The 288358-nt window shown below is 38.4% G+C and overlaps 2 protein-coding genes across 2 annotated transcripts; both read left to right on the top strand.

Annotated features, from left to right (window-relative positions):
• The first annotated feature begins 60832 nt into the window (after positions 1 to 60832).
• Positions 60833 to 125544, top strand: RNF128 (ring finger protein 128). The gene is made up of 7 exons (XM_037162210.2): positions 60833 to 61572; positions 82528 to 82775; positions 97891 to 97962; positions 112813 to 112895; positions 114020 to 114116; positions 114914 to 115082; positions 123845 to 125544. Exons 1-7 carry the CDS (start codon positions 61080 to 61082, stop codon positions 123976 to 123978), a joined length of 1296 nt encoding a protein of 431 aa, XP_037018105.1. The 5' UTR covers positions 60833 to 61079; the 3' UTR covers positions 123979 to 125544.
• Positions 125545 to 137476: 11932 nt separating this feature from the next.
• Positions 137477 to 204544, top strand: TBC1D8B (TBC1 domain family member 8B). The gene is given in 13 exon segments (XM_053657473.1): positions 137477 to 137496; positions 140388 to 140399; positions 145118 to 145215; positions 162844 to 163011; positions 164552 to 164766; positions 179187 to 179302; positions 189789 to 190013; positions 190015 to 190074; positions 190807 to 190936; positions 199814 to 199916; positions 202101 to 202130; positions 202890 to 202955; positions 204435 to 204544. Coding segments are annotated over 13 exon segments (1353 nt in total).
• The last annotated feature ends 83814 nt before the right edge of the window (positions 204545 to 288358 follow it).

Here is a 288358-nt window from a genome sequence, read left to right on the forward strand (position 1 = left end):
GGTATGTAAAATCAATTCTACTAATGTCATAGCTATTAAAATTATGAAACTTAACATACTCTTGGCTAAATTGGCTGATAGCATATTTCAGCAGGGCTTGGAAAACCTGTTTGGTGTTTTAGATATTCTGGGAGAGATAACTTTCAGACTTGTCATGTATATTTCCAAGAGTCCAGTTCCTTGTTCCAATCCACTCCATGTTTATGAAAGTGCATTAGCTGGGACAGTAGGGAAAAATGTCAGCACATGAAGTCATCCAACCCTAATATGCAGACATGTACTATAAAGTTGATAGTGTTATTTATTACTAAGTTAGGTCTGGTTAAGGGTTACATGTGTGTACAGTTGGAGGAGGGGAAGGCCAAAGGGAATGTAGATAACTAAAGTGAAATAGAGCTGATGTATTCAGAGCTTATGTTGCTTGAGGTGAGATCAGTTACCTGCTTGCAACTGAAATTTCAAACTTCTGTTTAGCAGGGACCTGAGTGGACAAATCGTGACTGACAGTGGGAAATATCAGCAGACATCTTAAATTGTATGCGCAAATGAACAAGCAATGAACCAGGAGAATAAGTCCAGTTGTCTTCAGTTGCTTATATTTTTTACCTTTTTATTTAGAATCACAGCCTCTTTTCCGATGAATGCCTATGTAATTGTGAATTACTACAATGAAACCAGCAACTACACTACAACAGAGACATGTGAATGTGGTGTTTATGGATTAGCCTCACCAGTAGCTAATGCTATGGGGGTGGTGGGCATCCCTAAGAATAATAACCACCAAGCTTGTGACTACAACACTGAGTTTACTAATACTAAGAAGCCCTGGATTGCACTGATAGCAAGAGGTAATTGTACATTTTCAGAAAAAATTCAAACAGCAAGCAGAAGAAATGCTGATGCTGTTGTAATTTACAACAGTCCAGAGACTGGCAACCAGACGATACAGATGGCAAACTTTGGTAAGTAATAATACATAGGTTTCTTTAAAAGAGTTAATGTCTTTTTTCTCTTAAAATGGTATTTCCATCTAAAATTATTCTAGGATCAGGCAATGAAGGTGTAAAACAATTTTACTTTAAATTTTGTTGCCTGGCACTACTTGAAATTAATTTACTATTATTTGATATTTATAATTAATTTGGTCCAAGAACAAAAGAAGTTTATGAAGTGTTTTCTTTAATGATTTTCCTAGCTGTATTAGTTTTCTTGTTGTGTCTTATATAATTGTGTTTTAATAATATGGGCTTTTACCTCTAAACATTAAAGAAAATAAACATGTTTACTTTATTGTTAATCTGTATTTTTCATTTTGATTCATTTGCTCATGCAAAAGGGCTGTATGGATTCATGTATTACTATAGTTGCATAATGAACTAATTATTATGATTAAACAATAGCATATTGTAAGTGTGCAACACATTTACATAAATGAGAATTCGATTGTCTGCTATATGCAGGTGAGACTTGAATCTATTTGTGGAAATATTACATATGAAAGTACTATACAAGAAACATTATACATTGCAAAGGATATGGCAGAAATAAAATAACAATACATAATTCACATCAAAAGTAAAGTTTTCCCTTAGAAATGTTTACTTATGACTTCTTTAAGTAAATATAATCACCAATTTATTAACTTTATAAGGAGATTTACTTCTCAGAATTACTATTTTTATTTTATTTTATTAAAAAAGCCATATTCCAAATACATAGTTTTTTTTTTACCACTGAACAAGTATACTTCTAACCCAAGTTTTCTATACTTGAGGTGGGTATGGATATTTTTTTCCCCAGACTTGGTACCCCTCAAAAATGGCAAAAATAACAAACAAGGTAAGAGTTGACAGAACACAACAGCAAGATAATTGGTGTTACCATTGTCAAGTTTGGCCTTTGAAAAAAATAATATAAATTAAATTGAAGAGGTATCAGCATTATGAAAGAGAAAATTAAATTTGCATGAAGAATAGTAGAGTAATTAGAACATTCCAGGTTGTATACATATAATAAAGGTAATTTAGTACTAATGTTTGAAAAACAAGCCGTTGTTTTCCTGGGTGTTGAAAAACCAGGTGAGAGAATCTTTCAGCAGTACAAAATTATTATAAATGTACAAAACTTTACTTGCTACCTATTGTAACATATCCTAGAAATTGCCAGAATTCAGACATTCAGACTTTATTTTTAAGAACACTTCATAAGTATTCCCTGTGTATTCTTATATTTTTACAAGAGACTTGTATTTTTTATACTTTTTTAAAATTTAATTTATTTTTGGAGAGAGGGGAAGGGAGGGAGAAATACAGGATGATTGCGTCTCATGTGGTCCTCACAGGGGACCTGGCCTGCAACCCAGGCAGGCATGTGATCTGACTGGGAATTAAACCAGCAACCCTTTGGTTCACAGCCTGTGCTCAATCCACTGAACTACACCAGCCAGGGCTATTTTTGTAGAAATAAATGAGTAAGTTTTGTGAAATGAAGCAGTTTTCTGATGAAAATTAGAAATAAATCTGGTTCTAAGAAGACTACTTGCTCTATGTTTCAATTTCTAGGTTCTGAATACTCTAGGTTCCCTTTTACATGGACAATCACATTCTGCTTCTTCATTCCCCGGCTAATTTTAAAGTATAAAAAAGTACAAGACTAAATGGTAGTCCTGTATTCTTTTTTTTAAGTATATTTTATTAGTTATGCTATTACAGTTGTCCCATTTTTTTTCTTCCTTTTATTGTCCTCCATCCTGCACCCCCCTCCCTGCAGCATTCCCCCCTCTTTAGTTCATGTCCATGGGTTGTGTATATGTTATTTGGCACTCCATTTCCCATACTATTGTTAACCTCCCCCTGTCTATTTTGTGCCTACCAGTTATGCTTCCTATTCCCTGTACCTTTTCCCCCATTCTCCTCCCATTCCATCCCTGCTGATAATCCTCCATGTGATCATTTCTGTGATTCTGTTCCTGTTTTAGTTGTTTGCTTAGTTTGTTTTTGGTCCTGGTTTTGTTTTTCAGATTCAGTTGTTGGTAGTTGTGAGTTTGTTGTCATTTTACTTTCACAGATTTAATTGTCTTCTATTTCTTAGATAAGTTCCTTTAACACTTTATCTAACAAGGGCTTGATGGTGATGAACTCCTTTAACTTCACCTGATCTGGGAAGCACTTTATCTGCCCTTCCATTCTAAATGATAACTTTCCTGGATAGAGTAATCTTGGATGTAGGTCCTTGCCTTTCATGACTTGGAATACTTCTTCCCAGCCGCTTCTTGGCTGCAAGGTTTCTTTGGAGAAATCAGTGGATCGTTTTGTGGGAACTCCTTTATAGGTAACTGTCTCCTTTTGTTTTTCTGCTTTTAACATTATCTCCTTATCTTTAATCTTGGGTAATTTAATTATAATGTGTCTTGGTGTGCTCCTCCTTGGGTTCGATTTTTTTTTTTTGGACTCTCTGGGCTTCCTGGACTTTCATGTCTATTTCCTTTGCCAGACTGGAGAAGTTTTCCTTCATTATTTTTTCAAATAAATTTTTAATCTCTTGCTCTTTCCCTTCTCTGGCACCCATATGATTTGTATGTTGGAATGTTTAAAGTCATCCCAGAGGTTCCTACATCTCTCTTCAATTTTTTGAATTCTAGTTTCTTCATTATGTTCCAGTTGAATGTTTATTTCTTCCATATGATTGATTTGAGTCTTGGTTTCCTTCTCTTTCCTGTTGGTTCCTATTTTTTTTTCTGTATGTCACTTTGTATAGCTTTCACTTCTTCCTTCATTTTGCAACCATACTCAATCATTTATGTGAGAATCCTGATCACCAGTGTTTTGAACTCTGTACCTGATAGGTTGGCTATCTCCTCATTGCTCAGTTCTTTTCCTAGAGTTTTTTTCTGTTATTTTATTTGAGCTATATTTCTTTGTCTCAGCCCACTTATTATATTTTAAGGGGCAGAACCTTAGATGTTCACGAGAGTGGGGCAACCCACTTTGCTGCATTGTGGTGTTGTTTTGGTAGAGGGGTCAGAGAGGGAACAATGACACTTGCTTGGCTCTCGACCTGCTTTCAGTCACTTTCCACGAGTGGATTGTGTTCTTTTGGGTGCTGATTCCAACGTATGTGGCTTTATGTGTGTTCTAAGATTCCATGGGTCTCTTTAAGGGACTCTCCTGTGAGACTGGGAGTTTCTCCCACTGCCACAACTCCCACAAAATTTTACAGCCAGAGGTTTTGAGGCTTTAGTTTCCTGCACTGGAACCCTGATTTTACAGTCTGTCTTGCTCCTCAGTTGTTCCTCCCAGCTTATACACATGTGAATGTGGGACTACCTAGTCTCCAGCCACTGCCTTGCCTACCTGGTCTGCCAACCTCCACCTTGCAGTACATCCTGTCTGCCCCAGCTACCCGTCTCTGCTCCTCCTACCAGTATGGATGAATGTTTCTTTAACTTTTTGGTTGTTGGACTTGTATACAGTTCGATTTTCTGGTGGTTCTGGTTGTTTTTTGTTTTTAAATTGGTTGTATCCTTTTGGTTATGTGAGGAAGCAAAGCACTTCTACCTATTCCTCTATCTCAGCCAGAAGGCCTGTTTTCAAAACTTGCTTTGCAACATGCAGTAGGAGCCAGCATCTTGTGGAATGTAGGTACTCAGCCACTGAATTTGAAAGATTTACCAAAGGTCACTTACAAGTAAATCTTACCAAAAGGTGTGCACACAATCATTTGAATATATGGCTCTGAGTCATATTCTCTCTCACCTATATCTGAAAAGCTGGGTTCATTACCTGTTGCAGCAAAGAGAGAATGCATACCAAGGAAATTATAGGATGTCTCAGTAAGAGGGTGATATAAAGAATTTACAAGATTTAGGCTTGTGTTTCATGATTTTAAGGAAGCGGGATACTGAACAGCCATTCCATTTTGTCCAAAACTGAGGGTTGGAATGTGGGACTTTTAGTGCTAAAACCAGGAAATCCCTGGGAAAACCAGGCTGAGTTGGTCATTCTAGTAGGCTTTGTTCTGGACTGGGATGCTGTCAGGACATGAGGATAATTCAGTGATTAGATTTCTAAATAAATCTGATTTTTAAGTAGGAAAGACTAACCCAAAGCTACAGCTATAATTGATAAAGAAGCAACAGTCACTCATGTTAGCCAGGATGGCAGATATTTGGTAATTTTCATGGTGTGGACACTGTTCATATTTTGACTGGATTCAAACATAATGATGGAGTGGTCTTGTTTTTCCTTGATCTATTTATTAAAGTAACGAAATGACCTTTTCTCATGTCGATGTTTTATGTGATTGTTTATGTTCATCAAGAAAACACCAAGGCTAGACTGATAGTGATAAGCCAGACCCCAGATGTCAGGGGCTGCATGTCTCTTTCTCACTGATAATGCACTAGCTGTACAGCAATGCCTTTACTGTTGTGCAAATATATTCTCTCCCCTTACTTTATATTTTTGTGCCTTCCCATCTTCTATATGCTGTCTTCAAAGTCTGATGCAAGCCTAAGGAGTGCTCCTGCACCCCTTGCCTCCCATGGTTTCATGTGTGGGAACAGAATGTATTTACTCCAGTACCCAGTCTATTTATAGCCTCTCTATTAACAGGATTGTTTTTGCTGAAGGGGAGAACTTACTGAGAAGAGCTCCCACTGAAAAAAATTGGTCTATAGCCTAGTACTTAGAGGTAAACGTTCAAATCAAAGTTTTCTAAATTCAGTGTGTTTTGACTTGACATTTGATTGGGTTGGAAATAAAAGGATATGCTTATGGTATACTTAAATAATAATGTAACTTAACAATCCTTTCCAAATGCTTCAGAAACTTCCATCCAGTTCTGTCCCAGATGTGCAAGAAAAGTTAAGACTCGGTTACTAAAACAGAAAAATCAGAAGAATTTTAGTACTTGCTTGCTCAGCAAAGAGATTTTGAAAGTTAAATATGCTGGTAAATAAGTAAATTGCCTTAAGAAATGCTTAAATGTGAACGTAGTTCATTTCAGTAAAATCAGTAATTTGGGAGAAATGGTTCTTACATTTTCACTATTTTAACTGTGTCCAACAAAGTGAGATTTGTAGCATTTCAGAATCCCCAAAACTCAACAATTCCAGAGCAATTAAGTGCATGGAAAGTAAGGGTTTAATTAGAAAAGTAAATGTATGTGTTTTAGAAAAAATATTTTCTAGAATAGACAGGATAAATTTAAAAATAACATAAATGAAGTGAAAAGATAATAACTTCAATAAGGCTTAGAATCAGATGTACATATAAAGAACAGCTAAATTTAAAATACTGATCAGTTATAATTCAAGTGGATCTCAAATATGTTTAGATTTACTCATCTTCAAGACTTCATCCTCAGATCTATGCAATAACTTCCTAACTGGTCTTTTTGCTTCTCTTGTCCTTCTACATTCTCACTCCCTACAATGAAACCAAAGTGGCTTTTTAAAAAACATAAGTCACACTCTGTTTAAAATATGTCAGTGGCTTCCCATGGCACTTAGAGTAAATGAAAACTCCTTTCCATGTCTTTACCCCATCATGAGTCACCTGGCTCCTGCCTACCACTCTGACCTCAGCTCCTCTCATCCACCCACACACTTACTAAGCTCTAGCAACATTGAGTCCATTGAGTCCCTGAATTCCTCTAAACTCTTCCTACCCTTGACCCTGCCAGTACTTGACACTTTCTTCTTCTTCACTCCCACATGTTATTAAACATAAATTCCTGTTGACTCCACCTCTATTGCTTTCATTGAAGCCCAAGTCAACATCACCTCTCACCTGGATTACTGTAATAGCCTCCCAATGGGTGTCCCTTCTACTATTGCCAGCCTACAGAGTTTAGTCTACATAGCAGCTACAGTGATCCCATGAAAAAGGTAATTCGATCCCCACTGGAATAAAATCCAGGCTTCATGCCATGTCCTACAAGGTCCTATATGAATGGACCTTTCCCAAGACCCTCCCTCCTATATTATTATGATTCAGTCCCCCTAGTCTTCTGTTTCTAAACCATAGAGAAATATGAACAAGTTTTTCCACCTGCTCTTTCTTCTACCTAATTCACTCATTTCTCTTCCATATTTTTACCTAATGCTGCCTCCAAAAATATAATCATATGCACTATGGCTAATCTAGTACAGGCTACTATCATCTCTTACAATGACTACTGCAAATGTCCTCCAACCTGACTTACTGTTTTTACTCTTGATGCCTCTCCAATGTTTTCTCTGCATGGCAGCCAAAGTGATGTTCTAAACATATAGGTCATATCACATTGTTCACCTACTCAAAGCCCCCAGTGACTTTCTATTGTTCTTCAATGAAATCTAAATTTTACCATGCCTAAAAGGGTTTGCATGATGGCCTCTGCTGGCCTTTGTAACCTAACAACACCACTCTCCCTTGCCCTCATTATGCTTTGAACTTCAGATATTTTCTCCAACACCTGAAGCTTTTTATTTGTGAGACCATTTTTCCTTGCTTTTCTCCCCATCACCACTATCACACACAAGTCCTCCAAATCACATTTTAAATGTCTCCTAGGAACTCTCCCTCAACCACATTTCCTGTCAAAAACCCACATTATTTTAACTGCTGATTTCTGTTTAAATGTCTTATAAGCTATAATTATTTTGTTATTTGCTCATAACATCTCTCCCACTTTAGTGTAAATTCCAGGAGGGCAAAGACCATCTCTGAATGCTTGCCATTGTCTCCATTATATTGAGCATAGTGCATGGTCTTCAGTAGTTGTTGAATAATTGAAAGTTAAAAAAAACTAGAAACAAATTTCTTCTTATATATGAAAAACTGGACAAGTTTAAATGAAGTAATTAGGTGAACACAGCAAACCATTGAATTTAAAATTGTTTTTATTTTTATAATATTTTCTCCTCTAAAAAATCTAAAGATATAATTGAAGTCCCCTTGTCTGCTCTTTTGCAGATAATACTTCAATGAACATAATTATGGCTGGTAACTAAGGAAGCTATTGATATTGACCTTGCCTCACTATTGATGTTGATCTTGCATCTGACCAACTTGTTGAACTCCTACTAATTTTAATAGTTTTTCCATTGATTCTCTTGAATTTTCAAGATAAATGATCATTTCTCTACACAGTTTTGCCTCTTTTTTCCTATGAATTGTGCCTCTTAATTCTTGCCAGTGGTTTTATTCCATTGCCTTCGGCTCCAGTAGTGGTAATAGTGTACATCCTTGGTAATAGTGCACATCCTGACTTTACTAAAGAAATGTTCCCGCTGTTCTACATTAAGTGTGTTGTTTGATAGAAGTTCCTAAGAAGTAGTCCTCATTAAGTTTCAGGACTTCAATAAGGCTTTCAAATCTTGTAACTATTATTGTAAAGCTAGAATACAAATAGATATGTATATATGTATGTGTGTACACCAATATACAGGGTCTGGCACAAATAACACTCCTTTTATTAAACAATCTTTTATTTTAAAATCATAAGCATGTAATTCTGTAACAAAAATATTACACTCGAGTACACCATATGACATTTTAGGTTAAATGTTCAAATTAAAACTATAAATTATTCCACTCATATTATTACCCTACCAACCACACTCAAGCAGGCATTACTTCTGCCAGACCCTGTATAAATATGGATACAGTCATCTGCAGCTTAACAGCAGGGATACTGTACATTCTGAGAAATTCAACCTTACGAAATTTCATTGTTGTGCAAATATCATAGAGTGTACTTACACAAACTTAGCTGATATATCCTAATACACACCTAGGCTATATGGTATAGCCTGTTGTTATAAATGCTGTCATACTTGACAGATATGCTATTATGTCCCACGTGACTATATATACATTATTGTAGCATATGACACAAAGGGAAAAGCCAATGGTTTATTATTAGTTTAGGAGAAATAATACAGTGAAATACAGAAACAATAATTTAAAAGAACAGTTTATCTTTTTTCAGATGTAGTTTTATTGTTGCTCTGAAAAAAAGGTATAAATATATATTTATTGCTTATATATATAAGTTCAAGTTGAGTGCCAAGTTGTAAGATATAAACAAAATTTAAGAGCATCTTAAAAATTAGAAATATTGGTTATTTAAACAAGATGAAGTGCCAGAGTAAATAGTAAAGAATAATAAATGTAGAAGAAGATATAAAATAGAAAAACACAGGCAAAAAGACTTATAGGCAAAATACTTTTAATTTTATTTTTCAATTACGGTCTATATTCAATACTATTTTGTATTAGTTTCAGGTATACAGCATAGTTGTTAAAAAATCATATACTTTACAAAGTGTTCCCCCTGATATTTCCAGTACCCACATGGAACCGTAACATAGTTATTACAATATTATCTATACATCCTATGTTATACTTTATATCCCTATGACTATTTTGTAACTATTGATTTGTATCCCTTAATCCTTTTACCTTTTTTACTCAATTCCCCAATCCCTGCTACCCTCTGGCAACCATCAATCAGTTCTCTGTGTCTATGAATCTGATTCTGCTTTGTTTGCTTAATTATATTGTTCTTTAGATTCCACATAAGTGAAATAATATGGTATTTATTTTTCACTGACTGACTAATTTCACTTAACATAATACACCCTATGCCCATCTAAAATATCACAAATGATAAGATTTCATTCTTTTTTTATTTATTTTTTTAAATATTATATTTATTTATTTTTTGAGAGAGGGGAAGGGAAGGAGAAAGAGTAGGAGAGAAATATCAGTGTATGGTTGCCTCTCATGCGTCCCCTGCTGGAAACTGGCCTGCAACCCAGGCATGTGCCCTGACTGGGAATCGAACCGCAATACTCTGGTTCGCAGGCCCGCACTCGATCCACTGAGCTATGCAAGCCAGGGCTCATTCTTTTTTTAAAGCTGAGTAATATTCCATCGTGTATATGTACACCTTTTTTTAGTCACACATCTATTGATGGGCACTTTGGTTGCTTCCACATCTTGCCTATTGTAAATAATGCTGCAATTAATATAGTGGTGCTTATATTTTTTTGAATTCATGTTTTGGATCTTTTTGGATAAATTGCTATAAGTAAAATCACTGGGTCATAAAGAAGTTCCATTTTATTTTTTTCAGGAATCTGAAAAATTAAATCTGCATTGGTGCAGTCTAATTTTTCCATTAGACTATACCAATCTGTATCCACACCAACAATGCATGAGGGTTCCCTTTTTTTCTGTCCTTCACCAACACTTGTTTGTTGATTCTTTTAAGTACAGCCATCTTTATGTCCTCATTGGAGAAGTGTCTATACAGGTCTTCTGCCCATTTTTTAAATTGGATTACTTGGGGGGTTGCTGTTGAGTTGTATGAGTTCTTTATAAATTCTGGAGAGTAACACCTTATTGGATGTATCATTGGTGAATATGCTTTCCCATTCAGTAGGTTGTCTTTTGTTTTGTGGAATTTATTTTTTACCATACAACTTTTTTAGTTTTATGTAGTCCCACTTGTTTATATTTTCTGTTTCCCTTGCCTATATTCCCTAGAGATAAATTAGGAAAAGTATTTGCAAGCAAAATAATTGATAATCACAACATTCAACAAGGTAAATAAAAAACAACACTGTTATTTTTTAAAAAAACTGTTATGCTCATGAGATGTACTAACAATAACAGAACACATTAGTTCTGGAAAACACATTGGCTATACTTGAAATTTATGAAATTCTACAAACATCACAAGTTTTAATACAACATGTCTTACAATAACAGGATTTTGATAGTTCTCCATCAAATTCTCACATAAATTTCCAAGTGCTCTTCTTGTCTCTTTCTCTTTGCATTCAGGCACATACATAATTACACAAGCATATGTTTTTTATTAAAAAGTCAAAGATACAGTATGATGATGGTCTCCAGAAAAAATAAGCACATTTACTTTGAACTCTGTAAAGTACATTTAATCTCTCTTTCTCCATCTTAAAATAAAGGAATGTTTTATGAGCATCAAAACACATGCTATTTGTTCATTAACATGTTCTTTGCTTAATTTTTGGCCTCTTCCTCCCAAAATTTTAATGTTCTATATATTATTTTGTGATTTGCTGCCAGGATATTGATTTTCCCCAAAGTTGCTGACAGTTCTTTATCAGGAAAGAATTATGCACATCCACATGTATGTAAGCATAAATGCAGAAAAATGCCTGAACAGGATTGTATAAAATAGATTTATTTCTCTTAAATAATCTCTTCCTTTCTTTATATCAAATATTGGTTTCAAAATCCTATTACCCCAGCTAGCTCTCTTCCATCATCCAAGCCTATCTTCCCTAAGCAACAAGGAATGTAGGTAAATAAATTATATCCATTTACATCTATACTCTCAAGTCTCACATCCTGCTCATTTAGGGAATTGTTAGCTATGCAGGAGCTACTTTAATAATGTATCCCAGGACAGGGACTCTACTTGCTGCAAGTGGAAACAACATGACTTAAGCAAAGAAACCCAAATTCTAACAAGTGATACTATCAGGACCTTTGCCAGAAATATGAAATGATAAATTTGGAAAATGATATTTCAGAACATCCGTCATCACATCATACAAGTGATAGCCTATGCCACCTATGCTCAGAACCTGCCATGATAACATAAACATTTGGCAATAGAATAATATTAGTTAAAACTTTTTAGGTTTTTAGAAGTATATTATATTTAATCCAAACTTTAAAAAGATACATTCTCACTGTGACTTTCTAACGATGTCATCATGCAATGATAGTGGGCAAAGAAAATAGTCTCTGACAATAATCAACACATTGACATCTTCTCAGTGGAAAGTACAGATAGAACAAAATGAAAACTTGTTGGCTAATTCACTTGCTTTCAATTTCTATTTTAAAATTACTGTCTCTTTGTTTCATTGTTCCTAATAATCAAAGCTTCCTTTTAAATTTTATTTTTCAGTTACATTTTACTTTCATATTGTTTTGTATGAGATGTACAGCACAGTGCAAGGGTGTCAAAATCATTCACACTGGGTGCCACATCAGCCTTGCAGTTGCCTTCAAAGAGCTTAATGTAATTTCAGGACTGTATAAATGTAACTACTCCTTAACAGGTAAGCAAGAGCTCGGCATTGCAGCTGGGTAGGAACAAGGTGCTGGGCCAAATAAAACAAGGTGAAGGGCCAGATTTGGGCCTAGTGTTTGCCACCTGTGGTATAGTGGTTAGAGTAGGCAATCACATACTTTACAAAATGATCCACCTTATATTTCTGGTACCCACCTGGCACTGTACACAGTTATTACAGTTTTATTAACTCTATTCCCAGTGCTTTACTTTATATTTCCATGACTATTTGGAAATTATCAATTTGTAGTTCTTAATCCCTTCACTATTTTTGCCCAGTCTCCCCAATCCCTCTTCCCTTTTGTAAACATCAGTCTAATCAGAGGTCTTTATTTGCAGTAAAATCTGTTTTCCCTATACTGTATGAAAGCAGTTGTTGTTAGTAAGTAGTCTCTTAGCTATGTGCCAAGCATTCTTCTACATATCATCATTTCAATAACTCCATGAGGTACATAATGTTAATATTCCCATTTTATATATAAGGGAAATGAGGCATAGAGAGGTTGATTAACATTCCCATGGGCATATAATTAGAAGGCTGCAAAGCTAGAGCTTAAACCCTAATAATCTGACTCAAGAGTTCATACTCTTAATCAGTACAAGATACTACCTTTGTAGTGAGTATATACAATGCAAGGCACTGTCCAAAAATTGTTTAAAAAACATGATAATTGTCCTCAAAGAGGAAAATGCCATAGGGAAAACCAATATTTATAGAACTACTAGAAGACAGAATATGAAAAGCACTATCATGAAAGTGTTAAGGCTATTAATGCTGAACAGATTAAGAAATTCCAAGGTGTTGAAATAGTCATTGACATGAATGTACAGTTATAAAATATGATAGCATAGAAGTAAAAGACCAACAAAGGAAGTATAAAAGGGCAATTCACAAGGTAGGCAATCAGAAACTGTAGTATTAGAGATCCAAGATAGCAGAATAGGTGGAACCTATGCTGAACTCCTAGCAGGACCGAAGTGAAATTACAACTAAATTATAGAACAATAATTTAACCATCCCTGGCTGATGTGGTACAGTGGATTGCATGCTGGTTTGTGAACCAAAGGATCACTGTTTCAATTCCTAGTCAGGCCACATGCCTGGTTTGTGGGCCAGTAAGTAGTACATGAGAGGCAACCACATACTGATGTTTCTCTCCCATCTCTCTCCCTCCCTTATCCTTTCTCTAAAAATAAATAAATAAAATCATTTTTTTTAAATCCTGAGTAACCAACTAAAGACTAGCTGAAGAGATGTATTATAACAAAGAATTTAAAGGAGAAGCCACATCAAGACAGCTCCAAAAAGATTACTGAGGGTCAGTCACAGGCAGCATCTTACACTGACCTGTACCAGAGTCCCTCCCAAGAGATTCAGAACCAACATAGCCAGTATCCATCTTCAGACAACATCAGAGCAGAATCCAATAAGCTTCTCATGAAGCATATCCACAGGGAGATCTTATCAGGTGCCAAATCATGCTGAAGTGAATTCTGCTTCATATGGTCCACACCTGCATAGCAACTCACATGTCATGCTTGGGGTTGAGCCACACAGTCAGCCAGACTAAGGGTGGCTCCCATGCATGAATGGGCCAATAAAAGCCAAGATTCGATTACAACAGGAGGTGCCACTGAATGCCAACAAGGAACATTCCTAGGATACTCAGCTATGATGATCAAAGAGACTCTACCACTGGACTCCACATGACACCTACTACACAAGGCCACCTCATGAACGATGGGAGACATAGCAGAACATCTATCTAATACATAGAAACAAACACAAAGAGGCAGACAAAATGAGGAGACAAACAAATACACCCCAAATGAAAGAAGGAGAATTTCAGAAATTTCACTTCCTCGCACAACCAAAAGAATACTAACAATTTAATAAACAACAACAAAAAATAACCAGAACTGCTAGAAAATTGAACTGTATGGAAGTACAAAAACCAAGGAGTTAAAAAAGAAACATTCATATAAACTTGTAGGAGGGGCAGAGACAGGCAGCCCCTCCTGGTCTCTGCCCCTCAGGGATGATGTGAAGCTAACAGACTGGGCAGTCCCACATTTGCATGTGGATAAACTGGAAAGAACAATTGGGGAGAGAGACAGACCATGAAACTCAGGGATCCAGTGCCAGCGAAAGCCTCAGAAACTTTGGATATAAAAACTGGTGGGGGTTGCAGTGGTGGGAGAAACTCCCCATCTCACAGAAGAGACCACTGGAGAGGCCCACAGGGTGCTAGAATGTACACAAACCTATCCATCTAGGCATCAGCAGTAGAAAGGCTCAGTTCGCTTCTGGGTAACAGAAGAAGTGACTGAAAGCAGGGTAAGAGCGGAGCAAGTGTCATTGTACCCTCTGTGACCCCTCCTCCATACACAACATGGCAATGCACCAAAGTGGATTGCCCTGCCCTGACAAATACCTAAAACTCTGCCCCCTACAACCTAATAGGTGTGCTGCGGCAAAGAAATATGGCCTAAATGAAAGAACAGACAAAACTCCAGGAAAAGAACTAAGTGATGAGGAGATAGCTAACTTATCAGATGAAGAGTTCAAAACACTAGTAATCAGGATACTCACAGAAAGGAATGAGTACAGCCACAAACTAAAGGAAGAAGTGAAAGCCATACAAAGAGAAATAAAGAAAAATGTACAGGGAACCAACAGGGAAAGTAAGGAGACTGGCATTTAAATCAACAATTCGGAACAGAAGAAATAAATAAACATTCAACCAGAAAGGAATGAAGAAACAAAAATTCAAAACATAAGGAAAGGAACATCTGAGACAACTTTAAACTTTCCAACATCCAAATCATAAGGGCGCTAGAAGGAGAAGAGGAAGAACAAGAAATTGAAAACTTATTTGAAAAAATAATGAAAGAAAACTTCCCCAGTCTGGCAAAGGAAATAGACTTCTAGGAAGCAGGAAGCTCAGAGAGTCCCAAAGAAGTTGGAACCAAGTAAGAACACACCACGGCACATTGTAAGTACATTACTCAAGATTACAGATAAGGAGAGAATGTTAAAAGCAGCAAGAGAAAAGGAGACAGTTACCTACAAAGGAGTTTTCATAAGACTATTGGCTGATTTCTCCAAAGAAGCCTTGCAGGCAAGAAGAGGCAGGGAAGAAGTATTTCAAGTCATGAAAGGCAAGGACCTATGTCCAAGATTATTCTATCCAGGAAAGTTATCATTTAGAATGGAAGGGCAGATAAAGTGCTTCCCAGACCAGGTCAAGTTAAAGGAGTTCATCACCACCAACTCCTTATTATATGAAGTGTTAAAGGGACTTATCTAAGAAAGAGAAGATGATCAAATCTATGAAAGTAAAATGACAACAAACTCACAACTACTAACAACTGAATCTAAAAAACAAAAATACAACCAAAAACAAACTAAGCAAACAACTAGAACAAGAACATAATCACAGAAATGGAGATTACATGGAGGGTTATGAGCAGGGAGGTGGCAGGGGGAGAATGGGGGAAAAGGTACAGGGAATAAGAAGCATAAATGGTAGGTTCAAAATAGGGGGAGGTTAAGAGTAGTATAAGAAATGGAGAAGCCAAACAACTTACATACACAACCCATGGACATGAAGTAAGGGGGTGGGGAATGATGGAAGGAGGTGGGGTGTGGGGAAGAAGGGGATGAAGGAGAGAAAAAATGAGACAACTGTAATAGCATAATCAATAAAATTTACTTTAAAAAAGAAATCATCATCAAAATGAAAAGACAACCCACTGAATGGGAGGATGTATCTGCTGATACATTTGATTGCGGGTTAATATAAAAATTTTATAAAGAATTTATAAAGCTCAACACTAAAAAAATTAGCAACCCAATTAAAAATGCACAAAGGACCTGAATAGACACCTCCAAAGAGGACATACATATGGTCAGTAAACATATGAAATGTCAGTAATAATCAGAGAAATACAAATTTTGTTTGTTTTTGTTTTTCTTATATTTTTTATTTTTAAAGCATTTTTTAAATTTAATTATTGTTCAAGTACAGTTTTCTGTCCTTTACTCCCATCACAGCCCAACCCCCTAGTGCTCCCCACCTCCCTCCCATTTCCACCCCCCCCCCTTAGTTTTTGTCTATGTGCCCTTTATACTTGTTCCTGTGAATCCTTCCCCTTTTCCCCTGAAATTCTCTCCCCTCTCCCCTCTGGTAAAGTGACAATGAAGTGTTACCGGTCTTGATGGCTATTATTAATAAATCAATAATGTATATGTGTTGGCATACATGTGGAGAAAAGTGCACTGTTGGTGGCAATGGAGACTGGTGCAGCCACTGTGGAAAGCAATATGGAGTTACCTCAACAAAATTAAAATAGAACTGCCTTATGATTATGCAACTGCCCTTCTGGGATATTATCCACAGAAATCTGAAACACTAATTGAAAAGAATATATGCACCCATATGTTCATTGTGTTATCTACTATAGCTAAGAATTGGAAGTAGCCCAAGTGTCCGTCAGTAGATGAGTGGATAAGAAAGCTGTGGTACATTTACAAAATGGAACACTATTCAGCCATATAAAAAGATGGAACATTTACCTTCTGTGACAACATGGAGAACACTATGCTAAGTGAAATAAGCCAGTTAGAGAAAGACAAATACCATATGATTTCACTCATATTTGGAATCTAATGAACAAACTGAACTACAAGCAAAATAGAGACAGACTCTTAGATACAGAGCAGGCTGACAGCTGTTGAAGGAGGTTGGACTGGGTGTGGGGGTGAAAGAATTGAGCAAAAAGGAAAAAGAAAGTGGAGTATTTTTGTTAACATTTCAGTTGAGCAGATCAGGATGATGATAATCCAGAGCATGGCCATCACAGTTAGGTGCCTAAAATGGAGCAGAGGCAAAGATCCCTGAAGTTAAATCACATTGATATCAGACTGTTGGATGATTTAAAAAAACTTAGGGTGGAGAGGATGACTGTGATCCATGTGACAAAGACTGTGATCCATATATGTGGAGGAATTACTAAGTGGTTGTCCATGATCCAACAGAGAGGAAAGGAATGCAAGGGGATAAAACCTATTGCCACGAGTATCTTGTTGGCCATGAGTCTCTAAGAAGCAAGAATATTTTTTCACAAGTGCTACAACCTGCATGGCTAGATTGGTCAGGTCTCAAGGGAAGGTGACAGGGGATTAAGAAATAAAGAGACAGGGTCAAAGCGGGGTCAGGTGGAGTCTCTTCTCTGGGATGTAAAGGAGGGAACTGTTTATTGGGGAAGTCAGGCTGTATATATTGAATAAGCTTTGAAACAGAGCATGAGAAAGACAAACCACAAGACTAGGCACATTGTACTTTTTAAGAACATTTTCCGCTCCTTCTTGGTACAGTGATATAGCAAGCAGCCAAGTCCTTCTTTCCTTACAACAATCTATGAGGCAGTCACCCATGGCCTAGGGAAGCTGTGGTGAACCCGAGGCCTGCTTCCAACTCCCATGGCATGCATTATACTGTTTGGCTCTCCACATATGAGGGTGAGGAAAAGTAGTCTGGAAACAACTATATGGGAGGTGTCCCCTTATAAATTTAAAGTATGTAGGGTACAGGAAGTTTACCTGCTTCTATTGAAAATAATTGAAGAATAAGTGATATCCTCAGAGGTAAGATGGGTCAGGAATGGCAAAGAAATATCATAAACCTTAGTATAACACTCACTGAAGAGTAAATGAGGGAATTTTACCAGTTAAGCATTGTGTCATGTAATCAGAAAGCTAGAAGACAGTGGAAACTTTTTTGAATGGAGCAGTGGGAGAAGAAAGTAATAAGCAATATGGGGAAAGGAGCACACAGGTGAATATTAACCAAATTAGCTTTCCTTTAGGGCCATAACTAAAGATGGCATTTATGTGAGACTAGGGAACAGTAATGTCAATGTTTCAAACTAAATTCTGTAATAAAACTGTCTCAGACAAATACTGGAATTCATTTATCAGTGTAGAAGGCTCACAGTATATTCAAAATATAAGGGGATTATTCACAAAGTACTTTTTAAAAGATTTTTTATTTAGTTATTTTTAGGCAGAGGGGAAGGTAAGGAGAAAAAGGAGAGAACCGTCAATGTGTGGTTGTCTCTCACATGCCCCCTACTGGGGACCTGGCCCACAACCCAGGCATGTGCCCTAACTGGCAACTGCACCAGCAATCCCTTGGATCATAGGCTGGCACTCAATTCACCGAGCCACTCCAGCCAAGGCTAAAGACTCTTTTTTTAAATCCTTGTGCAAGGGCATATTTTTATTGATTTTATAGAGAGAGGTAGAAGAAGAGTGAGAGAGAAACATCAATGTGAGAAAGAAACATCAATGTGAGAAAGAAACATCAATGTGAGAGAGAAACATTGGTCGGTTGCCTCCCATATGCACCCCAACTTGAGATCAAACCTGCAACATAGGTATTTGCTCTGACCTGGGACTTAATTTATAACTTTTTGGCATATGGGATGATGCTCCAATCATCTGTGGTAACAGGGCAAGATCAGGCAATCTTGAAGGAGCTGAGAAGGACAGAGCTGAATAGGGTAGAGATGAATACAGGAAAGAATTGACATCAGAAGGGTCCTAGAGCTGTGGTTATTGATTACAAGAGTGAAGAAGGGGCATATAATCTTTGGGCAGGGAGGAGGAGTACAGTGGAGGATATTGGTGCTGAATTACCTCAATGTAAAATTAACTGGCCCTGAAGTTCCAAATACAATTGCTTTAACTTCCTAAATCAGGTGGAAGTCAGGGCTTGAATTGAGTGTTACCTCTGTATCTGGTGGATGTGGCATAAAAATATAAAATTACAAACAAAGGCTACATAACAAAAGTATTTTGGGCCATTTTAATAATGTAAGTCTTCTGAAAATGATCTATAAATTACGAGTAATGCTAAATACCCATGTGTGCATTAAGAAAATTCAGATTTTATTAAAACTGGTAGAAACTTAGTCAAGGGTTTAGGATGTTAAAATTGAATTCATTAGTCCAGTCAAGATGGAGGTGTAGGTAAACACAGCTCACCTCCTTGCACAACCCCAGGAAAAATTACAACTAAACTACAAAATAACTATCACCCAGAATCATCAGAAAACCAAGCTATATGGAAATACAACAGCCAAGGAATTACGAAAGTCACATTCGTTCAGACAGGTCAGAGGGGTGGAGATGTGGAGACATGGAGACACAGAAACACGGAGATGCAGAAAAGATAGCCCCACATCCACATGTGGTGGATAAAAATCATGAAGGATATTTCAAGAGGGAGGGATCCCAGCTGCATACCAGATCACCCAGCCCAGGGTTCCAGTGCCAGAAAAATAGGTCCCCATAACTTCTGGCTGTAAAACCAGTGGGGGTTGGGTTGGCAAATGAAAACACAGGATTCTCATGCATCTCCTCTTAAAGAGCCCAGAACAATAGTAAGACTTACACACACTCACTCCCTCTTGGCTCCAGCACTGGGGCAGCAGCTGGAAGGGCACCGGTAGCATACAGGAAGAAAATAAAGTGTCTGACATTGGGGTGAGTGTTGGGGGACAGCTTCTTCTTAGACAAAACTCCAGAGTCCAGGCAGCTGCCATTGTCCCTTTTCTGAGCCCCCTCTTACACAGAGCCACAGAGAAGCTACACCATCTCTGAGACTCCATCAACCTACTTCATAGGGTTGCCTTGCCCTGGCAATTACCTAAGACTCCACCACATACAAATTATGGGTGCATTTTTCTACATTAGACCACATTACTAAGACAGGAATCAAAGCAGCTCTACCTAATACTTAGAAACAAACAATGGGAGGCTGTGAAAATGAAGAGACAAAGAAATATACCCCGAATGAAAGAACAGAACCAAACTCTAGAAAAAAACTAAAGAAAATGGAGATAAACACTCTTTCAGATGCAGAGTTCAAAACACTGGTTATTAGGACACTCAAGGAACCCATTGGGTACTTAACAGCATAGTACAGGCCCAGGTAGAAATAAAGATTACACCAAGTGAAATAAAGAAAAATTTACAAGGAATTAGAAGTAGAGTGGATGAAACCAATGATTTGGAACACAAGGAAGACAAAAATGTAAAGAGAACAGCAAAAAAAAAAAGAACCCCCCCCAAAAAAAATGAGGATAGGGTAAGGAGCCTCTGGGACAACTTCTAATGTCCCAACATTCAATTCGTAGGGGTGCCAGAAGGAGAAGAGAAAGAGCAAGTAATTAAAAACTTATTTGAAAAAAATAATGAAATGAAACTTCCCTAATTTGGTGAAGGAAACAAACACACAAGTCCAGGAATCATAGTCTCAAGCAAGATGGACTCAAAGAGGACCACACCAAGACACATCATAATTAAAATGCCAAAGCTTAAAGAGAAAGGAAAGCATTATGGTAAGTGAAATAAGCCAGACACTGAAAGAGAAATACCATATGATCTTACCTATAAGTGGAACCTAATTGACAAAACAGACAAGCAAGAAACATACAACCAGAGACATTGAAATATAGAACAAACTGACAGTAACCAGGGGGGAGGGGGATAGGGATAATAGGGGAAGGACCATCAAGGAACATGTATAAAGGACACATGGACAAAGCCAAAGGAGGTAAGTTCGAAGGTGGGAGGCAGGGATGGGTGTGGTGGGGGTGGGGGTGGGTAAAAATGAAGACAACTGTACTTGAACAAAGAGAGAATTTTAAAGCAGCTAGAGAAAATCAGAGAGTTACCTACAGAGCAGTTCCCATAAGACCGTCAGCTGATTTCTCAAAAAAAAAAAAAAAACTTTGCAGATGCTGACAAGAAGTATTCAAAGTGATAAAAAGGAAGGACCTACACCCAAGATTACTCTACCCAGCAAAGTTATGATTTGGAATTGAAAGGCAGATAAAGTACTTCCCAGACAAGGTAAAGCTAAAGGAGTTCATCATCACTAAGCCATTATTACATGAGATGTTAAAATGAGTTATTTAAGAAAAATATCAAAACTATGAACATTAAAATGGCAATGAATTCACAACTATTAACAACTGAATCTAAAAACCAAGCTAAGCAAATAAGCAGAACAGAAACAGAATCATAGATATGGAGGTCATTTACATGGTTACTATTTGGGAGGGAGCAGGGGAAGAGGGAGATTGGGGGAAAGATGGAGATTAAGTACAAATTTGTAGTTACAGAATAGGCAGAGGGATATTAAGAACAGTATAAGCTATGGAGTAGCCAAAGAACTTATATGCACAACCCATGCACATGAACTAAGGGAGGGGGACTGCTGGAGGGAGTACTGGGTGGAGGAGTGCAGAGGAGGAAAATTGGCACAACTTTAATAGCATAATCAATGAAATATGTTTTTAAAAATTGCAATCATTAAATGCCTGGATGCCCTGCATTACAGAATTGAATTAAATCCAATCTCTATTTACTTGTATACATATACATATCTTTAGCTTTTAAATGAAAATGTAAATTGACTTCTTTTCCTCAAAACAGTATTTTCAGCAGAGGAAGGGTTGGAGGAATGTAGGGTCAAGTCAAATAGGATGTTTGAGATTATTTTAGCACTAAAAATGTCTACATGGACAAAATAACCATTTTTCATAATTCCCCCTGATTATTTTTAATAGCCTTATATAGGATATAACCAGCATCTAAATGCACAGTAACTTAGGTACAGTAAGACTAGCTACAGTTGAAGGCCACAGTGGTAAACCATGAGAAATTTAGTACTGTGTCAAACATACAGGCAAATGCTCCTAGAAAATCAGTTTTATCAAAAGGCCAGGATATGCCAAAAAGCCATATTTACAAAGCCATAAAGGGCTTTGTGGAGAATTCTTGAAACAGAACTCAGATGGAGAGAGGGATAAATTGGATTTTGGGTAAAGGAAGACATGTAATTTCTCTGACCATTTCACATGCATCCTTTCTCTCCTGAAAACTGCAGCCCTTTGTCTCAACAAGGGAAGCTTAAACAAGGTCTAAATAGAAATACTAGGGCTCCAACATGTTGCATACTACCACATGATACCTCACTTACCTGGGGTACAAGAGGTGAGTTAAACTCTAGAGGATAAAGCCCTGGAGTGCTATTAGTTCTTACTTACATCTCTGCAGCCTGGGCTAAAAGAAGCTGTGCAGAAGCCATGCAGAAGCTGGCTAGAAGATAAGCTCTTGGGAAGAGCAAGGTCTAGGTGACTATTGGGTTTTCTAACATGGGAACAAAAAGGGATGTAAAAATATGGATTTTTTTCATCTAAAAAGCAAGGGTTTACTAAATCATTTAATAAATATTTACTGGTGGGGGGAGCTAGGGGGTGGGCTGGGATGGAAGTAAAAAAAAACAGAAAACTGTACTTGAACAATTTAAATTAAATTAAATTAAAAAATAAAAATAAAAATGGTTAAGATGGTTAGATTTAAATAAATAAACAGATAGATAAACAAATAAATAAATATTTACTGATGGCCAACTATTTGTCCTGTCTTCCTGTTTTACATCTCATAGTTCTCTGACCCTTTAGGCATACAACATGGATTCTATGAAAAACAGTGGTCTGTAGTAGTGATTTAGGTCATGGGCTTTGTAGAAAAACAGACCTGGATTTGAATATCAGATTTACTATTTGTTTTCTAGTTATGTGATCTTGGGGACAAGTTATTTAACCTTTATAAATTCCAGTCTTCTCATCTCAGTCATCTCATCTATAAAGTGGGAATACTACAGTAGTAGTTTATATGGTGCTTATAAGCATTAGAGATAACATATGTAATAACACACTTAGCATGCTGCCTATTGTATAGTAGAAACTCAAAAAATGGTAATAGTTAAAAGTTGCTGATGAAGTCACCCCCCTCTTGGTTTATTCTTCCCCTTCTAGGCCTATTTATGTCTGTTTCTCACTTTTAAATCTTTGACAAAATTTATTTCCTGTTACAAGTCTTCCTTGACTAATTGTTTACCCTGCTATCTCCTTTACTTGGACGTATTCAACAGTAATAAACATAGTATAGGTCATGTTAATTTGGGGGGGTTGCCTATTTTTTGTATTTGTATGTATCCGTTTGTGTATTTTTCTGGATTCCTGATTATCACTGAGTAATAGATTCATAGACTAAAGATTCCAAAATATAAACCTTCCATGTACTTCAGGAATCCCTTCAAATAAAACCCTGATGACCATTCATTTACTACTTGCAAACTTTCAGTGACAGAGAACTCATCACCTCACAAGGCATTTCACTTCATTGCTGCACAGCCTTGTTTTAGAAAGTTGTTTTTCAGACTACACCAAAATGTGCAATACTCTAACTTTCACTCATTGCTCCTAGTTGTGCCCTCTTGAACAATATAGGGCATTGGACTGTTCACTACATAAAGTTGTCTTCTATTTAACTTTATACTATCCATTCAATTCTCAATCAGTGTTAATGTTTTTGCTTTTTACTAAAGGTAGAATTTTAATTTCAATATTTCTTACCACTAAAATCTATGGGGTTTTTTCCTATTAATTAGGAGGGGTCATTTCTTTTGCTTCTTTCTTTCTTATTTGTTTGTTCATTTGTTTTTAATTGTTGTTCAGTTACAGTTGTCCCTATCTTGGAGAAGGATTGGGGAGCCAGTCACCTGTGTGATGTGATATGCTGAGTTCCAGGAATTCTCCTATCCAACAATGTCTTCATGCTTATGATATATTATCTGAAATTTCATTCATCTTTAGAGCAGCATTTATTTGGGTTTTAAAAGCTCTAGGGTCATTGAGCCTCTGTTTAAAAGGCACATGGTCCTAGTAAAGGTAGCATCTTAATTTTAACAACTGATACTATAGCAGGAGTTAATTGTTGATAGTGACTTGAGTGCAAAATAGAAGATAGGATGAGGAGTGACCTGGAAGCAGTACTTAACTGCTAGATATCCAGGTGCCTTGTTTCATTTGTGTCAGTATACACAGCAAATTGACTAACACCAAGGCCTCATTGATGAACAAATAAATGTGAATAAATAAATGTGTGTGAAGAGGAGAGAATATTCTCTCCCAAACAAATATTATCTACTTCACAATTTTGTCTATATTCATTAGAGTGTGGTAACACCAGAAATACTAGGGTCCCTCAGCTTAGTGACAGCCTTGCTGGCTATTAACAATATTGTTGTTTTTAATCTCTATTTCCTCTCCCTAAAGCTATTTGGTATCTCACCTTCAGCTGGCAGTAGGGGACATGTCTTCTTTGTTAGGCTGCTACTATATAAAGCTCTGGCAATAGGAACTGCCTGGAATGCCAGCTGTTATTTACACACCTACACAAAGTACTTACACCCCACACAGGGTCATAGAGTGAAGGAACAAAATTCTAGCTCATATCTCGCTTCCCTGGACAATTTTGTGAAATTAACATTACTCTTCCACTTATTTATATAAGCTATTGGAGATTTAGTGGTCTGTATCATATTATATGATGTTTGGTAAAGTATAATTTAAAAAATCTCTTTAATTCTCACCAGTGTTTAATGTAAGTTAAAAATGTGGGGTTGGCACTTAGAGGAGTGAAAGATGATTAACTAATTGCCTTCAGAGAATAGAAACTCTTTAAGCAGTACATAATAGCAGATATTTTGCTGCAAACAATCTTTGCCTCTTCATTAAAGGGTAACCAGCAGTGCTTCTCTTTGGCTTGATTTTAGTAGCAAATAAATTTGTATTTTGTATTTTGTTAAGACTTTAAGAGGAAAGACTATTCAATGGGTAATCTTTGAAATATGGAAAAGTACTTTACAAAGTAATTGTTCATATATATACAGTAATATAATTTAATTTAATTAAACATAGAAATCTGTTTAAAAACAATGTAAATGATTTTAATTAATAGTCCAGTTTCTTTTATGTAAATGAATATCTCCTAAGGGACTAGAAAAATTGGTTTTCTTGTACAAGGTAACTGATCCCAGTGCAGAGCTTATATATACCACAAATTTCCTTTCCTCATAGAATAAGTCCTAGCTTTCCTCTAAAATAATGAAATATAACAACATTCTGCAATTCCAATTATAGAACTGGTCAACTTCAAGCAAGTGGATTTACTAAAGTTTTACTCCATTTGCAAAATAATTTCATAATGAAATAGAGTTCTATTTTCTTTATTCTGTATGTTTGTCTGTACTTGTGGCAATGAAAAATGTCAAATTTCAAAGGATATCCACGTTGTTCATTTGTGAAAAATTGTTTAAACCTTCGTATCTACTAATAATACCCCTCTGAAAACATTTAAAAAAAAAGATGTCCCAGCCCATTAATCTTCATTCTATAAATACTTGAAATGTTAGTAAAGTAGTAAATACTGATGAAACATGTAACTGTCAAACAGCAAGACTTTGGAAATCTTACATTTTAGGCTTCTATTTAACTGACCTGTACCCTTAACCTATAATTACATTTTAAAAACATGAAGTCATGGTGTTTTATGAGGTTTTATTTGACAAATTCGGTAAGAATATTTTTGTGCTATAATTTCTTATGGAAATATTTTCATTTCATAAAAGTGAGATCTTGGAGAGTGTCTATGTATATCTATATCTATATCTATATCTATATCTATATCTATATCTATATCTATATCTATATCTATATCTATATCTATATAGATAGATAGATAGATAGATATAGGTATATATTTTCTCAAACCACACACCATATTTCCACTTTTTTAATAAATTATTTTATTATTGTTCAAATACAGTTGTCTGCACTTCCCCCCACCTCTCCCCCCACCCAGCCAAACCCACCTCCCTCCCTTGCTTCTACCTCCCCCCTTGGTTTTGCCCATGTGTCCTTCATAGTAGTTCCTGAAAAACCTTCCATCCACTGTCCCCCAACCTCTGGTTATTGTTAGATTGTTCTTAATTTCAATGTCTCTGGTTATATTTTTTTTTGCTTTTTTCTTTTGTTAATTATGTTCTAGTTAAAGGTGAGATCATATGGTATTTGTCCCTCATCGTCTGGCTTATTTCACTTAGTATAATGCTCTCCCGTTTCATCCATGCTGTTGCAAAGGGTAGAAGCTCTTTTTTCCTCTCTGCTGCATAGAATTCTATTGTGTAAATGTACCATAGCTTTTTGATCCACTCATTTGCTGATGGGCACTTTTAGGTTGCTTCCACCATTTGGCTATTATAAATTGTGCTGCTATGAACATTGGGGTTCATAGGTTTTATTGGATTGGAGTTTCAGGGCTCTTAGGATATAATCCCTGCAGTGGAATTGCTGGGTCAAAATGCAATTCCATTTTTAGTTTTCTGAGGAAATTCCATAGTGTTTTCCACAGTGGTTGCAACAGTCTGCATTTTGACCCACAGTGCACCAGCATTACCTTTTCTCTGCAGCCTCTTCAACACTTGTTTGTTGATTTGTTTATGATGGCCATTCTCACCTGTGTAAGGTGGTATCCAATTGTGGTTTTAATTTGCATACATCTGATGGCTAGTGATGCTGAGCATCTTTTCATATGTCTTTGGGCTCCCTGTATGTCCTCCTTGGAGAATTGTTGGTTCAAGTCTTCTGTCCATTTTTAAGTGGGTTTTTTGTCTTACTGAAGTGGAGTCGTGTGAGTTCTTTATATATTTTGGAGATCAAACCCTTGTCCCAGGTGTAAATGGCAAATATGTTTTCCCATATAATTGGTTCTCTTTTTATTTTAATACTGTTTAGTTGAGCAGAAGCTTTTTATTTTGATGAGGTCCCATTTGTTTATTCTTTCTTTTATATTCCTTGCTTTAGGGGACATACCAGTAAAAATGTTGCTGGGTGAAATATCTGAGATTTTCTTGCCGATGTTCTCCTCTAGGACTTTAATGGTGTCACGGCTTATATTTAAGTCTTTTATCCACCTTGAATTTATTTTGGTGTATGGTGTAAATTGGTGCTCGAGTTTCTTTTTTTGCACATAGCTGTTCAGTTCTCCCAACACCATTTGTTAAAGAGGCTATTTTTGTTTAATTTTATGTTGAATATTAATTGCCCTTTTTGTTGAATATTAATTGACCATAGAGACTTGGGTTTATTTCTGGGCTCTCTGTTCTGTTCCATTGGTCTATGTGCCTATTTTTATGCCAATACCAGGCTGTTTTGATTACAGTGGCCTTGTAATACAGTTTGGTATCAGGTATTGTGATCCCTCCTACTTTGTTCTCCTTCCTCAAAATTGTGAGGCTACTCAGGGTCATCTATGGTTCCATATAAATTTCTGAAATGTTTGTTCTATATCTGAGAAATATGTCATTGGTACTTTAATAGGGACTGCATTGAATCTACAAGTTGGTTTGGGTAAGATGGACATTTTGATTATGTTAATTCTTCCAATCCATGAGCATGGTATGTGCTTCCATTTATTTGTGTCTTCTTTAATTTCTTTTAGTGTTGTATAGTTTTCTGAGCACAGGTGTTTTAACTCCTTGGTTGGGTTTATTCCTAGGTACTTTATTTTTCTCATTGATATATCAAATGGGGTTTGTTTTCCTGATTTCTGTTTCTGACATTTCATTATTGGTTTACAAAAATGACTTTGATTTTTGAATATTGACTTTTTTCCTGCTTTTTTGCCATAATCATTTATTAGGTAGAGGAGTTTTTTTCTGGAGTCCATAGGATTTTCTATGTACACTATCATACCATCTGCAAACAATGACAGTTTTACTTCCTCCTTTCCAATTTGGATGGCATTTGTTTTTCTTGTCTGATTGCTGTGGCTAGGACTTCCAGTACTATGTTAAATAGGAGTGGTGAAAGGGGGCATCCTTGTCTTATTCCTGATCTTAGTGGGAAAGCTCTAAGTTTTTTGTCCATTGACTATGATGTTGGCCCTAGATCTCTCATATATGGCCTTTATTATGTTGAGGAATGCACTTTCTATTCCTACTTTGCTGAGTGTTTTTACCATAAATGGGTGTTGTATCTTATCAAATGCTTTTCCCACATCTATTGATATTATCATGTGATTTTGTTTTTCTTTTTGTTTATGTGGTGTAGTATGTTTGTTGATTTGTGAATATTGTACTATCCTTACATCCTTGAGAAGAATCCCACTTGATTATGGTGTATGATCTTTTTAACATATTGCTGAATGCAGTATGCCAATATTCTGTTAAGTATTTTAGCATCAATGTTCATCAGTGATATTTGTCTGAAGTTTTCTTTCTTTGTTATGTTGTTATCTGGTTTTGGGATTAGGATGATCCTGGCTTCATAAAAGGAGTTTGAGAGGCTTCCACATTCTTGAATTTTTGGAATAATCTGTGCAGTACGGAAGTTAGCTCTCCCTTAAATGCTTTGTAAAATTCTCCTATGAAACTGTCTGGTCCAGGGATTTTCATGTCAGAAGCTTTTTGACATGCAAATTGTGTCAATTTCATCAGCTGTTATTTGTCTATTCAGGTTTCCTGCTTCTTCTTCATTGAGTTTTGGAAGATTGTATTTTTCTAGAAATTTGTTCATTTCACCTAGGCTTTCAAATTTCTTGGCATATAATTCTTCATAGTAATTTCTTACAATCTTTTCTTTTTCTGTGGTATCAATTGTAATTTCTCCTCTTTCATTTCTGATTGTGTTTACCCAGGCCCTCTCTTTTTCTTAATGAGTCTGCTTAAAGGCTTGTTGATTTTGTTTATCTTTTCAAAGAAACAGCTCCTGGATTCATCAATTTTTAGAATTGTGCTTTTAATCACTACATCATTTAATTCTGCTCTGATCTTAGTTATTTCCTTTCTTATGTTTTCTCCGGGCTGTCTTTATTTTTGTTCCTTGAGTTCTTGTAGGTGTAGGGTTAGGTTGTTTGTTTGAAATGTTTCTATCTTTTTTAGGTAGGCCTGTATTTCTATGAACTTCCCTCTCAGGACCGCTTTCACTGTGTCCTGTAAGTTTTTGGTTGTTGTGAGTTCATTTTTGTTTGTTTCCAGAAACTTTTTTATTTCTTCCCTAATTTCATTCTTTACCCATTCATTGTTTAATAGCATGCTATTGAATCTCCATGAGTTTGAGTGTTTTGAGGGTTTATCCTTTTGGTTGGTTTCTAGTTTCAGTCCCTTGTGGTCACAGAAAATGCCTGATATAATTTCAGTTTTCTTGATTTTGTTGAGGCTTATTTTGTGTCGTATCAGGTCATCTATCTTTGAAACGGAGGGAATTTCAGGGGGAAAAGGGAAAGGATTTACAGGAACTAGTATAAAGGACACATGGACAACAACTAAAAGGGGTGGAAATGGGAGGGAGGTGGGGAGTACTGGGGGGTGGGCTGGGATGGGAGTAAAAAACAGAAAACTGTACTTGAACAATAATTAAATAAATTTTAAAAATAAAAAATAAAATCTTACATGTGCTTTTGAAAAGAATTTTTATTGTGCTTCTTTGGGATGAAAATATCTATATATATTAGTTAAGTCCATTTCATCTATGGCATTTTTCAATGCCACGATATCTTTGTTGATATTTTGTTTGGAAAATCTACCCATTTTTGACAGTGTGGTGTTAGAATCCCCTACTATAATTGTGTTGTTGTCAATATCTTTTTTGAAGTTCTCCAAGATTTTCTTTATATATATGGGTGCTCCTCTGTTGTATGCATATATATTTACAATGTTTATGTCTTCTTGGTGGATTCTTTCCTTAAGTATTATGAAGTGAGCCTCTGCTTCTCTTTTTATGGCTCTTTTTTTGAAATCTATTTTGCCTGATATTACTATTGCTACCCCAGCTTTTTTTCCCTGTACATTTGGTGCAAATATTTGTTTCTGGCTCTTCCCTTTCAGTCTGTGTAGGTCTTTTGTTCTGAGGTGGGTCTCTTGTAGGCAGCATATGTGTGAGTCATGCTTTCTTATCCATTGAGCTATTCTGTGTCTTTTGATTGGGGCATTTAATCTATTTATGTTTTAGGCTATTATGGATAGGTACTTAGTCACTGCCACTTTTTGCACCTGTGTTCTTCTCTCTTTTACTGTTTTTCTTTGTGTTCTTTAAGCAAACCCTTTAGCAACTCTTGCAGTGCTAGTTTGGAGGGGGTATATTCTTTTGGGCTTCTTTTGTCTGGGAAGCTTCTTATTTGGGCTTCCATTTTAATTCCAAGCCTTGTTGGATAGAGTAGTCTTGGTTGCATGCCTGTAGTTCTCATTACTTGAAATATTTCTTGCCATTCTTTTCTGGCTTGGAGTATTTCCATTGAGAAATCAGCTGCTATTCTAATTGGGCTCCTTCCAATGTTACTTCTTGTTTTTCCCTTGCTGCCTTTAAGATTCTCTTTTTATCTTGGAGTTTTGCCATTTTAATTATGATGTGTCTTGAAGTGGGTCTTTTTGGGATCCTCTTGATTCAGACTTTGTATGTTTCCTGGATTTATGTGACTTTCTCTCATCATATTAAGGAAGTTTTCTATCATTAGTTTTCCTATTTCCACTTTATAGAAAGAAAATATTACTTAGAGTAGAAGGGTAATTCAAGACTTCTTTGTCTTCAGCCAAACAGAATGGCAAAAGCAAAAAAAAAAAAAAACCACCTAAATTTTCTTTTAGATAAATGTAATCACTGTGTAGATTGTATTCTGATTTCTGAGAGGCCAAACAGAAAAGTATCAAATTCTACTGAAATATTAAAAAAATAGATAATCCCAAATCCATTAGGAATATGTTTGTTTACATTTCTTTGAGTCAGGTTCACCCTTGCCTTTGACATACTACTAATAGCCATAGAAAAGGAAAACAGTGAAGATTAATACATACCAAAGGCAAATGTATAATGCCCCATGCATTACTTTTGCACCTGGTAGTATCCATTTTGTTAATGGTATTAGCAGTTAAGGACAACATTTAAGAAAACTCAGGAAACAATGATTTAATTGATGATATTGACTAAATAAGTCCAGAAGAATTTCAGTTTGATATAATTAAAATCCTTTTTACTCCCAGGGTAGGAAAAGCTGAACTTGGTGTCTTAAGAACAAATTAATAAAGAAAGCAGCCAGCTATATTCTTTCCAGTTCTAGTTCTGAGTGCCATTTGGAGCTGTGCAGAATAGAAACAGTAGGTTCTCTAGATTCTTTCTAGTTTCATAATTTGCTTCTTCTGAAGTTATAATATGCTCAAATAAAATGTTATGTGTGCAATTATTACAAGTGAATTGTGCACAACCCCCTTTGACTGTGAAAGAAGTTGTTGGGAAGATAATTGCTGGCTATTTTTTACTTCATCACACAGGATTTTGAAAAATATTTTCAGCCAAAAAATATGTAACTAATTTTGCTAAAGAAAACACTGAATCTCATTATCTGTTCTTTTCCATAAGCAAAAATTATAGTAATATGTGCTGATTTATATAGTTAGACTTCAGATAAAACCCTTGGGTTAGAAGCGGGGTCTGGAAATGCCTCTTTGCACACTCTGCAAAAATCTTGAATTAAAATCCACCTCTGACCTGGCTGGCGTGGCTCAGTGTATTGAATACTGGCCTGCTAACCGAGGTCTTGCCAGTTTGATTCCTAGTCAGGGTGCATACTTAGGGTGCAGGACAGGTCCCCAGTAGGGGGTGCATGAGAGGCAACCACACATTTATGTTTTTCTCCCTCTCTTTCTACCTCCATTCCTCTCTGTCTAAAAATAAATAAATAAAATCTTTTTAGAAAATCCAGCTCTTCACACATATTTTCTTGTGGCAGAATTATTTAGTTGGTTTACATATTAATGTAATAATTTTATAACAATGATAGAATAACTTAGTTGGTTTACACATTTATAGAGAGATTACCTGCCAATAATAGAATAAAATAATCTTATTCCATAAAACACAGGGGAGTTCCTAAGCACATAACAAAGTTTTAGTTCCTTTGGGTCTAAATAGCATTTTAAATCTTCCTTTTAGTTTTGAATCTAGCTAAATGAGACAGACTTATCTGTGTCAGAAAGACTTGTGATTTGTATTTAGGGTTTATTCAACACATGTAATAGTTACAAGGGAATTTCTTTTCTCAACCCACTGTACAATTGGATAAAATTGTACATCATTTTTTCTGTTCCAACCATATAAAATAAAGATCCAGCAGAGGGCATGTTGAGCAATTTCATGGCTAATCCAAACATGTACTTACTTCTCTCAGGCCTATTTAAAGAGCAACATACCATATTGGTATCTGAGGTAAAATATCCAGTGTCTTATAACATCATAAGGCAATTCTTTCAATGAAGAGAACACCAAGATACTCAGTTAGTCAAGGTCAGCCAAATAGATAAAAAATTAATCTAATTGATTACTTTAAAACCAAGCACCTTGAAAATGTGAATACATTCACATAATGAATAAGTTTATAGATTCTCTGTAGTGCTTACATGTTCATGGGAATAATGTGATATATAGAATAGAAATATATTAATTTATGCCATTAACTTAATTATCTACATGAATCCAGTTCACTAGCAGTGTTTAAATCTCAGGCTAACTTTCTTTGATCATTCAAGATACTTCAGAGTCACATCTTATGGGTCTGAAGAGGATGCTAATTATAAAACCTAAGGTGAAAATGTGCTGAAAATGAATTTCAAAGCCCTAAAGTGAACCCAAAGTGTTTTTTGTATTATCTACATCACTGCTTCCCATCTACTAGTATCTATAATGATATCAGACTAAATTCTTTTTTAGGGGACAAATATACAATGAGAAAACTAGACCTTCAATATAATAAGGTGTACCTAACCTTAAGTGGAAAATGAAATTCAATTCAAAAAAGAAAAAAGTTGATTTTGATATTTGAAGGAGAAAGCCAGGAATGCAACATTATTGTTTATATATTAAGAAGATAAATCTAATAAGAGAAACATCATCAGAGCTTTGGTAAATGACTATCACTTTAAGCATGAATACCTTCCATTCCTAAATACTTGACAAACTACAATGAACTAGAAAACAATTTGTTGTAAGACACAGTTCCCTTACATTTTCTTCACTTTTTTTCAGCCTACATATCTAAAATGTTACTCAATTCAACTATTTACTTTTCCTTCACAGCACTTAAAATCTTATTCTTTCATCCATCCATTTATTAGTACTTTGCCCTAGTTAGTATCATAGCTATTTACATGGCACTAAAATAAGTAAAAGGTACAATTGGAGCAAAACCACTGAATACTTCACTTTTAAACAACTGTTTTAGAATTATGTAGATAAGCCTGACCCTTGGCTATCTCCTAATAGTATTCATCTATTTCTGTTATCCTCCAAAAATACTTAATGCACTTGAAACAATTTTTCATATTTGTAAGTACCAGCCTTGTAATATATAATAATTGAAATTATAAAAATTTAGGATCTATAGCCTACATATTTTAAAGGGGATTCAAAGTACTCCCTTGGTTAAACCCAATAAAAATAAAACATTTATGGATAAAATATAATACATCTAAGGAGGGGGTTCTTAGGCTGAGGTCGCTGGAGGCACACAGATGAGCCACACAGTATCTTTATGCAGATGAAATAGTCTTGAAGTTATATGTACATTAAACTGATTTTTTTTTAAGATTTTATTTATTTATCTTTAGAGGGGAAGGGAAGGAGAGAGGGAGAGAAACATCAATGTATGGTTGCCTTTTGTGCATCCCCTGCTGGGAACTGGCCTGCAGGGAACCAGTCTGCAACCCAGGCATGTGCCCTGACTGGGAATCGAACCGCAATTGTCTGGTTTGCAGGCCCATGCTCAATCCACTGAGCTACACCAGCCAGGGCTTAAACTGATTTTTTAACATAAAGTAAATCTCCTTTTTCACTCAGCCCCTGACAACCCTCCCCTCTGGTAATTACCAGTTTGTTTTCTGTATCTGAGTCTGTTTCTGTTTTATTTTATTTATTCATTTATTTTGTTCTGTAGATTCTACATATAAGTAAAATCATATGGTATTTGTCTTTCTTTATCTATTTCACTTAGCATAACACCTCCTAAGTCCATCCATGCTGTAACAAATGGCAAGAATTTATTCTCTTTATGACCACCTAATTTCCATTGTATATGTACATGGCTCATGTTCTTTATTCATTCATGTATCAATGGATATCTACATTGCTTCCATATCTTAGTTATTGTAAATAATGCTATAATAAACATAGGGGTGCTTATATCTATTCAAATTAGTGGTTTTTTCCTTAGGATAAATATCCAGAAGTACAATTGTTGAATCTTACTGTAGTTCCTTTTTAAATTTTATGAGGAAACTCTATACTGTTTTCCATAGTTGCTGCACCAACTTAGAATCCCACCAACAGTGCATAAAGGTTCCCTTTACTCCAAATCCTCACCAACCCTTGTTATTTGTTGACTTTTTAAAAAAGATTTTACTTATGGGTTTTTAGAGAGAGGGGAAGAGAAGGAGAAAGAGAGGGAGAGAAACATCAATGTGTGGTTGCCTCTAGTGTGCCCCCTACTGGGGACCTGGTCCTCAACCCAGGCACGTGCCCTAACTGGGGATCAAACCAGCACACCTTTGGTTCACAGGCCTGTGCTCAATCAAGTGAGCTACACCAGCCAGGGCTATTTGTTGACTTTTTGATAATAGCTATTCTGACTGATGTGAAGCAATATCTCATGGTTCTGATTTGCATTTTCCTGATTATTAGCAATGTTGAGCATATTTTTACTTTTGTTGGCCAACTGTATGTATTCTTTGGAGAAATGTCTATTCACATCCTCTGCCCACTTGTTAAGCAGATTTTTGTTTTTTGATGTTGAGTTGTATGAGTTCCTTATATTATTTTGGGCATTAACCCCTCATTGGATGTATCATTTGCAAATTTCTTCTCCCATTCAGTAGGCTGTCTCTTTATTTTTATTGATTGTGTCCTTCACTGTGCAGAAGATTTTCAACTTAGTTATAAAATAAATAAGACACAGGGATGTAGTATACAGTACAAGGATATAGTCAATAATTTCTTGATGCTTTGCATAGTGACAGATGGTAAGTAGAGTTATCATGGTGATGACATTGTAAGGTATATAAATGTCAAATCACTATGTTGTACACCTGAACCTAATATTGTGTGCAAACTATACTTTAATAAATAAAAATGAGAAAGGTGAAATAAATAGGATACAACAAAAATACACATACACATACATACATACATACTTACTTACATACAATGGACATCTGAATAGTAATACTGCAACTTTAGCCTTTCCTTTTGATCCTTTTAATTTGGCAAAACTAACTTTGATTAGAATATTAATATTCCAGAAGTTCTACTATTAAAAATATATTAAGAAAAGCTCATAATAACAAAGACATGGATAAAATATATCACCATGACACAGGATATTTCAAGATTATAATTATCTTCCTTTTTCTTTTGTGTGAATAAAAAACTTTTATACTAAAAAATCTTTATTTATTTATTTTTTTAAATTTATTTATTTATCTTTAGAGGAGAAGGGAAGGAGAGAGGGAGAGAAACATCAATATATGGTTGCCCTTTGCACATCCCCTGCTGGGAACTGGCCTGCAGGGAACCAGCCTGCAACCCAGGCATGTGCCCTGACTGGGAATCAAACCCCAATTGTCTGGTTCGCAGGCCCGAGCTCAATCCACTGAGCTACACCAGCCAGGGCCTTAAAAAATCTTTAAATTGCATTTATAATATTTTGGTATTCTTGCAATATCCTACTTTATATAGGGTGCAATGATTACAAATCAAAACCATCAAATAGAATCATACATCCAGAAAATAATTTTCTGGCTAAATTATTTTGTATATTTTGTATTAGAATATGTAAAAATCATCATTCCCTAATCAGTACTGCTTCAGGAAAAGTTTAGGAAGGATCTTTCATACCATGCTGATGAAGAAACTGTTGGGATGTGAAAGAAAGATTTATTTTTTTACTTCTTTTTTAAACTTTATTGAATGTATTGGGTGACACTAAGTAATAAAATTATATAGGTCTCAGGTGTACAATTCTATAAAACACCATCCATATATTATATAGTGTATTCACCACCCCAAGTTAAGCCTCTTTCATTACCATTTATTACCTCATTATCCTCAAATACCTCCACCTACCCTTTTCCCCTCTCAATAATCACCATACTGTTTTATGTGTCTATGAGTTCTTCTTTCTTAGTAGCTTCACCTTTATTGCCCACACCCCCAAACCCCCTCCTTTCTGACAGCTGTCAGTTAGTTCTCTGTATCTATAAGTCTATTTTGCTTATGTACTTGTTCATTAGATTACACATATGAATGAAATCCCATGGTACTTGTCTTTCTTTGACTGGCTTATTAATTTTAGTATAATGCTGTCCAGGTCCATCTATGCTGTCACAAAAGGTAAGATTTCCTTTTTATGCTTGAGTAATATTCCATTGTGTAAATGTACCAGTTTTTTTATCCATTCATCTACTTCTGGACACTTGGGTTGCTTCCAAATCTTGGATATTGTACATAACCTTGCAACAAACATAGGGCTACATATATCCTTCTGAATTAGTGATATGTGTTTCTTCAGATAAATTCCTAGTAGTGGGATTGCTGAGTCATAAGGCAGTTCCATTTTTAATTTTTTGAGTTATCTCCATACTGGTTTCAGTACTGGCTGCACCAATTTGCATTCCCACCAATGGTGAACTAGGCTTTCCTTTTCTTGATATCCTCACCAATGCTTGTTGTTTGTTGATTTATTGATGATAAAAATCTAGGAAAGTTTTTCATACCATGACTGATTAGAAACCATTGAAATGCAAAGAAGCATTTAAATAGTACAATCTCTAGAATGCCAATAAATAAAGTAAATCTTATCCTAAATGTTCTAGAGCAATGCTATCCAAGACAACAGTGTGCAGTAATACAAACTTCTATCTCTGTGCTGTCCAATACATAGCAACAAGTCACCTGTGGCTATTGAGCACTTGAAATGTGGCTAATGTGCCTGAAGAACTAAAATTTTAATTGTATTTAATTTTAAATAACCACATCAGGCTATTGGCTACCATACTGAATAGCATAGCAGTAGATAAATATTAATATCTGGTCACTGGATAAGCTTTGTAAGGTCCATAAAACTCATTGAAATTGTGCACAAAATTATGTGTTCATTAAATCTGTACATAGCTGTCATCAAATTTGCAGAAATAATTCTTATTCCCCAAAAGGTATGATGTAGCTGCCCCTGTTTGGGCACCAAGTTTCCTGACAACATGATTAAAACTAGAAACATGGAATTTTTTTAAGTCTTATGCCAAAAGAAAATATTCAAATTTCTCAGCAAAACAAACAAACAAATACAGAGAGATCTAAGATGGCAGAGGAATGAGTGCAAGTTACACTAACCTCCTGGGACAAATCTAGAATTACAATTAAATTGTGTAGAAATAACCTGGAACAAACAACTGAGCAATAGTAAGACAGAGATGCCTTATAAACAAGGACAGGTAGAAGAATCAGCTTCAGTACAACCTGACTGGTAAGGAGTGCAGCAGAGATGCAAGAGGGATGGCTGGGCACCCACAGGCAGTAGTACTGGAGGGGTAATTAAGCAACTGGATGGATCCTCCTGAGAAGTGTGGGGTCTAAACCCTAAGCTGGGACCCCAACCTACAGCACCAGAGCCCAAAAAGTACACAGATAATATCAAGCTTCAAAAAGGAGCAGGATTTCTCTCTGCCAGAGATGGACAGCTAGAGCCACAAAGAGCTGTTTAAAGGGCCAGCAATAAATTTTAAGTTGCAGACACTTACCCTGGCCTCAGGTAAAGGGAGGGGCAGAGTGGGATAGAGATGCTTAAAGAGAGACTGCGGACTGAGGCTTTGGAGAGAGACCTGAGAGAGTGGTTGCAAGATCCTGGTGCTGAGTCATCCCCCATAATGCAGCAGACATCCTGCTCAGGCAGACAACTCTGCTTCGAGCATCAGCAGCCTGAGAGGAAACAATAGCCCTGAGTCCCAGGAGGGATTCTGCCCTGCCCTGTGGTACTTAAACCTGACTGCTGAGTGCAGAGTGACTAGATTAACAACTGACTGAGACAGCCATAGACAGTAGATACCTGGCAGTCTTAGAGCAGGCTGCCGAAGGTCAGACTGGGTCAACATCTGATATCACCAGAGGTGGATGATATCACTAGAAAGAAAAATCAGTGCTAAATATTAGATTCTACCAAAACAAATCTACTGTGGTGTTCCCCATTATTTGCAATATGTTCTTTCCTGTGTAGCTTTTTAATATTCATTTCTTGCCCTTCAAGTTTCTGTACATTGTCACTAGATTTTATACTATAGTTTATTTCTCTTCTTTCTCATATTAGTCTTAACCTCTTTACACGCTTATTAATACTAGTTCATTTGCTGTTGATACTGGACTTGAGGGGTGGGTGATATTTTTGAGGATGTGGGTTTGTTCCCTGGGCTCTGTGGTTTTCTTCTGACAGCACCTGTACAACATCATATAAGATGTGCTGGGCAGAGTGATTCTCAGTCAACAGGATAGACCCCAAAACAATCAAAACCCAATTAAATCCAGAGAACTAACATAAAGGGCATAAAGGGTATCCCAAGAGTATCAAGTTCAGGAGATCGAGGAGAGTGCACCACTGAATCTCACAGGTCTTCTACTATAGAAGTTCACACCACAAACTCAGAGTCAAAACAGATCAATTTAAGAAGCAGAGGCAAACAAGAAGAGCCTCACAAATAATGGGAAGACAAAGAAACAACCCCCCCAGAAAAGGAAAGGAAGAATCCTCAGAAAGAATGCTAAATGAATACAGGCAAGTCAATAATTAGATATTGACATCAAAATAATGGTTATTGGAAAGCCCAAAGAGCTCTCTGAGAATTACCAAAACCTACAGGGAAGCTCCAAGGAATGTACTGAGAATTTCATCAGCATGGAAAAGGACACAGAAAGTATCAGCAATAGCCAAGAAGAAATGAAAAATACAATGTGTGAATTGAGGAACACAGTAGCAAGAATCAAAACCAAGCTAGATGAAGCAAAGGATCGAATCAGTGAGTGGGAGGACAAGGCAGAAAAAAAACTCCCCAAAAGAGCAATAAAAGGAAAAAAGACTCAAAAACTCAAAAAGAACAAAGAGGGGTTAATGGAAATACAGGACAATATGAAACACAATAATATATGTATAATACAAATACCAGAAGAAGAAGAAGTGGAACAAGGGATAGAAAACCTGCTTGAAAAAGTAATGATGGAAAACTTCCCTAATTTGATGAGAGAAAAAGGCATACCAGTCCAGGAAGCACAGAGTACCCCAATCAAGAGGAATTCAAAGAGACACACATAATAAAAATGGCAAAATTTAAAGATAAAGAGACAATCTTAAAGGCAGCAGGATAGAAACAGGAAGTAACATACAAAGGAACTCTGATATGGCTAGCAGCTGACTTCTCAACAGACACATTATAAACCAGATTGGAATGGCAAAAAATATCCCAAGTAATGAAAAGCAAATGCCTGCAACCAAGATTACTCTACCTAGCAAGTCTCTCAATTAAAATGGAAGGCAAACTAAGGAGCTTCCTTGACAAAAGGCAGCTAAAAGAATACTGCCTCCACCAAACCAGCATTGTGAGACATGCTAAAGAGACTACTTGAAGAAGATGAACAAAAGAGTAAGAGAGAGAGAGAGAAACATAGACACAAATGGGTAAAATGGCAATGAATAGGTACCTGTCAGTAATCCCTTTAAATGTAAATGGATTAAATGCTCCAATTAAATACATAGGGTAGCTTCATGGATAAGAAACTATGACCAGAAAATATGTTGCCTATAAGTGACCCACCTCAGAACAAAGAAACACAGACTGAAAATGAAGGGTTGAAAAAAGTATTCCAAGCAAAGGGACAGAAAAAAAAAAAGCCATGGTAGCAATACTCATATCAGATGAAATAACTGCAAAACAAAGGCCATAAAAAGAGACCCAGAAGGACAATTCATAATACTCAAAGGAAGATTCCATCAGAAAGATGTAAACATTATAAACACATATGCACCCAACACGAGAGCATCCAAACATATAAGGAAAATCTTGGAGGACTTCAAGAAAGATAGAGATAGCAACACACAGTAGGAGATTTTAATAATCCACTAGCAATAATGGATAGATCATCCAAATGAAATATCAGAAAAATAATCCAACATTGAACAATGCCATAGATCAAATTGACTGAACTGAAATATTAATAACTTTTCATCCCAAAGATGCAAAATACACATTCTTATCAAATGCACAGGGAACATTTTCAAACATAGATCACATGATAGGACACAAAAGAAGTCTCAACAAAGTCTAGAAAATTGAAATCATATCAAGCATTTTCTTGTACCACAAGGAAATCAAAAAGGTTCTTGAAAGAAATGAAAGTAAACACATAACAGCAGAAAATGTATGGGACACAGTGAAGGCAGTTTTGAGAGAGAGGTTCATAGCAATACAAGCCTACTTAAAAAAGAAACACTTTGGGATGGGAGAAATAGAAAACTGTACTTGAAAAATAACTAAATAAAATAAAAAAAAGAAACACTTCAAAAATTCAACCTAATACTACATCTACAAGAATGGGAGGAACAACAATAAACAAAGCCCAGAGAAAGTAGTGGCAAGGAAATAATCAAGATCAGAGCAGATTAAATGACATAGACACTAAAAACAATTCAAAGGCTCAATAAATCCAGGAGCTGATTCTTTCAAAAGATAAACAAAACTGACAAGCTTTTCACCACACTCACCAAGAAAAAAAGGGAGAGGACCCAAATAAATAAACCAAAAATTAAAGAGGGGAAATTACAACTGATACCATAGAAATACAAAGAAATTAAGAAATGTCTTTTTATTTCTTTGTAATTTCATGTAAGAAATTACTATGAACAAATATATGCCAAGAAATTTGAAAACCGGGGTGAAATGGAAAAATGTATAGAAACATAATCCTGAAAAACTGGATCAATAAGAAGCAGAAAGACTGAACAGACAGATAACAACTAATGCAATAGAAATAGTAATCAAAAGACTCCTGGCAAACGAAAGCCCTGGACCAGAAAGTTTCACAGGAGAATTTTACAAAACATTTAAGGAGCAGTTAAGCCACATCCTTCTCAAACTATTCCAAAAAATCCAAGAAGAGGGAAGACTCCCAAACCCTTTTTATGAGACCACCATCATCCTAATCCCCAAAACAGATAAAAACACAACAAAGAAAGAAAACAGCAGGTCAGTATCACTGAACATAGATGCTAAAACCCTCAAAAATATTGGCAAACTGCATTTAACAATACATTACAAAGATCATACACCATAACCAACTGGGATTCATCCCAAGGATGCAAGGATGGTACAATATTTTTGAATCAATAAATGTAACACATCACATAAACAAAAAGGAAGCAAAAAATACCATGATCATGTCAATAAATGCAGAAAAAGCATTTGATAAGGTACAACACCCATTTATGATAAACACACTCAGCAAAATGGAAGTAAAGGGAGCATACCTCACATAATAAAGGCCATATAGGAGAAACCTACAGCCAACATCATACTCAATGGGCAAAAAACTAATAGCTGTCCCACTAAGATCAGGAACAAAACAAGGACATCTGCTTTCACCATTTCTATTCAACATAGGACTGGAAGTCCTGGCCACAGTGATCAGAAGAGAAAAAGAAATAAAATCAGCCAAATTGGAAAGGAGGAAGCAAAACTGTCATTGTTTGCATATGATATAATAGTGTGTATAGAAAATCCTATGAACTACACCAAAAAACTACTTGACCTAAAAAAATGAATCTGGCAAAACAGTGAGATACACAGTCAATATTCAGAAACCAAAGGCATTTTTGTATACCAACAATCAAATATGTGACACAGAACTCAGGAAAAAAGTCCCATTTGTTATAGCAACAAGAACAATACAGGATCTAGGAATAAACCTAACCAAGGAATTAAAAAAACCTGCACTCAGAAAACTATACAACACTGAAGAAAGAAATTAAGGAAGATAAAAATAATTGGAAGCATATACCATGTACATGGATTGGAAGAATTAACATCATCAAAATGTCCATATTACCCAAAGCAATTTAGATATTTAATACAATACCTGTTAAAATTCCGATGACATATTTCACAGATATAGAAAAACATTTCAAAAATGTATATGGAACCATAAGTGGCCCCAAATAGCTGCAGCAATTTTGAGAAAGAAGAACAAAGGAGGGGTCATGTTATCTGACATCAAACAGTATTACAAGGACAGTGTAACCACAACAGCCTGATACTGGCATAAGAATTGACACATAAAACAATGGGACAGAATAAAGAGCCCAGGAATAAAGCTGTCTCTATGGTCAATTAATATTTGACAAAGAGGACAGTGGCGTAAAATGGAATAAAAATAGCCTCTTCAACAAATGATGTTGGGAGATCTGGACAGCTACATGCAAAAAACAAAAGTGAAACTCAATTACCAACTTACACCATACACAAAATAAATTCGAGGTGGATAAAAGATTTAAGTATAAGTTGTGACATCATAAAAGTCCTAGAGGAAAACATCGGCAGGAAAATCTTAGACACTCCATGCAGCAGTATCTTCACCGATATATACCCTAAAGCAAGGGACATAAAGAGAAGAATAAGTAAGTGGGGCCCCATCAAAATAAAAGCTTCTGCATAACTAAAGACAAGAGTATTAAAATAAAAAGAGAACCAACTATATGGGAAAACACATTTGCCAATGATAGCTCAGACAAGGGTTTGATCTCCAACATATATAAAGAACTCACATGTCTCCATACCTGGAAGACAAACAATCCAATTTAAAAATGGGCAAAGGGCCCTGACTGGTGTAGCTCAGTGGATTGAGCATGGGCTGCAAGCGAAAGTGTCACCAGTTCAATTCCCAGTCAGTGCACATGCCTGAGTTTCAGGCCAGGTCCCCAGTAGGGGGCACATGAGAGACAACCAGACATTGATGTTTCTCTCCCTCTCTTTCTCCTTCACTTCCCACCTCTCTAAATCTTTTAATTTAATATTTTATTTAATATATAAATAAAATCTTTTAAAAAATGGGCAAAGAACTTTAACAGACAGTTCTCCAAGGAGGTCATATAGAGAGCCCAGAGACATATGTAAAGATGCTCAGCATCACTAGGTATCAGGCAGATGCAAATTAAAGCCACTATGAGCACTGGCTGGCGTAGCTCAGTGGATTGAGCGTGGGCCTGTGAACCAGAGTATCGCAGTTCGATTCCCAGCCAGGGCACATGCCTGGGTTGCAGGCCAGTTCCCAGCAGGGGATGCATAAGAGGCAACCATACATTGATATTTCTCTCCCACTCTTTCTCCTTCCCTTCCCCCCTCTCGAAAAATAAATAAATAAAATATTTTTAAAAACTTAAAAAAAACCACTATGAGATACAAGTTCACACTGGTCAGAATCGCCATAATAAACAAATCAACAAACAAATGCTGGTGAGGATGTGGAGAAAAGGGAACCCTAGAACACTGTTGGTGGGAATACAGACTGGTGCAGCTACTGTAGAAAACAGTAGAACAGTGGAATTTCCTCAAAAAAACCCCTAAAAATGTAACTGCCTTTTGACCCAGCAATTCAACTGCTGGGATTATGTTCTGAGAATCCTGAAATACCCATTCAAAAGAACATGTGTACTCCAATGTTCATAGCAGCATTATTTAGAGTTGTCAAGTGCCCATCAGTAAATGAGTGAATCAAAAAACTGTCATACATTTACACAACGGAATTCTTTGCAGCAGAAAGAAAGAAGGAGCTCCTACCATTTGCAACAGCATGGATGGAACTAGAAAGTATTATGCTAAGCGAAATGAGCCAGGCAGTCAAAGACAAATACCATATAATCTCACCTTTAACAGGAATTTAATCAAGAAAACAAATAAAGAAGTAAAATATAACTGAAGACACTGAAATTGAGAACAGGCTGACAGTGACCAGAGGGAAGAGGGAAGGGAATTTCAGGGGGAAAGGGGAAGGGTTTGGAGGAACACGTATAAAGGACATATGGACAATAACAAGGGGAGTGGAAATGGGAGGGAGATGGGGAGGGCTGGGTGGGTTGGCTGGGATAGGGGTAAAAGGCAGAAAACTGTACTTGAGCAACAATTAAAATAAAAAAAATAGACTTCCGCCAAGATGGAGGCATAGGTGGATGTGCCATGCCTTCTCACACAACCAAGTTTAGAGACAACTAAATATTAGCAACAGAAAACACAGCCAGAACACAGAAAATTGAACTTTTCAGAAGTCCTTTAACAACAAATTCTTCAGCCTGACCGGTAAGGGGCGAAACTAGCGGCTGGTGAGGGGTTGCACAGGAGGACTCGGTCAGACGGATTCAGGCGCCGAATCCAGACGCGCGGAATCCAGGTGCAGGGTTGGACTTAGTGAGCGACTGAGCGAGCGACCAGGCGAGCGACCGTGGAGGAGACAGTGGGGCAGGGGTGCTGCGTGTTGACTGCGGTCGCCCATTTGTGCGCGAGCAGACAGGCGAGGGAGCGGGCGGTTGGACCGGGCCGGCGGTCCCCGTAGCAAGCGGCAGTAGAGGGCGCTGCCATTTCCCCGCTCTGACCACGCCCCCACATACAGCATCACAAACCAGCGACGTGGGAGTCCAAGGCACCACTTCTCACACTTAAAGGGCCAGAACAGACCAAAAATGTCGCAAGATCTCAAAGCCCCAGAGCCCATAGATCTAAGCGATGAAGAAATAGCAAAACTCTCAGACGCACAGTTTAAAACACTGGTCATCAGGATCCTCATAGAACTGGTTGATTATACCGACAAATTAGACAAATATATGAAGGCGAAACTAATTGAAATGAATGGAATTGCACAGGACACCAATAGCAATGAAAAGGAAACTGGGACTCAAATCAATGGAGTGGACCAGAAGAAAGCAAATAATGGCCAAACAGAAAAGAATGAAGAAACAAGAATTCAAAGAAATGAGGAGAGACTTAGGAACCTCCAGGACATCTTTAAACGCTCCAACATCCGAATTATAGGGGTACCAGAAGGGGGAAAGGCACAGCCACCAGTGGAAAACTTATTTGAACAAATAACAAAAGAGAATTTCCCCAATCTGGCAAAGGAAATAGACTTCCAGGAAATCCAGGAAGCTCAGAGAGTCCCAAAGAAGTTGGACCCAAGAAGGAACACACCAAGGCACATCATAATTATATTAGCCAAGATTAAAATGAAGGAGAGAATCCTAGAAGCAGCAAGAGCTAAGGGGACAGTCACCTACAAAGGAGTCCCCATCAGACTGTCAGCAGATTTCTCAAAAGAGACCTTACAGGCAAGAAGGGGCTGGAAAGAGATATTCCAAGTCATGAAATCCAAAGACCTACAACCAAGATTGCTCTATCCAGCAAACTTTCATTTAGAATGGAAGGACAGATAAGGTGCTTCTCAGATAAGATCAAATTCAAGGAGTTCATCATCACCAAGACCTTATTATATGAAATGTTAAAGGGACTTATCTAAGAAAAAGAAGTTAAAGAAACATGAACAGTGAAAGGACAACAAACTCACAGTTATTAACAACCACACCTAAAACGAAAGCAAACTAAAAGGAAAGCTAGATCAGGAGTGGAAACATAGAAATGAAGATCTCAAGGAGGGTTAGCAACGGGGGAGTGGGAGGAGGAGATGGGGGGAGAAGGTACAGAAAATAAGTGGCATAGACAGTAGATAGAAAATAGATGGGGGGGCAAGAATAGCAAGGGAAATATAGAATCTAAAGGGCTTGAAACACATGGTCATAAACTAAAGGGGGGTAATGGTGGGGATGGGGGGTAGGGTGAAGGGGAATGAAGGGGGGAATAGAACAACTGTAACAGCATAATCAATAAAAAAATTTAAAAAAAAACAAAAAAAAAACTGTGGTACATTTACACAGTAGAATACCACAAAGCAGAAAGAAAGAAAGAGCTGCTAGCTACCCTTTGCGACAGCATGGATGGAACTGGAAAGCATTATGCTAAGTGAAATAAGGCAGATGGTAAAAGATAAATACCATATGATCTCACCTATAAGTGGGACCTAATCAACAAACAAACAAATGAGCAAAACAGAAATAGAAACATGGAAATACAGAACAAGTTAATAGTGACCAGAGAGGAGGGAGGAGAGGGTTAACAGGTGAAAGAATAGGAAGGGTCATGTCAAGGAACATGTATAAAGAACCCATGTACAAACACAACAGGAGTGAGGATTGAATGTCTGAGGTGGGAGTTGGTAGGGCAGTGGAGAATAGTGTGAGAAAAATGGGTACATAGGCAATTGAACAATAAAATAATTTAAAAATAGAATCAAACAGATTAATTTCAAATAATAATTCATGTATGTGAATGTGATCTAGTTTCTCCATATTGTCACCATAATTTAATGCCATTTTTATATTTCTTTTATTATTTTAGATTTTAAAAATTATTTCCTAAAGTTAAATTCAAGTAATGTATTATACATTTCTACAACCAACATATAGTCTCCTTTTTAAAGAAATTAATTTAAGATTTAAGTAGATTGATATGCAATTGTAAGAAATAGAGATCCTATGTATCATTCACCCAGTTTATTCCAATGGATCACCTTACACAAGTATAGTACAATATCACAACCAGGATATTGATATTGATACAATCCACCTACTTTATTTAGATTTTATTAGTTTTACAAATTGCATGTTCTGTGCAATTTTATCATATGTGTAGGTTCATGTGGTATCACCACAACCAAGATTCATAAAAGTTCCATCACAACAAGTCTGCCTCACATTGCCCTTTTTTAGCAACACATATAATCCACCCAACACCCTCTCCTTAACCCTGGGAACCATTCATCTGTTCTCCTTAACTCCTTAACCATTAATATGTTCTCCATTACTATGATGTTTTCATTTCAAACTTGTTATATAAATGGAATCATATTGTATATAACCTTTTGGATTGGCTTCTTTTCTTTATTTAAAAATAATTTTTTATTTTTGGTCCATTACAGTTGTCCCCATTTTCCGCCATTACTCTCCCCTGCCCTGCCAACCCCACACTCCATCCTCCTCCTGCCCTCTTGTCCTCGTCCATGGGTCCTTTATACATTGAGTGGCTTTTTCACTCAACATAATTCTATGAATATTTATTAATATTTTTCATATATTAATAGTACATTCTTTTTATTTTTTAGTAATATTCTGTGGTATAGAGATATTGGGTTGGCCAAAAAGTCTATTTAGTTTTTTCCATAAAATAAAATATACATTTTTCATTATCACCAATAACTTCATTGATTTGGATATTTTTAGTATGTTAGCTATACCCTGTGTGGTATAACATTGATTGTTCTCAGTTAATTTCTTGATTTGGTCACTATCAACTTCAACTAAACTACCCAACCGTGGAGCATCATCCACAGAGACATTTCCAGCATGCAACTTCACAAACCACTTTTGATACATTCATTCAGTCACTGTACCTTCTCCATACACTGCACAAATCTTTTTCTTTTGTGTTTCAACCTTTCTTGAGATAATAAAGCATAATATGCTGAAAATGTTGCTTACTTTCTTCCATCTTCAATATTACAATGGCTGTAAAAAAATTCACCAATTTTCATAAGTTTTTTTAATGCACACTGATATGACACTTGTCACAATGCAATCTAACAAAATTGTTTCAAATGAAGTTAAAGACAACTAAGCAGTGCTAGAGCCATATTATTGGAGAAAAAAAATGAATGGATGAACTTTTTGGCCAACCCAATATAACAGTTTGTTCAACCATTCACCTATTTAGGTTGTTTCCAGTTTGGGCAATTATGAATGAAGCTGCTATGAACATTTATATACAAGTTTGAGTCAACAGAAGTTTTCATTTATATGAGATAAAGGGCCATAACTGAAATTGATGAGTCACATGGTAGTTGTGTGTTTAGTTTTATAAGAAACTGTCACTTATAGGTGAAATCATATGGTATTTGTCTTTTGCCACCTGGCTTATTTCACTTAGCATAATTCTGTCCAGTTCTGATAGTGACCAGAGGGGTGGGTGGAGGGGATAACAAGGAAAAGAAGAAGAAGGATCTGGTCAAAGAAGATCTATAAAAGACACATGAACGTGGACAACAGAGTGGGGATTGACTGTGAGAGCAGGGTGGGGGTGAAAGGGGCAGGGGAAAGAAATGGGGAAAAATTGGTACTGGGACAACTGTAATAAAAAAACAACAAACAAACAAACAAACAAATAAATAAAACCATCAGACTGATTTCCAGATTGGCTGTTCCATTTTACATTCCCATGAATAACATATGTGTATGTCTGATCCAGTTTGTCCACATTCTTGGCATAATTTGGCCTTATTTTTCTCTTTCCTTTTTTCTTTTTTTAGCCATTCTGGTAGGGATAGCACTAAAAGTGATAGCACATTGCAGTTTTAATCTGCATTTCTTTAGTGGTTAATAATGTTGAAGATCTTTTCATTTGCTTATTTTCCACCTGTATATCATCTTTAGTGAAATATCTGTTTTTTTCCCAGGAAAAAAAAAGCATTTAAAATAGGAATATGTTATTTTTACATAGGAATTTGCATAGTATCAGTGGATAATTTGGTTTTAAGAAATAAATGCTGTTCAAGAGGAATTTTTATTTCCTATTTGCTGAGACAGAAGCCTTAATATTAATTCTAATGTCAGTGAAGATATTTCTGTGAACAACTAGGAAAATAGGATTCAGGAACAATAGCTGACTTTTTGATACCTTGACCATAGAGAGAATTGTGAGAATACAAATGGATGGAGAAAAAAAGAGCTTTTGGTGGGTATTGGATTCAGGCATTTGATGAATACATTTTCTAGCAAGTACAAATAGTGCAGATATTTTATATCCTAAGTAAGCTTTTGATATATTTAGATGGATGCATTTGTTGCCTTGCTTGAGGGTAAGTAACATTTGTATACTCACCCAGACAAATAGCGGTCTCCTTTCAGCTCAGGCAGAAAGACAAAATTACCTGCAGGCAGAACTCGTAAAAGATCCTGAATCAAAAACCTGCAGTGGATGTCCACTGTCTAACAAATCAAGACCAAATTCCTAAATATGTTATTTGAGGTCAAGAAAGCCCTAGTCTACCTTTGCTGTCTTGTCTCCTACTACACCTCCTCTCATGCTCTAGCCAAACTTAATGTTCTCCAAACGTGCTCTGCTCTTTTTTGACTCAGAGCTTTTTTCCTGCTATTTGTCCTTTACTGAAATATCTTCCCTCACCATGTGAACTTATAAAAGCCCCACCTATCTCTCAAATCCCTGCTCAAATGTTACTTTCTCGATGAGGTTTCACCTAATTCCTTGAGCTAGAATAAACAGTCCTGCCTGTATTTTTATACTGGTCCCACCTTTCTGACCACTCTTTTGTTTAAATATCATGCCAACGTATTAACATTGATGAATCTCAAATGCAATGTGCTAAGGGAAAGAAGTCAGACACGAATAAATATACACTGAATGATTTCATTCATATGACATTCTAGAAAAGGTGAAATCATAGGGACAAAGGACAGACAAGAGGTTGCCAGGGGTTAAGCATAGGGGGAAGAGTTTGCTTATAAAGACACAGCACAAAGAATTTGGGGGGTGGTAAAACTATTCTATATATTGATTGTGGTAGTTGACTAGATGATGGTATACATTTGTCAAAACTTATAGAACTGTACACTGAAAAGAATGAATTTTACTCTACGTTAATTATACATTAAAAACAGTGAAAAATCCATATCCCTAGCCAGCAAATTAGTCAGTTTGTCCTCCAGTTCTTGTCATAATTTACTTGATCTTCAGACATACTCTAATGTGCCAAGCTAAGAGCTCAGCCACAAAAAAGAAAAATACAGGGTCCCTCCTCTCAAGAAATACAGTCTCTGATAAAGGAGAAAGGAGAAATGTAAGTAAATAAATACAACATAGTATGGAGATGCTATATATAATACAGGTATGTGTCTGATACAATGGAAGTGAGAAGGGAGCAGTGGTCAGATAAGTCTACATTGTTGAAGGCCTAGCTTTCCAAGTTTAGAAATTTATATTTAACTCAATATGTAATGAAAAGTGACAGTTACACCTATGTTTTAGAAAGCATAATATGACCATAATATAAAGAATAATTTGGAGCAGGAGAGCGGTTAAAAGCAAGGAAAATTATTAGAAGGCTGTTTACAATAGTTTAAGAAAAAAATTAATGTCACTTCTTTATTAGGAGACAACTGAGATTACACTATGCTTTCAATTAAAGCTTGTATTGCTGATAATCTAAATGCATGTAGGCAAAAACAAAGAGATGGTCCACAAAATTTGTCATGGTACAAATTTTCCCAACAGTCTTAACTACTTAATGGAGGGACTTTGTTGTACTCATCTTTTTATCTTACTCTATCATAGGACTGTATAAACATTAGAAGTTCTAATAATATTTATTATTCTAATGAATAAATTAGAGAATGGGTATTTTTTAATTACTGAAATTCCAAAAGAAGAAATATTATTTCTGTAGGCCCAATTATGCTTGTCACTTACAATTTTGCATTGTATTACAATTATGCCAGACAACCCAGAGGGTCAAGGTTAGTAAAAATGTTTATTCCTAAATGTGTATACTGACCACACTCATCAGGTGGGATTAGTCTACCACATTTTCCCCCAAAAGGTCTGCTTGTTCTTTGTTCAATGCTACCTAACAACTTGCAATGACAGGGGGTAAGATCTTGTTAAAAAGAAAGCTGGATATCAGCAGTCATTATAAATCCACTTTCCAGTATATTACTTTTAAGGAATTGACAATTATCTCTGTCTTGGAACTTGAAAATGCTTTACGTGAGGCATAACTGAAAGCACTGATATAAGATAGCCTGCTTCCTGGAATGTACGTGCTGAAAAGTTTTCGTCCTGCCTTGAATCCAACAAAACGGAAGGTCCTAAAACCCTCAGGGCACTGTACCCTAAACACCATGTAGGGCCCAAAACATATGGTCTCATCGGGGTTCTAAACACCTCAAACATCACCATTTATAAGAAAAATTAAGGCATTTAATGAAGTGGTGAGATAACTGAAGGTAAACTTCACAAGCCTCTTCAAACAAACTAGAGCTTCAGGATTTCGATTTCTGCCTTTTTTCCTCCTAAAAAGCAAACATTGCTGAGCCACCTCATTACCTCTAGTGAAAGCCTTTCTGTGGCTCCAGAGTTGACAGCCTCCAGAATATTAAACAGACATTGACTTCTGCTCCTGAACTAGTTTTCTTTTTTTTTTATTGTTGTTCAATTACAGTTGTCCCAATCTCCCCCCATTACTCTCCCCTGCCCTACCCACCTCCCCCACCTCCCACCCTCAATCCCCCACCATGTTGTCTTTGTCCATGGGTCCTTTATACATGTTATTTGACTTGACCCTCCCCCTTCTTTCCCTCCATTATCCCCCTCCCCCTCCCCTCTGGTTCCTGTCAGTTTATTCCTTATTTCCATGTCTCTGATTCTATTGTGCTTCCTTTCTTGTTTTGTTAATTACGTTCCACTTACAGTTGACATCATATGGTATTGATCTTTCCCCACCTGGCTGTTGAGACTTGTTTTGTGTTCTATTATGTAGTCTATCTTTGAAAATGTTCCATGTGCATTTGAAAAGAATGTGTAGTTTGCTTCTTTGGGATGAAAGTCTCTTTCTATATATCAGTTAAGTCCATTTGATCTTGTGCAATGTCCTGAACTAGTTTTCCATGAAGAACATGAAGTATACTGATGCTATCTCTACCCAAAGTAACACAGAAAAAACTTAGGAATAAATGTGTACTTTCCACCTGCTAACTGGAAGATAGTAGCTAAAAAAGAGTGATTTTATGGATTCCAGAGTGTACTGTAGTTTGAGGAACCTGAGCATTTTTCCTTTTGATGTTCCCATTAGTATTTTTCTTTGTTAAAGTTCATATACTGCATGATTTGTGGTGAAATCAAACCAAAGTAATTTTGGTAGCCATAAAATACCCTTTTGTGAAGACCTGCTTGTCCGTTACCTGTTTCCTGTGACCAGCATAAACATAACAGTTATCAAATTCTTAATTACTGTGTGAATCATGAGTGGTAAGCCAGACAATTTTAGTTGTTTCAACTATGTGCTGGCACCTTGTCACTTATTGCCAGATGCTTGTTTACTCCTGGTTATTGATCAATTTTGAGCTGTGGCCAGCTGCAGCTAATCTTTAATGTATATAGTTGGCAGCTGTGAATTTGACTTTGCCCCTTGGAATACAAAGGCTGCTTTTACTCATACTCAGGCAGATTTTAGCTTCTAAAGGACAAGCCTTGGCCTCAGTAGGTGATTGTGATTATGCGCTACAATATAAGTATGATTATTCTTAAATTGTTTTTCAGAAGCCCAAGTTTTGCTGGAATTATCAAATTTGGTTCCTATTAAGAAAGAATCTCATTCTGTCTGTATGTTAAAATAAACTCACTGTACATGTGCATTTTAAGAACTTAAGTCCTCCCTGATTTAGTAAACTTATCATATCCATGCCTGCCTGGCCCACTTTCTTCTTCAGCTCATTTATCCTAGGCAGTGGCAAGATCATAGATATGTATTTTACATATATTGTTCGAATTGTTAAGCTTTAATCTGAAGATTAAGTGGTTCAAAATATGTCTATACAATTTTTAATTACTATTATCTCCATTTTTAGTTGAGAAAGAAGAAAGAGAAGTTTCCTCAGTGTCACATTACCAATCAACAGCATATTTAAAAATAATAGAGACCAGAATGGGGAAGTTGTGTGGCTCTAGTCTACTGAGTAGTATGAATGAACTGGACGTGGTCTTATCTGTAGGACACAATTTGTAAAAACATTTTTCTCTTCTAGTTTCCCCAAGTTTTTAAAATAACATGCACATAAATTTATTGTGGTCACAGATTTTATTGTTTTGAAATGTTCATCTTACTAGAAACCTGAAAAGGAAGGAAAGGAGACAGCATGAGACCAGATGAGTTTCCCCAGTAGATTGCCCTGATAATGCAATTCAGGGTAAAAACCACTCATGTCCATTGTTCCCTGCAGCAGCTCCCCTGCCTAACTTTTCCCTGAAGCCATCCCTGCCCCCAGCCTCGGGCCCTCTCCCACACTTGTTCCTCATTAGCTATCTGGTATCCCATAAATCATCTCCCCAAACTCAAAATAGCTGACTTCACCCCCTAGTACCAATCAAGTCAACACAATTTAGCTCAAAAGTTCTGTGTTGTCTTCAATCAATACAAGTTCATTCTGTACCAGTTTTCATCAGTGGACATAAAACAGGTTTAGACACTCCTCTCCACACTCTCATGTGAGCAAGTGTGTACAGCTGAAGATGTAGACATATACACATGATGATGAAGCATTGTACTAGATACTATACTCCCATAATCTTTGTTACCTACAGTTTCTGGGGCTGCTCAGCAGCAAAACAGAGCCTTTTAGTGGGGGGTTTATTAGTGTGCTAAAATGTGTTACTATATGTGGCTGAAAAACACCCATTCTTTCCACCTTAAAAGAAAGGTAGTACAACAAAGGGAAAATGACAGAATTTGGAGTCAAACATACTCCCATGTGAATTCCACCTCTGCCATTTACTAGCTGTGTGGATTTTGGTAAGATACTATACCTTTCTCTGCCTCATTTTCCTCAACTGAAAAATGGGAATTATTATATAGTAGAATTGTATTACCCATTGTAATACAATTGTAAGAGTCAAATTATATAATTAATGCATGTGAAATGTCTGAATATGTTTCCTTCCTACTTCTGCTTTTGAAGGTAGTGTTGTATTGAGTGGAAAGTGCTATAATGAAAAGAATGTAGTTTTATACTAAGACATGGGGGTCCAATTCTAATTGTCATTTGGTTGCCTTAGGTTATCTCAGCAAGTTCCTTAATTTGAACCTCATTTTCTTCTTCACTAAGATGTAGCATAATAATACTTATGCCATAGGTATAAAGTACCTGGCCCAGAGCAAACTCTCAGTGTTAGCTGTTAGTGTTATGGGTATGAAAAGATTCTTCTTGGTTTTGGATATAACACATCTACTATTGTAAAGCTCCTCTCTGAAATTCTGCCTTTTGAGTGCATGAAAGTTTTGTTTTAAAAAAAAATTCCTCTGTGTTCTAAGGGTTGTATACCTACTTGTGCAGACTGAGGCTTACTTGCATTTACAAGTGATGTTATATTATTTGAAAGTATGCTGTAGCATCACATTTGGCTTTTCATTTTGTTTCCTTTGGCTGCTTTCTTTCTGTATACCCCCATCATTTTCTTCTTGGTGTTTGTAGAGCAGCTGCCTAGAGAGGACATTTATCGTCATCCCTTTTCCACATATTCTCTATATCTATTTTGTCAAGCTGTGTAGCCACAGCATTGCTTAGATGCCAGGGCACTGGTTGTCCCAGATGGTGCTTTGCCATTTATTTAATTGTAGGAAGCCAGATGTAATGCCTTGTTTCTAGCAGATATATTAAAGGCTGAACAATATAGCCCATTTCTGCACCTCTGCAGAAATTCAGTGTGACTGGAAACTTTATTGGCCACAACTATGCCCTGCTGTTGCTTCTGCAGGATGCTGTTCTGTTTATCAGTTCATCATTAGATAATGCATTGCTCAGGACAGCTTTCTGTTAAGTATTGCTGATACAAATGTTTGGAAGGGCTAGCTTTTTGGTAGGATTTGAGGAATTCATAAAGGCTCCTGTCCCAAATACAGCTCCCTTGCTGGTCACAGTGCCTGAAATGCATACAAGAAACATTCCACTTAAACTAACTTTTTTAATATAAGGCAATGTTGAAGTACAAATGCCACTCTCCAGAGGGAAGATTCAGATATCAATACTTACAGCCAGAACTGCATTGAAATCCTCATTCTGTTACTAACTATATGATCTTAGGTAACTTGTTAATTCTCTCTGAGCCAGTTTCCTCTTCTGAAAATTGGCATAATGATTGATGATTGTGAGAATCAAATGAGATGATTAATGTAAAGCCCATAATTAATGCTCAATGAGCAGTTCTTAGCCTTAAGGACAGAATAACCCTAAGGGAATATATATAGTAAAATTAGTTTGAGGGCCAGGAATCAGATGAGGTCTGGTACAAGGAAACTGCTCAAAGCAAAGGCCCTGGTGGCTACAGCCAACAAGTAGCACAGAAACTCTGGAGACATGGGGTTGGAAGAGTCAGGTGGGTGGAAGAGGAAGGACTGAAACAAAGTCAAACAATGCTTGTAAGAACTTTGCTACAAGATAAGTATAATACTACTCAAGATGTGGTGCTTTGTGAGGTGTGTTCAAGAAGAGGTTGAGTGCTAGCTACACATCAGGAATATTCTAGTCTACCCCAGGGCTTCTCAAACTTATATGTGTATACAAATCACCTATGAATCTTGTTAAAATGCAGGTTCTGATTCAGCAGGTCTGAGGAGGGACCCAAGATTTTTCACTTTCTATAAGCTTCCTGAAGATGCTGCTGCTGTTTCCCATTAACAGACCTCATTCCTAGCCTGGCTCTGTAGCAGTTTCAAAAGAAATCACACCAAGACAGAGGTATACGGTTGGGGAAAGCTAATTACCCCAACAAGTCTTAATAGAGTGGGAGTGTTGCAAAAAACCAGGCGCTGGAATGATTTAGGGAGGCAGAGAGTAAGGAAGGGAGCTTTTATTATGCATGCGGGCCCAGAGAAGTAGCCTCCCAAAGTCTGGGCCCGGAGCTTCTATTTCATTTCCCTTTTATACTGGACAAGCAAGGTGAGTGACAAGGAGCTAACAGTTTTCAGCTTGCTCAGCAGCCCTTTTTGCAGGGGTTCCTGCCCAAGGCTGCTGGAGCAGGTAGATGTCTGCAGTTTCAGCGCGCCAAGGGGGATTACAGAAGCAAGAGTAGGGGTTATTGCTTCAGCTTTAAGAAAATGGATGGGAGAAATAGACAGAAAACTGTACTTGAAAAATAAGTAAATAAAATTATAAATAAATAAATAAATAAATAAATAAATAAATAAATAAAAAATGGCATTTGGCTTTTTCCCTTATAGAAGGCCTTTGATGCAGTCAGGTTCTTAGCTTTGTAAGCTTTGAGATTTGATTTGTAGTACAACCAGAGTCAGGATTCCTGAGGATTGACTCACACTTAAGTAAATTCACAAGATACCAATATATAAGCCAGAATGTTAATTGATTAATTTATAACAAGAAGTATAACTTTCAAGTTGACCAGATACTAGTGTTTACCCATCAGTGCATTATCTCTCCCATAAATCCATCCCCCAGGCATATTTACATGAGGAGCTAAATGATAATAAAATTGCTCGATGTGGATAGATTTATAGCACGGAGAATTCATGGGATGATTTTAATGGTTTATGTCATCAAGCTATGATAGTCTGATACCTCCATCACCATGATTAGGCCAGACCTCCAGAATAGTCCTGGGAATGTTAGCTTCCTCACTAGTCTCTCTGTGTCCTGTTAGCCCTCATACAATTCAGAGGATCTATTTAGTGCCAGGTGTGATCATATTCATGTGTTCCACATACTTTAACATAAAGCCACAATTTTAAACTCATCATTTCAAAAAATGTTGAAGATGTGGAGAAAAATAGAAAAATAGTACATTGAGCACTTAGATACCCACCACCTGGATTTAATAATGATTATTTTGCCATATTTAATTTATGTATATGTGTGTGAATGTGTGTGAATGTGTATTGTGGCCACAATCATTAACATATTGTAGTTTTCTAAACTTTCCGTGTTCTGGTACAACCTACTTGACCAGTGTTAGTTTCCTTGGCTCCCCTTCTGCAACTTATATCCCCACCATACTTGACTATTGAATGTGGCATTCTCATGTAATATACTATTTCCTATATCTGCATATCCTTAGTCTCTTTGCTTGATTAACTCTATTTGTTCTTAAAGACCCAGCCACACCCATGTAACCATAGAATCCTATGCTTTTTATTACACTGTACCATTTACTACACTGTACCATTATTATCTGTTTCTGTCTGATTTTCCTATTAAACTGTGAACACATTGAGGGCAGGGACTGTTTCTTTTGTCTCTGTATACTCATGCCTCTCTGGTGAACATATAGTAGGTGTTCAGTAACCAGAAAATCCAACTGCCTACCAGAGAATTCTACCTAGCTACATCATAGGTACCTCAAAATCAACATTTCAACATTAAAGTCATATCTCCCTCCTACCTACTCTATATATACACTTATAAACTTCTTCCTGATTAGTCAAGTGTCAACCAGTCTTCCAACCCAAAAATCTCAGAGAAATCCTAACTCTTCTCTCTCATTCTCCAAACAAGTCCTTTTAATTCTACCTCCAAAATACATTCCCAATTTGTCTATTTATCTTCATTCCCACTACCTGTCTAGTTCAGGCCACCTTCAGAGCACTGTCAACAACTTTCTATCTTCTACTCTTGTCCCCTGCAATCTATTATCCACAGAGAAGCCATAATGATGTCCAAAATTCAAATCTGATTATATATTACTCCATTATTAAACCCTGATTTTATTATCACTTGCTTTTGGATAAAGTCCAAACTCCCTAGCTTTACCAAAGGACTCTCAAAAAGTGGCCCCTGTGGACCTCTAGAATTTTATCTCTTGTGCTCTGGGTAGCATCCAACCATGCTGCGTTCATAGAACCTGTAGTGCTTGTTACCCAACATTTTCGGTTTCATGCCTTAACACTTTTCCTTGCACTGCTCTGTGCTTAGAAAGGCTAACCTCTCATACTCAGAACAGGTGTAAACTCTGTAAAGCTTTTCCTTATTTCCCAAAGGCTAATCCTTTCAAACTCAGCACTGGAGTAACATCTGTAAAGCTTTTCCTTATTTCCCAGTCTGGGTTGGATTCCTCTTCTCTACCCCCACTACTGCCCTATGCATACCTCTATCAGAGCATATACACTATATATATATAGCACTGTACACTGCAATCATCAGTTTGCTTGTTTATTTCATCAAAGTTAACTCTTGAGCTTTTTGAGAGCAGAGTTGATGTCTTACTTGATTTTTTACCCCAATGCTTAGCCAATGGCTGGCATACAGTACATGTGCAATATTTGCTTGAGAAAAGAATGAAGTTAACAAATAGCTCTCCAGATGTAATTTTTGTAGGTACTTTATAAGAGATCTCTTTTCTTTTGAACACACTGCTTCTCCACAGTACAATATGGTTGACTGTCATGCAGGTAACATTGAATTTTGAAAGTTCTTTAGTAACAAATTCAAACAATTTTTGGAATTATACCATTTCTGAGAGGTGGCTGATCCTACCATGTTCTTTTCCCATAGCTAATTTTTATCTTAGAGATTTAAGTCATCAGTAGTTAGGAGTTCCATATTATTGGCCCCATATACCTACCCCCTTAAGCTCTAAAGTCCCTTTCAACACCTAGGGTTCAAGTTCCACAGAATTGTCCATTTATTTGAATCCTACGTGCTTTTTGGTTATAATGTTAACTTTCCACTAGGTTTTTCTCAAGCTATAAAAGTATCAAGTGCAGAATTGTCCCATGCTTACTTTTTGGGAATAATATTGATTAAGTAAATGTTGGGCCAGGACTTAGGGGACTGAATGGTAGATCAGAAATTTAACAAATGTTTGGCTGGATAAAGTAACTTATGTTTCTTTGAACTGAAAGGTGTCCACAGCTGAATATTCTAAACATCATTGTCTTTGATTATTACTTCAAATTAAAACAACTTGATTATTTCAAAAGTATCAGGCCCTGAATCTGCTTAATAATAGTATTTAAAGATAGAATTTTTGCATTCTGCTTAACACTGTTTTAAGTACTTTACATGTGTAAACTCATTTAATTGTTTGAACAACTTTAAGAGGTAGGTAAAATGGGGACATTTTACAGATGATGAGGAAAGTGAGGCACAGAGAAGTAATTTCTCCAAGGTCAAAAATGATCTGAAACCAGGTATATTCATTTAATCCAATGTGTACTAATTGAACACCTACTAAATGTAATAACCAACAGAGTGCATAAAAATTGACCACTTCAAGTAAGGAGAAATCATAATGCAATATGAGGGGGGACCCCCCAAAACCAGAATAATTTCTGGAGGGCAGGCCTTTTGTAGCACAGACTTCCCCCACTAGGTGAGTGTTCTAGGAACCAATCTGTATCAGTGTAATAGCTGGTGTTGTTGTGAGAGGCCGTGTTCAGCTTTAGTGAAATTTTTTTGAAGCTTTACAGGAATACCAGCCCATGTGGTGCTCAAAACATTCGGCAATTTTTGACTAAAAAACAGCATGAGCCCCATGCCTCACCATTTGTATACAACCCATCTCGCCCCAAATGATTTTTTGTTTTGTTTCCCTGGATGAAAAAAGTCCTCAAAAAAGAAAAAAACAAAAAAAACCAAAAACGTTTTGCTAATGTGAAAGAATTGAAACAAAAAACAGCAGAAGAAAAAAGGCATCAAAACTGAGTTCAAAAGCTGTTTTGAGCAGTGGGGAAAAACATCTCAATAAGCATATTCCATCAAATGGAGAGTACTGTGAAGGTGACTGAAGATTAAACAGGTAAGAATACACAATTTTTTATAAATAAATCCTGGTGTTTGCTTTAAAGATTATATTTATTTTTAGAGAGAGGGGAAGGGATGGAGAAAGAGGAAGAGAAACATCAATGTCTGGTTGTCTCCCACATGCCCCCCACTAGGGACCTGGCCTGTAACCCAGGTATGTGCTCCCACTGGGAATAGAACCAGTGACTGACCCCTTGGTTCACAGGCCAGCAATAAATCCACTGAGCTACATGAGCCAGGGCTAAATTTCATTTTTGTGGGTGTTCTCCATTATAGTGCCATAAATGAATTGCCAAGTGAGTCATGCTTCTTTTACTTAGTGGGAAATGGAAAAAAAGATAGTACCTAAGGTCATAGTACCTAAGGTCATGAATTGTGCAGACATATCCATTCGTATAAACTTGGTTCATAGAAGACAAAGAAAAAAGGCTTAGTTTTGACATGAATGAAAACGTAATTCTTTTTTGAGGACTAAGACTAATTTTTGAGGCGAACTCTGACGCAGTATATTTATCATGGGGTAAGGGTAAGAAGGAAATACACAGGTATAACGCTCCTTTAGAGGAGGAAAAGAGAAAGGTTCATTTAAAAAAAAGTAAATTGCTCTTCCTGCCCTGCCCCCCCCAGAGACTCCGTCAAGAGCTTGCCCCCAGCAACACCCACCTACTCAAAATCTTTTGACTGCAATCCAGACTCTCTGATTTGTGCTTTTTAGAAGTACTTTCACTTTCTGGCACTGTAAGGCGTAAACACACTTTAGGCAAATGTTAAGATTTAGAAAATGTGTTTTTGAAATTCAAAACAGACTCAAATGTTATCAACGAGCTTTTTTTTGTGTTCGCAGATTCTATATTTCTTCACCTGTGCATTTTTCCTAAAACCACAGGACACACCCGGCCACAGCCTCAGATCCTACTCTACTGCCTATCTATTCTGTTACCCTTTTAAGAGGCGGATCCTGTAGTTTCCTTCCTTCCTTCCTTCCTTCCCAGCTACCTCTATCCCCAGTCCGTTGGGCGGAGCTTCATGCCAAAGCCCCAGAGCCCCAAGCTGCCGCAGCCTCAGTGAAGGGTACTGGAGCAGCAAAGAGCTACCTCTGCGGCAAGTCTGTACCGAAGCTACGTGCCTCTGGGCTCGAACCTATCGCTGCTGGCGCCAATCCCACCCCGCTCCCTCCCCACCTGGTGCGCACCAGGTCTTGGCCAAGGTCTTGAGGGGAGCAAGAAGGGCGCGTGTCACCTGCCTTAGAGAACCACAGAGCGCGCGCGCCATGGGGCCACCGCCCTGGGCTGGGGTATGCTGCCGCGATGGCTGCGACTTTTCCCGATTGCTGACGTGGTGCTTCCTGCTGGCTCTGAGTCCTTGTGCCCCTAGCTCTCGAGTAGCTGAAGCTGTGTGGACAGCGTACCTCAACGTGTCCTGGCGGGCTCCGCACACCGGAGTGAACCGCACAGTGTGGGAGCTGAGCGAGGAGGGCGTGTACGGCCAGGATTCGCCGCTCCAGCCGGTAGCCGGGGTTTTGGTACCGCCAGATGGGCCGGGGGCGCTCAATGCTTGTAACCCGCACACGAATTTCACGGTGCCCACGGTCCCAGGGGACTGGGGAAGCACCGTGCAAGTCTCTTGGCTGGCCCTCATCCAGCGCGGAGGGGGCTGCACCTTCGCACACAAGATCCATCTGGCTTACGAGAGAGGGGCATCAGGAGCCGTCATCTTTAACTTCCCTGGGACCCGCAATGAGGTCATCCCAATGTCTCACCCGGGTGAGTGCGGCTACAAAATTGTGCCCTTCCAAACCCCTTTCAAGGCCAGTTTCTCTTATTTTCCTCAGTGCTCTTCTCCTTCTATCCCCTTGTTCCAAAAGAAAACGATAGCCCTTTCTGTCCCCACCAAGTGAAGCAGGATCTTTTGCTCCAAGAGATTAACCCTGAGCGTGGGGGAGGTTTGGGGATTGGACGGAAAAATCCTTTAGAATTTGCCTCTGTGGTAGAAAAGTGTGGAGGCTGGCAACTTGAAAAGGAGTTGCACCGCTTTGCACTGCCTTTTCCTGATGTTTCACAGGGGTGGCTTGCATTTGATTAGTTAGTGGTGGGCACTGGCTTTGAAATGACTTGGTAGAAGACTGCCTGGAAATCCTTTCCTCACTCTTTTCTGTTTAACAACCTCAAGCCTACAGCAAATTTTTCCCTCTGCTCTTCCTGTTATTCTCTCCATGTTTTCTAGTATCAGGTACAAGATTGTGTTACTGTGCCTTGTTAATTTCATTGCAATTTATGTGGAAAATTTACTTAGCTCTTGGGCTCTCCTCCACCCAGGGATCACAGGTCCCAAGTGATTGTTGGTATCCATGCCTTCCTTTGCCTTTGAAAAATCTGATTTAGTGTTATTGCGTGACAAAAGAGGTTATTAGTATTATTGGGAAAAAGAAGTTTATGCACGAGGATAGCAAAGGCCTAGACTTTGGAAACAGTAGTCCAAGTGGATCTTAAATTTGTAGAGACAATGTGGGTTACTATTTTTCCCTCTGCAGTTATCCTTCCAGAAACCTTTCCCCTAATTGTGATTAGGTATACAGACTATATGTATAGTGATTCTAAGCCCCAAAGAACAAAGAATAAAATTTTGAACGAAAGAAAAGGAAGCGACGTGATAGCAGTATATTGTAGTTGTTGAGAGCTGGGCCTCAAGTCAGGCCTTGGAATTCCAGATTCATTGCTTTCTAGTCCTGTGACCTTGGGCAACTTATCTGAAGCCTTTGAGTCTGGGTTCCCTCATCAATCAAATGGGAAAGAACAAAGAACTACATGCATAGGTTTGCCTTGAGGATGAAATGAAATAATGCCTATAAAGAATTTAACACATCCTCCTCATCAGTGAAGTTTAGCTAATAGGATTAGCCATTTAGGAGTCACTGGAGAGATGAATCTACTTATTTAAGTACTTAGAGGTTTTTTTTTTTCCTTAAAGCAGTGTGTTTAGCACTGCCTAGAGAGCACTTCCATTGGGTGCCTGGTGGCACAGTGGAAAGATGACTGAATTGGAAGTCAGGAGACTTAGTCTCTTCTTTGTATCTACCAGCTTTGTGACCTTGTACTAGTTACTAGTCAAATGATACTACAGAGGTAGGAGTTGGAGGCCAAGTTGGCAGAGTGTAGAGACAAAAGTGATCTAAATGAACTCTAATATCCCTTCCAGCTCTAAAATTCTAGGATTCAATATGATTTTATATTCATTAAAGGAGCAACTATATGTCTCTTGGTTCTTAATTCATTGATTAGAATGAAATTACCTTTTCTTTTTTTAAAAAAATTTGTTGACTTTATTGGGGTGACATTGCTTAATAAAATTATGTAGGTTTCAGGTGTACAATTCTATAGTACATTATCTGTATATTGTATTGTGTGTTCACCACTCCAAACAAGTCTGCTTCTGTCACATTTCTCCCCATCATACCTTTTCTTACCTCCCCATCCCCACTCTTCTTTCTTTCTGGTAATTACCATACAGTTTGTTGTCTTTGTCTATAAGAGTTTTTTGTGTGTGCTTACTTCCTTTTTTAAAATATTTTATTTATCTTTAGAGGGGAAGGGAAGGAGAGAGGGAGAGAAATATCAATGTATGGTTGCCTCCCATGTGTCCCCTGCTGGGAACTAGCCTGCAACCCAGGCATGTGCCCTGACTGGGAATCGAACCGTGGTTGCTTGGTTCCCAGGCCCGCGCTCAATCCACTGAGCTATGCCAGCCAGGGCATTACTTCCTTTTTAAAAGCTAATAAAAATGAAGAATAAGGACTTGGTAAATTTTAAAGTCCTTACATTTGAGTTGGATACCTAAATGCAAGGATTTGACTTTGTCTCCTCCAAAGAAGATTCACTTGCATAAATGATTTGGAATTAAAGAATACCCTTTAATTCAAGAGTCTCTATTTAGACCATTTTCATCCTATTTCTGTTAAGGCTATAAGTTTAGTATTTATCTGATAGTTTTAGGGGGTAATAAAATTTATTTTTGTTGTGCTCTCACTATGTGCCAGGCACTCTGTGTACATCTTGCTTACACCTCACTGAAAGACAGTATGGTGTGCTAGAAAAAGCACAGGCATTGTAGTCAATGGGAATCAAACTCTGTATTTAACATACAGCAACTTTGTTTCCTTGGTCAGATTATTTAACTTTACTGAGTCTGTGTATCCCCATTCATAAGATGGAAATAATATTTACATTGCTGTGATTGTTAAGGACCACATGTGGAAACTACTTAGCAGATAATAAACACTCAATTAAAATTAGTTATGCTTACTAAGCTTTCCTTAAAGATGTAATATATTAAAATTTTATATGCTCAAAGAAATAAAGTTAGTTATGATAATAGGTCGATGTTAACAAGATGCCAAAATTTAATATACAAATATATGATTATGCAACTGTCATTTGGAAGACACGAATACACTAGGAATCTAAACATGGCTGTTTTGCTTCAGGATACTATGTAGAAATAAAGCCATAAATATTGATCACTTAATTAAACTATATTCCAAAAGGCATTTTGGTACTTTAAATTTTATTATTATCTAAGATGATGACTATAGCAAAATTTACCATTAAACTAACTAGCTAAGAAAGCTGCCTAGTTATTGAGGTGTAGTATGCCATTTCTCCCTTAAACTTTTGGAGAAACTACTTTTCAACATGGGGAAAGTCACTTTGCATTTCATTCACGTGTGTTGAACTTTTTTTTGAAAGGGCTGTTTTCTTTGTTTTGCTCATTCCTGAGATAAATCCTAGGGTTCATTGTAATCTTTGGTCAAAAATGACCTCTCTTGGATCTTAGTGGCAGAGACGTAGGACTGAAGTGTAAGTGTTGATTATCTCAATATATATTGCTATGAATTGCACAAGGGCCACCAAATGTGGAAAAGCCAATGCTGTCTACTTTGTTTACAAAATCTCTTGTCATCCACTCCCTCAGGGGATTGTGCTTGAATTGTTTGGCCTTTCAGTTTGTGCTGAGCATCCATCCACACTATTACATTACTGTGACATATTAGAGTACCTATTACAGTCCTATGACCATGAAGACCCATATGTTCCACATTAATAGGACTAACTGGTTTAGTTCTGGTTTAGAACTGTTTTAGAATGGTTACTTTAAAACTGTTGTTTATCAGAGAGAAATTCCACTGTATTAGAGCAACTGATTAGGAAAAATGAGGCTGTTTTATGTATACTGACATTTTACAAAAGGTAGTTAGTTGTAGCCTTGCATCAACCTATGCAGTTTATTTCTGTATAGTATTATTTTCGTTGCAATGTATCCAGTGAATTCTGTTTCACTATAAATGATCATTGTAAATGGTATATGTTTATAAACAACTTGTCTTATAATCACTGAATATATTTCAGTCAAGTTGATCCAGAAATCTGGAGGAAATTAAGAGATCATTTTAGTTTCAAAGTTTAATTACTATTCATATGTCTACTATGAAAATCAGATAAGAAGCAGCCAAAACAGACTAAGCACTAAAGCCATCTAAAATATAGGATTGTCACAATGAGACAAGGCACACATGCGTTTGTTACTACTCTGCTTTTACCACACAGATGGGTCTGAGCCTTGCATGCTATCTAATTGAGCATAGCCCACAGGTTCAAGTGATGTAGATGCTTGCTTGTACAATTTACTCCAGGTCAACGTGTGCAGTCATGAATTTATTGAAAGACCTGTGGAGAGCTACAACTGTCATGATCCATAACACATTTACAAGAACTTAAAACATATTCAAAGGGATGACAGGAGAAGCATTATTGCTGAGGCCTGTAAGAAAGTGAATGAACCAAGTAGTTTAAGTTAATAATTGGGTAGAAAACAGTTGTTTCAATACATTGTTGGAAGACAGTAGAGCATATTAAAAGGTTGGGCTCTGTCACTATTCTTAAAATCTTAGCCCAGTTATTTTACTTCCCTAAGTCTGAGTTTTCTCCTGTGTAAGATGGGCATAATAATAAACTTGCCTTGTAAGGTTGCTGGAATTAAATGAAATAATACAGACAAAGAGTTTAAGACAGTGCCTGGTATAGAGGAAACTACTATAATTTTTGCATCACAGTTAAGATAGTTAAATGTATTTAGAAAATGCAAATTAAATCTTATGTTTGTAGTATACAGCTTGAAAATGAATAGCCTAGAGTACTTCGAAGTCCACATTATGTGAAATCCTAAATTTAACTCTTTAGGAAGAGGGTGAATAAATTGCATTCCTTACAAGAAATTGATCTTTTGACACATCTGTGTTTGTCATTCTTTTCTCAAATAAATGCTTCTCTTTCAATATCCTACCAATCTTTCTTCTATTCACAAAAGACTTGGGAGAGCATTTTACTCTGATATATCACCACCCAGTCACTTATCAACCACCTGAGATTTAGTTTTTATTCTGTTTTTTTTTCCCTAGGATGCTGACTTTGAAAATAACCTTTTTTAGTAGTGTGAGAAGTTCAAAAGAGGATAAGAAGAGATTGGGTGTGATGATTTACCATAGTAAAGTACCATTCCTAAATCTGTTTCCAGATACATCCTTTTTGATATCTCTGCAGCACTATATTTGATACTGTTGACCACTCCTTTGAAACCCTCTCCCAAGGAGTCTCTTGCTTTTCTTGCCTCTCTTCTGTTTCATTTTTATTATTGTATTCATTCATTCATTCATTCATCTAACACATCTTCTTCATTGTGTTCAAACCTAGGCTCTCAACATCCCCCTCCAATAAATAACTGCCATATCCAGTTGATTCTATCACTTTAAGTCTTCTAATATACAGTATGTTCATCTTTCCCTTGCACCTGTTATTACCCTGCTTTCAGTTCCTGTGTCTTCTCATAGGAACAAATGCTTAGCCTCCTAATTGGTCTACCTACCTCCAGTGGTTACTTTCTTCTAGTTCTTCTTCCATAGTGCCACTGGAACATAGCTCTCATCACATACATGCCATTGCTCAAAAGCCTATTACTTATAAATTTTAGATGACATTTCCCAAAAGACTCTTAATCTATTCCCAACCTACTTTTAAAGCTTTATATGCCTCTTCTCTCATGTTGATCCTTAAACTTTCTCTTGCCTTTCCCATTATCATTCCTTTGCCTGTACTTCTACTTTTCCTTACATACCCTTTTCCTCCCAGCTCTGCTGGTCAAAACATATCCATCCCTCAAAACCCAACACAAATTTCTCCATATCTTTGAAGTATTTCTCAAGTCCTTCTTTTCCCTTTCCCACCATAGCCTGCACAAAAAACAAAATAGTCCCTTTTCTTTGCTCCTTTAGTGTTCTATCTCTTATACTACTTTCTGCATTTTGATGGTAGTTATTTGTTTATATATTTTGTCTTCCTACTAGATCATAATCATTTTAATGTTTATTAATTTTCGTATTCCCCATGGGGATTTTTGTTCTGTGTGTGCTCTGGAAATGCTTGTGGACTTGCCTTAAATACCCAAGAATGCCAAAGGGTCATAAGATTCAGTAGAAAAATATCTAATAGAAAGATTTAAATTCAATTCACTGAGAATTTATCAGGGGTCTGTGGTATGCCATGTACTGTGCTTCTTGTATGAATATACAAAATAATTAAGGAAAAATAGGAGAAATAAGAGTGTACAAATACTTCAAGGTTTCAAGTTTCCTAATTTTTATGGCAATCACCATCATGGGCCAGTTTATGGGTTTCAAATGGTAAAATGACCAAGATAACAAACAAATGGTGACAATGAGTTTTTATATTCAACTTTTCCAATTTTGAGTACTTAAAAAATTTGATTTATACCAGCATTCAGTTTGCGTCTCTGATTACAATGCTTCCATTGAACATGTTGGTGAATGTGGAGTTCCATAATATTAAAACCGGAAGGAAGGAAAGAAGGAAGGAAGGAAGGAAGGAAGGAAGGAAAGAAGGAAGGAAGGAAAGAAGGAAGGAAGGAAAGAAGGAAGGAAATATAGCTTGGTCATAGCTTAAAAATTATTTTTCTAAGCACATAACCTTTCCACCCCAGTCCGTGGAAGATAATCTGTTATCTTATATAGAATGTTATATTTAATATCTGTTCCCAGGCTTATGGAGGAAGTAGAGGAAAGTACCAAAGACATTTTCTAAATTATTTTCTATTATAAAATTAAGTATGCTTTTTGCAGTAATCTTAGAAAATACAAAAAGTTTTAAAATAAAAATAAGAACAATGCATAATTTCACAAAGGTAGTACCATTAATATTCCTTCCTATCTCTTTTTCCATGTATAAGTATAGCTTTGTAGCCTGCTTTTATCATAATTATTATTTTTTCATGAGTATTAATGTGATATTAAAATATTTATAATTAAAAAGAAAACATTAGAACGCATAAATATGACCATTTTAGCATTTGGAATTGTTTTTGTCATTTTCTTCTTTTGTTCTGCATAAATATTATTTAAGGAATTATATAATGTATGTACAATTTTGTATTCTGCACATTATTATAAGCAATTCCCCATAATAATTAAAATAGAAGAAGGGTTCTCTTATAAGTTGCAGGTGGTGGTCTTTGGGGACTGATTGTCTATTTTCTTCCATCAAGTCAGAGAAAGGAAGTGCAAAAATGTTCACAAGCAGTGGTGTGAATTGGAACATTTAAAAGAAAAATATGCACTACAGAGGTTTACATAAAATTATACTTACCATAAATTTGATCTGATCTAACTTAAGTCCACTATTGTGGCCTTGCTTGGTCTTTTGAAAGGTTTGATCACCATATGTACTTTAGTTCATTTTTTCCCGTAAAATCCTAGAGGTGATATCTTTGTCACAAATGAGGTTTGCACCCAGTTTTTGTGTTGCTTTGTTAAGTAACACCTCATTGACTAAAACTGCTTTTTCATGGTGGCCACTGAACTGTAAATTATTGTTGGGGTTTTCCCCAAAGTTTACTTAATAGGGTACCACAGGTATTGCCTAGGTATACATAATTTTTTGTACATGTAAATTTAATTGAAGAATAAATACATACCAGGAAAGTACAGAAATCATTAGTGGATAGCTCAGTAAATTATCACAAAGTGAACATACCTGTTTAACCAGCACTTAGATCAAGAAACAGAATAGCACCAGAACCCCACAAGACTACCTCATACCCCAAGATGAAGAATTTTTGAAGCAGCGCAGTTGTCAACTTTACCACTTGAGGGAATGATGTCTTGTAGCATGTGGTGGGAGCCTAGTCACCCATGAAAACAGTGTCTTTTCACTGCACTGAAGCTAGTTAACTATAGTGATCATCAGTTACATACTGCATGCACTTTGATGTGGTTACTAAGCGAGTACAGATTTGCCACATTTTGCTGTTAATACCCACTTTGGAGCCCTTCGAGCATAGCAGAGGACAAGGCCTCTTTGTTGTTATTCCATTTCCTGGTCCATATTTTTCTTTATTGGTACTGTGTATATCTTTGTATATATGGTGGTATATAGTTAGTTGCTGCTTGAATTTATCCATAGACTTGTTATAGTATTGATTTCTTTCAAAAACAAAGTTTGATGATTCATGCCTGACTTGATGGAGGCTATTAGGTTCACAACCTAGACAAGATTTACTTGGTTTTAATGCTTAAATGGTCAAGTTAGATATAAATCAGTGATTTTCAAAACCCTATCTAACCTTATTTATTTTGACCTTTTTTCAAAGATGATGGTACTAGAACTTACTTGTTGATGTGTATGTATATGTTTGTCTCAAGATATTAATCATTATCATTTTATATAAAATGTTGAAATAGCTTAGTTAAATGCTGCCTTCAACTAAACTCTCAGCTTTTAAAAAGAAAATACACCAAAATGTCACTCTTGGTTATTTCTGGTTAGCGGAATTATGGGTGGTTATTTTTCTGTATTTTCTGACTTTCTATAATGAGTATCCTTTATACTTATAGTCAGAAAAATAAGCCATTAAAAAACAAATACTCCTATAGTATTGAGAAATTCTAAAGAAAGCAATAGTAATGTGACTATACCAACAATAGGAACAAAGCATATTCCATAATAGAAATAATTTGCAGACTACTATGATAATTTAAAGAAGAATTAGTTTGGCCTTTTGAATATATAACACATATGATTGTAGCATGGCCTTTTTCTTTTTAACACTATTTTCTTAATATGTAAAATGAAACTTGAACACTGAAGAACTGACCTTTCCTATTTTAACATGTAGTGTTTCTCTTTGCTTTACCCTTTGTATCACTATTTGTGGTTTTTTTTTTACTTTTACACATACCTCTCCTTCTTAATATTTTTGTTTCTTTCCCATAAGAAGCTTTCTTCCTCTCACCAGCTCTCTTCAATATTTATTCTTTTCTGTATACTTAAGATTAGTGCTGAGTTTAACAACTTAGTTTGCAGAAACCAATATATTGGCAGTTTTCACCCATGATACACTGGATTCACCTGATGACAATAATTTTTGTCATTCTAGAAAACAGGATGGAATATTAGAATGAAGGCAGACAGGAATCATGAAGTTCTTATTTTATACTTTATTAATGATATGCAGAACATACAAGGTCAACCAAAATTGCAATTAAGACATCATTAAAATTGAATTACTTGCTTTTTAAAAATTTTCCTGAATTTACTGGAGTGACATTGGCTAATAAAATTTTATAGATTAGAAGTATACTTGTTTTTATTTTTTTAACCATTTCAACAATTTATTTTATTGTGTTTTATTTTTTAATTTTTATTTTATTGATTAAGCCATTACAGTTGTTCTATTCCCCCCTTCATTCCCCTCCACCCCCATCATTCCCCCCCTTTAGTTTATGACCATGTTTCTCAAGTTCTTTAGATTCTATATTTTCCATACTATTCTTGCCTTCCCCCTATCTATTTTCTACCTACTGTCTATTCTTATTTTCTGTACCTTCTCTCCCCTTCTCCTCCCACTCCCCTGTTGCTAACCCTCCATGAGATCTTCATTTCTGTTTCCGCTCCTGATCTAGCTGCCCTTTTGGTTTGCTTTTGTTTTAGGTGTGGTTGTTAATATCTGTGAGTTTGCTGTCCTTTCACTGTTCATCTTTTTTTAACTTGTTTTTCTTAGATAAGTCCCTTTAACATTTCATATAATAAGGGCTTGGTGATGATGAACTCCTTGAATTTGATCTTATCTGAGAAGCACTTTATCTGTCCTTCCATTCTAAATGAAAGTTTTGCTGGATAGAGCAATCTTGGTTGTAGGTCTTTGGATTTCATGACTTGGAATACCTCTTTCCAGCCCCTTCTTGCCTGGAAGGTCTCTTTTGAGAAATCTGCTGACAGTCTGATGGAGACTCCTTTGTAGGTGACTGTCCCCTTATCTCTTGCTGCTTCTAGGATTCTTTCTTTCATTTTAATCTTGGCTAATGTAATGATGATGTGCCTTGGTGTGTTTCTTCTTGGGTCCAACTTCTTTGGGACTCTCTGAGCTTCCTGGATTTCCTGGAAGTCTGTTGCCTTTGCCAGATTGGGGAAATTCTCCTTTATTATTTGTTCAAATAAGTTTTCCACTGGTGGCTGTTCCTTTCCCCCTTCTGGTACCCTATAATTCGGATGTTGGAGCGTTTAAAGATGTCCTGGAGGTTCCTAAGACTCTCCTCATTTTTTTGAATTCTTGTTTCTTCATTCTTTTCTGGTTGGTCATTTTTATCCTCCTTGTGGTCCACTCCTTTGATTTGAGTCCCAGTTTCCTTTCCATTACTATTGGTTTCCTGTGCATTGCCATTCATTTCAATTAGTTTAGCCTTCATATGTTCCTCTAATTTGTGACTAAAATCCACCAGTTCTGTGAGCATCCTGATGACCAGTGTTTTGAACTATGCATTTGAAAGTTTTGCTATTTTTTCATCACTTAGATTTATGGGCTCTGGGGCTTTGAGATCTTCTTGAGCCATTTTTGGTCTGTTTGGGCCAGTTAAGTATGAGGAGTGGAGCCTTAGGGGCGGGGCAGGGCCTCCAGGGCTGGGTTGCTGGGTTGTGATGCTGTATGTGGGGGCGGGGTCAGAGCCTGGAAATGGTGGCCCTCTCTGCTGCCTCCAGTCCCTGGGACCCACTGGGTCCCATCTCACTGCCCACTCCCTTGCTGGTCTACCTGCGCAGGAATGCGCCAGCACAGTCAACCCGCTGCCCTTCACCCTCGCCGAATCCTCTGGTCGTTCACTGGGTTGTGCTCACTAGGTTGCTCATTGGGTCGGCCCCTTGCAACCCCAGGCCTGGGATCTGCGCGCCTGAGTCTGTCTGACCGAGTTTTGCTTTGCAATCCCGCTCTGCCAGCTGCTGCTTTCGCCCCTTTGGTCAGGCTGAAGAATTTGTTGTTATCGAACTTCCGAAAAGTTCAATTTTCTGTGTTCTGGCCGTGTTTTCTGTTGCTAATATTTTGTTGTCTCTAAACTTGGTTGTGGGAGAAAGCACGATGACTCCACCTATGCCTCCATCTTGGTGGAAATCCCATATTTTAATATATTTCTTTCCAAAAAAACTTATTTTCCTTCAGTGTCCAATAATTTGTAAAATAACAAATTGTTTTTTGTGGTATTTCTGAATTTAATAGTGCTCTTTATTTAAAAATTAGTAACCAGAAATAAGACTAGAGTTTGAAACAGGGAAGAAGCATAATGCAGCAAAAATAACACTGGAGTGGGAATCAGAACACTGAATTGCAGTTTTTGCCTGAAGAAAGTAGGGCTGTACTAAATTTCTAAAGTCTGGCAAAAGATATGACCACATTTCTTCTTCTGTCCCCCTGGAATTTTTAAATCAACTATGAATTTAATTGTTTTTCAAAAAATATAGTACCCTCCCCCCACCAATGATAAGGAAACTTTGCTACTAGTGTCTGATAATGAAAACTGACCATTTATTGGACAACAAACTTCTATGGCCTAAACCCTCATCATAGAGCAGCTGTTATTTCAGGATTTGAAGCTCTCTCAATCTGCACTTTGTTTCAAAGTTGATTGTTAGCCATTTACACCCTTTTCCTTCATGAACTATTAGGCAAAATCATTAAGACAAACTATAAAATGTATTAGTTAAATGCCTAACTGACTTGTAGATAAAAATCAAGGATTTATTCATAAATTTTAATGTATTATATCTGAAAACTAAATTTTCAAAGTTGAATATAAGAAAAAGCTGTCATTTTCACAATTCTAATGTATTAATACCACTTTATATTTTATAATTTAATGGTCAAATATAACTAACCTGAGGCCTTAATGGCTTAAACACCAGTTCCTGAGTCCAGTATAACTTAAATCACACTTTTAAAAAATATTTTTAAGTTTATTTTTAGAGCGAGGGGAAGGGTGGGAGAAAGAGAGGGAGCAAAACATCAATGTGCAAGAAAAACATCAATTGGTTGCCTCTCCCATGCACCCAACCAGGTACCTGGCCTATAGCTCAGGCATGTGCCCTGACTGAGAATAAAACCAGTACCCTCTGCCTTGCAGCTTGATGCCCAACCCACTAAGCCATGCTGGCTAGGGCAAACCACACTTATCTTGATACCACAAATATAGCAATCACTCAATTCTTTGTTATTGATTTATTTAATTTTACTGAATTTATTGGGGTTATATTAGTTAATAAAGTAAAGTTACACAGATTTTAACTGTACAATTCCACAATACATCATTTGTATATTTTATTGTGTATTCCTATCGAAAAGTCATTAATAACCTAATGTGGCTGAAGTTTTTCACATTTTAATTCTGCAATCCAAAGTATTTTGGGAAGCCCTGGCTGATGTGGCTCTGTGGATTGAGCGACAACCTATGAACCAAAGGGTCCCTGGTTGGATTTCTAGTCAGGGCATATGCCTGGGTTGCAGGCCACATCCCCAGTAGAAGACACATGAGAGGTAAACACACATTGATGTTTCTTTCCCTCTCTTTCTCCCTCCCTTCCCCTCTATAAAAATAAATAAGTAAAACCTTAAAAAATAAATGAATAAATAAAGTATTTGGGGAGAAGGTACAGATTAGGAATAAGTAACAAGTAACAAAAGAAATACAGCATCCAATTTCAAATGTTCAGCAATAAATCAATGTTTTTGCATATGCCTATATTGAGAACAAAGGTAGTAAAATAGAGCGTAGCAACCCTTACTACTGTTACCAAATATCATTCAATTAAAATATTAATATAAATAAAAGTTGTCTCTTCTCAGCCTTACTGGCAAAACAAAATAAAACCAAACCACTTTCTAGTTATTATTCATAATATATAGAAATTTGACCTATGATTTTGCTGGTGATTAATCCCTTTCATGTCTTTCAAAAACTAATGGTATAAGTGAAATAAGTCAGTTAGAAAAAGATAAATACCATACAATTTCACCTACAAGTGGAACATAAAGAACAGAATAAATGAACAAACAAAAATGAAACAGACTCATAGACACAGAGAACAGATTGATGGTTGCCACATGGGAGGAGAGCTGGGGGCTCGGGAGCTGGGTGAAAAAAGCGAAGGGATTAAGAAATACAAATTGGTAATTACAAAACAGTCACCAGGATGTAAAGTACAGCATAGGGAATACAGTTGATAATATTGTAATATTTTAGCTATGTATGGTGTCAGATGGGTACTGGAAATACCACGGGAAATACTTTGTAAAGCATGATTGCCTAGCCAATATGCTGTACACCTGAAACATAAAATTATATTGATTGTAAACTGTAATTGAAATTATGGTTTTGATTTAATCTTATTTCTTTGTGATCACAGACATCTTCATTGAATAAAAATTTATAAAGTGCATACAAACTATATAGTAAGTTTTGTGTTTCTGGTCTTTTCCTCATTTAAATATTAACAGATCAAAATATAAAATAAATTCTAAAACATTTTACAACATATGAAATATTCTAAGCATAATAATGGCATATTTACAGCATCTTTGTGTTTAAGCACAAGATACAAGGAAGTGAGGAAAGCTGTTCACTATCTCTTTCAGCCAGTATTCCAGTTTTAACATTAGAAAATATTGACAATGACTGATTTACAAATAGTAAAGGCAATAAAGGCCAAAATAGCTCTTCTAAAACTAGGTTCATATTCAACACTGTCCAATACTCTGATAAATCAATTGGGCCAGTACCTCTGAATTCACTCTTATCTGGAATGAACAAGATGTAAGTGTGAACAATTCCAACATAATTCTCTAACATTTTCTCCATTAGAAAATCTGAAATCAAGTTAAATGGACTTCTGATATTCATTTTGCCCACAGTAGCTTTCATAGCTCCCTTCTCCAGCTATAGCCCAAACTCTTTGAGCAACTAGGGAAGGTCAAGGTATTTCAAAGATGGATATGGAAGCTTATGGGACCAATCCTTTTTTTTTTTTTTTTACTTTTTTTAATCGTTGTTCAAGTGTATTGGTCTCCATTTCCCCCCTCCTCCTTCCCCACACCCCAGCCATTCTCATTTCCTACCCTTGATACTATCCCCCTTTGGTTGTGTCCATGTGTCTTATACATGTTCCTGAAAATACTTCCTCCTTCCCCCTCATTATCCCCTGCCACCTCCCCTCTGACTGCTGTCAGTTTGTTCTTAATTTCAATATCTCCAGTTATATTTTGCTTACTTTCTTGTTTTGTTGTTTAGGTTCCACTTAAATATGAGACCATAGGGTACCTGTCTTTCAATGCTTGACTTATTTCACTTAGCATAATGCCCTCCAGTTCCATCCATGCTGCCCCAAAGGGTAGAAGCTCCTTCTTTCTTTCTGCTGTATACTATCCATTGTGTAAATGAGCCATGTTTTTTTGATCCACTCATTTCCTAGTGGGCACTTAGGTGGCTTTCAGCACATGGTTATTGTAAATTGCGCTGCTATGAATATCCACAAGAAGTCTGATTGCTCATCTTTGGAATTTAATGTTACATATTTTATGGTTTTCAACAGAATATCAACTAGAGAAACAAGTTTAACTTGGGATTGTACATGAACTTTGGTTTTTCAAAATAAGTATGAATAATTGAAATGAATAAGCAAAGTAACTCTGTTATGTTTTTAATTTTATGCTGCTTGTATTTAGTTTTAACTCTGTATCCAGTGCTGTGTTAGAATTCTAGAATCATCTGGCTTAGCCAGTTATACCCATATTTTCCCAACTGCTCATTCATATGGCCATGGGGGTAGTATTTAGGCTAAGGAAATTGGGAAAAACTAAAAGTCAAGCATTCTTCCTTCTTCTACCCGACTACAAGAGCAAGTTTTTAAACATTTACCATTACTGCCCTCAGAATGTAGCTATTAATTTTCATTTTTTATAGTCAAATAATAGCTTTAGGCCTCATTAAAGATAGAGCAATAATGTAGAGTGGTGGTGAAAAGCAGGTACCATTTGTGCACTTAGCCTGTGTTATTCTAGGCAAGTTAGTCAATCTTATCTTTAACGGGATAACAGCAATACCTACCCTAGAGGGTTGATGTGAAGAGGAAATATTTTAATGCATGTAAAGCACTGAGAACAGGGTTTAGTTTATGGGTAAATCTCATCTGGCAACCTCAATTATCCAGAGCATAGCCAGGATTCAGAAAGTAAACCAAAATGTCACTTAGTAACCAATATAAATATCAGAGGGTACTTGTACTGAAGCCCTCGAGCTCTCTGTCTTGGGAAGCCTGTTTTTCTTCAAACTCAAGCTTGTTTGAATTTTTAGAGTTGACAGTAGAAGTTCTCTATTATATAGGCAGCATGAGCAGAAAGAAGGATCTGATAATGAGAGATGCCAGGAAGTAACATCTATATGACTTAGTAGGTTAGCACTAAGTATTCAAACCTGATTCTGTGGTTCTTAAAACAGTTGAACAGAGATTTGTGATGCCATTAATTGTCACTGGGAACACTGGAGGATGAGCAATTTTTAAACAATTGCAGGAGTGTGGGGAAGAGGTGATATATAAGAATGCTTATAAATAGATCCTTTATATGATTAGAAAGCTATTCAATAGATAGTTGGACTATATATAGCATGTATGAATATGAACTAGGGAAACTGAAGCACAGCATTGTTCATTATGTATAGACAATGTATTTCTTATCAGTATTTTTTAATCACCATGTGACTACAATGGTTAGTATGTTCCTGAACACCCACCTCTGCCACCCACCACATATCTTCTAAAAGAATGGAAACATTTCTATTAGTCAAAAAAAAGTTTAGAAGGACACATCTGTGATTAAAAAGGAATTTTTAAATTTATAATATATTCTCAAACCTGACTTTTACAAATATCCATGCTCTTTTTAAAATATATTTTATTGATTCTGCTATTATAGTTGTCCCATTTATTTGTCCCCTTTATCCCAGCTCTACCTTGTACTCCCCATCCCACCATCATTCCCCTACCTTAGTTCATGTCCATGGATCATACATAAAAATTCTTTGGCTTTGTCGTTACCCATACTATTCTTAACTTTCCCTGTCTATTTTGTATCTACCATTTATGCTTCTTATTCCCTGTACCTTTTCCCACATTCTCCCTCCAAACCCTTCCCATTGATAACCCTCCATATGATCGCTATTTCTGTGAATCTGTTCTTGTTCTGTTTGTTTCCTTAGTTTGTTTTTGTTTTGTTTTTTAGGTTCAGTTGTTAATAGTTGTGAGTTTGTTTCCATTTTACTGTTAATAATTTTGATGTTCTTTTTCTTAGACAAGCCCCTTTAACATTTCATATAATAAGGGCTTGGTAATGATGAACTCCTTTAACTTGACCTTACCTGGGAAGCCCTTTATTTGCCCTTCCATTCCAAATGATAGCTTTGTTGGATAGAGTAATCTTGGATATAGCTCCTTGCCTTTCATCACTTGGAATACTTCTTTCCAGCCCCTTCTTGCCTGTAAGGCTTTTTTGAAGAAATCAGCTAATAATTTTATGCAAACTCCTTTTGTAGGTAACTGTCTCCTTTCTTCTTGCTGCTTTTAAGATTCTCTCCTTATCTTTAATCTTGGGTAAAGTAATTACAATCTGCCTTGGTGTGTGCTTCCTTGGGTCCAAATTTTGGAACTTTCTGAGCTTCCTGGACTTTTTGAAAGTCTATTTCCTTTGCCAGATTGGGGAAGTTCTCCTTCATTATGTTTTCAAATAAATTTTCAAATAAATTTTTCTTCTTCTTTTCCTTCTGGTACCCCTGTGAATCAGATGTTGGAATGTTTAAAGTTTTCCCAGAGGTTCCTAAGCCCCTCCTCATTTTTAAAAAATTCTTCCATAATTCTATTCTGGATAAATATTTATTTCTTCCTCTGTTCCAAATCATTGACTTGAGTCCCTATTTCCTCTGTATCACTGTTGGTTCCCTGTACATTTGCCTTTTTTTCACTTTTCATAGCCTTCACCCTTTCCTTTATTTTGCAATCATACTTAACCATATCTGTGAACATCCTAATTACCACTGTTTTGAACTCTGCATCTGATAGGTTGTCTATCTCTTCATCATTTAGTTCTATTTTTAAAGACTTTATTTATTTATTTTTAGAGAGAAGAGAAAAGGAGAGGGAAAGAAACATCAATGTGTGGTTGCTTCTTGCACGCCCCCAGCCCAGGCACTGGGGACCTGGCCTGCAACCCAAGCATGTACCCTGATTGGGAATTAAACTTTTGACCCTTTGGTTCTAAGGCCAGCACTCAATCCACTGAGCCACACTAGCCAGGGCCATTTAGTTCTATTTTTTGAAATTTTGATCTGTTCTTTCATTTAGGCCATATTTTTTTCTTGGCATCCCTGTTATGTAGTAAGGGGTGGAGCCTTAGGTATTCACCAGGGCAGGGCAACCCACACCCTGCTGTAGCACCGTATGTGGAAGCTGGGGGCTGAGAGGGAGCAGTGCCACTTGCTCAGTCAGCTCTTAGCTGACTTTCAGTCACCTCCCAGCCACCCACAAGCAAATTGGGCCCTCTGGTGCTGATTCCCAGGTGGGTAGTTTTTTTGCCTATTCTAAGACTCTGTGGGTCTCTCCAGTGAACTCACCTGTGAGGCTGGAAGTTTCTCTAGCTGTCTCAACCCTCATAGGTTTTGTCAGTCTGAGATTTTGAGGCTCTGTTTCCCCACACTGGAACCCTGGGTTGTGTGGTTTGTCTCTCTACCTAGTTGTTCCTCCTGGTTTAGCCACACACAAATGTGGAACTGCCTGCTCCACCAGCTGCCACCTTGCACTTCCTGGTCCTCTAGCTACCACCTTTCCATGAGTCCTCTGTGCCTCAGTTGCCCATCTCCTACCAGAAGGATGAATGTTTCTTCTTTAACTCCGTTGTCCCACTTCTATACTATTCAATTTTCTGACAGTTCTGGTTATTTTTTGTTTTTAAATTTGCTGTTCTTCTTTTGGTTGTGTGAGGCAGTAAAGTGTATCTATCTACACCTCCATCTTGGCTGTAAGTCCCAATTATCTATGCTTTTCATAGGTTATATAGGTTACAACAGCAGAAATGAATGCTAGGTTATGTAATTAACTGATCTAATTAATCAAACTTTATAAAACTAAATCTTCCTGACATAGGTGTGGTAGAGAAAAGACAAAGTCTGTGCTTTTAGTGCCAAAGCTACAAATGTGAAGCCCCTAAATAAATAGAAAAATGAGTCACTTTTCTTACAAAATAACCAAATCTCTAGACCAAGGGTCCCCAGCTTCTGGGCTTCTGACAGGTACCAATCTGTGGCCTGTTAGGAATGGGGCAGCACAGCAGGAGGTGAGCAGAGGCATGCAAGATGCCTGAGCTCTGCCTCCTTTCCCTGTTGCTCATCCTGACATCCAGGGAAACATGTCTTCCACATAGTCCCTGGTGTCAAAAGGGTTAGAGATTACTGCTCTAGAGCCATAAAAGATATTGTGTCATGTACTGGTAGAGGATAAATATTCATCAGAACTTATTTTAGGCTCCATTTCCAATTGCTTTTGAGGTTTTCCCCATGTAAATGAGAAGCTGTCAGTGTCTGACGAACAGTGATTGCAAATGAGTTAGTGAAGTTATGTTTTAACTAATGGTTATAATAGGGAAAAATAGTGTCTTTTAGAATTTAAAAGTCTGTAATAATACTTTATATTATTTTTAAATTAGTAACTTCAAGTAAGGAGATGATCTTTTGAAGATTTTGGTCACTGGGGATCATAAATTTAAAGGATCATTTGGGTAAAAACTCTGCTATGTATTTGCCATTTAAGGCTTGTACTCTTAAACTAATTATGGAAAGTGTGAATAAGTATTAATTTCATATTGAAGGGCCTTTTAGAGTGTGTATATGCTTGCTTGTGTGGCTTTGCTTATTCCAGATTACAGTTTGATCATTAACTAAGATAGTATCCTCACCTAAGATCAGTAGGAGGTTACTCTGGTTGTTAATCACTTAACATTCAAAGACCTCTGTTCTTTTGCTTCAAATTATTGGTCTCAGGTCATATCAACTAGAAGGAATTTAAATCATGATAAACATTGAAATGGCATGAGTAATTTGACATTCTCATAACATTGGGAAAGAATGTTTGTCCCTTATTTTTTTTTCCACAAGATTTATACAGTTGAGGGGTAAGGAGGACAAAGATTAGTTGTGGGTGGGGTATAGAGAGAGGGTTAGGGTTAGGCCTTTAGACTGTCAACTGATGGTCACTGGAACCAATACAACAGCAACAGGAACCCCCAATTTTCACTGTGGTAAAGTGGAAGATTTTATTCAATGCAAACAGCTCAATTCTAATCCAGCACAGTTGTGGAACAGCACAGGTGTGGAATAGCACAATCATATACAACTTGACTGGTGTCTCAGACCCCGGCTCATGGGGTCCATGGCATTGTAGCTGAGACAAAAAAAATCACATGTACTACCGAATCCTGTGGAGAAAAAGGGCCAGTGGCTTCTCTCTCAAGAGGGGAGGAAAAGCCTCGGCCCTGGCCTCAATCAGCTTTTATTGTTTTTCTGGGCACATTACATGAAGGCCTTCATCTACTATGCACAGGTTCACTTTAGGTGGTTACCTTTGACAGAAAACAAAGGAGAGGATGCTGCTAATTACATCACAGAAGAAGGATATTTGCAAATGAAAAGGGGAAAGTGGTTGAACCAGTTACATTTGTCCTTGGAAGGTTTAGCATGGATTTTAGAAAGTTACTTTGTAGTAAATGTTTTCTGCATCAATTCAGGGTGAGGGAGTTTTAGCAAAAGCAAGTCTCATAGCAGTCTAAGTACAGTGCAGGCCTGATTCCCCACCGGAGAATCTATCTGTGGGCATGGGTCCTGTGTATCTCCGAGTGGGAGCTGGGCCCACACAACACAGAATGGCCTCCTATAGACTGGGGAACAGCACAACTATAAGACAACTCGATAGTGTTACAGCTCATTTGTGGAATGGCATGGTTTTGAAGTTGCCCTGGGAATGAGGCAGCCCAGGTGTTATAGCTGGCCCTTCTCCAACAAAATACCTGAACTTCATTCTAGCCTGCCTGGATATCTCTGCTTTGGTCCAGTTGGGCCCAACCAGATAGGACGGCTTCATTCTTCTCCTGCAGAACAGCTTGTGTGGTACAGCTCCAGCTGGAGAAATCAATCTTAAGTGGAAAGGGAAAGTACACTCCAAGAGTCCTAGGGGAGCTTACTTATATAGAGAGACGCTCCCAAGCCTTGTTTCTGATTGGTCAGTTCTCATGAAAATGAGGGCTCCAAATCTTCAGTTTAATTAGCTCAAAAAGTACTGTCCTGATTGATTGGAATGGAGCCATCCATTTTGATTGGTCAGTGAAGAGGCTGATTAGGATATAGCTGTGCATCTTCAGTTGGATGGGGAATGTCTCAGCCCTATAGGTTGAAATACAATTCCAGGAACTCCTTTATAATGGTTGGCTCAGATGGCAGAAACACGATGCAAAAAAGCAGTTCAGTGCAGAGGTCATAGACAGTTTAGTTCAGGCTTCTCCCTGAAGCAAGGCTTCAGTGACAGGCACCTGTTCAGCAATGACTGCTAGGCTCTGTATATAAATTTGAGCCCAATTAGCCACGAGTAGCCCTTTTTTCTCAGTAGGCGCCTTCATTCTCAGAGGCAACAAGACTAAGATTTAGACTATTAGACTAAGCAATAAATTTAGTCTAATTTAAGACTCAATTTTAGTTGGTGTTGAGTAGTAACATACATTTCAATATGTTGTACATTTGTCCTTGTATTTTTGTCTCAGATTATTAATCTGGATATGTAAATTCTTATACTTTTTAGTAATGAGCTCGTAAGATAGTCTATCACGTTACAAGTTGGGAAATGTATAGTTAAATATTTCTTTCCCAAATCTCAGATTTCCTAGGATGTAATCCATATTTTGTACCACCCAGGGGACTATTAGTCTTTCATAAAGCCTTTATTTAAGAGGCAAATTGGGCTCCAGACTCAATACTGTTGAATTATAAGTGGTTAACCTGAGGAGAGGGAAGATATTTGTTATATATGACAGCTTTCTTACTACACTGAGTTTCTTAAGATTGATGTTCAAATCTTGGCATGTTTGTACCCCCTATAACTTATATATGCATAGTAGATGCCCCCAAAATGTTATTTGAATGAATATCTTTCCTTTGTCTCCTTAGGAATCATTTAAAAGCACTATAGCACTTAGATTTTTGCACTAAGAGAGCTTTACCAAACTAAAACTAAATTCCTTTTCTTTTATAGGTGCAGGAGACATTGTTGCAATCATGATTGGCAATCTGAAAGGCACAAAAATTCTACAATCAATTCAAAAAGGCATACAAGTAACAATGGTCATCGAAGTAGGGAAAAAACATGGCCCTTGGGTGAATCACTATTCAATTTTTCTTGTTTCTGTGTCCTTTTTTATTATTACGGCAGCAACTGTGGGCTATTTTATCTTTTATTCTGCTCGAAGATTACGGAATGCAAGAGCTCAAAACAGAAAGCAGGTTTGTAATTGTCCTTTTTCCAATTTAAAAATATTTTATTGTTTTAGTTGCAGTTTCTGTGTCATGCATTTTAGTACATATATATGTTTTATGAAAACTTGTAGTTTTTAAAAGTATTTTAGCTTTCATCCTCTCAAATCTTTTATTTTCTTAAAATTGTCTGTGGCCTTAATCCTGCCTGATATATCTTCTAATACCTCATTATGGAGCATAGCCACCATTTAATTATATATGGATGTAAATACATATATTCTTTTAAATATTTTTCTAAATTACAAAAGCATTTTATACTCAATATAGAAAATTTAGAAATTAGAAAGTATAAGGGAAAAAATCTTTGCCCCAAACCCCACATAACAAAAAACTAGTCACCACGCAAAGGTAACAACTGTTATTTTACACATATGTGTATGTCTGAGCATGTATGTATTTGCATGTGTGGCCATGGCTGGGAAAAGAGACCAGACTGAATGTCATGGGAAGGCAAGTTTAAAGATCTAATTGTGAATGAGATCGTGTCAGGCTCAAAGCAGAGTCACATATTCATAATTTTTACCATATTTTAACAATTAATATATAAACAAGTACAAAGCATACAAATAACAGACCAAAAATACCAAAGCATCATTGCACATGGAAGTACCTATAGTTGTGTGGCATTGGTCTTACACCTTGAAACTGTCATTCCCCTGATATCGTCACTTCTCTCCTTACCCAGCTTAACTTGAATAGTCACTCCCATGCATACATCTTAAGTTCCCTTGGTCCCCCCTCTCTCTGTTATACTTGCTGTACCTGTACTTTGCATAGCTGAACTAACAGAAAATCATACTGTGTTTTCTTAGCCATTTCCCTTCCCACTTTCTTAGGTGACTAATCATACATGTTCCTTTCTCCTTAAACTTCCAATGTCTCCTCCAACTTTACTCACAATTTGTATTTTGTCTCTTATTCCATTGAGAAAATTGAAGTAACCAAAAGAGTACTTCCACAGTCTTCTACCACACCTACCTATGTCTCTGCATCTGTCTACATCATATATCCTCTGTCTTGACTTCTGTTACTGTGGATGCACAAACATGCTATTGTTGCTTCCATTTTCAAAAAAAAAAACAACAAAAAAAAATCAAAAAAACTTCCCTTGACTCCAGACCAAAAACCTTGGAGTTCTTCTTTTTCCTTTTTTTTTTTTATCACTTCACATATAACCTTCATAACCATTGGTTCTACTTTCATTATATGAGGTCTGTCCAGAAAAAGTCTAGCCACTGTTAATATAACAAGAGTGGTTTGTGCAACATCAGTGTAACCTGGAAGCAAGGACAGTGGACTGGAATGCACATGCATGAACAATGATAACCTCACTGTACTGGCCAGTAGTGGCAGTAGACACCTTTGAGTGAACAGGTGTATTACGTGGCCATTGCATTCAAAATGACTGAGTGAGTAGAGCAATGAATCTGCATCAAATTTTGTATCAAGCTTGAATATTCTTCTGCTGAAACTATTCTTTGATTCAGAAGGCCGCATCTTACAGGCAACTGGTGATTGGCAGCTTCATCAGGACAATGTGCCCACTTGTGTATCATGTCTCATGCAGAGCTTTTGGTGAAACATCAGATCACCCAGGTGACTCAGCACCCCCTGCAGCTCAGATTTGGCACCCTGTGACTTCTGGCTTTCCCCAGAACTAAAATCACCTTTGAAAGGGAACAGATTTCAGCCATCCATGAAATTCAGGAAAATATGATGGGGCAGCTGATGGAGATTAGGAAAATTTTGTGAGGTCTCAAGGTGCCTACTTTGAAGGGGGACTGAGGTGTCATTGTCCTATGTACAATGTTTCTTGTATCTTTTTCAATAAATGTCTCTTTTTCATATTACATAGCTGGATACCTTCTGGATAGGCCTTTATATCCAGAATCTGATTACTTCTTACAATACCACTGCTTCTGCCCTGGTCCAAGCCACCATCATTTCTTACATCCTCCCCCTCTCAAGTATTTTCACCATAGCAACAGTGTGGTATGCTATGTCTCCAGAATGCTCAGTACAGTTTTAATACTTTCAGCTGATCATATGGTAGGGGCAAGAATACATTTTTATATGAACTGAGAAATTCCTCCAATGTCAGTGAAACTCTGGCTGCTTCATGCATTCTTTCTCCAATAAGCAAAAACGAACCCAATTTATTAAGGAGTGCAGGAAAAGCGAGGAGTTCTATATGGCAAGAAAGTTCATCAAATTTATAGGCAGGGATGAGAATTGAAATCTTATTATAAAACCTTCATAATATTTAAACACCAGTGTGGTGGAGCTTTGTCTAGCAGAGCTCCCCTGTTTGTCCTGGATGAGAATAATTCTACCAAGACATGATCTGCTTGGGGAGGAAATTCTACTAATTTCTCAAAGGAGAAGGGCCTCGAGCCTGTTCCTCAATTGCCTCTTCTTCTTTTGTTGGGTTTAATTTGCATAGGAATATAGGGCATATACTAAAGCTCATCAATCATTATCAGGTAGTAATTATCAAACAATAGATAGATAACATTCAAAGAACTATGAGGGCTTATTCTGAGTCAGGGTCAGATAGCCAAAGGGCTATAAAACTGGGGAACAAACTTATTTTATGCTTGGACCCTTATCATTTAAATTGAAGGCATTCTTAGCAATGTAAGTTTCACAGGGTTTTATGCATTCTTTTCTTAGGGCTGATTGCCCTGGAAACTCACCCTTTCTATCACAGGGCCTCACCTGCCTCCAGCATTGTTTCAGGCTGAAGTCAGGTGGGGGATTTGAGCAGCCAAAAAACTAGGAGACTTTCTGCAGATAGAATGAGCACTCAGGCCCCTGAAAAGCTGAAGGGTGAGGGTCCATCACCCCTTTTCTATAGTCCCCTAAGTTCTTCCCTGATGGCCCCTTTGAGGCAATGCCTGTCTTAGGTCATCCCTCCCTTGAGGAATCTTAGCTGCCATTGGGTAACCAGTCATCCACCCAGGGCCAAGCAAGGTGAAGTAAAGGGGGCAGAGGCAGCACACCTGCGAGGAAGGTAAGCTTTGTCTCCTTAGTGACTTATGGTCCCAAGGTCTTTTTATTCAGCCTTAGCCATGGGCGGCTACAGCTTCTGAAAACAGGCAAGGTGGTTCCCAACACACCAGTATATGGTAATGCATGATGATTATCCCAATGTTTAAAATTAATTGACTTCTGTCTTCTCAAACAAGCAACTATCATATTGGTGTCAGGTTCAGCCTATAACTAGCTGTGGTCAAAAGGATGCTTCAAATTCCTGTGCCAGCCCATTCAGTAGTTTTACACTGTGTTAATATTTAACATTTGTATATTATGCTGTTTTTACCTCTGAGGTTTAAAGGAAAGAGGAATCCTGTATGAGTAGCTACCCAATTGTTATAGGTATAATGACAAGAGTGCTTGGTTTGCTTATGTTTGTGGTGGGGTCTGTATTTCTGTATTCTAAGTGCTATAAAAACTCTAATTTACATGGCATTAAACCCTGTCAGCAATCAATACAGTTTATAAAGCATTGTCTAATGCTCCACAAGCTTCATTGGATATTTAGCTCTGGTCTCATTGTTCATTTAAGTAATTTTCATAGTTTATAGTAATTTATGAAAATGAACTTCTGTACAAATAGTAAAGAATAGTATTAAAACTTCTCATCTTGTAGAGGAGGTTTTGGAGAGGGCATCTCTCACTACTTAGTAGGCTATATCTGTTTATCCCTCAGTGACTAAAGGATTAATGTGTGACTAAAATTCCCTTTGCTTATAAATACTTGCAAGTGCTAGAATGTCATTTACATGTTATTTAATTTTCCCAAGTTCCTATTTATTTTTGAGAGAGCTTGAAGCATATGATGGCTATAAATATCATTAAATATTTAACCACATTATCCCCATTTCACCAGTATAAATGGTAATTAAAACTTACCTTTATTAGAATATTAGGACTTAATTACAATATTCAGGAATTTCTTCCATATGAATCATTATGTTGCATAGTGTATAATGTCAGGCAAACTGATGAATGTATAACCATACATTTTGATAACCAAAATGCTCAAATATAATGGACAGCACATAGTGGCCACATGCCTGACATGTCATAAGTATAATGTGTAAGGACATATATCATCCCTTTTTCTATGGATGAAAAGTGGGTTGTGAATGAAAATAACATACTAGGCATTACATGGTGGATTCATGTCTCCACTGGGAACAACCCTATTCTGAGACAAAGAAGATTGTGGAAACCTTATGGCATGCTCAGACTAAACTGAATTTTGGAGTAACTGCTATACTCTTGCCTCTGGCATGGGAAACCCAGCATTTGGAGGTACCATGTGTGTACCCTAACTGTATCCAGGGAATTAATAGTCAATGACAACAAGGCATGCGTTGGATTTCACATTGACCAGTGAAATAAAAGTGGGCTCGAGGTGAAATAGAAACTGGCCAAGGTATAATGGAACAAGCTGGATTTACTTTTAATGAAGAGTGATTTTCAGAAGAAAATAATTTACTCTCTAAAATATGTGGATTAAAAGGAATCATCTCCCAAGAAGAGGGAAAAGAATGAGAACCCACTTGGAAAGGTGATAAAGCCTTGATAATATACTCATACAAACCTAATGCATAATGCTAGAGAATGCTAGCTCTCAAGTCTGGAAAACAGCATATATTCTGACACAGTAGGGTTTATTACCTATTTTACTGCAAATGGAAGCCCAAGTAGCCCTGGGATAATGGCCTTCCATTTTTAGCTATGAAGCTTAGAGAAAGCATCTGAGACACATGCAGATCGCCAAATTTTCAAAAATGTTCTAGGTAAAATTGTAATTTATATCACAGACCTATGACTGATCTTGACCAAAGTGTTAACCAAAATAAAACTAGCTTTTCGAAATAGGAATAAAACTGAATAATACTCATATTCCCCAGGCAAAAAATAAGTATGGCCTTGCTGAACAGCAATCAATGTGAACTTATAGAATATGAGTTGAGACAAATGATTGGCTTTGTCTTCAGCTAACATGTAACATAGAAATGATGGAATCATTACTACTGGTGATAACATTTGTACATAATAATATGTGGTATATAGGCAAAGAGCATTTCTTATAAGAAGGTTTAATAAATACTCTTTGATACTTCTTTGTTTATTTTGTAACAAAACCAACCTGTATCCTAACTATAATGTAATATGGTATGTTACTAGGGTTGTTGATAAGATTCTACTATTCTATATAAATAAATCATGATAATCAAGTTATTGGGAAATTAAAACCTCCCCAGGATATGATAATAACGGAGAGTGATTGGTCTGAAGAAGAACTAGATTTATTTCATTACTATATTAAATAGCTATGTAAAGTTTATCACACAGTTCAAGTTGCCATAGATGAAAGGAGAAAACAGATGTTAAATTGGTATGTTAGTATAAATATATTTTAAATGGTCTTATAAACTGGAAGAATTGTTTCTTTGAACCTATTTTTACCCTTTGTTGCTTTTTAAAGTATTATATATGCTTATCTTGTTCTTACTGTAACATATATAAATGCTGTAGTAACTGTAATAGCCCACAATAACTATGACTACTGTGTTGTTTAAAAGATCTTGACCTAGTACATGAGGATGGATTGTGAGGAGAGATAACACAGTAGATATAATTGCTTACTCCTTGCAAATCATGAGCAAATGGATCATTGGCCCTTGGCCAACCCCAGAGATGTGACACTCAAAGTGTTCATTATGTTGGTGACATGATTTTGTTATAGACAACTAGAGCAATGGACCCTGTTGTAACAACAGCTTGTCAAGGTTGCTTGACACAATCAAGATTGATGGCATGCATCTGGATTCATTGTTGGAATCATTTTCAGTAGCATGACCAGAAACTAGCAGAATTACCTAGTGACCAGACACCCCATATGAACCTCAGACTCTGAGACTCAGATAGGCTCCCTAAGCAGAGATGTACCACACATGGCCTTGTAGTCCACTGCCAAAGAAAGAGTGCTTCTGTGTGGTCTCAGACAAGAAAAAACTAAGCTACATTATCTTAAAATTTGTCCTTGAACTTAAAGCATGACCAAAAATAGCTGCACTATTTCTGGTTACATTAAGTTTTCTCTGCTGGTATGTAAAATTAATTGGAAGATTTATCAGCTGTCTGTGTACATGTATCAATATACTATACACATTCATGTTGGGTGTGTTCGTATGCATGTATCTGCTTCTGTCTATATTTCAAAATTAGTAACTTTTATAAAACCATTATTTTGGCTCTTATATAAGCAGAGCAGATTAAACAAATTTTTGAGTAGGATCTAGTTTTATAGTCTTTGACTTTCTCATAGGAAGCTACTGTAGGTCTCAGGACTTTTATATATTTATTTTAATTTTGTATTTATATTATAAAGGTTTTGCTAGTTTTTCTTAGACAAATGCTATAACCTGAACCGTATCCTCTCTACTGGGTTGAAATCCCCTTTTTCTCACTGCTTTTTCTGACAGTGCATTTCCTCACACTGTTCACAGTGATTACCTGCATGTGAGTGGTCTGTACTCCTGTTCAGCTCCATCTTGGGAATTCTAGAGACTTATATGAAGCTATTATATAGCCTGTACCTCCTCTTTCCTTTAGGAATACTTCACTCAAATACTATGCATAACTTTTTATTGAAAAAATTTATCTTTCAGTTCTTACAGATCTAAACAGGCACATGATTTATACATTGATTTTGTTTACTAAAATATATATATGAGGGAAACAATCTTCTTACTATAATTTTTCATTTTAAGAATTGTTTTATAAATTTTGAGCCAAATTTTTAATGAAAATCTTTGTTTAAATATTGGTGGCTTAAGTGCAGGAAAATCTAGTTTGCTTACATTCACCCTCCTTTCTTGCTTTTGCAGGCCCTGCCTCCTATCAAGTAATTAGGTTTAACTACATCCCTAGTGTTATTCATGTGGGTTTCATGTAAGCTAAAAGCTGAACACCTTGAGACATAAAACAGGCTGACAAATCACCAGACTGAAACATTTATTTTACTTAATTGGATATAAATACATAAATGAACTAGGCAGAATATCATTTTATCCCAAATAAAGTCCTACTCAAAACCAAAAATACCACATAGCTAAGATTCTTCAGTGACTAGAGCAGTCACAGCCTTTGAATAGCTAAAATAATGACATTAGGCTTCAGTTTTACAAAATTGGACAACAACCAAGTTTCTTTCTTTCAACCAATCTTTAATTCTACTGCCAAACATTCTTACACCGGGTATCTCTCAGGATGGGAGAGGAGAGGAGAAGTCTGTTGGTATGATATACTTTTTTATAAGAGTTCCCCAAATCTCAGTGAGTAGCAAATTTAGGAAGGATTTGAAGATTGGTTAATAGCCGACTTTCAGATTTCTTTTTTTTTTCTTGTATTTATCTTCTTCATAAGGAATGTGAAGCCTTTTAAAAGCCTCTGTGCTGTTGCACAGTGGAAGCAGTGCACTATAGTGAAGAGATCATGGGCTTTAAAGCTCATTAGAACCTGGGGTTGAATTGAGTCACAGTTCTGCAACTAACCAGTTGCGTGGACTTTAGTCAAGCTTGTGAACCTTTTCTTGTCTATAAAACTTGGATATTAAAATGCCTGTTCCATAAGGTTGTTAATGATTAGACAGATGACACTAAGTTTGCCCTAGTTGAGTAGTTCAGTTGATTAAAGCATCCTCCCAATATGCCAAGGTTGCAGGATCAATCCCTGGTCAGAGCACATACAAAAATCAACCAATTAATGCGTAAATAAGTGGAGCAACAAATCTCCCTCTTTTCCTCCCTCCCTTCCCACCTCCCTCCCCTTCCTCTCTCTCTAAACTCAATAAATAAATTTTTAAAAAGATGACACTAAGATTAGTATTGAACCTGACATGTTGTAGGAGCCCAATACATGTTCTCTAAACCTTTTTTTCCCCAAATTTAGTGGAGTAGAGACATTTAATAAGTAAAACTGACTTAAATGAGAAAATCTATTTTAATTTCCTAAATTCAGAAGCTAACCTTTGAGCAATGACTAGACACTATGGGGTTTTTTTAAAAATGATTAAGGCCCATTCCTTACAATCTAGTACACAGGTGGCAAACACAAGGCCTGTGCACTGAATCTCACCCTCCACATTGTTTTATCCAGCCTGGCACCTTGTTTCTACCCAGCAATAGTGCTGAGCTCTTGCTTAACTGTTCAGGAGTACTTATGTTTATACAGTCCTAAAATTACATTTGACCCTTTGAAGGCAACTGTGAGGCTCATGGGGACCCTGGTGAAAATGAGTTCGACACGTCTGATCTAGTAGAAGAGAAAGACATGAATAATAGAATTGCAGAATATGATAAGAAGTAGAAATAATGTCCTATAGGAATTTATAGGGTAGGAGGATATTCTGATATGATGGAGAGGCATTGAAAAAATGTCCATTGTAAGTTCTGTAACAAAGTATATACATTCTTGAAGTTCTTTTTAAGGAATAATATATAAATTACAGTTTGGGGGCATATTGTATTTAAATGTTGAGGCATATTTGAGTACCCAGAAGTTTGACTTAATATCATCCAAACAATATATGTAATATAGACTACTTGGTCTTAATATTCTTCTCATATATGTTTTTTTTATATTTTTTATTGTTGACATTATTACAGATATAGCCACTTCCCCCCACTTTTGCCCCCCTCCACTGAACCCCCACCCCCAAACCATCACCACATTGTTGTCTGGGTCCATGGGCTATGCATATATGTATATATATTCTTTGACTAATCTCTTTCAGTCACCCCAACCCCTCCCATCTGATATCTATCAGTCTGTTCTATGTATCCATGTCTCTGATGATTTCATTCATTAGTTTATTTTGTTCATTAAATTCCACATATGAGTGACATTATATGGTACGTGTCTTTCTTTGACTGGCTTATTTTGCTTAGCATAATGATCTCCAGGTCCATCCATGCTGTCACAAAGGGTAAGAGTTCTTTCTTCTCTATAGCTACATGGTGTTCTATTGTGAAAATGTACCACAGTTTTTTATTCAGTCATCCACTGATGGGCATTTACGGCATTTCCAGATCTTGGCTATTGTAAATAACACTGCTATAAACATAAGGGTGCATATATTCTTTCTGATTGGTGTTTTGGGATGCTTAGGATATATTCCCAGAAGTGGAACTGCTGGGTCTAAAGGCAGTACTATTTTTAGTTTTTTGAGGAAAGTACATACTGTTTTCCACAGTGACTGCACCAGTCTGTATTCCTGCAAGCAGTGCACTAAGATTTCTTTTTTCTACATCCTTACCACACTTGTTGATTTATTGATGGAAGCCATTCCAGTAGGTGTGAAGTGATACCTCAATGTGATTTTTAATTTGCATCTCTCTGATTGGTGGCATTGAGCATTTTTTTCATATGTCTATTGGCCATTTGTATATCCTCTTTGGGGAAGTGTCTATTCAGGTCCTTTGCTCATTATTTTTAATTGACTTGTTTGTCTTCCTGGTGTTGAGTTGTATAAGCTACTTATATATTTTGGAAGTTAACAATTTATCAAATGTATCATTAGAGAATATGTTCTCCCATATAGCGGGCTCCCTTTCCATTTTGATTATGGTTTCTTTTGCTTCTAAAAAGAAGCTTTTTAGTTTGATGTATTCCCTTTTTTTCCCTGTGTTTCCCTTGCCCTAGGAGAAATTTTAACCAAAATATTGCTTTAAGATATGTCTGAGATTTTACTGCCTATGTTTCCTTCTAGGACTTTTATAGTTCCCCAACTTACATTCAAGTCCTGTGTTGATTTTGAGTTAATTGTTGTGTATGGTGTAAGTTGGTGGTTTAGTTGCATTTTTTGCATGAACCTGTCCAATTTTACCAACATCATGTATTAAAGAGACTCCATTGTATGCCGGTGCCTCCTCTATCAAATATTAATTGACCATAAAAGCATGGGTTGGTTTCTGAATTCTCCGTTCTATTCCATTGATCCATCTGCATGTTCCTTTGCCAGTACCTGGCTGTTTTAATTACAGTTACTTTTTAGTATAGTTTAGTTTAATATAGTTTTAGTATACTATAGTACCTGGCATTGTGAACCCTCCAACTTTGTTCTTCTTTCTCAAGATTGCTGAAGCTATTTGGGGTCTTTTTTGGTTCCATATTAATTTTGGGGATATTTGTTCTAGAGCTGTGAAATATGCCATTGTAATATTTCAGTAATTTCTTTGAATATATCATTTGGTAGTATGAACATTTGAGTGATGTCAATTATCCCAGTCCATGAACCCAGTATATGCTTCTACTTGTTTATGTTTTCTTCTATTTCCTCAGTGTCCTAAGTTTTTTTAATATAGGTTTTTTACCCCCTGGTTAACTTTATTCCTTGGTTCCTTATTTTTTCTTTTTGTTGTAATGGTAAATGAGATTGTTTTCTTAGTTTTTGTCTCTGGGAGTTCATTATTAGTGTATAAAAGTGCCACCCACTTGTGGGTATTAATTTTGTATCCTGCTACTTTGCTGAATTTTTTTTTAATTTTATTTATTTATCTTTAGAGGGGAAGGGAAGGAGAGAGGGAGAGAAACATCAATGTATGGTTGCCTTTTGTGCCACCCCTGCTGGAAACTGGCCTGCAGGGAACCGGCCTGCAACCCTGGCATGCACCCTGACCAGGACTCAAACCGCGATTGTCTGGGTCGCAGGCCCGCGCTCAATCCACTGAGCTACACCAGCCTGGGCTACTTTGCTGAATTTATTTATTAAATCAAGTAGTTTTTTGATGGAGCCTTTAGAGTTTTCTATGTATAATATCATGTTATCTGCAGATAATGACATTTTTACTTCTTCCTTCCCAGTTTATATGCCTTTTATTTTTTCTTCTTATCTGATTTTTGCGGCTAAGACTTCTAGAATTATCTTTAATCAGAATGGTGAAAGCAGATATCCCTGTCCTGTTCCTACCTTACAAGTTATATTTCACTTTTTATAGTAATAAATGTATCTTGGCATCTCTTACTATTAGAGCAATAGTGAAATATTTAAAGTAATAATGACAGTTTTGCAAGTGAATTTCATTCAAGCTCCAAAAATACAGTTTGTGTTTCTTAACTAAATCACATGGCTCACATCTATATTTAGATAAATGTACTCTTTTTTTGTAAAAGCTCAGGAGTAGCTAACTGGAAATATCCAAGTTTTCTTTTAAAGGATTTTTTATTCTAGGGTTGCTTTGTTAAACATTGATTTCTAGTGTGCTGGTTGCAAATCTTTTATAAATTCTTTATAATCAAGTTCCCTGCTTGGAATCTTTTGGCATCTTGGTGTTTGCCCTGTATTTTTGTGTCTCCCACTTTATATTAGCATTCATATTAATGCAACTTCTCTTCTCATTGGCATAGACTTGGACATTACACTTAAAGCTTGCTTTTAATCCCGTCCCTCAAATGAATTTCAATTAATATTGGATATAATATATATATAACATTCATTCTTAACAAATTGATAAGCACTAACATTCGAGATTCAGGCATTTCTGTTGTGTTGAATTGAATATTTTGGAGTAAGAAATCACACTATATAGACTTAAATAAGTCTAAAGACAAAGTGTAAGATTATTGTCAAAGGCTCATCAACTACATGTTTTTCTTTTCCCATTTTCTCTTCTTGGTTTATTTATCATCTACACTTTTCTAGTTTTGGTGTCTAAATATTTAAGATCATGAGCTATATAAAAAGAAAAAAGTGACATTTGAAATTCTAGGCCAGGGTCCCATGGTCATACTGATTGTTCACTTTAAGGACTTGCAACAATTTGACAAACCATAGAATCCAGGAGTTGGAAAAACTTCAAAAGATATTTGAGTTCCTGTAATAGGATCTTGGAATATGAAGAGTTCCTTATTGGAACTCTTCTTACTGGATCAGCTTTATCATTTAGAGGCTGCATGTCCTTTTGGACAAATTTTTTGTTTGTTCATTTTGTTTTTGTTTTTTATTTTTTCCATACCACCATTTTCTCATCTTTAAAATGAGAGTAGTATCTCTTTCAGGAGGTTGCTGTGAAGATTAAAGGAAGTAACTGATATAAAATTTTTTAAAGATTTTATTTATTTATCTTTAGAGGGAAAGGGAAGGAGAGAGGGAGAGAAACATCAATGTATGGTTGCCTTTCGTGCGTCCCCTGCTGGGAATTGGCCTGCAAGGAACTGGCCTGCAACCCAGGAATGTGCCCTGACTGGGAATCGAACCACGATTGTCTGGTTCGCAGGCCCGTGCTCAATCCACTGAGCTACACCAGCCAGGTTAAAAATATTTTTTAATTATAAAATAACTATATAAACATGAAGAAGTGATACTAGCTTCCTGCTCCAAGCCACAGTGATAAAAGATGGCTGCCTTGATGTTGGGAAGAAAGACTTAACTCTGGTCTTCAGTGGGACTGACACTAACAACTCAGAGATTTTGAGCATGGTGTTCCTCCGCTTTGGTCTTCAGTTGTGATACATCAGATTAAATATCAGGCAAGGTGATCTCTGAGAATTTTTCTAGTTCTCAAGATCCTAAATGTAGTTCCTTTTATTGTCACTCTATTATTTATTTATGATTCAAGCAACAAAATGGAAGGGAAAATATTTGTGCTTAAGATAAAGTGCCATCATAGAATTCTCCTTGTGAGTTGTGGGTTAACTCAGTACAGGGCCCCTCCAGAACCTCAGAGAACAGGTGGCTGCATGGCCAGCAGCCATAGGACAAGGAAAACAGTCTGTATCTGCATGTCATAGCCCTCTCAAGGCCCCTGTGTCTCAAGGCTCCTGTGTTTATCACAAAGTGTAGAATTTTCACATGCAACTGCTGCTCCTTCCTCCCTCCCTAACCCTATAAATAGCACCAGTGCTGGAGGCAGGGTGTAGTCCTTCTTGCACCAATTCACCACCATTGGTATACTCCAGGTAGAGTGAGTAACAAACAGCATGTCCATAGCATGTCCATATCTGCTGGTCTTCTGGGTGTTTTTTTAACAAAATATCATGATAACAAGTGCAATCCCCTGGTTTGGAGTTCCTGCGTTACATGAGTTAACTCACAATTAAGTCCCAAAGTGAGAATAAGAGAGCCTCAATTAGTACTTCTTTCCTTCTGAAGACTAGGCCTTCCTGTTAACTGTTTCTATTAAGTAACAATCAGAATTTTCTGCTGTTCCTGTGACAGCAAAGAAATAGTTTGACTAGTAATCTTTTTGAATTAAGACAAATACCTTTCACAAAATGATATCTGATATAGGAGGTAGGTTTGGGCGTTAACAAATTTGCTCACATACCTACATTCATGGATTATTCCATTCTAAAATATATTTGCTACAGATATATAAAAATGTGTCATAAGAAACTGTTACACATATTTTTGAGTAGTACATTATATTTTCATTTAAAACATTTTATTTCCCTGGGTGGTATGGTTCAGTGGATTAAGTGTTGGTCTGCGAACCAAAGAGTCACTGGTTCATTTCCTAGTCAGGGTACATGCCTGAGTTGCAGGCCAGGTCCCCAGTTAGGGGGCACTTGAGGGGCAACCACTCATTGACCTTTCTCTCCCTCTCTTTCTCCTCCCCTTCCCCTGTTTAAAAACAAATAAATAAAATCTTTAAAAACACTTTTTATTAAGTGTCTACTGTACGCCAGATATTATACTACAGACTATTTAAATTATTTCTAAGTTTCACATAACCTAGATGTCAGATGTGGGTTTCCCTGCTGGGGATAAGAGGTGCATATATGGGGATGAGGAAGCTGTTTACCTTCTCACAGTGACCTCTGGTTCTAAGTGCCTACTTTTTGCTGAATTTCTACCAAGTTTATTCATTTTGCAGTTCAAAATAGGAAGATTGCTTATTGTAACATGTTGCACATGCTATCTCTCTATTCCACACAACATCTATCCAGCTGTGACACCTGGCCTTGTCTTTGATTTACACGTATATTTACTTGAGGTATTTGTGCATAAAGTAGATTTTAATGAAAGAGAATATATTTTTGCAGCAGCACAAATAACTTCAGATTAACACTGAATGGCTCATACCACCTGGTACTTTTTACTTTTGGCCAGTTTATTGTTTACTTTCTTCTTATCTTTCCTTCATCTCTCAGGTTTCCTCCATACCCCTACTTCAGTTCTGATTGAATTATGTAAAACAGTTTAGTTCTTATTCCCTATGTGAGCCTGGGGCTCACCTTTGCATGCCCAGACTCATGTAGGTAAATGCTGAGTGGGAACAAAACAGGTCTACCACTTTCAGAAGCCACCCTCCTTATAAGGCGGTAGTGATTACAAACAGTATAATGCCAAATAACACTGTAAGGATTGGTATTATCCTCATTTTATAGATATGTAAACAAGCTCAAAGAATTAATGACATCTCCAGGATTATTTATTTAATAAGTAACAAAATCATATTTTGAATTTAGGTCCAATTGAATTTTAATTGTGTGTACCTACTTCCAAGTGAGAAATGATTTTTAAAAGTGGAAAAGATACACTTTTAAGGTTCTCTGAGCTTGAAAATAGGAAAATTGTCTTGAAAATTCATAGCATCTGAATTCGTTTGGAATAGGGACATGTAGCTTTACCATTGCAGCCCAAAGATGCTATTTAAGAAGGTAGGGAAAAAGTGAAAAGTTTTAGTAATTTGAGAAATCCTGCCTGATAAATAGGACATTTATTATGGTTACTGTATTTTTGGGACCATAAGACACACCTAGGTTTTAGGGGAAAATAGGAAAAAAAATTTTGAAGCAGAAAATGTGGTAAAATATTTAATAATATAAATAACAATATTTCACCAATGTAAACATAAACAGAACTCAGCAGCAGCATTAACAACCATCATTCCTCCCAAATGGGGAGGGGGGTGCATCTTATACTCCAAAAATGGGGTGATTAAAATCTTCTATTTTAAAAATTTATTTAACTGAATAAATATTAGAGATTTATTAATCTCTAAATTTATCATTGTGTTTTCTTAAAAATAGTTTTTCTAATATCTATTTTTCATTACAGAGACAATTAAAGGCAGATGCTAAAAAAGCTATTGGAAGGCTTCAACTACGCACACTGAAACAAGGAGACAAGGTATATTCGTGACTTGAAAATACTTTGTGTTTTAAAGTAACACTTAGCCGGCCATTGTAAAAGCTAAGGATTCTTCCAAAGTAGTCTTTTGGTTGGAATTTATAAATCTTACTGACTTTTAAAAATGTATTCAGTGTTGGAAGTATGCTAAAAATGGCCCTCAAAGTTATCTAAGTCCTAATCCCTGGAACCCGTGAATGTTACTTTATATGGCAAAAAGGAACTTTGAAGATGTGATTAAATTAAGGATTTTGAGGTGGGGAGATTATTCTGGATTATCTAGGTGGGTCCTAAATATAATCAATATCACGTTAGAGTGAGGAAGGGGGAGATTTCACTATAGTACAGTAGGAAGCATGACAATGGAAGCAAGAGTTTGGGGTGACACCAGAAAGGCACCATGAGCCAAGGAATGCACACAACATCTAGAATCTAGGAGAAGGGAGGGATTCTCTCTTGAATCCTTCAGAAGGAGCATAGCCCTGTCAACTTTTTGATTTTTAAAATTATGATTTCCATGACAATGAGGGAATAAATTTGTGCTATTTTAAACCACTAAGTAATAGTAATTTGTTTTAGCAACAACAGGAAGCTAATACAGTGCTTTGATATACCTTTACTTGAACAGGTTCAGATTTAGGACAGTTGAAAAATATCATCACTGTGTAAAATGTATATCAAAGCTATCTATAGAAGTTATTGAAATAAAAATACCATCTATAATAGCATCAAAACAATTAAATAGTTATAAATTTTATAAACTAGGTACAAGATCTATATGCTTAAAACTGCAAGAACATGGAAAAAAAGAAATCAAGGAAGAACTAGATAAATGGAGATATATCTATATGTGCATGACTCAGAAGACTCACTGTTGTCAAAATGTCAATCCCCCTGTCAAACTAATCTATAGATTCAATGCAGTTTCAGTCAACATCCTACTGGATCTTTTGTAGAAATTGACAAGTTGAGTCTAAGCTTATGAGGGGAAAAAAACAACTACAATAACCAAAAATAATTTTTAACTTTATTTTATTTTTTTTAACTTTATTTAGTTATTTTTCAAGTACACTTTTTTGTCTATTTCTCCCATCCCGGCCCCCCTGTCCCATCTCCCCACCTCCCTCCCACTTCCTCCGCCCTAGTCCTCATCCCTGTGTCTTTCACACTTGCTCCTCAAAATCCCTCCCCTTTTTCCCCCTTAAATTCCCTTCCCTCTCCCCTCTGGACACTGCCCACTTGTTCTCTATTTCAGTGTCTTTGTTTTTATTCTGTTTGCTTGTTTTGTTGTTTAGCTTCCTGTTAAAGGTGAGATCATATGGTATTTGTCTTTCAATGCCTGGCCTATTTCACTCAGCATAATGCTTTCCAGTTCCATCCATGTTGTTGCAAAGGGTAGTAGCTCCTTCTTTCTTTCTGCTGCATAGAATTCCATTGTGTATATGGAATTTTTTGATCCATTCATTTACTGACAGGCACCTAGGTTGCTTCCAACTCTTGGCTATTGTAAATTGTGCTGCTATGAACATTGTGGTGCATAGGTTCTTTGAAATTGATGTTTTAGGATTCTTGGGGTATAATCCTAGCAGTGGAATTGCTGGGTCAAAAGGCAGGTCGATTTTTATCTTTCTGAGAAAATCCCATACTGTTTTCCACAATGGTTGTACCAGTCTGCAATCCCACCAACAGTGAACTAAGGACCCCTTTTCCCCACAACCTCTCCAACATTTGTTGTTTGTTGCTTTGTTTATGATAGCCATCCTGACTGGTGTAAAGTGATATCTCATTGTGGTTTTAATTTGCATCTCTCTGATAGCTAACGATATTGAGCATCTCTTCATGTGTCTCTGGATATTCTGTATGTCCTCTTTGGAGAAGTGTCTGTTCAAGTCCTTTTCCCATTTTTTAATTGAGTTAGATATCTTCTTAGAATGGAGTCTTGTCAGTTCTTTGTATATTTTGGACATTAAACCTTTGTCTGAGGTATCATTGGAAAACATTTTTTCCCATACAGTTGCTTGTCTTTTTAATTTAATACTGTTTTCTTTAGCCATGCAGAAGCTTTTTATTTTGATGAGATCCCATTTGTTTATTCTTTCCTTTATATTCCTTGCTCTAGGGGACATATCAGTAAAAATGTTGCTGTGTGGAATATCTGAGATTTTCTTGCCAATGTTGTCCTCTAGGATTTTAATGGTGTCACGGATTATATTTAACTCTTTTATCCACCTTGAATTTATTTTGGTATATGGTGTAAGTTGGTACTCAACTTTCATTTTTTTGCACATAGCTGTCCAGTTCTCCCAACACCATTTGTTGAAGAGGCTATCTTTACTCCATTTTATGTTACCGCCCCCTTTGTCAAATATTAATTGACTGTAGAGAGTTGGGTTTATTTATGGGCTCTCTGTTTTGTTCCATTGGTCTATATGCCTGTTTTTATGCCAGTACCAGGCTGTTTTGATTACAGTGGCTTTGTAATACAGTTTGATATCAGGTATTGTGATCCCTCCTACTTTGTTCTTCTTTCTCAAAAGAGCAGCTGCTATTCGGGCTTGTTTATGATACCATACAAATTTTTGAAGTGTTTGTTCTATGTCTGTGAAATATGCCATTGGTACTTTAATAGGTATTGCATTGAATCTATAAATTGTTGTGGGTAGTATGGACATTTTGATGATGTTAATTCTTCCAATCCATGAACAAGGTATATGTTTCCATTTGTTTGTGTCATCCCTGATTTCTTTCTTCAGTGCTGTGTAGTTTTCTGCATTCAGGTCTTTTACCTCCCTGGTTAGGTTTATTCCCAGATATATTATTTTTCTTTTTGCTATATCGAATGGGATTTTTTCCTTGATTTCTGCTTCTGCTGATTCATTGTTAGTATACAAAAATGCCTTTGATTTCTGGATATTGACTTTTTATCCTGCTGTTTTGCCAAATTCATTAATTACTTTGAGCAGTTTTTTGGTAGAGTCTCTAGGATTTTCCTTGTACACTATCATGTCATCTGCAAACAGTCACAGTTTTGTTTCCTCCTTTCCTATTTGGATGCCTTCTATTTCCTTTTCCTGCCTGATTGCTGTGGCCAAAACTTCCAAAATTATATTGAATAGAAGTGGTGAAAGTGGACATCCTTGTCTTGTTCCTGATCTTAGTGGAAAAGCTTTTAGTTTTTTTCCATTAAGTATGACGTTGGCTGTAGGTCTCTCATATATGGCCTTTATTATATTGAGGAATGCTCCCTCTATTCCCACTTTGCTGAGTGTTTTTATCATAAATGGGTGTTGTACCTTATCAAAGGCTTTTTCCACGTCCATTGATAGGATCATGTGATTTTTGTCTTTGCTTTTGTTTATGTGATGTATTACATTTACTGATTTGCGAATGATGAACCATCCTTGCATCCCTGGGATGAATCCCACTTGGTCATGGTGTATAATCTTTTGGATATATTGTTGGATGCGGTTTACCAATATTTTGTTGAGGATTTTAGAGTCTATGTTTAGCAGTGATATTGACCTGAAGTTTTCTTTCTTTCTTGTATCTCTATCTGGTTTTGGAATTAGGATGATGCTGGCTTCATAAAAGGAGTTTGGGAGTCTTCCATCATTTTGGATTTTTTTGGAATAGTCTGTGAAGAATAGGGGTTAGTTCTTCCTTAAATGCTTTGTAGAATTCTCCTGTGAAACCATCTGGTCCAGGGCATTTCTGTGATGGGAATTTTTTGATTACTGCTTCAATTTCTTTTGCTGTTATTGGTCTATTCAGGTGTTCTACTTCTTTTTCATTGAGTTTTGGGAGATTATATTTCTCTAGAAATGTGTCCATTTCCCCTAGGTTTTCAAATTTCTTGGCATACAATTCTTCATAGTAATTTCTTACAATCCTTTCTATTTCTCTAGTATCAGTTGTAATATCTCCTCTTTCATTTCTGATTGTGTTTATTTGAGTCCTCTCTCTTCTTTTCTTGATGAGCCTACTTAAAGGCTTGTCTATTTTGTTTATCTTTTCAAAGAACCAACTCCTGGATTCATTGATCTTTAGAATAGTGCTTTTAGTTTCTATGTCGTTTCTTTCTCTTCTGATCTTGGTTATTTCCTTCCTTCTACTTGCTTTGGGCTGTTTTTGTTGTTGTTCCTCGAGCTCTTGCAGGCATAGAGTAAGGTTGTTTCTTTGAGATATTTCTGTCTTCTTTAGATAGGCCTGTATTGCTATAAACTTCGCTCTCAAAACTGCCTTGGCTGTGTCCCATAAGTTTTGGGTTGTTGTGAGATCTTTTTCATTTGTTTCCAGAAACTTTTTTATTTCTTCCCTAATTTAATTCTTGACCCATTCCTTGTTTAATAGCATACCATTCAGTCTCCATGATTTTGGGTGTTTTGGATTTTTTCCTTTGAGGTCAGTTTTTAGTTTCAGTCCGTTGTGGTCAGAGAAAATGCTTGGTATGATTTCAATATTCTTGAATTTGTTGAGGCTTGTTTTGTGTCCTGTCATGTGGTCTATCTTTGAGAATGTTCCATGTGCATTTGAACAGAATGTGTATTTAGCTTCTTTGGGGTGAAGAGCTCTGTATATATCAGTTAGGTCCATTTCATCTAGGGTGTTGTTTAATGCTTCAATATCTTTGTTGATATTTTATTTGGAAGATCTGTCCATTTTTGATAGTGGAGTGTTAAAATCTCCTACTATAATTGTGTTGCTGTCTATATCTTTCTTGAATTCCTCTAAGATTTTCCTTATATATTTTGGTGCTCCTATGTTGGGTGCATATATATTCATGATGTTAATGTCTTCTTGGTGGATTCTTCCCTTGATTATTATGAAGTGACCTTCTGGGTCTCTCTTCATGGCCCTGTTTTTGAAGTCTATTTTGTCTGATATGAGAATTGCTACCCCAGCTTTTTTTACTTGTCCATTTGCTTAGAAAATTTGTTTCCAGCCTTTCACTTTTAGTCTGTGATGGTCTTTTGTCCTGAGGTGGGTCTCTTGTAGGCAGCATATGTGTGGGTCATGCTTTCTTATCCATTGAACTAGTATGTGTCTTTTGATTGGAGCATTTAATCCATTTACATTTAAGGTTATTATTGATAGGTACTTATTCATTGCCATTTTTGTACCTGTGTTCCTCTCTGTCTCCCTCTTTTCCTTCATTCCCTTAAAGCAGTCCTTTTAATATTTCTTGTAGAGCTGGTTTGGTGGAGGCGTATTCTTTTAGGCTTCTTTTGTCTTGGAAGCTCTCTATTTGGCCATCTATTTTGATTGAGAGCCTTGCTGGGTAAAGTAGCCTTGGTTGTAGGCCTCTGGTTCTCATTACTTGGAATATTTCTTGCCATTCTCTTCTTGCTTAGAGTGTTTCCATTGAGAAGTCAGTGGATAACCTTATTGGGGCTCCCTTGTATGTTACTTCTTTTTTCTCCCTTGCTGCCTTTAAGATTCTCTCATTGTCTTGGAATTTTGCCACTTTAATGATGATGTGTCTTGAAGTGGGCCTCCTTGGGTTCCTCTTGAATGGGACTCTGTATGATTCCTGGATTTGTGTGACTTTTTCTTTTATCAAATTAGGGAAATTTTCTCTCATTACTCTTTCAAATATGTTTTCTATCCCTTCTTCTTCTCCTTCTCCTTCTGGTATTCCTATTATTTGGATATTATTACGTTTCATATTGTCTTGCATTTCTCTTAATCCCTCTTCATTCTTTCAGAGCCTCTTTTTTCTGTCCTGTTCTTTCTGTGAGATGCTTTCTACTTTGTCCTCCTATTCACTAATCCGATCTTCTGTTTCATCTACCCTATTTTTAATGCTTTCTACTGTGTTTTTTAATTCAGAAATTGTTTTCTTCATTTCCTCTTGGCCCTTGCTAATAATTTCTATTTCCTTTTTTATGTTGATATAGTTCGAGGTGAGATCATTATAGCTCCCCTGTAGTTTCTGGTAGCTCATTGTGAGAACTTTGAAATTCCTGATAACCAATGCTTTGAATTCAATATCTGATAGTTGACTTGTGTCTATTTCATCTAATATTCTTTCTGAGGGTTCCTCCTTTCCTTTCATTTGGGGATTGTTTCTTTGTCTTCCCATTGTTTGTGAGACTCTTCTTGTTAGCCTCAGCTTCTCAGATTAATCTGTTTTGACATCCTGGGTTTATGGTGTGAACTTTTGTGGTGGAATGCCTGTGAATTTCAGTGGTGCAGTCTCTTTCAATTATCCTGTCGTTCTCTGCTTCTACCTACTCAAATATGAAGCAACTCTTGGCTTCTCTCCTACAGCAATGTGCAATTTGTCTCTCTGACTCTACTATTGGGAGGCCTCTTCTATGGGTCCAGCTCTGGTCTTTTCATATTTTCAAGTTGATTGTGACTCTTGTGGGTAAAAGAAAGAAATGACAAGGAAAGAAATAAGAGGAAGAAGGAAAAAAATGTTAGGGGAATGGAAGAAAGAGCAATAAGTTTAGAAAGAAAAGAAGAAGAAATAAAACAGAAAATCTGGGAAAAGAGTACAAAAGTATGGAAATATGAAACAGTAATAAAATTTAAAAGAAATAACAGATTACTTTAAAAAAGCAAAAAGATAAAGAAAAGGAATGGAGAAAGAAGAAAAATAAAAAAAGAAAGAAAGAATAAAAAGAAAATAAAGTAAAATTAAAAAAAACAAGAAACAATAAACAAAAAGCACACAAACAAAAAGAATCCCCCAAAAACAACATCAAAAAAGGAAATGTCACTTGTTGGCTTCAAACTAGCCAAACCAGTTTTTCTGGTTGCAGTTGGCTGAGGGTGGATTGTTGTGATTTTTTCAGCCAGCCCCTCTCAGGATCCAGACACTTGGTGCCTCTCCCCAGCTCCCTACAATGGGGAACTAGGACTTCCTCACAGCACTCCCCTCCCAGGGGTTACCGCCATGAGCTGGTTTGCTGTGTTTGTGGGCACCTGCAGTGGCCTAGTTGCCTGGTTCCCTCGGGATTGAGCACAGACCTGCCCCTGTTCTGTTGGGAAGCTCTAGGCCTTCTGCCCAATCTTGGGTTCACTGCCAAGCTGGGTGTGAAGCAGACCAGGCTGTTGTGTCTATTGGATTCAGAGCCCCACGCTGTACCTCTCAGTTCTCCTGGGCTGGCACCCACAGAGTCCTTGGTTGGGACCCTTTGTCCTCAGCACCCTCTCTGCAAACTCTATCAAACAAGTCTCTCCTGGCACCCCACCTTGCTTGGCCAGAAAGGGAGGGGGTTGAGGGTCTCAGCTCTTTCCCCAGGACCCCTCAGCACCCGGGGCTTCCAGATAATCTGAGGAGGTTGGACTGGAAGCTGGGAGCCGATCTGAGGACTGGGCGCCCACCTAGAAACTCTGTATGCACGTCATGGCACGCTGCGTGGTGTGTATCCCTTCTGCTCCTGTGTTTGTCTGGGTCCCCTGGCCAACCTCTGTCGAAAAAACCTAGGGATGTAGCAGCACCACACCGGGCGCTGGACCCAGAACTGTGTGCAGGCTGAAATCTCCTCTGCTCCCCTCTGGTTCGGCCTCTTGGCAGGTCTCAGCCCAAAAATCCTAGGGAGGGAGCTATCTGGGTGCTGAACTTTGGCCTAGGCGCCATCAGGCACTCGCCCAGATACACTGCTTGTCGGGCGACTTGTCCCCCAAATTGTGAGCAGGCTGAAATTCCTTCCACACCTCTTTGCCTGGGCCACTTGGCCTGTCCGGCCGAAAAATCCCAGGGAGGGAGCCATCTGGGCACTGAAGGCTGTCCCAGGCGCTGTTAGGCACTCGCCCAGACACACTTCCCACCAGGCGCAGGACCTCCAAACTATGCACAGGCTAAAATCTCCTCTGCTTCCCTCTGGTTGGGCCACTTGGCAGGTCTCGGGCCAAAAATGCTAAGGAGGGAGCTTTCTGGGCACTGAACTGTTGGCCTAGGCACCGTCAGGCACTCACACAGATACACTGCGTGTCCGGGCAACTAGTCCCCCAAATTGTGTGCAGTCTGAAATCCCTTCCACACCTCTTTGCCTGGGCCGCCTGTCCTGCCCAGCAGAAAAATCCCAGGGAGGGAGCTGTCTGGGCTCTGAACGCTGTCCCAGGTGCCTTTGGGCTCTTGCCACTGGGCGCTGGTTCCCCTACCATGCACCGGCGGAGATCCCTGCTGTTTCTCTTTGCTCCATCCCAGAGACTACTGTACCGCTGCTCTCTCCCTACCATCTGGTTCCTCGGTGACCGATGAGGTTTCTGGTCTCTTATTTTCATATATGTTTGGCAACTACTGGCTTGCTGGTTTCTCCTCCTCCGATTGGACAGGTTTCTCTCCCTTTTGTACTAGGACCTGGTATCTGCTCCGTCCTACTCCATCGCCATCTTGAAAGCCTCCTTAACTTTATTTTTATTGCTGACACTGTTAAAGATGTCCCCATACCTCCCCTCTGCCCACCTCCACCCAGCCCCGTTCCTCCTTCCCACTGGCTATCCCCACACTGTTGTCTGTGTCTATGTGTCATGCATATATGTTCTTTGGCTAATGCCTTCAAATCTGACAGCTCTTAGTCTGTTCAATGTAACCGTACCTCTGTTTCTATTTTGTTTGTCAGTTTACAAGAGGGGACCCAAAAACCCAGAATTTATATATAAAAAATTGGGTACTCATTCTTACATGTTTAAACTTCAGTCGCCTTCAAAGTAGTCTCCATTCCATTCAATACAGCAATTAAGGCTTTTTTCCACAGCTTTAAACAGTTTTGGAACTTGTCGATTTTTATGCCTTTTAGTGTTTACGCCTTTTTTTGTTCTGTCCCTTCCATATTGGCAAAACATTTTCCTTTGAGGACTTTTTTGTAATCTGGGGAATTAAAAAAAAAGTTGCTCAGGGTGAGATTGGGTGAATAGAGGGGATGAGGCACAAGGGTTATGCTGGTTTTGGTCAAAAATTGCTGAACACTCATCAGTATGGGCAGTGCACATGTGTGCTCCTAAATCACCCATCATGAAATGGGCAAATACATTGAGAGTCTGCAAAAAAATTTCACCGAAACCAAATGCAGCCTCTCACAACAATACCAAATGGTACACTGATACAGATGGGTTTCTATAATACTCACCTATGGGGGGAAGCTTTTACTAAAGAGGCCTGTCCTCCAGAAGAGAATTCAAGGTTTTTCTTGGGTCCCACCTCATATTTTACTAGATTCCACATGTAAGTGAGATCAACTTGTCTTTGTCTTTCTCTGATTGGCTTATTTCACTTAGCATAATAATCTGCAGGTCCATCCATTCTCACAAAAGGTAAGATTTTCTTCTCTTTACAGCCATGTAGAATTCCATTATGTAAATGTACCACAACTTTTTTATCCATTCATCTACTGATAGATACTTTGGCTGTTTGCAGTTTTTATAAAGAAGAACAAATTGGATGACTAACATTACCTGATTTGCAGGGTTATTTTAAAGCTACAATAGTCCAGATACTGTTATATTGATACGATCTCACCTATAAGTGGAACGTAATTAACAAAACAAGCAAACAAAATAGAACCAGAAACATGGAAATAAAGAAAAAAGCTGACAATGACCAGAGGAGTGGGGTGAGGAGGACAGTGGGGGAAAGAAGGGAAAGGGTTAAGTCAAGGGACATGTGTAAAGGACCCATGGACAAAGACAACAGGGGGCAGTGAGGATTGAGTGTGGGAGGGAGATGGGTAGGACAGGGTAGTGTAACAGGGGGTAAAATGGGGACAACTGTAATTGAACAACAATAAAAAAATTTTTAAATATTGTGGTATTGGAGAAAAGAGAGATCTTTATTTAAATAGATGGTACAAATACCATATGATCTCACCTTTAACGGGAAGCTAAACAACAAAACAAACAAGCAAACAGAATAAAAACAAAGACACTGAAATAGAGAACAAGTGGGCAGCAGCGACCAGAGGGGAGAGGGAAGGGAATTTAAGGGGAAAAATGGGGAGGGATTTTGAGGAACAAGTATGAAAGACACAGGGATGAGGACTGGGGGGGTGAATGGGAGGGAGGTGGGGAGAAGGGGCAGGGGGGGCTGGGATGGGAGAAATAGACAAAAAACTGTACTTAAAAAATAACTAAATAAAATTTAAATAAATAAATAAATAGATGGTACAGAAGAGAGAGTTCAGAAATAGACCTACACACATATGATTAATTGATTTTGACAAATGTACCAATGCAATTTGATAAAGAAAAGATAGCCAATTGTTGGCTCTCCATATACAATGATTGAGTATCCACATGTGAAAAAGTGAACCTCAATCCATACTTTATATACTTTGTAAAAATTAACACAAAATGGATCACATGCCTAAACATAAAATGTAGAACTATGAATTTTTAGAAGAAAACTTCAGAGAAAAATATCTTCATTACTTGGGTTAGGCAAAGATTGCTTTCATGTGATACAAAAACATGCCCATTAAAAAATAAAAAAAATTGGCCCTAGCTGGTGAGGCTCATTGGATTTATACCTGGGTTGTGGGCTAGGTCCTCAGTAGGGGGCATGCTAGAGGCAACCACACAGTGATGTTTCTCTCCCTCTCTTCTCCTCCCTTCCCCTCTGTCTAAAAATAAATGAAAAAATATTTTTAATGCAAAATTTAACACTGTCAAAATTAAGACTTTTTGCTCTTTGAAAGACAATGTTAAGAGAATGAAAAGACAAGCAACGGACTAAAAGAAAATATTTGCAAATCCCATAACTGATAAAAAGCTGTATCTAGAATATATAAATGGCTCTCAATACTCAACATAAAAAAATCTATTGAAAAGTGGGCAAAACAGACATTTTACTGAAGAATATCTATGGATAGCAAAAAAAAGCACATAAAAAGATGCTCAATATCATTAGTCATTAGGGAAATACAAATAAAACCATACTTAGATACCACAGCACATTCATTAGAATAGCTAATACCAATACAACTGAAAACACCAAAAGTTGGCCAAGATGTGGAAAAATTATAACTCTCAAAAATTTCCTGGTGAGATTGCAATGTATAGCCAGTTTGGAAAACAGTTTGGCAAATTTTCATGAAACCAAATATACACTTTCCAAACAACCAAGAAATCTCACTAATAATATTTACCCTAGAGAAAAAAATATGTTCACATAAAGACTTGTACACAATTGTTTGGCTTTATTAATAATTACCAAAAAAATGGGAAAGAACCCAAATGTCCTTCAAATGGTGAATGTAAAAAAAAACACTGTGGTACATTCATATCTTGGAATACTATTTAGAAATTTAAAGGGAAGGGACCCCAGCAATACACACAACAATATGGATGAATCTGAAATGCATTAAGTGAAAGAAGCCAGAATCAAATGCAGGAGTCCATTTATAGAATATTCTGGAAAAGCCTCAAGTATAGGAACTGAAAATAGATCAGTGGTTGCCAGAGGGTGGGGGTGAAAGGAGAGGATAACTATAAATGGATACAGAGGAATTTGTTGAATTAATAAAACTATCTTATATCTTGATTGTGGTGGCAATTAAGTGACTGTATGCTGCTATGAATTTGTAAAACTGTATAATAAAAAGTGAACTTTAGTGTACGTGAATTATATTTTAACTTTTAAAAAATTTTTCAGCAGTGATTTTATTTTATTTTAATCATATTTTATTGATTATGCTATTACAGTTGCCCAAATTTTTTTTCCATTTGCCCCCATCCACCCAGCACCCTTCACTCCCTCATGTACCCCCACACCATTGTTCATGTCCGCATATAAGTTCTTTGGCTACTCCATTTCTATACTGTACTTTACATCCCCATGGCTATTCTGTAACCACCTATTTGTACTTCTTAATACCCTCACATTTTTACCCATTCCACCATACCCTCTCCCATCCAGCAGCCATCAAAATGCTCTCCATATCCATGATTCTGTCTTTGTTCTTGCTTGCTTAGTTTGTTTTTTAGATTCAGTTGTTGATAGATGTGTACTTATTGCAATTTTATTGTTCATAGTTTTGATCTTTTTCTTTCTTAAATAAGCTTCTTTAACATTTCATATAATAATGGTTTGGTGATGATGAACTCCTTTAGTTTTTTCTTGTCTGGGAAGCTCTTTATCTGCCCTTAGATTCTAAATTATATCTTTGCTGGGTAAAGCAATCTTGGCTGTAGGTTCCTGCTTTTGATGACTGAATATTTCTTGTCAATCCTGTCTAGCCTTCAAAGTTTCTTTTGAGAAATCAGCTCACAGTCTTATGAGAAGTCCCCTATAGGTAACTAACTGCTTTTCTCTTGCTGCCTTTAAGATTCTCTTTTTATTTTTAACCTTTTTCATTTTAATTATGATGTGTCTTGGAGTGGGCCTCTTTGCATCCATCTTGTTTGGGACTCTGTGCTACCTAGACTTGCATGTCTGTTTCCTTCACCAAATTAGGAAAGACTTCCTTTATTATGTTTTCAAATAGAATTCCAATTTCTTTCCCTTTCTCTTCTCCTTCTGGCACCCCTATGATGCAAATGTCAGAATGCTTGAAGTTGTCCCAGAATCTTATTATAGTATCCTTTTTTTTTTAATTTGTTTTTCTTCTTGTTCTGATTGGTTGTGTTTTGCTTATGTTCCAAATCATTGATTTGATTCTTGGCTTCATCCACTCTACTGTTGTTTCGCTATAAATTTTCTTTATTTCAATTAATTAGTGTTATCCTTTGTTTCTTACTAGGTCTTTTTTATGCTGCTGAGGCCATCACTAAGTTCCTTGGCCATCTTTATAACCAGTGTTTTGAACTTTGCCTCTGATAGATTGCTTATCTCCATTTTATTTAGTTCTTTTTCTGGAGTTTTGATATGTTTTTTTTATTTGGGCCATGTTTATTTGTCTCCTCATTTTGGCAGTCTTCCTGTGTTTGTTTCAATGTATTAGGTGGAGCTGCTTTGACTCTCTGTCTTGGTAGCAAGGTCTAATATAGTAGGTGTCCTATAGGGTCCAGTGGCACAGCCTTCCCTGTCACCCAAGATGCGTAATTGAGGTATGCCCTTCATATGGGCTGAGTACACCCTCCTCTTGTAGTTGATCCTTGGTTGCTGTTGGCAGGTTAATAGGAGAGATTTACCCAGTCAAGTCAGCTGCAAGTATAGACTGTGTCCTTTGACCACCAACCTCTGCCCTCTGTAGAGGATCAGCTGTGCAGGGGCAAGGTGGTGGTGCTCTGATAGAAACTGTAGCTGTCCACTGGGTGCACAGGCCATGGAGTTTCCCAGGTAGTGTAGGGCAATGTCAATTCCCACCTGTGTTTTGTCAGGGGCCATCCTGCTTAAGCTATAAAGCAATCTGAGATGGCTGCTGCTGCTGCCATGCCTGGGGCCACTTAGCAAGAAGTACAGGGGCTGGTGCTTCCCTGAGGCTGGCTGTTGCTTCTTTGAAAGGATTTAGGAACTTGTGAAGCATGAACCAAGACCACCAATTTCTATGGAAAAGCCACTAAGTTGGGTGGAATAGAGCCTCACAGGATCTCCAGGTTGGGTCAAACAGTGTTAGCCAGGTTGATGGAGTCTTAGATATGGCATCTGCTTGCTGGCTCTGCCACTCTACCCTTTTCTGTTTGGGAGAAAGCTGTCCCCCACCTCTTGCCTTGATGCCAGACACTTCAGTTCCTCCCTGTTTGCCACTGGTGCCTTTCAAGGTGCTACTCTGGTGCTGGAGCTCAGAGGGAGTGAGTCTGAGTAAGTTTGTGTGTGGGTTCTTTAAGAGGAACTATTTAGGACTTGAGAAGTTCCTTCCACTGGTTCAATCCCTGCTAGTTTTTGCAGCTGGAAGTTATGGGCACTTATCTTCCTGGCAGTGGAATGCTAGGCTGGGGAGCCAGGTGTGGGGCTGGGGCTCTTTGCTCCCAAGATACCCCTTTCAAATTTTTATCCACCACACATGGATGTGAGACCGGCCCATTCCACATCTCCACTCCTCCTACCAGTCTAGATGGATGTGGTTTTTTTAATTCCATCATTGTCAGACTTCCATTCAACTCAATTTCTGATGGTTCTGAGTGATGGTTGTTCTATAATTTAGTTGTAATTTTGATGTGATTTTATGAGGAGGCATGAAGTGTTTACCTATGCCACCACTTGACCAGAAGTCTTAATTTTCTTTAAATGGTACAACATAGCTAAAGAATTATACAAATTGCATTTTGTAAATTCTAAAACTAGAAAAATGTTTAAATTAATGCTATACATTTTTCTTTAGTCTATTCCCATTTTGGTTGACATTATTCTTTTCCTTTTTTCCTTTTTATTGAATTTATTGGGGTGACACTGGTTAACAAAATTATACAGGTTTCAGGTACACAATTCTATAACACATCATCTGTACACTGTATTGTGTGGTTCACCACCCCAAGTCAAGTCTCCTTTCATCACCATTTATTCTCCCTATACTCTCCTCTACCTGCCTCCACCTCTCCCCCTTGTAGTCACCACATTGTTGCCCATGTCCATCAGTTCTCTGGTTCATTTTTGCATATTAAGACTAAATACTTTTTATTTTAAATTTCAGTTATATAATGTGTTATCAACTATAGTTACCATGTTTTACGTTAGATGCTCAGACCTTATAACTGAAAGTTTGTGCCCTTATACCAACTTCTCTGTATTTCTTCCACTCCTAGCACCTAGCAATCATTTTTCTACTTGGTAAAGTTTCACTTTTCTTCAGATTCCAATTAAGACAAAATAATTTTAAATTGCTTATTTAAAATAGTCGTTAGTGATATGATATTCTTCCTTCTATAGGACTTAATACAATTTAAATACATGTATTTATGATGTTGCTCTGTAGTTTAATGTATTATTTCTTATCTATTAGAGTAATAATAACTATTTGCTCATAGGAAATTGGCCCTGATGGAGATAGTTGCGCTGTGTGTATTGAACTATATAAACCAAATGATTTAGTACGCATCTTAACCTGCAAGTAAGTTTGATTTCCACTTATATTATCAATAAGAATAGCTGACTTACAAAATTGATTGTAAGGGGAAACTATTTTGAATATTTCCAAATTGATGTGTTTAATTTAAATTATTTTTATTTAAATATAAGAGAATGCTTTATTTTTTAATATTATTGAAAATACTATAAGGCTAATTATGTAAAGTTTCCATAATCTGGTACAATTAGGAAAATAGTTCCATATAAATTGAGAACCTAGTCAGCACCACAATTTATTTGTATACACACATACTGGATTATTTACATTCATTCTAAAAATCCTATTAAGAAAAAAAACATAAAATCAACTTATTACTTCCTATTTGGAGGTCTTTATTCTTTTTTTATCCACATTTGAAAGCTTTCTTAACACTCTTTTTTTTTTACCTGTTACATAGTGGTTCTCTTGGAATGTATCACATTGTCTAAAGTATCAGCACTGTGTTGTACTCAGTACAATTTTGTACTATATTATTAGGAATGACCAAACATACCATGTTACATACAGTTAGGGAATGACAAGATAATTAAGATATGAAATACTATACAAAGTCTTAGGTCAGCAGCATCTTAGCCATTTTTCAAGTAATGAGTACTGAAACTATTTCTTTTTAACTAGAGCAATAAGGCTTTTATATTTGAAAATACTATATTATGCAATTTCCAAATTTTGCTTCTGTGGCTCTTCCTTAGTATTTATGCTGTAATGTAGCAATTTTGAACAAGTGTGCTGTAAGAATTTTTAAAACATGCAATACCTGACTGTTTATTCAAGGGCATTGAACTCTTCCCATAGATTGTTTAAAAAAATGACAATAGTCAACACTGCCATAGCCATTCGGTGTGAGTGAATAAAAATTATACCTATCTTTTGTCAGGCAAAAAAATATGTTTTAGTGTGCTACAGAATTTTAGTAATTAGTTTATACATGCCATGAGATGAAAAAGATTGAAAACCACATACTGTAATAGTGTGTTTAAAATTAAAAACAAGCGTCTGTTAAAATATGAAGTAAAATTATAGGGTAACCTGTAGTAGTATATTAGGCAAAGTATTGCTATTTCACAACTGATAAATAAGTTATATGGTTTTTTTTTCTTCATTAGCCATATTTTCCATAAGACATGTGTTGACCCATGGCTGTTAGAACACAGGACTTGTCCTATGTGCAAATGTGACATACTCAAAGCTTTGGGAATTGAGGTAAACATTACTAAACTATTTATATGAGGAAACTTAAGCAATGCATTATTTATGTTCCTGAGCCTTCGCGAGAATAACATGCTTATTTTATCTTTGTAATGTGCTGTACTTACAGTTTATATCCAAAATTGGACCTGCTTATATCACCTCCACTTTCATTCTCCACCCCTTTCCTCAAATGTACCTGGTTTTTGGTCAGAATTTGAAGTAATAACCATATAAATTACCAACTGGCTTCTGATATCCCTTTCTCATTTTTTTGCTGTCTTACTATTCCATAGTAACCAAACTTGTAGCTTAATGAGCTTTTATAGTTCCAGAAAGTATAATAAATATTAAATTTTATTTGGTAAATGGAAAATTAAAACTACCTCTTCCACAGTACACACAACAGAGGATCAAGCTAAAAAAAAAAAAAAAAACCTCTTCCCGATTGTAAGAGATATATAGAATAACATGATTCTCAATTCCCTTACAGAACAGCATAGGTTTTCTTTTTGATTGACTACCTTGTACCAGGCATTATATTATGAAGTGCTAGGATCACCCAGATGAATATGTCAGGTATAACAAAAAAAATCTGTTTGTAACACCTTTTGCCCCATTGGTGGACCCAATTACTCCAACTGCCCTGGCTGAGACCAGCAAGAGATTTTTGTGATTATTAAAAGGGATTATAGGTTTAAAAGGTTAAAAGCATTGCTCTAATAAGTCACGTATCAATAAACATTGTATGGTATGTTAAAGAAAAGCATATAGTCTGACAGTCTTTTAATTTGTTCAAATGCCTTTCAAAGGTGGATGTTGAAGATGGATCAGTGTCTTTACAAGTCCCTGTATCCAATGAAATATCCAATAGTGCCTCTCCTCATGAAGAGGATAATCGCAGTGAGACTGCATCATCTGGATATGCTTCAGTTCAGGGAGCAGATGAACCACCTTTGGAGGAACATGTGCAGTCAGCAAGTAAGCACCATGCTAAGGATCAAAGTGCCCCACAAAAATCCATTGTGGATCTTAGCATTTGTTCTACTCATCCATCAATACATTTCAGATGTTTTCTGTGAACAATGCAATGCAGTATGTACCCCCATGTTAACTTAATATACATATTCAAATGTACCTGAAACATGAAATATTGAATACCTTAGGAATGGAATTATTAACAGAAGAAAAGTTTTATTAGAAAGATTCTCTGACTCATTTAAGCATTCTCTTGTTAATTTACAGAGGGTAAGGAGAAAAATTACCACCTACCCAACTTTAAACTTCAGAAGCCATTGTTTATTGCACACCAACCAGAAATTAGGAAAGGAGTTCTGAAATGATAAAATTGAATTCAATCTCTGAAAGCTTGATTATACATAACTTCTCAGGAACCCATTTTTGCACAGATTGAAACTTTAAGAATAGTATGTGCTGCCACCTGTTGATTATTTATCATGAAATGAACAAAACTTGGAAACTAAAACTAAATACAGTAGTATCCCCTCATCCATGGTTTTGCTTTCCATGGTTTCAGTTGCCCACAATCAGCCACAGTCTGAAAATATTAAATGGACAGTTCCAGAAATAAACAGTTCATAATTTTTAAACTCTGCACTCTTCTCAGTACTGTGATGAAATCTCACACTGTATAAGCTCCTAGCCCATTAGTCACTTAGTATCCACATCAGTTATAAGATGGACTGTTATACTGCAGTGCTTGTGTCCAAGTAACCCTTATAGTAGCCTAATGCTATGTCATAATACCTATGTCATTTACCTCACTCAATCTGATCACATAGGCATTGTATCATCACACATTGTAAGAAGAAGGGTGAGTACAATATAATAAGATTGGTGAGAGCATATTCACATGACTTTTATTACACTGTAGTTATAATTGTTCTATTTTATTCATTGTTGTTAATCTTTTACTTGTGCCTAATTTATAAATTAAACTTTATCATATGCATGTACACAGGAAAAAACTTAGTTTATATAGAAACCAGTGCTATCTGCAGTTTCAGGCATCTACTAGTGGGGCTTGGAACATATCCCCTGCAGATTAGAGGGGACTACTGTACATTATTTTTAAATTCATATCAATCAACATTGCAACTTAGTAATATCATAGCAGCAAAGAAATTTTAGGGAATTCTGTTTTTTTTCTTAGAAAACCTCTATACAAAATTGTTTGTGTCTTAAACTTCCACCTTTCTTATGGTTTGAATTTTTTTCTTAATCCTCATTTTGAGATACATTTTGTCATAAAGTTGAAGAAAAACTAAATGTCAAGATAACTTCTGATATGTCAAATGTCAGCTTCTTATGACATAAACCTTCGTCCTCTGTAGGCTTATCAGTGCCATAGATACCATTTCTGAAGATGTCCCTAAGAATAATATACAAATACAAACCTTTTATTTTATGTAATCGAATCTTCAGACATGTCCTAGAGTATAAAATCATCATAAGAATCCTAGCAATCTCTGGATTATTCTGCCTATAATAGGAAATCATTGTCTATTTGCCCCGGATGAGATTTTGTACCCCTAACTGTGTGGTAATAGAATTCAGTGAAGATAAAGGAGAGTGTACAAGATAATTCAGTTTATTGCTAGGCTTATTTTTAAAAGTTCCAACCTACTTCTTTTGGTACCCTGTTCTTCCTATCAGGGCAGGTGGTAAGCATAATAGTTTTTTTTTTTTTGAGAAGTAAATGAAATTATGATCATTTCACTTCCTGTATTCTTCATAAGGATGACTGATAGTAACACCTACCCAAGTGCCTCAAACCTGAAACAAGGGAGGCACTATCTCTTTGTCCTTGATTCTTCTCTCTTCTTTTTTCTATTGATTCAATATCCTTTTTCTCTAATTCACTTACTAATTTCCAACCTTTATTCCACAGTTATAGTTTGAGCCACTATCTTCTCTCTGTCCATTCCTTCCGGCCTTCCTCCTCCAATAATTGGGGAAGACTAGTCTAACTCCTGTTCTGCCTTTAAAATTTCCCCCTCTTTGAGAAGGCTCCCTTGACTTGCATATGTGACCCTACTGTCTGCTTCTATCATTGTACTTATTGCACTGAATTGTATTAAAACTTTTTAAAGTTCCTTGGGTAGGGACAACATCCTATTATTCACCGTTTTATATCTGCACCTAGCACAGTCTGCCACATAATAGATACTCAAATTTAAGTGTCGAATGAATGACCACCTAGAATACAGTTAATTTTATATGTGATTATGGATCACTACTTCAGGTAGCTTGCCTACTAATCATTGATTATTATTATGATAGTTGATTTAAATAACTTTGTAAACACATACTTGATTTGTTTATGTCTATGTGTCCGATCATTGTGCTAAGTTCTATTAAGAGCACTAGTTTTCAAACTTAAGTATGCATCAAATCACCTGGAGGGCTTGCTAAGAGGTGCTACCACCAATTTATGACTCAGTAGATCTGGGTTGGAGCCTGAGAATTTTCATTTCTAGTAAGTTCTCAGGTAGTACTGATGCTGCTGGTCCAGGGACAACACTTTGAGGACCACTAAATAAGGGTCTTGGTTCTTAAACTTGGCTGTAAATTAGAATCACCCAAAGAAACTTTAAACATTACTGATGCTTGGGCTCTACCCCAGTATGATTAGATCAGAATTCATGAAGGGTAGGGATCAAGAGCAATTTCACAAATTTTCATTAATTTTAATTCAAAATACTTTCAGGTTAACAGAAAAGCTTCAAAAATAGTACAAAAATGCCCATATACCCATCACATGACTTTTCCAAATGTTAACATTTTATATTACCATATGCAATAATCAAATCCAGGAAATTAACTGATAAGATACCAACTAAACTACAAATGTTAATCAAATTTCATCAGTTAACCCACTAATGTTATTTTTTATGTCCCAGGATCCCACATTACATGTCCTTTTTTCCCTAGATTAATTGAGATATACATAATTGATAGATAACATAGTTTCAGGTGTACAACATGCTGATATGATACACATATATATTGCAGAATAATTATAAAATTTAAAAAATTTTACCTGTGGTAAAAACATTTAAGATCTGCTCTCTTAGCAACTTTGAAGTATATAATGCAGTATTGGGTTTTTTTTAAAGATTTTATTACAGCCCTGGCTGGTGTAGCTCAGTGGATTGAGCACGGGCCTGTGAACCACAATATCACGGTTCGATTCCCCGTCAGGGCACATGCCTGGGTTGCAGGCCAGTTCCCAGCAGGGGGTGCACCAGAAGCAACCATACACTGGTATTTCTCTCCCTCTCTCCTTCCTTTCCCTTCTAAAGATAAATAAATTAAATTAAAAAATATTTTATTTATCTATCTTTAGAGGGGAAGGGAAGGAGAGAAGGAGAGAAATATCAATGTATGGTTGCCCCTCATGTGTCCCCTGCTGGGAACTGGCCTGCAACCCAGGCATGTGCCCTGACTAGGAATCAAACTGCGATCATGTGGTTCACAGTCCCGTGCTCAATCCACTGAGCTATACCAGCCAGGGCTATATAATGCAGTATTGTTAACTATAGTCACCATTTGGTACAATAGATCCCCAGAACTTATTAATGTTATAACTGGAAGTTTGTACTCTTTGACCAACATTTCCCCATTTCCATTAATTCCCAGCCCCTGGCAACCACCATCATACTCTCTATTTCTATGAGTTTGGCTTTTTATAGACTCCATATATAAGTGAGATCATGTAGTATTTGTCTTTCTGTCTGACTTGTTTCACTTAGCACAATGCCCTCAAGGTCTATCTATGCCTGCAAATGGCAGGGTTTCCTTACTTCTCATTTATGAACAATACCCTTTATATAATTTTCTTTATCTCTTCATCTGTCAATGAACACTTAGGTTGTTTTCATGTCTTAGCTATTGTTAATAATGCTGCAGTGAACATGGAGATACAGTATCTCTTCAAGATACTGATACAATTTCCTTGGATAAATATCCAGAAGCAAGATTGCTGGGTAATATGGTAGTTCTATTTTTAATATTTTGAGGAACCTCCATACTGTTTTTCATAGTGTACCAATTTACATTCTCACCAACACTTACCTTCTATCCTTTTGATAATAGCTGTTCTAATATCTTACTCAAATAACAATATATCATTTTGGTTTGGTTTTGTATTCCCCTGATGGTTACTGATATTGAACATCTTTTCATGTAATTGTTGGCTGTTCATATGTATTTGAAAAAATATGTATTCAGTTCCTCTGTCCATGTTTTAATTGGATTATTTGGTATTTTGCTATTGAGTTGTATGAGTTCCTTATATATTTTGGATATTAATATCTTATGTAATATGTGGTTTGCAAACATTATCTTCCATTCTGTAAGTTGCCTCTTCACTTTGTTGATTGCTTATTTTGCTGTGCAGAAGCTTTTTATTTTGCTGTAGTATCACTTGTTGATTTTTGCTTTTGTTCCTTGTATTTTGGTGTCATGGCCAAAAAATTGTTTCAAGACCAATGTCTAGGAGCTTTTTCTCTGTGTTTTCTTCTAGGAGTTTTATGCTTTCAGCTCTTATGTTTAAGTGCTGAATTCATTTTTAGTTCATTTTTGTGAGTAGGGGTACAGTTTCATTGTACTGCATGTGAATATACAGTTTACAGAATATCATTTATTGATAAAACTCTGTTTGCCACATTGAGTGTTCTTGGTTCCCTTGTCAAAAATAAGTTGACTGAATATGCATGGGTTTATTTATAGGCTCTCACTTCTGTTCCATTGATCTATGTGCCTGTTTTTATGCCAGTACCATACAATTTTAATTATTATAGCTTTGTAGTACAGTTTGAAATTAGGAAGTGTGAAGCCTCCCATTTTGTTCTTCTTTCTCAGGATCACTTTTGCTATATAGGCTTTTCTATGGCTACATATTAATTTTAGGGTTTGCTAATATATCTGTGAATATGCCATTGGGATTTTGATAGGGATTCCACTGAATCTATACGTGGCTTTGAGTAGTATGAAAATTTCAATGGTATTAATTGTTATGCTTCATGAACATTGGACCTTTTCATTTATCTGTGCCTTCTTCAAGTTGTTCACCAGTGTTTTATAATTTTCATTGTACAAGTTTTTTTTTACTTCTTTGGTTAAATTTATTAATAAGTATTTTGTTGTTTTTGATGCTATTGCAAAAGGAATTTTCTTTATTTCTATTTCAGATATTTCATTATATATAGAGATGCACTAGTGATTTATTTTTGTATTTTGATTTTTTTGTCCTGCAACTTTATTGAACTCATTAGTTCTAACTATCATTTAGTGTAATCTTTAGTGTTTTTTCTGTATAAGGTCATGTCATCTGGAAACAGATAATTTTACTTCTTCCTTTTTGATTTTGAGGGCTTTTTTCACTTTCTTGACAAATTGCTCTAACTAGGATTTACAATACTGTATTGTGTAGGAGTGGTGAGACTGGGCACCCCTGTCTTTGTTGTCTGTGGAACAGCACCAGAATGTTGCCAGAGAGTGGACCTTATTTCAGCACTGGGTACTTGAGTTCTAGCTAAGAAAAATTTTAGAGATAAGACTCAAACTATAAGTGGAAGTTTATTCAGTAAGTTACAGAGATAGAAGAGAGCTGTAGAAGAAAGAGGCTCAGGAAACAAGTTACAGAGGCAAAAGAAGGGCCCTTAGAGGTTAGAAGAGAAAAGGGTAAAGATAAGATACCTTGGGGGAAGAAGAAGGGGAGAAGAAAGGCACAGTGGTGGGGGTAAGAGGGTCAGGTGGCTAGCATGCTCACAAGAGGGAGAGAGAGGGAAAGCCACATTGGGTGTTCCTCATAAGGGCTTTTAAACATGTGGATTTTAGGGGAGTCCCCAGCAGAAGATCTCAGTAGAATGTTCATCACCTTTCTAGGTGTGTCCTTTCAGAGATGTGATCTCTAATGATTGGTTGGTGCCAGGGGCAGGGGTTCATTAGTCAATACAGCAGGTTCTGGTGTCAGCTGTGTCATCTCTCCATCTGGTTTTGCTGCTTTTCTGGGCCTGGAGCTGAAACACAGCTGAGGCCTAGATGTATTTGCTGCAGATCAGAAACTCATTGTCCTCAGACCTTAATACTTAAGAGCTATTCTCCAGCCACCTTGGTAGTTAGTTCATCCTCTAAAGGTGTCTAACTGTATAACTAGCAACATGTCAGGGGAGGGTCCCAACCACATGGCCAGAGCTATGAAAGATCAGGGGGTCTAAACCACATGGCCATCAACATGCTAAAGGTGGAAAAGTTATGCTGGGGACAAGGTTCTTATTTTCCCAGGTTTGCCCCTTGCTGGGCACTGGGGCTTTCTGCCCTGGTGATCTTCTGTAGCTGGCCTATCATCCTTGCTTTGCTCATGTGTATCTAACTGCCTACCACAGTCTTATTCCTGGTTTTAGAAGAAAAGCTTTCAGCTTTTCATCTTTGAGTAAGGTATTATCTGTTGGTTTGTCATATATGGCTTTTATTATATTTGGGTATGTTCCTTCTATAACCTAATTTGTTGAAAGATCCACATTTCATGTAATTGTAATGTCCTCTTAGTTTCTAATCTGTGATTATTCCTTAGTCTTTGTCTTTCATTACCTTGACACTTTTGAAGATTACTGGCCAGGTATTTTGTAGAAATTTGAACTTATCTGCTGTTTCCCAATGATTAAATTTATTGCCCTATTCTATTTTAGTGAATAATGCCAGGGAAATGATGTTCCATTTTCTGTCTCATGTCATATAATGAGTCATATGATGTCCATGTCTTATTACTGATGGTTTGAACTTTACTCAATTGGTTAAGGTGGTATCTGCCAAACTTCTCCTCTTAAAATTACTATTTTTTCTTCTGCTGTTATTAATTATCATATAGAGAAATACTTGGAGACTATGAAAATATCCTATTTCTCAACATACTTTTACCCAATAATTTTAGCAATTATTGGTGCTTCTTACTTGCAATAATTATTACCGAAGTATGTGCCAATGGTGATTTTTTCACATCCTTTCTACATTAAATAAGCTTCTATTTTTCAGGAAGAATTATCCTTTTTCCACTTATTTATTCAATTATTTATAATAGCATGGATTCATAAATATTTCTTTTATTCTATAATATTATTCTCATGATTTATTCATTACTTAGATTGTTCTAGATTTGGTCATTGAGAACTTCCTCAAGTTGCTTTCTGTTTTATTTCAGTATGTCCCATCAGTTTTTGAGCACTTCCTTACTTTCTGGCACCACAAGATGTTTGGTGCCAGGGATTAGCCAACTTTTTTGTAAAGGGCTAGATAGTAAATATTTTAGGCTTTGAAGGTCAAAAGTCTCTGTTGCATTTTTTTCATTTCTTTGTCTTACAACCTTTTAAAAATATGAAACCACTCTTAGTTATTGATTTGGGCCACATGCTATAGTTTGCTAAACCTAGGCTAGAATCTAGGTTAATCTTGTACCCTCCTTGCCCTAGCCCTAGAATCAGCCATTTCCTCAAGAGGCCTTTTATTGGAGAACATTATTTTGAAACCAAGGTCAGGATACTAGGTATCCTCATTGCTATTGAGGTGCCATTGCTATCAACCCCTTTTAATGAACAAGGCTGGGAAATATGTGCTTATGCAAATGTACACACATATCTGCATCCATCTATTCATCTATCTATCCATCCACCCATCTGAAAAACAATGACCTAATACCAATACATCCATTTCCAATCCAATGCCACAGTTTATTCTAGCCTTTCCCTTTTTACTTGTAATTTCTTTTTCTGACAGTGAGAAACCTGTCTTTTATTATCTACAATATATTTACTTACTTGTTCAATCCCAGAACACACAAGAGTACTTTCAATATTACTAACTCACAACCCTGTGAAAAACAATTTCACTAACAGTTCTTTTTGTTTTTAGCTTTATAAGACATAGTCAAAATACTGTGTTCCAGTGTTACTAAGTTAGTTCTTTTATTTTCCACTATCTTCAAGGATGGTTATTTTTCATCATTAATATAATTATGTTCATTTGTTAACATTTGAATTTCATTGTAGCAGTCTCCCCAACATCATGGTTGTTGTTTCATTTTGTTTTGTCTATCTGTGCATTTGAAAAAGAATAGATAATTTTTTTCAAGTGCCCAGGTGATTGAAATGTGAACCTAGGTTTAAGGATTGTTATATTTAGGATAGAAAAGCAGAAGATGATGTAACTTTTGCTCTTAATGGGGCTATAATCTAGTAAAAGTAAGTGTACATGTGAATCTAAAAACAGTAATTGTAACCCTGGCTGGTGTGGTTCAGTGGATTGAGCACCAGCCTGCAAACCAAGGGGCTACTGGTTCAATTCCCAGTCAGAGCACATGCCTGGGTTGTGGGGTGGACCCCCAGCTGGGGTTGTGCAAGAGGCAATCACACACTTGATGTTTCTCTCCCTTTCTTTCTCCCACCTTTTCTCTAAAAATAAACAAAATCTTAAAAAGAATCACTTTAAAAAATGGGTAATTGTAAATATTATAATAATGCCATAGGTGCTTTTACAGCACCTAATTGTAGGTGCTTTTAGTAAGACATGGTATAAATCATATAATTATTAAAGGAAAGGGAATAAGTATAATAATCATAGTATTATGGAATTAGACAAGAAAGACTTCTTATACATGAGTGTTGAGTTTTATCTGGAAGAAGAAAAGGGTAAAATCATTCTAAAATTGTTATTTCTTTCTAAAGATGAAAATCTACAGTTGGTAAACCATGAAGCATGTTCCATGGCAGTGGATGTTGTTCCTCATGTTGACAACCCAACCTTTGAAGGAGATGAAATTCCTGATCAAGAGACAGCTGTTCAAGAAATTAAATCATAAAATCTGTCAATAGAAAACTTCAGCCTTTAGTAATAACAGAACTGCCAATCAGGGCCTAGTTTCTTATTAATGAACTTGATAGATTTAATAAAGTTAAGAATGATATGGAAAGCGCTGAGATGACTAATATTATGCTATACTTTAATGGCTTTAAATATTTAAGCTGTTAACTTTTTTCATAAACTCAATATAATATTTTTCAGAGTAGTTTCCTCTCAATGGTTATATCAAGATTTGTAAACATTCAAAATTCTCTTCAAATAGTCATGTTTTTCATTTATAACAATTTTCTTATAAAAACATGTTGTTTTTAAAATGTGAAATAGCTGTGATCATTTTGTTTTATGATAGTATCTTAATTAAAAAATACTACTACTTTAGCTTGGGCTGTATGTGTCAGGTTTTTCTCCAGGTGTTTATGTTGATCTGGAATTGTATTATAAAAAGCAAAGCAAACTTAAGTTAGGACTTCATGAAATATCTATTTAAGCTCCATTAAGTTGATAGAACAAGATAAAATCAAAATAATCATTTTAACTATTTCTTATTTTTAAGTTAAATGTACTTCATGTAAGTGTTGAGCATAGTTTATCAGAGAATATGGAATGGACTGGATTGGTTAGTATATTAGTGCACTAATGTGACACAAAATTACAGACAAAAAGTTTCCTTACAAAACTGTGACAATTTCCAAAGTAGAGTATATAAGTATTCATGCTATTTGAAAATGATAAGCTGTTTACATTTTACCTAAATGGGCTAAAATTACATCAGCTAAACTAAAATTCTGTCCATGTAGCTATAAATTCTGTGAACAGATTTTTTTGGTGTTTGAAAAATAATTGAGGGAGCGAGGAGAATTCCAGGTGCCTTAATATAAAGTTAGAAGCTCCATCCACCAAAGTTAAATAGAGCTATTTAAAAATGCACTTTATTTGTATTCTGTATGGCTTATCTTTTAGAGTTTTGTTTCCAGTGCAAATTCCAGCAGAATTTAAGCAAAAGCTGAAGAGACATGTATTTTTGTTTCCTAAATGTAGAACAGATGAAACCATTGCATTCTTGTACACTGATTTGAAATGCTGTATATATGTCCTGATTTGTATTGATTCTCTTTAAATATAAAATGTAAATAAAATGTTATAATAAAATGTTGTATCTGGTGTTTAGTTAAACAATCCTGAACTAACATTTGATATACACGGTCTGTCCAGAAAAACTCCAACCATTGTTAATATGAGAACAGTTTGCATGACATGAACATTACCTGGCAGCCAAGGAGCGTGGACTGGAATGCACATGTGTGAAAAATGGCAGTTTCACTGTACTAGTCAGTGGGGGCAGTAGACATTGAGTAGGCATGTGTACTGTGTGGCCATAGCATTCCAAATGACTGAGCTAGTAGAGCAACAAATCTGCATCAAATTTTGCATTACATTTCAACATTCCTTTGCAGAAACTATTTGATGATTCAGAAGGCTTCAGCTATGCGTAACTGGTGATTGGCCACTTCATCATGACAATGTGCCCACTCATGCATCATGTCTCGTGTAGAGTTTTTTGGTGGTGAAACATCAAATTATGAAGATGACTCAGACCCCCTACAGCCCAGATTTGGTGCCCTACAACTTCTGGATTTTCCCAAAACTAAAATTACCTTTGAAAGGGAAGACATTTCATATTGCCAATGAGATTCAGAACAATACAAGAGGGAAGCTGATGGAGATTGAAACTGTGTGAGGTGCCAGGTGCCTACTTTGAAGGTGGACTGAGGCATTATGTACATGTTTCTTGTATCTTGTATCTCCTTCAATAAATGTCTCTGTTTTTCATATTGCATGGCTGGATACCTTCTGGACAGACCTCATATGCTTGAATTTGGGATGAAAGATTGTAAATGTTATATTTCATGAATACAAACTAAAATTTTAGTATAATATAAATTTGCATATTTCATTACATAGAATCTGGTGCCATTGTAATATAACTGACTCTACCATGACTTATTCTAAAATGTCAGCGTGGTATGAAACTGAAGGTATTATGCTGAGTGAAATAAGTCAGGCAGTGAAAGACAAATACCACATGATCTCACCTGTAAGTGGAATCTAATCAACAAAACAAACAAGTGAGGAAAATACAACCCGAGACATGGAAATGAAGAACAAACTGACAGTAACCAGAGGGGTTGGAGATGCTGATAATGGAAGAAAGAAGGAACAGTCAAGTCAAGGAACATGTATAAAGGACCCATGGACAAAGACATGGGGGGATTGAAATTGGAAGGTAGGGGAGTGAGTAGGGCAGGGGAGAGTAATGGTAAAAAATGGGGAGCACTGTAATTGAACAAAAAAATATGTTAGTCTAAAAAAATAAGGTTATATTAACCTTATAATAATATAGGGTTAGAGAAAGACCTTGTTGCCAGTCCATCTTTATACCACCTAAGACCTAAGGCTATTTTAATACTTTAAAGTTTTCTCTTCCTTCAGCCTTCTCTTTGGCAATGCAACAGTTAGGATGCTGCTAATAAGTCAAGTGCCTCCCTTTCTTTTCCAAAATATTTAAAAAATAAATAGATGCCTGAAACACCTCAGAACCAAGATTTTCTTTTTTTAATATTTATTATTTATTTTATTCTTGTTCACATACACTTGTCTTCATTTTCACCCTACCTTGGCCCACTGCTCCACCAATACCTGCCTCCCATCCTTGAACTTACCCACTTCAGCTTTGACCATGTGTCCTTTACACATGTTCCTTTATGGACTTTCCTCTATTTTCCCCTATTATCCCTCCCCCCCACCCATCTGGTTACTGTTAGTTTGTTCTTTAATTCAATGTTTTTGTTTATATTTTGCATGCTTGTTTTTTGTTGTTGATTAGATTCCACTTATAGGTGAAATTATATGGCATTTTTATTTCACCACCTGACTTATTTCACTCAGTATAATGCTCTCCTGATCCATCTATGCTGTCCCAAAGGGTAAGAGCTCCTTCTTTCTTTCTGCTGGGTAGTATTCCATTCTGTAAATGTACCAGTTTCTTGATCCACTATTTAGTGATGGGCATTTGGGTTGCTTCCAGCATGCAACTATTGTAAATTATGCTGCTATGAAAATTGGGGTGCATAGGTTCTTTTGAATTGGTGTTTCAGGATTTTTAGTGTATAATCCCAGTAGTGGAATTACTAGGTCAAAAGGCAGTTCCATTTCTGATTTTCTGAGGAAATTCCAAACTGTTTTCCAAAGTGGCTGCACCAGTCTGCATTCCCACCAAGAGTGTACTAGGGTTTCCTTTTCTCCACAACCTCACTAGCACTTGTTTTTTTATTTGTTTTTGATGGACATTCTGACTGGTGTGGAGTGGTATCTCATTGTAGTTTTAATTTGCATCTCTCTGATGGCCAATGATGCTGAGTATCCTTCATATGTCTTTGGGCCCACTGTATGTCCTCCTTGGAGAAGTGTCAGTTCCTTTGCCCATTTTTTCAATTGGGTTGTTTGTATTCCTGGAGTGGAGTTGTGTGAGTTCTTTATATATTTCAGAGATCAAACCCTTGTCTGAGGTGTTATTGGCAAATATATTTTCCCATACAGTTGGTTCCCTTTTAATTTTACTGCTGTTTTCTTTAGCTGTGCAGAAGCTTTTTTAATTTGATGTAGTCCCATTTGTTTATTCTTTCCTTTATGTCCCTTGTTCTGGGGGACATATTAGTGAAAATATTCATGCATGGAATATCTGAGATTTTCCTGCCTGTGTTATCCTGTAGGACTTTTATGGTGTCACAACTTTACATATAAGTCTTTTATCCATCTTGAGTTTATTTTTGTGTTTGGTATATGTTGGTGATTGAGTTTCATTTTTTTTTTGCATGTAGCTGTCCCAACATCATTTCTTGAAGAGGCTATTTTTACTCCATTTAATGCTTCTTCCCCCTTTGTCAAATATTAATTGACCATAGAGACTTGGGTTTATTTCTGGTCTCTCTATTCTGTTCCACTAGTCCATGTGTCTGTTCCTATGTCAGTAGTAGACTGTTTTGAATATTATGGCCTGTAATATACTTTGCTATCTGGTATTGTGGTCCCTCCTACTTTGTTCTTCCTCAAAATTTCTGTGGCTATTCAGAGCCTTTTATGGTTCCATATAAACTTTTGCAATGTTTGTTCTATATCTGTGAAATGTGTTATTGGTATTTTAATAGGGATTGCTTTAAATTACAGATGACATGATAGTGTACATAGAAAATCCTATAGACTCCACCAAAAAGCCACATGACCTAATTTTTATTTTTGCTAAATAAATTTGGCAGAATGGCAGGATACAAAGTCAATATTCAGGTATCAAAGACATTTTTGTACACCAACAACAAACTATCAGAAACAGAAATCAGTAAAAAAAATCTCATTTGCAAAAAATTGTGGTACATATACACAATGGAATTCTATGCTGCAGAGAGAAAGAAGGAGCTACTACCTTTTTCAACAGCATGGATGGAACTGGAAAGCATTATGCTGAGTGAAATAGGCCAGGTGCTGAAAGACAAATACCATATGGTCTCACCTTTAACAGGAAGCTAAACCACAAAACAAACAAGCAAGCAGAAAAAAACAAACAAACAAAGACACTGAAATAGAGAACAAGGAGACAGTGACCATAGGGGAGAAGGAAGGGAAGTTAAGGGGGAAAAGGGGGAGAGATTTGGAGGAACAAATAGGAAGGACACAGGGACAAGACCTAAGGGGGGTGGAAATGGGAGGGAGGTGGGGAGCAAGGGGCAGGGGAGGCTGGGATGGGAGAAATAGACAAAAAACTGTACTTGAAAAATAACTAAATAAAATTAATTTTTAAAAAATCTCATTTGCTATAGCAACAAAATAATGTGCCTAGGAATAAACCTTACTAAGGAGATAAAAGACCTGTATTCAGAAAACTACACAACACTGAAGAAAGGAATTAAGGAACACAGAAACATATACTTTGTTCATGGATTGGAAGAATTAACATTATCAAAATGTCCATACTACCCAAAGCAATTTATAGAACCATGATTTTCAAACAAAAGTACACATATGTCTTATGTGGCAGTGTTCCAGGTATATGTGTGTGTGATGCCATACAATAAACTTGGCTTATATCCTTAAAAGTTAAGGGGAAGATGATTTATATTTTTTGAATTTCAACAGCTTTATAATTTACATACTCAAAGTTCACCCATTTTAAATGTACAAGCTCTGTGATGCTTAGCAAATATATATAGCTATGTAACTTTCAACACAATGGATTTTTAAACATTTTTTTTCACTGTCCAAAGATCTCTCATATCCATTTGTAGTCAATTTCTGCTCCCATTCCCAGCCCTAGGCAGCCACTAATCTGCTTTCTGTTTCTATAGATTTGCCAGTATTGGGACATTTCATATAAACAGAATCATACAATATGTGGTGTTTGTGACTGACTTCTACCACTGGGAATAATACTTTCAAAGTTCATCCATAAGTGTGCATCAATACTTCATTCCTATTCACTGCTAAGTCATATATCCTATTGCATTGATTTCCTCATTGGTTATCCATTCATCAGTTAATGAACACTTGGGTTATTCCCACATTTTGGCCATGATGGATAATGGTCCTATGAACATTGATGTGGACACCAGCCCTCAGTGTCCACAGAGTTATAGGTGAGACAAGATAAATTCACATGGACTACCAAGTCCTGTGGAGAGAAAGGGATGACAGGCCACTATCTCAAGGGTAGAATGCCCCAACCCTTGCTTTGATAGGCTCGTATTGGCTTTCTGATAGCATACATCAAAGGTTTTCATTCATTATGCTTAGGTTTGCTTTAGGTGATTACTTTTTATAGATAGCAACAGAAGGGATGTTACTGATTAATTCTTACAGATTAAAAAGGAAAAATGTTGCAAATGCAAGGGAACAACAAGAGTCATTGGTCTGGTAACATTTTAGTCTTTGGGAGAATTAGTACATATCTACTTTGGAGATATGAAGTAAGCATTTCTGCCTCAACTCAGGATGAGAGAGTTTTAGAAAGAGCAAGTCACAAAGCATCCTAGGTATAATGCAGACCTGATTTCCCATGGGAGAACTGATCAGTGGGTTTGTCTCCTGTGTGCCACCACCGGCCTATGGGCATTCCCATAGGGCTAAGGTACAATTGCCATTGCCAGGCAAATCGGTTCCCTACAGAACATTCATGCAAAAGTATTTTTGTATGTTTTTTTCCCCTGGGGTATATACAAAGGACAGGAGTTCCATGTTAGTTTTACATTTTTTCCAGCTGTTATCTTTGATAATAAAAAAATACAGTTTGAGCAACAGACTTTATTACTCTTACATATTAATCAAAATATAAGTTGATTCCTTTAACTGGCAGTAGATATATTTGTCCGTATAGGGAGTCTCTAACATAAGACAGAGGGGTTTTCTGAGACTTCATTTAGTAGAAGTCAGGCTGTACTATCCTGTAAATAAGAATATACATAGCCCCACATATAAATAAGTAAAAATATTGTTAAGAGAATTGGGTCTGGCTGTTGTGGCTTGGTGGATTAAGTGCCAGCCTGCAAACTGAAAGGTCACCAGTTCAATTCCCAGTCAGGGCACATGCCTGGGTTGCAGCCTGGGTCCACAGTTGGGAGAATGTAAGAGGCAACTGATCAGTGTTTCTTACATGGATGGTTCTTTCCCTTTCTCCCTCCCTTCCCCTCTCCAAAAATAAATAAATAAAATCTTTTAAAAAGATATAATTGGAATGCAGAAAATATTCCTTCTTCCCCCCATATCTAATTTTGGATCATTTACTAATTATTTTAATTCAGTTATATAACATCTGGAATAATTTTACTACCTTAGGCTATAACAAATTTTGATTTATTTACCTCACTCATCACCTATTCTGTTTGGAGTGGATTTTAAAATATTTTAAAAGGGGCGGGGGAGGCTGGGATGGGAAAAATAGACAAAAAACTGTACTTGAAAAATAACTAAATAAAATTAAAAAAATATTTTAAAACATGCAACTATAAAATTTAGGTTTACATATTACGTGAAAATTAAAAGAAATTCATGATTAGTTCTGCCAAAATGGAGGCATAGGTAGAAACCCTTTGCTTCCTCACAACAACCAAAATGAGGATAACCACCAATCTAAAATCAATAAATCAAACTGCATGGAACTCTGACAACAAAGGAATTAAAGAAAGAGTCAACAAGGCCAAACAGACTGGTAAGACAGGTGGACAGAGAACCTGAAGCAAGGCAGTGGACCATTCAGGCAGGTCTGGCTGAAAAGGAAGTGGAGACTCAGAGCTGACTGTGAACTATGGCAGTGGTTGCCACAGTGGCAGAAACACCCAGTCTCACACAAGAGTTCATTGGAAAATGGGGCTAGAGCCTAGCAAGCAAACTTCATTGTCTCCTCTCTGACCACTACCCCACAGACAGTGCCACAATGAGCAAAGAGGGTTGCCCTGCCCCCCTCACAACATAGCAGGTGTGCTGAGACAAAGAAATATGGCCCACATGAAAGAGCAGAGCACATCTCCAGAGAAACACCTAAGCAATGAGGAGATAGCCAACCTATCTGATGGAGAGTTCAAAGCCCAGGCAACCAAGATGCTCACAGAACTGATTGAGCTTGGTCAAAAAATGAAAGAACAAATGAAGACTACCCAAAGTGAAATGAAGTAAAATATTCAAGGAACCAACAGTGACAGGAAGGAAACCAGAATTCAGATCAATGATTTGGAACAAAAGGATGAAATAAACATCCAACTGGAACAGAATGAAGAAACAAGAATTAAAAAAAAAATGAAGACAGGCTTAGGAAACTCAGGGACAACCTTAAACATTGCAATATCCTAATTATAGGTGTGCCAGAAGGAGAAAAACAAGAACAAGAAATGGAAAACTTATTTGAACAAATAATGAAAGAACATTTCCCCAATCTGGTAAAGAAAATAGATTTCTAGGAAGTCCACAAAGCCAAGGGTCCCAAAGAAGTTGGACCCAAAAAAGAACATGTGAAGGCACATCATCATTAAGTTACCCAAGATTAAAGATAAAGAGTGAATCTTAAAAGCAGAAAGAGGAAAGGAGTTACCTAAAAAGGAGTTCCCATAAGACTATTAGCTGATTTCTCCAAAAAAACCTTACAGGCAAGAAGGGGCTGGAAATAAGTATTCAAAGTCATAAAGCCAAGGACCTATATCCAAGATTACTCCATCCAGCAAAGCGATCATTTGGAATGGAAGAACAGATAAAGTACTTCCCAGATAAGGTCAATTTAAAGTAGTTCATCATCACCAAGTCCTTGTTATATGATATGTTAAAGGGACTTATCTAAGAAATTGGAGATCAAAAACTATGAACAGTAAATGACAACAAACACAACTATCAACAACTGAACCTAAAAACAAAAACAAAAATAAACTAAGCAAACAACTAGAACAGGAACAGAATCAGAGAAATGGATATCACATGAAGGGTTTTCAGTGGGGAGGAGCAGGGGAAGTATAGGGGGGAAAAGGTACATGGAAAAAGAAGCATAATTGGTAGGCATAAAATAAACAGGAAGAGGTCAAGAATGGTACAAAAAACAGAAATCAAAGAACTTATATGTACAACCCATGGACATGAACTAAGGGAGGGATATGCTGAAGGGTTGGGGTGCAGGGTGGAGTAGGGGTAGAAAATTGGGGAAACTAATAGCATAATCAATAACATACACTTAAAACAAAGAAATTTATGATTGTGGTGAGTACTTTGACCTCCAGAGATGTTCACAGTCTTCTAGCTTAGAGTTAATTCAGTAAAAAAATTTTTTTTGAAAAACCATACCCATTAGTTTTTAACTTTTTTCTACAGGAATATATGATCTCATGAGTGTGGGGCACTTTTGTACATACCTAGATTTTAATGGTTAAAATAGTAAATGTAAATAGGGTTTAGCATAAATGGTGAAAAGTTTTCCTCCACCTGATATCTCAGTTCTCAACCACTGCCTTAGAAAATTTTAATGGGCATGTCCTGATAGAAACTTTTTTTCAAAAAGCAATTTAGTCAGCTAAAATTCATTAACAGAGGTTATTATTTAACAGATACCTATGTATGTTTTAATGGAAACACAATCACCTCCAGTTTGTTGTAGAGTTTGATTTTTGAATATCTAATTTGCTTTAAATTAATGCATCTAAATCCTTACTATATGCACTTATTACATGGGAATCTTGTTAAAATGCACACTCTGATTTAACAAGTCTGGAATGGGGTCTGAGATTCTGAATTTCTACCATGCTCCCGGTAATGCAGGTGTTGCTGCTCCAGGATCCCTATTTTGAGTAGCAAAGCCATACATGGTGTGCATGTGTATGTGACAGTGGGGGTGGCAAGAGTAAGAAGTTTAAGATTATTCCAATGCCCTTAGCTTGAGCATCTTGGTAAACAGTGGTGCTCTGAACTACGAGAACCTAGTAGGAGAAACAACCTTCGGCAAGGGGGTTATTGGGGAATTAAGTTTTGCTTTGGACATGTTTTTTTAGGTATTTATAAGCCATTTGGATAGGTAGGCTAGTGTCATGATTTGCATCAACAAATTTAGGTTCTAATCCCAGATCTGCTATTTATTTTTTTATTTAATTTATTTATTTTTAGAGAGGGGAAGGGATGGAGAAAGAGAGGGAGAGAAACATCAATGTGTGGTTTCCCCTAAATTGCCCCCCACTGGGTGGCTTGGCCCACAGCCCAGGCATATACCCCAAATGGGAATCGAACCAGAGACCATTAGGTTTACAGTATGGTGCTCAATCCACTGAGCCACACCAGCCAGGCCTCTGTTAATTATTTAGCTATGTGATCTAGGTAAGTGGTTTAAGTTCCCTGAGCTTCCTATTCTTCATTAGTAAAGTAAGGATGTAAAAATGTGTGTTAATGAGGAGTAAATCTCCCTCTCTCTCTCCATATATATATTTTTTCTAGTGTGGTGCTAGCATTGATATCTATAGTAGTTTGTAATTCCAGTCCTTCTTCCCTAAAAACAAATTACATTAATGTACACAATAGAGTGACATGCTCTGTTTTTTAAGGCACCTTCAGAAAAGTACTTTTATTTGCAAAGGCTTGAAATATATTTTATGATCAAGCCAAAGTTCATATCATATAGTTTAATTAAAAAAAACATTTTTACGTAATCAGTGAAATGTTTACTAAAGCAGGAGCTGTTAGCTGCTCTTGCTCCTGCTAAGCTAAATGCCCCTGCTGAGCTAAAAGTGGGGAGCATGTGAGTATATCTGCATGGAGTTACATAATAAAGAGGCAGATGAACCACACAGTTCTGGACAGCACTTGCCACAATTTTAACCTTCCAGGGTATTGAAAAAGAATGTGGTTTCATAAATAAGGATATAAAAAGGGGAAGAAAAGTGAGGAAAAAAGGACACCTCATATCTCTTTTTTTTTATTTTTATTTCAAACTTCACTTTTATTTTATTTTATTATTTTTTTAAGATTTTATTTATTTATCTTTAGAGAGGAAGGGAAGGAGGGAAGGAGAAAAACATCAATGTGTGGTTGCCTCTCGTGAGTCCACTGCCGGGAACTGGCCTGCAACCCAAGCATGTACCCTGACTGGGAATCGAACCTCAATTGTGTGGTTCACAGGCCTGCTGTCAATCCACTGAGCTATGCCAGCCAGGGTTTTGGATATTTTTTAATATTTTTTATTTATTTGTTTTAAAGAGAGGAGAAGGAAAGGAGAAATAGTGAGAGAGAAACATCAATGTGTGGTTGCCTCTCATGTGTCCCTTACTGGGGACCTGGCCTGCAACCCAGGCATGTGCCCTAACTGGGACTCATATCTGTTTAAATTGGCTTCATTTACTGATCTTTCACCAGGAAAAGGGATTATCTTCCTTAATACACATCCAGATTAGGAAGGCTTTTTTTCCCAGGGATACATTGCAGTTTGGGAAGATTGCCCTTTCCTATCCTCTCCAGAAAGCTGCCACCAGACTATTCACTGACTTTCAATAGAATAGAATTGTACATTGATTCTTTACTCACCCCCAAGAAAAATCCCTGCTTCTAGCACATATCTGCCTCCCTTGAGCTGGCCCACATCTTGCAAAGTTTAAGCCAGAAACACTGCTCCAAGGCAAAATTCTTTGGCTCCACTACTTGGTTTTGGGTGTACCTCATCCCATTTTCTTAGCCAAATGACCTTGAGGCTTTATTCTCAATAGAGCTTCCCAAGAACTCCATGGTTTGTGTACGTTGTTTCCCAACTCCTTTCTTCCTATAAACCTGTCCTCACTTTTAGTGCACTCTTTAATGTGGGTGGGCTTAATTGTCACAATAAATAAAAAGGTCCCTCAAATAATTTCTCATTGCAACGTCATGAAAATCACTGAACTCATTTGCCTTTGTATTTTCAGCAGCTGTGCATTATTGCCAAGGTACAAAGAACTGAAGGCTGCCCTAAAAGGGATTTTTTTCCTCAAAGAGGCTAAGAAAGAAAAATATATACTACTCATAAATTGTTTAGATACTGAAGAGGAAAATCTGATGACATTTTGTGAATAATTACAGTGAATAACGAGATTGCAGTGTCAGTGGGGGAAGAGAAGGAAATGCACCATGAAGAAAACTGGGTGGCTTCTGGAGATTTTATATTCTTCCTGTAAAGGCACAAAGAGCTTAATCTAAATAAGGTTTTGAGTTAGAAAAGAAATTGTGTGACTCCAATTCCTGTTACCTTGGATAAGTCAACTCATCCACTTGTGCATTTATTTATGTGCAAAATGGGGAATAAAATCTTCGCAAGACTTTTATAAAGATTGTGTGAGTATGCAGCAGGGTGCAGCCAAGAGGCTGCAAAATAGGGATATATAAAAGCCCCAAATAGGATTTATAAAGGTGTCCAGAACTCAAGATGTCCAGGAGATATTAGAAAAATATATAGGATGTCCTCACCGACACCCCCAGCACAAGGCTGAGCTGAGGGGATAGGACACATGGAGCAGGGCCACTGGGAGCTGTGTTGTATAGCAACAGCTTTGTGGGTAACCTCTGGCATGGTCATTTAACATATCTATAACCTTTAACTGATTTCATAGATATGTTAAATAGCTGTGGCCATGCTTTGCCCCAGGGGATCGAAGTGACGTCCATCCAAGATGTAAATGGAGGGCAGCTCCCCCTGGTTACAGCACCTGTTCCTGCGTGAGACCTCAGAGAAGATTGGCTCCATGCCATGGGGCCGCACCTGCCCAGATTTACTATGGAAGCCCACTAAAACTGGAAGAATATGGGAATGCTGGCAGGTGTAACTGATTGTAGGAGGAGTCAGAAATGGGGCTGTAGAGGAAGATTGATATGGGGATTTAAACCTAAGTATGGCAGCCATACAGGGAAAGAAAGAACACTTTGGCTTTGTCAGAGTGGGGGCCCTGAGGCTTTGGGGTGCTCCCTTTTGCCATGTGGCTTAGGAAGCAGAAGAAACTTTGCCTGGAAGAAAAGGGGTAAAGGACTCTTGCTGGTGGGCCATGAGAAGGTGCCACATGGCTTTGGAATAACTGGAGATCATGGCAGCAACACAGCTGATGGTGCTGGAAGCCCAGATCACAGGCTTCTACTTCTTTTCCTGAGATACAGTACCCCTGACTGGGCAAAGGGGAGAAGGAAGGACTGTGTGTGTCTGTGGGTATTCTAAAGGACTTTTTAGTATTGTAATAAAGATATTAAGTCACTACTCTAAGTCTGTATAGCCTTTAAATAAACATTTCCTTTTCACAAATCTGTCATTGAGAGGCATCTTTCCTCTGGTGGTGGGCATAGCGAACCTAGTGGGGGGGTCCTTTTGGTAGTAGTATATCATACACCCCCCCTTGGCCCTGTTCTATAACAAGTAGGTGAAATCTCTTTAATACATAATAAGAGCTCATTACGTTAGTTGATGCTACTGTGACTTCCCAGAATGGGTCATTCCTTACTCCAAAATTCCAGGAAATTTTTCTGTAGTCTAATACCCTCAACTGTAAAATGGTGTAAGAAACACCTTTATACCTGAGGGTCACTTAGTTTAACATAAAATAAAAAACTGCTTTAAACTTTAGATAGACAAAATACATGTAAACTGGTGGCAAGGCCTACTTTGAAAGTTTTTACTCCGGTGGATGGTGGGAAGTGTAGTTCCATGCTCCAGAGGCATGAGTATAGAAAAGTGTGTAAGAAATTACAATTCCCAGAAATAAAGAATCAGACTATTTCCCAGTAGCACAGTGGGCGGGGATTGGTGATCCGTCTGTAAGTGGGAGAGAAGGTAAAGTTGGGGGAAATGTGGAAAACCTGAACCTGAGCTACTGCCTAATGAGGAAGAATCGGTAGGAGGAAAAGTGGAAGGGAAAAGATGGGTGGAGGGTGAGAAGAAGAGGAGATCTATGTCACTGCCTACTGGTGGCACAAAATTCTTGGCGATGTGGCTAAAGCCTGAGGAGTGCTCCTGAAAAATGCACTGAAGGGAGATTGCTAGTAGATGGTGGCAGAATAGGACAAAGGATTCTGCTCCCCCCCCATGCATGGGAGAAAAACCTGGCTGATCTGTGGAGGAACACAGCAAATAGCAAACGGTGCCCCAGCATATAGGAAAATAGGAGACCAGAAATTGTAGCAGACACTGAAAAACCAGATGGTGAGGAGATGGCTTTAGGTCAATACGGTCCAAGGGAACAGCGCAGAGGCCCCAGGCCAAGGCTGCCACCTCTGCTGGGCCATGCCAGGGCTCGGGCTGGGTCTGCCACAAACTCTTTGGGAGCTGAGGGCTAGCAGCAAGTTCCTTGGGAGAGAGCCGGGTCATCAGCTCCCTCCCTACCTTGCTGGGTGCAGTTTGAAAAACTCCGGGAGAGATCTGTTTGCTTAAAGTGTCAGAGAGAGGAATGGGCACGAGGAAGTGGTCAAGGGGACCTTGATCACCAGTGGAGTCCGTGGTCGGTGGCTTGGGAGAATTGGGAGTCACTCTTGTGATCCCCCTTAGCACTAGGAAAGGTTCACGCCCAAGCCTGCGAGACCGGGGAAGCCTGGCCTGGAGTGTGTGCCTACACCCAAGCCCACGACTGTGACTCCTGGAGAAAGACTGCTCTCAGTGGAGTGCTGGGGACAGGTGCCAGTCTGGAATTTGGGAAAGCACTCCTGAGACCTGCTGAGTTCACCGAGAGGGGAGAAAGGCCAACAATCGCCCCTCAGACTGCTGCAGCCAGTGAGACCAGAAAAAATGGTTTGGCCAGCTAGAAACCAAAAAGAGGTTTTGGGGGAATTTGGGGGGGAATTGGGTTTTTTGTTTTTTTTTAAAATAATCTTTTATTTTTAAACTTTATTATTGTTTTATCTTTCAATACTTTTACCCTCCCTCTTCTTCTTTGTTGTTTTATTCCTTCTTCCTTTCTTTCCAAACTTAGCACTTTTTCCTCCCTCTGCTGACTCCCACCCACACACACACAAGTGAGAAAAAATTGGAACTGTGAAAAGACCAGAATTGGACCTAAAGAGGGGGCATCCGAACAGTAGAGACAGAAAGACAAATTTCACTTTGCTATAGAAGAAAAACTAAAAGTTACTGCATATTTGTATTATTTTTTTCATTATTTTCATTATTCTTACATCTTTTATTTTAATAGTATCTTTGTATTTCTACTCTTTCTGTATAGTCTCCTTTGCCTTGGCTGGATATATTGTATCACTTGACAGGTTTCCCCTGTCCCCTCATTCATAGTGTATCGCTAATTTACTGACCTTTACTTCCCCTTACTCCTTTAGCACACTATTGAAGGTCCAATAATCCCCAATCTTGGTATCTCAGATTCTGTCATATGATTGTTGCTCTAATATTATTGTAAATAATAGCTGTTACATACTATTGTAAATATTACACAACTGCCCCCCCATATCTTAGCCCACTTCATTGTTGCCTGAACTATAATACTGTAGTGGTTAACTCTATTGTCTCACAGACTACACCTATTTACCATCCCTTATTCTCACCTTACCTCAGAATCTGACCTCCCTCAATGTCACTGGTTTCCAGATCTAACTCACAAACCTTCCCTCCCCAACAAGAGCCGTATCTTCTTTCCATCCTTTCTTAAAAGTGGTTAATTGGGTTGAAGATCATGGTTATCACTATACATAGCCAAAGGATCTCCTATCTCTTCTCTACCAGTTGCTACTGTAAATATCATAAAATACTCTCTTGTTGTCATTAACCATTTTGCCATCCCCTCCAAGTGATTACAAAAAAGAAGTGGGTGGAAGTGGTGAAAACCAGGATACCCATTCAAAGAGAAAACCACAAAACAAAGGAACCACCAACAAATAACAACAGAAGAAGGTAAAGGAGGGAGTGGAAACCACACAAACCTAAACCCAAGACCTATCTGGAAATACAACTATGCAGTGGAGAAACTGGCCAGTGCAAACAACTGAACAAGAACAAAAGAGAATCCTCAAAACCCTATACAGGCAGAAGAACTAGCTTTACAACAACCCGCCCTCACCAGCACAACAAATTAATGGGTAGTGGACAGAGGGACCATCAATTTATCAGCTGGTGGGAAGGACCTACAAGAGAAAGACCCCAAAATAACCAAAACCCAAAGACAAAAACAGAGCCAATGTAAAGGACAGCCAAAAACCAGTGAGCTGGGGAGATCAAGGAGACAACACCACTGAATCTCACAGGTATTATACCACAGAAGTTCACACCATAAACCCAGGAAGCCAGAACAAATCAATTTAAGAAGATGAAGCTAACAAGAAGAGTCTCACAAGCGATGGGAAGACAAAGAAAGAACCCCCCCAGTGAAAGGAAAGGAGGAAGCCTCAGAAAGAATGCTATATGAAATACAGGCAAGACAGCTATCAGATATTGAATTCAAAGCACTGGTTATCAGGAAGTTCAAAGAGTTCACAACGAGCTACAAGAAACTACAGGGAGCAACAATAAAGTCACTACAAAGTATATAAACATGAAAAAGGAAATAGAAAGTATCAGCAAGGGCCAAGAGAAAATGAAGAATACAATTTCTGAACTGAAGAACACAGTGGAAGGAATCAAAAGCAGGATCGATGAAGTAGAAGATCAGATCAGTGAGTTGGAAGACAAAGTAGAAAAAAAAGTCTCAGAAAGAGCAAAAAAAGGGAAGGAGGCTCAGAAAGAATGAAGGAGGGATTAAGAAGAATGCATGGCAATATGAAAGATAATAATATACAAATAATAGGGATACTAGAATAAGAAGAAGAGCAAGGGATAGAAAATGTATTTGAAAAAGTAATGGTGAAGAACTTCCCTATTTTGATGAGAGAAAAAGTCACACAAATCCAGGAAACACAGAGAGTCCTGATCAAGAATAACCCAAAGAGGCCCACTTCAAGACACATCATCATTAAAATGGCAAATTCCAAGACAAAGAGAGAATATTAAACACAGCAAAGAAAAAAAAGAAGTAACACACAAGGGAGCCCCAATAAGGTTAGCTGCTGACTTCTCAACGGAAACGCTCCAAGCAAGAAGAGAATGGCAAGAAATATTCCAAGTAATGAGAACCAGAGGCCTGCAACCAAGGTTACTTTACCCAGCAAGGATCTCAATCAAGATAGAAGGCCAAATATAGACCTTCCAAGACAAAGGAAGTCTAAAAGAATACACCTCCACTAAACCAGCTCTACAAGAAATACTAAAATGACTGCTTCAAGGAAAGAAAGGAAAAGAGAGAGACACAGAGAAACACAAGTATAAAAATGACAATGAATAAGTACCTATCAATAATAACCTTAAATGTAAATGGATAAAGTGCTCCAATCAAAAGACATAGAATAGCTGAATGGATAAGAAAGCATGACCCACACATATGCTGCGTACAAGAGACCCACTTCAGGACAAAAGACCTACACAGACTGAAAGTGAAGAGCTGGAAACAAATTTTCCAAGCAAACGGGCAGGGGAAAAAAAGGCAGGATAGCAATACTCATATCAGACAAAATAGTCTTCAAAAAAGGGCCATAAAAAGAGACCCAAAAGGTCACTTCATAATACTCAAGGGAAGAACTCACCAAGAAGTCATAAACATTGTAAATATATATTCACGCAACATAGGAGCACCCAAATATATAAAGAAAATCTTAGAGGGCTTCAAAAAAGATATTGACAGCAACACAATTATAGTTGGGGATTATAACACCCCAATGTCAAACATGGACAGATCTCCCAAACAAAAAATCAACAAAGATATTGTGGCATTGAACAACGTCCTAGATGAAATGGATTTAACTGATATATATATATAGAGAGAGTCCTTCATCCCAAAGAAGCTAAATACACATTCTTTTCAAAGTCACATGGAACATTTTCAAAGATAGACCACATGGTAGGACACAAAACAAGCCTCAACAAATTTTTAAAAATTGGAATCATCCCAAGTATTTTCTCTGATCACAAGGGACTAAAACCGGAAACCAACCCCAGAAGAGAAGGCCCAAAACACTCAAAATCATGGAGATTGAATAGCATGCTATTAAACAATGAATGGGTCAAGAATGAAATTAGGGAAGAAATCAAAAAGTTTCTGGAGAAAAATGAAAATTAACTCACGACAACCCAAAACTCATGGGACACAGTGAAGGCAGTCCTCAGAGGGAAGTTCACTGCAATACAGGCCTACCTAAAAAAAGATAGAAACATTTCAAACAAACAACCTAACCCTACACCTGTAAGAACTCAAGGAACAACAACAAAGACAGCCCAGAGCAAGTAGAAGGAAGGAAATAACCAAGATCAGTGCAGAATTTAATGACATAGAGACTAAGAGCACAATTCTAAGAATCAATGAATCCAGGAGCTGTTTTTTTTAAAAGAGAAACAAAATAGAAAAGCCTTTAAGCAAACTCAGTGATAAGAAAAGAGAGAGGACCCAAATAATCACAATCAGAGATGAAAGAGGGGTGTTTACAACTGATGCCACAGAAATACAAAGGATTGTAAGAAATTACTATGAATGACTGTATGAATAGAAACTTGAAAACTTAGGTGAAATGGACAAATTTCTAAAATATATAAAATCTTCCAAAACTCAATGAAGAAGCAGAAAGCCTGAATAGACCAATAACAGCAAATGAAATTGACTCAGTAATCAAAAATCTTCCAAAGCATAAAAGCCCTGGACCAGATGGTTTCACAGGAAAATTCTACATAGCATTTAAGGAAGAGCTAACCCCTAATATTCACAGGCTACTCCAAAAAATCCAAAATGATGGAAGACTCCCAAACTCTATTTATGAAGTCAGCATCATCCTAATCCCAAAACCAGATAAAGATACAACAAAGAAAAAAATTTCAGGCCAATATTGCTGATGAAGATAGACACTAAAATCCTCAACAAAATATTGGCAAACAGCATCCAACAATACATTAAAAAGATCATACACCATGACCAACTTGGATTCATCCCAGGGATGCAAGGATGGTTCAATATTCGCAAATCAGTAAATGTAATATATCACATAAACAAAAGCAAAGAGTAAAAACAGTCTATTCAGATTTCATATCTCAATGAGGCTCTATTGTTCCACAGTTCTAGTTCTCCAGAATCTTTTTAAATATTCTAAATATAAAAAAAATCCTTCTCAGAAGAAAAAAGCATTTAAAAGTATGCTAATCCCTATAGAATTGTACAACTGAAATCCCTATAATTTTATTAACCACTATCACCTGAATAAACACAATAAAAATTTTCTTTTAAAAAAAAAAGCAAAGACAAAAATCACATGATCATACTAATAGATGTGGGAAAAGCTTTTGATAAACTACAACACCCATTTATGATAAAAACACTCAGCAAAGTGGGAATAGAGGGAGCATTCCTCAATATAATAAAGGCCATTTATGAGAAACCTACAGCCAACATCGTACTCAATGGGGAAAACTAAAACCTTTTCCACTAAGATCAGGAACAAGACATGGTTGTCCACTTTCACCACTTCTATTCAATATAGTATTGGAAATGTTAACCACAACAATCAGACAAGAAAGGAAAATAAAAAGCACCCAAATCAGAAAGGGGGAAACAAAACTATCACTGCTTGCAGATGACATGATAGTGTATATGGAAAATACAATAGACTCTACCCAAAAACTGCTCAAGCTAATAAATGAATTTGGCAAAACAGCAGGATACAAAGTCAATATCTAGAAATAAAAGGCATTTTTGTATACCAACAATGAAACAACAGAAGCAGAAATCAAGAAAAAAATCCCATTCGATATAGCAAAAAGAAAAATAAAATACCTAGGAATACACCTAACCAAGGAGGTAAAATACCTGTATGCACAAAATACACAACACTGAAGAAATAAATCAAGGAAGACACAAACAAATGAAAGCATATACCATGTTCATGGATTGGAAGAATTAACATCATCAAAATGTCCATGCTACCCAAAGTAATTTATAGATTCAATGTAATACCTATTAAAGTACCAATGACATATTTCACAGACATAGAACAAACACTTCAAAAAATTTATATGGAACCATAAATTACCCCGAATAGCAGCTGCAATTTTAATAAAGTAGAACAAAGTAGGAGGAATCACAATACTTTATACCAAACTGTATTACAAGGCCACTGTAATCAAAACAGCCTGGTACTGGCATAAAAGCAAACACCTAGACCAATGGAACAGAACAGAAAGCCCAGAATTAAACCCAAGTATCTATGGGCCATTCATATTGGATAAAGGGGGCAGCAACATAAAATGGAGTAAAAATAGCCTCTTCAACAAATGATGTTGGGAGAACTGGACAGATATGTGCAAAAAATGAAACTCAAGCACTAACTTACACCATACACCAAAATAAATTCAAGGTGGATAAAAGACTTAAATATAAGCCATGACACCATTAAAGTCCTAGAGGAGAACATAGGCAGGAAAATCTCATATTTCACACACCAACATTTTTACTGATATGTACCCTAGAACAAGGGACATAAAGGAATGAATAAACAAATTGGATCTCATCAAAATAAAAGCTTCTGCATGCTTAAAGAGAACATAAAATAAAAAGAGAACCAACTATATGGGAAAACATATTTGCCAATGATACCTCAGACAAGGGTTTAATCTCCAAAATATACAAAGAACTTACATGACTCCACTCTAGGAAGACAAACAAACCAATTAAAAAGTGAGCAAAGGACTTAACAGACATTTATCCAGGGAAGACATACAGAAGATTCAGACACACATGACAAGATGCTCAATATCACTAGCTATCAGAGAGATGCAAATTAAAACCACCATGAGATACCACTTCACACTGGTTAGAATGGCCATCATTAACAAAGCAACAAAGAACAAGTGTTGGAGAGGTTGTGGAAAAAAGGGGACCCTAATCTATTGTTGGTGGGATTGCAGACTGGTACAACCACTATGGAAAACAGTATGGAATTTTCTCACAAACTAAAAATGGACCTGTCTTTTTACCCAACAATTCCACTGCTAGGATTATATCTTAAGATCCCCAAAACACCAATCCAAAAGTACCTATGCACCCCAATTTTCATAGCAGCACAATTTACAATAGCCAAGAGTTGGAAGCAACCTAGGTGCCCATCAGTAAATGAATGGATCAAAAAATTATGGTACATATACACAATGGAATTTTATGCAGCAGAAAGAAAAAAGGAGGTACTACCCTTTGTAACAGTATGGATGGAACTGGAAAACATTATGTTGAGTGAAATAAGCCAGTTGTTGAAAGACAAATACCATATGATCTCACCTTTAACAGGAAGCTAAACAACAATACAAACAAGTAAGCAAAATATAACCAAAGACACTGAAATACAGAACAGGCTGACAGTGACCAGAGGGTAGAGGGGAAGGAATTTCAGGGGGAAAGGGGAAGGATTTACAGGAACTAGTATAAAGGTCACATGGACGATAACTAATGGGGGTGGAAATAGGAGTGAGGTGGAGATCATTTGTGGGGGGTGGGCTGGGAGAGGAGTGAAAGAAATTATTGTACTTGGACAACAATTAAATTTAATAAATTTAAAAAAAAATTAAATGCACTGAAGCTGTAGCTGATGGAAAAATCCAATGACTACTTTGTGCTGCAACTGCATCAGGGCTTTGTGGAGGAAGGTGGAGGGGGGCTCTCAGGTAAGTTGTGGCTACCACCACTTGTCTGGGGCCCGTGGTCAGTGGTATTTAAAAGGTGGCAAGGACAACAGTTAACTACACCTGCCACAAATGCAAAATTTTGGGTGGAGAATTTGGGGTGGTTCTCTACCTACCACTTTTGCATTGCTCTCCCCTAGTTCTGAGAATGCATCCCTGGATCAGCAGTTGCTCTTTAGGTTGGATTGGGAAATGGAGGAGCAGTTCTTTCTGAGGTAAAGTACCCCCTGCCCCATTGCTTCTCAAGTGGGAGAAGTCTGATAATGAGTATTAGACCCCCACAGGTTGCATTTAGTCTGATTACTGGGGCCACTTCACAGTTGTGAACCTAACTTTTTCCACAAAACCCCCTATTGATAATCACCACCTTGAGTGTGTGTGTGGGGGCAGGTTGGATGTTGAGAAAGAAAGAAGTCCCATCACATCCTGAAAGACTGACTTAAAATAAGAATGTAGGGAGTGGGTGGATGCCTAGGGAAAGGTCTCTCGAATTGCTTGACCTCTTGGAATTCAGCATTTTTTTTACTTGCTCTCCAGGGTTTTAATCCTTGGGATCCTCTCTCAAAGTAAGTGTCTCAATTTATGTATGTTTTGAGTGTTTGGCACTGCTCTTATCTTTCAAGACAGCATGATATAGCAGAAAGAGGGAACAGTGGGAAATCCAGCATTATAGTACCATTTTCATCTCTTGTTAAATGGCGTTTGACAGATTCTCCCATTTATTCAATCTTAAGCCCCTACTATGTGCCACATGGAATTCTAGGGTACGAAGACAATTAAGATTTGGTTTCCTGACTTGAAGACCTAATAATTCTGATAAGTAGGGGAGGGTCAGGTTAGGGGGAAGTAACCAGTAAATCAGGAAAATTATAATTATAACCAGTAACTAGTAAACCAGCTAAATTACATTTAGAACCAAATAACTGAAGAATTAGATAGATTCATCAAGTATATGACATTGCCTTTCCTCTTCTATAGAATGGGGTTTACTTCAGAGTTGAGACGACAAAGTGAAAGATAATAGATGCCAAATTATTGTGTATTGTTAAGATCTGTGATGTTATTTCCTTTTTTTTCAAGCCACCTTCAGAGTGGAGAGAATTTTGAGATTCTACAAGACATTTAAAAAAATCTTTCAAGACCTATCTTATCCAGCTTTTGACTCTCTTGTAAATATGGCATGACAATTGCCTCATTAAAGTTGACATTTTTTCATTTCCTGGATTTTACAAAGGTGTGTTATTTCATTTCTTAGAGGAATCTTTTCATTTAGTAGGTGCATATATTTTTCAGATTAAGATTTGAGACTCCAGTGTTCATAATTACCCAATGATGTAATCTATCCTCTTAGTCCATTGAGAACAGGTCAGAATATATTTAAATAGATCCTTATAGCCCTGTGTCACAGCATAATATTTTGTTTCTCCATAATTTTATTTGACCAGAATTTTCTAGTGTTCTTGCCCACATTTACCTGATTTTGCCCACATTAAGAAGTGTATTTTGCTTTGTACAACCATGTTCCCAAAAAATAGTAGGCAAGGCATTCTTAAAAATCAAATCACTGTAATGTATTAAATGGTTCTTTACTTTTTGCATATTTTCTTTAAATAATAACTCCTTGTTTTCTGTGTTAGATTTTTCATTTGGTGTGAAGCTATTACACCAGTTTCTTACTTCTATCCCACACACTCCCACTTAATCTTCCCCATATCTCTAGAATAAGAGATTTGTCTGAAGAAATGAACCAAGATTTCTACCACACATGTTTGTTGAGAATAGCCATAGCCCATTTTTGTTGTTAATTTATATCTCTGCATGATTGTTTTACCTGTGGTATTGTAAAGATGCTTCAAATTACTACTTGAGAGTTGACACTATGTTCCCTGTAAATTAAACAATGGGTAAAAAAGGAGCAAAGAGATTTTTGTTTATCTGGTCTAGAACTAAAGTGTGTACTGATTTTCATGGCTTCTGAATTACCAAATTTTACTTAAAATTGTGAAGCCAACTTTCTGTCGTTTACCACAAATCCACATGTGGATTAGCTCCCACAGGAGTTTTACTGTGTGCATGAATAAGGTTGCCTTTGTCCATTTTGTTTGCTAAAATTCAGTATTATGTACTATTCCTTTAAAATATTTTTATACATTTTGTTTAATGAAGAAAAGATAATGACCATCTAAAAATGTTAACAGTTTTATTTTCTTTAGGATTTCACTTCTTTGATTTCTAATAATTAACAATAACCAGCAGCAATATAATGACTTTTGCTGTGGGGATGGTGACTCTATTTTTTTTTCTAATAATGGAATTGGAGCAATAGAGAACCTTAGTATGGTTACAGTAGGAGACTGGTTTGGAAGTTAGATTTCTGAGATCCTTTTTTAAATTCTGAAACATTTTTGGTGGATATCTGGTAGATTATTTACCATTTTCTTGACATTATCTTATTTAATTGTCCTGGTTCACAGCAGAGTGGAATATCTTATGGATACTCTTATTATGCATAGCATTATTTTACAGATTAAGTTACATTCTTTCATTTAGAGAGATAATTTACCATTCTGGATTTTTGCGGTTACCTTACATTATTCCTTGTTTCTCCTGCCTGGTTAAGGGTAATATCTTTTCCATGGCATTTAAATTTGGCACCTGGTTTTATGTAATTAAGAATAATTTATGCATATTTGTCTTATTAAGCACAAATCAATTTGCTCTACTTGGCAGGTGGGAGCTACTACATGAGTGGAATTATGGTACTATATTCTATAAAGTACTTCAATGTATGGGATTTAGGAAGATCTGACAATCAGGAACATAGCGTGCTTTGCTCTCCCCAGGGGTTAACCTTATGGGATTTTCTTTTTAATAAGTTAACTATAAGCCAATATCCACAAATATATGAATACACCACTGAGTATGACAATTCCACTTACAGCATTAGCCCTGCTTTCTTTATCTTTCCAGATTCTTTAATATGTTTTATGCTTCTTTTCAGCTGTAATTGTTTTATAAATGTTTTTTTATCTGTAAAATGGGAATAAAATTATCTTCCCTAAGTTGCCACATTATTGAGTCAAGTGAGTTTTGAAAGCTATGAGCAACTATATAAATATTTGATGTTCATTTATCTATTTTTTTAAGATTTTATTTATTTATCTTTAGAGGGGAAGGGAAGGAGAGAGGGAGAGAAACATCAATGTATGGTTGCCTTTTGTGCGTCCCCTGCTGGGAACTGGCCTGCAGGGAACTGGTCTGCAACCCAGGCATGTGCCCTGACTGGGAATCGACATTTATCTATTAAAGAAGGAATAAGATTCTCTGTCTGGTGTGTCTCAGTGGATTGAGTGCTTTCCTGTGAACCAAAGGGTTACTGATTTGATTCCTAGCCTAGAGCATATGCTTGGGATGTGGGCCAAGTCCCCAGTAAGAGGTACGTGAGAGGCAACAACACATAGATGTTTCTCTCTCTCTCTCTGCCTTCTTCCTTTTTCCTCCCTAAAAATAAATAAATAAAATCTTTTAAAAAAGGAGTAAGATGTTGAGTACCATTTTCCCCAGTAATTATTTTTCCCATGTTGTATATAGAAATTGAGTTAGAGTAGCAACACTGAGTATATCCAATATGCAGTTATATCACTGTAAAAACAGATACACTGGTAGTTCATTTAAGAATTTTGGTAGGATGATGATTGTGCATTTATGGTTTATAATCAGAATAATGTACAACAATTAGAATAAAGTATCACAACAGCATTACCAGTAGTTTTTGATTTACAGTTGCAGAAAACCTATAAGTTCTCAGAGCTACAGATATAAATATCACTTGTCTTACTGAGTGGTATTGAAGATTACATATAACCTTAGTTATCATAGTATATTTTTAAAAACATAATACTTAAATAATAATACTTAAATAGCCTGAGAACCAAAGGATCATGGTTCGATTCCCAGTCAGGGCACATACCTGGGTTGCAGGCCAGTTCCCAGAAGGGGATGCATAAGAGGCAACCATACATTAATGTTTCTCTCTCTCTCTCTCCTTCCCTTCCCCTCTAAAGATAAATAAGTAAAATTTAAAAAAAAGAAAAGAAATGTGATGGTACAAGATATATTCAGTCAACAGATAATTACAGATGCCTTCTAAAAACCAAACACTGTTTTAGGTGCTGACGATAACAGCCACAAGGAAAGCAAAATCCCTGTTCAAATGGGGCTAACATTTTAATTGCAGAAGCCAAATAAACCAATAATGTGTTATATGGCTGGTGATGATGAGCAATATGAAAAAAATAAATGTATAAGGATACAGAGGGGAGGGGCTTGCTATGTAAGCTAAATTTGTTCTGAGAAGACCTCTTTAAGGTGACCTATGAGCAGATGCCAGAGGGACTAGAGTTATATGAGCCAAGAAGATATTTGGAGGCAGAATGAACATATATAATTCTTTCTAGGAATTTTGCTGTGAAGGGAAACTGAGAATGGCTTGGTAGCTGTTTACTGTGCTGGATGTTGGGTATACAATGGTGAATAAAACAGAAATAGTTCTTACCCTCACAGAGTATAATCTGGTGGCACAGACAGATAATAAACAAGTAAACAAACAAATATGTAATTAATAGGTCAATAACATCAGCCTGGTTTGGGTGCCTTCTAAACAGTCATTAATATAGGGTACTGGAAACCCCTAAGTAATTTTCCAAGACTAGCTATGGTGTAAAGTATGCTGATAACATGTCCCAGCAGGGGTGTCCAACCTGTGGCCCATGGGCCACATGTGACCCAGGAGGGCTATGAATGCAACCTAACACAAAATCATAAGTTTACATAAAACATTGTTTTGCTCATCAGTTTTCATTAGTGTTTGTGTATGTAATGTGTGGCCCAGAGACACCAAAAGGTTGGATACCCCTGCAAATGATACAAACATTTCCTAAAGACTGATTAATAACAACAAGTGGTATTCTGCTGACAGAATTCTAGTGTGATGTCTGTGGTGCAACTTGCCAAAAACAAGCCTGGATTATTTTTGAAATTAAATCAGCCATCTGTGAGCCCTAATAATATCTGGGATAGGGTTGGAAGGGCATTCTAAGTGGGAGGAATAATGTGATAGTGCAAAATCCAAAAGCAGTTGTTGAGGACTTAGCAAGTATTCCAGATTCACTTATTTGTGAATGAAAATATAAGAATCAAGAGATAGTGTCCTTAGCAATTAGAAAGGTTGAAAAGCAATTACCTCATCTATGAAAGATGAAAACCTGAGATAATTAAAGGGACCTGAAAATTAAACTTTTGTTATTTTTGTCTCCATGGCTCTTCCAAATCCAACCTAGATGGCCTTATTTTCCTCCCTTACTCCAGTAAAAATAAGTGAATTTTTTAAATAATGGATGATGACATTTGTTAACTTTTATTACTATAATTGTTGTCCTCTTGTTTTACACTAACCAAAATAATGGTCAGTTTTAGTTCTTCTAAATAATTGTTTTAAACTACTGTCCTATATAGGAGGGTGGGATCCCTAAAAAAATTGGAATTATCTTCTGGAGGGCATGCCCCTGGTATTACAGGTGTCCCTCATTAGGTGAATGTCCTAGGAGCCCATCAGTATCAGTGTACCAGCTGGCATGTTGTGAGAAGCTGCATTTGGCCTCAGTAAATTTTTTAACACTTTTTCAACAGGTCTGCCCATTTCATGATTGGTGATTTATGAGCACACCTTCCCACACTGTGCTGAGTATTCAGTAGTCTTTGACCAAAAATGACATGACCCCCCATGCTCCACCCTCCCTACTCACCAAATCTCATCCTGAATGACTTGTTTTCTTTTTTCCCCTGATGAAAAAAAGCCCACAAAGGGAAATGTTTTGCCAATGTGGAAGAGGTGAAACAAAAACCAGCAGAAGCACTAAAAGGCATCAAAATCTATTTCAAAAACTGTTTTAAGCAGTGGGAAAAATGTCTTGATATGTGCATGCATCAAATGGAGAGTACTTTGAAGGTAACTGAAGTTAAATATATAAAAATAAATACACAATTTTTCAAAATTAATTACAGGTTTTGGGTGGGGCTCCCCTTATAAGAGTTTATTCATTTGCTGCCACACTTGCTTGTTGCTTTCCACCAAGGGTTTCAGATGTTGTATTTAGTTTTCTGTGGGGATACTCTTTTGTATACATTAATGCATAAGTCTTAAAATGTAAGAATATGCTGTAAATAAAGATGGTAACAATTCTCATATTTCCCTCTTTTAACCTTTAGAAATATGGCTGGGTTTGACTGATAACTCATGCATTCTTTTTTCCCACATGCCATTGTAGCCTTCCCTAATTTTTTTGTAAATCTTTTAATGGACAAAACTGTCAATTAAGGAAGAAATTAGTACTTACATATTTCCAGTTTTCAAGTAAATCTTTAAAAGAATGCATGGGAGAGGGGAAAACAGGACAGAAGAATTATTATTAACTGTGTTCCCTTGCTTTTAGGTTCACAGCTTTCAAATTACCAACTGTGGTTATTAGATTATTCTAAAATAAACCTATGTCTCTATGGTCAATTAATATTTGGCAAAAGGAACAGGATCATAAAATGGAGTAAAAATAGCCTCTTCAACAAATGGTTTTGGGAGATCTGGACAGATAGATACATGCAAAAACCTCAAATTAGACCACCAACCTACGCCATACAAAAGAATAATCTCAAAATGGATAAAAGACTTAAATATAAGTAGTGACACTGTAAAAGTCCTAGAGGAAAACATAAGTAGGAAACTTTCAGATACCACATGCAGCAATGTTTACATCGATATGTCCCGTAGAGCAAGGGATATAAAGAAAAGAATAAACAAATGGGATCTCATCAAAATAAAAAGCTTCTGGGACTTCTGGCCAAGATGGAGGCATGGGTAGGCACACTGTGCCTCCATGAACAACAAAAAGAAGGACAAAAACAACTTAGAAACAAAATAACAACCAGAACTGACAGAAAATTGAACTGTATGGAGTCAGACAACCAAGGAGACAAAATAGACACATTCAACCAGAACAATAAACCAGGAGAAACTGAGAAGCAAGAAAGACCGTGCAACCCAGGGTCCCAGTGCCAGGAAATAAAGCCTCAAAACACCAATTGAAAACACTTGGGGTTGAGGCACAGGGAGAGACTCCCAAACTCACAGGACAGTTCGTTGGAGAGACCCACAGGGTCCTAAAATGTATACAAGCTCACCCAGACAGGTACCAGCACCAGAATGGCCCAATTTGCTTGAGGGAAGCAGCAGAGGGGACTGAGATCCAACAGAGTGGAGCAAGTGCCATTGTTCTCTCAGACCCCATGCCCACCATCACAACCAAACAACTGGGTTCCCTGCCCTGGTGAACACCTAAGGCTCCGCCTCTCATACTTAACAGGCACAACAAGAGAAAAAGTGGCCCAAACAGAAGAATAGATCAAAGTTACACAGCAAATACAACTAAGCATCTAAGAAATAGCCAATCTATCAGATGCACAGTTCAAAGCACTCGTGATCAGGATGCTCACAAAATTGGTTGAATTTCATCACAAATTAGATGAATATATGAAGGCTATGCAAGGTGAAATGAAGGAAAATGCACAGGGAACCAATAGTTATGGGAAGAAAACTGGGACTCAAAGGAGTGGACCAGAAGGAAGAAAGAAATAACCAAACAGAAAAGAATGAAGAAACAAGAATGCAAAAAAATAAGGAAAGGCTTAGGAACCTCTAGGACATCTTTAAACATTCCAACATCTGAATTAGAGGGGTACCAGAAGGGGAAGAGGAAGCACAACAAGTGGAAAAGTTATTTGAACAAATAATAAAGGAGAATTTCCCCAGTCTGGCAAAGGAAATAGACTTCTGGGAAGTCCAGGAAGCTCAGAGAGTTCCAAAGAAGTTGGACCCAAGGAGGAACACAAAGGCACATGATAATTATATTAGCCAAGATAAAAATGAAGGAGAGAATTCTAGAAGCAGCAAGAGATGAGGAGACAGCCACTTACAAAGGAACTCCCATCAGACTGTCAGCTGATTTCTCAAAAGAGACCTTACAGGCAAGAAGGGGCTGGAAAGAAGTATTCCAAGTCATGAAATCCAAAGACCTACATCCAAGATTGCTCTATGCAGCAAAACTTTCATTTAGAATGGAAGGGCAGATAAAGTGCCTCTCAGATAAGGTCAAGTTCAAGGAGTTCATCATCACCAAGCCCTTATTTTATGGAATGTTAAAGGGACTTGTCTAAGAAAAAAAGATAAAAAACATGTATAGTAAAATGACAGCAAACTCACAATTATGAACAACCAAAACTAAAATAAAAACAAAAACAAACTAAGCAAACAACTAGAACAAGAACAGAACCACAGAAATGGAGATCACATGGAGGGTTAGCAACAGGGCAGTGGGAGGAAGAGAGAGGGGGAAAAGGTACAGAGAATAAGTAGCATAGATGGTAGGTAGAAAATAGACAGGGGGAGGGTAAGAATAGTGTGGGAAATGTAGAAGCTAAAGCACTTATGACACATGGACATGAACTAAAGCGGGGGAATGTCTGTGCAGCATGGAAGGGAATGAAGGGGGGAAATGGGACAACTGTAATAGCATAATTAATAAAATATATTTATAAATAAATAATAGATAACTAAAAAGCTTCTGAACAGCTAAAGAAAACATCAGCAAAATGAAAAGGGAATCAATCATATGAGAAAATATATTTGCCAATGATACCTTGGGTATAAGGGTTTGATTTTCAAAATATATAAAGAACACACACAATTCCACACAAAGAAGACAAACAATCCAATTAAAAAATGGGCAAACGACCAGAACAGACACTTCTTTAAGGAGGACATACAGAGGGCCCATAGGCATATGAAAAGATGCTCAGCATCACTAGCCATCTGAGACAAATTAGATACCACTTGACACCAGTCAGAATGGCATCATAAACAGACAAAAAAAGAAAAAAGAAAAGAAAAGCAAGCACCGGAGAGGTTGTGGAGAAAATAGAGTCCTAGTACATTGTTGGTGGGAATGCAGCCTGGTGCAGCCACTGTGGAAAACAGTATGGAATTTCCTCTAAAAGCTAAAAATGGAATTGCCTTTTGATCCAGTGATTCCACTTCTGGAATTACACCCTAAGAATCCTGAAACACCAATTAAGAAGAACCTATGCACCTTAATGTACATAGCAGCATAATTTACAATAGTTAAGTGCTGGAAGCAACCTAAGTGTCCATGTAAATGAGTGGATCAAAAAACTGTGGTACACTTATACAATGGAATACTACCCATTGGAAAGCAAGAAGGTGTGCCTACCCTTCACTACAGCACACATGAATGTGGAGAGCATCATGCTAAGTGAAATAAGCCAGGCTTATTTGTGAAAGACAAATACCACATCTCATATGAGTGTGCTGGTAGTTGGACTACTTTACCTATTGGGATATGTTTCATCTGTAAAGACAGTGATACTGTATCTGTATCCAGCTAAAAAGAAATGGTCCGGGAACAGTAATCTTTATCTGCAAATTGCCTATTTTTTAAAGTCATGGAAACTTGTTTTTGTTATCTTGTGATGCCATTTAATAAAAAGTATTTCACATCAATTATAGTGGTGAATTTCCTTTAGAAGTTTGGTATTATGCTGTCACAGAACCTGCCAGTGCTGTTCTGGAACAGCTGTGGTGTTTGATTACCTGCTGCCAAGTAGCATGAATCCCATTAGAATAGGTTGGTTAAAAAGGAAAGGGGTTATTTATTTCAAGGTTATACAGATTTAAAATAATGGCAAAATTTTGCCATTAGGTCCCATTCCCTTTAAAACACCCCCAAAACAGTTTGGTACTGGGTATTGTGATCCCTCCTACTTTGTTCCTCTTTCTCAAAATTGTGGCTGCTATTCAGAGTCATTTATGGTTCTATATAAATTTTTTAAGTGTTCTATATCTGTGAAATATGCCATTGGTACTTTAGTAGGTATTGCATTGAATCTGTAAATTGCTTTTGGTAGTATGGGCATTTTGATGATGTTAATTCTTCCAATCCATGAACATGGTATATTTTCTATTTGTTTACGTCTTCCTTAATTTCTTTCTTCAATGTTGTGTAGTTTTATTTCTACAGGACTTTTACCTCCTTAGTTAGGTTTATTCCCAGATATTTGATTTTTCTTTTTGCTATATTGAATGGGATTTTTTATTGATTTCAGCTTCTGCTGTTTCATTGTTAGTATACAAAAATGCCTTTGATTTCTGGATATTGACTTTGTACCCTGGTGTTTTGTGTCGAGCAGTTTTTTGGTAGAGTCTATAGGATTTTCCATGTACACTATCATGTCATCTGCAAACAGTGACAGTTTTGTTTCCTCCTTTCTGATTTGGATGTCTTTTCTTTTAGTGTCTGATCACTGTGGCTAAAACTTCAAATACTATATTGAATAGAAATTGTGAAAAGGGACAACCTTGTCTTGTTCCTGATCTTAGTGGAAAGGATTTTAGTTTTTGCCCATTGAGTCTGATGTTGCCTGTAGGTCTCTCATATATGGCCTTTATTGTATTGAGGAATGCTCCCTCTATACTCACTTGGGATCACAGTACCTGATACCAAACTATATTACAAGGCCACTGTGATCAAAACAGCCTGGTACTGGCATAAAAACAGGCGCATAGATCAATGGAACAGAACAGAAAGCCTAGAAATAAACCCAAGTCTCTATGGGCAAGTAATATCAACAAAGGGGGCAATAATATAAAATGGAGTAAAGATAGCCTCTTCAACAAGTGGTGTTGGGAAAAGTAGACAGCTACGTGCAAAAAAATGAAACTTGAGCACCAACTTACACCATACACCAAAATAAATTCAAGGTGGATGAAAGACTTCAATATAAGCCGTGACACCATTAAAGTTCTAGAGGAGAACATTGGCAAGAAAATCTCAGATATTCCACGCAGCAACATTTTTACGGATATGTCCCCTAGAGCAAGGAATATAAAGGAAAGAATAAACAAATGGGATCTCATCAAAATAAAAAGCTTCTGCATGGCTAAAGAAAACAGTATTAAATTAAAAAGACAACCAACTGTATGGGAAAACATATTTGCCAATGATACCTCAAACAAAGGTTTAATCTCCAAAATATACAAAGAACTTACACGACTCCACTCTAGGAAGACATCGAACCCAATTAAAAAATGGGAAAAGGACTTGAACAGACACTTCTCTAAAGAGGACATACAGAACATCCAGAGACACATGAAGAGATGCTCAATATCGTTAGCTATCAGAGAGATGCAAATTAAAACCACAATGAGATACCACTTTACACCAGTCAGGATGGCTATAATAGACAAAGCAACAAACAACAAATGTTGGAGAGGGTGTCGGGAAAAGGGGACCTTAGTTCACTGTTGGTGGGATTGTAGACTGGTACAACCATTATGGAAAACAGTATGCAATTTTCTCAGAAAAATAAAAATGGACCTGCCTTTTGACCCAGCAATTCCACTGCTAGGATTATACCCCAAGAATCCTAAAACATAAATTTCAAAGAACCTATGCACCACAATGTTCATAGCAGCACAATTTACAATAGCCAAGAGTTGGAAGCAACCTAGGTGCCCATCAGTAAATGAATGGATCCAAAAATTGTGGTACATATACACCATGGAATTCTATGCAGCAGAGAGAAAGAAGGAGCTACTACCTTTTGCAACAACATGGATGGAACTGGAAAGCATTATGCTGAGTGAAATAGGCCAGGCATTGAAGGACAAATACCATATGATCTCACCTTTGACAGGAAGCTAAAGAATAAAACAAACAAGCAAACAGAATAAAAACAAAGACGTTGAAATAGAGAACAAGTGGGCAGCGACCAGAGGGGAGAGGGAAGGGAACTTAAGGGGAAAAAAGGGGGGGAGGGATTTTGAGGAACAAGTATGAATGACACAGAGATGAGGACTGGGGGGAATGGGAGGGAGGGGGGAGACCGGGCGGGGGGGGGAAGAGAGAAAAAAAATGTACTTGAAAAGTAACCAAATAAAATTTAAATAAATAAATAAATAAAATCCTTTAAAAAAAGAAAAAGAAGATAAAAATATGAACAGTGAAAGGACAGCAAACTCACAGTTATTAACAACCACACCTAAAACAAAAGCAAATTACGAGGGCAGCTAGATCAGGAGCAGAACCATAGAAATGAAGATCACATGAAGGGGTAGCATGAAGATCAGGGGAGTGGGAGGCGGAGAAAGAGGGAGAAGGTACAGAAAATAAGTAGCATAGACAATAGGTAGAAAATAGATAAGGGGGAGGGCAAGAATAGTAGGGGAAACATAGAATCTAAAGAACTTGAGACATGTGGTCATAAACTAAAGGGGGGAACGGTGAGGGAGGGGGTGTACAGGGTGGAGGGGAATGAAGGGGGAAATAGAACAACTGTAATGGCATAATCAATTATATATATATATATATATAAAACTATAAAACTTATATTTTATATATAAAATATATAAAACTAGTAGGAAATGAATAATGCAATATCTGACATGAAGAGCACATGAGAAGAAAATAAAAGCAGGATAGATGAAGCAGTGGATTGAATTAGTGACATGAAAGACAAGGAAGAAAAAACACCCAGTCAAAGCAAAAAAAAAAAAAAGAAAGAAAGAAAAAGAAAAAAGAGAAAAAGAACATGAATAGTTAAAGAGAGCTTTGGTACAGCATGAAACCTAACAATACTTGCTTCATAGGGATGCCAGAACAAGAACATAAGGAGCAAGTGTCATAAAACCTGTTTGAAAAAATGAGAGAAAACTTTACTAACTTGGTCAGGGAAGAAGTCATTCAAGTTCAGGAAACACAGAGGGTCCCAATCAAGATTAACCCAAAGAAGCCCATGTCAGGATTGTAATAAATATAGCAAAATTTAAAGACAAAGAAGTATCTTAAAAGCAGCAAGTGAGGAAGAGCTAGTAACTATCAGCCAATTTTAAAAGAAACACTACAAGCCAGAAGGGATTAGCAGCGTATGTTCCAACTGATGAAAAGCAAGGACCTACAACTAAGACTATGGGATCCAGCAAAGCTCTCATTTAAAATGGAAGAAAAAAATAAAGAGCTTCCCAGATAAAAGAAGGTTAAAAAGAGTACATGTCCACCAAGCCAGAACTGCAAGAGATGCTATAGGGACTGCTTTAAGAAGATGAAGAAATAGAGAGAGGAACACAGGTACAAAGGCAAAATATGACAATAAGTACCTATCAATAATAACCTTAAATGTAAATGGATCAAATGCTCCAATTAAAAGACATAGGGTATCTGAATGGATAAGGAAACACAACCTGCATATATGTGGTCTACAAGAGAACCACCTCAGAATAAAAGATACATATAGGCTGAAAGTGAGGGGTGGAAAAATATTCCTAGCAAATGAGCAAGAAAAAGAAACCTGGGGTAGCAATACTTATATCAGACAAAAAAACGACTTCAAAACAAAGGCCTGAACGAGAGAGAAAGAAGGTCACTACAAAATACTTGAGAGTAGTCCAACACTATGCTATAACTTGTAAACATATACACCCAATAGAGTAGGACCTAAATATATAAAGAAAATCTTAAAGAACTATACGAAAGAGATAGACAGCATAACAGTCATTTTAGGGGATTTTAACAAGCAAATGCCAACAATGAACAGGTCTTCCAGACAAAACTCAATAAGGATATAAAAGCAGTAAACAACACACCAGATTAAATGGACTTAATTGATATTTACAGAAAATTTACTCCAGAGAAGCAAAATATACATTCTTCTCAAATGCACATGGGCCACTTTCAAAAATAGACCACATGGTAGGACACAGAACAAGCCTCAGCAAATTCAAGAAGATTGAATTAATATATGAGGCATTTTCATGGATCACAATGGCTTGAAACTAGAAAGCAACCTCAAGGAAAAACCTCAAAAACAGTCAAATTCATGGAGACTGAATAACATGTTATTAAACAATGAGTGGGTTAACAATGATATCAAGGAATAAATAAAAAGGTTTCTGGAAACAAATGAAAATGAACACACAACAGACCAAAACCTATAGGACATAGCAAAGGCAGTCCTGAGATTTCATAGCAATACAGGCCTACCCAAAGAACATTGAAAAATCTCAAATCAACACCATTATCCTACATGTAAAATAAATAGAGGAACAACAACAAAGTCCAGAGTCAGCAGAAGGAAGGAAATAATCAAGATCAGAACAGAATTAAATGACATAGAAATCATACACACACACATACAGAATTCAAAGGACAATGAATCCAGTGGCTAGTTCTTTGAAAGATAAACAAAACTGACAAACCTTTAACCAGGATCATCAAGAACAAGAAAGAGGGAGGTCCTAAATAAATAAAATCAGAAGTAAAAGAGGAGTGTTAACAACTAATACCACAGAAATACAAAGGATTGTAAGAAATTATGAGTATATGCCAAGAAATTGGAAAACCTGGGCATAGCTGATATATTCCTAGACACATACAATCTTCCAAAACTGAATGAAGAAGAAGCAGAAAATGAATAGACTAATAACAACTAGTAAAATTGAAGCAGTGATCAAAAAAACACCCAGCACAGAAAAGCCCTGGACCAGATGGCTTCACAAGTGAATTTTAACAAACACTCAAAGAACTAACACCTATCCTTTCACATTACTAAAAAAAAATCAGAAAGAGGAAAGACTCCCAAACTCTTACTACAAGCCCATTATTATCCTACAACCAAAAGCAGGTAAAGACACAACAACAACAAAAAATTACAGGCCAATATACCTGATGAACATAGATGCTAAAATCCTCAACAAAGTACTAGCAAACTGGATCCAGCAGCACATTAAAAAGATCATACACCATGTTCAAGTAGGGTTTATTCTTGAGGTGCAAGGATGTTAAAATATTATCAAATCAATAAACATAACACATTACATAAAAGGAAAGTCAAAATCAAATGATCATATGAATAGATGCAGAAAAAGCATTTGATAAAATCCAACAGCCATTTATGATAAACACAACAAAGTTGGAATAGAGTGAGCATAGCTTAACATATTAAAGTCCATATACAAAAAATGTACTACCAATGTACCAAATGTACTACCCAAATGTACTACCATTACACTCAGTGAACAAAAACTAAGTATCCTTTAGGATCAGCAAGAAAACAAGTGTGTTTACTCTCACCACTCTTATTCAGTACTGGAAGCACTAGACGAGAAAAAATACAAGGCATACAAATGAAGAGGAGGTAAAACTCATTATTTGCAGACAACATGATAGTGTACATAGAAAACTCTATAGGCTCCACCATAAAACCTACTCAACCTAACAAGTGAATTCAGCAAAATAACTGGATACAAAGCCCATATTCAGAAATAGATGGCATTTTTGTATACCAACAATAACCTATCAGAAAGAGAATCTAAGAAAAAAGTTTCATTTACTATAGCAACAACAACAAAAAACGTCAGAAAATTATAGAATACCAAAGAAAGAAGTTGAGGAAGATACAAATAAATAGAAGCATACATACCCTGTTCATTTAATGGAGAATTAACATAATTAAAGTGTCCATACTAGCCAAAGAAATCTATAGATTCAACATAATTCCTATTAAAGTACCAACTGCATCACTCACACACCTAGAAAAATATTCCAAAAATTTATATGGAACCAAAAAGGATCCCAAATAACCTCAGCAAATTTGAGAAAGATGAACAAGGTTGAAGGGAACACAATGCATGATATCAAGCTAGACTACAAGGCTACTGTAAACAAAATGGTCTGGTAATGGCATAAAAACAGACATGTAGATCAATGAAACATAACAGAGAGCCCAGAAATAAACCCATACTTTATGATTAATTAATATTTGACAAAAGGGGTATGAACATACCATGGAATAAAAATAGTCCCTTCAATAAATTGTATTGTCGGAAATGGACCAGAACATACAAAGAAATGAAACTAAAACATCAAGTCACACCATATTCAAGAATAAACTGAAAATGGATAAAAAACTTAAATATGTCGGGATTCCATAAAAATCCTATTGGAAAACATAGGCCATGAAATTTCAGATATCTCACATAGCAATATTTTTGCTGATATATATCTTAGGGCAAGGGAAATAAAAATAAACAAGTAGGACTACATCAAATTAAAAAGCTTCTGCAGAGCTAAAGAAGCCATTATCAAAAGGATAAGGGAATGAACTGACTATAGGGGAGAACATATTTGCCAACAATACATCAGACAAGGATTTAATCTCCAAAATATAAAAGGAACTCATACAACTTAACAGATGGAAGACAAACAATCTAATTTAATTGCCCTATTCAGGGCAAGGACCTGAATAGATGCTTCTCCAAGGACAACATAACTAATGGTCCATAGACATATGAAAAGATGCTCAGCATTACTAGCCATCAGAGAGATGCAGGTTAAAACCACAATGAGATATCACCTCACACCTGCCAGAATGGCTATCATTAATAAATCGACAAACAACAAGTGCTGGTAAGGACGTGGAAAAAGGGAACCCTAGTGCACCATTGGGAATGCAGACTGGTGCAGTCACGATGGAAAACAGTATGGAATTTCCTCAAAAGATTAAAAATAGACCTGCCTTTTGACCACTAATTCTGCTGCTGGGATTATACTGGAAGGATCTGAAACAGCAATTCAAAAGAACTTATGCACCCCAATGTTCATAGCAACACAATTTACAATAGCCCAGGTTGGAAGCAACCTAAGTGCCCATCAGTAAATGAGTGGACCAAAAAAAAAAAAAAACTGTGGTACATTTACATAATGGAATACTATGCAGCAGAATGAAAGAAGGAATTTCTACTTTTTATGACAACATGGATGGAACTGGAGACTATTATGCTAAGTAAAATAAGTCAGTTTGTAACAGATGAATATATACTTTTACTTATAAGAGGAATCTAATGAGGAAAATAGGCCCAGAAGCATGGAACCACGGAAGGGACTGAACCTTAAGAGGGTAGGGGGAATGTGGGGGACTGGTTGAAATAAGGTGAAGGGATTAGTTAAAGAATATTCATTAAGGACCCATAGACATGGGTGATAGTGTGGAAATTGACTGTTGAAGTGGGGGTTCACCTGTGTGCAGGGGTAGGAAGGAGGGAAATGGTACATCTATAATAGCATAAAGAATACAACATGGAAAATGGAAAAAAAGTAAGACAAAGGATGAAAGTTGAACATCGGGTTTTAACTGCATAGATTTCTAATAATCCAAATCAAGTTGTTTTCGGAAGAATGATGGTTGAAAGCATTACCTCCTAAATGTAATGCTTTTCTCATTTTTGTATGAGTTTAGGTAAGAATTAAAATAGTAAATTAAAGTTATTATGTTCACATGGATTTAAAAGACTTTTATCATGACAGTAGTCTAGTTTTGGCTTCTCTGAATACTGATTCTGAGTTTCTATGTTCTTGATTTCCATATGTATTGTTTCATGGTGAAGAGGGTTATCAAGTTATTTAAGAGAAGTTAATTTCACATTACGTTTAGTTGCTTTTTTATTTTGGTTGAAAGAAAAGATGAAGAAAGAGTCATTGAGCATCCTGTTTGCAGAATGTGGGTGTGGTCTTAGCATTTTTCAGGCCAAAATGACTCAAGATCTTGTTATAAGAGGGATTCCAGAGATCTTAAGAGGAGAGCTCTGGGTGCTTTTTTCAGGCATTATATTCATTTGCTTTATTTAACAGACATTAATTGTACTACTTCTAGGAGTTATGCATTAAGCTATATAAAAATACTTGCCAAGATGGCTAGGACATACATAGCCTTACTAATGATTCCAGACTAAAAAAAAAAAAAAAAAAAAATCAAAGAGGGCACTGTTGTGGACCGCTCTGCCTGGTTTTAGGAATTGTAACTCTACCCCTTGTGCCTAAGGGCGAGGGACGAGCTTTGGAGTGCCAGCGGATGGAGACAAAGCTTTTCTCTGGTAGCAAACACTGCCTCAGTTTCCTCTCCCTGTCCCCAAAGCTTGGTTGGAAGTCAATTACGGATAAGACCCCTCACATCGTGGGGCAACCTAAGCCCAACTCGACGGCTTGGGAGTCCATCATGGAAGGACTCGGGGGGGGGGGCTGCAACAAAGAGGGAGCAATGGACTCTCACCCCCCAGCTTTGACAATGCCCCAGTCCCCATGTCCTCTGGGAGAAGTGCTTCCTGGCTCGAATTCCCTTAAGCCTGAATACCGGTTGGGGAGGGGTGCAGCTCCTTGCCTTGCTAGAGCATGTCCTGGGGAAAAATCTGGCATCACAAAGACTTCCTGATAAACCTGTGAAATCTGCTCTGTTAAGAGTGCTTTCACTCATATGTTAAGGGTTCGAGCAGGAAACCCTAAAACTCTGTTTCTGACAGACTCTGACTCAAACTAAGCCCTCAGATTTCTTTGAAATGTTATCTACAGTTTGATCCTTGTCACCCTGTATTCCTGTGTATTACAACCCAATAAAAGGCCCTGAAGGAGGGGGCTGAACACCTTTTTTTTCCCTGAGAAACTGGCCACAGCTTATGGCCTTTTTCCTCTGGGAAAATGTCCACCTCTCCTCCCCAAGCAGATCATATCATATCTCTGTCATGTTTACTCTCATCCATGGCGGCTGGGGTGAATTGCGAAGAAAGTTGTCCCTACAGGGCACACTAGTTATGTATACTTACTTATATATCCACATGTCCAATATCTAAGCAGATTAGCTTATTACCAAGTTATAGCAATGGTTGGGTAGATCTCTATTTCTACTGTCAATGGAAAGTTAAGGGGAAAAACAGTTCATGAAAATATTATTCTATTGGGCAAGATTGGTATCCTCATTTTATAGATTTTAGTGTGAAGCATTTTGTTTTATTGTTTTTATTTAGATATTACCTGAGCATAAATGTAAAGTTAAAAGTATTATAATTCTTGCCCTGACTGATGTGGCTCAGTGGATTGAATGCCATCCTATAAACCAAAGGGTTGCTGATTCAATTCCCAGTCAGGGCAAATGCTTGGGTTGTGGTCCAGGTTCCCAGTGAGGAGTGCACACACGGCAATCACACATTGATGTTTCTCTCCCTCTCTTTATCCCTCCCTTCCCCTCTCTCCAAAAATAAAGAAATAAAATCTTTAAAAAATGTTCCAATTCTACATGTATCAATACATATGAAAGTAGTAACTTTATTATACTGCTTTCCTTTTGTATGTTAATACAGTCATCTTTACAGGTGCTGTTAATAGCATGGCTGCTAATCCTGGCTATTATGCTAAGATAGTTGAGCAGTCCTCAGGGACTAGCAACTTGACTACTGAAGAAGTTGAACGTGATTTACATCACTCCCTACCAGAGCACCCAGCCTTTCAGAGTGATACTGACATATCTGCTATGAGGCGGGTACTCACTGCTTATGCATACAGGAATCTCAACATTGGATACTGCCAGGTATGACTTTATTTTGAACCCAACTGTGTATATGTTCCAAGGGATAAAAATCACATAAACTCTAACTCTATTACTTTGAAAATTGTGATAAGGACAGAGGGTGGGCTACATTGATAGTGGGTATTTTTTAAATATATTTTATTGATTATGCCATTACATTTGTCCCATTTCGCCCCCTTCATTCCCCTCCAACCTGCACACCCCTTCCCACCCACATTCCCCCCTTTAGTTCATGTCCATGTGTCATAAGTCTTTTAGGTTCTACATTTTCTGCACTACTCTTGCCCTCCCCCTTTCTATTTTCTTCCCACTGTCTATGCTACTTATTATCTGTACCTTCTCACCCTTTCTCCTCCTCCCACTTTCCTATTGCTAACCCTCCATGTGACCTCCATTTCTGTGGCTCCACTCCTGATCTAGCTGTCCACTTAGTTTGCTTTTGTTTTAGGTGTGGTCGTTAATAATCGTGAGTTTGCTGTCCTTTCATTATTCATATTTTTATCTTCTTTTCCTTAGAAAAGTCCCTTTAACATTTCATATAATAAGGGCTTGATGATGATGAACTCCTTGAATTTGACCTTATCTGAGAAGCACTTTATCTGCCCTTCCATTCTAAATGAAAGCTTTGCTGGATAGAGCAATCTAGGATGTAGTTCGTTCAATTTCTTGACTTGGAATACTTCTTCCCAGCTACTTCTTGCCTGTAAGGTCTTTTTTGAGAAATCTGCTGACAGTCTGTTGGGAACTCTTTTGTAGGTGGCTGTCCCCTTATCTTTTGCGGCTTCTAGAATTCTCTCCATTTTAATCTTTGGCTAATGTAATTATGATGCTCCTTGGTGTGTTCCTCTTTGGGTTCACCTTCTTTGGGACTCTCTGAGCTTCCTGGACTTTCTGAAAGTCTATTTCCTTTGCCAGATTGGGAAAGTTCTTTTTTATTATTTGTTCAAATAAGTTTTTCACTTGTTGCTCTTCCTCTTCCCCTTCTGGTACCCCTATAATTCGGATGTTGGAATATTTAAAGATGTCCTGGAGGTTCCCAAGCCTCTCCTCATTTTTGTGAATTCTTGTTTCTTCATTGTTTTCTGTTTGGTCATTTTTTTCTTCCTTCTGGTCCATTCCTTTGATTTGAGTCCCAGTTTCCTTCCCATAACTATTGGTTCCCTGTGCATTTTTCTTCATTTCACTTAGTGTAGCTTTCATTTTTCTATCTAATTTGAAACCAAAATCAACCAGTTCTGTGAGCATCCTGATCACCAGTGTTTTGAACTGTGCATCTGATAGGTTGGCTGTCTCTTGGTCACTTAAATGTATTGGCCCTGGGGCTCTGATTTGTTCTTCTGTTTGAACCATTTTTGCTCAGGTCATGCCTGTTAAGTATGAGTGGCAGAGCCTTACATGTTCACCAGGGCAGTGTACTGGGTTGTGACATTGTATGTGGGGGCAAGGTCAGAGAAGGAAGAATGGTACTTGCTCCACTCTCTCTCAGATTTCAGTTCCCTCTGCCCCTTCCCACAAGCAAATTGGGCCCTTCTTGTGATGGTTTCCTGGTGGGTGAGCTTCTGTACTTTATAAGACCCTGTGGGGCTCTCCAACAAACTTTCCTGTGAAGCTGAGAGTCTCTCCTGGCACCTTTTCAATCGGTGCTTTTAGGCTTTATTTCCTGTCAGTGGGGCCCTGGATTGTGCAGTCTGTCTCACTGCCCATTTTTGCCTAGTTTATCTGGGCACGAATATGTGACCACAGTCAGCCAACCACCTTGTGCGTTCTGCTTGTTTCCTCCCTGCACCTGGGGTCCACTAGTCATGCACCACCTACTCCCTCCCGGGTCTGGCAGCCACCACCTTTTGCTGCTGAGATCCCTCTCCACCGGCTGCTGACCCTGCCCCTCTTACCAGTCTCTTTGAATGGTTATCAGACTTCTGTACAGTTCAATTTTCTGTCTATTCTAGTTGTGTTTTTGTTTCTAAATCTTTGTTGTTCTTAATATTGGTTGTGTGAGGAGGCACAGTGTTTCCACCTATGCCTCCATCTTGGCTGGAAGTCAATAGTGGGTATTTTCAATCTAAGTAGAATGATAGTGGTACTGACTAAGTGGACTGACATTTTGTTAATTCATTTTTCTTTTAAATTTAACCAATGTTTATTTAATTCTTGCTCTATGAAAGATATTGTACTAAGTGCTAAAACTATATAAAGATGAATCATACAAGGATCTTCTCCTTCAAATATATAGATGAAAAACAAATGAGGCAGATTATTAGAGAAATATAAAGTCCCATCATGATTTAAAATAGAGATAAATTATTTTTATCTATAGAGTTCAGAGAAGGCTTCATGAAAGGTAGCATTTGTCTATTTTGAAAGTTATGAATTTTTGATGTATAGAGATGAAATGAAAGAACATTTCATTTGAAGGGATTAGTTTTAAAAAACACAAATAAAGGTAAATGTGGAATGTATATATGGCCCTTTTCTGTTTGGTATAAGTGTGTAGTGAATGAAGAAAAGTAGCTGGGGAAAAAAAGCCAGTAAGGTACACTGAGATAGGTCAGGAGTTTGAATGTTAATTTGTAGGCATTTACAAAATCATTGAAAAAATTATCTAGGAGCACATCATATTTATAAGGGTATGCTACATGCTAACACAAATAATTTCAAACAAGTAATAGCTCAAAATATAAAACTTTCACTTAGTATGTTCTTTGTATCTATGATTGTGTTTCTTTTTTGAAGTTTTTCCATCACTATTTATCCCTACATCCTCTCTTTCACCTCTACCCACATCCTGACTCCACAATCACCACACTGATGTCAATGTCCATAAGTCCTTCTTCTTTTTGCTCATCATTCTATCCCCCAACCATTCCGCCCTAGGACAGTCATCCTGTTCTCTATCTATGATTCTGTCTCTGTTTTGCTTGTTAGTTCAATCTAAGTAGAATGATTGAGATTTATTCATTAAATTCCATATATAGGTTTAATCATATAGTACTAGTGTTATTCTGACTGGATTCTTTCACTTAGCTTAATATTCTCCAGGTCCGTCCCTGCTGTGGCAAAGAGTAATTTTTTTGCTTTTTATGGCCAAGTAGTATTCCATGTATAAATGTAACCACTGCTGTTTTATACAGTCATCTACTGTTAGACACTATTCTGCTTTTTTATTTAATTTGTTTTTACAAATCAATTATTTTTATTTTATTTTATTTTTTAAAGATTTTATTTATTTTTAGATATATGGGAGGGGAAGGATAAAGACAGAGAAACATCAATGTATGATTGCCTCTCTTATGTCCCTAAGGGGAACCTGGCCCACAGCCCAGGCATGTGCCATGACTGAGAATTGAACCAGCAACCCTTTGCTTTGCAGGCCAGAGCTCAATTCACAGAGCCACACCAGATATGGCTACTTTTTAAACTTTTTATTTCTTTGTATTTTTTAAATTGTTCAATTACACTTGTCCCAATTTCTCAATTTTCCCCTGTTGCTTTCTCCTACCCTGCTTACCCCCTGCTCCCACAGTCATCCCCACGCTATTTTCCATGTTCATAGTTCATTTATATATAGTCCTGAACTAGATCTTTCCCCTTTTCTCCCCCTTTATCCACCTACCACTCCCCTCTGGTCACTGTCAGTTTACTCCCCTGTGGTCACTGTTAGTTTGTTCCTTATTTCCATGTCTCTGGTTCTATTTTTTCTTTCTTTGTTTTATTAATTAGGTTCCACTTATAGGTGAGATCATATGGCATTTGTCTTTTTCTGCCTGGCTTGCTTCACTTAACCTAATACTCTTCAGTTCTATCCATGTTGTCACAAAAGGTAGGAGCTTCTTCTTTCTTTCTGCTGCATAATATTTCACAGTTTTTTATCCCTTCATTTACTGATGGGGACTTAGGCCGTTTCCAGCACTTGGCTATTATAACTAAAGATGCTATGAACATTGGGGTGCATGGGTTCTTTTGAATTGGTGGTTTAAGATTCTTACGGTATAATCCCAGCAGTGGAATCACTGGTTCAAAATGCAGTTCCGTTTTTTGATTTTTGAGGAAATTCCATACTGTTTACTAAAGTGGCTGCACCACTCTGCATTTTCACTAAGAGGGTTTCATTTTCTCTACATCCTCACCAGCATTTGTTTGTTGATTTGTTAATTATGGCCAATCTGACTGGTGTGAACTGATATCTCATTGTGGTTTTAACCTGCATCTCTGTGATGGCTAATGATGTTGAGCACACTTGCATATGAGTATGATGTTATCTGTAGGTTTCTCATAAATGGCCTTTATTATGTTGAGGTGTGCTCCCTCTACTCCCACTTTGACTAATGTTTCTATCATAAATGGGTGCTGTACCTTCTCAAATGCTTTTTCAGCATGTCTTGATGTGATCATGTGATTTTTATCTTTCATTTTCTTCATGTGATGTATTATGTTTATTGATTTGCAAATATTGTATCATCCTGGCATCCCTGGGATGAATCCCACTTAATCATGGTGTATCATCTTTTTAATGTATTGCTGAAAGTAGTTTCCCAATATTGTTGAGGATTTTAGCATCTATGTTCATCAGCAATATCCGCTGGTAGTTTTCTTTCTTTGTTGTATCTTTATATGGTTTTGGAATTAGGATAATGTTGGCCTCACAAAAAGAGTTTGGGACTTTTCCCTCTTCTTGGACTTTCTGGAATAGACTGAAAAAGATAGAGGTTCCCTCTTCCTTGAGTGCTTTGTAAAATTCTCCTGTAAAACTATACAGTCCAGGGCTTTTGTGTGCTTGGAGTTTTCTAATTATTGCTTCCATTTCACCAGCTGTAATCACTCTGTTCAATGTTACTGTTTCTTCATTCAGTTTTGGAAGATTATATCTTTCTAAAAAATTGTCCATTTCATCCACATTTTCAACTTTTTTTGGCATATAGATGTTCGTAGTACTATCTTAAAATCCTTTGTATGGTATCATACAAAGGTATCAGTTGTAATCTCTCATTTTCATTTCCAATTTTGTTTTTTTCTTTTTTAAAAAATTTTTATTGATTATGCTGTTACAGTTGTTCTATGCTCCCCCTTCATTCCCCTCCACCCTACCCCCTGTCCCCACCATTACCCCCCCTTTAGTTTATGACCATGTGTTTCAAGTTCTTTAGATTCTATATTTCCCATACTATTCTTGCCCCCCCATCTATTTTCTATCTACTGTTTATGCTACTTATTTTCTGTACCTTCTCCCCCCTTCTCCTTCTCCCACTCCCCTGTTGCTAACCCTCCATGTGATCTTCATTTCTATGGTTCCGCTCCTGATCTAACTGTCCTCTTAATTTGCTTTTGTTTTAGGTGTGGTTGTTAATAACTGTGAGTTTGCTGTCCTTTCACTGTTCATGTTTTTTTAACTTCTTTTTCTTAGATAAGTCCCTTTAACATTTCATATAATAAGGGCTTGGTGATGATGAACTTTTTGAATTTGATCTTATCTGAGAAGCACTTTATCTGTCCTTCCATTCTAAATGAAAGTTTTGCTGGATAGAGCAATCTTGGTTGTAGGTCTTTGCATTTCATGACTTGGAATACCTCTTTCCAGCCCCTTCTTGCCTGGAAGGTCTCTTTTGAGAAATCTGCTGACAGTCTGATGGGGACTCCTTTGTAGGTGACTATCCCCTTATCTCTTGCTGCTTCTAGAATTCTCTCCTTCATTTTAATCTTGGCTAATGTAATTATGATGTGCCTTGGTGTGTTCCTTCTTGGGTCCAATTTCTTTGGGACTCTCTGAGCTTCCTGGATTTCCTGGAAGTCTATTTCCTTTGCCAGATTGGGGAAATTCTCCTTTATTATTTGTTCAAATAAGTTTTCCACTGGTGGCTGTGCCTTTCCCCCTTCTGGTACCCCTATAATTCAGATGTTGGAGCGTTTAAAGATGTCCCAGAGGTTCCTAAGACTCTCCTCATTTCTTTGAATTCTTGCTTCTTGACTCTTTTCTGTTTGGCCATTATTTGCTTTCTTCTGGTCCACTCCATTGATTTGAGTCCCAGTTTCCTTTTCATTGTTATTGGTTTCCTGTGCAATTCCATTCATTTCAATTAGTTTTGCCTTCATATATTTGTCTAATTTGTGGCTATAATCAACCAGTTCTGTAAGGATCCTGATGACCAGTGTTTTAAACTGTGCGTCTGAGAGTTTTGCTATTTCTTCATCACTTAGATTTATAGGCTCTGGGGCTTTGAGATCTTCTTGAGCCATTTTTGGTCTGTTTGTGCCCGTTAAGTGTGAGGAGGCGCACCTTGGACTCCCAGGTCGCTGGGTTGTGACTCTGTATGTGGGGGCGTGGTCAGAGCGGGGAAATGGCGTCACCCTCTGCTGTTTCCATGCCACTGGATGAGGAGTAGCGCCTTAGGTGGTTCACCAGGGCAGGGCCACTCAGAGTCGCTGGGTTATGACGCTGTATGTGGAGGTGGGGTCAGAGCAGGGAAATGGTGGCACCCTCCCTGCCGCTTGCTGTGGGGACCCGCTGGGTTCCAGTCCAATCGCGCACTCCCTCGCTTGTCTATCGATGCACAAATGCCCGACCACTGTCAACCCGAAGCCCTGCTCTCTCGCTGTTTCCCCCACGGTAACTTGCTTGGTTGCTCGCTCGGTCGCTCACTAGGTCCCACCCTGTGCCTGGATCCCGGGCACCTGGATTCCGTGTGCCTGAGTCCATCAGACCGAGTTTTCCCGTGCAACCCCGCTCTACCAGCTGCTGGTTTCGCCCCTTACCGGTCAGGCTGAAGAATTTGTTGTTAACAGACTTCCAAAAAGTTCAATTATCTGTGTTCTGGCTGTGTTTTCTGTTGCTAATATTTAGTTGTCTCTAAACTTGGTTGTGTGAGAAGGCACGGCGTCTCCACCTCTGCCTCCATCTTGGCAGAAGTTCCTCTCTCTTTTTTTCTTGAAGGCTTGTGGACTTTGCTTATCTTTCAAAATACCAGCTCCTAGATTTATTGATCCTTAGGATTGTGATTTTAATCTCTATGTTGTTAAATTCTGCTTTGATCTTGGTTATTTCCTTCCTTCTACTTTACCCAAGCTGTCTTTGTTGCTGTTCTTCCAGTTTTTATAGGTTTAGGGATAGATTATTTCTTTTAAATGCTTCTGTCTTTTCTAGATAGACATGTATCACTATGCACTTCCCTTTCAGGGCTGCCTTTGCAGTGTCCCATAAGTTTTGGACTGTCATGAGTTCATTTTCATTTGATTCCAGAAACTTTTTGATTTCTTCCCTGATGTCATTCTTCAGCCATTCATTGTTTAATAGCATGCTATTCAATCTCCATGAATTTGACTGTTTTTGAGTTTTTGTGTTGAGGTTGGTTTCTAGTTTCAGTCCCTTGTGGTTGGAGAAAATTCTTGATATGATTTCCATTTTCTTGAATCTGTTCAGGTTTGTTTTTTGTCCTATCGTGTGGTCTATCTTTGAAAACCCTCCATATTGAATAAAATGTGTATTTTGCTTCTTGAATTAAATGTTTTATGTATATATATCAGTTAAGTGCATTTGATCTAGGAGATTGTTCAATGATGCATGTTTGTTGGTATTTTGTTTGGAAGATCTGTCCATATTTGATACTGGGGTGTAAAATTCCCCTACTATAATTGTGTTGCTTTCGATATCTTTCTTGAAATATTCCAAGATTTTCCTTCTGTATTGGGTACTCCTGTGTTGGATGCATGTATATTTACAATGTTTATGCCTTGATGAATTCTTCCCTTGAATATTATGAAGTGACCTTCTGGGTCTCTTTTTGTGGCCCTTGTTTTAAAGTCTATTTTGAGCATTGCTATCATGGCTTCTTTTTCTTGTCCATTTGCTTGGAATATTTTAGTCTAGCCCTTCACTTTCAGTCTGTGTACGTCTTTTGTCTGTGGTGGGTGTCTTGTTGGCAGCATATATGTAGGTCATGTTTTCTTATCTATTCAGCTCTTACATGTATTTTGACAGGAACATTCAATTCATTTACATTTAAGGTTATTACTGATAGATTCTTATTCATTGCCATTTTACTTTTTTCATAGTTGTGTTTCACTCTCTCTCTCACTGTTTTATTTCCTTATCTTAAGGAAGACCCTTTAGCGTCTCTTGCAGGGCTGGTCTGGAAGAGGTATATTCTTTGAACCTCGTTTTTCTGAGGAACTCCATAATTGGCCTTCCATTTTAATTGAGAGCCTTGGTGGATAGACGAACCTTGGTTGCAGGCCTTTGCTTTTCATTACTTGGAATAATCTTTGCCAGTCCCTGCTGTCTTGAAATGTTTCCATTGAGAAATCAGCGATAGTGTTATCAGAGTTCTCTTGTATGTTACTTCCTATTTCTGCCTTGCTGCCTTTAAGATTTTCTCTGTCTTGGAATTTTGCCTTTTTAATTGTGATTTTTCTTGAAGTGGGCCTCTTTGGGTTCCTCTTGATTGAGACTCTGTTTTTCCTGTATTTCTGTGACCTTTTCTCTCATCAAATTAGAGACATTTTCCATCATTACTTTTTCAAACAGGTTTTATGTCCTTTGGTCTTCTTCTCCTTCTGGTATCTCTATTATATGGATATTATTGCTTTTCATGTTGCCCTGGATTTCCCTTAGCACCCCTTTGTTCTTTCTGAGTCTTTTTTCCTTTTCTTGCTCTTTCTGGGAATTTTTTTACTACCTTGTCCTTAAGCTCACTGATCTAATTCTGTGCTTCATTTAGCCTGCTTTTGATTCCTTGTTCTGTATTCTTCAATTCAGAAATTGTATTCTTCATTTCCTGTTGGCCGTTGTTGATAGTTTCTTTTTCCTTTATCATGTTGATGTAGTTTTCAGTGACTTCATTATAGTTTCCCTGTAAATTTTAGTAATTCTATGTGAGCTCATTGAGCTTCCTTATAACCATTATTTCGAACTCAATATCTGATAGTTGACTTGCCTCTATTTCATTTAGCATTCTTTCTGAGGCTTCCTCCTTCCCTTTTGTTTGGGGTTTGTTTCTGTGTTTTCCCATTGTTTGTGAGACTTTTCTTGTTAGCCTTTGCTTCTGAAGTTGATCTGTTATGACTCCCTGGTTTATGATGTGAACTTCTATGGTAGGAGACCTGTGAAATTTAGTGGTGCAGTCTCCTTCATATCATGAACTTGATGTTCTTGGACTGTCATTTATGTTTTCTCTCTGGTTGTATTTGCGTTTTGATTGTTGTTTCACCTTTCTTTAGTGGGTCTTTCCTTCCAGCTGTTAAACTGAGGGTCATTCCATCCTCCACATCTTGTATGCTTCTTGTGCAGGTGTGGAAAGATTGTGTCAAGGCTGGTTCTTTCTGTCTGAGGTTTTGAGGCTTCTGTCTCGCTATCGTTCAGTTGTTTGTTCTGGGTAATTTCTAAACTGTTTAGTTCTAATTCCAGATTGGTTCTGGGTGGAGATTAGTATGGATTCTATTCACTCCTTTACCCCATTCCTTTATTATCTGTTGGTGGTTCCTTTGTTGGTGGGTTCTCTTTTCCAGTAGGTATACTGGTGTTCACAGCTTCCACCTACTCATTTATGTGGTCAGCTGAAGGGGGAAGACAAAATGGATTAAGATAGTGGGTGAGTATTCTATGGGATTTAAAGTACCAACAGGGAAAAAAGAGATAGGGTATCCTTTGGATAAGTACAGCGATAACCATGATATTTCACACAACTAGCCACTTTTTAGAAAGGGTAGAAAGAAAGATAAGGCTGTTGTTAGAGATGGGAAGGACTGTGAGTTGCAGGAAACCATGAGCTTGTGGAAGGTAAGATTGATTATGAGATACGGTGAGAGTAAAGGACCCTCCCATCAGCCTATCACCCATTGTGAAGCGTCCCCTGCACACTTTGGCTTCCAAACTTCACATCCGCTGAGATTGTCTTGGCTGTTGACTTTGTTTTTCAGATTAGCTAAGTGTCCCAGTTGAGTGCACAAACAAATGGACTCAGCTCCCACATACATAATGACCATCTTCCATCCCCTGTCTCCATTCTTTTTGTTTTGCTGGGTTGAGTACATCAGGGCCCAAGGAACTGTGTAGCTCATAGTTTCTAATGAAGGGCCTTTACAAAGCTTTTTCTTCTTTCCCCTCTGGAAATGTACCCAGCAGGAGACTCCTCACCTTGGACTCTCTGGGGATTGGGCTCACCTGTTTTTGAGGGGATCTGGCTTGCTGTGGCAAATCACAGGCATCAAGCTCCTACTTTCAAGGCCTGAGCCTGCAGCTCCCTTGCAGGAGATTTGGCCTGAATTCTCCACTCTGAACAGACCTCTACTTGTGAGCAACGCTGGGTTGGGTCCTACCATTAATTCAGTTTACTCTACCCCATTAATTCAGTTTACTCTACCCCTCTGAGTTTTTGGTTAGCAGAGCCACTGTGCCTGCACACACAGGTGTGTGAGCCCTGATTCCCTACCAAATTTCTGTGTGGCCCCACAGTGTAGCATTGGTCCTTGTGGGTCCTGTTCTCCACATGCATCCTCTCCTGAAAGTTCACAGGGTCTCTCACAGTCAGGGCTGGCCACTGCCTTTCAGACCTTCCAACAGTCTTAGGTAACGTTTCTCTCTGGATCCTTCCCAGATAGCACTGGGAAGAGCCCCGTAGCTATACTATAAGAAAGCAGGGGCAGAGTGCTGATCCCGCTCCCTCCAGAGATCTTCAGCCTCAGGTGGGCCAGCTCCCACCACACTGTTTCTGACACCTGAACCTCCCAGGCCTTCTCTCTCCACCCCAGTAGCTCATGACTCCTAAGATGATCTACAGATGCCCTGACTCTGTGCAGCCAGAAGTGCTGGGTTGTGCAGCCATGGCGGCTCAGTTTAGAAAGTCCAGGCTGATAGCTTGGGCATCCTGCAGGTGGGCTGGTTCTTGCACACTCTGCACTCATCATCTGCATACAAACTCACAGATGCTCTCACTCACTCTCCACTTTGTATTTTGACTGCAAGTCCAGTCCAGGTCTGGGAGCAAATGGATGGAACTACCAGCTACTCTGCCACCATCTTGAATCTCCTCAAATCAATTATATGTATACACTACTGTTTTATTGTATATATTTTTTATCTTTTTCTCCTTAAAGAAAAGACACTTTAACATTTCATATAGTACTGGTTTGATGGTCATGAACTCTTTTAGCTTTTCCTTGTCTGGGAAACTTATCTGTCCTGATCTAAGTGATAGCTTTTCTAGGTAGAGTAATCTTGGTAGTAGGTCCTTGCTTTTCATCATTTTGAATATTTCCTGCCAATCCTTTCTGACCTTCCAAGCTCCTGTTGAGAACTCAGCTGACAGTCTTATGGTAGCTTCCTTGTAGGTAACTAACTGCTTTTCTCTTGCTGCTTTTAAGATTATTTCTTTGTATGTAACTTTGGCATTTTAATTACAATGTGTTATTGTGTGGGCCTCTTTGGGTGCATAATGTTTGGGACCCTCTGTGCTTCCTAGACTTGTATATCTATTTCCTTCACCAATTTAGGAAAGTTTTCTGTAATTTTTTTTTCAAATAGATTTTCATTGTTCTCTCTCTCCTTCTGGCACCCCCATGATGTGAATGTTGATACAATTGAAGTTGTCCCAGAGGCTCCTTACACTGTCCTCATTTTTGGAGGGGTATTATTTTTACTTGTTTCTGTTCTGATTGGGTGGTTTTTGCTTCCTTTTATTCCAAATTGCTAATTTGATTTTTGGCTTCATCTACTCTATTGTTGGTTCCTTATAAATTATTGTTCATTTTGGTTAGTGTGTCCTTCATTTCTGATTGGTCCTTTGTTATGCTATTGAAATTCTCAATAAGTTTATTGAGCATCCTTGTAGCCAGTGTTTTGAACTATGCATTTAGTAGATTTCTGTCTCCATTTTGTTTACAACTTATGAAGTTTTGTTCTGTTTTTTTTTATTTGAGATATATTTCTTTGTATCTTCATTTTGGCAACCTCCTTGTGTTTGTTTCTATGTATTAGGTGGAAGTGCTTTGACTCCCAGTCTTGGTAGTGTGGCCTAATGTAGCAGGAGTCCTGTAGAGTACAGTGGCACAGCCTTCCTGACCACCCAAGTTGCTTACTTGTAGTATGCCCCACAAGCTGTGTACATCCTCCTCTTATAGGTGAGCCTTGATTGCTCTTGGCACATCACTGGGAGGGATTTACTCCCAGGCTGATAAGCTCCAAGAACTGGCTGTGATTCTCTGACCACTGTGTAAAGTCAGCTGTGCAGGTGCCCACCTTCCCCATCAGGACTTACTTCTGCATGGCACTGATAGCCACTGAGTTCTCCCCTTGAGTACATCACTTCTGGAGGTTTGTTGGGAACCACCCTTCCTGGTTTCAATAGCTGTAACCCCCCATGACTAAGGCTGAGTACAGAGACCTTGGGACCATAAGCCACTAAGGAAACAAAGCTTATCTCCCTGGCAGGGATGCCACCTCTGCTCCTTTTACTTCATTCTGCCTTGCTCTGGGTAGATGATTGACTAGCCAATGATGGGAAAGATTTCTCAAGGGAGGAATGACTTAAGACAGGCATGGTCATGAAAGGGCCCTCAGGGAAGGACTTTGGGGGGGCTATAGTAAAACAGGGTGATGGACCCTTGCCCCTCAGCTTTGACATGCCCTGAGTTCACATTCTGTCTGTAAGAAGTCTCCTAATTTCTTGACTGCCTTACTTCCCCTGCCTAACTTAAGCCTGAAACAATGATAGATGGTTGTGCAACTTTGGCCAGAAACAGGCAGTTCTCTGGGGTTGATCAGGCCTAAGAAAGGATACATAAAATCCTGTGAAATCTGCTTTGCCAAGAATGCCCTCAGTTTTCTGATAAGTGTCCAAGCATAAAGTGAGTTTGTTCCCCAAAATTGTATAGCCCTTTAGCTAACTGACCCTGACTCAGAATAAGCCCTCAGAGTTCTTTGAATGTTACCTATTGTTTGATCATTACTGCCTCACAATAATTGGTGAGCTTTACCTGTATTCCTGTGCAAATTGAACCCATTAAAACCCCATTGAGGAAAAGCCTCATGGCCCTTCACCTTTGAGAGATCTGCCATCTTTCCTTACCAAGCAGATCATGTCTTGGTAGACTTATTCTCATTCATGGCAGACCCCCCACAGAGGTTGTTGAGTGGTGGTGCCTTGATATGAACTGAAGATGTTCACCATTTGCACTGGTCTGGGAACTCTCTGGAGATACAGGCTAAGGTCAGTTGCCACATAATTTCTGCCTGGGGTGACCTGACATGAGTTACAAAGCGATCTGCAGATGGCTGCTACTTTCACTGAGCTTGAAGGTGCCCAGGTGAGGCCAAGCTGCAAACCAAGGCTGGCTGTTGATAGTGCCAGGCCTATGACCACTTAGCAAGATGTATGGGGCATGCTGAGGCCAGATACTTCTTATTTGAAAGATATTAAGGAAGTCTGAAGAGTGAGCCTGGACAGGCAATTCATATTCAAAAGCAACTGGAAATATCTTAAATGGGTCCAAAAGTTGGGTGGGGTGGTGCCTTATGGAATCACCATGTTGGGGCAAAAAGTGTGAGCCAGGTTGGCAGAGTTTCAGATACAGCATCCACCTGCTGGCTCTGTTTGGGGAGGGTTCATCAAAGGAACAATAGCCTCTTACAGTGTTTCTGCCCAGGAGAGAGCTTCCTCCAGCCCCAGCCCCATCCCTTGCCCTGATGCTGGACAATTCAGTTCCTCCTCATATATCTTGGTTGCCTTTTGAGCTGCTGCCCTGGCACTGGAACTCAGAGGGAATGAGTCTGAGTAAGCCCTTTAAGAGCAGCTTCCTGGGACTCCAGTGGCCCTCTGTTTTCCTCAGATTTTTCTCCCTGACACCGTTTTCCTCAATGTTCCCCACTAGTTTTTACAGAAGTTATGGAGACATCTCTTCTTGGCACTGGAACCCTGAGCTAGGGGGCCTCACTTCTCCAGGGGATCTTCTGCAGCCCACATATCCCTCCCAATTTTTAATTTGCCACTTGTGATTATGGTAGCAGCCCATTCTTCATCTCCACCCTTCCTACCAGTCTCTATGTGGCTTCTTATTTAATTTCCTAGTTGTGGGACTTTCATTCAGCCAGATTTCAGGCAGTTCTGCATGATAATTGTTCTTTAGTGTAGTTGTAACTTTTATTTCTCACCTACATTCTATTCGAGGGCTGATCTCATGACCACACCTATTTAAAAAAATTCTGCAAAATGTGTGGCTGAGCACAAATATATCCAGATACTATTGAAGAAGGGGTTTAGATTATGGTGGATAGCTACCTCTCTCTGCCACTGATTATTTATAATGGGTTGAGCACCAATAATATCACATACTGACTCAATTTATTCATTGAAACTTATCAATAGTCAATTTTTTGAAAAGTAATTTAATTCAATGGATCATCTAAAAGATTTTGTAATTTTTTCTATGAATTTTATGCAATGAACATTTTGACTTCAGTATTGCTTCTGTATGCAAAATATGAAGAAGCGTTTTGGCTTTTGGTTGCTGTATGTGAATGAATGTTGCCTGATTATTTTAATAATCAAATCATTGGTAAAAACAAGAAATACACATGAAGAAACACATATTTCTTTTCTAAACATTTATATGCCTATTGTCTATCTAATTACCTATCACATGGAATAACTGATCAAATGCAAGCAGTATCAAAGTGTCACATTCATTGACACACTCAAGAAAAGAGCTTTTTGAACTAAATAATGATTGTTTAATATGTTGCTTTTTAAAAATCCTCACCTTAGGACATGCACATTGATTTTGGAGAGAGGGGATGGGAGGAAGAGAAAAATATTGACGTGAGAAACTTTGATCAGTTGCCTCTTGTACACACCCAGACAGGGATTGAACCCGCAACCTAGGCATGTGCCCTGACTGGGAATCAAGCATGTGACCTTTTGGTTTATGGGACAATACTCCAACCAACTGAGTCATACTGGCCAGGGCAATATATTGATTTTTTTAAAAAATAAAGAACCTGCTTCATTTCTTGTTTTATTTTCACCCAAGAACTTGCTTATTGATTTCACAGAGAGGGGAAGGAAGGGAGTAAGGGAAAAACATTGATGTGGAGAGAAACATCAACTGGTTTCCTCCTGTTTGTGCCCTGACCAGGGATCGAACATGCAAACTAAGCCTGTGCCCTAACCTGAACTGAAATTCATGACCATCTGGTTTATGGGAAAACACTCCAAGCAGCTGAACCACATTGGCCAGGGCTAGTCTGTTTCTTAATAAGGTAGAAATTTTAAATGTATTTTTCTCTATTGCTAAAAAACAATGGTTATATGAAGCATCTAGACCTGCTGGATAATTTCTTGATAAGAGATAGATTTTAATCAGCTTAGAATATCCACATTTATGTGAATTGTGTGGATATATAAAAAGTTTGAAAAAAAAACAAAGTTCTTGGTTCATTAATTGTGTAGTATTGTCTTTAGTCATCAAATATTTATAGATATATGATCTCCTACCTTAAAACCATACATGGTCTCCTTTGTACCCTCATAAGCCTTTAGTATAATGCCTAGGTCATTTATTGTATGGACTTTCTTTTTAGTTATTAGTTTATTTAAGATCTACAAGGCAGTAAGCCAATTGAAGATGAGACCGTTTCATTAATTGGTGTATAGCAAATTTATAATATGATAAGAATTCAATAAATAATTGTTCAAATGAATCTGAATTGAGTTTCTGCAGTGCAACTTTTTTCTTTTTTTAATTTATTTTTTATTGATTATGCCATTACAGTTTTCTATCCCCCCCCCTTTATTCCCCTCTACCCTAACGCCCGTCCCCACCATTACCACCATTTAGTTTATGACCATGTGTCTCAAGTTCTTTAGATTCTAAATTTCCAATACTATTCTTCCCCCCCTTCTATTTTCTATCTACTGTCTATGCTACTTATTTTCTGTACCTTCTCCCCCCTTCTCCTCCTCCCACTCCCCTCTTGCTAACCCTCCTTGAGATCTTCATTTCTATGTTTCCACTCCTGATCTAGCTGTCTTTTAGTTTGCTTTCGTTTTAGGTATGGTTGTTAATAACTGTGAGTTTGTTGTCCTTTCACTGTTCATGTTTTTTTTAACTTCTTCTTCTTAGATAAGTCCCTTTAAGATTTCATATAATAAGGGCTTGGTGATGATGAACTCCTGGAATTTGATCTTATCTGAGAAGCACTTTATCTATCCTTCCATTCTAAATGAAAGTTTTGCTGGATAGAGCAATCTTGGTTGTAGGTCTTTGGATTTCATGACTGGGAATACCTCTTTCCAGCCCCTTCTTGCCTGGAAGGTCTCTTTTGAGAAATCTGCTGACAGTCTGATGGGGACTCCTTTGTAGGTGACTGTCCCCTTATCTCTTGCTGCTTCTAGGATTCTCTCTTTCATTTGAATCTTGGCTAATGTAATGATGATGTGCCTTGGTGTGTTTCTTCTTGGGTCCAACTTCTTTTGGACTCTCTGAGCTTCCTGGATTTCCTGGAAGTCTATTGTCTTTGCCAGATTGGGGTTGGGGAAATTCTCCTTTATTATTTGTTCAAATAAGTTTTCCATTGGTGGCTGTTCCTTTCCCCCTTCTGGTAGCCCTATAATTCGGATGTTGGAGCATTTAAAGATGTCCTGGAGGTTCCTGAGACTCTCCTCATTTTTTTGAATTCTTGCTTCTTGACTCTTTTCTGTTTGGCCATTATTTGCTTTCTTCTGGTCCACTCCATTGATTTGAGTCCCAGTTTCCTTTTCATTGCTATTGGTTTCCTGTGCAATTCCATTCATTTCAATTAGTTTTGCCTTCATATATTTGCCTAATTTGTGGCTATAACCAACCAGTTCTGTAAGGATCCTGATCACCAGTGTTTTAAACTGTGCGTCTGAGAGTTTTGCTATTTCTTCATCACTTAGATTTATAGGCTCTGAGGCTTTGAGATCTTCTTGAGCCATTTTTGGTCTGTTTTGGCACCTTAAGTATGAGGAGGGGCGCCTTGGACTCCCAGGTCGCTGGGTTGTGAGGCTATATGTGGGGGCGTGGTCAGAGTGGGGAAATGGTGGCACCCTCTGCTGTTTCGCGCCTCTGGGTGAGGAGCAGAGTCTTAGGTGGTTCACCAGGGCAGGGCCACTTAGGTCGCTGGGTTATGATGCTGTATGTGGAGGTGGGGTCAGAGCGGAGAAATGGTGATGCCCTCCGCTGCCGCTCACCACTGGGGCTGCTGGCTCTCGTCCAATCGCCCACTCCCTCACTTGTCTATCAATACACGAATGGGTGACCACAGTCAACCCACAGCCCTGCTCCCTTGCTGTTTCCTCGTGGTCGCTTGCTGAGTTGCCCACCAGGTCTAACCCTGTACCTGGATTCCGCGCACCTGAGTCCATCTGACCGAGTTTTCCTGTGCTACCCTGCTCCACCAGCTGCTGGTTTTGCCCCTCTTACCGGTCAGGCTGAAGGATTTGTTGTTATCAGACTTCCAAAAAGTTCAATTTTCTGGTTTCTGGCTGTGTTTTCTCTTGCTAATATTTAATTGTCTCTAACCTTGGTTGTGTGAGGAAGGACAGAGTCTCCACCTATGCCTCCATCCTGGCCGAAGAGTTTCTACACTGCATCTTGATGCAAGACACAATTCAGGGGGGAAATGAGATATATGAGCATACTAGTAAAAGTGGGAAATATCAGAAACAAGTTGTTTTGAAAGGTATTCATTTTTTTATTTAGTTATTTTTCAATTACAGTTTTTTGTCTATTTTTCCCATCCTAGCCCACCCCGTCCCGTGCTACCCAGCTCCCTCCCATTTCCACCTCCCTTAGTTCCCGCATCTGTGTCCATCATAATTGTTCCTCCAAATCCCTCCCACTTTTCCCCCTTAAATTCCCTTCCCTCTCCCCTCTGGTCACTGCCCTCTTGTTCTCCATTTCAGTGTCTTTGTTTTTATTCTGCTTGCTTGATTGTTTTGTTCTTTAGCTTCCTGTTAAAGGCGAGATCATATGGTATTTGTCTTTCAACACCTGGCCTATTTCACTCAGCATAATGCTTTCCACTTCCATCCATGTTGTTGCAAAGGGTAGGAGATCCTTCTTTCTCTCTGCTGCATAGAATTCCATTGTGTATATGTACCAAAATTTTTTGATCCATTCATTTACTGACGGCCACCTAGGTTGCTTACAGCACTTGGCTATTGTAAATTGTGCTGCTATGAATATTGGGGTGCATAGGTTCTTTGATATTGATGTTTTAGGATTCTCAGGATATAATCCGAGCAGTGGAATTGCTGGGTCATAAGGCAGGTCAATTTTTATTTTTCTGAGAAAATTCCATACTGGTTTCCATAATGGTTTTACCAGTCTGCAATCCCACCAACAATGAACTAAGGACCCCTTTTCGCCACAACCTCTGCAACATTTGTTGTTTGTTGCTTTGTTTATGATAGCCATCCTGACTGGTGTAAAGTGGTATCTCATTGTGGTTTTAATTTGCACCTCTCTGATAGCTCACGATATTGAGCATCTCTTCATGTGTCTCTGGATATTCTGTATGTCCTCTTTGGAGAAGTGTCTGTTCAAGTCCTTTTCCCATTTTTTAATTGGGTTAGATGTCTTCCTAGAGTGGAGTCATGTAAGTTCTTTGTATATTTTTGAGATAAAACCTTTGTCTGAGGTATCATTGGCAAATATGTTTTCCCATACAGTTGGTTGTCTTTTTAATTTAATATTGTTTTCTCTAGCCATTCAGAAGCTTTTTATTTTGATGAGATCCCATTTGTTTATTCTTTCCTTTATATTCCTTGGTCTACGGGACATATCAGTAAAAACGTTGCTGCGTGGAATATCTGAGATTTTCTTGCCAAAGTTCTCTAGGATTTTAATGGTGTCATGGCTTATATTTAAGTCTTTTATCCACCTTAAATTTATTTTGGTGTATGGTGTAAGTTTGTGCTCAAGTTTCATTTTTTTGCACGTAGCTGTCCAGTTCTCCCAACACCATTTGCTGAAGAGGCTATCTTTACTCCATTTTATGTTACTGCCCCCTTTGTCGAATATTGATTGTGGAGAGTTAGGTTGATTTCTGGGCTCTCTGTTCTGTTCCATGGGTCTATGTGCCTGTTTTTTTGCCAGTACCAGGCTGTTTTGATTACAGTGGCCTTGTAATACAGTTTGATATCAGGTATTGGGATCCCTCCTACTTTGTTCTTCTTTCTCAAAATTGCAGCCGCTATTCGGGCTCATTTATGATTCCATATAAATTTTTGAAGTGTTTGTTCTATGTCTGTGAAATATGCCATTGGTACTTTAATAGGTATTGCATTGAATCTATATATCGCTTTGGGTACTATGGACATTTTGATGATGTTAATTCTTCCAATCCATGAACAAGGTAAACGTTTCCATTTGTTTGTGTCTTCCCTGATTTCTTTCTTCAGTGCTGTGTAGTTTTCTGCATACAGATCCTTTACCTCCTTGGTTAGGTTTATTCCCAGATATTTTATTTCTCTTTTTGCTATATCAAATGGGATTTTTTCCTTGATTTCTGCTTCTGCTGATTCATTGTTAGTATACAAAAATGCCTTTCATTTCTGGATATTGACTTTTTATCCTGCTGTTTTGCCAAATTCATTAATTAGTTCGTGCAGTTTTTTGGTGGAGTCTATACAATTTTCCATGTACATTATCATGCCATCTGCAAATAGTGACAGTTTTGTTTCCTTCTTTCGTATTTGAATGCCTTTTATTTCCTTTTCTTGCCTTATCGCTGTGGATAAAATTTCCAAAACTGTATTGAATAGAAGGGGTGAAAGTGAATATCCTTGTCTTGTTTCTGATCTTAGTGGATAAGCTTTTAGTTTTTTCCCATTGAGTATGATGTTGGCTGTCGGTAGCTCATATATGGCCTTTATTACATACAGGAATGCTCCCTCCTCTGTTCTTACTTTGCTGAGTGTTTTTATCATAAAAGGGTATTGTACCTTATCAAAAGCTTTTTCCGCATCTATTGATAGGATCATGTGGTTTTTGTCTTTGCTTTTGTTTACGTGATATAGTACATTTCCTGATTTGTGAATATTGAACCATCCTTGCATCCCTGGGATGAATCCCACTTGGTTATGGTGTATGATCTTTTGAAAATATACTTGGATTCGATTTTCAAATATATACTTGAGAATTTTAGCATCTGTGTTCATCAATGATATTGGCCTGAAGTTCCCTTTCTTTGTTGTGTCTCTATCTGGTTTTGGAATTAGGATGATGCTGGCTTCATAAAAAGAATTTGGGAGTTTTCCATCCTTCTGGATTTTTTGGAATAGTCTGTGGAGAATAGGGGTTAGCTCTTCTTAAATGCTTTATAGAATTCTCCTCAAACCGTCTGATCTAGGGCTTTTGTGTGATGGGATTTTTTTGATTACTGCCTCAATTTCTTTTGCTGTTATTGGTGTGTTCAGATTTTTTGTTCCTTTTTTTTGAGTTTTGGAAGATTATATTTTTCTAGAAATGTGTCCATTTCCCCTTGGTTTTCAAATTTCTTGGCATACATTTCTTCATAGTAATTTCTTACAATCCCTTCTGTTTCTGTGGTATCAGTTGCAATATCTCCTCTTTCATTTCTGATTGTGTTTACTTGAGTTATCTCTCTTCTTTTCTTGATGAGCCTACTTAAAGGCTTGTCTATTTTGTTTATCTTTTTAAAGACCAACTCCTGGATTTTTTGATCCTTAGGGTTGTGCTTTTTGTCTCTATGTCATTTAGTTCTGCTCTAATCTTGGTTATTTCCTTCCTTCTGCTTACTCTGGGCTGTCTTTGTTGTTGTTCCTTGAGTTCTTGCAGGCATAGGGTTAGGTTGTTTGTTTGAAATGTTTCTATCTTCTTTAGGTATACCTGTATTGCTATAAACTTTCCTCTCAGGACTGCCCTCACTATTTCCCATAAGTTTTGGGTTGTTGTGAGTTCATTTTCTATTTTTTTCCAGAATCCTTTTGACTTCTTCCCTAATTTAATTTTTCACACATTTGTTGTTTAATAGCATACCATTCAGTCTCCATGATTTTCGGTGCTTTGGGTTTTTTCCTTTGGGGTTGGTTTCCCATTTCAGTCCCTTGTGCTCAGAGAAAATGCTTGGTATGATTTCAATTTTCTTGAATTTGTTGAGGCTTGTTTTGTGTCCTATCATGTGGTTTATTTTTGAAAATGTTCCATGTGCATTTGAAAAGAATGTGTATTTTGCTATTTTGGGATGAAGGGCTCTGTATATATCAGTAAAGTCCATTTCATCAAGGGTGTTGTTTAATGCCACAATATCTTTGTTGATATTTTGTTTGGAAGATCTGTCCATTTTTGATAGTGGGGTGTTAAAATCCCCTACTATAATTGTGTTGCTGTTAATATCTTTCTTGAAGTCCTCTAAGAGTTTCTTGGTATATTTGGGTGCCCCTATGTTTGGTGCACATATATTTACGATGTTAATGTCTTCTTGGTGGATTCTTTTCTTGAGTATAATGAAGTGACCTTCTGGGTCTCTCTTTATGGACCTCTTTTTGAAGTCTATTTTGTGTGGTATGAGAATTGCTGCCCCAGCTTTTTTTTCTTGTCCATTTGCTAGGTAAATTTGTTTCCAGCCTTTCACTTTTAGTCTGTGCAGGTCTTGTCTCCTGAGGTGGGTCTCCTGTAGGCAGCATATGTGACGGTCATGGTTTCTTATCCATTCATCTATTCTGTGTCTTTTGATTGCAGCATTTTATCCATTAACATTTAAGGTTACTATTGATAGGTACTTATTCATTACCATTTTTGTACCTGTGTTCCTCTCCATCTCCCTCTTTTCCTTCCTTTCCTTAAATCAGTCCTTTTAGCATTACTTGTAGAGCTGGTTTGGTGGAGGCGTATTCTTTTAAACTTCTTTTGTTTTGGAAGCTCTTTATTTGGCCTTGTATCTTTATTGCGAGCCTTGCTGGGTAAAGTAGGCTTGGTTGTAGGCCACTGGTTCTCATTACTTGGGATATTTCTTGACATTCTCTTCTTGCTTGGAGTGTTTCCATTGAGAAGTCAGTAGGTAACCTTGTTTGGGCTCCCTTGTATGTTACTTCTTTTTCCTCCCTTGCTGACTTTCAGATTCTCTCTTTGTGTTGGAATTTTGCCATTTTGATGATGATGTGTCTTCAAGTGGGCCTTCTTGGGTTTGTCTTGATTGGGACTCTTTGTGATTCTTGGATTTGTGTGACATTTTCTCTCATCAATTTAAGGAAATTTTCTTTCATTACTCTTTCAAATATGTTTTCTATCCCTTGTTCTTCTTCTTCTCCTTCTGGTATCCCCATTATTCAGATATTATTACGTTTCATATTATCTTGTATTTTTCTTAATCCCTCTTCATTGTTTCTCAGTTTCTTTTCATTTTCCTGCTCTTTTTGTGAGATGCTTTCTTCTTTGTCCTCCAACTCGCTAATCCTATCCCGTGCCTCATCAGTGCTACTTTTGAAACTTTCTACTGTATTCTTCAATTTGGAAATTGTATTCTTCATTTCGTCTTGCCCCTTGCTGATAGTTTCTATTTCTTTTTTCATGTTGATATAATTTTGGGTGAGATCATTGTAGTTCCCCTGTAGTTTCTGGTAGCTCGTTGTGAGCTCTTTGAACTTTGTGATAACCATTGCTTTTGAATTCAATATCTGATAGTTGATTAACTTCTTTTTTATCTAATATTCTTTCTGAAATTTCTGCTTTTTCTTTCATTTGGGAATTGTTTCTTTGTTTTCCCATTGTTTGTGAGACTCGTATTGTTTGCCTCAGCTTCTAAAATTGATCTGTTCTGACTCCCTGAGTTTATGGTGTGAACCTCTGTGGTATAATACCTGTGAATTTCAGTGGTGCAGACTCTTTCAGGTATCTTGATGTTCTCCGTTTCCACCTACTCCTTTGATTGTGTATGTGTAATCAGTTGGAGGGGGAGGCAAAATGGTTTATGACAACGGAAGAGTTCTTTATGATATTTACAGTCACAGCCTGTAGAGAGGAGATAGGCGATCTTTAGGCTATATATTGTGTTAACCGTATTCTTCAGCCCAACTTGCCACTTTTACGAGAGGATGGACAAAAGATAAGCCTCTTGTTGGGGAGGGAAAGCTTGTTAGTTGGTACTCGAAAGCAGTGAGGTTGCAGACGGTCAGATTTTGAGGTAAGGTGAGTGTAAGGAACAGTAAATAGGTGTAGTGTGTGAGCAAATAGAGTTAATCACTACAGTGGTAGAATTCAGGGACCTGTACAATAGGCTAAGATCCATGAGATGTGTTGTGGAGTATTTACTGTTGTATAGATCAGCTATTATTTACACTAATATTAGAGCAGCCCTCATATAACAAACTCTATGTGGTCTGTCTGAGTAGGGGGTATAAAGCTTTAGGTAGTGTCCTAATGGAAAACAAGTGGAGTGGAGTTTAGAGGATTAGCAAAGCACTATGTAGGAAAGGACGGGGGGAGCCTGTGTAATAATACAATATAACTACTCAAGACTGAGAAGGCTATACAGGAAAATGGAAGAATACAGAGATATTATTAAAATATAAAATAAGTGAAAATAATGAAAAAAATATGCAATACCTCGTGGCTTCTCTGCTATAGGAAGGTGAAATTTGTCTCTCTGTCTCTACTGTTGAGATGCCCCCTCTTTAGGTCCCATTCTAGTTCTTTCACAATTCCTCGTTTTTTGTGTCTCTTGTGGGTAAAAGAAAACGAAGCAACAAACAAACAAAAAGGCAGGAGAAGGGAAGCGAAAGTGATGAGTGTAAGAGGAAAGGAAGAAGGACTAAAACACGGAAAAAGAAAGGAGAGGAACAAAGTATAGAACGATAAAGCAGTAATAAAATTTAAAAAATATATAAGATTACTAAAGAAACACACAAAAAAGTTATTTAAAAAGGCGGGGGGAACCCCAAAAAACAAACAAACAACAAAAAAAACAATAACAACAACAACAGAGAAACCCTTCTCTTGTTCGTTTCAAACTTTCCAGACTGGTTTTTCTAGTTGCAGCAGGATCTCTCTTTGAGCTGGGGTGCCGGCGCAAGTGGGCGCACCGGCCAGGCTACCAGGTTGGGGTGTGGACTCCCACACATTCACCAAGCTGCTTGGGACCCACGGATTCTGGTAGGGTCCTTCCTAGTCCTGTGGAGAGACTCAACCATTTCTCCATCTGTGGACACTGGCCAGGTGAAACTGTCAAGATGCTTCCCAGTCCTGTGTTGGGGACTCAGAGGCTTCTGTGCCTGTGTGCACCCACCAAGCTGTCCAGGACCTGCGAAACCTGAAGGGCCCTTCCCAGTCCCATGGTGGCAGCTCAGAGGCCTCCTCTTTCCCCCTGTCTCGCAAGGCCGGATGGGAAGCAAGCCAAGCTGCCCTGGCAGGAGAACACTCAGTCTACTTTAAAAGAAAACAACTCTCCAGACAGCCTGCCTCTCAGTCTAGCTCAGTCCCCAACTAGACCCATGAGGCCAATGCGTCTCTCAATTCTCCCAGGCTTGCGACCACAGAGTCTGCAGTTGAACTGGGCTCTGTGTCTTTGTAACCCTCCCTGATAATGCAAGCGGGCAAGCAGACAGGGATCTGCCCGGTGTTGTCCAGTTTTGCTTATACAGGGAGCCGGGGAGCTGCTGGCCTGCGCTGGTGGCCACTGGGCTGCTGGATGCTCAGGCTCCTGTGGCAGACACCTCTGGTGTTGGTCTCAGACCGATGGATCTGGACCCTTGCCATAGAGGCAGCACCGGGGCCACCTGGCTGGGGGTGCCGGCCCCCACTGCTGCTTTGTCTTTACTCCGGTCCCTGAGACCCCACTGACCTGCCTCTTTCTGGTGTTTTAGCGTCTGTCACAATCTCTGTTCTTTTAGTTTCACAAATGCTGGATAACCGATGGATTAGTGTGCTACTTCTCTATAGATCTGCCAGGGTTTTCACCCACGAGTACGGGAGATAGAATCTGCTCCATCCTACTCCATTGCCATCTTCTTTTCTCCTGGAAGGTGTTCATTTTTAAAGTTCTTTTTATTTTCCCCTGGTGCCTTGGTAGATTAGGCTGTCTGTAAAGAACTTGTCATGGATCACCTTCCCCAGCTGACAGAACACATGACTGATATGACATTCTTTTCCTCAGTTTCTCTCTCATAGTTCCTCACCATTTTTATTACTGTACTACCTGTTTGAAGTGCAGTGAATGTAGTGGACTGTTTCTTCTACGATGGACTAAAGACTGTTTTACAACTGGGATTGGCAATATTTGACTAATTTAAACAAACTGCTGGCATGTACAAATGATATTGAATATGTAAAAGCTTTAAACAGGTATGATAAGGACCATAACATTTAAATCTGAAGGCCCCTTAGATATTATGTTGTTCAATCCCTTATTTGACAGGTGAGGAAAGTAAGCCTAGAAATTGGCCCAAGGCCACAAAGCTACTTGAATGAAAAAGCTAGGCCTGAAGTTTACTCCTATTTCTAAATAGAGTATAACAAAAGCAAATCACTTTAGTAAAACACTAATTTTGTTGATTTATTATTTCAGAACTTTCATACTCCTATTTTGAGCTATGAAGTATCACTGTGCAAAAGTAATTTGAAGGGGAATGGATAGTTGATAATGATAAATATCTAACTGGGGAAATTGTTCTGGTTTCCAGGTGAGTAGGCTGAGCTTTATTTTCCTAGTTTCTTTTCTATGAATGCTGTTTTCTATTAAAGCATTGGTATGTGTGCGTGTGTGTGTGTGTGTGTACACACACACTAAGTATGTATATGTGAAATGAATATTTAATTGCATACCTTGAAATAATACATCAAATCCCATTATGTACAGAATAAAATATAATGAATACCTCACCCTAACATTTAAAACTCATTATGGTAAGGCCTTGTTGTACCTATTCTTAATTTATTTCTTCTTACATGCCTCTACATACCCTATATTCCATCAGTTGAAATTAACCTCTGACTAACTATGAAAAAAGATCTGTCATTTTTCTCTGCATTTTATTTACTTCTACTAATTCTTGTACTGCTATCACTTTTGGATAGGTTCTTTGACAGTATCGCAAATAAAGATAAGCTATTGCCTTCAAGAGTTCAGCAAGATACAAATGTCAGTGATGAAAAAAGAAGTCATATTAGAGTGGATATTATAGATTTGGTTAGGGAGTCAAATGAGGTAAGATTTTAATATAAATAATTTCATAGCATATTTAAAATAATCTATAGTTATATCTCTAGTTGTATATTAAGAATAAGATAAGACTTCCAGCCAAGATGGAGGCATAGGTGAAAACACTGTACCTCCTCACACAACAAAGTTTATGAACAACAAGTATTTAAAAACCAGAACACAACCAAAACAGAGAGGAAATTAAACCGAAGTCCAAACAGTCTGGGGACCAGTGCTCGGCACTCAGCGCACCTTGGTGGGTGCCCAGCACACCTGGATCGGTGCCCAGTGTACCTGGATTGATGCCCAGCTCACCAGACCAGTTCCCCGTGTATCTCCCTCCCTTGGATTCCACGGGAGGCCTAGGCCTACAGAAGGTATCAGAACAAAGACAGGAGCAGAAGGGTTTTGGGCTGGTGCAGGGGACCAGTGCACAGTGTACATGCAGCGAGCACGCCTTGGTGTGCGCCCAGCATGTCTAGGTTTGCACCCAGCCCTCAGATCAGCTTCCGGTTCATCTCCCTTGGACACTTTGGGAGTCCTGGACCTGCCAAGGGGTCTTTGGGAGAGAGCTGGGACCCTCAACTCCCTCCCTTTCTGACCAAGCAAGGTTGGGTGCTGGGAGAGACTTGTTTGCTAGAGTTGGAAGAGAGGGTGCTGAGGACAAAGGGCCTCAACCTCGGACTATGTCGTCGCCAGCCCTGGAGAACTGATAGGCACAGTGTGGGGCTCTGACTTTGATAGACACAGCCGCCAGGTCTGCTCCTCACCCAGCCTGGCAGCGAACCTGAGATTGGGCAGAAGGCCTGGAGTCCCCCCACAGAACTGGGGCAGGTCTATGCTCGATCCCGTGGAAACCAGGCAGCCTGCCCTGCATAGGCGCCCATGAGCCCCGAAACCCTACCCACGGTAATAACCCCTGAGAAAAGAGTGCTGTGAGGAAGTCCTAGATCCCAATTGTAGGGAGCTGGGGAGAGGGGCTGACACTTAGGCTCCTGAGATAGGGCTTGTAGAAAGGACACCCTAATTGACCCTCAGCCAGCTGCAGCCAGAAAACTCAGTTTGGCCAGTTTGAAACCAACAAGCAACATTTCTTTTTTTTCTTTTTCCTTCCTTTTCTTTTACTTTTTTTCTCTTTTTAAGTAATCTGTTATTTTCTTAAATTTTATTATTGTTTTATCTTTCAATACTTTTGTCCTCTTTTTTGTATTTTCTGTTTTATTCCTTCTTCCTTTCTTTCCAAATGTATCACTATTTCCTCCATTCCCCTGCTTTTTTTCCATTTATTTCTTTCCTTTTCTTTTCTTTCTTTTACCCAAAAGAGACACAAACAACTTGAAAATGTGAAAAGACTAGAGCTGGACCCAAAGAAGAGGCTTCCCAACAGTAGAGTCAGAGAGACAAATTGCACTTTGCTGTACGAGAGAAGCCACAAGTTGCTGCATATATAAGTACGTGGAAGCAGAGAATGACAGGATAACCGAAAGAGACTGCACCACTAAATTTCACAGGCATTCCACCACAGAACTTCAGACCATAAACCCAGAGAGTCAGGAAAGATCAATCTAAGAAGCTGAGGCTAACAAGAAGAGTCTCACAAACAATGGGAAGACAAAGAAACAATCCCCAAATGAAAGAAAAGGAGGAACCCTCAGAAAGAATGTTAGGGGAAATAGAGGCAAGTCAACTATCAGATATTGAATTCAAAGCGCTGGTTATCAGGAAGTTCAAAGAGCTCACAATGAGCTCCAGAAACTACAGGGGAGTTACAACAACCTCACCGCAAACTATATTAATATAAAAGAGGAAATGGAAACTATTAGCAGCGGACAAGAGGAATTGAAGAATATAATTTGCCAATTGAAGAACACTGTAAAAAGTATTAAAAGTAGAGTCGATGAGACAGAAGATGGATGACTGACTTGAAGGACAAAGTAGAAAAAATCTCGCAGAAAAAGGAAAAGAGGCTCAGAAAGAATGAACAGGAATTAAGAGAAATGCAAGACAATATGAAACGTAATAATATTCGAATAGTAGGAATACCAGAAGGAGAAGAAGAACAAGGGATAGAAAATTATTTGAAAGAGTAATGAGAGAAAACTTCCCTAATTTGATGAGACAAAATGTCACACAAATCCAGGAATCACAAAGAGTCTCAATCTAGAGGAACACAAAGAGGTCCACTTCAAGACACATCATCATTAAAATGGCAAAATTCCAAGACAAAGAGAGAATCTTAAAGGCAGCAAGGGAGGAAAAAGAAGTAACGTACAAGGGAGCCCAAACAAGGTTACCTACTGACTTCTCAATGGAAACACTCCAAGCAAGAAGAGAATGGCAAGATATATTCCAAGTAATGAGAACCAGAGGCCTACAACCAAGGCTACTTTACACAGCAAGTCTCTTAATCAAGATAGAAGGCCAAATAAAGAGCTTCCAAAACAAAAGAAGTTTAAAAGAATAAACCTCCACAAAATCAGCCCTACAAGAAATACTAAAAGGACTGCTTTAAGGAAAGGAAGGAAAAGAGAGAGACAGAGAGGAACAAACGTACAAAAATGGCAATGAATAAGTAACTATCAAAAATAACCTTAAATGTAAATGGATAAAATACTCCAATCAAAAGACACAGAATAGATGAATGGATAAGAAACCATGACCGACACATATGCTGCTAACAGGGGACCCACCTCAGGAGAAAAGACCTGCACAGACTAAAAGTGAAAGGTTGGAAACAAATTTACCAAGCAAACATACAAGAAAAAAAAAGCTCGGGTAGCATTCTCATATCAGACAAAAATGACTTCAAAAAGGAGCCATAAAGAGAGACCCAGAAGGTCACTTCATAATACTCAAGGGAAGAATCCACCAAGAAGACATTAATATTGTAAATATATATGCAACTAACACAGGAGCACCCAAAAATATAAAGAATATCTGGAGGATTTCAAGAAAGATATTGACAGCAACACAATTATAGTAGGGGATTTTAACACCCCACTATCAAAAATAGATCTTCTAAACAAATTATCAACAAAGATATTGTGGCATTAAACAACACCCTTGATGAGATGGACTTAAGTGATATATACAGAGCCCTTCATCCCACAGAAGCTAAATATACACTCTTTTCAAATGCACATGGAACATTCTCAAAGATAGACCACATGATAGGACACAAAACAAGCCTCAACAAATTCAAGAAAATTGAAATCATACCAAGCATTTACTCTGACCATAAGGGACTGAAATTGGAAACGAACCCCAAAGGAAAAAACCCAAAACACCCAAAATGATGGAGAATGCATGGTATGCTATTAAACAACAAATGTGTGAAAAATGAAATTAGGGAAGAAATTAAAACGATTCTGGAAACAAATGAAAATGATCTCACAACAACCCAAAACTTATGGGACACAGGGAAGGCAGTCCTGAGAGGGAAGTTTATAGCAATACAGGCCTACCTAAAGAAGATAGAAACATTTCAAACAAACAGCCTTACCCTATGCCTGCAAGAACTAAAGGAACAAAAACAAAAAAGGCCAGAGCAAGTAGAAGGAAGGAAAATAACCAAGATCAGAGCAGAACTAAATGACATAGAGACTAAAAGCACAATTCTAAGGATCAATGAATCCAGCAGTGGGTTCTTTGAAAAGATAAACAAAATAGACAAACCTTTAAGTAGGCTCATCAAGAAAAGAAGAGAGAGAACTCAAATAAACACAATCAGAAATGAAAGAGGAGAGATTACAACTGATACCACAGAAACAGAAGGGATTGTAAGAAATTACTATGAAGAAATGTATGCCAAGAAATTTGAAAACCTAGGGGAAAGGAACACATTTCTAGAAAAATATTATCTTCCAAAACTTAATGAAATAGAAACAGAAAATCTGAACACACCAATAACAGCAAAAGAAATTGAAGCAATAATAAAAAAAACTCCCATCACACAAAAGTCCTGGACCTGATGGTTTCACAGGAAAATTCTACAAAGCATTTAAGGAAGAACTAACCCCTATTCTTCACAGACTATTCCAAAAAATCCAGAAGGATGGAAAACTCCCAAATTCTTTTTATGAAGCCAGCATCATCCTAATTCCAAAAGTAGATAGAGACACAACAAAGAAAGAGAACTTCAGGCAAATATTGCTGAAGAACATAGACGCTAAAATCCTCAACAAAATATTGGCAAATCGCATCCAACAGTATATCAAAAAGATCATACACCATGACCAAGTGGGATTCATCCCTGAGATGCAAGGATGGTTCAATATTTGCAAATCAGTAAATGTAATACATCACAGAAACAAAAGGAAGGACAAAAACCACATGATCATATCAATAGATGGAGAAAAAGCTTTTGATAAGGTACAACACCCATTTACGATTAAAAACACTCAGCAAGGTGAAATAGAGGGAGCATTCCTCAATATAATAAAGGCCACATACGAGAAACCTACAGCCAACATCATACTCAATAGGCAAAAACTAAAATCTTTTTCATTAAGATCGGGGACAAGACAAAAATATCCACTTTCACCACTTCTATTCAATATAGTCCTGGAAGTTTTATCCACAGTGATCAGACAAGAAAAGGAAATAAAAAGCAATCCAAATAGGAAAAGAGGAAGCAAAATTGTCATTGTTTGCAGATGACATGATAGTGTACATGGAAAATCCTATAGACTCTACTCAAAAACTGCTCGAACTAATAAATGAGTTTGGTAAAACAGTGGGTTACAAAGTCAATATTCAGAAATAAAAGGCATTTTTATATACTAACAATAAATCAGCAGAAGGAGAAATCAAGAAAAAAATTTCATTCGATATAGCAAAATCAAAAATAAAATATCTTAGAATAAACCTAACCTAAGATGTAAAAGATGTGTATGCAGAAAACTACACAACACTGAAGAAGGAAATCAAGGAAGACACAAACAAATGAAAACATACACCTTGTTCATGGATTGGAAGAATTAACATCATCAAAATGTCCATACTACCCAAAGCAATATACAGATTCAATGCAATACCTATTAAAGTACCAATCGCATATTTCACAGACATAGAACAAACACTTTAAAAATTTATATGGAACCATAAATGACCCCGAATAGCAGCTGCAATTTTTAGAAAGAAGAACCAAGTAGGAGGGATCACAATACCTGAAATCAAATTGTATTACAAGGCCACTGTAATTAAAACAGTCTGGTACTTGCTTTAAAAACAGGCACATAGACCAATGGAACAGAACAGAGAGCCCAGATATCAACCCAACTCTCTACAGTCAATTAATATTCGATAAAGGGGGCAGTAACATAAAATGGAGTAAAGATAGCCTCTTCAACAAATGGTGTTAGGAGAACTGGACAGCTACATGCAAAAAAAATGAAACTTGAGCACTGAGTTACACCATACACCAAAATAAATTCAAGGTGGATAAAAGACTTAAATATAAGCCATGAAACCATTAAAGTTCTAGAGGAGAACATAGGCAGGAAAATGTCAGATATTTCACACAGCAACTTTTTTAGTGATATGTCCCCTAGAGCAAGGGACATGAAGGAAAAAATAAAGAAATGTGATCTCATCAAAATAGAAAGCTTCTTCATGGCTAAAGAAAACAGTATTAAAATAAAAAGTCAAGCAACTGTATGGGAAAACAAAATTGCCAGTGATGCCTCAGACGAAGGTTTAATCTCCAAAATATACAAAGAACTTACAGGACTCCACTCTAAGAAGACATCTAACCCAATTAAAAAATGGGAAAAGGACTTGAACAGACAATTCTTCATGGAGGACATACAGAGGATCTACAGACACATGAAAATAGTCTCAATATCACTAGCTATCAGAGAGATGCAAATTAAAACCACAATGAAATAACACTTTACACCTGTCAGAATGGCTATCATAAACAAAGCAACAAACAACAAATGTTGCAGAGGTTGTGGGGAAAAGGGGTCCCTATTTCACTATTGGTGGGATTGCAGACTGGTACAACCATTATGGAAAACAGTATGGAATTTTCTAAGAAACTATAAATGAATATGTCTTTTGACCCTGCAATTGCACTGCTGGAATTATATCCTAAGAACCCTAAAGTACCAATTGAGAAATACCTATGCACCCTAATGTTCATAGCAGCACAATTCACAATAGCCAAAAGCTGGAAGAAACCTAGGTGCCCATCAGTAAAAGAATGGATCAAAAAATTATGGTACATATACACGATGGAATTCTATTCAGTAGAAAGAAATTGGGAGCTCCTGCCCTTTTCAACAGTTTTATGAAACTGGGAAGCATTATGCTGAGCGAAATAAGCTAGGCGGTGAAATACAAATACCAGATGATCTCACCTTTTACAGGAATCTAAACAACAAAACAAACAAGCAAGCAAAATAAAAACAATAACACTGAAATAGAGAATAGGGGGTCAGCAATCAGAGGGGAGAGAGGAGGGAATTTCAGAGGGAAAAGGGGAAGGATTTACAGGAACTAATACAAAGGACACATGGATAACAACTAAGGGGGGTGAAAATGGGAGGGAGGTGGGGGGCATGGGAGTAAAAGACAGCATACTGTAGTTGAAAAATAACTAAATTAAAAAAAATCTTTAAAAAAATCAGAAAAAAACTACCGTAGTCCAAAAGCAACAAACCATTCATCCTGATTGGTAAAAGGGGCAGAGTCAGCAGCTGGCAGAAAGGGGTTGCGCAGGAAAAAACAGCAGGATCAACCTAGGTGTGCAGGCAGCGGTTGGAAGATCCCAGGCATGGGGTGGCAACAGGCAGACCCAGTGAGGGCACAAGGCAGCTGGCTGACCATTGTCACACATTCATGTGCAGATAAACCAGGCAAAGGAGTGAGCGGTGAGAGAGACCACAAAAACCAGGGCCTCAGCACTGGGAAATAAAGCCTAAAGGCACCAATTAGAAAAAATTTGGGGGGTCAAGATGCTGGGAGAGGCTCTCAGGCTCACAGAGAGTTTGTGGGAGAGACCCACGGGGTTCTGGAGGGTGCACGAGCCCACACATCTGGGAACCAGCACCGGAGGACCCAATTTGCTTGTGTGAAGAAGCCGAGGGGAATCAAATCTGAGAGAGAGAACAGAAAAAAACACCATTGCCCCTCTCTGGCCCCGCCCCCACATACAGCATCACAACCCAGGAACATAAATTGCCCTGCCCTGGTGAACACCTAAGGCTCTGCATCTCATATGTAACAGGTGTGAATAGACCAAAATATTATGGCTCAAGAAGAAGCCCCAGAGCCAATACTTCTAAGCAACTAAGAGATAGCCAACCTATCAGATGCACAGTTCAAAACACTGGTGATCAGGAGGCTCACAGAACTGGTTGATTTTAGTCACAAATTATAGGAACAAATGAAGGCTTCACTAAGTGAAATGAAGCAAAATGCACAGGAAACCAATAGTGATGGAAGGGAACTGGGACTCAAATCAATTGAGTGGACCAGAAGGAAGAAAAAAATGACCAAACAGAAAACAGTGAAGAAACAAGAATTCAAAAAAATAAGGAGAGGCTTAGGAACTTCTAACACATCTTTAAACATTCCAACATCAGAATTATAGGGGGTATCAGAAGGGAAAGAGGAAGAGCAATGAGTGAAAAAAGTTATTTGAACAAATGATAAAGGAGAACTTCCCCAATCTGGCAAAGGAAATAGACTTTCACAACGTCCAGGAAGCTCAGAGAGTTCCAAAGAAGGTAGACCCAAAGAGGAACACACCAAGGCACATCGTAATTACATTAGCCAAGATTAAAATGAAGGAGAGAATTCTAGAGCCTGGAAGAGCTAAAAGACAGTCACTTACAAAGGAGTTCCCATCAGACTGTCAGCTGATTTCTCAAAAGAGACCTTACAGGCAAGAAGGGGCTGGAAAGAGGTATTCCAAGTCATGAAATCCAATGACCTACATCCAAGATTGCTCTATCCAGCAAAACTTTCATTTAGAATGGAAGGGCAGATAAAGTGCTTCTCAGATCAGGTCAAGTTCAAGGAGTTCATCATCACCAAGCCCTTATTATATGAAATGTTAAAGGGACTTACCTAAGAAAAAGAAGATAAAAAACATGAACAGTGAAAGGACAGCAAACTCAGTTATTCACAACCACACTTAAAACAAAAGCAAACTAAGAGGACAGCTAGAAATGAAGATCACATGGAGGGTTAGCAACAGGGGAGTGGGAGGAGGAGAATTGGGGAGAAGGTACAGAGAATAAGTAGCATAGACGGTAGGCAGAAAATAGACCAGGGGAGGGCAAGAATAGTATGGGAAATATAGAATCCAAAGGACTTGTGACACATAGAAATGAACTAAAGGGGGGGAATGATGGGGGAGGGAGTGTGCAGGGTGGAGGGAAATGAAGGGGGGGAAACAGAACAACTGTAATGGCATAATCAATAAAACATATTTTTTTAAAAGAATAAGATAATAATAGAAGATATAATTTTAAAATATGACTGCACTTTAAAAATTACTTCTGTGAACTATTCCTAGATTATGTAGTTCTTCCATTTGCTTATCATTAAACTGTATTCACTTGTTTTCACAAATAATGACCACTTTTAAATATCTATCACTACATAAAATGGAAAAAATTATTCTTTTTTTTAGAAACTAAGAATTTTACCAATGTTCTTGTATTTATTTTAGGCACGTAGTAAATAGAATTCTCTCCAGTGAATATGCAGAGAAAATGAAATATGGGAGGTGAGAATTTGTATAACTGAACAAGTTTAGAAAATAGCTAGACATAGAATGAAGGCCTCTGAGAATTGAGTCTGGTGTAATTGAATTGTAAGAGAAGTGAGTGTTTATTATTAATGAGTATTCGCTGAAATAATTTTTTGTAGAAATATGGTAATATTCATTGTGAACATATATACAGCATGCACTATTGAAATAGGTTGTATGTGATATAGACCTGGGAGGAAACAATAAACCAGAATGTGATGAGTAACGACCGAATGGTAGGAAATCAACTGGAGTGACAAATTTTTCAACTTTAAAAAACATCATTGTATGTGAAGAAAAGGAGAACAACTAAACATTTGAACCAGAGATTCTTGGCACAGCTTACTATATATTTTTTGGGAAAAAATAAGTTATTTTCTTTTGACGGTGGAATTGATTTTTTAATAACAGTTTACATTCAATACTTTGTATTATCTTCAGGTGAACAGTATAGTGGTTAGACGATAATATACTTTAGAACATGTTCCCCCCCAATATTTTCAGTACCCACTTGGTGCTGTACATAGTTATTACAATACTATTGACTGTATTTCCTATGCTGTACTTTGCATCCCCATGGCTATTTTGTAACTACAAATCTGTACTTCTCAATCTCTTCACGTTTTTCACCCAGTCCATTATATTGGTTTCTCCAACAAGTTTTATAGTATTTGACCTTCAATACTGAATACTATGATGTAGTCATTTAAGCATAATGCATTCGTGATATGCTTTACCAATAAGAACAGCTGACCTACATAGTAGTCAATGATTCTAATATGTATTATTATCCTGGATTCCTAAGATAAAGTGGAGAATGTCTAACAGTGTTTTTTAATACTCTCATTTTTTAATATTTGAATGGCTACATAAGATGCTGTTAATATTGGTTGCCCCTGGTGATCAGGATTAATAGACTACTAATCAGAAGAAGGAGAGGTTTACTTTGCTGTATTTATCCTTCTGTACTGTTTGAGCTTTTGTCATGAGCATGTATTGTTTATTTGTAAATATACTTGCTTAAAGGCCAACTCCTCAGAGGTACAAATCTGAGATTAACATTTCTTAAGATTCCAGGTTTATATTTCAATTAAATTAGTGATGTTATTGGGACATAATTAACATAGAATTATTTTAGTTTTCATATATTAACTCTTAAAAATACTAAAGTAATACATGCATTTGTAAGTTACTCAGATATTCCAGAAATGTAAAAAATAAAGGTTTCTACCCCAGGAGTAACAAATATTAAAATGATATGTCCTTCCATATAATTTTTCTGTATATCTATAGACATAAATGTGTATGCAGGGATAAGGGCAGGCAATATAGGTGTTTTTTTTAATGAGAGCATAATAGTCACTTTGTTCTGCAACTTTTCATTCAAAAATATACCATGGTCATTGTATATTAGTACATACAGATCTACCTTACTTTCCTTAATGTACTGAATAGTATATTATATAGTATGGATATGCTATATTTTATTCCTTGTAGATATACATTTAGAATTTTTTTCTCTTATAAGTAATACCTTATTTAAACATCCTTGTGTATCTATTTTTATACATTTGTGCGAGTATATCTGTAAGGTGGATTCCTGGAAGTAGAAACTAGGTCAAAGGGTTTGCCCATTTGAAAACTGACAGGTCCTGCCAAATTATCCTCCAAATGATTTGTACCAAATTACAGTTCCACAAACAGTATGTAAGAGTTCCTGTTTCTCCCACACTCCCACTAACATCAAATGTGACAAATCTAATTTGTGCCAATTTGATAGATAAAAAAATAAAATTGTCTTTTTAATTTCACTGGTCACATGTTTATTAGGTTTTTAAAAAATTCTTCTCTTTCACAGGAATTTTAGGAGCATAAACTAAACTGTTTTTCTTGAGTTTCTTGGGAGTTCTGGCCAAGATGGAGGCATAGGTAGAAACTGTTTGCTTCCTCACACAACCAAAAGGAGGATAATGACCAATCTAAAATCAATAAATAACCAGAAGCTCCAGAAAGTCAAACTGCATGGAACTCCGACAACCAAGGAATTAAAGAAAAAATCAACAAGAACAACCAGACCAGGCAGCAGACCCCACAGGCTGGGCTGGCTCAGAAAAACTGAGGCGAGACCACGGACTTCATGGGTGGGGCTGGCTGAAGATGGAAACTGAGCCTCAAAGATGATTGTGGATTACAGCAGGTGTTGTTGTGGTGGGAGAAACTCCCAGTCTCACAGAGAGTCCATTGGAAATTGCACTAGAGCAGGGGAGCTACGTCGTTCTCTCTCTGGCCCCTCCCCCACGGGCAGCAAAGAGGGTTGTCCTGCCTGGGTGAATACCTAAGACCCCACCCACTTACAACTTATCAGGTGCAGGGAGACAAAGAAATACAGCCCAAATGGAAGAACAGATAACTTCAAAGAATTCTCCTCTGCAATTGGTAGGGTGATGTTGAATAATTTTTTTTTTCAAACAAAAAATAAAGGTACCCCTAAAAATACTTGTACTGCCTATTATTGCAAATTTAGTCAGATTTTTTTATCAGCCTGAGTTACATTGTCTCCAGCTTTAGCAAAAACTGGGCCCTTTCTGTGTTTGTTACTAAATCTAAGTATATTGGTCTCATTTTGCCTCAACCCTTCCAAAAAAGGCAAGCTTTTATATATAGATATTTTAACAGTTAGCATGCAGGAAGGAAATGTTCTGATTTTTCCACACTCAGGCAAGTGGATACTTCAAGAGGACCTTCTCACTCAGTAAAAATCCGACCACATAGTGGTACACAGTGGCAGAGAAATAACCAACAAACATGTTGTACCTGGAAATAGGCCACCAGTTTTATCATTCCTTTATTTTCCAGCACCCAAGCATTCTTTCTCATCAGGGATACTTCCTTGAAGAGGAGTTCTCTCCTCAAGTGAGGCACATGGCCACATGCAAAAGAAAGAAGAAATCTGAGGTTGGGGAAAGGAAGATCATCAGGAAGAACATTTTATCACTTTATAAAGGGGATTATGCTTCCACACTAGACAGAGAGAATCTGGATGAGTGTGTGGTTTTTAACTGCTAGCTTAAGTAAAGGAAGGTTTCTGAATTCTAATCCCTGGTGAACATCTGTACCTTAATTAATCTGTATTGCTGGAATTGATTGAATGTCCTTTGGATATGTGACTATTTGCAATTCAATTTTATTGAACAGACATAATGTACAATGGAGGTTTTACTGAGAAGCTTAAACTACTTTTTAAGATGCATATTCCTCCAGGTAAGAGTTTAATAGTCTTTAATGATGTATAGGAGTTGATTCCATTTAACAAATATAATTATAGATATAATCCCATTTTAACTAATAACATAATGTTCAATATATGAGGTCATTCCTTTATTGTGGTCTGTGGATCATACTGCTAGTACTTTTGCTGATACATAGATATAGTGAAACCTATAGAAGAGAATCTGTGTAACAAATGGGTTTACAAGTTCCCCTTCTATTAGTGGTCTGTCAATTTAAAGATAGTTTATATATAAGAATTACCTATCATTTGAATATTGGTATAATGTTGAATTTTTGTTGTTGCTGTCATTTAGAGAGTAAAATGTAACTTTAGACAAACTGCCAAAACTGTGATATGCTACAAATTATTCAGAAAAATGAGACCAAGCCACGGACAGTGAACATTTGGAAAAGGAAACAAAAGCTACCATTTATTGAGTGAAAACTTTCTGTCAAGGCATTTATTTTACCTGCATTCTTATATGTAATTCATACAATATCCCTGAAAGGTGGTAGTATACAATACTTCGAACTTTGACAATAAGGAAACTAAGGGTCAGAAAGATGAAATTATTTGCCTAAGATCATGCACCTAATACATTGCATAGCTGGGATTCAAGTGGAGGTCTGACTCCCAAGCTCAAGTTTTTTTCTATTCTACCATACTGCCTCAGTTACCACACCATTCCACTGTACTTAGTTGTTTCCCACTAACTTTTAAGAGACTTCATTTTCCAAGCCTGATGTGTATTTTGGGAAAACAGTTTTAGGCTTTAAACTAAAGGAACATTTTAGCAAATGTTACCTTTAGCAAAAGTACCTTTTAGGTTAGATAAGGTAATTCACAAAAAAATCCAGCATTGTCTTAAAGTACACTTGGAATCTCTTTTAGAATCTTCCCAGGATAACCAGGAACCATTCTTTTATCAGACCAAAAATCTGAAAGTCATCTTCAACTCTTCACACACTCAGATCACAAACACAGCATTAAAAACAAAAGACAAACCACATAGTAATTTAATTATGAAGAACTTTACATTGTCAAGTCAAATTTCCATCAAAATGTTTAATATCATCATGTAATGAATATGTTTCAGTGGAATGGTCAAAAATAGAAAGAACACTACACATCTGTTAGAGCACTCAACTTCATGTTTTCCTTATTATTGAAGATATTTTTAAATGACTAGGGTCACATTTTTAGAGATTTCCAAATGCCACATTTTCTTTCAGTTGTAATGGCTGTCGGAAAACTATTAAAAAGCAAGTGAAATAATAGAAGTAAAAGTGATCAAGTATTTTTTGTTATTTGCTATACAATGAAAGAATACCACTTCTACATTTCTTCCTGTCTTTCTTTTACAGAAACCCTTTACTTAACTCTCTGTCCCCAGATTTACTTGAGCTGTTAAAGGACCTGTTTCTTTTCCCTCGTTGTTAGTAAATTTGATTTCACTAATCTGTTTTCAGCTTATGTTGAAGTGAAATTCAAGGACCCTTCAAAGGAAGATGAACTTTCTAAGGAAGAACTTATTTCAGTCAGTTCCATGGTAAATATCCGTTCAAAAATATTCACTTAATAGAGATCTTCCTGACTTAAATATTTTTTATCCAGCTAATGTTACCGAACAACAAGAGGTCCGAGGGAGGGGCAATACAATATTTGGCCCTCCTAGGGATGCCCAAAACTGCTATACAACAGGGGCCCCTCCCAAAAACAGAATACTAAAATCTACTGGGCCCTTCTGTCTGCTGCCAATTGGAAAGACATCTCTTAATGCCAGAGATTTGTGAAAAGGAAACAAAATGTTTATTTAATGCTATTCAGGCCTAATGCCACCACTAAAATATCAAAGTCCTTTAGGGTATACACCTACACCCACACAGCGCTCCCTTCTCCCTCTGTCCCAACTCCGGGTACCGTAAATCAGGAAAAGAGCACACGTCCCTTTTTTGGCCGCTGGTGCCATCAGCTGTGTCACTGTGCAGGATCTCGAGTTAATCCAAAGTACTGTGGTACCCTCTCATGGTCCACTGGCAAGAGTTCTTTGTACCCAGTTCCAGTCAAAGTCTCTCTTGCTTTTCAGGCTTCTCGGCCAAAGGGGGCACCCCAAAGCCGCGTGGGCCTCTTCTACCAAAGCTGCAGGGGTCCGCACTCCACCAAAAGCATGTGGCTTTCTTCTTCACCTGGCTGCAGGGATCTCCATTCTGGCAAAGCTGCGTGGTTTTTCCCTTTCACCTGGGAAAGAGAGGGTCTGCACCCTGCCAAAACCACGTGGCTCCCTCTTTCACCTCACCAAGAGGGGGTCCTCACTCTGCTGAAACCGCGTGGCTCTCTCTTCATCTGGCCAAGCGGGGACCCTTCATGTCCTAGAGCCAGTCTTTTCCAAGCTCCCACACAGGCACTCTCACTCAGGGGCACAGCCCCTAGTTCCATCCTGAGTTCCAAGCCCTTCTCACTCAGGAGCGCAGCCCCTAGTTACATTCTCCTGAGTCCCAGTCCACTACCTTCTCCCTCACTCAGGAGCGCTGACCCTAGTTACATTCTCCTGAGTCCCCTGATACTCCCTTCTCCTTCAGGAGTGCAGCTCCTAGTTCTATCCTGAGTCCCTAAGGCCTTCTCACTCAGGAGTCCAGACTTTAGTTACATCCTCCTGAGTCCCCACTAGTTCCATCTTGAGTTCCCCTGCTACTCCCTTCTCCCTCAGGTGTGCAGCTCCTTAGTTACATCCTGAGTCCAAGCCCTTCTCCCTCAGGAGTGCAGCCCCTAGTTCCCATCTTGAGTCCCCCTAGTTCCTTCTCCCTGGCTCCAAACTTGGCCACTGCTATTTAACATATCTATGAAACCAGTTAAAGGTTATAGATATGTTATATAATCATTCCAGAGGCTAGCTCCAAAACTGTTGCTATGCAAAACAGCTCTCAATGGCCTTGCTCCATTCGTTTCTTCCCCCCCTGGGGGGGAAGTGTGAGGACATCTTATATGTCTCTCCAATATTCCTATACACTTTGAATTCTGGACACCATTCCAAATCTTTTTTTTTTTTGGGGGGGGGCCCTGGCTGCACCCTGTATCACTACCACTAGTAAAATTGGGATTAATTATGATTTACTAAACTGCGTTTGGGGTTTTGATGTATGGAATTTCTTGTTTCCTGGAGAACTAGAAAGAAAATGCAGTTTCTTCCTACTTATGTAGCAGAAGTTTCTAAAATGTATCAGATCATTTTCATCCCTTGTTAAAAATACAATGAAGACAATAGGGCTAATCCAGGAAGGAAGGAAGATGGCAACGGAGTAGGAGGGAGCAGATTCCATTTCCCCCTTACACTTGGGAGAAAATCCTGGCCGATTTATGGAGAAATAGAGCAAACAGCCAACAGTTCCCCAGCATATATGAAAATAAGAGACCAGAAATTGTAGTGGACACTAAAAAAACAGATGGTAAGGAGACGGCTGCAGGACAGTAGGGTCTCAGGGACCAGAGCTGAGATAGCAGCAGCTTCAGTCTCTGCCTGTGACCAGCGAGCTCAGCACCCAGCGGGTCTACCTCAGAATCTTCGGGAATCCCAGGCTTGCTGAAGGGTCCTTGGGAGAGAACCGGATCATCAGCTCCCTCCCTCCCTGGCCAAGCAAGGTTGGGCAACACCACAGAGAGAGACCTGTTTGCTTGAGATTGCAGAGAGGGTGATAAGGACAAAGGGCTGTGATCAACCTCGAAGTCTGTGATCACGAGCTTGGGAGAATTGAGAGGCGCAATGTCGGGCTCTGACTCTGATAGTCACCAGTTTGGCTGGGGAATTGGGCTATGCTGAGTGGCAGGCTTTCTTAAAGAGAAATTTTTTGGAAAGTAAACTGAAGGATTCTCCTGGCACAGCCCCTTGGCCTGCTTCACACCCAGCCTGGCAATGATCCCAAGGTTGGGCAGAAGGCCTTGCATTCCCCCACAGAACTGGAAAGGGTCCATGCCCAAACCCATGGGACCCAGGCAGCCTGCCCAGCATGTGTCAGCCCACACCCCAGCCCATGGCAATGACCCCACAAGGAAAGAGTGCTCTGAAGAAGACCTAGATCACCTTCTAGGGGCACTGGGGAAAGGTGCCAGGTTAGCTATTGGGAGAGTGTTCCTAGAAAGACCACACCAATTGCCCCTAAGCCTGCTGCACCCAGTGAGACCAGAAAAACTGTTTTGGTGAGTTTGAATCCAGCTAGACATGTTTTTTTTCTGTTTTTTTTAAGTAATTGTTTATCTTTTTAATTTAATTTAATTAATTTATTTATTTATTTATTTATTTTTCCTTTTTTTAAAAATTTTATTTAGTTATTTTTCAAGTACAGTTTTTTGTTTATTTCTCCCATCCCAGAGACCCCACCCCATGCTCCCCACCTCCCTCCCATTTCCAGCACCCTTAGTTCTCGTCCCTGTGTCCTTCATACTTGTTCCTCCAAATCCCTCCCCACTTTTTCCCCTTAAATTCCCTTCTCTCTCCCCTCTGGTCACTGTTCCCTTGTTCTCCATTTCAGTGTCTTTGTTTTTATTCTGCTTGCTTGATTGTTTTGTTGTTTAGCTTCCTGTTAAAGGTGAGATCGTATGGTATTTGTCTTTCAATGCCTGGCCTGTTTCACTCAACATAATGCTTTCCACTTCCATCCATGTTGTTGCAAAGTGTAGGAGCTCCTTCTTTCTCTCTGCTGCATAGAATTCCATTGTGTATATGTACCAAAATTTTTTGATCCATTTATTTACTGACGAGCACCTTGGTTCCTTACAGCACTTGGCTATTGTAAATTGTGCTGCTATGAACATTGTGGTGCATAGGTTCTTTGAAATTGATGGTTTGGGGTTCTTAGGATATAATCCTAGCATTGGGATGGATGCCTGGGTCAAAAGGCAGGTCGACTTTTATTTTTCTGAGAAAATTCCATACTGTTTTCCATAATGGTTGTGCCAGTCTGTAATTCCACCAACAATGAACTAAGGACCCCCTTTCCCCACAACCTCTCCAATGTTTGTTGTTAGTTGCTTTATTTATGATAACCATCCTGACTGATGTAAAGTGGTATCTCATTGTGATTTTAATTTGCATCTCTCTGAAAGCTAGCGATATTTAGCATCTCTTCATGTGTCTCTGGATATTCCATATGTTCTCCTTGGAGAAGTGTCTGTTCAAGTCCTTTACCCATGTTTTAATTGGGTTAGATGTCTTCTTAGAGTGGAGTCATGTAAGTTCTTTGTATATTTTGGGGATTAAAACTTTATCTGAGGTATCATTGGCAAATATGTTTTCCCATATACTTGGTTGTCTTTTTAATTTAATACGGTTTTCTTTAACCACACAGAAGTTTTTTTAAGGTTTTTTTTTAAATTTATTTTTTATTGATTATGCAATTACAATTGTTCTATTCCCCCCTTCATTTTCCTCCACCCTACCCCCATCCCCACCATTACCCCCCCTTTAGTTCATGACCATGTGTCTCAAGTCCTTTAGATTCTATATTTCCGATGCTATTGTTGCCCCCCATCTATTTTCTATCTACTGTCTATGCTACTTATTTTCTGTACCTTCTCCCCCCTTCTCCTCCTCCCACTCTCCTGTTGCTAACCCTCCTTGAGATCTTCACTTCTATGTTTCCACTCCTGAACTAGCTGTCCTCTTAGTTTGCTTTTGTTTTAGGTGTGGTTGTTAATAACTGTGTGTTTGCTGTCCTTTCACTGTTCAAGTTTCTTTACCTTCTTTTTCTTAGATAAGTCCCTTTAACGTTTCATATAATAAGGGTTTGGTGATGATGAACTCCTTGAATTTGATCTTATCTGAGAAGCACTTTATCTGTCCTTCCATTCTAAATGAAAGTTTTGCTGGATAGAGCAATCTTGGTTGTAGGTCTTTGGATTTCATGACTTGGAATACCTCTTTCCAGCCCCTTCTTGCCTGTAAAGTCTCTTTTGAGAAATCCGCTGACAGTCTGATGGGGACTCCTTTGTAGGTGACTGTCCCCTTAGCTCTTGCTGCTTCTAGGATTCTCTCTTTCATTTTAATCTTGGCTAATGTAATTATGATGTGCTTTGTTGTGTTCCTTCTTGGGTCCAACTTCTTTGGTACTCTCTGAGCTTCATGGATTTCCTGGAAGTCTATTGCCTTTGCCAGATTGGGGAAATTCTCCTTTATTATTCGTTCAAATAAGTTTTCCACTGGTGGCTGTGCCTTTCCCCCTTCTGGTCCCCCTATAATTCGGATGTTGGAGTGTTGAAAGATGTCCTGGAGGTTGCTAAGACTCTCCTCATTTTTTTGAATTCTTGCTTCTTCACCCTTTTCTGTTTGGCCATTATTTGCTTTTTTCTGGTCCACTCCATTGATTTGAGTCCCAGTTTCCTTTTCATTGCTATTGGTTTCCTGTGCAATTCCATTCATTTCAATTAGTTTCGCCTTCATATATTTGTCTAATTTGTGGCTATAATCAACCAGTTCTGGGAGCATCCTGATGACCAGTGTTTTAAACTGTGCATCTGAGAGTTTTGCTATTTCTTCATCACTTAGATTTATAGGCTCTGCGGCTTTGAGATGTTCTTGAGCCATTTTTAGTTTGTTCGCGCCAGTTAAGTGTGAGAAGCGAAGCCTTGGACTCCCAGGTCGCTGGCTTGTGACGCTGTATGTGGGGGCGTGGTCAGAGCGGGGAAATGGCGACCCCCTCTGCTGTTTCACGCCTCTGGGTGAGGAGCAGAGTCTCAGGTGGTTCACCAGGGCAAGGCCACTCCGGTCGCTGGGTTATGACGCTGTATGTGGAGGTGGGGTCAGAGCAGGGAAATGGTGGCACCCTCCCTGCCGCTTGCTGTGGGGACCCGCTGGGTTCTGCGCAAGACCACAGTCAACCCGCAGCCCTGCTCTCTCGCTGTTCCCCTGTGGTCGCTTGCTTGGTCGCCTGCTCGGTCGCTCACTAGGTCCAACCCTGCCTGGATTCCGTGCGCCTGAGTCCGTCAGACCGAGTTTTCCTGTGCAACCCCGCTCCACCAGCTGCTGGTTTCGCCCCCTTACCGGTCAGGCTGAAGAATTTGTTGTTAACAGACTTCCGAAAAGTTCAATTTTCTGTGTTCTGGCTGTGTTTTCTATTGCTAATATTTAGTTGTCTCTAAACTTGGTTGTGTGAGAAGGCACGGCATATCCACCTATGCCTCCATCTTGGCAGAACTGGGCTCCTTATTCTATTCCTTTGATTAATATGTCTGATTTTATTCCAGTACCATGCTGTTTTGATTACTATAGCTTTGTAATATAGTTGGATATCAAGGTAATACCTCAAACTTTGTTCTTTTTTCTCAAGATTGCTGTGGCTATTCAGGGTCTTTTGTGGTTCCATGTAAGTTTTTGGAATATGTGTTGTAGTTCTGTGAGAAATGCCATTGGTATTTTGGTAGAAATGACATTAAATCTATAGATTCCTTTGGATAGTATGGACATTTTACCAGTGGTAATTCTTCTTATCCATGATTGAAGTACATATTTCATGATGAAAATGTGGTCTTCAATTGTATGGTCTTCAATTTCTGGTTTCAGAATTAGGATAATGCTTGCTTTGAAAAATGAGCTTGGGAGTGTATCTTTTGCATTTTTGGAGTAGTTTGAGAACAATAGGTATTAGTTATTCTTTGAATGTTTGGTAAAATTCACCTGTGAATCCACTAAGTGCAAGACTCTTGTTTGTTGAGTGTTTTTAAATCATTCTGTTAAGATTTTCTGTTTCATTTTAATTCTGTTTTGTAAAATTATATGTTTCTAGGAATTTATCCATTTTTCCAGATTGTCCAATTTCTTGGCATATGGTTTGTAATATTTTGTTATAATTCTTTGTTTTTTGGTGGTGTCTGTTTTTAATTCTCATCTTTCATTTTTAATTTTATTTATTTGGGTCCTTTCTCTTGTTTCCCTCATGAGTCTGGTTCAAGATTTATCATTGTTGTTTACCTTTTCAAAGAACCAGCTCTTGGTTTCATTGATCTTTTCTATTGCTTTTGTACACTCACAATTTTATTTATTTCATAGCTGATCTTTATTATTTTCTTCTTTCTACTTACTTTAGCTTTGTTGTTCTTTTTCTAGTTCCTTTAGATGTAAGGTTAGATTGTTTATTTGAGCATTCTCGTGTTTCTTGAGATAAGCCTGTAATACTATGAATTTCCTTCTTATGATTGTTTTAGCTGTGTCTCATTGATTTTGTGTTATGTTTTCATGTGTATCAAGGTATGTTTTGATTTCTTCCTCGGTCTCATTGTTTACCCATTCATTGTTTAGTAACTTATTATTTAGCCTTTATGTGTTACTGTGTTGTTCAGTTTTTTTCTTGTAATTGATTTCTACTTTCATACCATTTTGCTCAGAGATGTTTGATAGATTTTATTCTATTTAAATTTTTTGAGACTTGTTTTGTGGCCTTAACATGTGATCTATCCTAGGAAATGGTTCCTGTGTACTTGAAAAGAGTGTATATTCTGCTTTTTGGTGTAAAATGCTCAGCAAATATCAAAACTATCTGATCTAGTGTGTCATTTAAGGCTGCTTTTTTTTAATTGATTTTCATTTGTGAAGGTCTATCCATTGATGTCAGTGGGATATTAAAATTCCCCGCTATAACTGTTTTCTGTCAACCCCTCCCTTTATGTCTAATCAAGTTTTGCTTTATATATTTACATGCTCCTATGTTTGCATAAATGTTTGCAAGGGTTATATCCTCATATAGGATTGATCCCTTTATTATTATGTAATGTTCTTCTTTGTCTCTTATTATAGTCTTTGTTTTAAAGTCTATTTTGTCTCACATAAATATTGCTACCTCAGCTTTTTAAAATTTCTGTTTGCATGAAATACACGTATTTTTCAATCCCTTTAGTTTCAGTTTGTATCATTCATTCTGAGGTGGTATCTTGTAGACAGCCTATATGTGGGTCTTGTTTTCTTTCTCATTCATCCACCTTATGCCTTTTATTAGAGTATTTAATCCATTTACATTTAAAGTTGATTACTGATAGGTATACTTACTGCCATTTTATTTTTTTATTTTTATTTTGTTAATTATGCCATTATAGTTGTTCTATTCCCCCCTTCATTCCCCTCCACCCTGCACCCCCCACCCCTACCATTCCTCCCCTTTAGTTTATGACCATGTGTCTCAAGTTCTTTAGATTCTATATTTCCCATACTATTCTTGCCCCCCAACTGTTTTCTATCTACTGTCTATGCTACTTATTTTCTGTACCTTCTCCCCTCTTCTCCTCCTCCCACTCCCCTGTTGCTAACTATCCTTGAGATCTTCATTTCTATGTTTCCACTCCTGAACTAGCTGTCCTTTTAGCTTGCTTTTGTTTTAGGTGTGGTTGTTAATAACTGTGTGTTTGCTGTCCTTTCACTGTTCATATTTTTATCTTCTTTTTCTTAGGTAAGTCCATTTAACATTTCATATAATAAGGGCTGTGATGATGAACTCCTTGAATTTGGTCTTATCTGAGAAGCACTTTATCTGTCCTTCCATTCTAAATGAAAGTTTTGCTGAATAGATCAATCTTGGATGTAGGTCTTTGGGTTTCATGACTTGGAATACCTCTTTCCAGCCCCTTCTTGCCTATAAAGTCTCTTTTGAGAAATCCGCTGACAGTCTGATGGGAACTCCTTTGTAGGTGACTGTCCCCTTATCTCTTGCTGCTTCTAGGATTCTCTCTTTCATTTTAATCTTAGCTAATGTAATGATGATGTGCCTTGGTGTGTTTCTTCTTGGGTCCAACTTCTGTGGGACTCTCTGAGCTTCCTGGATTTCCTGGAAGTCTATTGTCTTTGCCAGATTGGGGTTGGGGAAATTCTCCTTTATTATTTGTTCAAATAAGTGTTCCACTGGTGGCTGCTCCTTTCCCCCTTCTGGTACTCCTATAATTCGGATGTTGGAGTGTTTTAAGATGTCCTGGAGGTTCCTAAGTCTCTCCTCATTTTTTCTTGTTTCTTCATTCTTTTCTGTTTGGTCATTTTTATCCTCCTTCTGGTCCACTCCTTTGATTTGAGTCCCAGTTTCTTTTCCATTACTATTGGTTTCCTGTGCATTTCCATTCATTTCAATTAGTTTAGCCTTCATATGTTCCTCTAATTTGTGACTAAAATCCACAAGTTCTGTGAGCATCCTGATGACCAGTGTTTTGAACTGTGCATCTGAAAGTTTTGCTATTTCTTCATTGCTTAGATTTATGGGCTCTGGGGCTTTGAGATCTTCTTGAGCCATTTTTGGTCTTTTCACGCCCATTAAGTATGAGGAGCGGAGCCTTAGGGGTGGGGCGGGGCCTCCAGGGTGGGGTCGCTGGGTTGTGACGCTGTATGTGGGGGCAGGGGCAGGGTCAGAGCGGGGAAATGGCGTCTCCCTCTCCTGCTTCCCGCCACTGGGTGAGGAGCAAAGCCTGAGGTGTTCACCAGGGCATGATCACTCAGGATGCTGGGTTGTGACGCTGTATGTGGGGGCAGGCTCAGAGCTGGGGAATGGCGGCCGTCTCTGTTGCTTCCCATTGCTGGGAGCTACTCGGTCCCATCTCACTGCCCACTCCCTCGCTGGTCTATCTGCGCAGGAATGGGCCAGCAGTCAACCCACTGCCCTTCACCCTCCCGAGATCTGCAGGTTGCTCACTGGGTGGAGTTCACCAGGTCGCTCACTGGGTTGGCCCTTTTCAACCCCATGCCTGGGATCCATGCACCTGAGTCCATCTGACCGAGTTTTGCTGTGCAACCCTGCCATGCCAGCTGCTGGTTTTGCCCCTCTTACCAGTCAGGCTGAAGAATTCATTGTTATCAGACTTCCGAAAAGTTCAATTTTCTGTGTTCTGGCTGTGTTTTCTGTTGCTAATATTTTGTTGTCTCTAAACTTGGTTGTGTGAGAAAGCTTGGCATCTCCACCTATGCCTCCATCTTGGCGGAAGTCCTGCCATTTTATTTTTTATAACCATGTATGTCCTTTTTTAACTGTCATTTTAATATAGAAGTCCCTTTAACATTTCTTATAATACTGCTTTGGAGGTAATGAACTTTTTTAAAGCTTTTTCTTATCTGAGAACTTCTTTATTTCTTCTTCGATTTTAAATAATAGCATTGCTAGGCAGAGTAGTCTTAGTTGTAGGTCCTTGCTTTTCATCACTTTGAATATTTGTGCCAGTCCCCTCTGGCCTGAAATGTTTCTTTTGACATATCAGTGGACAGACTTATGAGAGCTCCCTTGTAGATAACTATCTTTCTCTTGCTGCTTTTAAAACTGTTTCTTTGTGTTTAACTTTTGCCATTCTAATTATGTATGGGCCTCCTTGGTTTCATCTCATTTGGGACTCTCTGTGCTTCCTGGACTTGTGTGTCTTTTTCCTTCACCACGTTAGGAAAGTTTAGGTCATTATTTCTTCAAATAGATTCTCAATCCCTTAGTGTCTCTCTTCTCTTTCTGGTGTCCCCATGATGTGGGTTTAGTTATGCTTCATGTTGTCCCATAGATTTCTTAAACTTTTCTAACTTCTTTATGTTCTTTTTTTCTTTGCTTCTCTGATTGGGTGTTTTCTGCATCCTTTTCTCCCAAATCACTGATTTGATCATCTGCTTCATCTAACCTACTGTTCATTCTTCATCATGTATTCTTCATTTCAGATATTGTATTCCCCATTTCTGACTGATTCTTTTTGTGGTATTTATATCCTTTTTAAAAAGAGGTTTATTAATTTATTTTTAGAGAGGAACAGAGGGAGAGAAACATCAATGTGATTACACCACCAACTGGGAACCTGGCTCGTAACCCAAGCATGTACCCTGACCAGGAATTGAACTGGCAACACTTTGGCTCACAGGATGATGCTCAGTCCACTGAGCTATACCAGCCAGAGCTTATGTCTTTCTTCTTTTTTTTTTCTGCCCTGTACACTCCCTCCCACCCACATTCCCCCACCTTAATTCATGCCCATGGGTCATACATATAAGTTCTTTGGCTTCTATATTTCCTATACTATTCTTAACCTCCTCCTGTCTATTTTCTACCTACTATTTATGCTATTATTCCCTGTACCTTATCCCCCATTCCCTGCTCCCCTTCCCCACTGATAACCCTCCATGTGATCTCCATTTCTGTGATTCTATTCTTTTTCTAGTTGTTTGCTTAGCTTCTTTTTGTATTTTTAGGTTCAGTTGTTGATAGTTGTGAGTTTGTTGTCATTTTACTGTTCATATTTTTTATCTTCTTCTTTTTCCTAGATAAGTTCCCTTTAACATTTTATATAATAAGGGCTTGGTGATGATGAACTCCTTTAACTTCACCTTATCTGGGAAGCACTTTAGCTGCCCTTCCATTCTAAATGATAGCTTTGCTGGATAGAGTAATCTTGGATGTAGGTCTTTGCCTTTCATGACTTTGGATATGTCTTTCCAGGCCCTTCTCTCCTGTAAGGTTTCTTGTGAAAAATCAGCTACTAGTCTTATGGGAACTCCTTTGTAGGTAATTGTCTCCTTTTCTTTTAGATTCTCTCCTTATCTTTAATCTTGCCTAGTGTAATTATGAAGTGCCTTGGTGTGTTCCTCCTTGGGTCCACCTTCTTTGGGACTTTCTGAGCTACCTGGAATTCCTAGAAGTCTTTTTCCTTTGCCAGATTGAGGAAGTTCTCCTTCATTATTTGTTCAAATAAGATTTCAATTTCTTGCTCTTCCTCTTCTCCTTCTGGCACCCCTATAATTCAGAATTTGGAATGTTTAAAGTTGTCCTGCAGTCTCCTAAGCCTCTCCTCATTTTTTTTGAATTTTTGTTCCTTCATTCTGTCCTGGTTGAATGTTTATTTCTTCCTTCTGGTCCAAACCATGGATGATGGTTTCCTGTACATTTTTCTTTATTTCACTTTTCATAGCCTTCCTTTTCCCCTCTATTTTGCAACCATACTCAACTAATTCCATGAGCATCCTGATTACCAGTATTTTGAACTATGCATCTAACAGGTTGGTTATCTCTTAGTCACTTAGTTGTACTTTTTCTGGAGCTTTGATCTGTTCTTTCATTTGGGCCATTGTATTTTTGTCTTGGTGCTCCTGTTACCTAGTAAGGTGCAGAGACTTAGGTATTCAACAGGACAGTGCAACTCACATCACTGCATTGTAGCACTGTATGTGGCACTTATCTCCTCTTTTATGTTTGCTTTCTGATCAAGTACATCCATTCTTTGCATAAGTTCATTGAGCATCTTTATAACTATTTTTTGAACTCTATATCTGGTAAATAGCTTGCCTCCTTTTTACTTAGTTCTTTTTCTTGGGATTTCCCCTGTTCTTTCATTTAGGGCATGTTTCTTTGTCTCTCCATTTTGGCTGCCTGCCTCTCTAAGATTGTTTCTATGTATTAGGTATATCTGCTGTGTCCCTATCTTGGTACAGCACCCTTATGTAATTAATAGATGTCTTCTGGGGCTTAGTGGTGGCATCACCAAGATCACCTGAGCTGGGGTAGGAATATCCCATATGTGTGATATGTGAGCCCTCTTGCTGTAGTTGAGTCTTAATTGCTGTCTGCTCAGCTGTTGGTCAGGTTGACTCTTGGGCTGGCTGGGTATGAGGATCAACCCTGACCACAGTGTTTGAGCTTCTATGAGGAATTGACCCTACAACATGGAATTCAACCCAGCACAGTCTGGTGGCTGCCAAGATTTCCCTTTTGGTGTGTCATTTTTGGAGGTAATTGGGTTGTTCTCTGATGTGGTCTTAATCCCACCACATGGGATGTTTGTTCTGGGGCCTCTTCCGAGGGACTCTAGTGCAGGTCAGTGTCAGGCACTCATGACTGGCCCTGGGCTATCTGACTGGAGCTACAAAGTGATCCACAGCTTTTGATCATCTCCGCTGGGTCTGGGTATGCAACAGAAGGGTTAGCCTATGCACCAAGGTCAACTTCTACCAGCACCAAGGTTTGTAGCAGGTCAACAAAAGGCCCAGGGCACTCTGAGTTCCACCTTTGTTTGTTGACTGATTGTTAAGCTCAGTCACTGAAAGAACCTTTGGTGGTACAGTGTTATGCCAGTTGAATGAGGCAGGTTCTCAGGTATTCACCAGCTAGGGTCAAGTGGTATTCACCAGGTTGGTACAGATTTGGACTCTGCCAGTTTTGGGTCTGAGGCCACTTGGTAAAAGTCCCAGGGTACACCGAGGCCAACTGCCAGTGGTAAAATATGTGAGGAAAAATGGCCACCTTTCTAGAGCCACACAACTCAGTGTCTCCTGAATTCTTCCCTGACCTCTTGGAGAGCTGGAGGTTGGTAGAGCAGGGCTGCTGGATGGTCAGGAGAGTGGTATTGTAAATTTCCCATGGGAAAGTGTGGCACCAGTTAGGCTCTAGGGAATGCGGTGGCTCTTCCCCAGAGCCACATAACTCAGTCTCTGGCACACCCTGAGTTTGCCTGCACTTCTACATCTCAGGCCAAGATAGCTATTTCTCCACAGGGTTTGAGCTCTGTGGGGTGGGGTGATAGGGAGCCCAGAAGGTGGGACCACTTTATTTCCCCAGACTGATGCTGTAAGGAAGGGAATGTTCCACCCTGGAAAAGTGGTGTCTGTGATGTGGGAGAGGGACTCAGCACAAGGACTCCAGCAACTGTCCTTTCAGCTCTCTCCCCTGAACCACAAATCCCAGTCTGTCATACAACTCTAATTCATTCTGCCCTCCTACCACCAGAGCCCAGGTTAGTGGCTGGGAATAAGATTTTGTGCACTGGCCCTTTAATAGTGTGCCTGGATTTGTAAACTAGTCTTGTCTTTCCCTGGCGGACAGAATCCCAGTTGATATTCACAGCCAGATGTTATGTTGCCTCTTCTTCTAAGCTCTGATGCTCTGGGATGGGGAACCCTGCATGGAATTGAGATAGATTGTCATAAGGAGGGATCTTTGCAGCTGGGATAGACCTCTGGATTCTCAGCCCCTACATAAGAGTGTGGGGCCAGCTCTTTTTGCATCTCTGCCCTTACTTCTAGTCTTGATATATATTCTTCTTTAAATTCTTTATAAGACTTATGTTCAGCTAGTCTTCAGTTGGTAATAGAGTTTGATTGTTGTATAATTTTTAGTTGTTATTCCAGTTCAGCCTTGGGAGGAGGTAAGTTTAACTTCCACTTACTCTACCACTGTCTTGGGTCTCTGAACCATAATTTGTTTTAATAACTGGCCCAATTCAGATGGATGTTTAGGTTGTTTTTAATGGTTTATATTGTAAACTGCTGCAACGAACATTTTATACTTACATTTTAACATATTTTTTACACATATTACTTTACGATATGGTAAACTCATACTGGTATGAGAATGTTAGGTCACAAATAATATACACATTTAATATTTTGATGGAGGCTGTCAAATTGCTCTCTAAAAGCCCATTATTCTCTTTCTTTTGAGTAACAGTTAAAAAATAATTAATTGCTGAAGAACTGTTTATGACAACTCCCTCAGATTCTTCAGTATAGCCACCTAATTTTCTAAAAAATTGTACATAATAATTAATAAAGCAACATTATCCTCTTAATTAAATTCTTCAAAGAAATGAATGAATAAATTGTGTTTTGAATTTTTCAAAATGAGCTACCAAAGACCACTTAATATTTGAATGCTAAGAACATCATATAGAAGCTGTTTTAATGAAATACATGAAAATGTACGTGAAATTTACATCATCAAGCCAGGGTGCATGTTTCATATAAAATGCATCCTTCTCAGCCCTGGTCAGTTAGCTTAGAGCATCATCCCAATACACCAAGGTTTCAGGTTTGATCCCCAGTAAGGGCACATAGAAGAATCAACCAATGATTGTATAAGTGAAAACAACAAATTGATGTCTGTTTGTCTCTCTCCCCAACCTCTTCAAATTCAATAAATCAAAATTTAACAAAAGAAAATGCATTTTTGTAAGTCTTGGTTCATATCTTCCATAGCCCCCAACCTTCCCAAAGTAAAAGTTTTACTTTAATGGAAATGGATAAGTACCCTAAGAGCCAGTAGATGTAATAAAAGATAAATTCAGTCCCATTTATTGGATTAAAAAAAAAGGGTGGAATCTTATATCTCAGTGATATACCTTCCAATAATACTTTTTTGAGATTTGGGAAAATATAGTGGGCTGTTTATTAGGAAATTGTTTTATTCTCATTCAGGCAAAGGAAAAGTTGATATTCAAGAATATCATCCCTGGCTGGTGTAGCTCAGTGGATTGAGCGTGGGCCTGCGAACCAGACAATCGCGGTTTGATTCCCAGTCAGGGCACATGCCTGGGTTGCAGACCAGTTCCCTGCAGGCCAGTTCCCAGCAGGGGACACACAAAAGGCAACCATACATTGATGTTTCTCTCGCTCTCTCCTTCCCTTCCCCTCTAAAGATAAATAAATTAAATTAAAAAAAAAAGAATATCTGAGTCAATGGCAAGATACGCTTTTCAAAAAGAAGAAAACATTAAGGATTTACCAAGAATGAATCAGGGATAGTACTTTTAAAGAAAAATTTATAGGTTTTTGTTGTCATTTTTATGAATGTAGGTATATCCAAGTCTAAAATAGCTAACATGCTATTACAAAAACAGTTAAATAATATGAGTATTATCTCTGTAAATATTAGATGAGCACAGAAGAATGAAATCAAGTTATTTTTAACACTTAAATACATCTAGTGTTTCAGTGTAGTTCCTGTGCTATGACATTTGTACTTATAGAAAAGATGAATATGTATAACATATTTCAGTGCTTCATATTTCCAGTTTTATTAGAAAATTGTATCTATTTTACTAAACATATTTTAGTGCCTACTAAATGACATACCCCATGCTAGGTACTATGAATAAGAAATTACTAAGATAAATCATACCCTGTTTCCTAATCATTTTGTATTTGAACCTGCTTGATGATTAGTATTAACACAATATTAAATCCATCTCTTCTGTTGACAGTATTTAGTCAGTATATGTTATCATATTTTTAAATTAAAATCTGTTAGTGTTGATGTTACTGTACAAGAGGTCCAAGGGGGGGCAATATTTGGCTCACCTTGGGATGTCAAGAACTGCTACAGAACAGGGGCCCCTCCCAAGTGTTACCGAACAAGAGGTCTGGGCGGGGGCAATACTTGGCCCACCTAGGGATGCCAAAAACTGCTACAGAACAGGGGCCCTTCCCAAGGACAGAATACTAATATCTACTGGGTTCTTCTGTCTGCCACCAATTGGAAAGACATCTCTCAATGCCAGAGATTTGTGAAAAGGAAACAAAATGTTTATTTAATGCTATTCCGGTCTAACACCTCTACTAAAATATCAAAGTCCTTTAGGGTATACACCTACACCCACACAGTGCTCCCTTCTCCCACTGTCCCAACTCCGGGTACCATAACTCAGGAAAAGAGCACAGGTCTGTGTTTCAGGCCACTGGTATCCTCACTGTGTCAGGCAGGGTCTCTAGTTAATCCAAAGTACTGTGGTACCCTCTCATGGTCCACTGCCAAGAGTTCTTTGTACCCAGTTCCAGTCAAAGTCTCTCCTGCTTCCCAGGCCACGAGGCCAAAGGGGGCACCCCAAAGCTGTGTGGGCTGTTGTAGACGATCGGCGGGTAAATACACACTCTCGGAGTCCGGAACCGAATTGATAAAAATTTTAATGGCCAAAGATTTTCCTGCGCAGGGGCGAACTTCCTCAACTGTGACCGGAGTCACGTAGCTACTCAGAGCTACAAAATGGAAGTCGCGCCTGGCTTACAGACTACTGGGTATTTATATTTTCTAGCAAGCAAGCAAAGGCATACAGAAGCAGAGGTGGCGGTTAGCTATTGGCTTATTTAAAAACGGCGAGGGTCCCTGATTGGTGGGTGCTGCTGCTGGCGGGCACTTTCTGACGGCCCGGGTTAGTTACCTTATTTGGCTAGAATTTTAAACCCAATTGTTCCCGGATGTTTGTTCATTACTCTGTTCCAGGAACTGCAGATTTAGGGTTGGGTAATGCCCTAGCTGTAATTTTCCTAGCTGGGTATAACAGGTCCTCTTCTACCAAAGCTGCAGGGGTCTGCACTCCACCAAAAGCATGTGTCTTTCTTCTTCACCTAGCCGCAGGGATCTCCATTCTGGCAAAGCTGTGTGGTTTTCCCTTTCACCTGGGAAAGAGGGAGTTCACACTCTGCCAAAACCACATGGCTCCCTTTTTCAACTGGCCAAGAGGGGACCCTCACTCTGCCCCAAACTGTGTGGTTCTCTCCTCACCTGGGCGGTTATCACCTCTTGTCCCGAAGCCCATCTTTTCCAAGCTCTCACACAGGTGCTTCCACTCAGGGGCACAGCCCCTGGTTCCATCCTGGGTAGAAGCCACTCCCTTCTCCCTCCAAAGCATGGCCGCAGCTATTTAACATATCTATGAAACCAGTTAAAGGTTATAGATATGTTAAATGACCATTCCAGAGGTTAGCTGCAAAACTGTTGCTGTGCAAAATAGCTCTCAATGGCCCTGGCTCTATTTGTCCCTTCCCCCCGGGGGGGGGTGGTGAGGACATCTTATATGTCTCTCCAATATTCCTATACACTTTGAATTCTGGACACCATTCCAAATCTTCCCCCCCCTTGGCTGCACCCTGTATCATTGATACATAGTACTGATATAGGGTGCAGCCAAGGGGTGGCCCCCCAAAAAGATTTGGAATGGTGTTCAGAATTCAAAGTGTATAGGAATATTGAAGAGACATATAAGATGTCCTCACCCCCCCCCCCCGGGGGAAGGGACAAATAGAGCCAGGGCCATTGAGAGCTGTTTTGCACAGCAACAATTTTGCAGCTAACCTCTGGAATGGTCATTTAACATATCTATAACCTTTAACTGGTTTCATAGATATGTTAAATAGCTGTGGCCATGCTTTGAGTGAGGGAGAAGGGAGTGGCTTGTACCCAAGATGTAACTAGGGGCTGCGCCCCTCAGGGAGAGGGCCTGTGTGAGAGCTTGGAAAAGACTGGCTCTGGGAAATGAAGCATCCCCGCTTGGCCAGATGAAGAGAGGTTTGGGGCAGAGTGAGGACCTCTGAAGCCATGGTAGAAGAGAGCCACACAGTCTGAGTTAAGACCCCCTCTTGGTGAGGTGAAAGAGGGGGCCACGTGGTTTTGGCAGAGTGCAGACCCCCCTCTTTCCCAGGTGAAAGGGAAAAACCACGCAGCTTTGCCAGAATGGAGATCCCTGCAACCAGGTGAAAAAGAAAGCCACATGCTTTTGGTGGAGTGCGAACCCCTGCAGCTTTGGTAGAAGAGGCCCACACAGCTTTGGGGTGCCCCTTTGGCCTCACGGCCTGGGAAGCAGGAGAGACTTTGACTGGAACTGGGTACAAAGAACTCTTGGCAGTGGACCATGAGAGGGTACCACAGTACTTTGTATTAACTAGAGACCCTGCCTGACACAGTGAGGATACCAGCGGCCTGAAACACAGACCTGTGCTCTTTTCCTGAGTTATGGTACCCAGAGTTGGGATAGTGGGAGAAGGGAGAGCTGTGTGGGTGTAGGTGTATACCCTAAAGGACTTTGATATTTTAGTAGAGGTGTTAGACCGGAATAGCATTAAATAAACATTTTGTTTCCTTTTCACAAATCTCTGGCATTGAGAGATGTCTTTCCAATTGGTGGCAGACAGAAGAACCCAGTAGATATTAGTATTCTGTCCTTGGGAAGGGCCCCTGTTCTGTAGCAGTTTTTGGCATCCCTAGGTGGGCCAAGTATTGCCCCCCCTCAGACCTCTTGCTTGGTAACAGGATCCCCAGAACTTTACCAAAATGAGAAGTATCAAATAGCTTAGTATTTCTTGGAGTAGTAGGTAATTTGATGGTTGAATAAATACTTTTGAAAAATAAACCAATAGTATGTACTTATTCTAAATTTTTTAAAATCAGTGCTAGAGACTAAAGAAAAAAGAGCAGCTGCTCTGGTGGCCAGTTTCTCTGAGGAAAAGAGGCCTGGGGCAGTGGTCAGTTTCTTAGAAGAAAAGGGCCTTGAGCCCCTACTCTAGGGGCTTTTATTGGGTTATAATACACAGGGATACAGGGTGGCAAGGATCAAAAAGTAGATAACATTTCAAAGAAATCTGAAGGCTTAGTCTGAGCCAGAGTCTATCAAGAAGGGGGTTTTACAGAAACTTTAGGGTTTCCTGCTCGGACCCTTAACATATGAATGAAAGCACTCTTATCAAAGCAGTTTTCACAGGATTTTTAGGAATTCTTTCTTATGCCAGATTTTTCTGCCAGACACGCTCTAGCAAGGCAAGGAGCTGCACCCCTCCCCATCAGGTATTCAGGCTTAAGTGGATTAGAACCATGAAGCACTTCTCCCAGATGACATGGGGACGCAGGCTATGTCACACAACCGAGGGGCAAGGGTCTATTGCTCACCGTTTGTTGCAACGCCCCTGAGTCCTACCATGAAGGCCTCCCAAGTGATCGAGTCTGGCTTAGGTTGACCCTTGCTGTGAGGAGACTTACCCGTTATGGACTTCCGACCATGCTTTGGGGGCAGGGAGGAAACTGAGGCAGCATTTGCTATCAGAGACAAGCTTTGTTTCCTGTGGCTCGCATTCCAGAGGTTGCTCACTCATCCTTAGCCATGGTGGGTAGTTACAATTCCTGAAACCAGGCAGAGTGGCCCACAACAGTAAATACTTTAAATCTATTGTAAAAAAATGAAAATGGTTTACTTAAAGATATTGCTATGTTATTTGTTACTATGTATTTTTATTTACACAAAATTCATTTATCACTTGAGAACTTCTTTCCTATATTAGTTAAGTTTCAATTTCATACAACATAATTCCCTCTAATAATTAGTTTAGTCAGGAAAAGATTTATTACCAGACTTTAAGTGGCTTACAGAATTATCAAGAGAACTGACTCCAAGTTGAGCTTTCAAGAACAACTTCCAAAGCTGTACCATAGAACCAGGCCATGATGAAAAGCCAACAGTACAGCTGCTACCTCCAGCACCATGCTCCATCTGCTTTGATTTATACCAGCAAAATAAATACCAAACCTCTCAGTACCCACAAGCTAGTGACTAAATTGCAATAGAACAACCAAACATCTCCACACCATGTTTACCAGGAGAAATAGCAGAAGCATAGCCTCCCCCTCCCTTCTGTCATTTAAGTCTCTCAAGTGTGCATCTGATTGGCCCATGTCATAAGGGCAGCCTGTGCTGCAAGGGAAGCATACTGTTGGGAACTGCCCTGCCTGGTTTCAGAAGTGGCAATTCCCGCCCTGGCTGGCGTAGCTCAGTGGATTGAGCGCGGGCCTGTGAACCAGAGTATCACGGTTCGATTCCCAGTCAGGGCACATGCCTGGGTTGCAGGCCAGTTCCCAGCAGGGGACGCATAAGAGGCAACCATACATTGATATTTCTCTCCCACTCTTTCTCCTTCCCTGCCCCTCTCTCGAAAAATAAATAAATAAAATATTAAAAAAAAAGAAGTGGCAATTCCCCATGGCTAAAGCTGAGTAAAGGACCTTGGGACCATAAGCCATGTAGGAGACAAAGTTTATCTTCCTTGTAGAGGCACCATCTCTGCCCCCTTTCTCTTCACCCTGCTTGGCCCTGGGTAGATAACTGGTTAGCCAATGACAGGTAAGATTTCTCAAAAGAAGAATAAGGCATGTTCTTCTAAGACAGGCATGATTGTGAAGGGGCCCTCAGGGAAGGACTTGGGGGGGCCATAGAAAAAGGGGGTGATGGGCACTCGCCCCTGGACTTTGACATAGCTAGAATCTTCATTCTCTCTGCAAGAAGTATCCTAATCTCTTGGCTGCCTTACTTCCCCTGTCTGACTTAAGCCTGAAACAATGCTGAAGGTGGGTGCAGCCCTGTGCTGGAAAGGTCAGGTTCCCTGGGGTGATCAGGGCTAAGAAAGAATGCATAAAATCCTATGAAACCTACTTTGCTAATACCCTCAATTTAACTATTTTATTTTGCCCTGGCTGGTGTAGCTCAGTGGATTGAGTGTGGGCCTGAGAACCAAAGAATTGTGGTTTGATTCCCAGTCAGGGCACATGCCTGGGTTGCAGGCCAGTTCCCAACAGGGGATGCATGAGAGGCAACTATACATTGATATTTCTCTCCCTTTCTCCTTCCCTTCCATTCTAAAGATAAATAAATAAAATCTTAAATAAATAAATAAATAAATACTTTATTGTATTTACTTTAGAGGGGGGAAAGGAAGGTGAAAGAGTGGGAGAGAAACATCAATGTGTGATTGCCTCTCCTGTGTCCCTCACTGGGGACCTGGCCCATGACCTAGGCATGTGCCCTGACTGGGAATCAAACTGGTGACCCTTTGCTTCACAGACCCGTGTTCAATACACTGAGTTACACCAGCCAGGGCAAATACCATCAATTTAAATGACAAGGGTCCAAGTATGAAGTGAGTTTGTTCCCCAAGTTTTATGGCCCTTTAACTATCTGACCCTGACTCAGAATAAGCCCTCAGAGTTCTTTGAATGTTATCTATTGTTTAATCATTTCTGCCTGACAATGATTGATGAGCTTTATGTATACACCCTATATTCCTGTGCAAATTTAACCCAATAAAAGCTTGTCAAGGCAAGGGTCGAGGTGCTCTCCCCTTGAAAGAATGGTTGAGGTACTCTGAGGCTTGCTCTCCTCTTGAGAGAGAAGCCATGCTGTCCCTTTTCCTCCACAGGACTCAGTAGTCCGTGTGAATTTGTCTCATCTCATACATAACATTGCAGACTCCAGGAGCCAGGATCCGTGTCAGCACACTGTAAGGCTGGAATGGTAATTGGACACTGTATTTGTTTTCTATTGCTGTGTAACAGATGACCACACACACACATTTATTATCTTACCATTTCAGTGGGTAAGGCTCTGGACAAGGCTCAGCTAGGTCCTCTGCTTAGGAGCTCACTAAACTGAAACCAAGTTATCAGTCAAGGTTGTTCTTATGTAGAGGCTCAGCTGGAGGAGAGTCCACCTCCAAGCTCACTCAAGCTGTTGGCCGAATTTATTTCCTATGGTTATGATCTGGAGGGCCCAGCTTTTTTCTAGTAGTCAGCTGGAGGCCACCATCAGTTTGCAGAGGCTTCCCTTAGCTACTAGTAGCTGCTCTCAGCTTCTTCAGGCTGCCCTTTTTCTTTACCATGTGGGCTTCCCCAAAATGGCCATTTACTTCATCAATTCAATAAGAAGTCTCTACAGAAAGTCTGCTAACAAGACAGTGCCTAATATAATGTTACATAATCTCACAGTGGTGACCTCTGTGCCATATTTTGTTCATTAAAGTCAAGTCATAGGTCACTACTCCCTCTCAAGGGGAAAGAATTACACAATGGCATGAACATCAAGAGGCAGGGATCATATATGCCAAACAGCATTTCAAATGGCTATACCAATTAACATTTTAATAAATCATAAGTAACAATTCTGGTAGTTCTGCATCTTCACCAATACTTGCCATGGTCTGCCTTTTTTCATCTTAGCCATCCTTGTGGAAGGATAATGGTATCTTGTGGTTTTAATTTGTGCTCTTATTAAAAATAATCTACCAAGGTATAATTTACATATAAGTAATAGATTTATTTCAAGTACATTTGGATGAGTTTGACAAGTTTATATATACCTTTGTAACCAACCACACCACAAAGTATAGAAAATTTTCACCACCCTAAAAAGTTCCCTTGTTCCCCAACCAAGTAAACATCTGAAGGCCTAGGCAACCCTTGATCTGTTCATATATGAAATTTATTTTTACTAGACTTTCATGGAAATTGAGTCACACAGTAAGTTCTCTTTTATGTCCGTCATTTCTTGTTCAGCAAAATGTCAGTAAGACTTACCCATGCTTTCACCCATATCAGAAGTTTATTCATTTTAGTATTTCATTAGTTTGAATATACTGCAATTTGTATGTCCATTCACCTGTTCATTGTCAGTTGAGTTGTATCTAGGTTTTTCTATTATGAATAATGTTTTTAGGACCATTTGTGCACAAATCTCTTTGTGAACATGAGTTCAGTGGGACTTATAAATGTATTTTTGACTTCATAAGGAATTTCTAAACATTTCTAGATCAACCGTATATTTTGCATTCCTATTAGTAATATATGAGGGCTCCATTGTTCCATATTCCTGCTAGCACTTGGCATTCTTATATTTTGTCTTTCTAAATTTGGCCACTTTAGAAGGTATGTCATAATATTTCATATTGTAGTTTTCATTTGTATTTCAGTGATGACTAATAACGTTCAGCATCATTTAATTTGCATATGGGTCATTCTTACATATTCTTTTGTGAAGAGTGTTAGAATATTTCACTGACTGTTTTTAAAATATTTCCAGTTTTTTTTTAAGATTTTATTTATTTATCTTTAGAGGGGAAGGAGAGAGGGAGAGAAACATCAATGTATGGTTGCCTCTAGTGCATCCCCTGCAGGGAACTGGCCTGCAGGGAACCTGCCTGCAACCCAGGCATGTGCCCTGACTGGGAATCGAACCGTGATCCTCTGGTTCTCAGGCCCGTGCTCAATCCACTGAGCTACACCAGCCAGGGCGTCCAGTTTTGTTAAGAAGTAATTTACATATATCACTGTATAAGTTTAACGTATACAGCATGATGGTTTGATTTATACATATTGTGAAATGATTACCACAGTAGGTTTAGTTAACATACATCATCTCATATAGATACAATAACAAGGGAAGAAATTTTTTCTTTGTGACAAAATCTCTTAGGATCTGCTGTCCTAACAACTTCCCTACCTATCATAAAACAGTCATGCTGTATATTGCATCTCTAATATTTATCTTACAACTACAAGTTTGCACCTTCTGACCACTTTGCTTTTATTCTCCTCCCTGTACCCCTCACCTCTGGTAACCATAAACCATTCTGTGAATGTTGATGGGTTTTGTTTTGATTTGTTTATATTCCACATATAGGAGATCATGCAGTATTTGTCTTTCTCTATCTGACTTATTTCACTTTGCATAAATTTTTATCCCTGAATAATATCCCTTTGTGTGTGTGTGTGCATATATCACAACTTCATTTATCTATTCATTTATCAATGGATACTGAAGTTGTTTCCATGAGGTCCCTATTATTAATAATGTTACTATGAACACAAAGGTGCAGGTATCTTTTTGAATTGATGTTTTGGTTTCCTTTGGACCTATTTACAGAAGTGAAATTGCTAGATCATATAGGACTTCCATTTATAATATTTTTAGGAACCTTCATACTAACTTCCATAGTAGCTGAAACAATTGACACTCCTATTAGCAGTTCACAAGCATTTTCTTTTCTACACATCCATACCAGTATGTGTTATGGCCATTCTAACAGGTCACTGTGGTTTTAATATGTATTTCCCTAACGACTGGTAATGTTGAGCATCTTTTTATTTACCTGTTAGCCATTTTTATATCTTTGGAGAAATGTCCATTCAAGTCATTTGCCCATTTTTTAAAGTATTATTACTATTTTTACTATTGAGTTTTATCAGTTCTTTATCTTATCAAACATATGGTTTCAAATATTTTTTCCTATTCTTTAGGTTGTCTTTTTGCTTGTTGTTGATGGTTTCTTCTACTGTACAGAAGCTTTTGGTGTTTGTAATCCCATTTGTTTATTTGTGATTTTGTTGCTTGTGCTTTAGTGTGACTTTCAAAAAATCATAAACAAGAACCATGTCAAGGAGTGTTTTTTATATTCTAGAATTGTCATGGTTTTAGGTCTTACATTTAAGGTTTTAATCCACTGTGAGTTAATTTTTTGTTGGTGGTGTAAGATAAGGGTCAAGATTTATTCTTTTACATGTGAATATCCAATTTCTTTTCCTGTCTATATCAGTTTGTCTTTTTTCTTCATTTCACATAAATGAAGTCATACAATATTTGGTCTTTGGCATCTGGCTTCTTTCACTTACAATGTTTTTTGAGATTCGTAGATGTAGTATCTAAATATCACCAGTTAGTTCCTTTTTATTATTGAGTACTATTTCATTATATGGATATATCACAACCTGTATAGAAAACCAACAATCGATGTACATTTGGAACACTTCTACCTTTTGGCTATTATCAGTAATGCTGATATGAGTATTTGTGGTACAACTTTTGTGTGGTCGTATGTTTTCATTTTTCTTAAGTATACAAGGCCTATCTGGAAAAAGTCCAGCCATTGTTAATATAACAAGAATGGTTTGCATGTAACCTGGCAGCCAAGGAGAGTGAACTAGTATGTGCACACATAAGAAGTGAGAACTTCACTGTACTAGTCGGTGGGCACAGTAGACACCATTGAGTGAGCATGTGTACAGTCCACCCGTTGAATTAAAAATGACTGAGTGAGTATAGCAATGAATCTACATCAAATTTTGTGTTAAGCTTGAATATTCCCATGCAGAAAATATTCAGATGATTCAGAAGGCCACAACTATGGGCACCAGGTGATTGGTAGCTTCATCACGACAATTAGCCTGCTCACACATCATGTATCATACAGAGTTTTTTGGTGAAACATCAAATCACCCACATCACTCAAACCCCTTACAGTCCAGATTTGGTGCCCTGTGACTTCTGGCTTTTCCCAAAACTAAAATCACCTTTAAAAAGGAAGAGATTTTACTGTTGATGAAATTCAGAAAAATACAACAGGATAGCTGATGGCACTGGGGGAACTGTGTGAAGTCCCAAGATGCCTACCTTGAAGGGGACTGAGGCATCATTGTCCTATGTACAATGTTTCTTGTATTTTTTTCAATAAATGTCTCTGTTTTTCATAGTACTTGACTGGATACTTTCCAGACAGACCTTGTATACATACCTAAGAGTAGAATTGCTAGATCATATAGTAACTCTGTTTTTAACATTTTTAAATCTTTTTTAATATTTATTTATTTATTTACTTTTAGAGGGGAAGGAGAGAGGGAGAGAAACATCAATGTATGGTTGCTTTTTGTGTGTCCCCTGCTGGGAACTGGCCTGCAGGGAACTGGCTTGCAATCCAGGCATGTACCCTGACTGGAAATTGAACTGCGATTCTCTGGTTCGGAGGCCTGCACTCAATCCACTGAGCTACACCAGCCAAGGCTTACATTTTTTTAAAGATTTTATTTATTTATCTGTAGAGGGGAAGGGAAGGAGAGAGGGAGAGAAACATCAATGTATGGTTGCCTTCGTGCATCCCCTGCTGGGAACTGGCCTGCAGGGAACCAGCCTGCAACCCTGTATGTGCCCTGACTGGGAATCGAACTGCGATTGTCTGGTTCGCAGGCCCGCGCTCAATCCACTGAGCTACACCAGCCAGGGCCTGTGTTTAACATTTTGAGGAACTGCCAAATTGTTTTACAAAGTGACTGCACCATTTTACATTTCCACCAGCAGTGTATGAGATCTCCAGTTCATCTACATTCTTAACAACCTTGTTATTGTTTGTCTTTTTTATTGTAGCCACCCTAGTGGGTATGAAGTGGCATCTCATTGTGTTTTTGACCTGTATTTCTCTGATGTCTACTGATGTTGACCATATTTCTGTGTCCTTATTAGCTGTTATGGGCTGAGTTTGTATCCCTCCAAATTTCTGGTCCATCTGAGACATAACAATCACCCCAGGTGTGGGATCTGCATTGCTCTGGCCTAAAAAGGTGGCTGACCTTGCATTCACGAAGACACGGTTTGGGTTTTCAGTCCTTAGGTACCTTCTGTGATATTTATGTAGCGATCATTCTTTTTACATTGCCACACAACACAGTGCCTGAGGTGGCTTGGCAAGAGCTTGTCTGAAGCCAAGTCAAGTTGGGCCTGAAGACCCTGAGGCCAGCCAGTCATAGCTTGGAGAAGCCACCACCACCACCATCAGATCATGACAGTGAGTGTGGTTCACTGCTACTTCTGAGTCTGGGCACAGCCAGTGAGAGCTGTGGAGAGGGCTCTGTGTGTTTCTCTAAAGGATGGGGTACAGACTGACCCAAACTAGCTCCCCAGCACCCACCTCTACTTCTTACTTTCTCTATTCTTCATACTAAACCTTTGAAATCCAGTGTGTATTCCCCACTTAGAGAAAATTTCAACTCATACTAGCCACATTTGAAATACTTATTTTCATGTGTCTAGTGAGTGGCTACAGTATTAGATAGCATAGTTCTATAGCTTTACTTATTTTTGTATAATCTTTCATTTACAGAAGGAGGTATGATAGAATTTTCCTGTGACTATGAATATATCAATTTTTATTTCTGTGAAGTTTTGCTTTAAATTTTTGACTCTAACATATTGTGTAGCTTAAAATTAAAAAAAAAAAACCAAAACCTATTTTGCCCTGGCTGGTGTAGCTCAGTGGTTTGAGCATGGGCCTGTGAAACAAAGAATTGTGGTTCGATTCCTAGTCAGGGCATATGCCTGGGTTGCAGGCCAGTTCCCAGCGGAGGATGCATGAAGGACAACCATACACTGATGTTTCTTTCCCTCTCTCCTTCCCTTCCCCTCTAAAGATAAATAAATACAATCTTTTTAAAAAAACATATTTCATGAGGGACATTGGGCAAGATGGAGATGTAGGTAAACATGCCTCACCTCCTTGTACAACTACAGCAAAAATTACAAGTGGACTACAAATATCACCCCAAATCATCAGAAAATCAGGCTGTATGGAAGTCTGACAACCAAGGATTTAAATAAAGAAGCCACATTAGTCCAGATGAGTAGGAGGGGCAGAGACATGTGGAGAAGAGCAAAGAGCTGGAGTGATACAGAGTGCCACAGAGAGGTATGGAGATGCAGTACAGGCAGTCCCACATTCATGTGTGGTGGACAAAAATTGGGAGAGACACCTTGGGTGTGAGGGATCCCAGCCCTAGACCAGACCATCCAGCCCAAAGTTCTAGTGCCAGGGAGATAAAGCCCCATAACTTCTGGCTATAAAAAATAGTGGAGGTTGGGGCAGCAAAAGAAACTGGGATTCTCTGGAGTCTACCCTCAAAGGGCCTGCAATGGACTTAGGACTTATGCAAATTCACTCCCTCTGGGATTCAGCATCAGAGCAACATTTGGAAGAGACATACAGGTAGAAGTGACTGGCAACAGAGAAAGTGCTTGGAGACACCATTCCCTCTGGGCAAAATTCCACAGGCCAGGGAGTCATATTGTCCTCTATTCAAGCCCTCCCCTACACAGAGACAGAGCAGCTATACAGGTTGCCCCACCCTGGTGATTACCTAAGGCTCCACTGCATACTACTAACAGGTGTGCTTTTTTATAAAATATATGTTATTGATTATGCTGTTACAGTTGTTGTCAGGAACCGCTCTGCCTGGTTTCAGGAGTTGTAACTGCCCCCCATGGCTAAGGTTGAGTGAGCTACCTCCAGAATGTGAGCCACTAAGAAGACAAAGCTTGTCTCTGGAAGTAAAGCTGCTTCTTCCCCTGCCTCCAATGCTTGGTCAGTTAGTCCATGATCATTAAGACCTCTCAGAGGGGAGGCCAACCCAAGCCAGACACAATCACTTGGGAAGCCATCATGGCAGGACTCGGGGGGCTGCAACAAAGAGGGAGTGATGGACCCTTGCCCCCCAGCTATTCTGACATAGCCAAGTCCCCATTTCCATCTGGGAGAAACACTTCCTGGCACTAATCCTCTTAAGCCTAAAACTTATGATAGGGGAGGCAGTGCAGCCCCTTGCCCAGCTAGAGCAGTATCCCGGGTGATTGGGCATAAGAAAGAATTCCTGAAGTCCTGTGAAGCCTGCTTTGCTAAGAGTGTTTTCATTCATATGATAAGGGCCATATCATATGATAAGGGTCCAATCAGGAAGTGAGTATGTCTCCCAGAGTTTTTGCAACCCCCTTACCTGACAGACACTGATTCAGACTAAGTCCTCAGATTTCTTTGAAATGTTATCTACTATTTTATCCTTACCACCTGTATTCCTGTGTATTACAACCCAATAAAAATTGTTGAGAAAGGGGCTCCTGGCCTTTCTCCTCTGAGAGACTGACTACCTCCCCTCCCCAATCAGATCATGTCTTGGTAGTTTCACTTTCATCCATGGCAGATGGAGGGACTTTGCCGGCAAAGTTGCCCCCACAAGTTGTCCCATTTCTTTCTCTCCTTTATGACCCTTCACCCTGTACCCCACTCCCACTTTCATTCCACACCTTAGTTCATGTTCATGGGTCACACATATAAGTTCTTTGGCTTCTTCATTTCCCATACTATTCTTAATCTCTCCCTGTCTATTTTGTACCTACCACTTATGCTTCTTACTCCCTGTACCTTTTCTCCCATTCTTCCCCCTCCCCACTTAATCCTATATGTGTTCTCTAGTTCAGTGAATCTTTTACTATTCTAGTTGTATCCTTAGTTGTTTTTTTATGTTTGGTTGTTGATGGTCATGAGTTGTCATTTTACTGTTTGTATTTTTAATCTTCTTTTTCTTAGATAAGTCCCTTTAACATTTCATATAAGGGCTTGGTAGTGATGAACTCCTTTAACTTGACCTTATATGGAAAGCATTTTATCTGCCCTTCCATTCTACATGATAGCTTTGCTGGATAGAGTAATCTTGGATGTAGGTCTCTGCCTTTCATGACTTGGAATACTTCCTTGTAGCCCCTTCTTGCCTGCAAGGCTTCTTTTGAGAAATCAGCTGATAGCCTTATGGGAACTCCTTTGTAGGTAACTGTCTTATTTTCTCTTGCTACTTCTAAGATTCTCTCCTTATCTTTAATCTTGGGTGATGTAATTATGATGTGCTTTGGTGTGTACTTCCTTGTGTCCAACATTTTGGGAATTCTGAGCTTCTTGGGCTTCCTGGAAGTCTATTTCCTTTGCTAGATCAGGGAAGTTCTCCTTCATTATGTTTTCAAATAAATTTTCAATTTCTTGCTCTTCTTCTTCTTCTGGAACTCCTCTGAGTCAGATGTCGGAACGTGTAAAGTCATCCTGGATGTTCCAAAACTGCTCATTGTTTTTTGAATTCTTGTTTCTTCATTCTGTTCTGGTTGAATGTTTATTTCTTCCTTCTTCTCCAAACCATTGATCTGAGTCTCTGTTTCCTTCCCTTCACTGTTGGTTCCCTGTACATTTTCCCTTATTTTATTTTGCATAGCCTTCACTTCCTCTATTTTGCAACCATACTTAACCATTTCTGTGAGCAACCTAATTACCAATGTTTTGAACTCTGCATCTGATAGGTTACCTATCTCTTCATTTCTTAGTTGCATTTTTTCTGGAGCTTTGATCTGGTTTTTTTTTTTTCATTTGGGCCATATATATTTTTTTTGTCTCAGCATGCCTGTTACATAGCAATGGGAGGAGGCTTAGGTGTTTGCCAGGATGGGGCAACCCAAGTCATTGTGTTGGAGTGCTGTATGTGAGGGAGGGGTCCAGGAAGGAAGCCACTTGCTTAGCTCTCAGTTGGCTTTCAGTCACTTTGTCCACTACCCACAAGCAAATTGGGCCCTTCTTGTGCTAATTCCCGGGGGAGGGTTGTTTGTGTACTTTCTAGGACTCTGTGGGTCTCTCCAGTAAACTCTCCTGTTAGGCTGGGAGTTTCTCCTGCTGTATCAAGCCCCATAGTTATTTTCATTCTGAGGTTTTGAATCTTTATTTCCTCATGCTGGAACCCTGGGTTGCGTGGTCTATCTCACTCCCCAGTTGCACCCCCTGATTTATCAGCACACAAATGTGGGACCACCCACTCTGCTGTCCACTGCCTTGTTGGGTTGCCAGCTGCTGCCTCGATCACCCCAATCCTCCAGCCGCCACCTCGTCGTGAGTCCTCTGCACCCTGGTTGCCCATCTCTGCCCCTCCTACCTGCCTGAATGAATTTTTTTAACTCCTTGGTTGTCAGATTCCCATACAGTTTGATTTTCTGGCAGTTCTGATTATATTTTGTTTTTAAAATTGTTTTTGCCCTGTTTTGGGTTGTGGGAGGAGGCAAAGTCTACCTATGCCTCTATCTTGGCTGGAAGTCCAGGTGCTATTTTCTACAATAAGCCACACTATTGAGACAGGGATTCAAAACAGTTCTACCTAATACACAGAAGCAAACATAAGGAGGCTGCCAAAATGCAGACAAAAATATGGCCCAAATGTAAGAATAGAACAAAACTCCAGAAAAAGAACTAAACAAAATGGAGAAGAACAATCTATCATATGCAGAGTTCAAACCATCGGTTATCACGATGCTCAAGAAACTCACTGTGTACTTTAACAGCATAAAAAAAGACCCAGTCAGAAATGAAGATTATATTAAATGAAATAAAAATATACAGTGAACCAACAGTTCAGGGGATAAAGCTGAGAATGAAATCAATGATTTGGAGCATTTGGAAGAAAAAAATATTCAATCAGAACAGTAAGAAGAAAAATGAATTCAAAAAAGTGAGGATAGGCTAAGGAGCCACTGGTACATCTACAAACATACCAACAGCTGAATCATAGAGATACCAGAAGAGGAAGAATAAGAATTTGAAGCCTTATTTGAAGAAGTAGTGAAAGAAAACTTCCCTAATTTGATGACAAAAATAGACATACAAGCCCAAGGAAGGACAGAGAATCACATAGAAGTTGGACCCTAGGAGGAACATACCAAGCACATCATGATTAATGTGCCAAAGGTTATAGATAAAGAGAATTTAGAAGCAGAAAGAGAAAAGGAGTTACCTGCAAAGGAGTTCCATGAAAAGCATGTATGTACAATCTAGATTATTCTATCCAGCAAAGCTATCATATAAAATGGAAAGACAGATAAAGTGCTTCTTGGGCATGGTAAAACTAAAGGAGTTCATTATCACCAAGCCATTATATGAAATGTTAAAAGTAATTATGTTAGAGAGAGAAAAAAATATGAACATTGAAATGACAATAAATTCACAACTATCAACAATTGAATCTAAAAAACAAGTTAAATAAGCAGAACAGGAACAGAATCATAGATACGGAGATCATTTGGAGGGTTATCAATTGGGAAGGATAAAAGAGAAAAAGGGAAAAGGTGAAAGGATTAAAAAATACAAATTGGTAGCTACAAAATAGGCAGGAGGAGGCTAAGAATAGTAGAGAAAATGGAGAAGCCAAAAAACTTGTATTTATGACCCATGGACATGAAATAAGATGGGGAATGAAGTGGGAGGGGGGTACTCAGCTGAGGGGAATAAAGAGAAAAACATGGGAGAACTGTAGTAGTGTAATCAATAAAATATATTCTAACAAAGAAAATAAAATATATATCTCTTCTTGGTGGATTGAATATATTGTCCTTACAAAATGAACCTTGTTATCTTCAATCCATGTTCTTGCATGAAGTTTTAATCTCATTTATTCTCCTCGTGACTTATTTGCTGTTGGTTTTGTAATTTAACTCTGTGAATTGTTGACTTTATGTGACATTATTATTGTTGATTCATGTAGTCAACACTTACACTGATTTACCAAAAGATTTATTATCCATTATTCCTTGTATCTCTAAGCTACTATCTTGGGTCATTTGTATTTAATGTTTCTTCAGTGGTTTTCTGCTGGCAACAGATTTTCTTATATTTTGTTTGTAAAATAAACCTTTAGCTCACCTTTCTCTGCAATTTTTCTTATAACTTTAGATTCACATGCAGTTGTAACAAAGATCCCATATACCTTTTATCAAGTTCTTTCCAGTATAGTACAGTATTTCAAACATGAAATTGACATTGATTTAGTACACTGGCTTACTGAAATTTCTCCAGTTTTAATAGTCCTGGTGTATGAGTGTATCTAGCTATAAATACTTTTATGTGGCCACCACTACATCTAAAACAAAGAAGTTCTATATCACAAGGCACTCTGGTCCTACCCTTTTTTTTACACCCTTACTTATCTCCTCCCCACCCACCTGAACTCCCAGAAACTACTAGTCTCCTTTTCTAAAATTTTATTCTTTTGAGCATTATAATGGAATCATAACAACATGTGACTTCTGGGGATTCGCTTTTTTTCATTGACCACAATTTCCTAGAGGTCTAGCTAGATTATTGTGAGTAGTGTTTCATGGTGTAGATATGCTCCAGTTTGTTTAACTATTAACCCATTGAAGTACATCTAAACTGTTTCTAGTTACTGGATATTATAAATAAAGCTGCTATGAACATTTGCAATATTTTTTATAAATGTAAGTTTTCATTTGGGATAAATGGCAAAGAATGCAGTTTCTAGGTTGTATGGCATATGCATGTTTAATTTTGTTAAAAAAATTGACATAAACTTTTCCCAGGGTGACTGTGCCATTTTACACTCCAATATATAAGTAATCTAGTTTTTCTATAACCTCTCTAGCATTAGGTGTTGTCACTATTTTTATTTTAGCCAATCTGATAGGCATGTTATTGTATCTCATTGTGGTTTTAATTTACATTTCCATGATGGTTAATATTATGGCTTGAATTTTGTCACCCCAAAATTTGTATGTTGAAGTTCCAACCCCTAGTACCTCAGAATGTATCTGTTTTGGGACATAAAGTCTTAAAGGGGTGATTGAATGAAAATGAGGCTGTTGAGGTAAGAATCTAATCTAATATGCCTGATGTTCTTATAAGAAGAGAAAGACACCAGAGGCATGTGTGCATAGATTGATGGCCATGTAAAGAAGCTTCAGGGACTTCCGCCAAGATGGAGGCGTAGGTGGAAGCACTGTGCCTCCTCCCACAACCAAGTTTAAAAAACAACAAAGTTTTAGCAACAAAAACGCAGCCAAAACCACAGAAAATTGAACTTCACGGAAGTCTGACAACAACAAAACCTTCAGCCAAACTAGCACGAACAGATTAAAACATGGCTCAAGAAGAACTCAGACCCCCCCCCCAAAAAATAACTTAGAGCCCCAGAGCCAATAAATCTAAGCGATGAAGAAATAGCCAAACTTTTAGATGCACAGTTCAAAACACTGGTCATCAGGATGCTCACAGAACTGGTGGATTTTAGTCACAAATTAGAGGAATATGAAGGCTAAACTAATTGAAATGAATGGAAATGCACAGGAAACCAATAGTAATGGAAAGGAAACTGGGACTCCAATCAAGGGAGCAGACGAGAAGGAAGGAAAAAAATGACCAAACAGAAAAATATGAAGAAACAAGAATTCAAAAAAATGAGGAGAGGCTTAGGAACCTCCAGGACATCTTTAAACACTCCAACATCAGAATTATAGGGGTACCAGAAGGGAGAAAGGAACAGCCACCAGTGGAAAACTTATTTGAACAAATAATAAAGGAGAACTTCCCCAATATGGCAAAGGAAATAGACTTCCAGGATATCCAGGAAGCTTAGAGAGTCCCAAAGAAGTTGGACCCAAGAAGGAACACACCAAGGCACATCATCATTACATTAGCCAAGATTCAAATGAAGGAGAGAATCCTAGAAGCAGCAAAAGCTAAGGGGACAGTCACCTACAAAGGAGTTCCCATCAGACTGTCAGCTGATTTCTCAAAAGAGACCTTAAAGGCAAGAAGGGGCTGGAATGAAATATTCCAAGTCATGAAATCCAAAAACCTACATCCAAGATTGCTCTACCCAGCAAAGCTTTCATTTAGAATGGAAGGGCAGATAAAGTGCTTCTCAGATAAGATCAAATTCAAGGAGTTCATCATCACCAAGCCCTTATTATATGAAATCTTAAAGGGACTTATCTAAGAAAAAGAAGATAAAAAAAGATGAACAGTGAAAGGACAGCAAACTCACAGTTATTAAGAACCACTCCTAAAACAAAAGCAAACTAAGAGGACAGCTAGATCATGAGTGAACCATAGAAATGAAGATCACATGGAGGGTTAGCAACAGGGGTGTGGGAGAAGGAGAAGGGGGGAAAAGGTACAGAGAATAAGTAGCATAGACGGTAGGTAGAAAATAGATAGGGGGAGGGCAAGAATAGTAGGGGAAATATAGAATCTAAAGAACTTGAGACATATGGTCATAAACTAAGGGGGGAACGATGGGGGAGGGGTGTGCAAGGCGGAGGGGAATAAGGGGGGAAATAGAACAACTGTAATGGCATAATCAATAAAATATATATATATTTTAAAAGAAGCTTCAGGAGCAGCTATCAGCAAGCCAAGAGTGAAGCCTCAAAAGAAACTATCCCTGCCAACAACTTGATGTTGGACTTTGAGCTCCAGAAATGTGAGAAAATTTCTGTTTTTTAAGCCAGGTATTTTGTAATAGTAGTCCTAGCAAATTAATATAGGTAGTGATGTCGAACATCTTTTCATGTGCTTATTTACCATTTGTATGTCCTCTCCAGTTAAATATTGGTGTATGTATTTGATTATTTTCTAATTGGATTTTTTTAGCGTTTTGAGATTTCTCTTTATATTTGGAATATGCATCTATTTCTATTTTTTAATATTTTAAATTGTTGTTCAAGTATAGTCGTCTCCAGTTTCCCCTCACCATTCCCCCTACCCCAGCCATCCTCACTCCCCACCCTTGATCCTACCTCTCTTTGGTTTTGCTCATGTGTCCTTTGTACATATTTCTGAAAACCCTTTCCCCTTTCCCCCCCATTATCCTCGTTCACTTCCCCTCTGGATACTGTCAGTTTGTTCTTAATTTCAATGTCTCTGGTTATATTTTGCTTGCTCATTTGTTTTGTTGGTTAGGGTTCCACTTATAGGTGAGATCGTATGGTATTTGTATTGCACTGCCTGGCTTATTTCACTTAGTATTATGCTCTCCAGTTCCATCCATGCTGTCACAAAGGGTAGGAGTTCCTTCTTTCTTTCTGCTGCATAGTATTCCATCACGTAAATGTTCCATAGTTTTTTGATCCGTTCATTTACTAATGGACACTTTTGTCAGCTATGTGATTTGCAAATATTTTCTCCCATTATGCACCTTGAATTTTCATGTAATTCACAGGATTTTGATGAGGTTCAATTTATCATGTTTTTTGGCATAGTATGGTGATTTTGGAGTCAAGCCTAAGAATTATTTAACTGGTTGTAAATCTCAAAGACTTAGTACTATGGCTTTCTACCAAACCTTTTATAATTTTGTTTCATACTTTTCTGTTATCTATTTTGAGTATTTTTGTATAATATACAAGGTTTATATCAAAGTTCATTTTTTGTCTCTGCATGTCCAATTGTTTCAGCACCTTTTTCTGCAAAAACTGTCTTTCTCCATTGCTTTTGTACCTTGTCAAAAGTCAGTTGGATGCATTTGTGTAGGTATGGTCACTTTAATTTTTGAAAGATATTTTTGCTGAATATCAAATTCTGGACTGCTTTTCCACTTTTATTTTTCCAGCAGTTTGACAATATTGCATTGTCTTTTTACTTCTATTTTTTCTGTTGTCACTTTTAGTGTTCCCTTTTTAAGTTCATCATTCTTTTTTCTCTGACTGTCTTAAGCCTTAACTTAAAAGAAAAACCTAAAAACAATACAAGCCCTTTAAAGAGCATTTGGAAAAAAGAGAAAAAGTAAAATATTACTACCCTAACACAACAAAAGATTTGCATTTTAGGATTTTAAAATCTGCAAGCATTTTTGAGATGGTTAATTTCTTAATCCTCTCCCTATTTGTTTCTTTTTCTTAACAAGAAGTGAAAATGTCCTTCACTTGGATATTTTTATTTTCTTCATTTTTATTGAATTTATTGGGGTGACATTAGTTAATAAAATTTTATTTCACATGTACAATTCTATAACAAATCATCTGTATATTGTATTGTGTCTTCACCACCCCAAATCAAATCTCCTTCCATTGCACGTTCATCACACTTTACTCTCTTCTACCTACCCCCACTCCCCCTTACCATCTACTAATTTCTCTCTTTTTAATTACATTCTCTTCTATGTGGTTTCAATTGTGTCTCCAGCTGCATGTAATATTCTTCAGTTTACGAAAATAGATGCAAGAAATCTTTAGAAATATATACTTTTTGTGCAGTAGTAAAATATTTTTCTCTTTACAAACTCCTCTTGGACCGATTTATCATTAGTATATGTTTAAGAGGGAGGGGTACACCAAAAAAAGTATATCATACATTCCACAAAGACTAGTATCATACACACTCCTTTTTTAAAAATTTTTATTTAGTTACTTTTCAAGTACATTTTTTGTCTATTTCTCCCATCCCAGTGCCCCCCACCCTGTCTCCCCCCTCTCTCCCATTCTCCCCCCCACAGTCCTCATCCCTGTGTCTTTCATACTTGTTCCTCAAAATCCCTCCCCCTTTTTCCCCTTAAGTTCCCTTCCCTCTCCCCTCTGGTCGCTGCCCACTTGTTCTCTATTTCAGTGTCTTTGTTTTTATTCTGTTTGCTTGTTTGTTTTATTCTTTAGCTTCCTGTTAAAGGTGAGATCATATGGTATTTGTCCTTCAATGCATGGCCTATTTCACTCAGCATAATGCTTTCCAGTTCCATCCATGTTGTTGCAAAAGGTAGTAGCTCCTTCTTTCTCTCTGCTGCATAGAATTCCATGGTGTATATGTACCACAATTTTTTGATCCATTCGTTTACTGATGGGCACCTAGGTTGCTTCCAACTCTTGGCTATTGTAAATTGTGCTGCTATGAACATTGTGGTGCATAGGTTCTTTGAAATTGATGTTTTAGGATTCTTGGGGTATAATCCTAGCAGTGGAATTGCTGGGTCAAAAGGCAGGTCCATTTTTATTTTTCTGAGAAAATTCCATACTGTTTTCCATAATGGTTGTACCAGTCTGCAATCCCACCAACAGTGAACTAAGGTCCCCTTTTCCCCACAACCTCTCCAACATTTGTTGTTTGTTGCTTTGTTTATGATAGCCATCCTGACTGGTATAAAGTGGTATCTCATTGTGGTTTTAATTTGCATCTCTCTGATAGCTAATGATATTGAGCATCTCTTCATGTGTCTCTGGATATTCTGTATGTCCTCTTTAGAGAAGTGTCTGTTCAAGACCTTTTCCCATTTTTTAATTGGGTTAAATGTCTTCCTAGAGTGGAGTCGTGTAAGTTCTTTGTATATTTTGGAGAGTAAACCTTTGTCTGAGGTATCATTGGCAAATATGTTTTCCCATACAGTTGGTTGTCTTTTTAATTTAATACTGTTTTCTGTAGCCATGCAGAAGCTTTTTATTTTGATGAGATCCCATTTGTTAATTCTTTCCTTTATATTCCTTGCTCTAGGGGACATATCAGTAAAAAAGTTGCTGCATGAAATATCTGAGATTTTTCTTGCCAGTGTTCTCCTCTAGGACTTTAATGATGTCATGGCTTACATTTAAGTCTTTTATCCACCTTGAATTTATTTTGGTGTATGGTGTAAGTTGGTGCTCAAGTTTCATTTTTTTGCACGTAGCTCTCCAGTTCTCCCAACACCATTTGTTGAAGAGGCTATCTTTACTCCATTTTATGTTACTGCCCCCTTTGTCGAATATTAATTGACTGTAGAGAGTTGGGTTGATTTCTGGGCTCTCTGTTCTGTTCCATTGGTCTATGTGCCTGTTTTTATGCCAGTACCAGGCTGTTTTGATTACAGTGGCCTTGTAATACAGTTTGATATCAGGTATTGTGATCCCTCCTACTTCGTTCTTCTTTCTCAAAAGTGCAGCTGCTATTCGGGCTCGTTTATGATTCCATATAAATTTTTGAAGTGTTTGTTCTATGTCTGTGAAATATGCCATTGGTACTTTAATGGGTATTGCATTGAATCTGTATATTGCTTTGGGTAGTATGGACATTTTGATGATGTTAATTCTTCCAATCCATGAACAAGTTATATGTTTCCATTTGTTTGTTTCTTCCCTGATTTCTTTCTTCAGGGCTGTGTAGTTTCCTGGATACAGGTCTTTTACCTCCTTGGTTAGGTTTATTCCCAGATATTTTATTTTTCTTTTTGCTATATCGAATGGGATTTTTCCTTGATTTCTGCTTCTGCTGATTCATTGTTCGTATACAAAAATGCCTTTGATTTCTGGATATTGACTTTGTATCCCGCTGTTTTGCCAAATTCATTAATTAGTTTGAGCAGTTTTTGGGTAGAGTCTATAGAATTTTCCATGTACACTATCATGTCATCTGCAAACAGTGACAGTTTTGTTTCCTCCTTTCCTATTTGGATGCCTTTTATTTCCTTTTCCTGCCTGATCGCTGTGGCCAAAACTTCTAATACTATATTGAATAGAAGTATACACTCCTTTTTAAAAGGAAAAAATGAACTCTTTTACTTTCGATAATTTTATTTTTATCCCCATGACTGTGCCTTCATTTTACTTTGTTCTAGCATATTTTTTTGTCAGTTAGAATTTCTCCTACTATTTTTAGTGTTGTTCTTGTTCCTGTGGTAATGCTTTTCTGGATTATTTGTAAAATTTCCACTATTCTAGTGGGTTTTTTAAAATTTTCAGTATCTTTTTGGAATTTAAGTAGTATGAATTCTTAAACTAGTTTCTAGGGAGAACATCGATTTTCCTAGCAGGCTGAGTTCATTCACAGTAGCATAATATGTTCATTGTACTCAAATATGCAGGCAGTGTAGCTTTGGAGAAATGGCATGACCTGAAAAATTTGTAAGCCATTGCTAATAGAACTACCAAAAGCCACCACTCTCAGCAATTCAAGCAAACCTACTGCTTCCATATTCACAATTTTGTATATAGAGAGACTCATGAACAGCTTTCCCAAATTGATTAGGAAATGGGGTATCCAGGAAAGGTGGGCAGGTAGAAAAATGGAAATATTTCAGCTACCTCTAGGAGGTAAGCCACAAATATTAGCATCTGTAGTGATTTGTCTGAATGCTTCTTATGCAAAATCTCCAAGGGTTTCTCCCAGAATTTCTTGGGTCTTGTGTCTGCATTTGAAAGACTAGCTGTTATATCAATATTCCTTCCACAGTGCATATTAAAACTCAACTATGAGGTACTATTGACAAATATGTTTTCTGAAATGGTTGGTTCTCTTTTCATTTTAATGCTGTTTTCTTTAACAGTGCAGAGCTTTTTATTTTTATAAGATCCCATTTCTTTATTCTTTCCTTTATTTCCCTTGCTCTATGGGACATATTGGTGAAAATATTACTGTGTGGAACATCTGAAGTTTTCCTGCTTATGTTTTCCTGAAGGACTTTTATGGCATCACAACTTATATTTAAGTCTTTTATAAACCTTGAATTTATTTTTGTGATCTCCAAAATACATAAAGAACTCACAAGACTCCATTCCAGGAAGACAAACAATCTGATTAAAAATGGGCAAAGGACTTGAGCAGACTCTTCTCCAAGAAGAACATACAAAGGACCCAGAGACATATGAGAAGATGCTTAGCATCACTAGCCATCAGAGAGATGGAAATGAAAATCACAATAAGATACCAGTTCACACCAGTCAGAATGGCCATCATAAACAAAGCAACAAACAAGTGCTGTAGAGGTTGTGGAGAAAAAGGAACACTAGCGCACTGTTGGTGGGAATACTGACTGGTGCATCCACTACAGAAATTAGTATGGAATTTCCTCAGAAAACTAAAAAGGGAACTGCCTTTTGACCTGGCAATTCCACTGCTGGGACTGTACCCTAAGAACCCTGAAACACCAATTCAAAATAACCTATGCACCTCAACGTTCATAGAAGCACAATTTACAATAGCCCAGTACTGGAAGCAATCTAGGTGCCCATCAGTAAATGAATGGATCAAAAAATTATGGTACATTTACATGATGGAATATTATGCAGCAGAAAGAAAGAAGGAGCTCCTACCCTTCGCAATACCATGGATGGATCTGGAGAGCGTTATGCTAAGTGAAATAAACCAGGTGGTGAAAGAAATACCATATGATCTCACCCATAAGTGAAACCCTAATCAACAAAACAAACAAGGAAGCAAAATACAACCAGAGATATGGAAATTAAGAACAAACTGACAGTAACCAGTGGGGAGGTGGGAGGGGATAATGGGGAAAAGGGGGGAAGGGTTTTCAAGAATATGTATAGAGGACACATGGACAAAACCAAAGGGGGGGTAAGATCAAGGGTGGGAAGTGGGGATGGCTGGGGTAGGAGGAAGTGGTGGGGGGAAAGTGGAGACAACTCTACTTGAACAACAATAAAAAAATTTTTTAAACTACCAAAATGCCAGAACAACAAAAAAAATTCAATATATCAAATCCCCTCAGTCCTGTCTAAAATTTGTAAAATTCAAATATCTCTCATGTTTCTGTGAAATTGATTAAAAAGAAAAAAAAAACAACTATGAAATAAAATTTTACAATTTCAAAGTCATTTCATCTTATAACCATCCACTCAAACTTCATTTCCAACAAAACTATGAAATTGATAGGCTAAAGATTGTCCCCATTTTAAAGAGGAAGAAGCTTAAGTCAATTATCCAAGATATTACATATAATGAATTAAGAGAACCTGAACAAGTACCTGAGTCAAGTCATCTGATTCTGGTGCTCTTTACTTCTCACAACACTACCCCCATCTCAGAAATATTAAATAGGCATTAACATTATAATTCTACAAAGAATATATTTTATCTTAAACTTTCGTTACCTATGGAAATTGTCATCAGTTCTCCAAAATTATTTTTCTTTTTTATTTATAAAAAATGTGTATTTTTATATATTTGATTGATTATACTGTTACAGTTGTCCCATTTTCCTCCCCTTTATCACCCTCTGCCCTACACCCAACCTCCTTCCAGCATTCCCCCACTTTAGTTCATGTCCATGGGTCATGCATATAAGTTCTTTGGCTTTCCATTTCCTATACTATTCTTAACTTCCTTCTGTATATTTTGTCTACCAATTATGCTTCTTATTCCCTGTACCTTTTCCCCCATTCTTCCCCACCTCTCTCCTCATTGATAACCCTCCATGTGATCTCCATTTCTGTGATTCTGTTCCTGTTCTAGTTGTTTGCTTAGTTTGTTTTTGTTTTTAGCTTCAGTTGTTCATAGTTGTGAGTTTGTTGTCATTTTATTGTCCATAGTTTTGATCATCCTTTTCTTAGATAGTCCCTTTAACATTTCATGTAATAAGGGCTTGGTTATGATGAACTTTAACTTGACCTTATCTGGGAAGCATTTTATCTGCCCTTCAATTCCAAATGACACCTTTGCTGGATACAGTAAACAAGGCTGTAGGTTCTTGCTTTTCATGACTTAGAATACTTCTTTCCAGCCCCTTCTTTCCTGTAAGGTTTCTTTTGAGAAATCAGCTGATAGTATTATGAGAACTCCTTTGTAGGTACCTGTCTCTTTTTCTCTTGCTGCTTTTAAGAGTCTTGCCTTATCTTTAATCCTGGGTAACTTAATTATAATGTGTTTTGGTGTGTTCCACCTTGGGTCCAAATTCTTTGTGACTCTCTGGGCTTCCTGGACTTGTATGTCTAGTTCCTTCACCAAATTAGGTAAGTTCTCCTTCATTATTTTTTCAAATAAATTTTCAATGACTTGCTCTTCCTCTTCTCCTCCTGGCACTCCTATGGTTCAGATGTTGGAATGTTTAATGTTGTCCCAGAGGTTCCTGAGCCTTTCCTTGCCTTTTGAATTCTTGTTTCTTCATTCTGTTTTGGTTGAATGTCTACTTCTTCCTTTTGTTGCAAATCATTGATTTGAGTCCCAGTTTCCTTCTCTTCACTTGGTTCCCTGTGTATTTTTCTTTATTTCACTTTGTATAGCCTTGACTTCTTTCTTTATTTTGCAGCTATACTCAGTCATTTTTGTGAGCATCCTGATTACCAGTGTTTTGACCTTTGCATCCTTGTTGTTTAGTTCTTTTGCTGGAGTTTTGACCTGTCCTTTCATTTGGGCCATATTTCTTCATCTCAGGGCACCTGTTATGTTGTAAGAGGGTGGAGCCTTGGGTATTCACCGGAGTGGTACAACCCTCTTTGCTGCATTATGGTTCTGTATGTTGGGGAGGGGTCAGGGAAGAATCAATGCTGCTTTCTTGGCTCTTGCTCAGCTTTCAGTCACCTCCCTCACTTCCCACAAGTGGTTTGTGCTCTTTTAGGTGCTGATTCCCAGGTGGGTGGGCTTGTGTATATTCTAGGATCCTGTGGGCCCCTACAATGGACTCTTCTGTAAGACTGGGGGTTTCTCCCACTATTGCAACCCCACAGGTTTTTACAGCCAGAGGTATTGAGGCTTTCTTTTCCTGCATTGGAACCCTGGGTTGCACAGTCTGTCTTGCTTCTCAGTTATTCCTCCTGGCTTATCTGTACACAAATGTGGGATCAGTTGGTCCATGAGCCACCACCTTGTGGTGCATCCTACCCACCCTGGCTTCCTGTCTCCACTCCCCCTACTGGTGTGGATGAATGTTTCTTCTTTAGCTGTTTGGTTATCAGATTTCCATACAGTTTGATTTTCTGGAAGTTCTGGTGGTTTGGGGTTTTATGTTGTTATTCTTTTAGTTGAGCAAGGAAGCAAATTGTATCTATCTACACCTCCATTTTGGCCTGATCTTTTCCTTTTTAATTGTATTTTTTCATAATCATTTATACCCCATACACCTTCTTTCACCTCCACCCACACCCTTCTCCCCACCAGAATTACCACACTGTTCTCTGTGGCCATGAGCCCTTTTTCTTTTTGCTCCATCCCTGCACCACCCCACCCCTCAAGCTGTCAGCCTGCTCTCTATGAGTTTGTCTTTTGTTAGTTCAGTTTGTTCATAGATTTCACATATGAATAAAATCAGATGGTATTTGTCTTTCTATGACTGGGTTATTTCACCAAGCATAGTTTTCTCCATGATGGACACTTGGGCTACATCAAACAAATGTTTTTGCTCAGTAAAGAAAACTGTGAACAAAATAAAAAGACCATTCACTGAATGGTCGAACATATTAGCCAATGATATATCTGATAAAGGGTTAATATTCAAAATTTATAAAGAACTTATAAAACTCAATGACAATAAAACAAAGACTCCATTTAAAAAGTGAGCAAAGGACCTGAATAGACACTTCTCCAAAGAGGACATACAGATGGCCAATAGACATATGAGAAGATGCTCAACATCACTAATCATCAGAGAAATGCAAATTTAAAACCACCATGAAATATCACTTTACACCTGTCACAATAGCCACCACCAATAAATCAACAAGTGCTGGTGAAAATGTGGAGAAAAGGGGACCCTTTTGCACTGTTGGTGGAAATGCAGACTGATGCAGCCACTGTGGAAAGCAGTATGGAGATCCCTAAAAAAATGAAAGATGGAAACTGCCTTATGACCCAGTGATTCCACTTCTGGGACTTTATCTGAAGAGATACCAAACACTAATTCAAAAGAATGTAAGCAGCATTATGTTCATTGCAGCATTATTTATGGTACCCAAAGGTGTTTTGATAAGGTTCCATGGGTCTGTTTGAGCAGGGAAATTTTTCACCGTTAACTAAAAGCAAAGCCTTTCCTCCCTGTCTAAAGATTCACTATGTGGTCCGATGACTTCTGGGTGTCCATAAAAGAGCTATACACAACTAGAAGCTCAGTATGAAATTTGTATTTAAGTTGAATTTCTTCCCCAGGTTCTCTAAGAAAAGTGGAAGGCAAGGAAACTGAACAAGTACACCCTTTTTGCCCAGTGTAGACAAGAGAGATAAGAGTCATATCCTGGGCAAATCTGCCTAGATATTGTGGGTTCAAGGAGTTTTCATGCTTGAATCCTCCCATTCACCCTTCTCCTCAAGACTTTCCACTGAGAAAGCTACATACTCAAGGACCAATTAGTTCAAAAGCAAGCGAAATGTCATTCATTAATAAAAGTTTGATTGAAGAATTAGGCATATGCTTGTTTAACTCTTCTTCCTTCTTTCTAACTTTCTGTTGCAGAGTTTTGTGGCTTTAAAAATGGATTATAAAATGTACCTTAAGCTACTCCCTCCATTCTGAATCTGAGAAGCTATGGTCTTCAGAAAACATTTGGCCTGACCTAATCTACCAGAGCAGGTGGAACCTACTATTGTGTATAGTTACAAATATGTAACACTTTTCATCGTGATGACACCACTCAGTGATGAGATACAGCTTAGTAATTGATCTCAGATCTATCAAATTAGCAGCTCTGAAGCAGGAAGGTCTAAGAAAGTGTGGAGAGCCAAGCAGGATAATGTGAGCCAAGGAGTTGGAAGAAGACCTCTGGTTCAGCACAGCTGCCCTAGGCCAAGGACAACTGCCTGATAGATTGTTGTAAGAAAACAGTGACTTGGCTGCTTGCTATATCACTGAACCAAGAAGGAGCAGCAAATGCTCTTAAAAAGTAAAATCTACCTAGCCTTGCAGTTTGTCTTTCTCACACTCTTTTTCAAAGCTGGCTCAATATACAGCCTGACTTCACGAATAAACAGTTTCATCCTCTGCATCCCAGAGAAGAGACTCCACCTGACCTCACTTTGATACTGTCTCTTTATTTCTCAATTCCCCATCACTTTTTCTTGAGATCTGATTGATCCAGCTGCACTGGTTGCAGCAGAAAGATGTATATCTGTGCCTGGAGTTGTGAGAAAAAGTATTTGCTCTTCACCATGCACCAAGACTGAAGCATAAAGAGAGAGTTAAAAATGTTTCCCTTCCCAGCTCTGGCTGATGTAGCTCAGTGGATTGAGCATGGGCCTGTGGACCAAAAGATCACAGTTCGATTCCCAGTCAGGGCACATGCCTAGGTTGCAAGCCAGTTCCCAGCAGGGGCCAGTTCCCAGCAGGGGATGCATAAGAAGCAACCATACACTGATATTTCTTTCTGTCTCTCCTTCCCTTCCCCTCTAAAGATAAATAAATAAATAAATTTAAATGTTTCCCTTCCCTAATATTAGAAAGAACACACTTGCTCTTCCACATATGTCTATTGGGAGAATTTGGTTTCAATGCTGGATCCCTCTCTTGGGTTGCCATGGTGATGAGAGTGAAGAGACTGAAAAAAAATTTAGTGCTATCCAGATATGTAGTGTTTCAGGAAGAAGTAACAAGATTTCTCTCTCAGCAGAACCAAGCTTGCCAGGGCTTCAGTATTACACAGGGGCTAAGGAGGTGGTCTTTGAGCTGAATGATTTATCTGAACATCCCTTATGCTCTTGCCAGTGTGTTAAAATGAGAGGAGACCAGCATCTAGTACTGACAGACAAGTTTACATTTTCTACTCCCATTCTCATGTCAAGGGGCACTGAGAGCTTTTATCTTACTGTTTCCTGCAATGCCTGCAAACAGATGCTGCCATCAGGACCCATGCAGATGACACATATCAATACCTCATAATCTTTGTACTAACTAAGGGCAAAGTCATTACCCTTTTGAGATCCTGACAGTTATGTTCAACATGAGATGAGTGGCTAAGTCAAGCTGGCTGTGAGTACAAGGCAGCAGCTAAATTCCAAGCAGAGCATGCAGCTTGGCTGGGAAAATAATGTTCACTTCTCTAACCTGCCACCCAACATTTAATATTCTTGGAATGTGATGGAGATGTGACTATATTGGGTCTCCAGCCTGCTCTGTGGTCAATCGACATTTCACAAAGTGGATGTGAGCATAAAATGAAGTAAAAATAGCCTGTCCAATAAATGGTGTTGGAGGAACTGGACAGGTGCATGCAAAAAAATTAAACTAGCCCTGGCTGGTGTAGCTCAGTGGATTGAGCACGGGCCTGTGAACTCCACGATTGTGGTTTGATTCCCAGTCAGGGCACATGCCTGGGTTGCAGGCCAGTTCCCAGCAGGGGACTCACAAGAGGCAACCATACATTGATATTTCTCTCCTTCTCTCCTTCCCTTCCTCTCTAAAGATAAATAAATAAAATCTTAAAAAATATGAAACTAGAATACCAACTTACACCATACACTGGAATAAACTCAAAATGAATAAAAGATTTAAATATAAGTTGTGATACCATAAAAGTCCTAGAGGAAAACAGGCAGCAAATTTTCAGATATCCCACATAGCAATATTTTTGCTGATATATCTCCCAGGGCAAGGAAAATAAAAGGGAAAATAAACAAATGGGACTACATGAAATTAAAAAGCTTCTGTATGGCTAAAGAAACCATCATTAAAATGAAAAGGGAACTAACCATATGAGAGAACATATTTTCCAATGATACATTGAACAAGAGTTTAATCTCCAAAATATAGGAAGAACTTGTACAACTCAACATCAGGAAGACAAACAATCCAATTAAAAAATGGAAATAGGCCCTGGCTGGTGTGGCTCAGTGGATTGAGCACTGGCCTGCAAAGCAAAGTGTTGCAGGTTTGATTCCCAGTCTAGGCCACATGCCTGGCTTGTGGAACAGGTCCCCAGTGGGGGACACATGAGAAGCAACAACACATTGGTGTTTCTTTCCCTTTCTTTCTTCCTCCCTTCCCCTCTCTCTAAAAATAAATAAATAAAATATCTAAAAAATGGAAATGGGACATGAATAGATACTTCTCCAAAGAGGACATACAGATGGCCCATAGACATATGAAATGATGCTCAACATCACTAGGCATCAGACAAATGTAAATTAACGTCACTGTGAACTATCACCTCACACCTGTCACAATGGCTATCATTAATAAATCAACAAACAATAAGTGTTGGAGAGGATGTGAAAAGAAGGGAACCCTAGTGCACTGTTGGTAGGAATGCAGACTGATGCAGCCACTGTGGAAAATAGTGTGCAATTTCCTCAAAAAATTAAAAATGGAATTGCCTTTTGACTCAGCAATTCCACTGCTGAGAATATACCCTAAAAATTCCCAAATCATCAATTCAAAAGAACTTATGCACCCCTATGTTCATAGTGCTATTTACAATAGCCAAGTGCTGAAAACAATCTAAGTGTCCATCAGTAAATGAGTGCATCAAAAAACTGGTACATTTACACAATGCAATACCACATAGCAGAAACAAGGAATTCTTACCTTTCACAAAAGCATGGCTGGAACTGGAGAGCAGTTCCAGCCATGGAACTGCTAATTTCACTTATGGTAAGTGAAATAAGCCAGACAGTGAAAGACAAATAACATATGATCTCACCTATAAGGGGGATCTAATGAACAAAATAAACTGAGCAAAATGGAACCAGAGACATGGAAACATAGAACAAACTGACAAAAGTAAAAGGAACAGGGGAGGGGGATAATGGTTGACAGAAGGGGAAGGATTAATCAAAGAACATGTACAAATGACCCATGGACATGGGCGAGAGTGTGGGGATTGACTGGGAGTGGGGGATGAGCTGGGTGAAGGGGGACAAAGGGGGACAATTGGAACAACTGTAACAGAATAACAATAAAAAATTTAAAAAATAAATAATAGAATGAAAGAATAGAATTGTCATTTGATAGTTTACTGAGGATAAAACATTGGTCTCAGTACAAGCAGGAAACATGTCAAAGTTCAATAAGGTGGCTTCCAAACCATAAGCCTAGTTCTGGGTTACAGATATTTCATGTTTAGCCAGAGTTCAGGGTCCTGGACAATTGCATGTTATCTGAAAAGCACTAGACTCAATATAAGATTCTGTGGTCCAGTCTTGACTCCTGTGTGGACTTGCTCTGTAACCTCGAGCATCACTTCCCTTCCCATCATCATAAGTTTCCTCATTGAAAAATAGGAATATATCATGAAGAGTATTAAAAAATTCAAATGAGAGCTTGCATATAAAGCTACCCTGAAATTCATAAAAAGCGTAGCACCTGTATAAAGCTTCTTACTATTCACAGGATACTGAAGGACAAAGATGTACAGTCCAAAGTTCTTGACAGTATATATGAAGAAAAGCAAGTGTCTTAGCCCAATTCTCACCCATAAGTCTTAGGTAAGTGTGTTGACAGTATCTTCCTTGGGGCTAGATAGTGGGCTTGGGGACACTGGGGACTTAATAGAGGTAGATTGGGAGGTCAAGGGATATCAAAGATGTAACTACTGAAATGATAGCATGTATGAAAAATAATTATATATATGGACACAGATACTACACACACACATATGCATCCCACATCTATAATATTCCAAGCGCTCTGCTAAGTCAATATATATGATATATATAATATCATTTAATCCTTATAATAATCCTGTGAAATTAGTATGATTATCATCCCTAGCATATAAAGAAATTGAGGCTTAGAGACTAATTTGATATTTTTTTCATGGTACTTACCTAAAAAGAAGAACCAGTATTTGAACACAGGTCTAGTGTTACTCCAAAGCCTATCCTCATAACCACCAGTCACTTAATTGATGGCAATAGAATCCTCTTGGTGAATGAGCCTGATACCTTCCCTTGTGCTGTAGGTCCAGGTCCAGTCTGTAGCTCAGCCACTAGAGGGTGCTGCCTCTCCTGCTATTTATGGACACTAGTTGAATTACTAGTGACTTGGAGCTGAGTCTTCTCTCCCAGATATGGAACACTTCTCGAAGAATCCAGAGCCTGGTCCCACCTTGTTCTTGTGCTCTCCATTAATCCTTTGAAATTCACACTTGGCTCCAGGCCCCAAGTGTTTCCAGTGATGGGAGAATATATGCCTTAGCATGACAGTTTGTATGCTTCTCTTTCATAAAGGCCACAGGATACCAGGTGAGCTGCTAACCCCTATAGGACTCTCAGGGTGTCTTTGGGAAAATGAGTACAAGGGTAGGAAGCACCTAGCAGTTGAAAGCCAGGACTCTGTAGCTACATTGTCCAGGGGTTTCCCCTTAGCATCCCCACTTCACCTCTCTGGGCCTATTCCCTACCTGTAAACATAAGGATAGGACAACCCATCCTTCTTGGGGGCTGGCAAAACTTGTTTGGGATAAAAAGTACTGAGCTTACTGTGTGGCACACCATGGGAGTTCTTGGCAATTGTGGCAGTTCTTTGTGCTGGGCTGAGACTCTGCAGACCAAAAGAAATACCACACTCAGCCAGGTCTCTTTGCACTCAGAGGCCATGGAGCTCAACAGGAAAAGTCCTCATCTGCCCCTCTCCTTTGGTAGCCCTGTGACTGCAGCCCAAGTTCTGTGACAGCCTGTCACTGCCCCACAAGATGCCCATAAACATCCTTCTTTTGGTGACATCTTTCAGTGGAACTCAGCTTTCCCTGGCCCAGAATTGTTCCTAACTTCTGACTCACTTCCCTCCAGCCAGAACTGGAGCAGTTTCTCTCCTGCCTTCCAAGAGATTTAATTGTTCACTAAGCCTTGTGGATTTTACATCCTGAAAGCATTGGGCTCTAGAATGAGTTGAACCTGAATCCTGTCTTTTATTTTATTTTAAGATTTTATTTATTTATCTTTAGAGGGGAAGTGAAGGAAAGAGGGAGAGAATATCAATGTATGGTTGCCTCTCATGGGTCCCCTGCTGGGAACTGGCCTGCAACCCAGGCATGTGCCCTGACTGGGAATCCAATCACAATCCTCTGGTTCGCAGGCCCATGCTCAAATCCACTGAGCTACACCAGTCAGGGCCTGTCTTGTCTTTTATCATTGGTGTAACCTAGGGCAAGTGCTAGATCTCTCAACTCATGGCTCAGTCATTTTATGCATTGTGTGACCTAGAGAGAATTTCTTAACCTAGCTAACCCTTAGTTTCCTCATCTATAAAATGAAGATAATACTAGTACTTATGTCTCAAGATTTTTTGGAGGATAAAATGAGGAATACAGGTAAAGTGTCTCATACTTAGAAAGTGTTACAAAGGCTCTCTGGCAAGGTTTTTATAAAGCCCTTCAAAACCTGTTTCTGTAACTGTAGCTATCCCTCAGGGTTGTAATATTAAAGGAGTTAATCCATGTAAGGTACCTACCCATGCATCCAAGTCTATAGAAGAATTTTATAATTATCAGCTATTATAATTCCTATCTTCCTAGTCACCATGTTGCCTAGTCTCTGGACAGAGAAAGCCCCCTCTTCCACCTTAGTGGGTGTTACCACCTCTTACCCCTCTACCCCAGCTGTGTGGTTATCCAGTGTTGTGGACCACTCTGCCTGCTTTCAGGATTGTAACTACCCCCTGTGGCTAAGGATTAGCAAGTGACCTCTGGAATGCAAGCCATAGGAGACAAAGCTTGTCTCTGGTAGCAAACACTGCCTCAATTTCCTCCCTGCCCCCAAAGCTTGGTCGGAAGTCAATGATGGGTAAGTCTCCTCACGGCAGGGAGCAACCTAAGCCAGACTTGACCACTTGGGAGACCATCCTAAAAGGACTCAGTGTGGGGGGGTGCTGCAACAAAGAGTAAGCAATGGACTCTTGCCCCCTGGCTATGTGACATAGCCTGAGTCCCCATGTCCTCGAGGAGAAGTGCTTCCTGGCTCTAATCCCCTTAAGCCTGAATACCTGATGGGGAGGGGTGCAGCTCCTTGCCTTGGTAGAGCGTGTCAGGGTAAGGGGGGGGAATCTGGCATCACAAAGAATTCCTGAAAAGCCTGTGAAACCTGCTCTGCTAAGAGTGTTTTCATTCATTTGATAAGGGTCCAAGGGGAAATGAGTATGTCTCCCAAAGTTTCTGCAACCCCCTTTCCCGACACTGACTCAGACTAAGCCCTCAGATTTTTTTGAAATGTTATCTACTGTTTGATCCTTGCCGCCCTGTATTCCTGTGTATTACAACCCAATAGAAGCCCTTGGAAGAAGGGGCTCAACACCTTTTTCCCCTGAGAAACTGACCACTGCTCAAGGCCTTTTTCCCCAGATAAACTGGCCACTGCTCATGGCCCTTCCCTCTTGAGGGATCAGCCACCTCTCTTCCCCAAGCAGATCATGTCTCATGTCTTGTTTACTTTAATCTGTGGTGGATGGGGCGCTTGTGGGAAAAGCCACCCCCACAATCCAGTGGGCGAGTTTGTCTTCTGTCCTCCCCAGTCCTCTGTTTTAAAAATAGTAGCCCACAGTCACTGTTCTGTCCTCTCCTGGGCCTGATGTTACTGTGTTCTTGGTTTATCCCCAGCTGGAAAGGCTTGTAGCAACCTCCAGGCAAACACACAAACCCAGGTACAAAAGTCTTGCTAACTCTTATTTTTCTCATTCATAAATTGACATAGTAATGGTGCCTTTCTTCCAGGATTGTTGTGATTATAGTACATAGAGGATCCTGGCTGTATTATGAGTAGCAAATGTCTGGCAAAGATTATTGTGGCTACCACTTACTGAGCACTCAGGTTTTTGTACTTGGGTTTGTGTGCTTGCTTGGAGGTTGCCACAAGTGTTGCCAGCTGGCAGTAAACCAAAAACACAATAACCAACACCAGGCCCCTGACAAATCAAGTCATTGAATCCAGGCCACCTAACAACCTTGTTTGGGAAGAGGATTGGTAACCATTTTGCAACAGGGACCTGGGGTAGAAGGAGACAAACTTCCCACTAGATAACCACACAGGCACAGTTAGGGGCAGGAATGAGGGTGGGGGTTGGTACCACCCACTAGGGTAGGTACTAGGGCTTTTCTTGCTCAGAGACAGAGAATAGGCAACTTTTAATGAGCATGTGTAGTATGTAGTGTGTGTGTGATGTAATAAGGGACTACAGAAGTGGTAGTGAGAGGGTTGAGAACAGAGCACTGATCTTAACACCAAAAGGGAGTGGACCTATCAATAGAGCCAGCATGTGACAAATATGGGACTTGAACCCAGATGCTTCTGCCTCCAAAGCCCGTGCTCTTAATCATTACAGTAGTAATTTCTGGAACAAAGTGGTGCTCAATAAATATTTGGTTAATGAAAAAATTTGTATTGCTATCTCTTTCTGGAAAGTGTTCTTCCTTCATCTCTAGCTGGGTGCATCCTTCAAGGTCCAGTTCAAATGCAGCCTCATGCTCAATGAATATGCCCTCTCTCTGTTGCCATGGGGTGGGGTACACAGGAGGCATCAGTGCTGGGATAGGGAAGTATGAGACACTAAGATGGGCCGGCTAGGGTAGAGCGGGAGGAATAACTATGGGTTTTGCACAGAGATTTTTCTCCTGAGTTTCTGCAGTGTTTTTGAAGTTGTTACAAGAAATGGATACACCCAGCACAAAGTAACTCATACTGGGCTCTGATTAGTCAAAACAGTGAATTCCAATTACTTAGCAACCACATGTGCAGAGGAGGACTGGAGCAATTTTTCAGTTATGAAATGCTGGGAGCTTAGAACCTAAATCAAGGATTTTAAACAAAACACTGAACATGTTAAAATACTAATCCCTATTAGACTTAAAATCAATCTTATTTTAACCCTTGGGACAATAGCTTTCAAATAATCCTTCCAACAATCTAGGAATCCTTGCAGTTCCTCAGGGAAGGGGCTAGAGAGACATAATATACAAGAGAGAGGGCACCATAGTGGGAATTCTGCACCTTCCCGCATTGTGGCTTCCACCAAGACATCTCCAGCTCTATTTAGTTTCTGTACTGGGCTTCTGCATTCAATGCAAAGGAAGGGTGATTCTGCAAAACACAGAAAACAGGTTTTGAAATCTCTGTCCCAAGAAGCTTCATTTGGCCTTTGTTTTGTGGTTTCTTTTTTAATGAGGGACAAACACTGCAAAGATGCTTTCACTAGTAAACCATAGAGTGCTAGAGAGATCAGGTGGAGATAAGTGACAAATCAGTGGTTTGTTGAGTAAACCAGTCATTAGCTGATATGAGCCTATAAGTTCATTTCTATTGTGAAATTAATTAAAAACCTACTACAACTATGACTACAACCAGTTATTGAGTGTTTACTAAGTGCCTGGGGCTATGCTAAGTACTTTATATTAAATTCCCACACAAACCCTGAGAAGTATCATTATTTTCTCCATTTTACAGATGAGACTGGGGCTCAGAGTAGATACGTAACTTGTCTAAGGTCATACAGCTCACACATGGTAGATTCCACTTTACTTACAAGCACAAACAGAATGGATTTATGAGTGGGATTATAGTGGTCTAAATTCAACTGCTTTGCAGTATTAAGGAACAAGGTTAAATTTTGACCAATAGGTGGCATTAGTGTATGTTTGGTTGCTTGCTCAAGGCTGAGTCCAATTCAGGGAAGTTCCAGCAGGGCTGAGAACTGAAGTAGCCTATCACAAGTTGATCAAAGAGGGAAATAAAGATGGCCAGCATTTTGTTCTTGAATCAGATGGTGTTATTTTGTCTTGTTTGTAGCTAAGCAAAGATATGGAGAGCCAGAAAGTTGGGGGAAGGGGGCGGGGACAGAGGCAGTTCTGCTGAGAACTTCTTTAAGAAGACCTGAGAATCTTTGTTTCTTCAACATTTCCTGAGTGCCTGCTTTGTGCCTGGCATTGTGCTGTGCAATGAAGTTGAAGTCATGTCTAGATATCAAACACAGCCCCATCTTACTGCATAAAAAGGAGGCAAATGCTATGGTAGGGGAGGCATTGAATGTAATGGGGACACCCAACCTGGACTTAGGGGTATGGGAGGCTCCTCACAGGAAATGTGTCTGAGATAGTCTTATTGTATGAATGGGAGTTTATCAGACATGAAAAGGTGGAAGAGCATTCCATACAGGGATTTAAAACTACAGAGATGTTAGAAAGCATGAAACATTCAAGGATAAGTAGCATAAGCTTCAAGTATTGAGATATGAATCTGAAGAGACAAGCAAGTGAAGGGGAATGAGAGGTACAAACTTCCAGTTATAAAATAAGCCACAGCATACAGTGTACATCATAAGGAAAATAGTCAATAATATCACATTAACTTTGTATGGTGTTAGATGGTACTAGACTTATTGGGGCAATCACATTGTAACATAAATGAGAAATCACTCTTTTGTACACCTGAAAAAATATAGTATTGTATATCAACTATATTTTAATAAAAACAAATTTTAAAAAGGGAGAGCTAGTCAACAACCAAAAAAATTGGACAACTTGGGATATCAACCTAAGGGCTTGATTTGTGAATATAGGAGTAGAGAAGCCATGGAGTTTTGTTTTGTTTTGTTTTGTTTTGTTTTGTTTTTCATATTTCCATGAGGGGCCCATATAGGGACAAAACTGTGTCTCTATTTTTTTAATTTTCATTTAGTTATTTTTCAAGTACAGTTTTCTGTTTATTTCTCCCATCCCAGCCCACCCCTCCCCCATGCACCCCACCTCCCTCCCATTTCCACCTCCCTTAGTTATTGTCCCTGTGTCCTTTATACTTGTTCCTCTGAATCCCTCCCATTTTTCCCCTTAAATTCCCTCCCCTCGCCCCTCTGGTCACTGCCCACTTGTTCTCTATTTCAGTGTCTTTGTTTTTATTCTGTTTGCTTATTTGTTTTGTTGTTTAGCTTCCTGTTAAAGGTGAGATCATATGGTATTTGTCTTTCAATGCCTGGCCTATTTCACTCAGCATAATGCTTTACAGTTCCATCCATGTGATTGCAAAGGGTAGTAGCTCCTTCTTTCTCTCTGCTGCATAGAATTCCATTGTGTACACGTACCACAATTTTTTGATCCATTCATTTACTGATGGGCACCTAGGTTGTTTCCAACTCTTGGCTATTGTAAATTGTGCTGCTATGAACATTGTGGTGCATAGGTTCTTTGAAATTGATGTTTTAGGATTCTTGGGGTATAATCCTAGCAGTGGAATTGCTGGGTCAAAAGGCAGGTTGATTTTTATTTTTCTGAGAAAATTCCATACTGTTTTGAAGAGGATCTATGATTTAAAAGAAAAGGATAAGTTCAACTGTTGCTGAGGTAATGAAGAACTGCAGTAGAGTTTTAAGTGGGGGGCACAACATGAACTAATCTGGTGGCCACTGTGGAGGATGAATTTCAGAGGAATATGATGGAGGCATGAAAATTACTTGAGGAGTACTTGGGGCAGGGGTAAGGCATGGGGGCCTGAGCTGTGGAATTAAAACTGATAGGCCTGATTAGTCCCCTGAAGCTCCCTTCCTCTTATGCACACATTCATTTCCAAGACTAAACGAAGGCTGCACCTCTCACCCCTGACCCCAACCCAGAGCCCCACTACCAATTTTCAAGCTATACTTTTAAAGCCTTTTTGCCCCCTTTCTAAAGTGTATTTGAAGTTTAATATAACCTGATTTTACAAGTTGACAGAGAGGGCTGGCCCTGTGCTGGGCATCTGGCCCTATATCCCAATCTGTAAACTGACATCAGATAGAGCAATTTATTGGCCTTGAGCTGGTCTCTGACCCTGTGGACATGGCTTCACAGCATGGACAGAGTTCAGTTAAGAAATCAGCACAGTTCCAGGAAAAAGGCAAACATCATCTAGTTTATCTTTCTTCTGATTCATCTCATGCCAACAGAGACCCCAGTGGATGGTAGCCAGAATGAAGAGAGGTCCCCAAAGCAAGCTGATTCTCTAGAATCCCCTCCTCTTGTTGCAAAGATAATCAGAACAGTATCCCAGCTTTGCTTGGATCTGGTGTTCGTAACCCTGAGGGTAGCCAAAAGTCAGTTTTTCCAGGGCAAAATAGGACTTTGTGACCACCTGGAAGGCTGAAGAGTCACAGAGCCCTGAAGAGTGACTGTTCTCCTCTCTACATGGGCATGCTTTGTCCTAATTTGCTTCCTGGGGGCTTCAGAAAGCAGGTCTTCCTCCCCTAGAGCTCTTAGGACCCTCCTACTGTCAACACAACAACAACGCAGACAATGAGAAGCCAGAGGCCTGGGCTGATAGTCCAGTCGGATAGAGCGAGGGTAAGCTAGTGACTCAAAGACCCAACTTTCAATCCAGAGACCTGTGCCTGGAGATACCTGGCTAATTGATGCTGTGGAGCCTTGCCAGGCATATGGAACCCTAATTAGACCTTGGCTCAGTTAGGACAGGTCAGGAATGGGGACGGAGGATGAGCTGTGATTCTGTGTGGTGCTGACCCTGGTATCCTCCCACGCCCTTCTGGCCTCTTTTCATCTCCCTCCTTTTTTTTTCCTACTTTTCTTTCTCCTCTTCCTCTTCTTCTTTCTCATCCTCCTTTTCTTTACTGTCTGAGTCTTCATACAGTTTGATGGTTGCCTGGATAGGTTCTGCAGTAAAATTTCCCCATAACTATATAGGCAGTCAAAGGAGTGAGATTTGGGAAAAAAAAAAAAAACCCACAAAACTGTGGACAGAGAAGAAACATTGCCCCTAACTTAGATAGGTCTTATAATGTGTAGAAGGGTCAGTAGGACCACTAAAGAAGATAGCCCCTAAACTCCTTGCCCTACCTGCAGTAAAGGTCTGAAAAAGGAAGAAAGAGAACTTTGTAATAGAAAGTTTCTGGATTGCTACAAAAGGGCCCCAGGCAGGAAGGTAACATATGGTGGGCTTATAACAGTGAGGAGCTTCAGTACCACTGTCTATCAGTTCTGACACTGATCCCATCCCCATCCCAGAAGGCCTCTAGCCAACAAGTCCCCCACCTCTTACTAAATCTTCTTTCACTAACCTGTCCATAGGGGTTGGTTCTTAGGGAGTCACTGACAATGCCTCCAGGGAAGGAAACCTTGGTAAAGTCCCTAATCTCTCTGGACTTGAGTTTTCTGGCCTATGAAAGAGTGATCACAGCAGTGCCTCCCTCCTCCTGCTTCACAAGGTTGTTACGAGGATTTAAAGAGCTAATGAGCCTATGTCAAATTCTGAGTTTGGTGTCAGAAGCTTACCTGACAGGATAATGAAACTTGGAGTCAGCTTTGGTGACCTCAGCATTTGTTGCCCCACCAGTGGCCTGTTCAAAGCAAAAGCTAGCATGTGGCCCAAAGTACATGACCAAACAACTGCCTTCTCTGTATCAGCAATCAGAAGCCTGTAGGTAAGATGATCTAGAAAGAGACCTTAGACACCTCTGGGGTCCAGTCCCTGCCCCCACCACCCCAAAAGGGATCTGTTCTGATTCTGGTTGAAAAACAAATGGACAGAGTCCTGGAGGTTCTTCACTTTCCTGCCCCTGTTCTAACAACTGTTTGGAGACTGTCCAGAGAACAGAGTTCTACTGGAGCAGCAAAGATGTGGGGTTGGGGGTGGGGAAGAATACTAGGGCTAGGTGCCAGGAGACAAGGATTCTAGCAGCAACTGTAACATAGCCTAGTTTTAGGGCCTACTTTGGGCCTCAGTCTCTTTATCTTTAAATTGCATAGAAAACTCAGGTCTGCTTTTCTCCTAGAGCTATTGTGAAAATCAAGTGTGAGCAAGGTTGTGAAGATGGTTTCCTAAGGGTTCTCTGGAAAGAGACCTGGTCAGTGTGAACACACATGGCTGCATGTGAATACATAACAGGGCCTCAAACTCACCAAATCCATAAATTTCCTCATCTGCCTTGGGGGATCACTTGAAAAACACAGCCAGGGTCTCCAGAGACAAGCCCCTTTAGGACATAAAGGAGAGGTCCGTCAGTGTAGGAAGGAGACTGGAATGTGGACTACCTGAGATAACAAAAAGTCCTCTCAAAACACTTGGCTTGGGTGCCATATACTTCAGGAAGTTTTCCTAAGGACCCTAAGCCCAGGCCAAGACAGATGCCTCTCCTCTCTGCTTTAACAATGTTGTCATTGCTCTTATCACAGTTTTGTAATTGTTTACTTGCCTTTGAGCTTCTTAAGGGCAGATTTATGTTTCATCGTATCTGGATCCCCAACACCTAGCACAATGCCTAGTACACAGAAGCATTTCAGTAAATATCTGTTGAACTCTTTAAATGTTTGGGAGAATGAATAAAGGTTGGGTGGAGAATATCTTGCCCTCTACCTCCTGCTCTAAGAAGCAAAGGTCAGGCACTTAGTATCTTCCCGAGCTGGAGACAATGGCCAGAAATATTACTGGACCAACTCCTCCTGCAATAGACTTCCAGAAGTGGGGGAAAAACAGATGGAAATCTTATAGTGTGATCAAGAAAGAGATAGTCCTCCAGTCAAAGGCCTCCTGGGATTTTGACCCTCTTTCTCCCCTCTGTACACTCAGTCATGTTCAACCTGGGCTTCATGGCATTCTCCTGGGTACCTCTCAGCGGACCAAGCACCTTTGCCCATGAGGGCCTGGCTGCTCAGCTTTCACCTTCAGCAATGCCCATGTCCCCAGATCTCCTGTCACCCAGAGGAATTAGATGAAAAGTCAGTTGAGGTATTCCAGCCCAAGATGTGGAAGGGGCAGTATTTGAGTGCTATGAGGCCTTTAAATGGAAGGCCTTTACCTTCACAGAGAAAAGGACATCTTGGATATCTCATTTTCCTGCCTTTCCCAGGAAACCCACTAAACCAGAGTTCAGGCTGCCAAAGACCAAGTTCCACTTACCTTTCCCTCCCATCTACTTCTTGTCCAGGGAAGGGAAGGGGTGATGGGCTTAACAGGCCAGGGAGTGCCAGGGAGGCCTGTGGTAGAGCTGGAGCCACACTTAGAATCAGGTGTTGGACAGGGACAGCTGCAGGCAGTGGGAACAAAAAAATCCATCGTTAGGCTGTCGAGATCAGGCAAGTTGTGAGGGCTCCTATTTTTCAGAGTCTGCTGTACTCTTGGCTCTTCCTGGGAGACTCTCTATATAAGACCTGCCTGGACTCATAAATTATTCAGGGAAGTACAGAAGTGGGGGACTTGGGGGCAGTGAAGATTTAAGAAAGGTGTTCAAGGAAGGAGATCTGGGTTCCTGGCTGTGAAATCTCTTCCAGTTCAATAAACAGAGAATCAGTGGGGGGTGAGAGGTTATCTTTACCTCCAAGTCCGAAAGGAAAACACAGAAGGGGAAACTCACACGCCATTTATGTGAATTCCCCAGGCACTAGCAGGAGGAGGGAAAGGTGGAAAGTTCATTAGTACCTGAAACCACAGAAAGGAGTAAAGCACAGTGGGTTGGATAGACCTTTACCACAGCTCATTCCCAAAAAGAAGGACAACTGACTTGACTAAGGAGAATGAAGAACTTACCCATTATTTTAGCTCAAACCCAAAATATATTTGCCATTCAGGTCTGATATAGAGTGACTGCCATTAATCATGCACCTGGGGTAGAAAAAAAAGGAGGTTCTAGGTGGAGCAGGTCTACTTGCCGGTGGGGAAACCTTAAGTCTTCTTTCAATGCCCATCCCTTTACTGGTCAGTTCATTTGAAAAAGATCCCGAATCCCCTTTCCAGCCTCAGCAGTAAGTGATACAGTGAGGGCACTAAGGGAACACAGGCAACAATGTCAGGGCTTCCAAGGCAGATTACAAATCTTCTAACTACAAAAAGTGTCTCCTGGGTTGGTTCTTTGAAAAACTAAACAAAATAGACAAGCCTTTAAGTAGGCTCATCAAGAAAAGAAGGGAACGGACACAAATAAACACAATCAGAAATGAAAGAGGAGAGATTACAACTGATACTACAAAAATAGAAAGGATTATAAGAAATTACTATGAAGAACTGTATGCCAAGAAATTTGAGAACCTAGGGGAAATGGACACATTTCTAGAAAAATATAATCTCCCAAAACTCAATGAAAAAGAAGTAGAACACCTGAATAGACCAATAACAGCAAAAGAAATTGAAGCAGTAATCAAAAAACTCCCATCACACAAAAGCCCCGAACCGGATGGATTCACAGGAGAATTCTACAAAGCATTTAAGGAAGAGCTAACCCCCATTCTTCACAAACTATTCCAAAAAATCCAAAAGGATGGAAAACTCCCAAACTCCTTTTATGAAGCCAGCATCATCCTAATTCCAAAACCAGATAGAGATACAACAAAGAAAGAAAACTTCAGGCCAATATCGCTGATGAACATAGACACTAAAATCCTCAACAAAATATTGGCAAATCGCATCCAACAATATATCCAAAAGATTATACACCATGACCAAGTGGGATTCATTCCAGGGATGCAAGGATGGTTCAACATTCGCAAAACAGTAAATGTAATTCATCACATAAACAAAAGCAAACACAAAAAACCACATGATCATATCAATAGACGCAGAAAAAGCTTTCGATAAGGTACAACACCCATTTATGATAAAAACACTCAGCAAAATGGGAATAGAGGGAACATTCCTCAATATAATAAAGGCCATTTATGAGAGACCTACAGCCAATATCATACTCAATGGGAAAAAACTAAAAGCTTTTCCACTAAGATCAGGAACAAGACAAGGATGTCCACTTTCACCACTTCTATTCAATATAGTATTAGAAGTTTTGCCCACAGCAATCAGGCAGGAAAAGGAAATAAAAGGCATCCAAATAGGAAAGGAGGAAACAAAACTGTCACTATTTGCAGATGACATGATAGTGTACATGGAAAATCCTATAGACTCTACCCAAAAACTGCTCAAACTAATTAATGAATTTGGCAAAACAGCAGGATACAAAGTCAATATCCAGAAATCAAAGGCATTTTTGTATACAAACAATGAATCAGCAGAAGCAGAAATCAAGGAAAAAATCCCATTCGATATAGCAAAAAGAAAAATAAAATATCTGGGAATAAAACTAACCAAAGAGGTAAAAGACCTGTATGCAGAAAACTACACAGCACTGAAGAAAGAAATCAGGGAAGACACAAACAAATGGAAACATATACCTTGTTCATGGATTGGAAGAATTAACATCATCAAAATGTCCATACTACCCAAAGCAATATACAGATTCAATGCAATACCTATTAAAGTACCAATGGCGTATTTCACAGACATAGAACACTTCAAAAATTTATATGGGACTTCCGCCAAGATGGAGGCATAGGTGGATGTACCCTGCCTTCTCACACAACCAAGTTTAGAGACAACTAAATATTAGCAACAGAAAACATAGCCAGAACACGGAAAATTGAACTTTTCGGAAGTCCGTTAACAACAAATTCTTCAGCCTGACCGGTAAGGGGCAAAACCAGTGGCTGGTGAAGCGGGATTGCACAGGAGGTCTCTGTCAGCCGGACTGAGGCGCAGAATCCAGACGCGCGAAATCCAGGCGCAGGGTTGGACCTAGTGAGCGACCGAGCGAGCCACCAGGCAAGCGACCTCGGGGGAGACAGCGGGGGAGCGGTGCTGCGTGTTGGACCAGGCCCGGCGGGTCCCCTTGGCAAGAGGCTGTGGAGGGTGCCGCCATTTCCCCGCTCTGACCCCACCTCCACATACAGCATCATAACCCAGCGACTCTGAGTGGCCCAGCCCAGGTGAACCACCTAAGACGCTAATCCTCACCCAGCTGTGAGAAATAGCAGAGGGGGTCGCCATTTCCCCGCTCTGACCACGCCCCCATATACAGCATCACAACCCAGCAACCTGGGAGTCGAAGGCACCGCTTCTCACACTTAAAGGGCCAGAACAGACCAAAAATGTTGTAAGATCTCAAAGCCCCAGAGCCCATAGATCTAAGCGATGAAGAAATAGCAAAACTCTCAGACGCACAGTTTAAAACACTGGTCATCAGGATCCTCACAGAATTGGTTGATTATACCGACAAATTAGACAAATATATGAAGGCGAAACTAATTGAAATGAATGGAATTGCACAGGAAACCAATAGCTATGAAAAGGAAACTGGGACTCAAATCAATGGAGTGGACCAGAAGAAAGCAAATAATGGCCAAACAGAAAAGAGTCAAGAAGCAAGAATTCAAAGAAATGAGGAGAATCTTAGGAACCTCCAGGACATCTTTAAACGCTCCAACATCCGAATTATAGGGGTATCAGAAGGGGGAAAGGCACAGCCACCAGTGGAACACTTATTTGAACAAATAATAAAGGAGAATTTCCCCAATCTGGCAAAGGAAATAGACTTCCAGGAAATCCAGGAATCTCAGAGAGTCCCAAAGAAGTTGGACCCAAGAAGGAACACACCAAGGCACATCATCATTACATTAGCCAAAATTGAAATGAAGGAGAGTATCCGAGAAGCAGCAAGAGCTAAGGGGACAGTCACCTACAAAGGAGTTCCCATCAGACTGTCAGCGGATTTCTCAAAAGAGACCTTACAGGCAAGAAGGGGCTGGGAAGAGGTATTCCAAGTCATGAAATCCAAAGACCTACAACCAAGATTGCTCTATCCGGCAAAACTTTCATTTAGAATGGAAGGACAGATAAAGTGCTTCTCAGATAAGATCAAATTCAAGGAGTTCATCATCACCAAGCCCTTATTATATGAAATGTTAAAGGGACTTATCTAAGAAAAAGAAGTTAAAGAAACATGAACAGTGAAAGGACAGCAAACTCACAGTTATTAACAACCACACCTAAAACAAAAGCAAACTAAAAGGACAGCTAGATCAGGAGTGGAAACATAGAAATGAAGATCTCAAGGAGGGTTAGCAACAGGGCAGTGGAAGGAGGAAGGGGGGAGAAGGTACAGAAAATAAGTAGCATAGACAGTAGATAGAAAATAGATGGGGGGGCAAGAATAGCATGGGAAATATAGAATCTAAAGGACTTGAGACACATGGTCATAAACTAAAGGGGGGGTAATGGTGCGGATGGGGGGATAGGGTGGAGGGGAATGAAGGGGGGAATAGAACAACTGTAACAGCATAATCAATAAAAAAATTTAAAAAAATTATATGGAATCATAAACGAGCCTGAATAGCAGCTGCTCTTTTGAGAAAGAAGAACAAAGTAGGAGAGATCACAATACCTGATATCAAACTGTATTACAAAGCCACTGTAATCAAAACAGCCTGGTACTGGCATAAAAACAGGCACATAGACCAATGGAACAGAACAGAGAGCCCAGAAATCAACCCAACTCTCTACAGTCAATTAATATTCGACAAAGGGGGCAGTAACATAAAATGGAGTAAAGATAGCCTCTTCAGCAAATGGTGTTGGGAGAACTGGACAGCTATGTGCAAAAAAATGAAACTTGAGCACCAATTTACACCATACACCAAAATAAATTCAAGGTGGATAAAAGACTTCAATATAAGCCGTGACACCATTAAAGTCCTAGAGGAGAACATTGGCAAGAAAATCTCAGATATTCCACGCAGCAACATTTTTACGGATATGTCCCCTAGAGCAAGGAATATAAAGGAAAGAATAAACAAATGGGATCTCATCAAAATAAAAAGCTTCTGCATGGCTACAGAAAACAGTATTAAATTAAAAAGACAACCAACTGTATGAGAAAACATATTTGCCAATGATACCTCAGACAAAGGTTTAATCTCCAAAATATACAAAGAACTTACACGACTCCACTCTAGGAAGACATCGAACCCAATTAAAAAATGGGAAAAGGACTTGAACAGACACTTCTCTAAAGAGGACATGCAGAATATCCAGAGACACATGAAGAGATGCTCAATATCGTTAGCTATCAGAGAGATGCAAATTAAAACCACAATGAGATACCACTTTACACCAGTCAGGATGGCTATAATAGACAAAGCAACAAACAACAAATGTTGGAGAGGGTGTGGGGAAAAGGGGACCTTAGTTCACTGTTGGTGGGATTGCAGACTGGTACAACCATTATGGAAAACAGTATGGAATTTTCTCAGAAAAATAAAAATCAACCTGCCTTTTGACCCAGCAATTGCACTGCTAGGATTATACCCCAAGAATCCTAAAACATCAATTTCAAAGAACCTATGCACCACAATGTTCATAGCAGCACAATTTACAATAGCCAAGAGTTGGAAGCAACCTAGGTGCCCATCAGTAAATGAATGGATCAAAAAATTGTGGTACATATACACAATGGAATTCTATGCAGCAGAGAGAAAGAAGGAGCTACTACCCTTTGCAACAACATGGATGGAACTGGAAAGCATTATGCTGAGTGAAGTAGGCCAGGCATTGAAGGACAAATACCATATGATCTCACCTTTGACAGGAAGCTAAAGAATAAAACAAACAAGCAAACAGAATAAAAACAAAGACACTGAAATAGAGAACAAGTGGGCAGCGACCAGAGGGTAGAAGGAAGGGAATTTAAGGGGAAAAAGGGGGAGGGATTTTGAGGAACAAGTATGAAAGACACAGAGATGAGGACCGGGGGGGGGGGGGATTGGGAGGGAGGGGGGAGACCGGGCGGGGGGGTGGGGTGGAATAGGAGAAATAGATAAAAAAAAATGTACTTGAAAAGTAACTAAATAAAATTTAATATTAAAAAAAAAGTGTCTCCTGGAAGATTACAAAAACTTCTAGTTCAGGTGCCAGGGTGCTGGGGGAGGCAGAGTTTTGCCCAGCTGCTAAACTGACAAAGGACTATCCCTGGCCCCAGGGCGTCACTTCCTAACATGTGAGAGGAGGCTGTGAGCCAACTAGTCCCAAAAGGCCCTGCAGCCTGAACACTGTGACAGGAGCTGGGTAAATGGGAACTGACCACAGGCAAGCCCAGAGGCTTGAGCACAGTCCTTGGCCTTAGCCAGTCTTCTGGGATTTTGACAAAAAGCTTCCAGTTACAACTACTGGCAGGCTCTTTATGCGTTAGAAATCTCAAAAATATTCTTCCTGACCTCAGTGTCCAGCACCAGTGCTAATATAGCTTCTCGGATGTTCATCACAGTTGGGTTTGTAATGGTCGAAAATTAGAAACAACCTCAAATGTCCAATAATAGGAAATTGTTATATGAATTAAGGTAAGTCCTTGCGACCAATACTCATCAGGCACTCACAATCATGTTGTAGGAAGTATAATTACAGAGAAAATGAAAAAAATCAGATGCTAAAATTGAACAAATAATTTGATTCAAGGGCTCCTCTTTTCTCTGTTCACTTACCCCACTTCAAATTCCAGCCCCACTGTGTTCTTTACAGCAAAGGAAAATTGGAGGCAACCTAAATATCTCATTTTAGAAAGCTGGTTAAATAAATCATCAAACAGTTAAAAAATTTAGTGTTAAAATTGGCTTGGTAGGACATTGGGGAAGAGTTAATGTATTGAAGAGTGAAAAAAGAAACCTCTATAATGTAACTTAGAGGAGAATCACATTTTGGTAAGAAAAAAGTGTAGAATATACAGTATGCGGGGGTGGGGGGTGGGGAAGACTGGTTAAAAGAAAGAGGAATGTCACAGTGGTTAGTTCTGAGAATACAAGTATGGTAGATCTTTACTTCCTTCTTTAAGTTTTTCTGAATTCTCTGAAAACTTCCACAAGACCTGATATTATTTGGGTAATAAAAACTAATGACACATAAAAATAAAAAAAAGAAATGCTTATCCACAGAGAGGAGAAAATTCTTGGGGAAATGGCAGCCATTTACAAATAACTGAGGATTAGACAGTGATGGGATTGCACTTGTTCTGTGTAACTTCAAAGAATAGGGAAGAGGCCCAGAAGTGGAAACTACTGGGAGACACATTTTGGCTCAATCAAAGGAAAATTTTCTAATCCAGCCACCACTTAACCCAAGGACCTGGCACTGTACTGGCCCTTAATAAACAGAAGTTTATTACATGTGGCGAAATGGGATAAACTCTCTGTCCCTGAACTGTGTAAGTACATAGCAGATCCTGGATCCTGGATCCTGGATCCTGGATCCTGGAGAGGAATATCTTTGGGGAGAAAATGAAGGCTGCTGGATCCCAAGTTTCTATTAGTCTCTGAGAGTTAAAGCTCCAGAATTAACCTCCAGAAGATGAGAATTTGCTCACACTGTATCACTGACTCAAATAAAGAGGGAGGCTGAGAGAGGAAGTCAGGTTGAAGAGATTGAGCTGGAAGACAAGCAAATGAGGGGAAAGAAACAGACCTATTGTCACAGACCCTGGTAACTTTTTGACCTCTAGGTGACCATGGTCTCTGAAAATGGGCAGGAGGGAGAGGAAAAGGGAGAAGAGGTAAACATTACTCCAGAGCCAAAGGCTTATGCCCAACCAGGCTTATCCATGCCACCTCCCACTTTGAATTTGTGTTCATTCAGCCAGAGTCATTCATGCCTGGGGATGTCCACAACCTTCATTCCCCTAAGCAAATAGTCCTCAAGGTTCTCCTCACACCAGCTCCCCAGAATGCTTTCTTAGAGCCCTGGCAGCCTTCAGGCCTGTCTCCAAGGCCCTTAGTTCTCCCAACACAACTGCTCTGTCTTGCTACTTTCCAAGAATTGCCTCAGCCACATTCACCTTGTAGGAGATGTACTCACTGGCCTCTCTTGTTGGCCTCCCTGACCTAAAGGATTTAAAGCCTGCAAATGTTGCTGTGAAGAAGTGGGGTCCTGGCTGTTCTCCTTTGCATTTAGCTAAGAACAGGAGTAAGGTGGCTTACAGGGTGGTAGGAAAGGTCTGGGACAACCAAAGTGAAGAACTTCTTATCAGGGCAGTTATGATCCTACCTGTTTCCTCTAACAGCCTATAATACTTCTGTGTTTTGTCAGTGATTACTTGGCCAAATCCTTCCATGAGGGCTGAGTATCTCTTCTGGGACAGATTCTGCTGGTCATTTCTTGGCCAGGGAGTTGACGAGAAACAAAAATGAGAAGACCCATATAAGGGAAGACAGACTCAGCCAACCTCAGCCAGGCCTTAGTACCCCTCAGCCACCCTTGAGCATGTTCCCTTATCAAATCCCCAGCTCCAGCAGTTATGTTTCTCTGGGCCATATTCCAGGCTTTCTTTAGCTCCTTACAATGTTCCTGCCCCATCACTTCCCTGCATGGAGCAACCTCTCCACCCACTTCCCTGAGAAAACAGAGGTCTTCAAGCATGAATTACCTCAGTGCTCTGCCCCACCCCCCAAAATTGGCTTACCTTTTCAACTTCCTTCCCCTCCAGCCCTCCCTTCTCAGGGGACAAGGTACCCATCTTGTTAAAGGATAATCTCTTCCCCCGGCCTTGGCATCATCCACCCTTTTTGTCTCGGCCCTTTGTTCAGACATTATGCCCCTTCTCTTCAGGAAAGTACAGCTTTTTTTATACTATCTCTTTCTCTTCTGATTATAAAGTGCCTGTTTCTCTTTTCTTACAAAACAAATGCTTCCCTCCTCAGGTGTGTTTTCTTGCTTGCATAACATGCTTTTTTTCTCCCTGAATCTCTTTCTCTCTCCCCTCCTCTCTCCTTCCTTCTCTCTTTTCTTTCCTTTACCCTCAAATTTGTTGAAAGGAGAGGCTAAAGTTTAAGTGGCCAGTTTTCCCAACTTCTAATTCACAGCTCAACCCACTGCAGTTTGGCCCCAGCCCCATCTTCCTAGTGAAAGGGCACTACCAAAGGTCATCAATGACCTCCTAATTGCCAAATTCAGTGATCTCTTTGAACTCTGGGTGGCAAGAGACACTGTTGGCCAAGTCCTCATTTCTGAAATTCTCCTTCTCTGGACCTCCATGATAACTCTCTCCTAGTTTTTTTCCTAATTCTGGAACCCTTCCTCTCAATCTCATTTGCTGACCTTTCTTCCTCTGCCTGTTCCTCAAATCTGTGGTTCTAAATTATAGTTATGTTTTCAATAGCTCACAGCAAAATGAGAAACATATCAAATGCAAAGTTTTTCTGTATATATATATATATATATATATATATATATATATATAATTTTATTTATTTAATTGTTGTTCATGTACAGTTTTCTGTCTTTTACTTCCATCCCATCCCACCCTCCCAGTGCTCCCCACCTCCCTCCCATTTCCACCCCCCTTAGTTTTTGTTCATGTGTCCTTTATACTTGTTCCTGTAAATCCTTCCCCTTTTCCCCTGAAATTCTATCCCCTCTCCCTTCTTCCCTCTGCTCTCTGTCAGCCTGTTCTCTATTTCAGTGTCTTTGGTTATATTTTTCTTACTTGTTTCTTTCGTTGTTTAGGTTCCTGTTAAAGGTGAGATCATATGGTATTTGTCTTTCACTGACTGGCTTATTTCACTCAGCATAATGCTTTCCAGTTCTATCCATGCTGTTACAAAGGGTAGAAGCTCCTTCTTTTTTTTCTGCTGCATAGAATTCCATTGTGTAAATGTACCATAGTTTTTATTTTATTTTATTTTTTAAATTAATTAATTAATTTTTAAAATTATTTTTCCACTACAGTATTCTTTCTTTTACTCCCTTCCCAGCCCACCCCTGTGCCCCCCACCTCCCTCCCCTTTCCACCCCCCCTTAGTTGTTGTCCATGTGTCCTTTATGCTAGTTCCTGTAAATCCTTCCCCCTTTTCCCCTGAAATTCCCTCCCCTCCCACCTCCAGTTGCTGTCCCCCTGTTCTGGATTTCAGTGTCTTTGTTTTTATTTTGCTTGCTTGTTTGTTTTGTTGTTTAGCTTCCTGTTAAAGGTGAGATCATATGGTATTTGTCTTTCAACACCTGGCTTATTTCACTCAGCATAATGCTTTCCAGTTCCATCCAAGCTGTTGCAAAGGATAGGAGCTCCTTCTTTCTTTCTGCTGCATAGAATTCCATTGTGTATATGTACCATAATTTTTGGATCCATTCATTTACTGATGGGTACCTAGGTTACTTCCAACTCTTGGCTGCTGTAAATTGTGCTGCTATGAACATTGGGGTGCATAGGTTCTTTTGGATTGGTATTTCAGGGTTCTTAGGATATAATCCTGGCAGTGGAATTGCTGGGTCAAAAGGCAGATCCATTTTTAATTTTCTGAGAAAATTTTATACAGTTTTCCATAGTGGTTGTACCAGTCTGCAATCCCACCAACAGTGAACTAGGGTCCCCTTCCTCCACAACCTCTCCAACACTTGTTGTTTGTTGCTTTATTTATGATGGCCATTCTAACTGGTGTGAAGTGATATCTCATTGTGGTTTTAATTTGCATCTCTCTGATAGCTAGCGATATTGAGCATCTTTTCATGTGTCTCTGGATCTTCTGTATGTCCTTACTGGAGAAATATCTGTTCAAGTCCTTTGCCCACTTTTTAATTGGGTTGCTTGTTTTCTTAGAGTGGAGTCGTGTAAGTTCTTGGTATATTTTGGAGATTAAATGCTTGTCTGAGGTATCATTGGGAAATATGTTTTCCCATACATTTGCCTGACTTTTTATTTTAATACTCTTTTCTTTAGCCATGCAGAAGCTTTCTATTTTGATGAGATCCCATTTCTTTATTCTTTCCTTTATGTCCCTTGCTCTAGGGGACATATCAGTAAAAATGTTGCTGCATGAAATATCTGAGATTTTACTGCCAATGTTCTCCTCTAGGACTTTAATGGTGTCACGGCTATGTTTACATCTTTTATCCACCTTGAATTAATTTTTGTGTATTGTGTAAGTTGGTGCTCAAGTTTCATTTTTTTGCACGTAGCTCTCCAGTTCTCCCAACACCATTTGTTGAAGAAGCTATCTTTACTCTATTTTATGTTGCTACCCCCTTTGTCAAATATTAATTGCCCGCAGACACTTGGGTTTATTTCTTGGCTCTCTGTTCTGTTCTATTGGTCTGTGTCCCTGTTTTTATGCCAGTACCAGGCTGTTTTGATTACAGTGGCCTTGTAATACAGTTTACTATTAAGTATTGTGATCTAGATCTATATTTAAATATACATAAAGACCTGTATTAAGACGTGCTGTAAAATCTATTTCTTTTAAAAAATTTTTTATAATAATTTATTTGAACCAAACTGATGACCTCTGCCAAGGAGCAAGATCTCAAATGTTCTTAAAATATATTTCTTACTCTGGGTTCCATTTGCAAAATTTGATGGCTATGAGGGGACCAGATGTTATTTTGTGAATCATTGAGTCAGTGCTATTCATGTCACAGTCCTTGCTGTTAAAATGGGTCTAGTTTCACTGGAGAGTGTAACAGAGGTCAGGAAATTGGGTAATGCCAGGGAGATCTCATGGAGGAGGGGGTGACTGAACTGAGTTGGGCTTAAGCAAGTAGTGGGAAAGGGAAATGTAATCTTGGCAGGGAAAACGGTCACAGAAGCAGATAGTAAGAGGAGAGAACATTTGTTAAACATTTATGTACCAGGTACTGTTCTAAGCATTTTGGGTGGATTAGTTTGTCTCACAAACTCTCTGGGGAAGATACTATTACAAACCTCATTTTATACATGAGATTAAGATACTTGCCCAAGGTCACAGAGCTAAAACTGACAAGGTTAGGATTTGAACTCAGGTAGTCTCTCTGTTCTCAGTCACTCCACTCCACTGCACTGCACTGCCACTGGAGGCCATTGAGAAGGGTGGGGCTGTCCAGGAAACAGTGAGAGCCTAGGCCAGCAGGAAACAGTTGGAGAAGGCTCTCAAATGTCAGATTGAAAGCCGCAGAACATCTGGTTCTGCTCTCACCTTGCAAAAGGAGATCTTATTCTCCCCCTCTATCCTCTACCTTTTAAGCTAGAGTTTCTGTGGTTGGGGGCAGGAGGCCTAATAGGCCAGTATGGGGGCCAAGTGGAGGCAAGAAGCAAGCCAGGATCTGCTCTAAGAAAGGAGGAAAGGGGAAGAATCTCTACCCAACCCAAGCCTGTCCCTAAAACAGAAATAGCAAATGGTGATGGGGATCTCTGCTCTCAAGTCTAAATGTCCCAAATGTGCCAAGACTTGGACCCAGCCTTTTGGGTTTTGGGGATAGTGGGTCTCCTCTGGAAAACAGTCTGTTGCTGGGTCAGCTCTCCTGTACTCTCTGACTCTTGGCCTAGCATTTGAGTCAGGGTTATGGCCCATGTCATGTGGGACCCTCTTGGCAGAGCTCCTTGCAGCTTCCCATTTGCTCCTCATTTGGATGGCAGTAGCCTAGGAAAACAGAGCTCTAAGGAAGGAGGAGGGATGGGAGGGAGAATGCCTGAGAAGGTCACTGCTAGCCAGGCTCCTTCCCTGACCCATTTAATCCAGTCAGCCTCATCCCTGGCTCCTTGAGCCAGCCTCTCCAGCCCCTCATCTCTGACTCAGCCTCCTTACTCAGCCTGACCTGAAGCCATGGGAAGACACAGTGATGATGAGTTTTTAGTACCTTCTCTTCTCTTTTTGGTCTTGGCATCCTGCTGATCCTGCCTAAGTAAAAAAAAAAAAAATACTGATAATTAGTGGCAGCTATCTCCCTGGGAGATAGGTACTGACAAACTAATAAGAATAACCACCACTACAACAAAAATAAATAACATTAATTGAGTGCTTACAATATGCCAGGCACTGTGCTAAGCACTTTCTGTATTATTTCATTGATTCCGTATGAAAATGCTATGAGGTGGGCACTATTATTGCTCCCATTTAAAGGGGAGCAGAAGGCCCTGGGTGGGTAGCTCAGTTCGTAGAGCATTATCCTGATATGCAGGTATGGTCTTTGGTCAGGGAACAGACAGAAAGCAACCAATGAATGCATAAACAAGTGGAACAATATATTTTTCTCTCTCTCTCGAATCAATAAATAAAAATTAAAAACAATAAAGATGATCAGGAATCTAAGGTACAGAGAGATTAAGTGATTTATCAAATAACTAGTGAGTAACAGATCTGAGATTGGAATTCAGTGCTTTAATTCAACATTATGAGATTTTAGAATACAGCTGTGTGAAGGGTATGGTCCATTTGGCAATTCTTCCAGGTGTCTTAGGGGCTCATGTGCTGCTGCAAAGTTAGGCAGATTGCAGAAGGGGCCAATAGAAATGGGTGACTGGTGCTACAACCTGAGCAGGTCTCTACCATAGCCATCACCAGTGCTCTGGGGTTGGCCCTCATCTGTCAATGGCACTGCCTCCCAACCACAAAATGGAGGCAGCCAAATTGCTTTCAGTGCTCCCTTTATGACTGCTCTTGAATCTGCCCTCACTAGCCATTGCAATAGAGTTGTTCAGCTACCACTCTTCCTCAAGTTCTTATCATTGTATGTCTATAATTCTGCAGGAGACTTTAAAGTGAAAAGGCTTGGGTTCTAAAAATAAACCTGGGTGTGTATCCCAGTTTCAATACTTCTTTGTGTGGCCTGGGGAAAATGACTTAACCTCTTGTTTCTTAGTGTTAGGACCTAAGGAACCTCTCATTTCCTCGTACCTCACAGGGTTGCGGTGAAGATTTAATGAAAAAATGGAATGAAAGATCTGTCGGCCTGACACATACTTAATACTCAATGTGGCTGTTATCATTATTATAATTATTCCTTTTTTTCACTCTATCATGGGTTATTCAGAGCAGATGCTTTAGAAACAGTCCTGGGTCGCAATCTCTCCTGGGTAGTTTACCATCCAAGTGACCTTGGGTAAGTGACCTAATTTTTCTGGGCCTCAAGTGTTGGGAAATAAAAACAATAGTACTCATCTCACAGGGCTGGGGTGAACATGAAATTAAATACTGTAGGTAATGCTATTAGTTCTTTTTGTTCCATATGCTTTCAGGTGTTTTCCACATATTTGGCCAGATTTGGCTTTCTAAAACACAGTTTCCAGCCTCCTCACACATCTGCATTGGCAAACTCATGGCTGACAGAATAAGTCAGGCATTCACAATCTTCCCTATATCTTCAGCTTTACCTCTAACTCCACCACACTAACTCACTTCCATCAGGCTTTTTATTACACTGGTCTTGCACATGATCATCTCCACCATCCTGCCTAGGTCTGTAATGTCTTCTGTCTCCCCCTGATGATATAAATTCTACTTCTCCTTCCCAGGTCCTCCTTAAACCCACACTTACTCCAGAAAGCCTCCAAGATATGTTAATATCTGTCTTCTTCCATAGCCTGTTCATCAGCTCCCTTTTCAGATGTGAAGCAAGCCTTTCTATTGAAGTGAATAGGGAAGGGACTGTGGCTTTACCATCCCTCCTCTTTCCCATTTACACCTGACACAGGCTTGGGTACATAGTAGCTGTTCATTCCATGTAAATAAAATGCCATTTGACAGAGAGTAGTTGGTCCAAGAAGACTATCATGATTCAGTCTGGCAGAGCCTTGGGGCATTATGGGAGGGTAGCAAAAGATCATGGACTAAGATAGAAGTTTCTGTTAGTATTTTGGACTTGCAATATAAAGCATCTAAGACCCTTGGTGGGGAAATTTGGAGGGTAGTTGTTGACTTGGCTGAGATAGATCAGGAGCAAGGCAAGTCAGAAGTAGAAAAGGGCACAGCAGAAGTCCCTGGGGGAAAGACTTCTGCAAATTCTCTCCTCTTTATTCCCAGCTGCCTCTTCTATTGATAGGACATTTCTTTCTTTTTTAAGTATATTTTATTGATTATGCTATTAAAGTTATCCCATTTTTCTTTCCCTCATTCCCCTCCACTCTGTACACCTCTCCCACCAGCATTCCCCCCACCTTACTTCATGTCCATGAGTCATACATATAAGTTCTTTAACTTCTCCATTTTTCATACTATTCTTAACCTCTCCCTGTCAATTTTGTGCCTACCAATTATGCTTCTTATTTCCTGTACCTTTCCCCCATTCTTCCCTCTTCTCCTCCCCACTGATAACCCTCCATGTGATCTCCATCTCTGTGATTTTGTTTCTGTTCTAGTTGTTTGCTTAGTTTGTTTTTTGTTTTCTTAGGTTCATTTGTTGATAGTTGTGAGTTTATTGTCATTTTACTTTCATAGATTTGATCTTCTATTTCTTAGATTATTCCCTTTAAGATTTTACATAATAAGGGCTTGGTGATAATGAACTCCTTTAACTTTACCTTCTAAGTATGATTAAATTTTCATTACTCCACCCTTCCACATTCTTCCCCTTCCAGCCTTGGCCTAGACTAGCACCCTTAAAAATGTGGTTCGAAAGGCCCCTGGGAGCCTATAAGATTCATTCATGTGTTCAGTCAAAACGACTTTTATGATACTACTAAGACATTATATGCCATTTTCACTGCATTGCCACTTGTATTGAGGAAGCAAAACCAATAATGGATAAAAGTGCTGACACCTTAGCATGGACCAAGGCTGTGTACAAATCTTTATTTGTTATTTCTTTTGTTTTTCAGGTTATTTCTTCATCAGCAATGTATCCCCCATAGAAGAAATGTTAGTTTTATTTTAAGAATGTCTTTATGAGCCCTGTCCAGGCAGCTCAGTTAGTTAGAGCATCATCCCAATACACCAAGGTTGCAGATTCAATCCTCCATCAGGTCACATACAAGACTCAACCAATGAAGGCATCAATAAATGGAAAAATGAAAAGATTGATCTCTCTCTATCTCTACTCTATCTCCTATCTCTCATCAATAAACTCTTTTAAATGTCTCAATGGAACAGTAAAGATTGTTAATTTTTGAAAAGTGACCCTTTGAATGTATCTTTTCAATAATCTGTGTGATAAAAATAAGAAGGATGTATAAAGCACTTCTGCATACTAACATATGATGCTTTCATAAGGAAAAGCACTTGTACAGTTGAATTGTAAGCTAAACTAGCCATTTTTTAAATTTTTTAAATTAATTTTTTATTGATTATGCCATTACAGTTGTTCTATTCCCCCCTTCATTCCTCTCCACCCTACCTCCCCATCCCCACCATTACCCCCCCTTCAGTTTATGACCATGTGTCTCAAGTTCTTTAGATTCTATATTTCCCATACTATTCTTGCCCCCCCAATCTATTTTCTATCTACTGTCTATGCTACTTATTGTCTGTACCTTCTCCCCTCTTCTCCTCCTCCCACTCCCCTGTTGCTAACTCTCCTTGAGATCTTCATTTCTATGTTTCCACTCCTGATCTAGCTGTCCTTTTAGTTTTCTTTTGTTTTAGGTGTGGTTGTTAATAACTGTGAGTTTGCTGTCCTTTCACTGTTCATCTTTTTTAAACTTATTTTTCTTAGATAAGTCCCTTTAACATTTCATATAATAAGGGCTTGGTGATGATGAACTCCTTGAATTTGACCTTATCTGAGAAGTACTTTATCCGTCCTTCCATTCTAAATGAAAGTTTTGCTGGATAGAGCAATCTTGGTTGTAGGTCTTTAGATTTCATGACTTGAAATACCTCTTCCCAGCCCCTTCTTGCCTGGAAGGTCTCTTTTGAGAAATTGGCTGACAGTCTGATGGAGACTCCTTTGTAGGTGACTGTCCCCTTAGTTCTTGCTGCTTCTAGGATTCTCTCCTTCATTTTAATCTTGGCTAATGTAATGATGATGTGCCTTGGTGTGTTCCTTCTTGGGTCCAACTTCTTTGGGACTCTCTGAGCTTCCTGGATTTCCTGGAAGTCTATTTCCTTTGCCAGATTGGGGAAATTCTCTTTTATTATTTGTTCAAATAAGTTTTCCACTGGTGGCTGTTCCTTTCCCCCTTCTGGTACCCTTATAATTCGGATGTTGGAACATTTAAAGATGTCCTAAAGGTTCCTAAGCCTCTCCTCATTTTTTTGAAGTCTTGCTTCTTCACTCTTTTCTGTTTGGCCATTATTTTGCTTTCTTTTGGTCCACTCCATTGATTTGAGTCCCAGTTTCCTTTTCATTGCTATTGGTTTCCTGTGCAATTTTATTCATTTCAATTAGTTTCGCCTTCATATGTTTCTCTAATTTATGTCTATAATCAACCAGTTCTGTGAGGATCCTGATCACCAGTGTTTTAAACTGTGCATCTGAGCATTTTGCTATTTCTTCATCGCTTAGATTTATAGGCTCTGGGGCTTTGAGATCTTCTTAAGCCATTTTTGGTCTGTTTGTGCCCGTAAAGTATGAGGAGTGGAGCCTTGGACTCCCAGGTCGCTGGGTTGTGATGCTGTATGTGGGGGCATGGTCAGAGTGGGGAAATGGTGGCCCCCTCTGCTGCCGCTCACCAGCGGGGACCTGCTGGGTCCCGGTCCAATCGCCCACTCCCTCACTTGTCTATCCATGCATGAATGCGTGACCACAGTCAACCTGCAGCCCTGCTCCCTTGCTGTTTCCCCGTGGTCGCTGGGTCTCTCACTAGGTCCATCCCTGTGCCTGGATTCCTCGTGCCTGAGTTCATCTGACCAAGTTTTCCTGTCCTACCCTGCTCCTCCAGCTGCTGGTTTCGCCCCTTACCGGTCAGGCTGAAGAATTTGTTGTTAACAGACTTCCAAAAAGTTCAATTTTCTGTGTTCTGACTGTGTTTTCTGTTGCTAATATTTAGTTGTCTCTAAACTTGGTTGTGTGAGAAAGCACGGTGTCTCCACCTATGCCTCCATCTTGGCGGAAGTCCCCTAAACTAGCCATTTTTAATGGAACACTTTGTTTTTAATTAAAAGAACGACTAACAGCAAACTATTGTTATTCAGACTTCAGTATTTGGTCAGCATTTTGTTGAAAATTAATAAAGTGATCATTTTATCTCAAGGACAATGGCTGATAGTGTTGGTTGTCAATGATAGATTTAAGCTTTCAAGTAAGAAAATGGAATTTTGGAAAACTTGCATCAGCCACTTTGTGCTTGAGAGTTTCTCAACACTTTAAAGACATTTATGCCCTAGATGGTGTGGCTCAGTGGACTGAGTGCTGGCCTGCAAACCAAAGGGTCACCCATTTGATTCCCAGTCTAGGGCACATGCCTGGGTTGTGGACTAGACCCCCAGTAGGGGGCATATTAAAAGCAACCACACATTGATGTTTCTCTCCCTCTCTTTCTCCCTCCCTTTCCCTCTGTAAAAATAAATAAATATTTTAAAAATAAATATTTCTGATAAGAGTAGTACTGATAATATTAATGAATGTAGTTTTTGATATTTTATAATCATGAAATGACTCATCAATTGGAAGATCTATATAACTTGTTTGACCAATATTTTCCAAATGACTAGTGCATGATGTTACAAAATCATGTATAGATAATAAATAGATCCATTCAAAATGCAATGTAGACCAATGGATTTCAATGTCACAGAGGACAAAATATTTATTGATATGGTTTCAATATTGCAAGTAAATATTAAGAAACTACCACTTATGGAATTTAGGTGTGGTATTAAAGAAGAATATCCACAATGTATTAGTTTTCTATTGCTGCCATAAAAAAATTACTACAGACTTAACAACCTTAACACAACACCCATTTATTATTTCAGTTCTGAAGGTCAGAAGTCCAGGTGTGTTTGCCTGAGTCCTCTGTTTAGGGTCTCAGAAGGCTGAAGTCAAGTTGTTGACTGGACTAAGCTTTTATCTGGAGACTCTGAGGGGGAAAATCTTCCAAGCTCACTCAGAATGTTAAAAAAAATCCAGATCTTCATGTTATAGATATGAGGTCCCATTGCCTTTCTGGATGGCATACAAAGGCCAGTAGCTGCTTCTAGAGGCTGCCCACATTCCTTCTCACGTGGCCCCTTCCATTTTCAAACCATCAATGGCAAGCTGAGTACTTCTCACACTTTGAAACTCTGACTTACTTTGCTGCCACTACACAGAGAAAGCAGTCTGCTTTGAAAGGACTCACATGATTAGATTAGGCCCACCTGGATAATTGCTCTTTGCCAAGTAATTAATATAATCATACAAATGATGTCTCTCAAGAGAGAGAATTTATATACAAGTCAGTCATTTGCGTGTCATTCTCAGAATTCTGCCTAAGGAAAGCTAACAAATAACCCTCTTCTTTAACTACATTTCTTTGTGAGGCTGAATTATCTTCATATACTTTAATAAAAAAAGGACACATTTCAACAGATTGAATGCAAGAGAAGATATGAGAATCCAGCTGCCTTTTATTCAGTCACACATTAAAGGGATTTGAAAAATGTAACACAATGCCACTTTTCTTGCTATATTTTTCACTTTGGAAAATAGTTTATTTTTATTTTTTAAAGATTTTATTTATTTCCCATTCTGGCCAAGATGAAGGCATAGCTTGAAATACTTAGCTTCCTTGCACAACTAAAAGAAGGATAACAACCAATCTAAAAACAATAAACAACCAGAAATTCCAGAAAATCAAACTGCATGGAATTCCCACAACCAAAGAGTTAAAAAAAATCACCAAGACTGGTGGGCAGGACAGAGAGGGGCAACCAAGCAGAAATGACATGCAGAGCCAAGCACCAGACTGCCCAGGTGAGGTGGGGCTGGCTGAACAGGAAACTGAATCCTAAAAGCCAGCTGTAAATTACTGTGGGGGTTGCCAAGGTGGGAGATACTCCCAGTGTCACATGAAGAAAGTGGGACTACAGTAGAGCTAGCAAGCTTCATTTTTCCCATTCTGACCCCTCCCCCACAGACATTGCTACAACACAGCAAAAAGGGTTGCCTGGCCCTAGTGAATACCCAAGGCCCCACCCCCTTACAATATAACAGATGCACTGAGACATGAAAATACAGCCCAAATGAAAGGACATATCAAAACTCCAGAAAAAGAGCTAAGTGATAAGGAGATAGCCAACCTATCAGATGCACAGTTCAAAACATTGCTAATCTGGATGCTCGCAGAAATGATTGAGCTTGGTCAAAAAATGAAAGAACAAATTAAAACTACCCAAAGTGAAATAAAGCAAAATATACAGGGAACCAACAGTGAAGGGAAGGAAACCAGGACTCAAATCAACAATTTGGAATAAAAGGAAGAAATAAACATCCAACTGGAACAGAATAAAAAAACAAGAATTCAAAAAAAATTAAGAGAGGCTTAGGAACCTCTGGGACAACTTGAAATGTTCCAATATCTGAATCATAGAAGTGCCAGAAAGAGAACAAGAGCAAGAAGTTTAAAATTTATTTGAACAAATAACGAAGAAAATGTCACCAATCTGGTGAAGGAAATAGAGTTCCAAGAAGTCCAGGAAGCCCAGAGAGTCCCAAAGAAATTGGCCAAAGAGTAACACACCAAGGCAGATCATCATTAAGTTACCCAAGATGAAAGAGACAGAGAATCTTAAAAGCAGTAAGAGGAAAGGAGTTACCTACAAAGGAGTTCCCATAAGACTATCAGCTGTTTTTGTTACAGAACAGTCCCAGTCAGGGGGTAAGATATCCTATTACTGAATGGACCCACCCTTGTGTGCCAGGGGTCCCCCACCCCATGCTAGGTTTGCCTTGACCTCTGCCAGGGAAAAGAAGTCCCTCAATGCCAGAGATTGGTGAAAAGGAAAGGGATTGCTTATTTAAAGAGTTATACAAACTTAAGAGTACTAACCTAATGTCTTCATTGAGATTCCAAAGTCCTTTAGAATACCCACAAATGCACAGTCCTTCCTTACCTCTCTGCCCAGTCTGGGGTACCATATCTCAGAAAAAGAAATAGAAGTCCATGGTTCTCCTCTGCCCAAGCCATGAGTTGCGAAAAAGACACTGCATGGATGCTGCACCTGAGTTTAAATCCCAGTGCCAATCTTTCTCTGCTACACCATTTCTGACTCTTCCCACTGTTGGCCACAGATGCCAGCATTCCCATATTTTTCCAGCTTTACTGGGATGCCATAGTAAGTCTGGGCAGGCATGGTGCTGTGGTGTGGAACCAATCATCTCCAAGCTCTTATGCAGGCTCTATATGCAGAGGGAATTGCCTCCCAGTTACATCATGGGTTGGAGTCACTCTCATCTCTCTGGCTCAAAGCGTGGCCATAACTATTTAACATACCTATAAAAACAGTTAAAGGTTATAGATATGTTAAATGACCATTCTAGAGGTTATCTGCAAAACTATACAAAACAGCTCTCAATGGCCCTGTTCCATTCCCCAGTTTAGACTTGTGGTGGTGAGGACATCCTATATATAATTTTTTTCTAATATTTTCTGGACACTGAGTTCTGGACCCCATTACAAATCCCTATTTTCCACCCCACCCCCTTGCCTGCACCTTGTTACAATTTCTCAAAAGAAACTTTATAGGCAAGAAGGAGCTGGAAAGAAGTATTTGAAGTGATGAAAATCAAGGACCTATATCCAGTATTACTCTATCCAGCAAAGCCATCATTTATAATGGAAGGGCAGATAAAGGGCTTCCCAGATAAGGTCAAGTTAAAGGAGTTCATCATCACCAAGCCCTTAATAGATGAAATGTTAAAAGCACTTATCTAAGAAATTGAAGATCAGAAACTATGAACAGTAAAATGACAACAATCTCACAACTATCAACAACTGAACCTAAAATAACAATAACAAAAAAAAAACAACCCTAAGCAAACAACTAGAACAGGAAGAGAATCAGAGAAATGGACATTATATGGAGGGTTTTCAGTGGGGAAAGAGAGAAGAAGAATGAAGGGGGGAGGTAGAGGGAATAAGAAGCATAATTGGTGGACATAAAATAGGTGGGGAGAGGTAAAGACTGGTATAGAAAACAGAGAAGTCAAAGAACTTATTTGTACAACCAATGGACATAAACTAATGGGGGAAATACCAGAGGGTTGAGGGGTATATAGTGAGGGGAATAAAGTAGAAAATTGTGAAAACTATAATAGAATAATCAGTAAAAAATACTTTTAAATGATATTATTTATTTATTTTTAGAGAGAGGGGAAGGGAAGGAGAAAGAGGAGAGAAATGTCAATGCATTGCTCCCTCTCACAAACCCCCACTGAGGACCTGGTCTGCAACCCAGGCGCGTGCCCATACTGGGAACTGACCTGGCAACCCTTTGGTTCACAGGTTCATGCTCAATCCAAAAAGCCACACCTGCCACCGCAGAAAATAGTTGATTTAAAAAAAATATGTTATTTATTTTAACATGAGATGGGTTTTTCACTGTGATTTTAAATTTGAAAATAGCTTTTTAAAATTTTCTTTAGTTATTTTTCAAGTACAGTTATTTGTCTATTTCTCCCATCCCAGCCCCCCCCACCACCACCCCATGCTCCCCACCTCCCTCCCATTTCAACCCCCTTTAGTTCTTGTCCCTGTGTCCTTCCTATTTGTTCCTCCAAATCCCTCCCCCCCTTTTCCCCTTAAATTCCTGTCCCTAGGTCCTGTGGTCACTGTCCCCTTGTTCTCTATTTCAGTGTCTTTGTTTTTATTCTGCTTGCTTATTTGTTTTGTTGTTTAGCTTCTTGTTAAAGGTGAGATCATATGGTATTTGTCTTTCAACACCTGGCCTATTTCACTCAGCATAATGCTTTACAGTTCCATCCATGTGGTTGCAAACGGTAGTAGCTCCTTCTTTCTCTCTGCTGCATAGAAATCCATTGTGTATGTGTACCACAATTTTTTGATCCATTCATTTACTGATGGGCACCTAGGTTGCTTCCAACTCTTGGCTATTGTAAATTGTGCTGCTATGAACATTGTGATGCATAGGTTCTTTGAAATCGATGTTTTAGGATTCTTAGGATATAATCCTAGCATTGGGATGCGTGGATCAAAAGGCAGGTTGATTTTTATTTTTCTGAGAAAATTCCATACTGTTTTCCATAATGGTTGTACCAGTCTGCAATCCCACCAACAGTGAACTAAGGACCGCTTTTGCCCACAACCTCTGTAACATATGTTGTTTGTTGCTTTGTTTATGATAGCCATCCTGGCCAGTGTAAAATGGTATCTCACTGTGGTTTTAATTTGCATCTCTCTGATAGTTAACGATATTGAGCATCTCCTCATGTGTCTCTGGATCTTCTGTATTTCCTCCTTGGAGAAGTGTCTGTTCAAGTCCTTTTCCCATTTTTTAATTGGGTTGCTTGTCTTCTTGGAGTGGAGTCGTGTAAGTTCTTGGTATATTTTGGAGATTAAATCTTTGTCTGAGGTATCATTGGCAAATATGTTTTCCCATACAGTTGGTTGTATTTTTAATTTAATACTATTTTCCTTAGCCATGCAGAAGCTTTTTATTTTGATAAGATCCCATTTGTTAATTCTTTCCTTTATATTCCTTGCTCTAGGGGACATATCAGTAAAAATGTTGCTGTGTGAAATATCTGAGATTTTCTTGCCAATGTTCTCCTCTAGGACTTTAATGGTGTCACCGCTTATATTTAAATCTTTTATCCACCTTGAATTAATTTTGGTGTATGGTGTAAGTTGGTGCTCAAGTTTCATTTTTTTGCACGTAGCTCTCCAGTTCTCCCAACACCATTTGTTGAAGAGGCTATCTTTACTCTATTTTATGTTACTGCCCCCTTTGTCAAATATTAATTGACTGTAGAGGGTTTGGTGGATTTCTTGGTTCTCCGTTCTGTTCCATTGGTCTATGTGCCTGTTTTTATGCCAGTACCAGGATGTTTTGATTACAGTGGCCGTGTAATACAGTTTGATATCAGGTATTGTGATCCCTCCTACTTTGTTCACTTTCTCAAAAGTGCAGCTGCTATTGGGGTAGTTTATGGTTCCATATAAATTTTTGAAGTATTTGTTCTACGTCTGTGAAATATGGCATTGGTACTTTAATAGATATTGCATTGAATCTGTATATTGCTTTGGGTAGTATGGACATTTTGATGATGTTAATTCTTCCAATCGATGAACAAGGTATTTGTTTCCATTTGTTTGTGTCTTCCTTGATTTCTTTCTTCACTGCTGTGTAGTTTTCTGCATACAGGTCTTTTACCTCCTTAGGTTTATTCCCAAATATTTTATTTTTGTTTTTGCTATATTGAATGGGATTTTTTCCTTGATTTCTGCTTCTGCTGTTTCATTGTTGGTATAAAAAATGCCTTTGATTTTCAGATATTGACTTTGTAACCTGCTGTTTTGCCAAATTAATTCATTAGTTCGAGCAGTTTTTGGGAAGAGTCTATAGGATTTTCTATGTACACTATCATGTCATCTGCAAACAGTGAGTTTTGTTTCTTCCTTTCCTATTTGGATGCCTTTTATTTCTTTTTGTTGTCTGATTGCTGTGGCTAAAACTTCCAATACTATAATGAATAGAAGTGGTGAAAGTGGACATCCTTGTCTTGTTCCTGATCTTAGTGGAAAAGCTTTTAGTTTTTGCCCATTGAGTATGATGTTGGCTGTAGGTCTCTCATATATGGCCTTTATTATTTTGAGGAATGCTCCCTCTATTCCCACTTTGCTGAGTGTTTTTATCATAAATGGGTGTTGCACCTTATCAAAAGCTTTTTCCCCATCTATTTATATGATCATGTGCTTCGTGTCTTTGCTTTTGTTTATGTGATGTATTACATTTAGTGATTTGAGAATATTGAACCATCCTTGCATCCCTGGGATGAATCCCACTTGGTCATGGTGTATGATCTTTTTGATATATTGTTGGATGCAATTTGCCAATATTTTGTTGAGGATTTTAGCATCTATGTTCATTAGCGATATTGGCCTGAAGTTTTCTTTGTTGTGTCTCTACCTGGTTTTGGAATTAGGATGATGCTGGCTTCATAAAAAGAATTTGGGAGTTTTCCGTCCTTCTGAATTTTTTGTAATAGTCTGTGGAGAATAGGGGTTAGCTCTTCCATAAATGCTTTGTAGAATTCTCTTGTGAAATCATCTGGCCCAGGGCTTTTGTATAATGGGAGTTTTTTGATTACTGCTTCAATTTCTTTTGCTGTTATTGGTCTATTCAGGTTTTCTGCTTCTTTTTCATTGAGTTTTCGAAGATTGTATTTTTCTAGAAATGTGTCCATTTCCCCTAGGTTTTCAAATTTCTTGGCATAGAGTTCTTCATAGTAATTTCTTACAATCCTTTCTATTTCTGTGGTATCAGTTCTAATCTCTCCTCTTTCATTTCTCATTGTGTTTATTTGTGTCCTCTCTCTTCTTTTCTTGATTAGCCTATTTAAAGGCTTGTCTATTTTGTTTATCTTCTCAAAGAACCAACTCCTGGATTCATTGATCCTTAGAATTGTGCTTTTAGTCTCTATATCATTTAATTCTGCTCTCATCTTGTTTATTTTCTTCCTTGTGCTTGCTCTCAGTTATCTTTATTG

The sequence above is a fragment of the Artibeus jamaicensis genome, unplaced genomic scaffold, assembly GCF_021234435.1.
Source record: "Artibeus jamaicensis isolate MK-2021 breed Jamaican fruit bat unplaced genomic scaffold, CSHL_Jam_final scaffold_461, whole genome shotgun sequence".
Lineage (NCBI taxonomy): Eukaryota > Metazoa > Chordata > Mammalia > Chiroptera > Phyllostomidae > Artibeus > Artibeus jamaicensis.

Coding starts and splice junctions, on each gene's coding strand:
- RNF128 (XM_037162210.2), top strand. CDS start 61,080: ATGGGGCCACCGCCCTGGGCTGGGGTATGCTGCCGCGATGGCTGCGAC. Junction 112,896..114,019: donor GTACGCATCTTAACCTGCAA/GTAAGTTTGATT, acceptor TTTCTTCATTAG/CCATATTTTCCATAAGACAT. Junction 114,117..114,913: donor TCAAAGCTTTGGGAATTGAG/GTAAACATTACT, acceptor TGCCTTTCAAAG/GTGGATGTTGAAGATGGATC.